Source organism: Pteronotus mesoamericanus, unplaced genomic scaffold (assembly GCF_021234165.1).
Source record: "Pteronotus mesoamericanus isolate MK-2021 breed Mesoamerican mustached bat unplaced genomic scaffold, CSHL_Meso_final scaffold_174, whole genome shotgun sequence".
Classification (NCBI taxonomy): Eukaryota; Metazoa; Chordata; class Mammalia; order Chiroptera; family Mormoopidae; genus Pteronotus; species Pteronotus mesoamericanus.
In genome coordinates this window covers 41114849-41386638 of record NW_026555309.1, presented here as the reverse complement: position 1 = coordinate 41386638, position 271790 = coordinate 41114849, and the positions used below count along the sequence as shown (strand labels likewise).

Below are 271790 nucleotides of genomic sequence, written 5' to 3'. Positions count from 1 at the left end.
GCAGAGCAGGAGAGAGGCCGGGCAGGTGGCTTGTTGTCTCCTCTCTGTTCTCAGTCTGGTGAGAGCACAGGCTGAGTGCAGGGAGGCTTTGGCCAGACTGCTGGGGGCAGAACGTGTGTTCTGCGTAAGTTCGCTGTGCAGTCAGGAGCCCACGCCGGAGGCGAGGCCTCCCCTCATTCTGAAAGTGAGCTGCTGACGACCTCCTTGCCCACGGCTCCTTCGCCTCCCCGGCCTTGCCTTCTATGCCCCCTAAGCGGTCGGTCTCAGTAGGGGATAGACGTTGTAGCAAACTCTTGACACAATAGATCCAGCCTTAGCTGAACTTTAAGAAGCAAGAATGTTGATATTTTTAAAAATTTTCTTTTTCTGTTCACAAGAAAGATCTCATTGATCCCGATCACGACCCCATAAGGGGGGACATGCTCATTTTAGAGGTGTAACAAAAATAAGGCTCTGAGAGGGGAAGAGGCGATGAGAAAAAATTATAAATGAGCAGATGCAACCAATTAAAATAATGTTAACGTTAAAGAGAACATCAGTTCCACCAGGGGAAAGGTACTTTGGGTTGAAGGGGGCGCAGAGGGAACGAGAAGTCACTGGAAAGGACTTTTTGTGTGTGGGATTCAGAGGCCTGTTTTGCTTATGCCTGATTTCTATCTTCTGTGCCGCTGCTGCCACGTGTCTTCTCTCCCTCGCGGCTTTGTACCTGCCACTTGAACGCTTTTCTAGCCCAGATGCACATCCTTAGCACCTGAGCTCACACACTGCTTCCCTGCCTATGGCTCCCCTCCTCCCTGCCACTGCGGCAGAGATTTCCACCGGGATGTCCTGTAAGCAAAGTGACACCCAACTCACCTTCCACCCCATCTCCTTGCTGCCCAAGCCCTCCCAGTCTCCCAGGCCATGAATGTGGGGCCGGCACGGGGCCGTGTGCACAGTCCACGTCCAGAAGCCTTTGCCAGCGCACCCACTTGTCCACTCGAGAGCTTCCTCTCATGGGCTGGCTTGTCTATGCCTTTTATTTTGCTTCTTAATATGCTTTTATGAAGTAGAACAATAAAGACCTTTTAGAGGAAAAACAAAGGATTATGAAGACAAGAATGATGATTCAAGTCTGAAATTGGAATTTAATTAAGTTGTTGTTCACCCAACATGACTTTACTGATGACATAGGGGTTTGGTAAAGTGTCAGTGGCTGGAGGAAGCAGGGGAGTTCAGGAGATTTTCACCCTTGCGGAGGGCACATTTCAATGGAATTAGCCTGTGGAGTTTTGCAAAAAAAAAAAAAAAAAAAAAAAAAAGGCTGAAAAAGGGGAGGAAGCCCAGGCAGGGGAAACCACAGATCTCTCCTTTCACAATTATTTTTACAGAAGGCTGAGACATTTTTCCTACTCTCTATATACGCAGAACCTTGTGTGATCCCTCTGTTAGGGCAAACTGACAGTTGTGACAATTTCTTGAGCTCCATTCTCTCACTTTCCCTAACGTGTTTGTTGAAATGAAGAGCTTCCTGACCTAGATGCTGAAATCACTGAGGAGGTGAGCAATGACTGACTCATTTTTGTATCCCTGGCATTTCGCTAGTGCCAGGTAAATAGAATTTCTGAGTCAATAAATGTCTGTTGAATGATTGAGTGAATGGATCCATAGACAATGACATCTATTATCCTCAAGAAAATTACAATATGTTGTACGGGGGAAGGGGCATCCTTGGCGTGAGGGTTAGAAGGGCCAGGAAATCCAGGGCACAGCTCTCAGAACTGCCAACTGTACTTTACATGGGAGCAATGCTGAGGTGGGTGAGTAGCTGGCTTGGGCTTCAAATACTACATGAAAAATTAAATCTTCACGTCAAATTTCTGCTACGGTGCATTTGGCCTTCTAGACAATGCTGCCAATATTCTGAAAACGATTGTTCACACTAAATTATAAGCCCAGCAGGTTTGCGGCGAAGGCACTGGATTTCTCGGTGACGTTGCAAGTCATGTCAGAACGCGTTCTCACAAGGTGAGGACCGTCAGGATGGAAGGGAGTGGAAAGCCCTTCCAGTCCATCTCCCAGAGGAGGGATGAATAAACTGAGGCCCAGGAAAAGGAGGCGGTGCGGTCAAGGGCCGTGTGACATGGCTTTATAAAAGCGTCTTGACCTAGTTTTGAGGTTAGTTCACTGCCCGAGCAGCTGGTTAAATCCACACCCTGACCACCTTCCTCACACTCTGGGCAGTCATACCCACCCTAATCCCCCCAGGGCCAGGGCCCGGACCACCAGGGACAGTCCTGCTGTGCCACAAGGCCCTGAAATTATTCCAGCTGGCCAACCCCGAGCCTGCTCACCCTGCCTTGCCGGCTGCTTCCCACGGAAGCCGCAGCGAAGGTGCCGGTGCTCAGCCCGCCTTTCTGCCTCGAGGCCCCAGTATGTCCCCTGAGGGGCCCCGCCTGGCACGCTGTGGCCTCCCCAGGGAGCCGTGAGGCTCATAGAACAGTAAAACTCCTTCCAGTTTGTCTTTCTCGATGCACACTTGGGCCTCATCCTACCTCACCCAAAGTGATGTGGTTAACACAGCCCCACAGTGAACTGAGCCCAGGGCGGACGTGCTGACAAAGAGGAATTGAAGCAGAAGACACCTTGCCTGGTTCAAACGCCTTCCGCCCCCTTAAGAGGCAGATGATGTAATTTCTCTCTTAACTATATGATTCAACAATTGTTGCATTCAGCTCACTCTTCTCTTCTCATATGCCCTTCGCTCTCCTGCGTGAGAAGCCAGCCAGCCATGTTCCCCAACGCAAGTTCCACAGCCCGGAGGATTCAGGCCTCCCCTTTAGGAAAGCCTTTTTAAAAAGCCCACGCAGCACGAGCTGTGGAATTTGGCTACACCTGCGCTCAGAAAGCCCTGCTTTGTGGTCAATTAAATAACTTCTGCGGCTGCCACTTTCTTTCAGCTCCTCGGGGGCTGAAACACACGCCTCTTTGCTGGCCTCCCTGAGGAGGTCTCTGCTCCCGCAGGCTGAGGCAGGGCGCATGCTTTCGCCTTGTAAATGCCCCGAGTTCAGGGCCGTGGAAGGAGCCTGCCCAAACAGGGCATTAAGGAGAAAAAAAAAAAGTCTCAATGTCAGTGACAAATATGTGGATAATTGAATTATTAAATACAATTTTGTCTTTTACATGGGCAAGCCCCTTACATAGTTTAATCATCCATTTCTTACCAATGAATTACACACACAGAAACCTCGTTGTTGCTAATAGCTTGTTTATCTCTCATCTTTTGTGGAATAAGGTTACCTGCAAGGTGAATGCTTGCTCAGGATCTGAGAACGGGCCTGGAAGGGAAGTGAATTAACCCGATCTGGTTTCTCCCATCGGATGTTTGAGTCTGCAGATGTGTCTCTGTATTCTCGGTTTCACTTTCCCCGGTGTCCATTACCTGTGATCAACCATGGCCTGAAAATATTAAGTGGAGAATTCCAGAAATAGACAATTCCTAAGTTTTACACTGTGTGCGGTTCTGAGTAGCATGATGAACTCTCGGGAGCCCCGCTCCATCCCACCCTGGCTGTGAATCTTCCCTTCGGCGTCTTCACGTGGTAGATGCGCCGCCCATCGGCCGCCATCTTTGTTATCAGGGGCAGTGTCTGGTTATCACGGTGTTTGTGCTCAAGCCACGTGCTTTTACTTCATGACGGCCCCCATGTGCAAGAGCAGTGCGGCCAGCAGTTTGGGAACGCCAGGGAGAAGCTGCAGAGGGAAGTGCTCCAAAGGGCTTCCTTCCAGTGAGAAGGCGAGTTCAGTGCAGTTAGGTATTGGGAGAGGGAGAGAGACTACATTCGCATAACTTTTATCACAGTATGTTGTTATAACAGTTTTATTTTATTATTAGTTATTGTGGTTAATATCTTACTTGCCTAATTTATAGATTAAACTCTATTATATGTATGTACAGGAAAAAACATAGTGTACATAGAGTTTGCTACCATCTGGGCTTTTGGGCATCCCGTGGGGGCCTTGAAATGTCTCCCCCCTCAGGTGAGGGGGTCTGCTGTACTAACACTCTGGTTCTTCACCCTTTCAAGAATAAGAAGCGATTTTGGGGGTCAGAAGTTTTCATAGGTGCCTCCCTAACAGGAGTTGTATTGTTAGTGTTCATTGATTAAAAAACTTTGCTATTACCATCAGTAACCATTTTTGTTAAAGGCTTTGTGTTATGAATCATGATAGCCTTTGGGTACATTTAACAGTATGTACTCGTGAAGGTATGGAAGGGGGTGAAGACCAGAGGTTCAAAGGCTCGGCAGTTGCTTTACCCACGGCTCCTTCCAGTTGCTACCACCTTCCCCCTAGGTGCGCACAGTCTGCACCGGTGCTGGAAGACATTTCAGCTACGTACAATCATTCTGGTGTCTGCTCGTACGTGCCCCGGGCTGCGCACCTCACTGCTTCATAGAGAAGTCCACCGGATCCCTACGGCGCTCTTCCTCAGAGTAGACGCTCCTTCCTAATGTTGATCTGAACTTGCCCTCCGTGGTTTTCACCCTATGAGCCTGCTGAAGGCGATTATAATTCTCTTCCACATGGCAGCCCCTCTTCAGGGGGCACGTGTGCTCGCAAACCCCAATAGGGTCAGGCTCAAGGGGGTTCAGAGGAGGCTGCTCTGAGGGAGATATGAGAGGATTCAAGCCCTGGGAGTTGAAAATAAGAGGTGTTTGCTGAGGATCCATCTTTGGAAATACCGGACTGTTGATATCAGGAGGATAGAAGTGTACAAGTCAGGAGCTTGAGGTGACCATTAAGGAACAGAGAAATGAAAACCCCAAATGGGTCCCAGCAATTCCAGGCTGTTAGGATCATGAAGAAGCATTTATTAACTCAGTGGCAAAAAGTGGCCAAGATTGAGGACAAATACATTCTTGAACTAATATCTCAGTGTAGCACAAAACTACCACAGCTAAAAGAAATGCTCACTGAGGACTTCCTCATGCAATCTCGAGGCGTTCTCATTCCTGTTCTCACCTATGGTTCCATATTCATAAAGTCACACACAGGGACGTGTGCACGCGCATACCCCCTACACACACCGTGTGGCCTATTTCCATTCTTGCTGTTTTCTTCAGCAATCAAACACCGTGGCTCTTTAGCTGGTACACGACTCCCTTAGTCATGAGCAGAGGGTCAAAGAGAATACAGTGCCCTAGACATTTCCATCTCCTTCCCTTCCCTTCTCCTTGACTCCCAAGACTTCCCCCATCTTTACATAAATGTATCCAGCTCTCTAAAAGTTTTCAAGACCTCTCATCTTCCCAGTATCTCTCTTCTACATATGTTCCCCATGGTCAAAGCACGACACTGAGAATTTAACCCATGACTCCATGTATGGACTTGACAATGCAGAAGAAAATGGAATCATCAGCTTTCTCCTTTTACCTCTAGCAGCCAATGTCTTGTACGCAGACCACATTCTGCACAAGGGGCTAACCACCCACCTTCCTCATGCCCAGCCAGGCAATAGAGCACAGGGGTTAAAAACAAGGGCATTGAACTCAGATATACCTGGCCTTGACACCTGGAGGACCTCTGTCTCTAACTGTGAGTCATTCTGTCTTTCTACACCCCAGTATCTGCCCCCCGCCCCCAAAATAGGCTATAGTTAAAGGCTGGATTTTGGTGAAGGTTCATGGAAAGACTTATGGTTTTCACTCATTTAAACACCTTGCATTTGTTCATTTGTTGCACAAATACTCTTTAGGCGCCTCATATGTGCCAGGCACTACTTGAGACGGTGATGATACAGTATGAACCAGAGAGACTTCACCCAGACTTAATGGAACTTACCTACTGGTGGTGGAAATGGACATGAAAGCCACAAATAATTAGGTGAGTGATACAACTTCACGTTGCGATGAGTATCACATAAGACTAAGGGGGTAGAGGTGACAGGCGGGTGCCATTTTATCTAGGATGGTCAAAGCCACAAGCCGCATGTATGAGAGAGGGCGTGAGTGTGGGAAGAATAAGTTACGTGCCAGAAACAGACACTCCCATGGAAACGGGCCGAGTCCATGAGGCAACAGGTCTCACATAAGAAGGGGTTGGTTCAGCGCGCTCCAGGCTGGCCTCCCCCAAGCTGAGCGCCCAAGTCAGCAACCGTGTTGGGAGCATCACACCCAAAGAGGCTGCCTGGAGCGAAGGAAGAAGACCAGATCTCTCGGGGGTCATTTTGATGGGTATGGAAGCCATTTCCCAGGAGCCCCGCCCAAGGCTTCCGTCTCCTGTCCCAGGTCCCTGGAATTAGGCTAATATTGCGTTTCTGAACCAGTCGTTGGCAGAGAGGAGGTACTCACACAATTTTCTTGGACTTTCCAATACAGGCATCACCGAGTTTTTTATACAGTACCTCCTCAGATAACTTTTCTGTGATAACTATGCTCAGCACCTTACATAGGTGCCTACGAGGATTTTAAAGCCTAAGTCTGAGTGAAATTTATCCGTCCTTTTTCACACACACACACACACACACACACACACACATACACGTGTGGTGTATTACAGTGGGTGGGACGCTGCCAGACTGGCACAGTCCCTTCTCTAGCCTGCAAGACCTTGGTGCCCCGGGGTGTAACATCTTCTGGTCTCTGTGTCCTGATGCAAAAATCGATGGAAGTAATAGCACCTGCCTCTCAGGGTTGCTGTGAGATGGAACTAGATGATCAGTATGTATGCAGCACAACACAAGGATGCAGCATGTCACCTACGCTCAGGACCAGGTGAGTCAAGGGAGAGGCCTCCAGGCTCAGGGCCCTGCCCTGGGGAGTGTCTGGGTCACCACAGTTCGGGCCCTGGATATTCATATTATTTGTCAAACAGGTAGCAACCCTTTATTTATATAGGGTTGTGTTGTCAACACCCTTCAGCCAAAGGCTACTAGGAGCACACCTGTAGCTGAACACTGCAGCAAGGGAGACCGCACACCATGGGGAACCATGGGGTGGGCGTGGGGTCTCAGTCAAAGGGTGCCGGAAGGGTCTACTCTAGGATTCAGGCTTTGTTTGGGAGATTAGGGCACATCTAGAGAAGCAGGGATCAGCTCAAGTTGGGTGACGTCAGAAAGCGGGGACAATTATGTGATTGGGTGTCTCAATAAATCTTACCCACACGGAGGGGCGCCCTGGAGGGCAGATCATACTATGACGGAAAGAGAAGTCGCAGTCATTCGTTTTAGCAAAGAGAGGAATGTTGGATATTTTGTGGGTAGATCTTTTGTTTTTGTCTGTGCTCGGGCAAAATTAGGAAGTGGCCTTGCTTTGTCTCACTTTCCCGTAGTCTGGGAGTAGCCTTGGCTGATGCTGGCCTTCTGTGAGTTTGCTTACATCTGAGAGGAGAGTGATGGCCCAGCCGTGAGTGGCCCCCGGCTCCTGTCAGCAGGGGCTGCTGGCTTTTCATCCTTAGTACTAGAGAGTAGAGATCCAACAGCCAGCCACTGCCCTTAGAAAGCTCTGGAAGGAAACAAACACGTACAGCACTGTAAGCGAATAATGCAACTGTCGTTACTGTTATTACTGCAGTAATGGGGGTATTTCTAGAGAGAGGAGGGTTCTTTGGGCTCAGAGGGGAGCATCAGGGAAAGACCCACAAAAAAGGATGTATTGGATTTGGGACAGACAGAGAGGGAGGGAATCGTTTATGTGCATAGTAGGCTGTGTGTTTCAAATTATAAATTCAGTTCAAGCCCCAGCAACTTTGCAACTGTAGACTTTTTTTTTTTCCTTCCTTTCTTTCCAGGAAGAAAAATAGCCTTTCTATTTTCATCATTGAAATCGCCATTTGTCATTCTCAAGGTGCCTCGGTGCCTTTGTCTCTTCCGTCAGCTGGCAGCCGCGTTGCTAAAAATAGCTGGCGGAGGGAACCGCTACACACTGAACATTAAAAATAGAAAGGGAAGCACTGGTGTGAATAATGCATAGGAGAGAATCCCGCTCACGCTGGCCTGGTGAGGCGGGGCTTGGCTCTGGGAGGAGCCCCGCAGGGCAAGAGGGGATTAAGGCCTTTGTTTTGCTGGTGCTTCAGCAAAAGGGCATCCCCACAAATTACAGCTTGCTTCTGAGCCTGCCGTGGGCAGGGAGGGATGGGAAGCAATGGAGGCTGGGACCAGCGTTCTGGAATGCAAATCAGGTGTCTGATGTGCAGGTGGAAACTCAAATTCCATCCAGGGCCAAGACAAAGGAGGACATGCCCTATCTGAAAGCGCGGAGTTTCTTTAAAAAATACACACTGCAAGGCAATCAGAACTGGTCTGTGGGGGCGGGCGGGGGGCAGGGCTCTGAAATTGTCAGGTTAAGATCTATGTAAAATCCAAGAGCTGCTGAAAGTTGAGACTCTTATTACATCAGCCAGAGTGGGGCTTTCTCTGCCTCCGTGAACATCGTAGGTTCCTTTATCAGTCTGGTGGAACAACCAAATCCTCTTAGAAGGACACACAAAAAATTTCCCTTTGTGCTGACTTGTGTCCCCATGCGCAGGCCCTACTTTCATCCCTCGTAGCCCCAGACTGTTGGAGCTGAGATGCCTGAGGCTGGCGGGGAAATGTGAGGGTGCTGAGGTCCAACGAGGGGCAGGGCGTTGTCTCAGGTCACACAGCTCCCCTGCCTCACCGGCCTTTTCACTGCTTGGGATGTCGCCGTCCCCCACGGTTCTTGCTGAGCTGCTGCTTCAAATCCTTGGAGAAATAGGAACCTCGGGCCCAAAGGTAGACTCCGTCTGTTCCTCCAAGCCTCGAGGCCGGTAGACTTGGTCCCATCTGAACGTGGGGGTACGTCAGGCATGGTATGTGGTCCCTTCCTGGTGCTGGGTTGTGGAACCGGAGTGGCCGTGGACCCGTGGCTTTGTCCCTGGAGTAAAGGGTCTCCATTGCATCCATCTGGGAAGCCAGGGATTGATTTGATCCAATCAAGGCTCCCAGCTCTCCTAAGAGAAAGGTAACCGCTAGGGAAGGATGCTCTTCCTTTCCCAGGGGCGGGGCCTCAGTCTCAGCCCCTGCCCAGCACCCTCGCCTAATGACTGGGAACCCCACTTTCGAATCAGCTTGGGTTCCAATCTGGTTGTACCCTTTCCCTTCTGCCCAACTTCCGGTGGTATATTTAAGGTCTCTTGGGCTCCTGAAAGGGAACCCATAAGGCTGACCCACCAGCGCTGATACAGGGCTAAGACCACCGTCCCCGGTGACCGCACACAACTGGCACCCAGCAGACAGGGGTCCTCCCACTTCCCAGAGCACCCTGCTTTCCCCCTGCATTGCAAGCCTCCCAGACTCTGGTCTGAGGGCTGGATTTGGATTCCAGGTCTGCCACACACTCCCTGGGTGGCCTTGGGTAGCTGGGACTTCTCAGAATTCATCCTCTTGCTGGTCAACACAGGCGATCAAACCTCCTTTGCAGGTCGCAGAGCAGGTTCCTGTAGAGCCTGCACGGAGGCAGTGCTCCCTAAGGGACAGCTGTGATGGCACTCATGTCCAGGCCTCCAGGGTGGGGACACAGGTTTCCTCGCCGGGGCCATAGAGCCAGCCTGCAATATGCTTCATATGGTGGCCAGTCACCTCTGTTCCCTGCTTTCCTCCCACAGTTCACTGACTCAGTCGTTCTTGTACTCATCTGTGTTTTCTTTAATTCACTGATTAATCCTTCTGTGAAGCCCCCGACATTCCTACCCCGGGCTGGGTCCTGCGGTACCGGTTTGCGGGGGCTGCCCCTGCTTCGGCATTGCAAGCTCGGCATCTGGAAGTCCCCAGGCGGTTGGTGACCCTCAGGTGAAAAGCCGCACACGTGTGCTGTGGACGAGCGGGCTGAGGGGAGACAGGGGCTCTTTTCAAGTATCTGAAGGCCTGTCAGGTGTGAGAGAAGAAGAGCCGGTTGGCCTGGCCCCAGCGCACAGAGGCCGAGTAACTCCTCGGTGCAGGCTGCACCTGGGACCCCGTTGTGGGGCAGGTTGTCTTCGTTTTAATGACTGTTTTTCTAACAGGCAGCTGTCCAGGGGCAGAACTGGCTTGCCATGGAAGGGGACCCCGCTAGGGGGTCACGTGGTCCGGCCCCGGGTGGGCAGAGCTGGCTGTGACCCCTGGCTCTGCCCCTCACTGGCGGTGGGCTCTGCCTGCGCCAGTGGGACTCCCTGATCCTGCTCCCTCACCTGCGAAACAGCGGTAACACTAGCGCCGACTTCACGGGTTGTGGCAGGGACGAAATGAAATGAAGCTCAGTCCTCGGCACGTTCCGGTTACAAATAGGAGAAGCGAGGAGCTCCCTTGTCCGTCGTGGAGGCGGGACAATCAACGCCTTGGCACTGATACTCTAGCTGCAAATGAGAAGTATTCTTAGGACTCCACTGGAATTTTCTTTCTAAGCAAGAATTCTGTTTTGATTTGATTTTGTATAAAAGATGTTGCTGATACAGCCATATCAAGATGGATGCTTGCGATAATTTTTGACAGATTTTCCTCGTGAAGCTCTTTGGGGCTCCCTTAAAATACATTTCACTGAGCTTTAAAATTAGTAGCTTCTCCCAGCTGTCTGAACCTGGGGTCATTCCTGCCCTCGGCCACTTTGATGAAGTTGTTAGAGCGACAAAATACGTTCCCGGCCACAGCTGCAGAGGGGGCTTGGGTCAGGGAAATGCTTTTCAGCAGTGGCCCCCAGATGAAGTGACCAACCAAAGGGATCTCTGTCACCCCCTTGTCCCACCAGACCAGCTCCTGGAGGAACCTGGGGCAGTTCAGTTATACCAGAGGATAAGATATCAACCTTTCATTTCTTTTAAGTGTTTGGTGCTTGTGGAAAAAAAAAAAATGAGGAATCCCTTCCATACAGAAAAGTCAACACATATTTAATGTACATCTTAATGATTTTTAAATAGATGTACAAGTATTCCCCCATGCAACCACTGCCAAGATCAAGGTGGAGAACATTGTCATCACCTCAAATATTCCTTGCGCTCGTCCCCAGTCATGGAATAGATGACCACCAGGCGACCCCTACTCTGACCTCTAAATCCATGCGTTGCTTTTGCCCATTCTTGTTCTTTGTATGGATAGAATTGTACAGCATGTGTTCTTTTGTGTCCAGCTTCTTTTAATCAACATAAGACCTATGAGATTTACCCCCGTTTTGGTGTATAGCAGTAGTTTGTTCTTTTATATTATTACTGTGTAGTCACCAATTATACATCTAAATTATAATTTTCCAAATAGAAAATTGTGACTCTTTTACAAATGTAAATTTACCATGTATCAAAGATTTTCTTCAACTCATTAATTAATGAGTGAATCAGTAGAACATTAAAAACAGGTTCCAATAAAAATATGACTTTCTGAGATTTATATTCTCTACCAGGGAAAATTTCTTGGCATTGCTGTGAACAGGAATCATTTTAATTGCTACAAACAGAAAACATCTTCGTTGCTGCCTGTTTTCCATAACCTAACTTCTCTCCATCCAGAGTTGTAAAGCCACACAGTCCACAAAAAGAAAGGCATGTCCCCCATATACTTGGAAAACCCTGGCGAGTCTTCTAGACAACACCCAGCAACTGCACTCGAAAGATCCCCTCTTTGGCTCTTTTCCAAATACTAGAAAATCTTTCCCAACAATATGAGCATGCCTCCATTTATTTCTCCATTTGCTTGTTGAAGAGCATTTGAGTTCTTCATAGTCTGGTGTTACGGTATTATGAATAAAGCTACTATGGAAATTTTTTGTACATGTCTATTTGTGGACATATGCACTCACTTCTCTTGATATATACCTAGGAATGGAGTCTCTGCTTTGTGGGAAAATTGCTTATTTAGCTGTAGTAGATACTGCGGAGCAGTTTTCCAAAGGCCCTGTACCATTTTTTAGCCCCCACCACAGATGTGTATGGAGTTGGCCTGCTTTCTTGTCAACACTTGGTGGTGTCACTCTTTTTAATTTGAGCCACCCATGGGTTGTGCAGGGATCATCCATTTTCATCTTCTAAGTCAGGAATTTTTCTACTTGCATGTGTGTAAGAACTACCTGGACTCATCCTTTAAAATGTGGATTCAGACCTCCTAGCCCATCTCCTGAAGGTCTGACTTAGTAATTCTGCATCAAGCTGAGAAATCTGCATTATTAACAAGCACTGTTTTACGAAGGAAGTGTTCTGTGAAATGCTGACTTAAATGAACATCTGCTGCATAATCTGTGGGTTTCTGCTGTGTTCCCTTTCTTCAGAGTGTGGAGAGAAGGTGAGAACTCAGGGCCCCTCGCAGATTTCTGAGTGCGGAATAATGATAACAACAACCTATTCTCTTGGTTTTCACAACAGTCCTCCAGACTGAGACTTGGTTTTTCCATTTTACAGATGGGGACATTGAGAAAAGCGAGGTAAGGAACAGAGGTAAGGAAATTTGCCTGAGAACGAACAATAGAAGATGAGGGGTAAGGACCAAGAATTGTCCTATTCCCTATCAGGAATTTTTCTAGTATACTAGTGGCTGTGACACTATTTTGTTTGTTATTTTTGCTAGCAGAGGCCTTTAGTCTCCAAGGCGAGATTTCAAGTAAAATCTCGATACATGAAACGTATCATAATTTACTACGCTGCTAGGGTGGAAGCGCGGCCCGGAGCACAGCGCCTTGCCTGTGTGACCCCTCTGAGCCCCGGCGTCCTCCTGACTCCACCCCCTGTGGCCCTGTGACCCTCCTCTGGGCCCTTGGACAAGGGCATGCAAACCACGGGCCCCCAGAGCTGTCCCACAGAGGCCCCAAAAAGAGAGATGCTATGTATACAACACTGCGTTGTTGTTGTTGTTTTATTATTTAAGAAACTATCCATTCCTAAAATCTGGATCCTCTTTTACTTTAAACCTAAATACAATCTGAGAGCGAAACAGAACCTGGAGAGCGGAAGAGTAGGTTGCTAAGAAAGGCGGCAGCTTTGGTGGGACGGCGATTGGATGACCCTGGCGGTACCGACCGGCAGCCCCAGCCACGCTCAGGCCTCTCGAGGCTCCGTTGCTCAAAGCAGGTGGCAGAGGGCAGGAATATTAGTCAGAAGGGACATACCCGCAAAGCCCAAAGGAATCCTTTTTGCACCCTGGTCCTCCAATGGCAATCTAGCCTGGGTAAGGCTAGAGCTCTCCCGCGGCATTCTTTGCAGGCCAACCGTGTCCAGCCGTGTGACCTCCGACCAATCATTTTCCATCTCTCGTCCTTGGTTTTAACATCTGTACAATCAAGCAGGCGAATGAAGATCATGTGAGACTCACAATGCCCATGAGAGTTCCAGGCCCCCAGGGATGCGCAGTAAAAATATGTTTTCTCCCCTGACTCCCTGCTGGTCCAGCAGCCGTGTCAGAACAGGGTTATGGGGACAGTGGTCTTGCTTTCCCCTCAGCTTTCCTGCTGGGATCGGAGGAGCCATTCCACACCCTGCACAAGGCAAAGGGAGGGAGGGCAAGGATGACGTCCGTGGGAGGGGGCGGAGAGAGACGTGGGTGTGCGGCCGATTCTGTCAGCACTGGAGGGGAGGTCACTGCTCTGTGGATTTTAGGAGGAGAGGCCGCATCCCAGAGAGAGGGAGCGGGAGGTCCCTGGAAAGCTGACTCGTGGTAACGATAATCACCGAAACTTCGTGAGCTCTTGGTGCGAGCCAACCATCGTGTGTGCAACTTGCATGACCTCGTTTATCTTTACAACGACCCTATATAGCATAGGCGCCGTCATCACCTCACCCGCAAGTGAAGGGAATTGTGGCACCGAGGGTTTAAGGACTTTCCCCGGAATCACTCCGCCCGCAAGCAGTGCGTATGTGCTCGCCCGGGCTCACAGGACAGTCCTGGTCAGGGTGCAGGTTGGGCGGCCGCAACAGGTTCACATACCATGGCCTGAGCAAGTCAGGAGCCAGTCTTCCTCATGTGTCAGTCTTCCTGTAAGCTGTCTGGGACTGGACCCCCCAGTCCTATCACACAGCCATGTCTAAGGTGTTGCCCCATCTGTACGGCCCCTGAGGACTGACCGTCAGTCACGTCCTTATCCCAGGAAGGGGGCAGGGCAACGCCTCACTCTGTTGGAGTTAAAGTTTATTGTTGTTACTAATGCAATAGGAACAAGGGAGTACCTGCTACTCTATCTCCTCTTGAGAGGCGTTGGGCAGCGTGTGACTAGGACTTTCACATCTAAGACAGACACAGAAGCCGCATCACAAATACACATTTTGCGGGCACCTGCCTTGTACAGAGTAACGTAGGGGAGGCTGTGAATAGGACTTACAAGCTATCGCCCTGCAGACAAGAGCATAGCAGGAGCTGAGGGCCCACTTAGCACCGGGGCGGCTCTGGCTACTTCCCAAACCGCATGTCACACCCTTGGCTCAACACGGCAGCTGAGAGATGAGGACACGCAGGCTCGAAGAGCTGAAACGACTGGTCTAAGTTCATGTGTGTAGTAGGTGGTCAGGCCAAGATTCAAAACCCCAGCAGTGTAACCCTGGGCTGGTTACTTGACTTCCTTAGCCTTTAAAGTAGAGAAGAGGTACCTAGCCCACAGGGTGCTGCCTGCAGGCTGTGGCTGTTTTCATGTAGCTGGTGCCCTTGGGATAGAGATGGCCTGGCCCATAGTAAACCCTCAGCAAATAGCTAGATGTTGTTATTGTTGTTATTGATATTGTTGCTGTGAATATTAGTACTAGTATTATCTTTACATGCTGCATCCAGTCCTCATCCAAGCGCGGTAAGTGCTACATCAGGACTGCAGAAGGCTGGGAATGTCCCGCAGAGGGTAGAATCCTTTCGATTCTAAGACAGAAAAAGCCTCATAGGGAAAAAGAATTTGCTGGGCTTGAACAGAAGGGTAGGGTTTTAATAGGCAGAGGTAGGAGTGAGGCTGGATGGAGGAGGCCTTCCAGGAGAGAAGGCACCGAGAAGGAAAATGGCAAGTGTGTCACGGGATCGTGACACGGTGGAGGTGAGGCAAATGAGTGGGAGACGTGGCAGGGAAGGTGGGGTGCGCCAAAGCATGGAGCTCATTGAAGGAGGTTGGCCTTTTACCTGGAGGCAATGGGGAGTCCTTGAAGGTTTTGATCAGCGCTGTGCCAGGAGAAGATTGCCATGGCAACAGCTCTGGGGAAGCATGCAGGCTGGAGAGGCCAGCTCAGTAACTAGTCCACGGTTCAGGGGCGCGGTAATGAGGGGCCGGATTGCAGCTATGGCTTTGGGAAAGGCTAGGAGGGACCTGAATAAGAGCGGCGTGTCGGGGAGAATTAAGGGATTGCAGTGGCTGCGCCAGTTGAGGGAAAGGCAGGTGGAACAGTGAAGCTGGAAGGCAGAGGCCCACCGTCTGAGGCACAGGCTCCAGATAGTTCAAGCCGCATAGCGCATGATGCTGCCTGCCTCATGCGACAAATTTCTAAATTACTTGTTTTTATTTTTTCTAATTGATTTTGGTTATACTTTGAACTATCACTCATTCACTCCCTTGCTCTGTGAAGCCATGTGCCCAGAGTCTATGTCAAGAACGTTCATTCAGTAAAGAGATCATGTCTGCTTTAGGGGATCCCTTTGTTTTAGTGAGGTATAGGATACATTGCTGTAACAAAGAGGCCCTGCTATAAACTGAGCGTGCATGTCCCCCACCCCTGCCAAATTCATATGTTGAAACCTAGTCCCCAGTGCGATGGGATTAGCAGGTGTGGCCTTGGGAGGCGGTTAGGTCATGAGGATGGAGCCCTTGGGAATGGGATCGGCGCCCTCATCAGAGAGACCCCAGGGAGCTCCCCCTGCCCTCCCACCCTGTGTGGACACAGCGAGAAAAGGACGGACGGTCTGTGAACCCGGAAGAGGGCTCCCACCAGACACTGTGTCTGCTGGAGAAATACACTTCTGCTGTTTAAAGTCACCCAGTCTGCACCATTCTGTTGTAGCAGGCCGAATGGACAGCCTCCCCGCCACTCCTCGCCCCCCAGGTGTAGCCTGTACATTGGTTTGAACAAGCCACACTCTGCTCTTTCTCATGTAAGTTTAGAGTCAGGTCAGGGGTGGTGCCAGGGCCCGATGGTGAGGGGAAGTCAGCTGACTTCTAACCTCTTCTGCCATCTCATGATCCAAAGTGGCTGCTCCAACTCCCGCTATCAGGTCAACATTCAAACAGACAGGAAAAGGGGGGAAGCAGGAAGGGCTCCCCTTCCTTTTAAGATTATGACCCGGAAGGTAAACACATGGCTGCCATTCATATCCCATTGGCTAGAACTCGTTCACATGACCACGTACCTGCAGGGGAGGCTGCAAATGTACTCTTTAGTGGGATGTCCATGCATCCAGATGAAAAAGGGGGATTTTACCCAACAATGACAGTCTCTGCTACTCTACTGTATTCCCAGGACCTAATAAAGTGCAGGGAATTTAGAAAGGACTTAACAGATTTGTATTGTGAATTAATGAAAACATCATGATAGGTACTGGGGGTTCCAAGGTGAAATGATATACATTCTTCTTTGAAGGACCTTCTGGTCTAGATTGGGGGTTGGACAAGTAAAGAAACAGGTGCGAAGAGCTGCTATGTTGGGGAGGATAGCAGCCCATGTCGGGCACAGTTTCAGCAATCATCAAGGAGAAAGGCAGCAAATCCAACGGGGACAAGAGAGGTCAGAAAAGACTTCACAGAGAAGGTGATGCTCAGCTGAGTCTGGAAAGATGAGTAGATGTTTGTCTGGTGAGCCAGGTGAGGAAAGCTACTCAAGGACGCAGGAAGAGCATCGGCAAAGACAGGAAGGCTTAGAAGCAACCTGGCATATTCAGGGTAGGGCAGGCGTGGGCACGTGAGACAAGACAGGAGGAGCAGGAAGGAGCAGGAAAGGGTGGTGCGGGCCGGGTCTGGGGAGCCTAGTCTTTCTCCCTCACAGGAAATGGTGGCCCATTGAACAGTTTCAAGCACAGGTGTTTCAGGTGGCAGGGATCTACATTTGCATTTTTTGGATGATCGCTTGGGCACACTTTGTGGAAGATGAGCTAGCAGTGGGGACGAGACAAGCAGGGGGAAGCAAAACTTGTGCAGAAGCCTAGTTTTCCTTAGTAAGCCCTCATGTTTGCTGCAAATATAACTTTCAACCGTCTAATATACCTCATAAATAAAGCTAGACATATTTTATTTGAAATCAATTAAAGTTGCAGTTGACTGTTGGGAAACCAAGGTTAATGGATTACTTTGTCATCAGTTTTTCCTCTAGTGGCCATATTTTTACTTCCTCTCTTTGAGTCTGCCTCTCCCACTGAAGTCTGTAAACGGATATTTAGAGAAGAAGGGAGCACCCTTGGGAAGGTCCCCTTAAGGTGCCCTCTGCACCTTGGCTGAATTGTAGGTGAGCCAGAAGGGACGGGCCCAGGGCTTCTCCCTTCCCTGCCCGAAGCGCCTGTGGCATCCAGACCATGGAAACTCTGAGAAGTAAGGAATCTAAGGGCTCAGCAGACTTCTCCTCTAACAGTGAAGAAACTGAGCCCAGGGAGGTTCAATGGTATGCCCAAGGTCACCCAGCTAAGCAGCAGGACGCGGGTCCTTCCCAGTTCAAGTCTCTTCCCACTAATAGGGTCTAGTTTCACAGCCCAGACGAGGACCGATGTAGCCCCTCTAGACTTCACTGACCATCCCTTTCTCAGCTAGAGTGGGCGTCCTGAAACGGTGCCCCCCTGAGGTTCTCCTGGTTTTAAATTTCCGCGAGTGACAGGGCTCCCTCTGAGGGCACTTTGTGGATGTTTCTCTGCTAATGATTTTCATACCACATTCTTTTACCCATTCATTCACTGGTTTATTGAATGAGACCTTTCCAGTCTCATTGTGATCTTCATTAGCAGCACTTTGGAGGATACCCGGTCTTCCAACCTCATAATGCCGGACATTGTGGTAGCTGATGGTTTTTGACTTACAAATAATGTAATGAAGAAACTCTTTGGATCTTGGTGGGCATTTCTGATCATTTCCTGAAGATAGATTCTCGATGGGGAACCCTCTACCAGGATGCCTGATATATACTTCACAACTAACCTGGCCAATGTATAATCTTGATTTGCCGATCCCCCAACACGCCCCCCCTACACACACACACAGCATCTGCTTTTTCTTCGTCTTACTCATCCGTGAATGACACCACATTGTACCCAATTACTTATGCTAAAAACCGGCTGGTCAGCCTCAATGGCCTTCTTCCAGCCACCCGCTCCCAGTCCCATGAGCGTGCCCTGCCAGCCTGCCTTCTGTACATATGCTGATTCTGTCTGTATCACATCCGCTCCGGTCTCACCTCCTGATCCAAGCCCCCTCCGTCTCTCCTGACACCTGAGAGAATCCCTGGCTCATCCCCTTCCATCCCGTCTTAACCTCATCTTCCTTTCTCTATACAGCAGTCAGGATCCTATAAAAATGTAAATCAGTTCATCTCATTCTTCTCATACGGCTCCGCAATATTTATCATAGAGGTTTAAGAGAAAAATCTCAACTCTTTAACATGGCTCGCAAAGACCCGCGCTTACTCCTTGAGCACATCTCCTTCTACCTCCTCTTAACACGTTTGTTTATTCTATTACATGAAAGGTATAGTGGGTAGCAATGTATCAGTGAGGGGGAAAGAAAAAAATCCTAAAAGATCTCTGTCTCATGGAATTTATCTTTTTACCAGGCAAGACAATAAATATGATAAATGTAAAACTTAAGGAGTCTGTTATGGGTGGTAAGTGCTTTGGGGAAAAGAAAGATAGAACAGAATAAGAGGCGGGGGAAGGCAGGGGAATTACAGGAATGGTTGGAGGATACAACCAGGACTTCCGCTCAGGTAACCTTTCAGCAATCCCTGGACACGGTGGAGGAGTGAGCCACATGGGTACACGAGGGAAAGAGCTTTCTAGAGGGAGAATAGCCATTTTTCTATATGGCAGCCATTATAATAGACTGTGTATCTGACATTCTAGTCTCTGAAGTTCAGGCAATAAGTAAGTAAACGAGCAAGAAAACTGGACAAAGGTCAGATAGCGATCAATGGTTTACAGAGACCTAAACTAGGATGCTGGGCGGAGACTGACCAGGGGCGACTTTGGCTTACTTACAGCGCCTCGCGCCTGTCCTCGCCTTGTAAGGTAGGTTTTAGTAGCCTCGTTGCACAAATAAAGAAACTAACAGCTGGAAGATTTTAGATAGTTCACGCAGGTTCACGGAGCAAACCCCCACTTCTGTGTGGTTCCACAGCACTGACCCGGCGCTCTCTTGGCCACAGGTTTTGTCTCTTGACTTTCCCGCTAGGCTGTGAGCTCCGTGGTGGGAGGCAGCAGCCTCTTGTCCAACACAGAGCCCCCAGCAACAGCACAGTGACCAGTCCATTGCGGCCCTAATCACACGTGCTATGTAAATGAATACACGCCTGCCCCAGAGGTCAAATCCTGGTCTGATGGACCCTAACTCCGAGGTCTTCCACCCAGATAATATAGTGGCCCTCAAGTGATGTGGTGGTTTGTGAAATGGTCACTAATCCTTTGATACTCTTTTCATTGAGTCAGTGTCCAAATCTGAGGGGCTGTTGACTCCTCCAACCGATGGAGTCCGTTGTAAGTGACCCTGTGTGGCTTCTCAGGCTAGGTCACAAAAGGCCATGTGGTCTCTGCCTTGTTCATTGGAACACCTGCCACCATGAAAGAAATCCAGCTGTCCTGAGGTGACCCTACTAGAAGGGTCATGTGGAGGCACTCTGGCCAAATGTCCCCTGGCTTCCAACCATCCCTAGGGAAGAAGCGATCTCGCAAGTAGACCCTCTCACCCAAGAGGGTCCGCCCCACTCATTTGCATCTTCCCAGCTGAGGCCCCAACATTATGGGGCAGAAATGGGCCATCCCCGCGGAGCCCTGTCGGAGTTCCCGACCCACAGAACCCACAAGAATAATAAAAGGACTCTTGCTCTGCCCCAGCAAATTTGGGGTGGTTTACTACATAGCAATAGACAATGGGGCATGGAGTAAAACCTTATTCTTATTTTTTACCTGTTTGTTGTGTTTACTGTTGATCTCCTTGGCTGAGTGTGGGCTTTCTGAGTGTAGGACTCTGTTTTGTTCATAGCTGTATGTCCGGTGCCTAGTAGAGAATGTGGTGTATAGTAATTGCTCAGTAAGAAATAAATGAATGAGTCTTTAGACATGTACACAGAAATAAGGAGCAGGAAAAGTCAGGTCTTAGACTTTTCCTGGCCAAAGCAAAGAAGGAAGCAAGAGTTTCACCAGATTCTCAATGACTACAAGATAAAAATCATACCAAATGCTTTGGAAAAGCCTAGATATTTCTGGAACAACTTCTTGCATTCATTTTTATTCTTGCCTTATCCTACTCCATCCTCTTCCTAGATAGTGAGAGCTTTTCCATGGTTTGGGTTCCATTTACCTCATTCCTTGCCAAGCCTGGAAGATCCTAGAAACTCTTAGGTGCTCCAAAAATACCTAGTGAATGAGATCTCCCTGCATCCAAAACCACGGAGCCAAGTTCTATATCCGTGCAAGTAATATAAAACTGAGCTCTTAATTTGGAAAGGAAAGGATCAGCTAATTAATATGCAACGTCAGCAGCCTTGTAGAGTTTACTGCTCCAAACAGAACTGCATGTCCCTTAGCCAGTCGATTTCCTGTTTGTTATCACATTAGACCTACTCTAAGGCGGATGGAAAATTTGAAGGACGTCTCCAGCAATTAAGGCTGACATCAATCTTTCAGAGCGGCCGAGAAATACACAATACTTCCCATTATGTGTCTCAAAATTAGGATTTATGCAACTTCTTGATTAAGGAAGAGCTCTTTTTATCATAATCCTCTTCTTCCCCGCGGATCGTTGGGCTCCCCAGATCTATAGCTTTTGGGCCCTGCTGATCTTAGTTCTGTCATGACGATTTGCCCCTTTTTTCCAGAAGTGGAAGAAAATACAGCTGGCCAGCCAAAGGTTAAGTTTAGAAATGAACTCATTCGGACACTGGGTTTGTGACATTATCGTCCAAAAGGAAGGGTACGGGAGGTACTTTACTCTCTCACCTGGAATGTCAAATGGATGCCGGCCACTGAAAGTCAGCTGAGGAATATGCTTCTTAAGCCGGGCACGTCTAGCCCTTCGGGGCGGCAGGGCCATGCTCGTGGGGGTGCACAGTAACCGAATACTCCTGGCACAGCATCCGGAGGGGCTGTTTGACTGGAAGACTTTTGAGACATATTTTACACTAAAAGAAGAGGGCTATGGTTTGGCACAGGCCAATGAGATATGGAATATGTTATTTAACGGATTGTTTTAATATGCTGTTTTATTGTTATTTTTCCACAAATAATGAATAGGAAAACACTTTATGGTAAATGACCAAAAAGAAAGAAGGAGGGTGACAACCACTTGGGGCATTTCCCACAGAGAGAGCTGAGACCAGGGTGGGAAGTACGACATCATGGAATAGGGAACCTCCCCATTGAATAGGGCTTAGTCCAAAGGTGGCCCTTTATTAGGTCCAGCAGATGGAGAACAAATTGAGGAAGCATTGCTTTCCCAGAACTGGGGGCCTAAGGGTCTCCCCCTCCTTCCCTTAATTCTTTTTGTTCTCTCTCTTGGTGCTTTATGTCACCATCATGACAATCATACTTGCCACTACTATTGACTAGTTAAGAATTGCTCCCTCTTGTGTTAGGTGCTGTGAACTACACTTTACATAAACTCCATGATTTTATGTCCCCTGTCTGGTCCTTATTAACACACAGATTTGTAGTCCTGGGCAGAACTTCCACTCATGAAGCCTGTTTGAGATGGTCTCAGAAAACTTAGAAACTAACATGCATTTAAAAGGGAGCCTTAACTCAAGATAAAAAATCTTGGCTGTTCTCCCTTTGAGGAAGACATAAGGTATTCCTTGCATTATTTTAGAAAGCAGTTTGTAACATCAAAAGAAAAGACAATTAAGTTAATTACCTCACCTTTTAAGAGGCCTCTGAGGAAGATATTATGTATCTAATATTTAATATATAAAATGGGAATAGTAATAATAGTGGAAAATGACGTTCATAAAGGTTAATAACGGGTCAGACAGTAATAACAATGTCACCCCCCAAAAGAAACAATAAGTCCTTGGTTCTTTCTCGTTAGCTTTGAACTTCACCAGAACCATATTACACAGGTGTGATTACTGTCTCCATTTTCCTGAGGAGGAAACCGAGAGTGAGAAACCTCACACAGCTTCCCCAAGGCCACCCGGCTTGAAAGTGTCAAAGTTGGGATCGAAGCCTAGGGCTTCAGACCCTAAAACCGATACCACCACTGCTCTCCTACAAAACACCTGAATCTCCGCAACTTGTGTTCCGTGCATGTGACCTGAGGAAGACGTATCTTTTCATGAAGAACTCTCCAGTTATGGGAGCGGCATCTTCTTGGGGTGGAGAAAAACCTGGGTTGGACTCTCTGCCCAGCAAGTGTTCCAGACTTCAGACCATCCACATCCATTCTTAAATATACATTTGTGAAATAATACCCCCTTCATTGGGCATTTGTGACAACTAACTGATGAGGCAAAGAAGGAGAGTTGCCTAGCCCAGGGCCTGGCCACAGTAAGTGGTGAGTGTCCTTGTTCTTCAACAATAGGATTCCTTGGGAGGCAACTTGTTGGACACATGCAAGTGGAAAACAAAGGACTTGCCTATGGATTGAACTGGGTCGACATTTCATAGGCCAGGCTGACGACCCCTGAGTGGAATGTGACATTACTGTAGCGGGTTCATGTTACTGGCTCAGTTAGTTGGGTCCTCCAGTAATTCACCTGCTGACAACCTAACCTCCAGTAGTGGAGGATGTGACTGTATTCGGAGATAAGGCCCTCAGATGGGTGATTAAGTTACAATGAGGCTGGAAGGATGGGCCCTAACTGCTCTGACAGGTGTGCCTATAAGAACAGGGCATTTGGGCACACAGACACCAGGCGGGGGCACTCGGAGACAGAAAGCGGGGTGAGGACCCAAGAGAAGGCAGTTCGCCCGCAAGCCAAGGAGAGAGGCCTCAGGAGAAGCCAGCCCTGCTGACAACTTGACCTTGAACTTTGGCTTCTGGGACAGGGAGAAAATAAATTTCTGTGGTTTGAGCCACCCAGTCTGCGGTGATGGTGGTGGGTTTGTTTGTTTGTTTGTTTTGGCAGCGCTAGTAAAGAAACAGGTTGCAATCAGCACTTTGCAATCAGCAGGTGTCATGGCAGCCACAAGGGCCCTGTCTCAGTCACGGGTACAGGGTACTACGAGGACTGCGCTGCGATTTAAGACGGCGCCGTCACTGAAGGTAGCACAACGCTGGGCCCGACACCCCAAAGCTCTCTTCTAATTTGGATATCATAGTAATAAAAAGTATCGTAATTAATATGTTAGTAGTCATGGCACATCCGTTTTATGTATTAAGTGTCTCTCAGTGCCCAAGGCCTACAGATGTTAACTCTCTGACTCCTGAAACTTCTCCTTAAGGCAATTAGTGTTCTTCCTGTTTCCCAGCTGAGGCTGGGACTGGCTCTTTGACCTATCCAGGACCAAGCACTGAGCACTTTTTCAGGGCTGGGACTCCTGCCCAGAGCAGGCTGTCTCAGAAACCTGAGTTCCCCTTCCCCAGCACCATTGTGCAGCTACCCATAACCCCCCTGTCCCGTTCCTTAGCACCCGGGCATCAGCTTGCCCTCCGCTAAGAACCAGGGATGGAAATTAGGGAGACCTTGGACATAACAGGCTCTGTGCGTGGTGATTCACGGGGTTTTTCGGGACCCCAGGCAGGGCGCTTCTCCGGTGGGCATAGAGCCTTCCTTCTCGTCCCCAGGGCAAATGGAGCCTGGGGATGTCTGCGGGGGTGGTAACGAGGCGCTCCGTGCCGAACACGCCCTGAATGGTGCAGCTCACGTTCAGCCCCCGGCCCGGGCAGGCTGTGGCCCGCCGCCCCTGAACGCAGGTGCAAAGGCTCGTTAGCGGGGACATGGTGGGTTAAGCAGAACACGTGAACGGCATGGACAAACAGGGTGTTTTAACAATCAGGCCCCGAAGAGAAGGAGCATAATTTGAGGGAAAGAAAAGGAACAGCCTTCCCAGGGAGCCAATCACTGTGGCCAGAGCAGGGCCGCTCAGCTTAGCAGGGACCCAGAGCAGGCTGGAGGGGGGCTGGGACATGGGGTGCGTTTGTCTGCGCCTCCAACGTGCCACGTGACCATGATCCAGCCCTTCTCTTTCCAGGTACCGATCCTTGGGGACACTCCTTCCTGAATACCTTTTGCAGCCATTCCACCCTTTTCCCCAGGACCTGCGGCCATTCTCCTTCTGGACCTCAGCAGCCCCCAGCTGGACTCCACCAACGGTCTTCTCACTGCTCCCGCCGAAGCAGTCCCTCCCACTCCCCACCGCCCACCTGTGGGAGGCAGCCGACAGCCTTTTTGAAAACCACCTGGAGCCGCGTCAGTCTACGCTTAGAGCGCCTTGTGGTCGGTCCCCAAGTGCGCATGCCTGGTGCGCAGGCAAGCCTGCCCCGCACCACCCGGCTCCAGGCACACGTGCCTCCTGCCTTCTGAGCCTCTTCCCCCGAAACTCCACCCTCGGCCCTGACTCTGAGCCGCCGCATAGGCGGAAACTTCCAACGGGGCACAGCATTCTCAGCCAGAAACATGACGTTAGCAATTAAAAAGACATGGACTACTGAGACAGATAACCTGAGTTTGACTCCTGAGACTGTCATTCTTAGCCACGAAACCTTGAACAGGGTACTTAACCTCTCTCAGGGTCAATTCATCGTGGTTCACAGAGAGAGCAATAACCATCGCGCCTATGTCATCATTCCGTTGCTGGGATTAAGTCTATAAATATAAGGCACTTAGCCCAGTGCCAGGCATACAGTAAGCACTCAATAAATATAAGTAATGATAATGATGAATGAGCATCTATTATTATGAGCCAGGTCACTGAAATGCTATGACAATAGAGATGAGTAAATAGTTTTGCATTATTTATCTCATCTTTTCAAGTAAATATGGAATTAATTACTCAATTTTATTTTTTCCCTTCTGTTTCCGAGAGACGGGGAGAGAGAGAGAGTGCGAGGGCACACACACAAATGCACCTAACGGGCAATCAGTAATGCTCCCTGAAAAGAAGAATGAATGAATTCATTACATGGGTGAATTGACTGTTTTACCTAATATAATCACTTAAAAGAAAATAACAAAAATGACATTAAGAAACACGCAAAATAAATTTAAAGGTTAATGTAAGAATTGCACATGCAAGGCAGGGGAGAGAAACACTCTTTCCAACTGAGAAGGGTCTACGCGCAGCCCTTTAATTATTGCCATCTGGAACGAAGGTGAGCGCCATTTGGCTCGGAGCTCCCGCGTGCCCCTTCACGCGCGGCCTGCATGGCCTTCCACGGTCACATGTGCAGAGGCCTCTGAGTGAGGCAGGCGATGTGCACGGCGTCTCCCAAGCCGCAGAGCTGTGCCTTGGCGCGGGTCTCTGAGCGGCGCTCCGACCGGGTCTGAGGCAGGGAGGGCGGGACACACGACCCCATTTCACGGATGAGGTAACTGAGGCTTGATATGGCTCTAGCAAATTGCCCGAGGTCACTATCCTAAACTCACAGAGCCAGGATGAGATCTGGGTGGGAATCTAACTTCCACGCTTGCAGGAGCCTTCATCCTCTGGTTGTCTTGTGCAAGCGCCTCCTCTGGCCTCCCTCCCCTTCTTTGCTCCCAGGAAGGCTGCCCCTGCCTAAGGTGGAGAGGGGGGGGTGGTTTGGGGGAGGGCAGCCAGCAAAGGCATGGAGGAGGGGAAGAGGGCAGCAGACTTGAGAATTTGCTGCAGCTGGGTTTTTAAGAATAAAAAAAATACATATAGGGGAAGCAGGGGGCCCTTCCTTCCCAAACATGTCCTTTTGGCCTAGATTGTTGCAAGACGCCAAACTGGAGCCTGCCCTGTCTCTTCCAGAAGAGCAAAGGGTGTCTCCTTAGCCGCCAAGACCTGTCTCTCTGCTGCCTCCCCGAGGTGGATGTCTAACCAGTGGCGCTGAGAGCATCTGGGGGACACGTTATTTGATCAAAAGTAGTTGCATTTGGCATTTTATGATGGCGAATGAGGTATTTTTAAGTCCAAGGGTGGTGATGTTGGCGGAAGCATCATGGACAGGGGAAGCAAACTGGTATCTACGTGATGTGTCTATTCCAGGGAGGACCGCCCCTCCCCTGCAACCAGGATTGGAAGACCCAATGTAATCAACCTGCCATCAGGTGCCCGGCTGGACCCCCTGGGCAGGGGCTGCACTGGGGGCTCACCTTTGGTCCCCGCTCTTTGCCGATCAGGAGTGCTACAGGGGCCGCACCATGCCCCCACCTGGCCCTTGTGAATTCCCTGTCACTGAACTGTCTTGGGACCATGCCCAGATGGTACCTGAGGCTCTCAGGGAGTTTGGACATCAAAGAAGTTTCCTTCCACTGGGATATAGGATGTTTGATTTCCTTTAGCGGGAATCTGTGCTGTCGAGTGTTGTGATTACATAGGCCTCCAAATGGCACTCAGAGTGTACCCTGTTTTTCATGGCATTTCCGAACCCGCTATCTGAATGATTCTCTCTATTGGATTATAAAACCATTGAGACAAATCAATTTCCAAACAACCCTCACAGCTTCCCTGTCATTGGATCTAATTGAATCAGGGCTATGAATTTGTTATTGACTTTACCTCACCCTTTATGGGACTCATGAAAATAGCCCCTGCACTTGATCTTAAAACACTAATATTTGACAGCCTGGAGCTCTCATCAAAATAAAAGCCTCTTCATGTGCCCGAGGGGCCAAACTGCCATTCTGGAAATCGGAGCTTTTGATAAATTGCACAGTAATGAATTCTCCTGTCTTCTTTCTATGTGGTCCTTGACTAGTCTTTCATGCTTACCTAGTGAGGCTTTTTAAGTTCTGTCAAAACGTTTTTGTCACCACATTACTTAAGTTGCAGCGAGAGCTAAAGCTTCCTAAGAATAAAGACTTTCACAATGACAAAAGACAAAAACAAAAATCTCGTCCACCAGCATAAAGCGAATGCTTCCTCACACGCCAGCCTTGGTCTGGGGGATTTACATCCTGCACTCAGTTCTTCATCACGCGTGCATGCGGCGAATGAGCGCTGCAAGCTACGGCGGAGCAGGCATTCCGCTCGGCTCCGGGATGGGCTGCTGAGTCCCAGCTCCTGCGTGGTGAGAAAATAGGAAACACGTAAACAAAATGCAAAGATAAATGATAAATATAGTGAATACATAAACGGGGAATGGATTGAGGGGGAAGGACAAAATTGGAAAAGGTGCTCCAACAGGAAGGGCGGAATTTGGGCTGGGCCAGTACATACATGTATGTGCTTGTGTGGCGGGGGGGAGGAGGGCTAACAGAAGTTCTGAGCATGCTTTGGGGTACCCAGGTTCCATTGGGAGAGTTTTTATTTTTATTTTTATTTTTTTAAGAGGGGATGGGAGGGAGAAAAATTTCAGTGTGAGAGAGCTGTACCAATCAGTATGCCCCAACCGGGGACCTGGCCCGCAGCCCAGGATGCGTCCTGACTGGGAACCGAACCCATGATCTTTTGGTTTACATACCAGCACTCATCCCACCGAGCCACACCAGCCAGGGCTGGCAGGAGCTGTTCAGACCCAAGTGATTCCCTTTCTCTGAGCTTGTGCTCCCCTCTGGAGTTTGCACTGACTTACTATGCTCCAACTCACTGCTGAGCCTTAATCTACTCAAAAACATGGACCCAGGCCGTTCATAAACATTTACGGGGTCTTACTGTGCATGGAGCACTGTGCTATTTATTACACGTAAACCTCACAAAACCCACCCAGCAGCCCACTGACCGATGAATAACCTTTCTCCATAGGGCTGTTAGGACTCCTCTTATTTTATCAAGTTCTAAGCAAGCTATTCTGTTGCATCAAACAATTTATTTTGGGGCCAGTATAAAACCGTTTTGATGCTTTCAGCCTTATGGTATAGGTTAACTCCCTTGTCGACACTCCCGGCCTCCTGGATCTGGACTTGCTGCGGTTCTCCCCTCCAGCAGTGCTTCACCAAAGTCCTGCTCTGACCCCCCTCCCCAACCCCCTACACTCACACTTCCTTCTCTCCTCCCCCATCATTTCTCCCTCCCCCTCCCTCTCCTCTCCTCCCCTCCTTTCTTCCACCCTCCTTGGCGCGCTCCTCCAGGAGAATTCGAGCTGGCATTCCAAGGCAGGCACTCTGATCTCTCTTTTCTTACAGGCTCGGGATAGATTCTTGGCGTGGCCTTGCTCACAGCCCCTCCCTCAAACAAGCCAGCAGACAGAAGGGGAGACTATGGGGAGTCAGGGAGGCACCTGCACTGCAGAAATGGAGGGTTGTTCTAACCCACCTCGGTGGTGATTGTGGGAGGGAGGGGGAAGTTAGGTTCCGCGTGCAGGACCCTCGCTGTGCCTGCCTGTGGTTTACACCCGCGCCCCCGCCCCCCCCCCCCCCCCCCGCCGTCCCCATCCCCCAGCCTGAGGCCCCACCTTCCTCCGCTCTGGGCTGTTCCAGAAGCTCAAGGCACACCTCATTCACCTATGCACCGGCCATCCTGCCACCAGGAAGGCTCTCCTGGACATTGACAGCCTTGATCCAGCTCGTCATTTAGGCCTTACCCCAAAATGTCACCTCCGCAAGGAGGCCTCTTAGGACAGGCCGACATAAAGAAGCTCCCCATGTGTGGCACAGCACCCTGTCTTGTCTCCTCACAGCATCACCGATGTTGGCAATGACACGGGCTGTGTCCGTTTTTCCGTTGCTGCCTTCCAGCCCTCACTAGGACGCAGGCTGTCTGGGCGCAGGGACCTCGGGTGGCCTGGCCTGGGAACACTGCCCCTCTCGGTAGAAGCTCGCTCGGCTGCGTGTAGGAACTGATTCTATGAATGAGCACAGAAGCTCAGGCCCGACAGGGAATGACTGGCCTAGAGCACAAGTGAGCAGCGAAGCAGGAAACTAGGATTCGGATTCCGTGCCCTTCCGATCCCTCCGGCCCTGTGTCCACCCAGGCTGGCGGAGGTGCTGCCGTCCACCAGAACCGTAACCCATGCACTAAAGGGCGCGGGGGCTTCGCGGTCCTCTCGGCCTTGGCCAAACCAGCAACTTGGATTTTACTTCCGAAGCCCAGAAGGCAGGCTGGGAGGTGACCAGAATCGTAAAGCTGCAGTGGCCAGGAGAAGGCAGAGAGGGAGACCACCCAGCCCCCCACCGCCCGAGCTGCCCTCCCCTTTGCCTCTTCCACCCCCGCCCCCCACGCCCCGCCCGGGGAAAGCCCAACGCCCACTGGGGCGCGGGGAATGCCGCGAAGGGGCGGGAGAAGCGGCCCAGGCTGTACCCGGCTCACGGGGCGCGCAGAGGTGGGCGCCGCGGGGAAGGCGGGGCGCCGGCGGGGCGGGACAATGCGGCCCCACCCCACGAGAGAGGGAGGGAGGGGGGCGGTGTGAGCTCGGCCCGCGGCGCTAGCTCGCTCGCTCGCTCGCTGGCTGGCGGCTGCTGGTGCGGGGCTGAGGCTAGAGCGGGCGGGAGGGGTGCGTTGGGAGCGCGGAGGAGGGAGGAGGAGGCGGCGGCAGCGCGTGTGGCAGGCGGGCGGGCGGGCGGGAGGGCGGCTGGCATCGGGCTTGTAAATAAACTGCGATGCTGTCTCGGGCTCGCCGGCCTGGGTGCCGCCGCCGCCGCCGCCCGGGAGCGCCGGGGCCAGGCTCTAGCCGCCGCGCGCCCTAGCGCCTCCGCGCCAGCCTCGCTCACCCTCGCTCGCTCCCCGCAGCCCCCCGCCCGCGCCCCTCGGGGTCCCGCAGCTGACCCGCGCGGGATGTGATCCCCTTTGCCCCCCTACCCGGCCTCCCCTGCCCCCCGGGGGCCCGCCTTTGCCTGCTTTTGGGGCGGTGGGTGGGGAGGGGCGCGCGGATCATGGCATTGGAGTTCCCGGGCTTGCAGCCGCCGCCGCCGCCTCGTCCACGCACCCCGAGCGCCCCTTCTTCCCGGAGCAGCAGCGGAGAAGGCGAAGCGGCCGGCGGGGGCGAGGCAGATGGGGCTCAAGGCGCGCAGGGCGGCGGGGGCGGCAGGCGGCGGCGGCGGCGGGGGCGACGGAGGCGGCGGGGCCGCTAACCCGGCCGGAGGGGACGCGGCGGCGGCCGGCGACGAGGAGCGGAAAGTGGGGCTGGCGCCCGGGGAGGTGGAGCAAGTCACCTTGGCGCTTGGGGCCGGAGCTGACAAAGACGGGACCCTGCTGCTGGAGGGCGGTGGCCGCGACGAGGGGCTGCGGAGGACCCCGCAGGGCATCGGGCTCCTGGCCAAGACCCCTCTGAGCCGCCCTGTGAAGAGGAACAACGCCAAGTACCGGCGCATCCAAACTTTGATCTACGATGCCCTGGAGAGACCGCGGGGCTGGGCGCTCCTCTACCACGCGCTTGTGTGAGTACCTGGCCTTCGGGGCGCCCCTTGGCGGCGGCGCAGGTTGGGGTTCGGGGTGGAGGCTGGAGCTGAGGAGGGCTCTGGGTCTTTAAATCGAATTGGAGCCCAGCCTGCCCTCGATACTTGTGTCAGGTCTGAATGCCTGACAACCACTCTCTGGTTGTTGGACCCCAAGGCTTAAAAGGTCCGTGCGTGGTTCCTCAGACAGTTTGGAGATAGGATTGGCGTGTCAATGTGCGTGCGGGTGCGCATGTATGGTACCTTCTCCGGATGCTGGTATCAACGCGGAAAAGAATTAGGTGGTTTTCCCAATTACCGTGGAGGTTTGACGGGATAAAGCGGATCCTCCCTCGCGCGCTGTGTTTCTGCTTTGGGGCGGGTCCCCTCTCTTGGGATCGCTAATGAGTTTGGATGATACATCCTGGAGTTGGGGTTGGGAGTTGCCCACTGTGTGTGTGTGTGTGTGTGTGTGTGTGTGTGAGAGAGAGAGAGAGAGAGAGAGAGAGAGAGAGAGAGGGAGGGAGGGAGGGACGGGGGGGTGGGTGGGAGAGAGAGAGAGAGACTCGCTTGCTTGGACTACCCTACTTAGGACTTCAGGCTGGTATAGAAAAGATCCCGGTGTTGCTCTAGCTGGGGGCTTGGACTGGTCACAATGCTTTGGGTCCTTTTTAGGGAAGTTAATAAGAGAAGGGAAAGTGTTTATGTCAGGCTCTTAAGCCTAGCCTGAGAGGCTGGGGCTGCACGGTGCCAGGAGGTGAGGGCCCTGGGGGGCTGATTTTGGCTAAAACATCCCTGTGACTCGGTCCTGAGATCCCCCAGCCCCAGCGGCTGCCTTTTCTCTTGACCTGGCTGGGTGAAGGCGGGGGATGTGAAGGGGCCTGGGCTGGAGCCTTGCCCTCAGGCATCCTTCCCTAGAAAAGCCTTCTTGCTTGTCAGGGTGGGGATGTGTGGCCAGAGGAAGATGGAACACCCCCCTGCACCTGACCCTCTGGGTCGAGAACCCACCTGTACTTGGGCAGAGGGATGGGATGGTAGTAGTGGCTTCTCAACCCGCAGCGGCAATCGGGGCTGTGGGCTCCCGGGTCTGGCAGGGCACTTCCGTTGCCCCTTGCCTCCTGTCTGTGGCTTAGTCATCCTGATGGCTGCGTCTTAAGAGGCTGTACCTTACCAGGGCTGGGGTGGAGAATTGGCCATGACCTTGACCCCTGTCGTGGGTTGAGCATTGGATATTCCTTTCTGCCCTCCTCTGTGGCTGGCCCCGCCGCAGGGAGTTGGGGAAGCCGCGGAGGTATACTACCTGCCAATCTTCCTCGGTTGGAAAGCTTTTCCAGATCTGGCCACCAGGTGGGGTAGTCTGCACAGAACGTCTGAGCCAGCAACAGGTTTCCTAAGGATGTTCCTGAAGCCCGGAGAGGGTGCCTCCCTGGAAGCTGAGAACCCAGCCGGAGGGAGGGGGCTTCCAGCCAGTAAGCGGGGTTTGGGCTGGTCCAGCCTTTGGCGTCCTCACGTGTTTGCAGGTGTTAGTGATGGGGAGAAGGGTTAGCAATCGTTCCTCTTCCATTTGTTATCTTCAGGTGGCAAAAAGGGATTAAGAGTGCATTCATTTCTCCAGCTCCAGCACTGCATTTTGTTAAATTGAACTGTACAGCACTGCATTTTGTTAAATTGAACTGAAATTAATACTGGAATATGTGATAGTAAAAAAGGCACAGAAGTTATTTGCGTGTACACAAACACACACAGACTCACATGTTCTTTTGCACATAAATGGGGTTCAGTACGTATTGGCTGGCTTTCGAACCTGGGGTCCCACTGGAGCTTGTGGGCTTAGTCTTTCTTCTCCCACCTTTTCCAGCCAGTCCCCACCCCTGCCCTGCCCAGTCTGGGGAAGGAACAGCTAAGACCTGTGACTTCCAGACCCTCGGCGATCCCTCCCTAGAATTATTCCACCCCTAGAGGCAGGTTTGAGGATGCCAACACCTGTACCTCAGTTTCCCAGAAGGATCCAGGGGAACTTGAGACTGTGGGAGTGGGAAGAATTGAATACCTAGCCGGATACTTTTAAATTGGACCTAGGACCATGGACCTAGGAGGTAGGAGTTATTATCTACATTTTGTAGGTGATGACATGAAAACATTCGGAGGTAAAACGAAGATCCCAACCCCGCACCACCGTCCCTAGAGCTCACGTCAGAATGCAGTGGGTCGACGCTGTTTCTGAGCCCGCATCCTGGCTCTGACCCTCTGTCAACAATGACAGGACTCTTGGAATTTCACTAGGTGTCAGTGGGTGCCCCTGACCCCACTGGTAATGCAGGGCTCTTAGTAAGGCCTCTGTCTCCACTTCCCAGCTCCCAGTTGGCAAATGGCTGGAGATGGAATTTGGAACCAAAACAGGGGCCAGTCCAAACGAGGGAAGCGTGGGCTGGGCTGGAGATGGGAGCGTGGGTTCCCGTTAGTGAGGAGTTGTGCAGGAGGGCCGCGCCAGGTTGGGCCTGAGCTCCTGAGTGTGCAGCACGCCTAGTTAGTGGATGCGTCGTGCGTCCTTCCTCCGGCTCAGGAGGAAGTCCAGTCAAGCGAATTCAACTGAACCTTTCATTGATGATTCGGGATGTTGCGAGGCACTGAACTGTGTGCTTCGGACCATCCATTATCCTATTCTGTGCTGTGGCTAATGGTGTAAGGGGGCCAGGAAACTGGGCTAACCATGGGTTCAAGGTCTAGTGCGTTCTTTTCTTTTCTTTTACATGAACCAGACTCAGGAGATGTGATTTTTCTCCCCTCTCTTTTAAAGGTAGAATGCAGCAAATGTGGACATCAAAGCCCCCCCACCCCCATCCTGCCACACACATACATTGACAATACTCCCTTTGCCTTAAATGCCCTTCCCTATTTTCTCCTGGCTACTCACTGGGCCCAGCTCTGGTGTTGCCTTCCCTGGTAGAAGCTTTTCCCTGACCCTCCAGATTGAGCTACAATTGTGCCCTCTCTGCAGCGTCCCCAGCCATAGGATTTGGCACATGGCATTAAATTGATCTGCCTGCTCATCTTCCCCATTGAACTTGAGCTGCTTGAGAGTAGGGACCGTGTTGTTCTTTAGCATTTGCCGTCCTCAGCAGGCTACATGGCCCGTGGTAGTTACTCGGTGAGCATTTGCTGAATGGATGAGCGAAAGACTACTCCGAGGTTAACTACGTTCTGTATGGCTTTCCTGTTATCACAACAACAATACTAAGCAGCCAAGGTCAGCATTGTAGGGCTATAATGAAGCCCAACACCAGGCATTCGGCATTAGGTGATTCATTAGGTGATTTTGCATAGGGATCTACTTAAGTTCTACACACTGGCCACTTTGCTGCCCCGGCATTGCCCCCCCAACTAGCCTGTTAGTGGTGACCTGCTGGCTTATGGCATTGTGGCTGGGTTGGCGTTGTACAAGCACCCTGCTGCCCTGACCACCTACCTCTCCATGGCTAGCTGGGCGCGACCTATTGCTCACCTCTGGCCAGACCGAGGAGGAACGATCACAAGAAATACCCATAGATTGCCTCTCCATTTTGTTACGACCATGTTTTTGACAAGGGATTACTATCCAAGATATTACAGGAACTCAACTCAATGGCAAGGAGACCAACAATTTGATTTAAACCAAGGGCAAAGGACTTGAATAGACATTTTTCTAAGAAGACGTACAAATGGTCAACAGGTATATCAAAAGGTGCTCAACATAACTGATCATCCGGGAAATGCAAATTAAAATCACAGAGAGCTACCACCTCACACCTGTTAGTCTGACTTTTCTCAAAAAGATGAGAGGTAAGTGCTGGCAAAGAGGTAGAGAAGAAGGAACGCTGTGTGGTGTTGGTGTGGTGGGAAATCAGTGCGCCGCTATGGAAAACAGCACGTGTTGAGCTGAGCACACTTTCTTTTTTTATAATTAAAAAATTTAATTACAGTTGATTTACAATATTATATTAGTTCAAGGTGTACAACAGAGTGATTAGACATTTATGTAACTTACACAGTGATTACCCCTGTTAGAATGGCTGTCACCGGTAAATCAACAAACAAGTGCTGGCGAGGATGTGGAGAAAAGGGGACCCTCGTGTACTGGTGGTGGGAATGTATGTTGGTGCAGCCACGGTGGAAAGCAGTATGGAGGGTCGTCAAAAAAGCAAAATAAGACTGCCTTCGGACCCAGCAATTCCACTTCTCGGTATTTATCTGAAGAAATCCAAAACACTAATTCAAAAAGATACATGCACCTCTGTGTTCATTGCAGCATTATTTACAATAGGCAAGATAGGGAAGCAACCTCGGTGCCTATTGAGAGATGACTGGATAAAGAAGAAGTGGTACATATGTACAATGAACATACTTTCCTAGATTCCTGGGTTCTAGAAAGACCATGTCTCAAGCTTCCTCTCTGCCTTGGGTTTTGTCTAGGTAATGACAAATATATAGTAGAAAGACGTGTTCATTTCAAGGCCACACATGCTGAGTCAAGTGGCAAGCCATGTGCCAGACTATTTTGAGGGACATATAAGCCATAATTCTTTGCCGATAGAGAGAGATTGGAAACAACTAAATTGAAATAGTTGAGCAAATGCAATAAAAGAATGCGAATGAGGAAGCAAGGTGTGCAGAAAGGGGAAGGCCCTGTTAAGCCTCCTGTGTTGCGTGAAGGTAAACAATCTGGAGATGACAAGACTAAAGCCAACATCGAGGGTCAGGCCCCCTCTAGTATTGCAGGTGCCCTGGGGCGCTAATGGATCCCATCCAAACTGTTAACATGGAAGAGATAAAGGAGTTTGCTTGAAACGTTTTCTTGAGAAAACAAATTGGGTTGTAACTCAGAAACAAGATGGCTTCTTGCACGTAGTTTACACATGAGTAAGAGTAACTACTTACACAGCTGGCCCGTGGAGCGTCCCATGCACAGGCTCTGCATGGCTCCCCGCTGTGGGCGTCTGTCAAGACCTCAGCACTGAGACCTCTGTGTCCTGCTCCCCTTTCCTTGCTGAGGAGACACAGAATCATCTGGGCCATGTAAGAGTGTGACAGTGGAGTTGAGGCATCATATAGCACCGACACACCCACAGTACCAAGGTTTTTACATCATTTCACAGTTTATTATATCCGCCCCCTCCCCCGCCCCCAGCTTAGGCCATGTCACCGGGGTACCTGCTCTATGTGTCTTAGTAACAGCAGCGGTCACAGAAGGTGCCTTCTTACACATCACCAAGTCTGGTTTTCCAAAGCCAATGTGGCGTCTGAGAACAGGCAGCCTGGACATAGAGCGTCTTTGGCACGGACCCCTTTGATTCTTTGTAAACTTGTCGTAGCAGCTTAAGCCCGTTTCTGCCGTGTGGCTGTCTTTGAAGGGGGCAGGGTGAAATATCCTCCGCCATCACTTGAGAATACTGGGCAGGGGAGTGCGTCTCGGCGTTAATGGAAAATCACTTAGCGCCGTCACGCAGTCTGTCTCCCTGTCCTGCCCTCTCCGAAAACCCCGGCTTTCGTGTTATCTCGCCCATGGATATTGGTTACGAATGCTTCTGCACGTAGTGATGTCAGTCGGAAGAATGAAACCAGCTTATTTCCTTTATTAAATGAAACCAGGCTTCGGCAAGTCGCATCCGACTTCTCATCAGCAGAGAGTTACTTGACAGCACTTCGTGGGATTCTGATGGACCCGGCACTGAGAGCCACTCGGCAGATCACAAAAACCAGAGGCTGCCGGGGCTGGAAGGGACTCTAGAGAAGGAGGAACCCAGGCCCGGGGCCCTTGGGCACAAAGGGAAAGTGCAAACTCGTGCCTTCTTCCAAGGCCGGTCCATTGGGCCACTCGGCTTCCCCCGGTGGCCGTCCGGCAGCCCTGCCCCAGCGGGGCGCTGCAACCACAGCCTGAGGCCTCTGAGCTGCACTGGCCTCGGGCCTGGGTCGGATGAACAGCAACAAGGGCAGAGCCAGGTGCAGCTGATCAGGCACGGGTACACGGGCCCCAGGTGGCCTTGCACGTGCTGCAGATCCCGTGCCCAGATCCCCTTTTCTCTGCCTCCTGCCCCCTGCCCACGCTTTACCAAGAGTCATAGAAAATAATCTCTGATCTCCATTGAAGGCGACACTGATCCAGGCTATTCCAAACCTTCCTAATAATGGTAACAAATGCTTGTATCCATTTGGGTTGTTTCTCATGGCACCTGTGGGGCAGCGCCACCATCTGTTCCGTTTATGGAAACCTGACTCATTTTCACGAACGACAGTAACTGACATGTACAGAGAGTCATTTCTCTGTGCCATGTTGGGCTGTGTCCTCTAGAAGGTTCCGCTCAGGTGTCGCTGAGAGGCCAGCCACCAGGAAACCAACCCCTGAGTGTCGTGCTGATTTGCTCTGCAGTCTCCAACAAGTCGTTTCATTTCTTTTTTAAAAAGATTTTTAAAATTTTTATTTATTTATTTTTAGAGAGGGGAAGGGAGGGAGAGAGGGAAACATCAATGTGTGGTTGCATTTCATACGCTCCCTGCTGGGGACCCGGCCTGCAACCCAGACATGTGCCTTGGCTGGGCATCAAACCGGCGACCCTTTGGTTCGCAGGCCAGCACTCAAGCCACTGAGCCACACCAGCCAAGGCTGATTTTACTTCTAACAGTCTCAGTTCCTCTTCTGATACGTGGACCTTACAGGTTGTTGAAAGGATTAAATGGGCTGAGTCATACAGGTGTGCAGAGTGCTAACACTGGGTATTAGTCTGCATCCGCCTAGAAGCTTCCTGAGGCAGGGAGCCCAGTGCACGTGGCTTCTTCAACACGAGCTTGCTCAATCTCGTGTTCATTATCTCCTCATCTGAGGAGTCTTTGTAGACAATTTTTCCCTTAATGGTCCCCACCCATGACAATGTAATACCACTGACACCTGGCGTTTCTCTTTACACACTGTAAACATCTCTGGAATTGATATATAAGAAGAGTAAGACTCTCCCCACCCCCCGATCCGACTTTGCTGCCACGGAGGCGATAGCATTCCCAACGATAATGCAAGATGGAGGAGGTGACACCAAGAAAAATAGGAGACATAAGTAAAACGGAATGAGACAGGACAGGGAATGTAGACCGGACGGCTGCTTTACGGGGCAGGTCGCCAAGATGGCCCGATGACGCTCTGTCCCCGTGAGGCACCTGGAGGCGCCGTGTAGAACTCCACACCTCACAGGGCAGGGCTGCTCCCTGGGCGTTGGCCGAAGGCATTGGTCCGTAAAAGGCCGCCGTGGCAGGTGCTGCAGTGGGGACTAAGGAGGTACCGGGAGACTCCATAGCACTGCTGCACATTGTCAAGTTCGGAAGTGAGGGAGCTGTTGGGACTTGGGGTTCCCAAATGTTTCTGCGTTTCCTCAGTGGTTCTTACGTGGAGGAAGCCTTGTGGTTTAAGGCTCCTGGTGATTCTGTGGTGTTTTTTCCCCTTATTAATTCATCATTTAGGATAACCATTCAGGAAAAAAAATTCTGAATTAAAAGTACTTGTAAATAGGTCGATTTGGCGCCTGGTAGCTAACGGTAGTGTACTGTTTTGAGCTATTGCATGTGCCAGGATTGGGGAGTTCTCAAAAGCACCCCGGAGCTTGGCCATCGCCGGCCTTATCCTGTGGGGCGAGGAGCAGGATCCTAACTGAAACTGTGGTGTGTTCACGTAGCAGCAGTTCTCACCGAATAAAACCAAGTTATTTCAGTTTAATTTTTTTGAGAGTTCTTTTACATAAGTGTGGAGAATTTCAGTCCTGCTGTGGCTTTTGTGATCCTTTCAAACAATGAAGACTCGTACTAATTTATAACGTGAGAAACATTAGCATTTGGAAAACAAGATGGGAACGGATATGGCAGTTGCTCCTGCAAACACATCGTTGGCTGAGAAAATGGCAGGATCTTGCTTGTGAAGGGTGGCGCCCGGGCTTCCGCCCTTGGCCTCACTTCTGGTTTCCTGGGAAGCCACTACCATTCACCTTCAGGATTCTGAACATCAAAAAGAATGTTGAGATGTCCTGAGTCAGGTGTGACCGTTCCCAGTGACTGAAGAGGGAGACGCTTTGGATGGGTGGGGGTTGAGAAGATAAAATAGGAGATGTAGTTGGAAAGGTCAGACCTTTTTAAATGATGGAATTGCATGCATCCTTGAACAAGACCTCCCACCCCCCCATCCTGTGTCCCCGCCCCATCTCTGTGCCTTTCCTTCTTCCCTCAGAAAATCAGGTGATTTCTCAGTGATGAAGCTTTTTGCATTAGGGGTGGGACCATTCCTCCTTGGGCAGGGAGGGCACACATTTTGTAGGATTTTCAGCATCCTGGGCCCTGCCTACACGAGGCCGTGAGAACCAATGAGCTGTGATAACCAGAGGACTCCCAGCCTTTTCCAAAGGTTCTGATGGGGGCGGGGTGGGCGTAGGCTCAGCTGAGAGCCACTGTCCTCTGAAGGCCATGACGCTGAGGCCGATGCCTCTGCTTTAGGTTCCCAGGCTCGGTGAGGAGTTAAAGTACAGACACAGATGCAGGGGCTGGAGGCTTCATGAAACTTGTGGGGTTGGCCTGCCTCGCTTTTTGAGCGCGAAGTTTGGCTCAGGTAAAATGCCCACATCCATCATTTCACAAATTGGGGAAAATGGAAGTTACCCAAACACAAATTGTATGCAGTGCACGCGCACACGCGCACGCGCACACACACACCTCAATCCCGAAGCCCCAGTGTTTGGAACATTAATTAGTGTCACTGCATGAAACAAATTAAGCTGGGGACTTTGTTGCTTCCATCTGGAAAAAAAAAAAATAGCGCTGGAAAATGCTGACGTTGGAAATGGCAGAGCAGGGCGCTCCTTGCTGGGATGTCACCAGCACACGGGTCCTCCCAGGCTGCGGAGCTCGCTGTGCGGGGCGCCTGGGCCCCGGGGCCGGATGGGGGCGTGGTTTGTGGATGAAACTGCGGCTTCTGTTTCCGACAGGAATGGCGTGCGGGAACAGCGACTCATTGCCAACCTGCAGGTGTCCGAATCCCGGCTGTGCGACCTCAAGCCGACCGCACTTCTCTCATCTCTGTTTCCTCATCTGTAAAATGGGGATATTCACGGCACCCACGCCGTGTGTGGACAGGAGGCAGTGGAGGCTCAGAGAGGTTAGGCGACTGGCCCCCGGGCACACAGCTGCATGGAAGCCCCCATGGGCCTGAGCACAAGCCACACTTCACCTCCCAGTGCTTTCCTGGGCCCTTCGCCCCGGTCTCCAGCTGGCCTGGCACCTCGACGCGTCCTTCAGTGAGCACAGCCTTGGCAGGGTTTGCCACCACTGACCAGATCGTGGTTGCGTTGCAGGCAAGAGCCTGATTGGTTTTCTTTTCATCGACAGCGCCAGGCATGATGCCGGGCACGGAGTCCGTGTTTAACAAACACTGTTGACTAATCCCTTGGCCTTGCAGCATCCAAGCCGCATTCCAAACAAAACCGCAGTCGGAACACAGGCATCGCAAGCTGCGGGGGGAACGCTGAGCACAGCTGACTTCTGCAGGGGCTTGGCGGCCAGTGGAGACGGTTCTTTGCTCCAGTTGGTCCAGGTCAGATCAACTGCCATTTTCTCATAACCATCTCGGCCAGTTAGCAGAATTTGGCCTGAGTCTGTTGTGTGTGGACTCTGGTCCAGGTTTTAAGTCGGTGATTGTCTGTGCTCAGAGATGGCAATAAACAGATCGATGGGAATTGACCTGTTGCGGTCCAGCTTTCTGGAAGGGATGGAGTTGCTGGGGTGGAGGGGGGCCAGGAAGGAGCTGGCTGGCCTCTGGGCCTCGGGGCGGGGGCCTCCGTCAACCTCGAAGGACGTTTCTGGCCAGTGCAGCCGCTGGTGTTGAGCCCCAGGCTCTGGTGTAAGAGGAGCTGAGGATGCAAAGATTGCTGTGTCCTGGCCTCTGGCCTCTGGCCTCAAGGCGCCCCATCTCACGGTTCTGGGTAGCCCGACATCTCTGGCCTTGTCTCCTGCATTGTCCTAACTTCCCTCTGGCGTCCCCACTTGCTCACCTCCATCTATCCCGCACCTGGAACGCAGCGCTGTCCTTTCCCGGTGTGAATTAGATCATGTACCCCCAGCCGGAAGCCCCTCAGTGGCTGGCCGTTGACCTTGACATGAAGCCCTCTCTCCTGGCGGAGACTCACAGGCCTGGAGGGATCCGCCCTGGCCCTACCCCCTGCGCCGGCTGCCCCGGTCCCAGCTCACGGCATCCCTGCTCAGAGTGCACTGGTCCTACCTGCCTTTGGGAAGGGCCTTGGCTTTTTCCATTTCCTCTGCTTGGAAGACTGTCCCTCAACTCATAAAAAATGGCTTTTTTAGTTTCCAGTAGGGCCTCTGTGATCCACCCCTTCCAAGTCCGTCTTCACCATTTTTATGTCCTTCCAGACACTCTGTCACGAGCTGTAATGATCACAGACTCTAAGATATACATGTGTTTGTCTCTCTCTTCACTAAATCATGAGCTCCGGGTGGTCAAGGACCATGTCAAGTTCACTGCGGGTCTGCCCACAGTGTGCGTGTGTTGACTGGCAGAATGGCCCCGGCAGACTGCCTAGAGGAGGGCAGCAGGACCACAGGGGACAACCTAGAACTGCTGTCTTGTTTGATGATAGATGGAGGTATATGCTGGTTGGAGGAGGGAGGCGAGGGTGGCTGTGAGCCTCACCTCTGGATAGCCCATGCCCTGCGCTGCGGGTGAGGACTCTCACGGGACAGTGCAAAGAGGGACGGGTAGAAGAACAGCAGGACCACCTGCCGATGAGCCCGAGAACTCGGTACCAGTCAGGCTTGACTGCAGGCTGTTGACTGTCTTGGAAGGAAAGGAGTTGACTCATCTTGGCCGGAAGGTCTCGGTTGCAGTCATAAAACAAACAGCCCCGGGATGGACTAGTACACAGCCCTAAAAAGGAAGGAACTTCTGACACATGCTCTGCGTGGATAAACATTGGATGCGTTACGCCAAGGGAAAGAAGCCGGGCACAGAAGGGCAAGTGTTGGGATTCGCTTCGGTGAGGTGCCTGGGATGGCCAAAGCCATAGAGACTGAAAGTAGAATGGTGGTTGCCAGGGGCTGGGGGTGCGGGGAAGAGAGAGTTCGTGTGTAATGGGGCCAGAGTTCCAGTCTGGGAAGACGAGGGAATTCTGGGGATGGGCGGTGGTGATGGCTGCGCAGCAGTGCGAGTGTACTTTATTGCCGCTGAACTGTACACTGAATAATTCTTAAAGTGGTAAATTTTGTTATGCACATTTTTCAACAATTAAAAAAAAAAAAACAGAGCTTGGCTGTGGTGTGAGAAACAAGGTTCAGCAGCGGGTGTCCAGGCCATGTGGTTTATGAGGCCCCCCTCCAGCTAGAGGATGTTTAGCTCTATGGACAGGGGACTTCGTGTGAAAGTGTTCCGTCATTCTGTGAGCCCGTTGACGTTCCCAGGCAGCCGGACTCCCTCGCTTGTCCTGGTCTCGCTGACCTCTTGCTCTACCTGGCTTAGTCGATGGCTTGTGGACATCTGATCTCATCTCATCCATTCGCTGGAGAAAATGCAGCAATGGCCGTCTTTAGATGTCTCTGCAGGGGCGCTCTGTGAGGTCTACTCCTCGCCGCTCTGGGGGTGCCATTTGTCCTGTGGTTGTGCTTGTTTCATGACTAAATAGGACCCCAGTAATGGCCACAGCCTATTACTTCATTAACTAAATCATTCCTCATTTATCGAACACCCATTGATGATCTACCCATGGATTCCAGTCATGTGGACGGTCACATAGATGGAACGCGGTGTGCCCCAGCCTGGTGGGCAAACAGGAGGGATGGGTACAGTCTGACCGGGGTAGGGGTCTGGATCAAAGGAGGTGATTCTTTAGCCCGATCTTGAGGAATGAGGAGTCCTCCTCCAGAAAGCCCCTAGACGTTGGGCATTACATGGATAGCTTCCAGAAGGTTTAATTCCTTCCTCTCTGGGCAGGACTTGCTAAATCATCCCTTTCTTCCATCCTTTATACCCCTTTGCAACTCTGCTTTTCCTCTCCCCCCTCGCCTTCCTGTTCCCCCCATGGAGGGGCAGGGGAACGAGGAAGGTGATGAGGGACCAGGGGAAAGTGGAGAGGCCGCCGTCAAACGAGGAAGATCACGCCAGCTCCTCTTCCTCTTCCGCTCGCAGCCTGCGCCCTGCTCTGTGCCCGACTCCGCGGGTCTTTGCTTGAGGGAGACGGTGCAAAGTCAGCCCCTGTGAGAACTCATGTCCATAAGCCCTCGCTCACATCTCTCATGAAGCCTGTGGTCGGACCTTCTGAGCACAAAATGGATTGAATCCTGAAGACGTTTTCCTGTGTTGTCATAATCCAGTGGGAAGAGCATCGGGGTTGGGGCCTGGACCCTTGGCAGCGGCCCTGGTGTGAACTTGAGTGAGTCCTCCACCCACGTCGGTGCTTAATTTTCCCACTTGTCAAACTTGAAGGCCTCCACGGGTCCTGACCTTCTCAGTGCCGGCCTTGCCTGCCCAGTGGGAACAGGTGTTGCCTATTGGTCATTTGCTTCCCACATCGAGCCCCCACTTCTCTCGCTGACCACCGTCCCTCATTCCTTTGGGAGCTTTATCCTTCCCTATTCCTCACCTCACTGTTTGGCTCCGGTTATAATCAGACGGTCAGCCTGCTTCCCTTGGCCAGTGGTGGGTGCAGGAAGGAACACGCCATCAGTCAGAGCCGGTGGGCAGAGAGGGGGAATCTAAGGATTTGGGAGGGAATACTGGAAGAGGTGTCTTCTCCCGAGGGTGGTGTGAGGGTGTGAAATCTTTGCTAGCATAGTGGGGGTCTGGAGAGGTGGGAGAGGGGATGGAAGCGACTGCTTTGCAGGACCTGAAATAAAGGCAAAACCACGTGAGGCCGCATGGGAATACCCCACTCGCAGACTGGAGGGCAGGCATCAGAGAGGCCAGCAGGAGGTGAGGAAGGGGACTTAGACGTGGCTGTGTAGACCACAGTGAACATTTTGGTCTGACCGTGAGGCTGCTGGGTTTCCCGGAAGGGAGCGGCATGATCACATTTGTGTTTTGTAAGGATGGCCTTGCCCTGGGTGGAGAAAAAGCAGGGGCGCAGGGGTGAGCGGTGGTTAGCTGCCCCAAGATGGCGCTGCAGTTCAGAGTGGGGCCATTTCTTCAGCTCCTGCTTTGGACTAGGAGGTGCGTGTGGTTCTCTAACCCATCAAACCTCTGCAGCGGCTCTGCTAAACTGCATTGCATGATTCCCACATTGTAGCTGAGGAAACGTGCTCAGAGAGGCCCAGTGTCTTGCTCGGGGTCACACAGCCAGACGCAGCCAGGAATGGCCAGCTCCAAAGCCTGAGGTGTCCCCGCTGTGCCAGTCACCACGTCCTTCACCCTCCAGCCCGTGGGGCCCTTATTTTCCTCCTGCACTCTCTCTGCAGCCTTTAGGAGCCTTCAGGGCCAGGGCTGACATTTGTGTTCAAGATGACTTCCTTTCTGCTCACAATAAATGTCAGGCCGAATGATGAAAGTGATTCAGCACAAAATAGAATTCGGGGGGGGAGGGGGCGGCGGGGAAGAGCTGCATAGAAACATTTGCAAATGGATTAAAAATTTGAGTCCACCAGCTTATGCCAACATACTTGGAAGTTTGGGAGATATTTTTAGACCATGAAATCCAAATGGCACAGATCGTGGGTTGGGAAGATGGAAATGCAAAGATTAGTGTGCTACCTGGGACCAGGGGCGGCTTTGCCGAGTTTCTCCTTAGCTATAAAATAGCCTCCCAAAGGCAGAGTCGCCGGGATGCACGCCCTTCCTTCTTAAAGAGAAAAACAAATTTTTTTTCTAAGTCTTTCTCCTTCCACATCAGGAGACTTAGGGCTCAGCAACCTGTGGTTGGAAGCTCTCAGAGAGTCTGACAAGCTGTTGGCTTTTGAACCCTCTTGACCCTTGGAGGCAAGTGGTGGCAGCCCCACAAGGCAGCCGCACGTGAGCCCGCCGCCGTGGCAGCCAGGGAGCTTGGTTCATGGGCCCCGAGGGAGATCAAGGGCCGGCCTGGTGGAGGGGAGGGGCCTTACCGCGGGCCAGGCACCCCTGGGGCCAGGGGCTGGAGGACACCCGGACACGAGCTGCCGGTCTGTGCTTCCCTCTGCAGACTGCCTCTGTGTGGCGGGAACCACGGTCCCTTGCCTCATCTGAGCTCTACCAATTCTCTCCATTCCCTGTGCACCTCCATTCCTTTTGGCTTCTGTCCTCGGTCCCTGGAGAGGGACGGAACTTGCTTCTTTGGTTCCTCAGGGACTCAGGTGCCCACTCCTGGATGCCCCTTCCCAAGCTGTGTCCTTAGGGGTAAGGACTGCGAGAGAGCATGACAGTTATGGCAAACAGGGAACTGTTTCCCACTCCCTCCCCCCCAAAAAGGGAGGCGTGCTCTTGAAAATCTTTGACCCTAGCAACTGACCTGTATTGAGCATTTACACGTCACGAGGCACTTTCTCACATGCTCACCTGTGTTTACTCTTTTAATCCTCACAGTAGCTGCAAGAGTGGGGCTGTTAAACCAGAGATAAAAAGAGGACTTGATTTCCCTGCGGGGTTTTGGGGATGGCAGAAGACATAGCATTTATTTGTAAGTCATTGAAAGCCACGTCCAGCCTGCCGCACTTCCTCAGTGTTATCTTTCATCCCTTCAAAGGGCTTTCAGTTATTTTTATTTTTATCAAAGGAGTATGCATGGCATTCAAGGCCCACATTGTACCTGCAGGTTTAAAGGGAAAAGGCGCAGCCCTGCCCCGTCTGTGCCGTCAGGAGCCCCCGCGCCTCCCCGCCCAGTCCCGGAAGCAACGCCTGCCATTCTGTCTGTTCCTCTTCCGCCTCCTGCTGGTTCGCTCCGTCTCTAAATCGCGTGCTTGGTGGCGGCTGTCTCCGGATGGGTCAACTTTAGGTCTTTTTATTAATTTCCTGCTCTGCCTCTGTTCCTTATTGTTTATGTCCTTCTACAGCGTCCCTCTCCGCCACTGCCCTGCTCCCTCTGCATCGTCAGCCTCAGCTGCTCCCCGCTCGTCCGTCCTCCTGCAGCCTCGCCTTTCTCTCCCCTCACAGGCGCCATCACCCTGTGGTCCTTCCTCCTCCTTCCAGAGGCACCTCCTCCCGATTCTCTCCACTCTCTCTTTTTTCTGTTTTCTTACAATGTCTTGTCCACCTCTCTTTCCTAGAAACTTTTAGCAACCCTCTTTTTGGGGGATATCTTTTTGAAAAATTGATGAGAGAGAGAAAGAGAAAATAAAAACATTGATTTGTCGTTTCACTTATTTGTGCACTCATTGGTTGGTTCTTGTAAGTGCTCTGACCAGAGAGCGAACCCACAACCTCGGTGTTGTGGGATAACGCTCTACTCAATTGATCTACCTGGCCAGGGCTTTGGGTATCTGTATTATGACCCTTTCCTGCTTATTCTGCCCCCTTTTAAAGTTATTTATGGCCACGTTATCACTAATTTTTAAAAATCTTTTTCTTGTATATGTTACCTTATGGAGCTTTGAGGACACCTCATGGCATAAATTTTTAGGGTTCTCATTTTGTCAGTGAGAGAACCGAGCCTCCAAAGGATTCTGTGGTGGGCTCAGTGTCACACAGGAGAGAGGGAGGGTCACATGCATGAGCTTCTTCAGGGCCAGGTCCCATGGGACTCACCCTCCTTGACCCCAGCAGGGTGCCCGATCCCGGCGGGGGGCGGGGGGGAGTCCGGAAATGTTGTTTGAATCGGATTGGACAGAAAGTCACATTCAACACAATTAGGTGGGTTGGACATGTTTATCCTAGTCTCAGTTCTTGAGGCCATGTGTACTCACACATCACTCACGTGACTCTGGCTTACCATTCCTCTTCTACGTTTTTTTAATAGCTTTCTATAAATCCTGATTTCTGTTTGGGGGGGAGCCCACTTGTAACAAGCCATTGGTGGCTTTTGTCCTCCTGACACCCTGGATAATTTATGGGCTTAGAGACAGAAAGCCCAGCTCCTGCACTGTCAATATTGAATACACATCGCTTCCCTTACAAAATGGCTTTCAGAGTTGCAGTAAATCCTCTGGAAATTACCTGGACTTAACTATAGGTTGGTTAAGTGCAAGTAATTACACGCTCCCTGGGAATTTCTGCTGACACGTGGACGCATGGCTTTCATGATGTCCCAGAGCTGTAGAATTTTGGAGCTGGAGGAGGGCTTTGGGAAGAAGAGCCTGAGCCCAGAGAGGGGAGGGGCTTGCCTAGGGACACACAGCGTGCTATTGGCAAAGGAGGCCTGGGTCTGCCGAGCGCCTTAGTGTTGTGCCCTTGGCTCTGTGCCATGCCAGCCATGGGCCCTGAGGTCAAGCTAACGTGTGGCCTGAGCGGTTCACACAGCATTTCCCAAATTAGGTGCTAATTGGGCACTGATCTCACTGGCCACCCTGAAAGGCTTGCCAGACGGGGCGAAGAGGGTACAGTGACTGATGCCCTGTTGTCAGCTGTATTGCACTGACGGAGATGCTGTCGATTGTGCATGTGCCTGGCCCCTCGTTGCTTGTAGCATTCTTCAGAGCCCTAGCGATTTTAACTCTCAACAGATAGGGCCCTATGGCGTAGGTTCTGTTATTTATTTATTTTTATTTTACACATAAGGGCATCAAGGCACAGAAAAGTGACTTGACTTGTTCCAGTTCAAACCCAGGAGTTCTTGCTATTAGCCAGTACATGGTGTTGTCTTTTCAGGATGTATTTCTTCCTAACTATGTGGGATAATATTATTTTCAGCGTAGATACTCTCCATCCAGGACAAGACACATGACCCTAATTATAGCATGACAACACATGGCATTGCCAGTGTGGGAACAGTTCTTCACGCTAGGAGTAGGTCGCGGCAGAGGGTGCTGGCACGGTGGAATGCATAGGAGCTGAAGAGAAAGTTCCAGAAGGGGCAGGGGCCAACCCAAGTGGAGAAACACTGGCCTAGTGCTCAGCTCTCACATCCCCCTGGAGGCTGGAGTTGACAGAGAGATAGTATTATCACCCCATTACACTCAGAGGGTGGGCTCTGGAGCCAGGCGGCAAATCCCAGCCCCAGAATTTACCAGCTTAGTCACTTTGGGCAGTTTACTTAACCTCTCGGTGCCCCTCAGCTTCCTGATCTGAAGAAAGGGGAGACAAATCAGGCATGGTATGAGGATTAAGTTACTTGGTGTTTATAAAGCACTGAGAATGTTGCCTGGCTACCTCAGCGACGCAAGTTGAGGTGTTCGGGGAAACAAAGAAAACAAGTAAGTGGGGAAAACAGTCCCAGGGTCTGGACGACTGCACTGGGGTCCTAATGACCCCGAAGCAGGACCTGAACCCAGCCCTCCTGGCCCCACCCCCTATAAACTCAGCCTGCTTCCCTCCGGGCCGCAAGCCTGGCTGCAAAATCAAGAAAACAAAATCAAAGGAAGCAAACCCTCTCTGCCCAGGGGCTGTCTGTGGGCTGAGATGAGAGCCTGTGGAGACCCCAGACTCCCACCCACCTCTGACCTGTGGGCATCTCTGGCCCAGCTCCTTTCAAATCCCTTTGATTCTCATTAATGCTGTTTTTCAGTGAAATCATCTTTAGCCCTAGCATCTACCCAATTAAAGAAGCAATTTTCTGTCCTTACCCTGGAAGTGATTGCTTACCTGCGGGATTTGGAGGGGCCTCTAGCAGAGAACAAAGCTGGGTGAACATTCCAGGGCCCTTGACTCTAATTGGTGGGCTTAGAAGCAGGGGGAGCAATTTCCCTGGTGGGGAGCATTTCTACAAAGGCTAAGGTGACAACAACAGAGACTAGTCAAACGCCATTCTGTTCCTGCCCCATCTCCACCTTTATTTCCAAAGGTTATGCTCAGGCAGGTCTCAGTGATGGTTCCCATTTGTAATTCTAATTTCCTTGGAAATAGGGCTAAATAGAGCATTTGTCATTCTTCTCCATGTGGATTAGCAGCCAAAGATGAGGATTTATGGTTTGAGCCCCAGAGGAGATTTATGGCTTGAGCCGCTCCTGCTCCAAGGCGGGGCTTGTCCCTGGGGCCCAGATGCCCTATCTCAGCGCAGATTCGGAAGAAGAGGGTGGGGGTGGGCTGGGGGCTGGGTGTTCTCAGTTTAAAAAAACCGCAAATAGATTTTTTTCTCTAAATTGAGAGGAAAGAAAACCATACCCTGTTTAAACTTCAGGTTGCCCAGTTTGAATCAAATAGGAAGCAGGACAATGATGTTTACAAGAGTGAACGCAGTTGGCACAGCGCAGTGGCCTTCCTGCCCTGGATGTTTATCTGGGGGTGGAGAGCGCTTTGGCTTTGTAGAGTCACTTGAAGACTCTCGGCCCTGTTGGGAGCACACGTGGCTCCCCTGGGCTGTGCGATGAAGCAGGCTTTCAGGTAGCTTGTTGCGGGAATGAATGGAAAGAAAATCTAGCCCACTGTAGTGGAAGCTGGCATTCAAGAAATTTGGTGTTGCAGATTAGAGAGCCTGCTCTTGCAGCCATGTGTTCATTCTACAAATATGTTTAGCACCTACTGTATGCCCGGCTCTGAGATGTGCACCGGCAGAGCCAACAGCGAATCCAAACCCAATGGTGCCCTGACTCCATGGCGCTTATGGTTACCGGGAAGACAGATACCATTCAAGGGAGCATGAAAATAAATGCAAAGTCACCGCCACGCAAGCTCCAGAGGAGAGATTCCTGGCGCACCACGCTCCGTGGGGAACTCAGTGGGCTTTGCAGACCCTGGAGCCACGATGGGGGGAAAAAAGTGCCTCCCTTTTTGAGGTGCTGGGAATGGGACGGAGCGTGTGCCAGGCGGAGGCCCTTGCTGTCAGCTCTGGCTGTCAGGACTTGGGGCAGGTCACTCCCCCTCGGACAGCAGCAATTGTCTCCCCTGGCCAGTGGGGCTGATCTGACCAGCCCCGGGGTGGCTCTGAGGGATGAGGAGGGAGGAGCTCTTGGGGGACTGGATGGGCAGAAAGAAGCCTTTCACAAGTGAGACACGCAGAGCTCCCATTTCTTTCAGCAGGGTGGTGTCACTCTGGCTAGGCTGTCATTCACGATCCCTGAGAAATACACAGTCACCCTTTTGGGGCTTGGTAGGGCTGGGTGCTATCACTCACAGGCTCCCACTCAGGTTACTGTCCCTTGAAGTCGCTGCCCTCTCTGGTGCAGAGGAGGGAGCTGAGGCAGGAGAGCTTGGATAACCACGCCCCCCACCCCGCCCCCGCCAGGGTCTTGTGCTTGGTAAGTGGCAGAGGTGAGTGTTGTGAGAGAAAGGTCATGTAACTTCGAGCCTCAGTTTCCAGTGAAGGAAGCAGAGAGCACACCTCAAACTTTTGAGCAGCAAATTCACGCATGCATTATCGTTGGATCGGTGTTCGGGGTGCCCTTGAATTGCTCCTTGAACTTCTCACATCCCTTCTTAATTATTACCTTACGGGCCTGTGCCCCTCCCGGCCCCACGCTGGTTTGTCCTTGCATACTCTCCAGTGTCCCCTGGAACTTGGTGGATGATGATTAAATATTTATGGAGCTAATGACTCCCACCCACGTGACGCTGTAGGTCCAGAGAGCAGAAACTTTTCAGACCTAGGAAAACTTAGAGAGATTCACGTCGGTTCCCTGGGATAGTGACTGGTACCCCGCCTCCGCGGGCCAGGGGCTCCCTGGATGACCCCCTTTCCGAAGCCTCTCTGGTTTCCCTGGCCCAGTCATTTGTGTTTCTCCCACCTCTTGGCTCTTGTCCATGCGCAGGTCTCCCGTCTCGGCGTCGCCCCGCGGGCATCCTCTTGGAAGGAATTCCATGCTGGACAAGGCTTCTCCAAAGGCTGAAGGAATGGATAGAGAACCTAGATAGCGAGGATCTGGTTCAGAGAAGGAGAAAGGATCTCAGAGAGGGGTGGAAGGGAAATGACACAAGGAGCGAGAGAGCGAGTGAGCGCGAGCAGATGGAGGAAAGGAGGAGCAATGCACGGAATGGGAGGCAGACGCTGAGAGGGCCCAGACGCAGAGCTGGGGACAGGCGTGGAGGGGCACTCAGAGGTGCGGACACGCACACTGCGGTCAGGGACCCAGGGGCCGACACGCCCCGGGAGAAGCTGAGGACGGAGAGCAGGGCCCGGGAGCACTCGCAAGCCGCGGCGCGAGAAGCCGTCGGCGCGACTGCGAGATAGATCGTGGCCAGGAAGCATTGATGGTAATTGGTCCACGGGGAATTTTTAATAAAATCTTTAAAGTGGTTAAAGGCCATTTTATGGAAAAGAGATCTGGGCCTCCTTGGTGAAGAGAGACCAGCCTGGGCCATTTTCTGCCCCCGAGCTCAGTTGCTGCCTCAGCTGACCGTGTGTGAGGCTGGGTGGGGGGACCTATGGATTTGCCCCCTCTCCCCCTCCTGCTGGTGGCCAGGCTGGGGCCACCCCACCCCAGGTACCTGGGGTGGGGGCTGTGCACAGGGCCCAGCAGTGGCTTTGGTGTTCAGATCCTGAGTCTTGCTGGAAGAGGACACCATTTTTTCATTGTAAACTGTTGTTGCAGAGAGCAAATACCGTTTTGCAGGAATTCCTTTGCTTCTGAAGAAGCTCCCTTGGAATCACACCTGGTAGGATCACAAGGGTTAATCAGGAAATAGTACAGTTGTCCAGAGGTACAGTCGGAACGGTTTCCTATGTCCCTTCCTGAGATCAGGGACCCCACTCTGGACCCTCACTGCGATGTGATTAATTTGATTGAAGGAGACGGAAAGAACAAAGAGAGACAAGACCTCGCAGATCATTAGGTCGGGTCTTTCTATTTCACAGAGAAGTGGAGGCCCTAAGCAGGGGACTGACTTAGAAGCCCAGGTTCTTTCTCCTGTCAAGGGATGGAGGCCACCCAAGCCAGCACCACCTACTGCCTGACCCATCCTTGCCCATGGCAGACATCACTGGTCAATCACAGCATCACTGATCAGTTGTGATCTCTGCTGCCAGAGCTTTGCAGGCAGGGCTTGGGGAGCACCAGCAATCACGTAGATGCTGCATGTGGGATGGTGGGTCCCCCTTGGCTTCCTCACTGCACCGTGCTGCCTGCTGGCGTAGTTATCTTTCTTGTGTAGAGAGCTTTCTAGTTTTAATCCCTGGCCCTCTCTCCACTGATTAATAATAGCACATATGATGTCAGAATTAGAAGCCGTCTAATCAGTCCCTTCTGGAGAATCCAAGTGTAGTGTGTGTGAAAGTGGGGGAGCAACGGGGGACATATAGCCCAGTCTCCACGGTTGCTCGTCTCCGTGCTTTGTTTGTTTTATTTGGGGGTGGGGCAAGGGAGCCCTACCGGTACACTGCAGGGCTTGGTGTTTTGGTCTTTTGCAAGGAAGGTTTTATTGTGTCCTGGGAGCTGAGAAAACCACAGGTCAGAGAGCTGGGCCAAGCTCACACAGCTGGGTTTTTCTTACCCCGTTGGTGAAGGAGGGAGCCTGGACCTAGGCCGTGAGGAAGGCTGAACACAGCACCCAGCACTGGACAGGTGGGGTGCAGGAGTCTGTTAGTCACACTTGCTCACAGCCGGGCAGGAGGACATCCCACACCGCGTAGGCCTCATCGGGGCTGTGTCCATGGACAAGCAGGGGCAGTGGGAGGCGGGCTCTGTAGTGACAAGAAGGCAGGGTTAAGCGAGGACTGTGCCTGGTCCTCCTGAGAAGCAGGGCTATTTGTCTGGGGGCCATGACGTGACCTCGCGTGCAGGAGCAGAGAGGGGAACTGGCGGTTAGGCCGATCAAAGCCCTTTGATTCCTCCAGGTGTCACGGCAGCACATAACATTGGGTGCCGATTTCAGGCCTCGCTCCACGGCAGGGACAGGCAGGGCAGGGAGGTGAGCCCCCGGCCGAAGGCCCCAGAGGTTGTGGCCGTGTCCGTCCGCCCCGCGGGACCCTGCGCCGCGGGGCCAGTGAGTGAATGGTCCTTGCTGTCCCCTGGGCCTGTCTGTCTTCCAAGCGCTGCTTCTGTGCTTGCATTTCATCACACCTGGGCGCTGGGTGATGATAGAAGGCGTTTCCTTCTCAGTTTCTCTCTGTGTTTGTCACCTTGTGGTGGCGGGGGATCGTGGTATCCTCACTGAGCTCAGGCATTGTTTAAGAATCGGAGAAGGAGGGAAGCAGGCATCGGGGCTGAGTGCAACTGCGGAGTGGGCGGGCTGTGGCCCACTTAAATCATTCAAACGTGACCACGCATACACAGGCTGGACCAGATAACCTTCCGATTAATATTCATACTGCCTGAGGTTGTTAAGCCTTTACAGACGGGGTCCCCCAAGGGTTCCTTTAAACAGCAAACTTCCTTGTGCATTTAAAGTAACACTGCAATTTTATAAGTACTGTGTGGAGGTTTTGGGGTCACAGCTCTTAGGAAATGAGACATAGCATGGGTTTGTAAAAAATAAGCGGGAGGCATGGAATAAAGAGGGAGAATGATGCTGCTGATGATGATGACAATGATGACAATGATGGTGGAAGCTTCCATCATGTGTCTGTCTAAATGCTTATTCCCCTATATATTCTCCTTTACCTTCCTAAGGACCCCTCAAAGCAGATGTTATTATTGTCACCAGTTTTCAGATGAGGAAATTGAAACCTGTAGAGTTTGTCTGAAGTCGCCCAGCCAGCAAGGGATGGCCTTTACGTACCGCTTCCCTTGTGGGTGGCTGCAGGACGGAGGGATGTGAGTAAGGACTTAGCCCCGTGCCTGGGATGCAGGTTGCCTTCTGTGCAGGAAGCCGGTCGCTTTGCCCTGACTCTGTGTGTTGCATGTCTTTCTGGTCACTGCATGGCCAGTGCGCTGCTGTCCCGAGGAGGCAGGTCCTCACTGCAGACTCACGTGCTGCTCTGCTTTGTGGGCAGATGTGACTCGGATCAGAGGGTCCTCACCCCACCGCTGTGCTTACAATCCCCGATTTCCAAAGAGCCCTGGGATCTCCAAGCAGAAGTTCATTGTAGTGGGTTGCATGGTGGTCCCAGAAAGATAGGTCCTCACCCCCGGAGCCTGTCGATGCGATGTTACTTGGGAAAAGGGTCTTTGCAGATGTAATTAAGGATCTTAAGATGAGGTCGTCCTGGATTACCTGGGCTCTACATTCATTGACGGGTGTTCTTTTATAAGACGCTCAGAGGAGAGCCACAAGGGTAGAAGAGGAAAAGGCCATGCGAGGACTGAGGCAGAGATTGGGGTGATGCAGGCACCAGCCAAGGAACACCGGAGTCACCAGAAGCTGGTAGAGTCAGGAAGGACTCTCCCCTAGAGCCTTCTCCAGGGGAATGAGGCCCGGCTCATGCCTTGACTTTGGGCTCCAGCCCCCAGCGCTGTGGGAGGGTACGTTGCTATTGCTTTAAGCCGCCATGTTTGTGGTAATTTGTTATGCATTTGTCTCTCAGTATTCGCAGTTTTGCTTCCCATGGTTTCAGATACTGTGAGCAACCTCCGTCCAAAAATATTAATTGGAAAGTTCCAGGTATTTTGGGGGAGAGAGACCACATTCACATAACGTTTATTACAATGTATTGTTATAATTGTTCCATTTTATTGTTAGTGTTATTATAATTGTTCCATTTTATTGTTGGCTACTGTTCATTTCTTCCTGTGCCTAATTTAGAAATTAAACTTTAGCGTAGGTATGTATGTATCAGAAAAAACGTAGCGTCTATAGAGTTCGGTGTTACTTGTGATTTTAGGCATCCACGGGGTGTCTTGGGGCATAAGCCCGCCGAGAAGGGGAGACTATGGTGCACCCCTGGTGCCTCAAGACCCCCTTCTCCTGGTGGGTGGAAAGATGACCAGCCAAGTGGCTTTGGGCTCTCACCCTGGTCTGCCAGCAGTGGGCTGTGGACCTTGGGCCAACCTGCACCTCACCTCACTTTCCTCACCTGTAAAGCGAGGGCTGGGGGAGGGGACTATGAAATAAGGAAGCAGGTCATGGTTAGGGCCCTTGGACGTATTGCAAGTGACTGAGTCTTCGAGTGGCTGCAGCATTCAGAAGGGGGGGCAGGCGGGAGCTCAGTGGACCCGGGAGGAAGGGTTCAGCCACGAGCAAGGCGGCCGCTTTTGAACGTGCCACCTGGGCAGAACCACTGAGCCCGCAGCCATCTGAGTCAGCAGCTCTCCCTGCCCCTTCCCACTTGGCGGTGCCAGGAGACAGCTGGTGGGGGGGAGCGGGGAGGGTGAGTTGCTAATTGGAACAGACTCATTCTAGTCAGGAGCAGTGATTTGACATGGTGGAAAAAGAAAATGGATAATAACAAACCTTCCATTTGACATCACTTGGCTGCAAATGATGAGACACATTTAGGATATTCCTGCAAGGTTTTTGAAATCCCAGAAATAATTCTTTTGACCTAGTTTTAGTTGTGCTCAGGATGTGGTTATAGTTATCCGAGCTGAAGTACAATACAGTTTTTCAGTGTCCCCAAGTCACCCTCGGAGCTGCTTGTCCTTCTGCTTGGGTCCCAGTAGTGGGTGGACAGGGTGGGTCAGGGTAGGTGGTGCCTGAAACCTGAGCAGGTCACGAGGCTCTGAGGTTGGGGACAAAGCCTCTGGGATGAGGCTGCCAGGCCCCTTGCTGCTGTGTGACTGCGGGGAAGCGACTCACCTCTCTGAGCCCCAGTTTACTCAGCTGCAAAATGGGTATACATTTGTCTTCCTCGAAGGCCTTCAGATTTAATCCCCACAACCCCTGGTGTGCGGTAGAGCTGTTGACCTCATGTTACAGAAGAAGACATGTCACCTGGGGGCGGTTAGGTAACTGTCTCGTGGCCATTCTCACGGCCGTGGAATGGCAAAGGCCCGCGTCTGGCCCGTGCCCATGCTCGCGGCATGGCACGACCATTGTCCCTCCTCCCTCCCCGGTGGGTGTGTGGCCATGAGGTGGCCGTTTGGTGGAAGAAGCGAAGCCTTGCACGCTCTGGAGGAGAGAGGTAAATGGGATGTAGTAGACCCATTCAGTGGAATTGGGCTAAAATCCTGGAACATCAGTCGTGCCGAGGAGGCAGCTTTGCCGTCCTTTCCCAGAAGTGGAAGTGGTGGCCCGTCCCGGCAGCTCAGTGTCCTGCCAGGCATACACACTGCATGTGACTCCCCACAGGGGGCAGCAAGATAGGGACGTGGGAGAACCCCCTGCCATCGGACCACATCCAGCAAAGAACTGTGGCTTCTCCCTGCCTGGAGGGGCGGCTGGCATCCTAACAACAGAGCAGCTAAAGTGTTCGTGTCCTGGGAAGGGGCTCCCAGTTTGACCACGGGAGGTCTCCTGAGCCCCCTCCCTGCATATCCAGCCCATCCCCCCGTCTCCAGGCCCGGCCACCCCCACTACGCCTCTTTGCTGACTGTGCGCTTGCCCATGCTGTTCCTTCTACCTGGAACTCCCTTCCCTGTCTTCCTCCTCCATCTCACCCAGGGGTTCCCTTGCTTCCTCACATCTTGGCTTCAAGCCTGTTACTTCTTATCCCAGGCAACTATGATTCTAATCACAGGGATGGACTGACAAGTAACTGGACAAATAATTGGGCGTTAGAATTTGAGACAAAGAGGAGAGTGGTCAGGGGGGCTGATGAGGGAGGAGCCCCTGAGATGGAGCTATGGGGTGAGGACCCTGTCGTGCCCCGGGCTGGAGGAGGACCGAGCGGCTGGGGGAAGAGAACCGGGAACTGTGTGCCGAGGTCCTGGGTGGGAGCGCTGGTCGACCCTGGGGGTGAAGGGGGCTGGAGCGTCCTGCCGGATGGCGCAGCCGCGGGAGGTGAGCTTGGCGGGAGACACCTGTAGCACAGGGAGTGGGGATGCAATGCAAAGGCACAGTGGGCGCTGTGGGGGTCCCCTCGGCTGCTGTGCTGGGAATAGACTTGGTGAGGGCCGGTGGGGGGCCAAGGCAGGGCTGTCAGCGGGCGGTGACGCTGGGTTGACCTGGGAGCTTTCTAGGTTTTTCTGGAAGCAGGCGTGGAGACAGAGGGCCAGGACCGCCTGGCATGCCTTTTGGGCCTCTGATGAGGGAGGGTACCTGGGCAGGTGGGGGGTGGAGCCGTTCCCTGAGAAGAGCTGTTTGGAGGTCAGGCCCAGGGTCCTGTCTGGATGGAGTAGGCGGTGGGTGTCCCTTGTCCGCAGCAGGTCAGCTGGTGGAGCCCTGAGGAGGCAGCTGGGTAGAGAGGGTGGCGGGTCTGCGTGGAGGGTAGTGATGTCCCCAGGGCTGCGGAGCTGGTGGTCCTGCCGGGAGAAGGGACAGACAGTGGAATGAATGTGGGCACTGGCACGGTGGCCTGAGCCCGGGCTCCTCCTGGCTCCCCTTGGGGAAGCAGGCGGGCACCTGCCCCTCATGAGTGCCAGGCTGCTCCAGCAGGCCCGGTTCTCAATACCACATTCCATCCGAGGTGCTGCCGTCCGGTCCAGGCGGAGGGCCTGCCGCGGCCGGCGTCTGTCCTCACGGTGCTCTCTCTCCCGGGTCCCAGCTCTCTCCTGTCTCCCTTCCAGCTTGGAACACGTTCTTTTGGCTGGAGACAGAGTCACCCATTGAGGTGAAGAGGACCGCGCTTCCCCTTTCCTGGGCGACGGCCCCCCAGCTGCCCCCACCTAACCCCGCTTTGGGCTCCCACCCCTGTGCACAAGCCGGTACCGCGTGACTTTAGTCATCCCTGCCGTCCTTCTGTGGCTCCTTCTGGGTTTGCAATTTCCTCCTCTTCTTCCTACCGATTTGAGACACCTTGAAATATGCCTCCTGCAGCTCATGTCTCTTGTGGCTCGTGGCTCCTGTTCTTTTTGACTCATTTGCCCTTTTATAATTGGTGGTTATTGGAGACTATGTCCCCAATAACCCAACCAGTTCCCAACACTGGTTTCTGGAAACTTCTTATTGCACGATCTGTGACTAAGTTGTTCGAATTTCATTTTCTTAGAGCTTTTTTGGGACCAGAGCAAAATTACCATTTTACTGAGCGTATCTTTTGTGCCAATCACAAGTATAAATATATTTAGTGATCAAATATCTTAAAATATAGTATTATTCATATCTACGGATACAAGGAGCACAGTGTATTATATCTATGCCTATGCATATATCTGATGAGAATATTTAGAAAATACGGTGAGATCCTCCTCAATATACACGTCACTGTATAAACCTTTGAAACATTCACTTTCTATCTTTGTCCTTTCAAACCTCCCATTAGAACGTACGAGCCCTGCCTTCCCGTTTACCTTTCAAACATCATATTTACCATTTGGATTAAAATGCACATTTATTCCATGCTAACCCAAGCAGCATTTTTTTTGAGCACCTACTGTGTGCTGGTTGGGGGGCTGGAGTTATGGAGGGAAATGAGGTATGATTCTTGCCCTGGAGAGACGCAGGGGTCTTCTGTGCCGGGCTCGCCCGAGTCTGAAGCCGCAGTCGGAGAAGCCGCATTCGGAGATGCAGGCGTTCTCCTTGCAGCCGGAGGAATGCAAAACACGCTGAGCCCAGAAACGGGATGCTTCTGCGGCATCATTTATCAATGCGTCTCAAGCACACTGTGGTTTCCTGCAAATTAGTTATTCACCAAGTGTAAAGCAGTTAAATAAACACTTGTGCTTGACCAGAGAGCCCGTGCATCGGGGAGTCTGTTCAGACCACAGTGACCTCCGCGTGTGTTGCCTAGGGCCTGGTTCACCTCTGTAGCCTTGAATAAAGAACACAGCCCACGGGCTTCCCAGTTTGTCAGCCCAGGGAGGTCAGCCCTGATCCTGGGTGCTTCCAAATCAAGGGAAAGGGACAAGCTGCAGATGCCCCCAGGTTGGTCTCCTGGCTGTGACAGCCCAGAGGGCCGCTGAGCCGCCCACCATCAGTGCCCGAGACGCTGTGGTGACAAGGCTGCTGCTTTCTTAGACACATCAACTTACTCAGCCAAACGCGCCTCTCTCTGGGTGGGTCCTCATGTGTTCCAACTTGGCTCCGTTGGCTCTTGTTTATTCTTGTCTGAGAATAGCTTGTTTGGAAGAACACAGGCTCCCCAGTCAGACATTACTGAGCTCACGTGAAGGCTCAGCAGTTGTTACGGGCGTTGTGTTATTGTGCTGCCTTGGACAAGCCACTGAAGGGGTGTTGAGGCTCCGTTTTCTCATCTATGAAACGAGCTCAGAACATTGACCACCACCACCTCTGATTTGTTCTGAGATTAGAAATAAAGCTGACGCAACACCGGGAGCTGGGGAGGGGAGGGCAGGAATTCCCTCCGTATTCCAAGAGCGCCGCATTGTCCTAGGCCTGACAGCATAGGAAGCGTCTTACAGACCCGCCTAGACGGATCCCTTCTCTGCTGTGCTCACTCCCCTCCTTTTGTTTCTGGCACATGATGGCCTTTGTTTATCTACTAACCCTCCCAGAGACGCTCTACTGTGGGTGCTCTCGCACCCATTTTACATGTGGGAAAACAGGCTTGAAGACTAACTAGCCTTATGTCATGTGGCTTTTAAAGGTTGAATTTGAACTTGAACTGAGGTCTGACTCCAAAGGCCCTTCCGCCATGGTGCTGCCATTTTCCCTACCTGCCCCCTTACAGCTATTTACTTTTTTAAATTTAGCAAACATGGAGGTGGAAACTCAGAGTGGAGAGTAAACAGCTCGTCCTAAACCCGTAGGCAGGTAGAAGCAGCCGCAGCGTAGGGCCCAGCACCCCTGCCTCCCGCGGCTGCTCTTTCCTGCCCGGCCCGGGTCTTGCCTGCCTTGGCCCACCCCTTTAGACCCCACAGAAGTGCCATCGGGGGGCCTTTCCTTCTGGCTGCCAGTTATGCCAGTCTCCTCCAGAAAATCTATGATCTGAGCTTTCTAAGATCTATTTATCTAGTCCTGGGGCCACAAAGTAATTGTTTTCCCCTCATTTGCCCTGGGACACTGAATGTGGGTAATAACGCTCGGACTCAGAGAAAACCCGCATCCGTGTTTTTTACTCCGCACACTAGCCGCCAGAGGTGCTCCGTGCTGCTGCCGGCGTGAGAGTCCTCAGGGATGAGAAGACCTGGCCTGGATCTAGGGCGCTTGCAGGTACGCCCCCAAAGGTGAGGCACGATGGCTCCGTGGAGAAATAGTCCCCTGGACCATGAACCAGGAGCGTTTTTACCTCACTGACCTGGGGGCTCTCAGCGCATCCCTGGGCCGCCGGTCCTCATGCTACTTCCCTCCTGGGCTGGCTCCCGGATCTCTAGACCCCATCCTCTCAAGGCCAAGGTGACCGACGGGGAGTGTCTCTTTCCCATTGTCACTCACAGGGTTCCAGGACTGAGTTTTGGAATGGTCTGGCCTGCCTGCATGCCAGGGGGCCTTGGTTCCCCTAGGAAGCACGTGGGTGTGGTTCCCAGGGGTGTCCTTACTCAGCGCAGCACCTGGAATGAATGAAGGAGAGAAGGAAGGAAGGAAGGGAGGGAGGGAGGGAGGGAGGGAGGGAGGAATACAAGGTGCCTGGTCTGAGTGGCATGACCTTTGCTAAGGGGCGAGCCCCCCCTCCCCCGCCACGGGGCGTGTGCATGTCACCGCAGCAGAGGTCATTGCAAACTGGTAAACGAGTGGGTGTCCGCTGAGGCTGGCGGTGTGTTGGGTGTTTTCTCTTTGTCTCTCCAATTCCATTCTTCTGCTCTGAACCCACAGGAGGCCGATGCTGTGGATTTCACCAGGGCTCCCTCGCCTCTGACTCCTTGCTGGGGGCAGACGATGGGGGGCCTCAGGAGGGGACTGCAGGGGGAGCTGGGGGAGGGGACTCGGTCCCCTTCGGCTGGGCTGGTGGGGTCACAGGTCCTGCCAGGAGCCCCTGTGCAGGCACAGCTCCCCCGCCTCTGTGGCCCAGGGCTGGTGCCTGCTCTCTGCCTGGCGAGTCCCCGAGGCCATTCCATCCCCTGCAGATTTCCCTCAAGCCCGCCCCACCTTCATCCCTCGTTCCATGATTAAATCTTCTCCGGTTTCCGCATTGGCGTGCGTGAGACCTGCATTCATGCAGCTGCCACGTCAAATGGGGATTTCTTCTCTGGTCACAGGAAGGGCCCAATAACCGAGGTGGCGACTTAGACATAGGTTTCCCCCCGGGAACTGGGAGCTTCTCTCCCCAACCCCAACACACTGCCTTGAACTTCACCTGCGCTTGTTAGCCCCTCTGCTAGGGTTTTCTTCTCTGCCTCATTCAACAGGGCACCCCTCTCCTTTCTTTAAGCTTCTGCTTGGAGAGGGCTCCCTTGGCAAAGCCTCGTGTGGTTCGCAGCCTTCCTGAGTGCACCTGCACTTTCCCGGGCGCGCCTCTTCTCAGAGCAGACCCAGCCAGGACACCACCGCCCCACTGGGCTCAGAGCTCCTCGAGCGCAAGTTCTCGGTCTTATTTTCCTCTACAGCCTCGGAACCTGAGGCTTAGTCGCGACTCCATGAACGTATCTCTCAAATGAACTTGCTGATGAGTTTGGGATTCCAAGGAAAAGGCCAATTTTAGAATTACACCGTGGAGGTCCAGTTTGGAATTTTAAAGAGAAGGCAAAATGTATTACAAGAAATACCATCTCAGCAATGAGTAGAGGTCTTGAGTTCTTTGTTTAAAAAAGGAGAATCTTTTCTTGCTTAGAAACGTCAAATTCAAAAACCAAAAGCAAACTTGATGGAAGGCGTCTCGACGTAGAACCAGCGTCCTCCGGGCCTGAGTTCCACTCTACCACGGTGACCTTGGGTGAGGCACTTGATCTGCTGGACCTCTGCTCCCTCTTCCGAGACACAAGAGGCGTGGCTGGGAGACCTCCAGCTGCGGGACCCTCATTTTCTAACTGCGGGCCCTGATTAAACTGGTTCTGTGCTGTTGAAAGAGTTGCTTTTCAGAGACAGTAGACGAAGAACCCACTAGTCACCCCGCTGTAGCATGAGCAGAGCAGAGACCTCGGGCCTCCAGCTACACCTGGAGCCAAAGTCGACCCCCTAGGCCCCGCCCATGGAACCAAAGGAGTAGAACATGGTTGGAACTTCGCCACCAGAACCCTTTCCGACACCATCGATCTGTTGTTCAGGAAGATGCAGTGTTGACGCAAGGGGCAAGTCCCGGGTCCTTCAGTTAAGACTCGTCCCACCAGCAGGTCTCCTTACCTGTCCCTCAGCCCCTTAAAATCCCTGAACCTAATTCAGTGAGCAAGATGCGTTTGAGGCACATTACGTCCCCCATCTTCTCTGTTGGCACCTTCTCAGTGAATAAACTTTTCCTGATGTCAAGCTCTGATGTTTTGACTTTTGGCCTTTTGAAGCGTCAGGCACAGGAACGTTCATTTGGTGACAATGTGTGAATAGCATGGATCAGTGTTTCTCAACCTTTTGTTCGTTATCACGCCCCTAAGGAGCCTTTTGGCCTTTTTTTCTCTAATCCTAGGGAATTCATTTTATTTTGTTTCTTTTAAAGATTTTATTTATTCATTTTTACAGAGGGAAGGGAGGGAGAAAGAAAGGGAGAGAAACAGCAATGTGTGGATGCCTCTCAACCGCCCCCTACTGGGGACCTGGCCTGCAACCTGGGCATGTGCCCTGAATGGGAATCAAACCGGCAACCCCTTGATTTGTAGGCTGGTGCTCAGTCTACTGAGCCACACCAGCCAGGACAAATGCCACGGAATTTTAATGTTACAGATATACTGCATTTGAAGGGTCACAGACCACTGCAATAGCTAAGATACTTTTCATTCCCAAGAACGAGATTTTGCCCCATGGAGAATGCATGGTTTCGGTGGGCCTTCCCTCGTCATGGCTGCCTGGAGGGCCGGGACCGTGGTAAGCACCCGAGCCCCGAGGTGCTGGGCCCGGCCGCTGCCTCCTGGAGGAGGGCAGGTATGAATAGCACCCTCTCTTCCTTTCCGAGCCTGCAGTGGTCAGTCTGCCGAGCGGCAGGGGGCCCCGTAACTGTCATTGCTGAGACAACATCTGCGGTTGAGGCCCCAGGAATCCAGAGGAGGGCGACACTCAGTCCCTGCAGTCAGGGGCTGTCAGACGCAGGGGGAAGACAGAGGGGCGAGCGGCAGGGGCCCACACCCCAGAGGCTTCAGCAGAGGACTGCCCTGGGCAGGGCTTGCCCTTTGGGGGTGTCAGTGATGCTCCTCTGAGGGGGAACCTCACGCTTACTGCCCTGGGCCAGTGCCCAGGGCTGGCGGGCAGGAGGCTGCGGAACCCCGCTGAACTCAGGCTGAGGAGCTGGGCTGCCGGGACACTCAGCTTGCAAGGGCCAGAAAGGGAGGACAAGGGGAAGCAGCCTGGAGTCAGTCTGAGTGCAGGCAGCTGGTGGCTCAGGGGGAGGCAGACAGTCTTCCCACGAGACCCCCACCCAGGGACTTCTGCACCTGCTCAGGCTTCGGGGACCTTTCCTCTCATTTGCCCTGCGGAGGTGGCGCAGTCTGGCCAGAGGACACCAGACTGGCCTGTGGCTCTGCCCAGTGTCTTTACCAGAAGGGATGCAGCCTCCCCCGAGCCATGGGTTGGGGCTTGGAAGCCTCACTGGGCCCACCCCCCATCCCGCTGTCCTCTGGACTCGCTGTGTATTGCTCATGAGTTAGCATTCCTCTCGTTTCTTTCTTTTTTTAAAAAAAAGATGTATGTATTTATTTATTTATTTTTAGAGAGGGGAAGGGAGGGAGAAAGAAGGAAACGTCAGTATGTGGTTGCATTTCGCGTACCCCCTGCTGGGGACCTGGCCCGTAACCCAGGCATGTGCCCTGACTGGGAATCGAATCGGAGACCCTTTGGTTTGCGGGCCCTTTGGTTCGCGGGCCCGCACTCTATCCCCTGAGCCACAGCAGCCAGGGCTCCTCCCACTTCTTATCTGTGTTTTTGTGTTTTGCCATGGTGCATGGAATCTTGTAAGTGACTACAAACCCTTTGTGAAACAAGGAGGGTCATAAATTCATCACAAGCAAAACGTCCGTTTGTTCCCTTGATGCGGCCTTTGGCTTCATGTCCCCTTTCATGTTTGTTCCTCTCCTAAAAGGACCACACCAGTTGTCCCTTCTCCTTTCCGCGAGCGGTCCCTGCGGTTGGGCATTCATAATGGTCTCAAGGGGTCGAACGCCTAAAGAGCCCCCTTCTGCCATCTTCCTCCCCAGCTCTGCAGTATCTAGCTGTCCGTCCTCCAAACTCATCGATTCGGCCATAGAGAATGCGGCAGGGCTTCTCTGGCAGAGAAGCTGCTGGAAATAGCAGCTGCAGTTGACCCAGCTGGGGCTGGGGAGGGCTCAGAGTCATCCGGCCTGCAGGTGCTGCTCTGAATGTTAAATCCAGAGGGGGCGGGGAGGCCAGGCCGTTCCCAGCTCTGCCTGTGGGGATCCTTCCCTGGGCTTTCCGGGGCTTTCCTGAGCCCTGCCCGAGGCTCCTCCCTCTTGCAGGGGAAAGCACACCTTCTAGAGACGGGGAAACCAGCAGGACCTGGGCAAGGGGGGTTACCTCACCCCCCTGCAGTGGCAATTCCTTATCTATACGTGGGGATGATGCTATTTCATACCCTGCAGGGCTGTTGGGAAAATGAAATAATACAGGCTAAGCTCCCAACAGGGCACGTTGTGGGAACTCAATACGAGGTAGATGCTACTGTTATTATTAATGATTATTAGTTGGTGTAATGGGACCTGAGCCCGGTTGTCGTCACAGGAGGCGCTTATCCTGGCTGCACGGTCCAGGAGGCTGAGGCCAGCATCCCTTCGAAATGAATAATTCATCGCCGGTCTCCTTTGCTCTGAAGCAGCAGCCTCTGGCAAGCACTGCAGACGAATTCACTTGTCATGGGTGGGCGTGCGAGAGAGCAGATGGGATTCCCCAGTCACGTGCTCCTGCAGACAGCGCGACACACACGCGGAGGAAGCCCTGCTTCTTGGAGGAGACAAGCAGGAACCTCAGCTTCTGAAAATGGATGCGGAGAATCTGCTGCCCGTGCCATATGGGGCAAAAGCTTTGTTCTGTTCTGGAAGAAAGGGGGTGTTTTCCATCTTGCTGCATCCTTGATGATGGCTGATGATGTTTGTTAACCATTGGGGCATACAGGTCTTCTGGGAATCATAGGATCAATTGATTTACCTCATTCCACAAACACACATTTCATTCCTCCAGCTTTTGGGCCCCGCGTTAGGCATGGGAGAACAGACAAATGGAGATCCTCAGAATGTCATGGAAACTTGAAGGAGGGGGTTGCTGACATGGCATAGGCGTTTGATCAACCTACTCTGAATTAATAAATAACTGCCAACTGGAAGCTACTTATTTTAGTCTATAGCAGTCAGGGAAGGCTTCCTGGAGGAGAGGGCAATTCAGTGGATGTTTGGAGGGTGACATGGAGTTTCTAGATGAAGGAGGAATTTGAGGATCACATGAGGAAGAATGGCGTTTTCAGGAAACTCTTAAGTAGAGGAATGTCTGAAGGACAGGCGCGCACTGGGCTGTAGGCTCATCTTGGTGGGTTTACGTACAGTCTGGTGGGAGCCGCCCATGGGCCTCGCATAGGAATGGCGCTTGGCATTGCTTGCATTATGGCAAAGGTACTCTGGCTGCCTTGGGCAGAATAGGCCGAGCAAAGGACACTTGGAGATCGGGAGGTTAGGTGTGTGCATTCACTCATCCACTCTCCCTTTTATTTGCACAGCAAATATTTCTCCAGTGTCTAGTGTGTGCCACACTTTGAGGCATTGGTGGACCGTGGCGGCCACCCAGCTGAAGTGCCGAGAGGTGAGGGCTAGGGAAGCCGCGGCTGCCCATTGGGTCAGATCAGTATCGTTTTGCTTTCAGTGAGTGAGGTCGACCAAGCTAAGCTCTTGGTGAGTAATTGGAACCTGCGTCAGGGTTCTGACGGATGTTGCATGCCACCCCAGCAGTGGCACTGGACAGCGACTGGTGGTCCTCTAAGTGCTACCCTGGGGCTGGGGAGGTGCCCCTGCTCTCCTTCTCTTGCTCCCAGAGTCCATGGGACTCTGTCCTGTGAGCTGCTGGATGTCTTTCCTGCGGTACTGCTGTTGGCTGAGGGCTGCAATGTGCAATGCCTATGTGTAAACACCTTTAGACAGTTCGGGTGGCCAGTGGCATTTGCAAAAGCATTTCTCTTCCATGCCTAAGACATTTCCAGAACCCTGAGGTCCTGGGTGGGCCCTGGTTGGAGATACTTTGGTCCTGCATTGAGGTAGACACGTCTAATCTGCTTTCCCCCCTTCTGATCTCTTTCCTGAGCATCTTTTGCTCAAAAGGGTGTACCTCGTGGATCACCTCAATCAGGGTCCCCAGGGATGAGGGTGAAACAGCAGGTACCTGACCCCCCCCACAGACTGCATTAGAATTTCCTGGAGGGGAGACAGGGAGTTTGCATTTTTAATCACCACCCTGGTGATACTGAAGCTCTTTCATGTCGGAGAAGCACCATCTTAAAGCACACAAGTTGTTTTTTTTTTCTGGAATCAGCAAGAGATTATTGGTGAGCGCCCGCCGCCAGCCTGGCACAGGCCTTCCTGCCATACAGCGGGCTGACCGAATTCTCACTGTAACCCGGGAGGAAGGTGGAGGGAGTCCTCTGTTTCCCACTGTTAGGAAGGGTGAAGCTGGGGCTCAAACCCCAGTCACCTAAGGCCTGTAAAGGCATGACAGTTACGCCGGCACTGCATCAGGGCTGGTGACAGGGCTCTGGGAGGGGGCGGAAGCCTGGGGCATGCACAGCAGCTATGCCATCTTCCCCCGGTGCCCATTTCATTCTGCCCCATCCTCGGCAGGCCCGTGCCTCCCTGTACACTTCGCGAATCAGAAGTCTTTCAGGCGTTGGGAGCCTTCCTCTCCTTTTAGGAAGCCATGGGCCTCGCCCAGGGGCTGCCTCTGGCTCCCGGCGCGGGATCGGGGAGAGGAAGGGAGGCGGTGAGCAGGGGGCCTCTTGGTGTGGCCCTGCCGCCTCTCTTTTTTTCCCTCTGGCCGTGGCAGATACTCAGAGAGGCCACCTCCTCCTGTGGGCCTTCTCTTGGGTTCCTGGGAGCTTCTGGCACCAACTCCTGTCCTTCCTCAGTCCCTTCTCCTCCCGTAGGGCCTCTCCAGCGCTGTCCCTTGGCTGCCACACCCCAGTGCCACCTCCAGCCTCCCTCTGCCGGGAGAGCCTTTCCAGCCCGCCCAGGCCCCGTCAGCATAGCTGGCAGGACATCCTGCCTCCCGGGTCCCACAGCGCCGCCCCGGGGGCCTGGCTCCCTGGACCATGCGCTGTTTGTCATGGGAGCGAGCACAGTTAGGCTGCAGATGCCCTCTCCCAGCCGGTCCCTCCCGGTGCCCTTTCTTCCTGTGTCCCCAAGGAGAGGGGACACCCCCCACCCCCACCCCGCTGGTCTCTTAAAGTCCTCACTAGGTAGGAGGTGAAATTAGGTGAAATTCTTTCTATCCTCCCAGGGGATATTGAATTTTCAAGATACCAAGACATTTCTTTAAAAAAAACCAAAAAAACAAAAATTTTCTCATTTTACCTTCTCAGGAGAAATTCTAATTTTTTTTATTGATTGATTTTAGAGAGAGAGAGAGAGAGAGAGAGAGAGAAGCACTGATTTGTTGTTCCACTTAGTTATGCATTCCTTGGTTGATTTCCCGACGTGCCCTGACCAGGGATCGATCGCACTCAGCCTTTGGTACATCAGGACGGCGCTCTAACCAGCTGGGCCACCCGGCCAGGGCTCAGGAGAAATTTTCATACACGGGCTCTCAGCAGCTCGTGTACGCAGCCCTGCGTGGCTGTCCAGCGCCCACCCTTGACAGTGGCCGCCCCTCCAACAGCAGCAGCACCTGCAGCTTCGTGGCCACAGGGCCCCGCGGGCCCTTCGGGCGCAGCCCCCCACAACGCGTCAGAAGCTGCTGGAATGAGATGCCAGAGCCTTTGTCTGCACAGCAGGGTCGGAGAAGCACGGGGCTGTGTGTCACTTTGAAAAGCAGGGCAGGTGGTAGTTGTGGGACGAGGGCCTGGCTGAAACCGCAGGAAACGAGTCCCACTTTGCCATCTGTCACACTCGCTTTAAATGGGCGGAGCGGTCTCCAAAAATATCTCTTCAGGCGACTGTGCGATGACCCTTGGTATCCGTGAGGCTCAAGAGTGTCCCAAACTCAGCCGGTTAGAAACATGCGACCCTGACTTGCTGCAGAGGTGCAGTGAAAGGTAACGTGTCATAGGCTGTCCCGTTTCCTTTCCAAGCACCCACGCGGACGGAGGGTTGCTGCCGCCGCCGACCGGCAGTGACCAGGTCCTTGCTCTGGGCCGGGCGCTGGGGCAGCACTCTGCCTGCAGTGCGTTGGCTCGTGGAATTTCCCGGGAACCTCTTGTAACTGAGCGCCAAGGACAGGTGTGCATCTTCAGGTGGGTGCATGTGCTTCTTCACATCGACGGCAACAGGTAGGGATTCCTGGTTGTCAGGAAGCTCAGGGATGAGCTGAATCCAGACCCCTGGCCTGTCTGGTTTTCTTCCTCATCATCTAAACTCTGCCCTTTGAAAATCTTCTGTTTCACAGCCAGGTTCTCTTTGCATTGTCACCTACCTTGTGTCCTTTGAAAATTAGTGGTGGGATCAAAAAAACGGGTGATCCCTCACTTTAAAATGAGACTTGTTATAGCGATTCCTTAAGGACACAGCGGCCCCAGTGCTTTTAAAGTGTGGTTTGACTTAAGAAAAATTCAGTGTATACATAACATTTCTGAAAGTGACCTTCCGCATAAGCAGAGGGTGCCTATAGTCACACCTGGGGAAAATTATGGCCAGGGGTCTGGCTGTTTGCGGTCATCAGGCGTGACCCGTCTTACAAGTGGCTGCGGATGCAACCGTTTTGGTCTTTCCTGAGCTATGTCCCCTCGCTTCAATATGCACCAGCGTCTAAAATAGGTAGGATTGAGGGCTAGGTGGCGGGGGATGCAAACGTGCATTGGATAGGCTGCTACTTTATTCAGCCTCTGCCGCACCTCAGGCATCAGTTTCTGGAGAGAGAAGAGGAAGCGTGGTCCCTGCCCCCAGGAGCAGAGAGATTTGTGCGCCTCATTCAGGCCAGATGCACAGTGGAGTCAGGCAGTGATGAGCAGGGATCCATGAACCTGGCTGCGGAAATGCTGAGGACGAAGCTGGTTTTGACGGGACATCTAGAAAGTCAGGTCCAGAAGGTGGCACGTAGGCTTGGGGTCTGGTGTCAGCAGATCATGCAACATTGAGGGAGGACATTTCGGGCCAGAAGCTAGAGGCCAGGGGATCAGGAACTGTCACTGAGGCGCCTTGGGTCCCGGGGCTCTAACGCAGTGTCAAGCACAGAGTGGGAGCCCCACACACGTGTGTAGCTTAAATGGACACACAGATGGGATTAGAGAAAATAGGGAACATTTTCTGCAGGGCTCAGCTTTTTGAAAAGTAATAAAGCTAAGAATTTCTCTAGCCTTGCAAATGATATAACGTAGTAATTACTTGTTCATGTTTGTCCTCCCTGGTGTCTGGGAGCACCCTGGACAAAAGGCTTGTGTTAAGATTTTTATTGCTTCATACATGTTACCAAAATTTAGCAGCTTTAAAGCTTCGTTTATTATGTTATGGATTCTGTAGGTCAGAAGTCCTGGCACGGTATCACCTTGTCCTCTGGGCAGGGTCTCAGGGCAGAAATCAAGGTGTCAGCCAGGGCCGTGCACTCATCTGAGACTCAGAGTTCTCCACGTTCACTGGTTTGGGGCAGAATTCAGCTCTTTGTGGTTTAGGACCGAGGCCTTGCTCTCCTGCTGGCTATCAACCAGGTTCATTCTCAGTTCCTAGACGCCAACCGCTCTCCCGACTGCTGGGCCCTCTCTGTTACATGCCAACCTGCCCCTCGTTTTCCATGGGCTCACCCAGTTAGGGCAAGCCTCCTCGGGTAATCTCTCCTTTGGTTAACTCACAGCCAGCAGGGACCTTAATTACATCTTCACACTGCCTTCTGCCACCTGAGGGGACAGAAGCGCAGGAGGGCCATGCCGTCGTAGTCAGTCCTGCGCCTGCGCAGAGGGCTGGGGGCGTGGCCATCTAGGAAGTCTGCCTACCGCAGAGCCTGTTTAATCCGTCCCTGTGTCCCCAGTGCCCGGAGCAGGGTGCAGGGCTGCCGTCTTCACTGAAGGTGAGGGCGGTGCGTTGGGGGCGAGAGCAGGGCTTGGGGAGATCCCAGCACACCCAGAGGCGCCCAGGCCGTGGAAGCAGAAGACTCGAACTACTGCACCAGTGTTTGGCAAACAGCCCTGAGATTTTGTGGGATTCTTGAGACCGTCTTCGTAGAGTATTATCCCAAAGCTTTGTGTGGGAGGACTTTGGGGGAACCATTCCACATTGAGCATTCAAGAGGCGGGCTGCTGAATTTAGTCCATGAGGTTTAAAAAAACCCCCAAAAAACAAAAAACAATGTTACCTGGCAGTTGTAATCTGCACATTTTTTAAAAATGTTTTATGTTTTTAAAAAAGATTTTATTTATTTATTTTTAAAGAGGAGAAGGGAGGGAGAGAAACATCAGTGTGTGGTTGCAGCTCGCACGCCCCCTGCTGGGGACCTGGCCTGCAACCCAGGCATGTGCCCTGACTGGGAATCGAACCAGTGACCCTTTGGTTTGTAGGCGCAATCCACTGAGCCACACCAGCTAGGGCTGCACAATACTTTTTATAGTCTTATAGTATGACGCTTTCTGTAATTAAGTGGATGGGTGGGTGACGGGAAAAGTTGGTTATTACTAAATTAATTTTTTTACTACTTATTTTTTCACCTATCCACCCAGCACCTTACTGCAGCCTAGGATCCACCATCTCGCCATTGAAAGCCCACTCCCCGTGCAGTGAGGGGCACTGGAAACCAGACAGGCCCAGGCTTTCCCTTCAGCTCGGAGTCTGTGCTCTGGGTACTGCTTGTGCTTCAGTTACGGGTGGGGGGTGGGGCGCGGGGGGCATCGGAAAAATGCAGGTTTCTGCACTCTGCCGCTGAGCCCCTGAATTACACAGTCCAGAGATGGCACCACGGACGTGTATTTTTTTTTTTTTTTACAAGATTTCTAGTAGTTGAGGCAGTGGGAGTTTGAGACCTGCTAGGCTGTTCACGGTGGATGGGGAACAGACCAGCAAGAAGGCCCTTTCCTAACTTGCATTCATTGCTGTGAGAGAGGAAGGCGGTGGGGACAGGATGTGGGACATTGTCCCAAGGAGAAGGAATGGTACCAGAGGAGGCCAGGAGCGAAAGAAGATGGAGACAGCCCGGAAGGTGGCCAGGAGCTGAAAGTGCAGTGCCGCCGTGATCCTGGGGCTGAGGTGAAGCCTTTCTGGATCAGCGCCGCTGGCTGCTTCTTGGGTGCAAGAACGCTTTGCGCATTAATCTGTCCTGAGTCCGTATTAACCTGGCTAACTCGCATCGACTCGGGCTCTCCGCCTCTCCTTTCCAGGGTGGAAAGAAAATCAATAACGATTTGTTTGGGGAGCACGCTCCCCCTCTACATCAGAGAAAGTCCCGGAGCCCGAGTGTTCAGGAAGGAGCCTCCAAGGCCACAGAGAGGCACGTGACTGAGGCCGCTGGTCCATTTCAGAGGGGCAGCCTGCGAGCCTGGCTCCCCTTCACTGGAGGCCTTGTCACTTGCTGGGGCGACCCTGGAAGGTCCCTGCTTCCTGTGGAAGTCACCGCTACCCTCACACATCCATCTCCTCCCTGCTTGGGGATCTGCACGGCTTGCTGACCCCTGGGTGTGGGAAGCGAGGTGCCTGCCTGGGAGAACAGCACGCCCGCTTCGTTTTTAAAACAGGGAGGAGACATTCGCCCTCTGCTTTCTTTTCTCCCCAGAGGTTATCTCATTCTATTATCTTCCCACACACGTTAGATTATCTTGTCCTCTCTCTCACCATGTACACACACGTTTAAAAAACAAACAAAAAAACCTGTAAGCCTACTAACTTTGGGAAGCATTGCCTAATTGTGAATCCAAACTGACTCCTGAAATCGATTTGTATATTTCATGTAGCGTCTACTTTTCCACTCCAAGCGCATGTGTTCTGACCCACTGTTAAATTGATGGTGTTTCTTATACTTGCTGGTGGGTGTCCTGAGCTGAGGCAGCTGGCTTAGTATTGCTGGTACGTGTCTGTTCCTGTGGGTATTTGTGTACAGGTCTGCATGTGTGTCTGCATGTGTGTCTGTGTGCGTGTGTGTTTGTGTGCGTGTGTGTTGGGTGAATGGAGCTCCGGAACAAGGCTGTGGAGGAGAGGATACCTGAAAAGTCAGCAGGGCCAGATCTTCATGGCCGTATAAGATTTACTAATGCTTTTTCCCTTTGTCCTTAGAGCCAGGGAAGCCTTTGGAACAGAACTGAGTGTCAGAGGATGGCCCCAGTTGTTAAAACATTGAGGTCCTTCTGTGCGCCTGTGTGGCTTTGGGGGTAGTTGCTGCCCCAGTTCGTGAGTCCCCAGCTCCTTCCCTCACCCCCAACCCTTCTGTGCCAAGCACCACCTGACCCAGCAAGGACAGTGTGGACAATTGGCACCCATGCACCCCCCACAGGCCGCCACCTATTCCGATTAATCAGTACCCGTACGGTACCTGGGGTTAAATATTTTGAAATTACATTCCTTCAATGAAAAGATTTAATCTTCCCCATAGCCTTGTGAAATGGGGAAATTTGGCATTATCTGTCCCAATCTGCGAATGATGAACTGTCGCCCAGGGAATTTAAGTCACCCACACGCGGCCGCCCCACTGGGATACTGCTGCTCTGGTTTTTGTTCCCTGCGGCTCAGTGTTCAGCTCCTTGTTGCCTCTCCTGACCTGGGGGCTGTTTGGGAGTCAGGTTTTTGGAAGCAGCAGTGACGTTTCAGGGAGGAGCTGTTCCCTCAAAGACCCCCGACGACAGCGCCTTTTCGGAGACCCTCCCCCACCCTTGCTGTGCCGTCCATCCTAACTCCGCCGCCTAGTACAGGCATCGCAATGCCAAGCCCATAGTGTTTGCTGTGTAAAGAACTGCTGGTGGAACCAGAAATGGCTGGGCCGTGCTGCAGCATTGATCTTGCCTGGAGCCAGCCTGGGTTATTTTTGAACTCATCAGTCTCCACTCACAGGAGTTACAAATCCCCGTCAGGACCAAAGAAGTCAGGACTGCTGTCTGCCTGTGCTTGTGCCCTGCCTGGTTGCCCCAGCGCAGCCCCTGGCACCAGGGCGTTGTGGGGGGGGTGCATTAGCAGAGTTCTTTGGTGGAGTGGCGTGATCATCAGTCAGCCACGCCCGGAAGTTCACCTTCCACATAGTGGGACAGTGAGCCTGAGCTCACTGAAGCCCAGTGCAGGAAGGGCTCACTTGGAGCAGCCTGCATTGCTCAGTGTCACGAGGAGGTGCGGGGAGGGGGAGAGGGGGCCTCAGAGCTGTCCTTTGTGTGCAGAGCAAGCTCATAGTTTGCAGTATGGTTCACTCTTGGTGTTACACAGTTTTAGGGGTTTTGCTAAATTCTTGAGGTCCTGTGTCCACCGTTATCATGCAGTGTCTATAGTATCATGCAGAAGAGTTTTGCTGCCCCATGTCCCCTGTGCTATACCTATTAGAAATCATTGTGTGGACACGCAACTGTTTGTCAGTGAATGAATGAATGAATGAATGAATGAATGAACAGATGAGTGATTGGTTGGTAGAAGCCAAACTGGGCTGAGCAACTCAATCTCTCGAAACTAGGGTAATGTTGTTCAGTGGACCTAAGACAGGTGGAAAACATGATTTTTCTGTAACTCCGCGATGGAGATTTACATCCTAAGGAGAAGAATTAGGAACCCTGTGAAACAAAATAGACTCAAAGCGCTAAAGGACACAATGAAGTCTCTCCCTTGACACTAGCTCTGAAATTGGAACCTTTATGTCTTTACTCTCTAGCAAATATTTATTGAGCCTCTATAGGGTGATGGGCTGGAAATTCACCACCAGACCAGATGGAGAATGTTCTGCCCCCGTGGGGCTGAAAGCTGGAGCGGGGAGGCCAGTGGGAGGCTCCGTAAGCCTGGACCTGCACACTGGGGAATGCGAGAGGCTCCTAGAGGGTTCTGAGGAGTGATGTGAACTGACTTGGGTTTAATAGCATCTCTCTGGTCCCTATGTTGAAAATAGACCATAGGTGAGAATGTTCCCATTTTACAGAAGAGAAAACTGAGGCTCGGAGAGAGTGTTCATCTGAAGTCAAATAACTGGTAAAGGAGCAACAGGGCTAGGCATTGGGGACCTAGAGGTGGGGCAGAAGTATCCTGTCCTCAGGTGTGTCACCTCCTATTGTGGACACTGTCACATATGCGATGGTGCATGGTACTGGTGACCCTAATGGAGGACCCCAAAGGGCCTTCCAACTTTATGGACACTTGGCATTTTGGACAATGTAAGGTGTTATTGAAATTGTAAGGGGAGGTTTTCCCCCTTTCTCTCCTTTCTCCTAGCTCTGCGAGCCGCAGATACAAAGTGGCTTCTGAAGGCCAGGACAGCCCAGGGGTGGGATGAGGAAGTAGGCACAGGGACTGGGGGCATCAGGAGAGATGCCTTCCCGAGGGCAGACAGCTTGTTGCTTTCTTGCTACTATAACAGCTTCTGTGAGATGCAAAGAGGTTCAAATGCAGTGGAAGGGAAGATGGCGAGGACAAGGAGAGGCCCAGGCTGCTAGGAGGGCACACAGAAGTGAGAGCTGTTTCTGTAAGTCGTTAAAAGGCGGTTTTATTGCCTCATTGTTCATAAAAACCTGTGACGCAGGTTGATTCTACTGCGTATACAGAGATGTAGCTTATGGATGAACATGTGCCATTGGTATGTGCTCCGGCATCTTGTGGACACCTTCCATGGTTTGGACAGGAGAAGCCATTCCATTTTGCTGGCGGATTTCTAAGATGGTCCGGCTTAAAGGGCACTCGACGCATCGGGTCACTGAATGTGACTTCAGGTGCTGAGGGCACGGTGGCTTCACTGTGGTCAGGTGGTGTGAGCTGGGCCTAGAGCTGCCTGGGGGATGCGACCTGGTGTTCTTCTCCCTTTGGGGGACAGCCAGTGTCACCTGGGGTTCTGAGACAGCCCATTGGATCCTTCGGACACTGGAGTCTATTTCCAGCGCCTCTTCCCACCTCCCTCCCCTTCCCCACTGCACCTCTGCTTTTTTTGCACCCACCATCCAGACTCTTCCTGTCTTTCTGTATCCAGCCATTTACTGTACTATTTACACTATTGATACATCTTTAGCAAAATTAAAATAGCATTTTAATAGGGGGAAAGGCTTATGCAAGTAACCTTTAATAAAATGCTGAGTTCTTGGGGCTTCCCAAATAAGATTCTGACATTTGGAACCCTTTTTTTTTTTTTTTTTTGGCAGAGCAAAGTACATAGAGAATTTAGAAAGTGTGAATAATGAGTAAATCATTTTAGAGAATGCTGCTTAAAAAGTCACTATATTTTGTTTCTTCCCATCCTATTCAATTCTGACACATTTTCAAAAAATGAGCAAAATGCAAAAGCAAAACCAAGAAGCTCCAAAATTTGGGGGGGACCGTGTTTGCACAAAAAATGAAAAGAGAAATGAATCAATGAGCCAAAGAGCCGACGAACGGCAGCGACCCGAGGCTCGCTGCTCCTGTGTTTCGGCGAAGCGCAACGGCACGCAGCGCGCAGGCTGGGCGCTGGGACTTGCGCCTGCCTCTGCCGACAAATGGTTTCTCTAGAAATTTGATGGTTTCTTTTTAACTGTTGGGGTATTTGGTGTAACTCGGGGGCTTGAGTCTCCGTGTTTGCCTTTGACACCATTTGTCTCTCCCTGCTCTCCCTGTGTGAACACCGAAATACCCGTGCATGCTCACCCCCCACACCCCAAGGACCTTGTGAGGCTCTTGCACGAGGAGTGAATGTTTTGTTTGATTTTTTTAATAGTAGATATACTTTTCCTGAAAAGACAATCCTAAGATGATAGGTGGATAGACAGATGGACAGATAGTTGGCATTTAGCTGAGTATAAGGAAAACAAATTCTTGAACTTGGAATTAGGGGATAATGATTTTGAGACCTGTCTCTTCCGTGTGCCCTTGAACACGTTACCTCCTTTGGGAATTATTTCTTTAAACTTTATAGTTCTTTAGCCTATTATAAATTTCTTTAACCTATTATAAATTTATATGATTTACATACTGTATTTTGCCATGTATAATGTGCACCCACATTTTTGGCCCAAACTTTCAGGAAAAAGAATCTTTCATTTTAATTTTTTAATTCAATTTTTAACTTACTTATATTTAGATATTTGTTTTTATATTATAAAGGAATTTTAGCATTTCTTTTTTAACATAATGTCGTACAAGAACTTTTACGTAACAAATAATTACAAAACACAAGAACAGATACAAGGTACAAGAAACTTTATGTACTGATAACAAATTAGTACTTTCCATGCATAATGTGCATCTTTATTTTTCCCTCAAAAATTTGAGCAAATAGTGCGCATTATACATAGTAACGTATGGTAATTATTATAAAATAATTAAACTTTTAATTATATTATTAATAAAATTATATACAAATTAAATGTAAAGTTATAATTATCGAGTAAAAAGAAAGGACCATTCAAGCTAAATACTCCATGAGCCACAGTGGCAGTTCGGTCTCACCCATAGGACCTCTTAACCCTTGGTTCCCAGACCCCGCGCGCCGCCCCCCCCCCCCCCCCCCCCCCGCCCCCGTCCCAGGTCACTGTGCTGCGGAGGCGCCGAAGTCAGGCAGCAGGGGATGCTGGTCAACCGCACACAGGCTGATCCCGTGCGAAACGGGAGCCCGGCTCAGCCTCCAGACTGAATAGTGCGGTTTCAAGTGGTGATTTGGTGAAATGAGATCGCAGCCCATTAAGCCACCATCAAACCAGACCCACTGAATCCGACGTGTCTTTGGCAGTGGCTTTTTTTTATGAAAAGTGCAGTGATAGCAAGAGACCGCTTGGGAAATGAACGGGCTCCACTGTGGGAAGGTGGTAGAACCAAGCTGTAGTCATCCCAGAAGAGAGACACTGCACAGTAAGAAATAGTAATGATAATAACCATATTTTTTCTCAGCATAAAATAAACTTCAGTAATAATAATTATCATGAAGGACCTGAACTCGTGTTAATGGAAGGGAGGCACTGTGTCAGATGCGGAGCCTCCCATGCATCACCTCCTCCACCTTCACACAACAGGTTCTGTAGGAATGTCCTACTGAGCTGCTACAGGTGCTCAGTAGAGGGCGCTGTTACCACCTAGTCTTTGTCTTCTTGGACCCTGATGCTTCGTTACTGCTCCTTTTCCCCTTTGCTTTGGTTATTAAAGAACTCAGAAATAAAGTTGAAAATCTAGCACCTAGAGAGAACTTCATTTCCATATCTAATCTTGTTTTATTTACTTTCTTACTCCCACTAACAACTACTCCTTTTATCTTTTCTTTCTACTTTTCCTTCCTACTGACCCGCTGCCTTAGTGGTCTAGGATCTTCTTCCCTTATAAGTAACAATGCACTTTGAATATTTATGCCAAGTGCTTGTTATGTGTTATCTAATTATTACACTGATCTATTTCACAAAGGAGAAACTGAGGAACTTTGCTGTCATCCTAGCACCTGGGCAGACGAGAGATCATGGTTTAGATGGCAGGACGGATGGAAGTCAGTGGCCACAAAGATGTGAGTGATGGTGCACAAGGACTCCGTGACAGAGTAATTGTGACCACAAATGGAGGGTCTGGTTTCACATAATGCAGCTTAAATCAAAGTAATCCCTTACTCCAATATCAACGAAACACCCCTTAGACCCCAAGAATTGAGATCGACTTCCTAGATTCCAGCTGTAGCGATGAGGAGGAAGCTGGCGGTCTTTCCTGAGCCGGAAGTCTGGGGAACAAAGGCTCTGGAAGGGAAATCGAGGGTTTCATTTCAAACTTGGCAAAGACACCATTGAAACGCCCACGTGGAGATGTCAGGTAGGCAGCTGCCTACCTGGTAGAGGAACGACTAGACTGCAGCTGGGGACTTGGTAGCCATCAGCAGCTAGGACCTGTAGGCACAGATGAGCTCACGGCGGTGAGACCACTGTGCCGAGGGCTTCTCGGGGACTCTCCTCTAATCCTCACAACAGCCTTGGGTCTAGACACTAGCTTTAGCTTCAGTAGCAGGGGAGGAGGCTGAAATTAGGTAACACCATAAAGCCCAGACAGACTGTAGTGGCAGAGCTGGGGCTGAACGTGGTCTGTGACCCAGCCTGGAACTAGCGTCTGTGGAGTGAGCACGCCAGCTTAGGTCCCTGCTGAATGCCAGTTCTTGTCCCGATGAGTATTCCTGGCATCTGGTGACATGTGTCTTCCCCTAGGAGTTGCTACTGATTCCTCTGTGTGGCTTGAGTAAGTCTCTTAAGCGCCCTGAGCTTCAGCACCTACAAGGAGAAGGCCAGTGCCTACGGGGAGGTTATTGAGAGGAATCAATAAGAGAGCATCTAGCAAAGCCCTGACACATAATGCTTGGTGAATCAGAAATTTCCTTAGGACAAGATGCTACATAAACCCAAGGTGCTATTACTATGCAATTGAAAGCCTCTCCCCTTTCTTGGGTTTGTTTCTATGTTTCCGAATTGCCTTGGGCAAGTTAATAATCGGTTGTAAAGATGTACTGAATGGGGTAGGGGACTGCTTGGATTTAAGCTGCATTACATGAGATCAGACTCTAAGCCATCTCTTGGCTATTGAGTTAGACTCTGAGGAGTCTCTTCGGGCAGGCTGTGGGTGGAGAGCTGCGGGAAGAATGGCAGGGGCTGGAAGGGAATATCAATGCAACACCCATCTGTGCGATTTGAAGCCATGGAGAACGTGTACACATGTCCCTTACTGATGAGGGCTTTAGGAAAAATCACAGGACCACCCTTAGCCTCTGTCCTTTGACCTCTAAATTGCGGCTAACCGTCCTCTGTTGAATAGGTGGCTCTGTGGCTAGACTGAAGTGTTTGAAAGAAAGCCCAAGCATGGGGCCAGACACAGAGGAGGCACTCGATGAAGTATTCCGTTCATCTACTCAGCAACGCTTATTGAACACCCACTGTGTGCCATGCGTTGTTCACGACCAGGGGCCCGCAAGCTGTGGCCTGCAGGCCAAATCCAGCCTGTGACCTGTTCCTGTCGAGAGAGTTTTGTTTTGGAACCCAGCCGTGCCCATTTGCTCATATACTGTCTGTGGCAGCTTCTGTGTTACAAGGCGGAGTTGAGACAAGGACAGTGTGGCTTGCAGAGCCTAAAATATTTCCTTTCCAGTTCTTTCCTGTAAGGAAAAAGTTTGCCGAGCTCATTTCTAAGTGATGGGGATAGAGACGTAAACAACAAGAGCGGTGAAACCCTGTGCTTCTGACATTGCATAGTGTCAACGGGTGATGCATTCTGGGAAGAGAATGAAGGGATGGTGGGCTGGGGAGGCAGGGAGGGGAGCCGTGTGCATAGGGTGGCCTCTCTCTCGATGTGACATTTGAAGAGGGAGATCCACCTCTGAAGCCATATGCTTCTTCACAGACACAAGACTCCAGTGGGGAAAAGGCAGGCTAGCAATAAAAATTCCAAAAATACATATTAAATACCTCCTGTGTGCTTCACGGTGGGGTCTAGAAGTGAACAAAACTGGGAAAATTCCTTGTGTCATGGAACGTACATCCTAGAACACATGGGGACTCAGAGACAATAAAGGACTGTGAAAAAGAATTTTTAAAAACCCACATCTTAACTTGTAACGTGAAAAGGGCTGTGGAGTGAAACAGAGCAGAGGTCAAGCGTGGTCAAAGCAGGGTGGGAGAGCATAGGCGTCACTGGAAAAGTGGCCTTTGAGTAAGGAGCTGGGGGAGTTGAAGGGACAGGCCCCGTGAAATGAGAAACTCTGGGCCAAGGAAACAGCTGGCGCAAAGGCCCTGGGGTGGAAATGCGCCTGGCGTAGCTGAGGAGCAGCGGTGTTAGCAAGACACTGAGTGGTAGTCGTTGAGATCAGATAGGTGGTGGCTTACAGACAGGGCTTGAGGGCCAGCAGAGAGCTTCTCTTTTGAAGGTCACAGGAAAAATGGGCAATTCTCCTCTGGAAAACTTCAACCCAGCTCAGGAAGAAAAGATGAGTGCCGAAAGTTTGCACTGGAGACAGGTCAATAAAATTGACCCAAGTGCTGAAGAGCCACTGTTCTCCGTGGAGAGAAGGGGGCTCGATTCAGGTCGGAGGAATCATGCAGGATCCAAATGCGTTTGTCCGGGGGCAATGCTGATGGCACTAAAAGGGTCTGGCTTGGAACAGCTGGGTAACTAAAGTCCGCAGTGGTCACGACAGCGTCCCATGCACACACAAAAGCATTCACACACACCTCCCCCCCACAGGTGTGGTAGGTGGACACACGCCTTGTTCATGTGCCTCTGTTGGAGTGTGCGTGCGGTGGGGGCTTTAGACTGGATTATTATTTTCCTTTTTCTGGCTCAAGAAAACACACCGTGTGCACACCCACCCTCTGTGAGCACAGGAGGCAGTTTCCAAGAAAGCGCTATGAGCATCCATGTAGGAAGTGGCTAAAATCACCTGGGAGACCAGGGCCTACAGAGTGCCGCTCCCCACACACAGCGCGGTCTGAGGCCCCAGCTGGCACTGGGGGGAGGCTAAGACTCAGTGGGTTGGGAAGCAGGGACGGGCAGCTGTTGTGAGTCCCTGCTGTGCGAGGGGAAGCTGTTTTCTGGCTTCCAACTGCTGTTGGCCAGTAGGGGAGGACGTTTCTAGCTGAGCGTTTCCTTGGCGAGCAGTTGGGTGGTGTTTGTTTCAGCTCCACAGGCTCCTAAAATTCAGATCAGCCTGCAGAACTTGTTTTATCCTTTCGTTCCCAAGCCACCTGTTGGCCACGGGGGGCATAAAACATTTTTTAGTTGAGCATATGTCCAGGGCTTTGTATCCTTGATCTCAGCACGGACTCACCAAAACTTCTCAACAACAGGTGACAGAGTGGCCAACCTTTGTCACCCTCTCCCTTTGACAGACTTGGACACCGAGGCTTGCAGAGGGTAGGTGCCTGGCCCCAAGTCACCCAGCTGGGGAAGGGAGGAGGGAACACCCAAGATCCGGCCTCCTGGTACCATGGGCTGCAGGGCTAGGCTCTGAGCAACAGAGGGAATGTGTCTCATTGCAGCCAGGCACTGGCACTTGTCACCGCTCCCAGGGGACACAGCAGCCACCAACAGCACATCAAGAAGGGGATCTAGGCTTTGTATCTGGGGAACCTACAAAACTCCCACAACCACTTCACATCTCTGGATTCTGAATGACATTTGGTATTTTCTGAAATTAAATTCCACCTCTCCCTGCTCCTCCGCCCCAAAGGATAAAGGTTTTCCACAACTCAGGATGATCTTAATGTGTCCTGAGATTGTGGAAACCAAATGTTTAACAGTAATAGTGTTTTTTAAAGAGGCTACTAAAGGTTTGGAATTATGTTGACCCCTTCATTCACATGATCTCATTAAAAATATGGATTGTTGTTTTGTCACTATAAAGATACCAGCCTAACATTTCCTGGGGACTTGAAATACACCGGGCAGCACTCTGAACTTTTCGTGGCATGGGCATTTGTAATCCTTAGAGCATACTTAGAAATAATGTTTTTGCACCCACTTTACAGAGGGAAAGAGGGGGCACAGAGAAGCACTTATAGTCACAGAGAGGAGGTGAAACGGAGGTGACATTAACGTTTCGGCACAGAGTAGAGAGCTTGTAGCATCAACGCCGCTTCCTCGCCCGCACGCTGCACCTGCCCAGCCCGCACACAGCCTCAGACACCCCCGGAGGGTTTGAAAAACCCAGGGGCCGCACCTTGCGCTCCGATGCTCTTTCATGGGCCTGCGGTGGGGTCCAGGCATCAATATTTTTGTCACTGCCGCTTTAACATCTTTGTAATTGTGGTTATGACACTTGCGAAGAAAAACGCGTAACACGAATGCACAGCTTAATGAATTCACGTAAAGGGGAGAGCCGTGTCACCTCCCCAAGGTAAGGCCACTGCCAGGACTCTGAGGCTCCCACCCTGTCCCTTCGCCTCCACAGCCCAAGCTCTCCCCAAAAAGTAACCGCCGTCCTGGCTTTGACAGTAATCATTTTCTTGTGTTTCCTGTCAGTATTTATTGCTAAACACTGGAGTTACCCTTTGCCTGCCTTTGGACGTTATGCAGTTGGAACCAGACAGAAGGTGTTCTTTTGTGTCTAGGGTCTTCCACGCAGGCCTGTGTTTGTGAGCTATAGCCGTGTTAGTGCTTGTCGCTGTAGCTCATTAGTTGTCAACACTGTATAGAGTTCCATTGTGTCGCCATTGATGGGCATTTGAGTTGGTCCCTGTGTTGGATTCTCACAGATAATGTTGTTAGGAGCTTTCTTGTATGTGCTTTTGGGGGCACATACATCCGTGTTTTTGCAAGGTCTATACCTAGGAGTACAATTGTTGTGTATAGAGAGTATGCTCACCTTCAAATTCAGGACATGCCTGCTTTCCCACGTGGTTGTCTCACTTCATAGTCCGAGCCATAGGGTAGGAGACGTGTCCCCTGACACCGTGTCTCAGCAACCCTTCACTTGGCCAACCATTTTAATTCTAGCCATTCGGATGGGCATGAGGATGTAGGTCACTGTGGCTTAAATTTGCATTTCCCTGATGGCTTAGGAGGTTGCTCACTTTTTATTTGGTGTAAAGCCATTTTGTAGAGTGGGCCCTCCAGCCTCTACATCGCTTTTAGGTTGCCTGGGTTTTCCTTATCTACTCTGGATAAAAGCCTTTTAGTAGTTGTGTGTGTAGTAAGTATCTTTTCTCACTCAGTGGCTTCATGTTTCTCTATCTTAATGGCTTTGTTGCTACTGTTTTGTTTCCTGAACAAAGGTTCTTAATTTTAATGCAGTGAAATTGATAAAGTATATCCCTTGTGAAAAAGACAAATGGATCAACTCCATTCTTTTCTTCTGGAAGTTTCGTGGCTTCATCTTTTATGTGGAGCTCTACCATCAACCTGGAATTGTTTTTTTGTATATAGTATGAGGTAGAAGTCAGTTTCATTTTTTTGGGGGGGGGGGGGGGAATGTGTGTATTTGTTTAAGCTTCCCAGCAAAACCCAAATTAGAGCCTAGACTGAGAACTGCACTGTGCTTAAAATCATGTAGGGCATTTGGGAAAAAGTATAACATCTCAAAGAAAAACATGAAAAGCGCCATAAATCCCAGCACACAGAAATAACCCATTTGTTTATTTCATGAAGACAGGAATCCTGTCTATTTTATTTGACAATGCCTGGAATCTAGCCTGGCACTTAGTAGATGCTTAATCTATGTTTTTGAGAGAAATAAAGAATAAATTATTGTATGATTATCAGATATATTTCAAATATCTCCCTCAAATGGCCACTTGTCTTGAAAGTTTTACTGTTTGTGTTTCTTTTTCTTCAAAAGAAAAGGTTGTGCGCAACATCTACCCTGTCGAGCCTTTTTCTTGTCAGTTTATCTTTGCATTTCTACTCTCTCGAGTCTTTCCTATATTGTCTTGGTGGGGCCGTCTCTGGGTTTTCAACAGTAAGTAAGATGGTTCCTGTTGGTTTTAAATGATTTTACTATATTAAGGATTTCTTTCGATGCTACTAATTTAAAAACATCAGGAGCAGACATCAAACTTCATCAGTTACTATTTGGCGTCTATCGAGGTCATGATATGGCACTTTCCCTTTGACTTGCTCATGTGATGACCCTCATGAATTACTTTTCCAATGGTAGACTGTCTTTCATGTTCTTGGCATAAGCGCCTTACTAATTTTGGCCTTACTGGACATAATGTCCTATTTGGAGATAACAAGTTTGTTCTTTTAATATTTTAATACGCTGCTAGATTCTCCTCCTAAGATGTTATTTTGGAATTTTGCTTCTGTAACTATTGGACAGAATGCTCTTTCTTTCTTTTTTTAATCTTGTTTTTTTGTTAGCTTTTCAACATGATGCTGTTCTCCCCAAAATGTATTGGGACTTCTTTTTCCTGAGAACCAGAGGAATGATTCATGATCCATTTCTGATGGTTTAAAATAACTTTTAGTTTTTTATTGTATTTCTCTGCTGTGTTGAGGTTTTTTTAAAAACTAATTTGGGTAATCTATATTTTCCTTTAAGTCGCCTATTTATCAACTTTTTAAAAGCCCTCTAAAGCATAAATTTGTGATTAAAAATGTATATCGCCCTGGCTGGTGTGGCTCAGTGGATTGAGCGCTGGCCTGCAAACCAAAAGGTCTCCAGTTTGACTCCCAGTGCAGGGCACCTGCCTGGGTTGTGGGCCAGGTCCCCATTTGGGGGCATGTGAGAGGCAACTGAATGATGTTTCTCTCACACATTGATGATTTTCTCCCTCTCTTTCTCCCTTCCTTCTCCTCTCTCTGAAAATAAATACATAAAATCTTTTTAAAAATTTAAAAATGTATCTGTCAGTGGTTACAAAAACTTCTTATGAAAATTTTATTTATTATTTAACCAGTTCTAGAATTTATTTTTTAAATGTACTCTTAATTTGTGCTTTTCTATTTTTAATTCCATTAAACTGTTTCTTATGTTTTTTTAAATCATATTCAACTGAAAGCTCACTCTATTGTAATTTAGCCTTCTTCAATATTGATGGCATTAAGGCTATACATTTTCCTCTGAGAACAGCTTTGGATGCCACCCCTAAATTTGGATGAGATGTGCTCAATATCATTTTCCTTTCAGTCAGGAGAGTATGCTCTCAAGGAAGAGATAGATCAAAGTCACCTAAAATATTTTTTCAAACAACATAGAAATCCCTGAAAGTCTGATGTCTCCCCTGCTCCACCTTTAAGCCCATCCCGGAGGCCTTTATTTTATTTATTTATTTTTGTTATTTTTGTTTTAGGTGTGTTTCTAATGGATAGTAAATTGTTACACTTGTGGGTTCTTTTAGCCCTTTCAGAGAGTTTTATGGAGATTTTAATCTCTTTGTATATGTTGCATATTTGCTCACCTGTCATCATCACTGTCTTGTTTTATCTTATGCTTCTGTACATTATATTTCCTTGTTGTTTTTTTTGTTTTGTTTTGTTTTTGTTTTTTTACCATGAGCCTACTTCTGCACCTCTTTTACTCTAAGGTGGAAATTCTTCATCTGCCACGAAGTTATGTGAAAACCTAATGCTGGTTACCCAAACACACTGCAAGTTCTTAAGTGGCGGGGATGGCTGACGTCCTGAAGGCAGGATAGGGGTCCCTGTCCTTGGAATGGGTGTCAAATGGAATGGCTGCTGATTCTGGGTGGACGGGTTACAATGCAGCCACGTTGCTTCCCAGTGGCTGGCTGCTCTTCTCAAGTGGTGGTTGCATATAAACTCTCTGTGTAGGTCTCTTTGCTGGGAGGTTGGATTCTGCAGAAAGCAAACTCTGAGAGGGACATTAGCCTGCAGGACGTTGGTTAGGGAGAGCTCTTGAATTTAGTACCTGTGCAAAGGGAGAGAGGGATGCAGAGCTGAGCAGAGCGGGAATGGAGCAGCTAAGCAGCCCCTACAAAGGCCCTAGCCAACATCACTAAGATCTTTCAAGCTGGAAGGAGCTTTCAGAATTGTCTCACCTTAGGGCCGGGGACTGAGCCTTTGTCCCCCTCTGGTGGTCAGTCGTTGGCTGTGAACCACCGCCTCTGGAAAGAAGTGTGATCTTGGGTGAGGAATTTTCTCCAGCCCCGGCAGCCCTCGAAGGGCTGCTGGCTGAGGTGTTCGGGTAGCATCCCAGAGCCTGCAGCGGGAGGAGGCATCCTTTGTTCCTGAAGGGGAACCCGCGTGCTGCAGCACCGTGTCCGCCACAGCCTACCTGGGCCAGACACCGGGCCAAACACTGTATGTGGCTTACCCTGTTTAACTCCCACAGATGCCCCACGAAGCAGGCACTGTGAGTGCTCCCATTGTAGGGACGGGTAAGTGGGGTGTCAAGAGGTTAAAGGTCTCGCCTTGCCCACTGAGCAGCAGTACTGGTTCTCACACCCAAACTAACTGAAATATTCTGCCTCTGTTGATGTACAGGGTACAAACCCTGCTCTGGATTTTCCTAGCAGTTACTTTGAAGTATTAGAAAAAATTCCTTGAACCTAGACATCGTCAGTGATTTCTGGTTATGCCTTCATGTTGCTCGTTACACATGAATGACCAGCTGACAGGTACAGAGTTTTGGGGTTGCAACCTTTTTCCATTAAGAGACAGGTGCTGGTGGAAAAAGAAGGAGATGTATTCAGTGCCGGTGACCCGAAAAGGTCGCAGACTCCTATTCCAAAGACCATCTTAACATTGCAGTGCAGGCAGAGGCTTTTACAGGGAGGGTGAGGGAAAATGCAACAAAGAGATCAGGGGGAGGGGCTGTGGACGTGCAGGCCCTGTTTTGCTGGTCCTGGTATTGATCTTTAATGTCTGCATACTGGAACCAGTCAGCATTAGCCAAATTCTTGCAGGTGGGAGACCTGTGTCACCCAAGTCCTGTGGTCAAGGCTGTTTCTTGTACCAACTGGAACTGCTGGTGCCTACAGCATGCTCACAAGGAAGCTGTTAGTATATGAGGTTTTTTAATAAGCTTGTTGGTACGTTTCATTCTATGTCATGGGTAGTCAGACTAATGAAAAGTATTCATTCCCTGTTAGTTTAGTGCGCTGTGCCAACTGGTCCTAAGGCCCCAGTCCTTTTATCTTCCATTGGACATGATCTTTTTGTTTCTGCTCTTATGCTGGCAAGGGTCTGTCTCAACCCTGGCATCTCAAAAATGCCATCACATTACTTCGAGGTGTTTACTTTCTTTGTATTTGCTTTCCACTTGGGGAGATCATTCACTTATTGTTTCATTTGTTCATTTTTCAAAATGTGCTGGTGTTCGGCCCCTGCCAGACACTGGCTGGGGGATGAGTATACAGAGATAAACCAGGCACAGCGGCCTGCAGAGGAGAGAAGATAGATGAGAAAATAAAACAGTGCCTTGGGGTAGACGTGTGCTGGTAGGCAGATCTTGCAAAGACTCCTGAGTCTGGGGAGGAGGCCTCAGGGACGGGAGGCCTTCTTGTAGGAGGTGAGTTCCGATTTGGGATTTGAAGTATGCACAGGAGTTTGTCAGGTGACAGACTGAAGCACTCAGTGACTCCCAGTCCCCCCAGATGGCTTTTTCTCTCAGTCTTGGAGGCTTGACAGAGTTTACCACGGCCAGTCGCAGCCAGGGCTTAACTCCAGAACTCTCTAGATGTTTTTCTTCTATTCGCTCATTCCATCCTTATTTTTGAGAGGAGAAACCGAGGCCCAGAGGGGTTATGTAACTTGCCCAACGTCACACAGCCAGGAAGTGGCAGAGGCACAGTTTGGGTCCCAGAGAGAAAAGCTGAGCCTTTGGCTCTGTGGTTGAACTGGCCCCTGGCCCGTGCTGGGAAATAGGGGTGAGCCGCTCTTCCTTCTCTACCCCACCCCGCCCCCACCCACCCTCTTTGTATCCTTTGCCTACGCTCTGTATTGGCAGCGCTTAGGGACTGTGGACTATGGAGATGTACAAAGTGTGAGCCCTCCCAGCACTTTTTAAAACAGTAGGGAAACTTTATTGAAGACTATTGCAACAGGGGAGAGAGATTGGGGCCAGCACCAGGTGAATACAAAGACAGGTGGGGACTGATGGCCGGAGTGGGTAGTCAGTGGATGGAAAACCACTAAAAGGAGAAATCGAGGGCAGGGGATTTTTGCTAAACTAACCCAACAGGATTCTTACTCAAGGTGGACCAAGGACTTAGACATCAAAGGTGGGGGATGTGGACCATAGTCGGATATCAAGGGCAGGGGACTCTTGCTACACAGAGTCAGTGGCACTGTTCGCTAAGACTGGGCTGGGCAGGCCGAAGACAGGACGGTGCCCCGGTCGAGGCCTGGTGGGAAAGAGGGCTCCGAGGAACCTGGTCAAGGAGAGAGTCTTTGTCACTAGTTGATGTCTAATGACACGGGGTTCCCCCAGGACTGTGAGAGAGCCAGGTCGCCGCCCGCGGCAGTGCTGAGCCAGTGGGCCTGCTGCCGGTTGTAATCGCAGCCCCCTTCCCTTGGGCTCACGGCCCCGCCCACAGCCCGAGGCTCTCTCCGACCTCTGCTCTGCACCCAGCACAGCCCCCTGCTTCCGGCAGGCTGGCAGCGCCCCCCCACCCGGCCCTGTCACCATGACGATCTGCACTCTGCCAATAAAACACACTGCACAAGCCGCTTTCTATTAGAAAGTGTGTGATTTCCCAGCCCCTGCATGCCGTGTTGCCTTGGCAGCAGCTGGAGGCGCTCCCCCGTCGCACCCCCCTCCCCCCCCAACCTGCCTTGCAGCCTCATGGACAGGGCAACACCTGGTCTGCAAGGGAAGTTACCGGATTTGTGGGGAAAGAAGACAAGAATGGTTTGGGCATGGGGCGTTTTCAGTTGTGGGTTCCTGGAAGACAAGGGGCTGGGGCGTTGTCTGCTTTGACTGAGCGGGTCTCAGGGAGAACGGTGATGCTCTGGGCCCAGGGCCAGGCTTGGCTCTGTAGAGACGGACCCTCCGTTCGTCCTCCCAACGGCCCTCCGAGGCGGGCGCTCGCCTTGGCTCCATTTTTCAGGTGGGCACACTGAGGTCCAGAGAGGGTCAGTGATCTCCCAGGTAGACAGAGCTGAGAAGTGGCAAAGCCAGGGCCTGGGTGCCGTCCCTCCGACTCCATGGCCCCCGCCTCCCAGAGCATCACCCTACCGAGGGTGGCAGGTCCCTCAGTCTCCTCCCACCCTGTCCCTGGGCCCTGAGCAGCCCAGGGCTTGAGTCTCCACTTGTTCTCTTGGTGCTAAAGGCGTGTCTTTCCCCCGGGGCCCGGCCTCCGGTCTCCTGCCTCACTTCCCAAAGCCTGACCTTCACAATGAGGCGAGTCACAGTGGTATGTGAATAACATCTCAACAAAGCTGTTGTTTTATAAAAACCTGCAGAGACCGACAACCGTGCATCACAGCCAGCGTGCCCCTGTACCGATCCCTTGAGGTGTGTCCCCTGCACTGGCTGTGAGCTAATGGGATTCCGACAAGCCTTTGCCTGGCCGATTCAGGGGAGGCCGTGACGGGGGGAAACTGGCCCAGCCTGGCCTCCCGGCCTGTGGTGAAGTCAGGTTTGGCCGCCCAGCCCAGCAGGCTCCACTCACGTGCCCAGAAGATTCTCACCGCGGTGCTGGCACTCGGCTCGGCCTGACCACGGACAGGGCCCCCAGGCCTCCCGGGTCCTCCACTGCAGACAGAAGGGCTGAGCTCAAGGAAAGGGACAGTGTCCACGCGAGGGTCAGACGGTCAGGGCCCCTGGGGTCAGTGCCACGAAGCCACCATTTGCTCTTCGGTTCACCGACAGATGCCAAGCACCCAGAATAACACCCAGCACACAGGGGCTCACTAGGTATGTGTTGAGTGGGAACTCAGTTACAGAGTCCCCGTGGGCTCTGTAATGAAGGGGAAATCAAAGTGACGGCCGCAGGCGCTAGCCCCACACGAGCTTCCGCCTGCGGGAAAGCCCTCTCGTCCTCCTGCGGCATCACAGGCCTGGCCCTCTCTCCACCTTCTGGGGTCCTAGTACCCCGAACGGGCCGTGACACCGATGCGATCTGCCCCTCTATGGGAAGGGCGGTCACCGCTCAGGGGAAAACTGTGTGACGCCTCTGTCCAGATGCCCGGCGCTCTTCCCCACTTCCAGGTCTGTCTGCTTCCATTTTTTCTTCATGGTAGGAGTGCAGTAGCCCCTGCCCATTTTTCCTCAGAGCTGTGGTTTGCCATACATGGTGACCCCTCATCCTGCCGCCCCCCACCCCCAGGGCTGGGAGGCCCGTGGGGGCAGGGCTCTGGCTGTGCTGTCTCTGTGCACAGGGCCCGCCCACCTCGACCACGCGTGTTCAGTGCAGACGAGGTAAAGGGACCAGTGGTCCCCCTCCAGGTGTTTTTTCTCACTCAGCTGTAGAACTGACTCCCCAGGAAAAAAGCTGGAGTCTGAAGTCTGGTGAATATGTCTCAGATTCCTTCAGCCATGCGTGTGAGTGTGTATGTGTGTGTGAATGTGTACGTATGTGTGTATTAGTGTGTATAGGCCAGATGCGTGTGTGCAGGGATATCCAGGGCGGGCCTGTGCAGAGGGCGGGCACAGCGTAAGACTGTCTGGCGTGGGCAGCATGGGAAGGGGCCAGACGGAGAGGCAGGTGGGCTTCTTCACCCCGGAGGCTGAGTTGGGGGAGTCCTGGCACGTTCGTCTGGCTTCTGACATGCAGCTTGATCCACCAGAGTCGGAAGGTCCCTTCCTGTCTGAGAAGGCGACCATATGAGAGGGGACCCCCCCCAAAACCTCCTGGAATCTATTTATAAAAAAGTGTGTATTTATTCTTACATGTTTAAACTTCTTTTACTTTAAAATATCTTCCATTTATGCAATACACCTATGGAGACTTTATTTTCACTGCTCAAAATAGTTTTATATGCATCCATTTTGATGCCTTTTAGTGCTTCTGCTGTTTTTCGTTTTACCTCTTCCACATCGGCAAGATGTTTTCCTTTGATGACTTTTTCCATCCGGGGAAACAAAAGTTGCTCAGGGTGAAATGGAGGGAACAGGGAGAATAGGGCATGGGGTGAACATGTAGCCCCGTTTTTGGTCAAAACCTGCTGAACACTCAGCATGGTGTGGGCAGGCTTGTTTGTAAATCACCCATCGTGACATGGGCAAACGCACGGAGTCTTCAAAAAAATGGACTGAAGCCAAACGCAGCCCCTCACAACAACGGCAGCCAGCGCACGGATCCAGCTGGGCTCCTAGAACACTCGCCTCGTGGGGGAAGCCTGCACTGCAAGGGGCCTGCCCTCCAGAAGATGATTCCGTTTTGCGGGGGTTCCTCCCTCGAATGGACAGAGTAGGACTTGAGATGCTTGTCTCATTCCCCTGGAATGAGTACGGCGGCTGGAAGAGGCCGCCAGGACAGAGCCCACGCTTTGGGCATCCACGCCCTCGGCTGCAGACTCCCCTCTGCTGATACGCAGCATGTGCCTGGTGCCCACAAGACCTTTTCCTTCTCTGACCTGCATTGCCCGTGGAGGTAAGGGATGGGGGGCCATCATCACCTCTTAAGTAGTTCTGGGATGCGACAGAGGAAACGGGTGGGTTTTTCCTGACGCCCAGCCCAGCGCTGGGCACGTGGTAGGTACTTAATATGTACTGTTTGTGTACTTTCTCTTCTTTTTATCAAGTAAAACATTTGGCTGTACATCCTTACAGTGTTTTAATGACTGTCATCATAGCCAGTAATAAAACGACTCCAGGATTTGTTGGCCTTTATATAATCATAGGTAGGCTAAGCCAAAAAATAATATAAAAAAAAAGCCAAGATTTCCTCAGGAGCTCCTATAAAGGAAATCAAGGGGGTGTAATGTAACCCCAGTAGTAACAGTGACTGGCAAATACTTAATTTGGAGCAATGTGTTCCTTGTCTTTGTCTCTTGAACAATTAGCTGGATGAAAAAATAGCTGTCTGCCCTCAGAAGGGGAACATAATATGCAATTAAAAGTAGGGGCTTGCTATTTGAGGGGACCTGTCACATGAAATTACAGGAGGAAGGAATCTGTGAGTGTTATTGTTTCCCATCCTGAGGAATCAAGGTAATTAGGAGACTGCAAACACCGAGGGCCAGCGGATGTGCGGAGGGGCGGGGCTGGGGGAGGCCCCACCTTGCTGGGCTGAGGCCTCTCTGGGGGTGGTTGTGTTACAGAGAGAAAACAGGGGGCCTATCGGCCAGGGAGATGACGGGGTGAATTATGGGGGCCGCAGCTGTACAGGAGGAACTCAGAGTGAGCTGGGTTCACCTTCTGGCCCCTCTGGGTCGTCGCTGCGTTCTTTTTCCCTTCTCAGCCTTGGTTGCCCTCTCATTCGTACAATGCGCTTGGTAACTCTCTGTCCCCAGACGGGCGCTATTGGAGGCGAGGGCGTTGGAAAGCTGTAAACCAGAGTCTAACAACAGCAATGATTACCGAGGTCCAGACACTTCTGAAAAGTGGTTTCATTTAATCCTCAATTCCATCCTCTATGAATCACCTTGTTATCCCCACTTTGTAGGTGACGAAACTGAGTCAGGAGGAGTTGAATAGTTGGTCCAGTACTCTGGCTAAGATCTCCTGGAACACCTAGGAAGATTATTCCATGAGTATTTATCGAGCGCCTGCTGTTTGCTTTTCACTGTGCTCTGCTCTGAGGATAGATTAAAATCATGAATGAAACAGACTAAATCTCCAGGCCTGCAGATTTGATCATCTCAGCCAGCGATAGAAACAAGCAAATGAGCAATTTCAGAGGAGGATGGGGTGCGAGGGAAGCTTGCAGACTTCCGGACCCAGCCTCGCCCTGCTGCCTTCCTACCTTCGCTGTCCCTGGTTTCTTCCACCCTCTGGCCTTCACTCCCCTTTCCTCTCCCTCCAGTTCAGTAGCACCGCCTCTTTCTCTTCCTCTCCTCTCACTGCTCCTCCCAAGCATGTGGTAGAGGAGATGAGCGCAGGACTGAGGTTCCGATATTGGGGGTTCCGTCCCTGTTCTAAGTCAGCTGTCCTTTACCTCTCTGGGCCTCAAATTCCTCTTTTGTGAAATGAAAGGATGAATGTGCTCTGATTTCCACACAGGATTGCTGGGACGATCAAATGCTCTAATGGATATAAAAGCAGGTGACCAAATGGCAAGAGATATGCAAATGTGAACAGAACTCCCATATGATCCAGTAATCCCGCTACTGGGTATTTATCCTAAAGAATCGAAATCAGGATCTTGAAGAGATATGTGTAATCCCCTGTGCCTCGCAGCAGGGTCCTTGATGGCCACGATGTGGAAACGACCCAAATGTCTGTCGACAGGCGCACGGATAGAGAAAATGTGATCCATCCTCACCCTGGAAGAGTATTCGGCCTTAAGAAAGAAGGCTGTTCTGCAGTACGTGGTAACACGGATGAACTGTTAGGACGTTATGCTAAATGACATGTGCTAGTCACAGAAGGACAAATACTGTACCCAACACACCTCATATGAAGTATCCAAAATGGTCCAATTCAGAGAAACAAAGAGCTGAATGGTGGTCGCCAGGGTCAGGGGAGCAGAAATGGAGAGTCACTAATTAGTGAGCAGGAAGTTCCAGTTAAACAAGATCACCTGTAGTCAACAGTACTGCACTTACTCTAAAGTACTGTACATTCTATTAAGAAGGTAGAACTTATTCCGACTGTTCTTACCACAACCAAAATGTAAAAACAAACGAAGGTTATCTAGTGGGCCAAAACCCAAAACCATAACAGCCCCTCCAAAAAACCCCTAAGGGGTTGGGACCAACTCCACTGGCTTCTATGCAATCACATCTACAAAAGCAATGATGTTTTTCTGGATCAAGTGGCTTGAGGCCAGATGGTACCCTCTCTCTTCCTCAGTACTCCGCATTTAGGCTTCATGGCCTGAAACCCTTCCATTCCTTTCTCCGCAACACAAGCTCCCAGGTAATGAGGCCACGCTCAGGGTGCCCAGGGCGTGGATTACCGGCAGGACAAGTGAGGACTGTGTGGATTACTTAGTTAAGTGCACAGTTGTGAATTGCCAGCATCCTATTTGGAATAGAGCAATTATATTCCTTAGAAAATAAAATGCTACTGATTGTAAGGTAGACCATCAATTGAGCTACAGTTTTTTGAGGCAAGAAATCAGACGTGTTGAATGGACACATAGATTGAACACATTCTGATTTTGGGAATATAATAATGTGAGGAGAAATAAGTGTCTCTCTTAGAATTGAATAATTAGGATTATGACTGTGGGAATGGGAATTCGAATGGGTGACGTTAAGTAGAGAGAAAATATATTTGGCATGCTAGGCAAGTTCAAGTCAGATTAAAACACACTGATTGACAGGTGGTCCGTGACGGTCAAACAGGAGAGAGGCCTGGGCTGTGTTCCGAGTCATACCCCTGCCCTCAAAGAGCTCACCGTCAGTACATGAGACCGATGCCTAGGATGAGGTGTGCAGAGAGCGCTAGGCGAGCACAGGTGAGCGCAGGTGAGCACTTACCCTGGCTGGGCGTGGGAGGGGTCAGAGGAGAATTCCTAAGGGAAGAGGTGGTGGTGTGTCTTAGTCTTTGAGGGTGGGGAGTGGGCCAGATGAGCTGAGCCAGAGTGCGGGGAGGGGGACTGAGCCAGGCAAAGGCACACAGGCGGCAGGGGTGGCTGTTGTTTCCAGGGAGGGCCCAGGAGAGGGCGGCAGTGCCTGGCCCATGAGAAGGCCTTCGCTGCCCAGCAGGGGCGCTGGGGCCTTATGTACCCAGGGAGCAGTCAACATGGCGGAGAAGAGGCCGGCAGGGCAGCTCATCGCCTTGGCAGCCAGTGTGCAAGCGATGGGTGTGCAGCAGCTCTTCCCAGAGCGTGGCCTGGGGCACCCAGGACACTTGGGTCCAGCCTGGTGGATAGAAAACACTCAACAAATGCCACTCTTAACATTTTATTATACAATTCTTTCTTTTTACATCCTCACTTGAGGATGTGATCATTGATTTTTAGTGGGAGGAGAGGAGAGGAGAGGAGAGAGAGGAGGGGAGAGGAGAGAGAGAAATGTCAATGTGAGAGAGGAACATTGATCTGTTGCCTCCATCATCTGCCCCCACTGGGGATTGAACCCACAACCCTGGTATGTGCTCTGACCCAGGATCAAACCCTCAGCCCTTTGGTGTACAGGATGATGCTCCAGCCAACTGAGCCACCTGGCCAGGGCTACAACTCTTAACATGCTAAGACTTGGATGTGCTATTAGCCTGTGTTAGCCACCTAAGATACATCTTGCCGTGTCCTTTGCACCACAGCCTGGCATGTGAGGTGTTTCTTTATTTCTCCGATGATTTTGATAAGTAAACAGAGGCTCAGAGAGGTTAAGTGACTCTCCCCCACTCTAGGTCTCCAAGGCTTCCTCCCAGTCCATTCACTGTGCAGGTAGCTGACATTCAGTGCCCGTGGCTGACGCTGGGGACCCTGTGTGTTGGCCCGACTTGGACCTCACGTTCTTGCACTCACACTAAGAGGAGCCTTTCTGGTGGCAGGGGACTGCACCAGGGTGGGGCTTCCCCTGGACAGTGGGCATTTGCTGTCCCAGAGGGTCCTTCACTTCAGAGAGAGATCCAGAACTCCAAACAACGGCAACTTGGTGAGGTCGACATGTTTGCTCACTTTTCTGTGCTTGCTTTTATCTCCTCTCTCCCGGCTCTGTAAAAACCATTTACAAACAGAGCGCCTCCTCCCAGGAGGAGGGCCCCCCCCTTTGTGTGCCTTTCTGCCCCTAACATCCACCAACAGCCATGAGGTCACACGGAGGGGAGAGGCCTGTGTCTCAGAGCCCACCTTGCCGGCTCTGTTCTGAATGCATTCCTGTTCTCACGCACTCCCGTCTGGAACGGCCTTGGGGAAAGAGGTACTAATGGGTATCCATCCTACAGATGAGGAGCTCGAGGCTTGGAGAGGTGGAGAAGAGCGCCCGAGGGCGTTGAGAGTTGGGGGGGGGGGTGTACAACGGCAGTCCGATTTCGGAGCCTGCTGTTCAACTATGGTCTTGGGCCTTCCTTGGTGGGGCAAGCAAAAAAAGGAATTCTACGTGTGGGATGGAACCCCAGACATGGATGCAGAGGGGGTGCTAGCAGCCCAGACCAGGCCACGCCGGTTGCTTGTTGTTGAAGCCGGGATGCAAGATGAGGGGAGGGGCTCAGCGCCGGGGCAGGTGGGGCTGGGCTGGGGCTGGCGGCAGCGGGCAGGCCTGGGACTACACGCCCCTGGAAGACCTGCTGCCCTTTCCTCCAGGGCTGGACTGCGGCTTTGTACCTACCGTGTGCAGGATGATCCCTTAAATGTCAGTCAGTCAGTCACCACCCTGCCCTATCCCCACCAGAGGAGCTCTCAAGCCCGGATTGCAGGCCAGTGTCACCAAAGGGCAGGGGCATAATGAGTTTGCCGCGTGCAGAGGGAGAGGGAAGAACCACCAGGCGCTTCCGCTGATATTTACTCTGGAATTACTGACTCTTCCCATCGGAGCCCCTCCTTGGGGCGGATCCAGCCTGTGCGTCTTCAGTCTTAAAGGGATAAGGTTTTACTTTCACTGGGGGGTGGTCTTGGTTTTTGCACAAAGACAAGTGCCACCCGCCATATCTCTGGAAATAGTTCTTCCTGTTTTAAGCAAGGCGAGCTCTCAGAGAGGACCTAGTCTGTGACAAATCCTGCTCTTTGTGGAGACCAGTGTGTTGAAGGTACCCACACATGCATTTATTTCCCACCAGCCATTTCCAGCTCATCTCTGAAGACTCCGTGCAGGCGCCTCCTGCTCCAGGAAGTCTTCTCTGATTGCCCCCGCTAGTTGGGTGCCTCCCTCCTGCCTATCTCATCGCATCTGCCTGCCTGAATTCTCGCCTTTGTGGTCCTTTATTGAAGTGTTTGGCTTGCACGTCTGCGCCCCGCACTGGGCTGCAGGCCTAAACCCTCCAACCCTAGGGGTAGGTGGGGGTGTTTGTCCCGTTTAGAGCGAGGACAAGGCCTCTGAGGGAATAAGTCACTGAGCCAGGTTAAGCGCTTGCCATGGGATTCAGTGTCATGTTGCCAGCAGATCGCATTGCAGTGCCATGCAGTGGCTAAAGATACCGGAGGCACCAGGGGGCCCCAAACACAACAAGAGCCCAGTGAAAAGACCCTTCGGCAGAGCTGCCCGAGGGGCCTCCAGAGCGTCCTGCTCGTGCCTGAGGGAGAAGGAAACCGCGGTGCCTGACCTCAAGGAGAGTCGGACTGAGCATGGGGAGCAGGGAGATGAGTGAGGCCTGGTTTTGAGATGACAGTCGGCACGAGTCTGTCTGTGGCTGGAAGTTAGTGACAGCAGCTGGGAGTGATGAGGACGGTGTTTGGGAAACATGGGACCAAGCTGAGAATTTGCAGAACAGGACGTGCACAGAGACCTGCAGGAGTAAAGCCTTGAACTTGGGAGCTTCTATCCCTGCTTAGCAAATTGCTGGCTCCATAATCTTGGAGGATTTACGTGGTCTCTTTGTGCCTCAGTTTCCTGATCTGTAAAATGGAGATGGTGACTCTGATCTTCTTGGGAAGCGGTGAGGAGTAGGTGGGACCAGCCGTGACAAGCACTCTGCACAACGCCCGGGATGTTGTCACGTGTTCCAGAAATGCTGTCTCTTGTTATTAGCACGGTCGTTATTGGCAGCTTTGCCAGGAAGAACGGCATTCCCGGCAGGGCTCTGCTCCTGTGTGTCTGGCCTGGTCTGGGGTGGGTGGTTCTCAGCCTTGCCAATTGTGTAACTGGATCCCCGACTGCTCTGCTTCTAATTCAGCCAAGCACCTTTGCTCTCCTCTGATTCATTGGGTTTGTCTGAGGCCAGAGAGAAAACACGAGGCCCTAATGGCTCAGAGAGCCTGCCAGAGAGGGCAGGCCCGTGGTTAGCAAAGAGATGCCCCTCCTAGCGATGGCCCATCGGGGCCCTGAGGGACTCACTGCTTCAGCCAGGCATCAGGGAGCTTTACAGGACACACTTTCGTATACCTGTTCCTTGTATCGATCAGGTTTCTTCAAGATACATCCATTCATTCATTCACACATCCCTCCATCCATCCGTCCGTCCGTCCATCCGTCCAACGTGTATTATGTGCCTGCTACCGCTTAAACATGGTACCGGGCAGCTGTGCATTCTGACTCTCCGCTATGTCTAGGAGGGGCAGAGCTCCTGGGTGCCGTGCTGTTCTGATGGAACATGATGGCATATCAGCATGTTTCTTTCTGACAACTGACCCGAGGAAAAGGTATTAGGCAAAGGTGTCAGCTGACCCCACAGCACGAGCTCTGCCAGAAGTAGTGGTGAAACTCAGAGGGTGCGCCTTCCTCCAGCTAATCTCGGCGATGCATCTTACTTGTTTGCTTTTTTCTTTGAGTTTTGGCTGATGGGCACTAGGAGTTTAAGAAAAATGTGTGGGGAAATTGTTTTTCAGTTGGAAAAAATCCATCCAGTAGCTTAATTTACCATGCAAACCAGGAGCAGATCACTCTTGTTCTTCTATGTTAGACTCTTGAGATCTCAAGCTCAGGAGCTTCCCAGGTCTTGCCACCAGGCTTAATAAAGGTTGAGCAAATGAACTACTGAATGAATATGTAAATGACTAAATAAGTGGCATACCTTCGTTCAGTTCTTTGCTCACCGGTATTCCCCGGTATGTTTCTGGAGTTTAAGAATTTCTTTTCTGGGGTAAACAAAGGATCTCATGATTTTGCCGATGAAGGGAAAAAATACTAATACAGGACATACTTGTGATCAATATATAGAAGTAACAATTGTATTCAGCTGCTTCTGAACAAGCATTAGCTGTTGAGTGGGAAAAGGTGGCAGGCTCTGTGCGAAGTGGCCTCAGGCTCAGAGTTCTCTGTACATACCTATCTTTGCTTCTTAAGTTTGTGCCTTTGGTGTGATCTCTTTCTTTCATCCCCACAAATATCCTCCCCTTGGCTAATTTCTACTTATCCTGTAAGATACGCAGCTCAGAAAGGCAAGGAAGAAACTCTTTTTACAATGCAATCATAACAATGATGCCAAAACTCAATGAAGGCTATACAGAAATAGAAAGCTACAGTCCAGTCTCACATATGAATATGAAAGCAGACATCTTTAGTAAAATATTAGCACAATTCAGCAGTACATTTAAAAACTATTCCACAATCAAATGGGATTTGTTTGGGGTGTAACATTTTTCACTTTAGTAAATTGATCTAAGGAGAACAAGCACATGATCAACTTGGTAGACACTTAATAGACATTTGGAAAATTCAACATTTATTATTTGAAAATTTTCTTAGTAAAATTAGAATTGGTGTATACTTTTTGCTTAGTAAAATAGACTTATTTTAATTCAAGAGCCAGCATTATGACTACTGAGAAAACACTGGAAGTATTCAGAGTAAAGAACTATCAGTGTTATCATTTAACATTGTACTAGAGATACCAGCCAAGGTGATTATACAAGAGAAGAGAATTGAAAGCATGAAAAATAGAAAAGAGGAGATAAAGTTATCACTATTTTCTGATAATATAGCTAAGGCCTGGAACACTTGAAAAAAAATCAAATCAAATATACCAAGAGATTCAGTGAAGTGGCAAGGCAAAAAAAACAACAACAACAAAAAAAAACACAGAAATGGATATACACATTAAAATGAAACCATATACATATTTACCACAATAACAAAAAAGATAAAATACCTAAGGAGAGCTTTAACAAAAAATGTGCAAGAGTTGTATGAAAAGAACTTTAAACTACTCCAAAGGTAATTAACGAAAACCCAAAAACAAATGGGAGGCTTTGGTGTGCTCTTGAATTAAAAAGGCTTTACATAAAGATATTGATTCTGTCTATAGTTATCTATAAAATTAATCCCAAGGTAAACAGGCTGGTACTTGTTTAACTAGACAAATGGATTCAGACAGTGAATGCTTAATTTGTTCCAAATTCTCTTTATATTCTTTACCAGCATTTACTTATTTAACCCATTAACTAACCATGAGTCATGCGCTATTATTATCATCATGTCTATTTTACAGCTGAGGAAACTGAGGCACACAGAGGTTGAGTAACTTGCTCAAGGTCACACACAGCTGGGAAATGGTCACCTCTAGCACCTTCCCCCGTGCAACCCTGGTGCTGCGTTGTGAAGTAATAGGAAACAGATACTGTGATAGGAAAGACATGAATAGACACCCAACTCATTGTCTTTTTTATGGGTAAATGTAGGGAAAAAATGACTGCCTTGTGGAATTATTGTAAGAATTAAATGATTTCACACAAGGAATGCATCTGGTTTAGTGCAGAGTGGCTGCCCAGTAAACATTAGGCCCTTTGCACCAAGGATGGGGCCCAACAGAGAGTAGGTTTGACACTCACCCATTAATGTGCTGAGTATGATTTATTATGCTCTTATTCTGTGCAGTCTTTATGTTTGGCTGTGAATATAAAAAGGAATAAATATTAAATGAATGAGTACAGGAAAAAAAAAAGCAATAAGACAATTCAGTAGCAAGGCCACTAGAATAGCCTTTATCACCTTTCTGTTGACATTCTGTGTTGATATTGACATTTTCATCAATTGATATTCTTTATCACCAGATAAAGGTGGAGAAAGAAGATAATCACTTCCTAGCTCTGTGATCTTTACCAAGTTACCAGTCCAAGCCTTAGTTTCTTTGTCTGTAAAGTAAGGAGGATAATAATAATACCTACAACCCAATGGGATAATCTGTAGCCCCAAAAAGTGACTAAGCTATTTATCAGTGTTCACTATTATATGGTTATTATTTGTTGTTATTTTTGTAGCACTGTAATGAGCTCATGTTGACCATGTAGGCTATCCACCCACCCGTCTACCCACCCACGTACCCATCCATTTACTGGATCCATTAATAAAATATGTATTAAGTACCTTCTTTGCACCAGGCCTGTACTAGGTCTTGGACACACAGTGATAAGTCACGCCCACCCGTATCTTCCCTCTGGAATCTATGGTTGAGTAGACTGACAGTTTCTCCAGCCTGGGTTCTCACCACTTTACTTCCAGAGCCCTCCCAGGACGATAAACACAGTTGGCTTCCCACTGGGATGAGAGAACTTTTTCATAGTGAAAAGGCAGATTCAATGGAGAGGCCCTGGGGAATCCATTGTAGCTCCCTAACGTGAAATGCTCAGCCCAGAAAGAGAAGTTATCTGTTACTTAAACGTGTTGCCAACACTTAGAGGCCTACACTGGGGTGTTTTGGTTTTTCCTTCTTTTCCTCCTAAAGTAATTTCCTCCTTAAATGTTTTCCAATTACATCTACCTGGTAGTGCCTTTCACAATGTTAACTGCATCCTTTGTTACAATCTGTATTCTACCTGCCTTGGAATGTTTTAATTCAATTTTTGCATTATGTCCAATATGATGAATTAGAGCCAGGGAATCATTGACTAAGTGTCAGGAAAGATGGATTGAGGAGTTGAAACTCATGGCATTTGGGGACAATATTTTTCCGCAAGTATCAGAGTCACAAATGAAGAGGTAAGTTACGTTGCAGCCAAGTGCAGTACACAAACTTCAATGACACATGCAGACTTTTGAAAGAAGAGAGTGACTCGCATCTACGTTTGGATTCTTTGAGAGATTCCAGTTTTAAATAGAAGACCAACGAGGGACAAAGAAGAACAGCACTGGCCTGGGACTGATCCACCGGTCCCTGGCACTCACGTCGTGTGGAAGGCTGGAAGGAAGGAAGATGGGCAGAGGCAGTGGGGGTCAGTGGGAGTCGGTGGGACTTGGAGATTGAAATGGGTCAGACCTGGGACTGGGTTTGGACAGAGCAAGAGTGAATGATGCGGTCCTGCTGGAGCCCGGCGCTGGGGGCCTGCTGTGGCCCTGGGCTAAGTCTGCCGGCTGCAATAAGCCACCTGGGGTAAATGGTGGCTTACCATTTATGGTGACAGAGTACAGTGGAGTCGGAAGGTCACTCTGGGTCAGTACCTTTTGAGATGTGGATTTTTAGAAACACAGGGGGCTGCTTGCATTGATGCACCCTCCTTGATAGGTTGTATTACGAGGGCTCTGGGGTCTCTCGCTCTCTTTTTTATTGTGAATACATATAGCTATCAGAACCGCATTCCTATACATACACACGCACACACACTACATGGCCTGGTAACGTCTTCCAAAGGACACTAATCAATTATGCAAATAAGGGTTTAATAGCAAAATATTTTGGGCAACCCTTGTGCATCATTTGGAGAGCCATACTACACGGTGGCTGATTCAAGGCTCTGAGAAATCCAGCAACTTTTAACCTTTCATCGAGCCTTTCCCAAACTCATTTACCATGTAGAACCTTTTTGTGCTTTGGGGTTTTGTCTACTAATACCCTTTAAAATTAGCGTTCCACTTGGTACTGCTCAAGAGGTTGGAATTAGATGCCCACCACACCCTCTGAGCCCTCCCGCAGGTGGCCAGGCTCTGCTGGGTCCGCTTCAGAATCCTCTTTGGAATCCGCTTCTCGTCCTCTGCGCTGCTTTGCTTGACTTAGTCACAGTACTTACTGAGTCTACTAGCTGCCAGGCGTTTCTCTGGCGTTGCCTTGGTTCGGGTGTTTGCAGCCTCCCCTTCGCTATTCAGATGTTTGCCTGGAGGGTTCCCTACCTCTTGCCTCCCCGTTACTTTAGCCTCTAAACCCCACGTCGACCCCGCGTCCCCACCTCGTTTACACACTCCTCATTGCAAGTCTCATTACCACGGTCGTAAGCCCCCAGATCCTCTGGCCATTTCTCATCCCAGTCCCTCTGCTCTCCTGCAGCCGTGAGCCTGAAGACCACGTGCCCTTTAAGCCTGCTCGCCATGGCACTTGCCTAGGGTCTTCTTTGCCATGCGGTCCCTTCTTTGCCTGGCTCATTCCACGTCCCCTTCATAACCTACCTCACATGTCCTGCCTCTGGCATCAGGGTACTTAGGTGATTGTTCCATCCAGCAGTACTTTCCGAGCCTTGCTCGGAAGTAAGCCCTGCGGTGCAGACGCCTGGTAGACCATTGTCCCTGGCGTGCCAGCATTTCTTGTTTAGGTACCCACTTCCCCCAACTGACAGGAACTTCTTAGGGGCACAGTTTTTGCTTATTCCTTTCTGTTCCCACAAAGAGTTAAAGGTGCTCAGTAGATGTCGGCAAATGATTTGGCCATGTGGGATTTTGGCAGGTCCTTCCAGCGTGATCTGCATTTGGATAAATGGTAAGAACTAAAGATTTTTCACAGGTAAAAAAATGCAACATTGTTAGAAAATAGCAGATCCTGTATTTAGAATCTCTGGCAGACTTGAACTAAGACATTGAAGGATCTTGTTGTGGGCTTGCAAGTACCTTTTGAGGGTTTATTAAATTATGCTTATTTTTCCAGTGTGAAATTCATACTGGTCTCTTTTGAAGTATTAGCAATTATATCATTAAAAAATTGATGAAGAAAATCACCCAAGACACACCCAAAAGAGAAAACATTAGTAACATTTTAGAAGGTTTTTCTCTTTGCTCACAGTTTTCATCACATAATTTAAAATTTTGCTCATTTCATTTACGTAAAACATCAATATTTTACAATGCTATTATTTAATATTTGCTAACCTAATTTTATTAATAAAATTTTAAGGCTTGAATGACATTCCTTCTCATTTAGTGTAAGAGGCAGTGCTTTCCACAATTACATGATTATAAATAACACTAAAGGACTTCCCTGGGCCTGTAATCCTGTCTTAGTTTTAGACACATCAATCGACAGTTTAAAAATCTAAATATACTTTGCCTGAATTAACTTACAAAATATAATGACCAGCGTATACTTCCTTAATCAGTAATTGAGAATCCATTCTGCGCTCTTCTGTTTTACTGCTCTCTTGTCTCATTTTCTGGGAGAAAAAGGAAGTTTTAAAATTTTTCTTTGATGACTGTTCACGTTGACTATTTTAGATATTTTGTTTTCTGTTCAGGTCCCTTTACTAACTTATGCATCAGAGATTTCCCACCAACAGAAATCTTAGTCTGATGAACAGAGTTGCTGTTCTAAGACACAATTCAAACAACAACCGTCAGGAAGTCAACCCCCTCCTGCGCCCTCCCCCCACCCAAGAACTCCAGAGGACGGTTGATGTTCTGTTGATTTTAAAAAGATACATACATTAAAAAAAAAAAAAAACCCAACAAAATACTAGACCTAAAAGACCTCTGCTTTGGAGCTGCCATCTGTGCACCTTGGGGGAGTCTTGCTAAGGGAACCCGGGAGGGAGAGGCTGTGGAGGTTTATCCAGAGAAATAGCAAGTGAGACCAAGAGCTCAGCTTTGAAGGGGGTTGTTCTCTGAGCAGTTCCATTTATAACCAAACCACTCGGCTTGAGAGAGACGCCTGGAGAGTGGTCGGGGCCTGGACTTCAGAGTTCAGCCTCCCAGCTTAGTAGCTATGTGTCAGGGAGCAGGGACTATGTCACTCTGTCCCTCAGCTTCCCTACCCGTGAAATGGGCTGGCGGTCACGATTGAAGCAGTTACGGTGGATGTGCCCAGAAGGCAGTAGGCAATCTCTAAACATGAACTTGGACTAGTTGTTTCCTGGCTTGGTTTCAGAGCTGACTGCTCGACTTCTGGAGCAATCCTTCGGTTAAGGGTCCCTCACAGAGGACCCCAAATGCCTTTGAAGGCCCAGGAGTCATCCCTGACATTTTAGGAGGGCCGTGCTTTCATATCTGTCGTGTTGTTCGGTCTTCACGCTAACTGTAAGGCGGGTGCCACCGTTTTCACCTTTAATTTTACTCTTGCATTTTCTAGACAGGTGATTTTGAGAATGGCAGGGTCTCTCTGGAGCCTCGGTTCCTGTTTTCTGATCCCATCTTATGCCCTCAGGACACAGATCCAACACCCCTGTCCTGTGGCGCCTTCTCAAATCCCCCAAATAGGTTAGGTCCCTTTCTCTGTGGCCTTTATCATCCTTTTGACATCGGTGCCACATTTTTCTTGCATTTTTCTTCTAGCACAGTGGTCAATGTGCATTTGATCAAAGAATTGATACTAAACAAAGACACCTGTCTGAAGATCGAACGGGCTAGTCCGTGTAAAAGGCCACCAGAAGGGTTCAGGAATTATCTGTGGGTTGGATGGGTGTGAATGCCTTTGCTCCTGGGGTGGCAGGACTGGGAAAGACTTGGCCGTCCTACCATCAAATTTCACATCCAGGTCCTTGGCCCTTTCAGAGCCAACGCGTGACGGGCAGGCCTTCCCCTGCCGTGGCGGCTGTGGCGAGGCGGGCCTCGCAGGTGCAGGGTGTGCAGTGCTCCACCTGGAGAAGCAGGGGCATCGCACAGACATGAAAGGACCGGGGCAAATCAGACCTCGTTCCCCTGCCAGCGGGTGCCTTGCCCGGAGTTTGCCAAGGAGAACCAAAAAAGAAAAAAGAAATAACTATAAAAGTGCTTTGTATACTCCCATTGAGTAATTTGCTATGTCACATCATTGTCACTAGGAAGCACTAACGAACTCTCCCACCTTGTCACACAGGGGTAGCTGGGTTCGTCCCAAGGCTTCTTTACAGAGGGCAAGATCACATTCAGTGGATAACCCCCTCTTCCCAAAGGGGAAATTGAGCGTTCTGCTGCTCACAGGCCTCTAACCCTCTATCTTGTCCAAAGACCCCAGTGTCCAAGGGTCATTGTAAAGCTACGTGGTAACGGTGTTGCTGATGGCTTGACCCGAGCAGAGGAGGCCAAGAGGAGAGCAGACCCCTTTCCCCAGAGCCCTGAGCAGGATAGTCGCTGGCAGAGCTCCAACAATGATAAGTCCATCCACGATAAAGGACAACGAGCAATGCACTGAACTGGAAGCAATTCCTAAAATTGGCAAGGGTCTAGTTATACAATATTAGCTACGGGTGGCCTAGCAGGATATCCCTGATCTGAATCACAGATGATACACTTCTCCCTCTTAGACTGAGGATTTTCTAATTTATAAATGATGGGTAATCTCATTGATGCTCCACTACTGTTAAACTGGTATGTTCCTTGACCTGCACAGTTATATCGTACTGTTCCCAATGGACAGATAAGGACATAGGAGCATGGAGAGGTCACATACAAGGCCAAGGTCAAAGAGATAACAAGCACAAGGAGAGTAGCGCAGAGAGTTCTTTAATGAGTGCACTGGAGGCAGAATTCCAGCCGTGGACAGGGACAGCCCAGCCGCCGCCATTCTCCATCCACTGCGGTGGGCCCGATGGTGTCTGTCTGCGGGTTTTGTAGGGAAGTGACAACTGCCAGTCTGGACCATCTTGAGCATCTCACGGACCCCTTGAGAATAGGTTGAAAGCACTGGGTTCTTATCCAGGAAAAGTGTGCATTCCCACATGTTCGTCTTTACCTCAGGGCCTTGTACCCGTGCATAGGCCCTCGGTGGGTCCCAAACGAAGACCCTCTGGCCTCCTCCAGGAGTCCACGTCCATGCTGCCAGCACTTGGAGAGTTGTATCCGTTCTTTTGAACAGCTCCAGTCATGGCTGCCAGCTCATCCCCTCCTCAGCCTTAGAGAGCTCTGGGAAAACATTTTCCCCTGAAACAAATAAATCTGGAATGTTCAATTTAGTCACAAGTTGATGGTGATTATAGAATTCTTGAGCCGGAAGGAACCAAAGGCAGCTCTGGGCTAAGTTGACCCCATGGGCCTTCTTGGAGAGTCCACTTCCTTCAGGTGTGACGGGGTTTTAGAGTAAACGCTTGCTGTGGCTCAGGAAGGTGGGACCTTGTGGGCCCAAACAGAGCTGACCGGGATTCTTGGTAGAGCCACAGTGTCTCCCAAAGCGGGTAGCCGAGGATGGAGCCTCTCTACACCCATTAGACCTCAGAATAAGTTCTTTAGAAGCACCTCGCCCGTCTAATGCTTCTCAGGAAACTCAGATTCATCTTAGTCCCCTTCCTCATTCTGAAGGGCAAGGAACTGAGTCCTAGAGGCACTGACAATTGCAGTTCATTGGTCACCCTTTCACCACGCAGTAGTCACTCTCTCCTTCACACCAGGCCCTGCGCATGGAGCAAGATCTTGTCCCTGACCCCAAGAGGCTCCTTTTCGGGAGGGGATATTGACACTTACGCAAATGACAATGCAACTCAGTAAGTGTGCAGTGCTTTGAGTTTGGAGCACTGGAGACTAGTTAGAAGCTCGACATAGGGCCGTGAGTTCGAGGCCGTGGCTGTCTGTGGTGCTATGTCCCTTCCCCTCATCCCACATCTCAGAAGTCAGTGCAGGTGTGGCTTCCAGCAGCCCGATGCCAGCTCGCACCTGCGGCTGGACCCCGTGTGGCCTGCAGCCCGCTTAGTCCACAGCACAGGGTGGCGAATGACCCTGGGCTCACTGGAGGAGCTGGGGAGAGAAGACGTGGATGGCTGCTTTCGCCTTCTGTCTCATGCAGCGTTCTAGCAGATCCCATGAGTCTCTGCGGTGGTCTTAGCTGAACACTCACACGGGCCGTCCCCCCTGCTTGCCCCCCTCTGCCCGCTCCCTCCCTCAATCCGGCTTCCTGGAGTTGCTGCTCAGACGAACCACCCACCCAGGCCCTTTCCTCAGGCCCTCCTGTCGGGGAAGCCCACACTAAGACAGGGACTTTTTAAAAAGTAGGTGTTGTTTTTGTTGGAAGTCAAGTGAAGCCAATGCCAGCTGGTCTGACTGGGTGAGTAACACAGTATTCTCTGCTGGTTTAAAAAGGGATGCTTTTCAAGATGTTCTTGGTGTTCCCTGGGCCAGTGACTCAACTCCCAGAATCCCAGGGCCTTTTATTACTGTTATTATTAACAACAGTGTTTTGGATTTACCTCATTTTCTCCCAAGCCACAAGATCATAGAACCTTAAACCCAAACCATACTCTGAAAGACATCCAGTCCAATCTAAAACTCATATTTACATTGCTTCTCTGTATCATTTCTGTTATGTGGCCAGTGTCCTTTTTTGTGTTTCCTCTTGTGATGGGGAACTCACTCTCTCACAAATAGACCACTTGGTTCCTTAGCTGTCACTCAACAAACACATCAACTCAACAAGTATCTACGTAGCATCTGCTCAGTGCTGGGTGCTGGGGTGTTTGAGAGGAACATTCATCACCATCTTCTCTCCTTTAAGTTGTAAGGCATTTGAGAAATAGCAGAGAAGTCAAAGAGGGATATGTCTCTGTTTTGTTTCTGATGATATTCATTAGGAAATGGAGCTCTATCCTGAGCCAGAAGAGCTTCCTAATATTTCTCTTTTCAAATACAGACCATGAGTCAGGCCTAAGGGGAGAGAGTGCCCTGCAGAACGGACCTGTATCTGGCCAAGTCTGTGGAGGATTAGGGTTCGCCTGGCTGCTCTCAGAGGACTAGACCCTGAAAGTAGGAAGATATGTGTGTGTGGTCTGCAAAACATCATTCTTGTAGAGAAGTGGCTCTGTGAGGTCCCATTTTACAGGTTAGGATGCTGAGGTTCAGAGAGGAAGCGCTGAGTTATCACCTTCATAAGGGGATCCAGTGCCCTTCAAAGGCAGCCAGCCCTCAAAACCCTGTTCTCCCGACTTCCTGGGATCCGGGCGATGTCTGTCTTTTGCTGTTCCCTTTCCCCTGAACCAAAAGGACCACCTGAATCCGTGAAGTCTTCAGTTGCTGAATGCAAATTCAGGACCAGGGTAGTTAGAGGACCCTGACTCTAACACGTCCAGGGATGTTCCTTGGAAGTCCCATGAGCCTAGACCATGGTTGCAAGTGACAGAAACTTCACTTGCATCTGCTTACGTACAAAAGGGACCATGTTAGCTCATGTCAACAGACTGCGTGATGGGCAGGCTCAGTCGAAACCTGAGACACACTCAGAACCCATTGGCATTCCCTCCCTCACGCTCACTCCCTGCTGCACGCCCGCTTCATTCTTTTGGAACAGCTTTCCCACAAATGTGGAAACACTGTTGCCACCGGTTCCAGCTCAAAACTCACCTCCTAATTGCTTTGGGCACTTCCTTTTCAACTCTCATTTGAAAATTCCCAGGGAAGGGTTCCATTGGGCAGGCTTGTGGTCACATGGCAATCCCTGGCCCAATCACTATGGTGGCGAGGCGGGGAATTAGGATGGGCCCAGCCTGTTCAGGGGCCTGTTCCTGGACAGATGACTCTAGAGAGGCCTGGCAGTTCCACCAGGGCAGCAGCCGCCCTCCAAATAGCCGGTGAGGGGGCGGGGTGGTGGGGGCACTGAGGTGGCTGACACCCCAGGCCCCGCTAGAGATGCGAGCGAGCTCTTACTAGATGTGTGATCCTTGCACCATGGGTAACAAAGAGCCTTGAGGGTTTTTATAGCATAATTTACTCTCACCAAGCCCACAGCTCTGCACTAAGGGAAAGGGAAGCATTCTAAATCACCCTGACCTCAATCTGGTTTCCAGAGGTGCTTTGTGTCATTTCCACAAATAGATTGGTTCTTAATTAAGTAACATAAAGAAAAAGTCCATCCCATTTGCCCCTCGAGCTTTTCACTACTCCAGGACCATTTCGGGACAGCCGCCGTTGCCACTTGCCCTTTGGCGCTGCCCCCTGAGACAGCAGCAGTGACAGCGTCAGGGTGGCCCCCCCGGCACGCTGCAGGAGTGCTGAGCCCCGTCCCCCGGACACATCCCCGCTCAGAAGGCTGCCGGCTGAGAAACGTCAGGTCGCAGGTTGCCAGGGAGTAATGGGGGTGCCCCGCCCCCTCTGCAGGCCCAGAAGAGTGGGAGAGATGGAAATGCCAGGCTGGCTAGAAGCCTAGTGCCAGGAAACACATTAAATAATGTAACGAATGCCTCTTGTTTTGACTCCTGTCTCACCTAGCCAACTTCCAGGTTATAGCTAGTCCACAGGGATAGACTGTCCTGACCTAAAGAACTATTGTCTGGTATCCTTGGCAGTTGTTGTTACTCTATACTCATCATTTGGCATGCTGGTTTATACATCAGTCTCTTTGAGTTTGGTTAATGTGAGTCTACCTATGGGAGGAGAGGCCCTGAAAATGGCAAATACCCAAATGCTGAATTCCATCCTGTGAGGGCACACGGCGGCCAGCCGCCTCTCCTGTACAGTGCCTTTGTAACTTTCCTTCAGACTTGCGGAGTGGGAGTTCAGTGAGTGCTCGGCAAAGTCAAGGCATTAGCAGGAAAATCAAACAAGCCCCTGCATCTCCTAGAGCTTGAAGCCCTCTCTTGTTTGAAGCCCAGAGACAGGTGCTGTCGGGAATGCAGAGACAAGGAGAACGTGGTCACAGTCCCCAGGGCACTAGTAGACGGACAGGGAACACGCACTCATGACCACAAGACAGTGCTAACTTCCACCTGTAAACATTTAATTTTTTTCTTTTTTATTGAATTCATTGGATGACAGTGGTTAATAAAATTATGTAAGTTTTAGGTATACAATTCTAAAGGGCACCATCTGTATGTTGTGTGTTCACGGTGTTCTCTCTTGCCGATGATCTCATTGTATTACTATAAAAATCCAAAGTTTCTTATGGCAGGTATTGTTCAATCGAATCGTATGAGGAAGTGAGGCTGAAAGATGTGGCCAGCTCTGCCCAAGGTCCCTTGTCATTGGAAAAGACAAAATTTGAACACCTGTTTGTCCACTTCGCCAGTTTTGACCTCTTCCATGTGCCAGTAGCTGCCTCTAGCTGTCCAGCAAAAAAAAAAAAAAAAAAAAAAAAAAAATTGCTGGTAGGCCTTCTGCCTGAAAATGTCCTCCCTCCACACCCCTCTCCTTCCTTCTTCTTCCGTACTTCCTTCCTGCCCTCTGCACCCTCCAGGCCTGCCGGCCAGAATCCTGCTTCTTGTACTCAGCCCTCCTGCCATACCTTCCATGAACCCAGGCCAGCATTTTTCAGGCATCCTGCCAAGTGTGTAACTGGGGTCAGGGCTGTGGGGGGCAGAAACAGAGCCCCAAACTCCCCAAAGAGAGAAAACAATCCGAACTGTAGAGCTGTTGAAAACTCGTAAACTCAACTATGCAAATCATGACGCATGAGTCACTGAGTATTTCTGCCCTGACAGGTTAAAATAGCATCATCTCCATCAAAAGGAAAAATAAAATCAAGGAGAGAAGATGAGCACATGGGTGTGATGTAACTGGCGTTGGTACTTACTAGCGCCATCATGTGGTTAGAGCCATCACTTGCAGAGCTAAGGAACACCTCAGCCCTTTGCATCCCCCTAAACCCAGCGGTGCCCAAGGGCAGCATTGCGTAGTCATCACAGCGGCCCTGGACACCTTGTTGAGTCTTGCTCTGTGTTCCTTAACTCGCCAGGGTTTTCCAACTCCAGCACTATCTGCGGTTGGAGCTTGGTCATTCTTTGTCGAATGGCGGTCCTGTGCGTTGCAGACTTGTTGGTAGCACACCTGGCCCCTTCCCACTAGTTGCCAGTAGTACCCTCCCCTCAACTGTGTCACCTAAAAATATTTCCAGACTTGGTTAAATGGCCCTTGGGAGGACATAATTGTCTCTTCACCCATGTCCCCACGCCCGTCCTCCCGTGCCCCGTCCCTGGTGAGAACCACTGTGTTGAAGCGCTGCTTGGGAGAGAATCCCAGACTAGTTGCTTCCTTGCTGTGTGACTTTGGACAAGTTACTTAACCTCTCTGAGCCTCCCCATCTAAAACTGGGCGAAGAGAGTGCCACCCTCATAGTGCATGGGAGTTTGGTTAGGGTTAAAATGACTTAACTCAGAAAACAGCGCTAAATCATTGCCTGGCAAATAATGACTTCTGAGTAATTATTGGCCATTGTGGTGACTCAAACTACGGACCTTCCTCTGTTGAGAGGGTGGAGTTTGGGTTATTTGGGGTCCCCGTAGGGAGAAGCGAAGGACTGGAGCTGCGGAGAGTGGAAGCCATGTGCCCACTGCCGTCACATCCACATCTGGCACAGTCAGAATCATTGCATTGCAGTGAGCGCTCCGTGTCCCCCTTCCCTGTCCAATGAGGATCTACTCAGAGGATTAGTGGTGCGGTCACCCTGTCTGTGACATATGGTCTCATTTCAGGCAGGTTAGAATTCCAGCTGCCCATTGGCCAGCGGTGTGGCCCGGGCAAGCCCCGGCACCTCTGAGTACCCCAGTCAGCTGCTGCCTTGCCAAAGCTGCATGACAAGCTGACTCCAGCCTTCACGGGCTCAGGACAACCTTTTCTCCTCATGACCTCAGCCGCGCAGCTCACTGCCTGCACGTGCAGTAGGGTTGGCTGATCACGACTGGGCTCTGCTGGGGAATCCACTGCCGCTGGGTCCTTCCTTCTCCTCTGACCAGTGGACTTGCCAGGGTATGCTCTTTTCAGGGTGTTGCAGAGACATAAGAGGATGTCCCCAAATGTGTGTGCATATATCCCAAGCCTCTGTGTGTACCACGTATCATGTGACCAAACAAGCAAGTGCTGTGACAACCCAGACGGAAGGGATGGGACCGCCCAGTTGGTCCACAGCGGGGCCTCAGGCATGGCTGACTTCTCTCCCTCTGCCTTTTCTGTTCCGCCACCTGCCATCTATGAGACAAGGAGAAGCGTGCCCCACCTCATTAGATACTCATTTGACGTAAAGTTTGTCTTCACCTCCCCATGAAAGTGAAATGGGAACTAGTCAACTTGGCTTCACAGGCCACCGGAGCCCCATCTTTCTGACCCTGGGGAGGCCACTTCCCCTCTCTGGGCATCAGCTTATCATAAAATAAGGGGGCTCCTTGAGTCTCTTCCAGCCCTGTCAGTCTGCGTTTCTGGGGTGAGCTGCCAGGGTAGGAGAGCGGAAGGGCTCTCAGGGACCGTCTAGTTCCCCCTGCTGGTTGTACAGGTGAGGAAACCGAGGCTGTGGCAAACAGACCCAGTCCAGCCTGGCTCCTCTGCAAGTGTCAGACTTCTTTGGTGAATATTAATAGCCTCTTGTGGTTACCAATAGGGGAACCTGGGGGGTAGGGCTCTGTGTTCCCTCCCTGCAACCTCGTTAGCACACGATAGGTCACCGTGAAAACAACCCAAGGAATAAATTCTGCCCATGTGGGAAAATTACCTATCACACATGTACAAAGCAAAGGAAACAATTGAACGGCTGGCAAGCTGTCTGGTAGCTTGGAAAGTCAAGAAAAGGTTACGTTGAGATGGACACAATGATATTTTGAAGCAGAACCTGCCAGCCTTGTGGTCCAGTCCGATGCCGGGGCCTTCTACGAGGGGGCGGGAAGATGGGCTGGCCAGCTCTAGACCTACGCTGTCCGCTGTCCGGTAGGGTAGCCGCTAGCCCCGGCTGGCTATTTACATTTAAATGAATGAAGGTTGAATACAATTAAAAATGGGGTTTCTGCGTTGTGCTAGCCGCATCCCTCGGGCTCTCAAGTCCAGCGTAGCTGGTGCCACTGCCCTGACAGCAAGAGCATGTTCCTGCGGCCCAGACTCCGTTGGACAGCGCGGCCCTGGGCTTCCCTGCAGCACAGAGACCCGCGGCTGCGGGGCTCGCCAGGCTCTGGTGTAAATACCACCCGTGAAAAATGGTTTCTCTCAGCCCTTATGCAAACCAGCAAATCTGCTGGTGCAAATTTACACAGAGATATTTTAAGTACTCAGTAACCACCTCTCCAGGTGTTGATTTCAAATTAGAGCGGTTCACACCCTGGCTTAGCATCCCCAAAGCCTTGCTTCCTGAGGCGAAGCTGCAAATAGTAATTCACTTCTCCTGGGGGGCGAGTGAGAGCTAACTTGTAGGAACAGATCACAGTGTTTATGACGTAGTAACTTAAGGTAAATGATAATGAAGGAAATAGAGTAGAGGCTCAGAGAAGCCCCAAGGTCTTCCCTGCCTCTGAGCATCCTCATGTGCTATTCCCCTAGGCTGGAATACTTTCCCTCTGTTTTCTCTTGGATCACTCTTACCCAGTCCTTCCAGTCTCAGTTTACACATCATTTCTTTAAAAAAGAGCTTCCTTGATGTGGCCATCTTTGACATCAATGACAATGACAACGGGGATGATGATGTGGTGATAATAATCATGGTGGTGACAATGGTGATGGTTATAATGATGGGGACTCTGATGGTGATGGTGACAGTGACAATGGGGATGACGGTAGTGGGGATAATGATTATGGTGACAATGATGGGGACATTGATTGTGGTGGCAATACTGATGATGTGATGATGATGACGTGGATCATGAAGATGGGGCTGAGGTCCCTGTCCTTTTGCCTCGCAACACTTGTCACCTTTGGCCAATATGTTGGGTCCTGGCTCCGGTGTTTGTTTCTGCCTTTTTCTGTTCCCCTCCCCCACTGGCAGATAATTCCACGGGATGAGAGAACACAACCATGTTGTTCACTGTGGCACTTCCAGCCTGAGAACACCAACAGTCACAGGGACAAAAGCAGAGCAGGCAGATATGCCGTTGCAGGATGGCGGTACTACAGGGCAGCCTGGAACGTCAACGAATGGGACTTACCAGGCTCTTGAAATATTTTATGAACATGCGGAAGGTCGGGGACTTGGTGGGATCACACACTTCGTTGGGGGCCGCGTCCGGATTAGAATCCACGCCTCTTGATTTGCAGGTGCTCTTTCTACCACACCTTGTTTCTGACAACCATGGACTCTAGGGACAGAAGGGATCCCTAAAATCAGCCACCCTTAGAGGCTACAAAGTCAGGTGTCTACAAGGGCCAGGCAGACACCATCCACAGGTGGACCAGCCATAACGGGGCAGTAGAGGATGAGGGCAAAACTGCCAGCATCGCCACCTAGAGGGGTTCCATTGAACTGTGTAAAAGCAAGACTCGCCAGTTGATCCGACTGCTGACCTCTCCAGTAGTCCCGCCTGTTCTGGGCTAGATCTTCCCTCTCAGCATCTCTGTAAGTGTAACCAGACTCCCTTCTCAAGATGAAGCTGCTCTGTGCTGAGGGCAGCTTTGCACTCAGCCACCTCCCTGGAGAACTGGCGGGAGCAGCTTCCTGATTTCGTCTTGCAGGCTCTGGTCTGCATGTTGATTAAGGCTGGTGGGAGACTGCAGCTTCTCAGGTACTCGTTTGCTTTCCCGCCTGGGCCTCCCAGGAGCCCTGTGTATAAAATTTTTAATCCTTAAGGCATATCTACGGCAGGAAGGCAGGATGGGTACGACTGACTCTTGTGAACTCTTGAGAGAAGCCGAGTGAGTGCTGCTACGCTGTGGCTTAGCTAGAACCCCGGTCTCCGTTTCTGGCCTCTGATTTAGCGCTGGCCTCCATCTCCTCAGGGCCATAAATGTCAGTGTCCTGCGCTCCAGAGAGGAGCAGGAATCCACCCAGAGCCCCTGGGCAAGGTAGAGTCACCATGCCGCGCCCCTTGCTCAGCCCACCCGTGGGAACAGTGGCTGAGGGAACCTGCGCCATGGACCCCGTGGAGCTGTATGTTGCCAGCTAGGCTGATCTTGAGAAATGGATCACTTTATAGCACACTTTGCCCCTTACTTTGGGTTGCCTCATATCCTTTGTCTCTTGACATTCTCTCTTCCTCTTCTCCTAAGCCTCCAGGAACCCACTGCCATCAAGTCTATCCCCAAGTGCCCAGCACCCTGCTCACCACCGACTCCACCAACTTGTTCTTCCCTGCCCTCCTCTGCTCCTGCTCCACTGAACTTGACTTCGTCACTCCATGCAAGGGACCCCATCAGTTGTCTACTCCCTGCACTATAGCCTATGCTGTGGTCTTATAACAAAGTCACTTGCCATGTGTTGGTTAGCCGGGCTCTAGAGATTCAAATTCCAGCCTCGCCTCTGCTGAGCGCTGTGATGCTGAGCACATTTCCTGACCCCCGTGGGCCTCAGCTTCTTCATCTGCTGTGGATCCCAACCACAGGGCTTCGGAGGCTTTCCTGAGAAGTCGTAAGTTGCTATGCAAGTGTCCAGGGCAGTGCTTGGCACCTACAACAAATTCAGTAAATGGATGCTTGTTTCAGCTCTAAAAATATGATTAGTGCTCTGCGCACCGTCTCATTTAGTCCACATGACAGCTACATGAGAGAGACATAATTATCTGTATTCAAATCCGGATCCATCTCCTTCCAGTACCATGCCTTTTTCTTCATATTCAATAATGAATTCATTAATTCATTTAGGATGCCTGTTTTTTTTCCCTCCGTATAATGTCACGAGCTTGTAAAAAATGGACACATCAGTTTCTCTTTTTGGGAAGGGCTTTCAAAAGAGAACCTCTGGATGAAGGTTCTAGGCACTGGAACCTGATGATGGAGCAGACAGATGCTTGTGGTGTTCGGAAACGGGGAGGGAGGCCCCGACTTCTCTAACGACACCTGGCAGACAGCTTCCGGTGCATGGACCTCGCTCTGGCAGTGCATTTGAACACGATGCACTCGTGACCCTCCATTTGCTAAACACTTAACAGTTACCAGGAAGCCTGGTTGTTGTGTGTTTCCCAAATGTGAGGGTCAATTCTAAATTTATATTATTAGAGAATAAGACACTGATCCTACAATATCCTAATAGTGGAGATTTCCTCACTGTCTGGACATCATCGGATGGGCTCTGTATTATGAGAGAATCCTCTTTTCCCCCCTGGGTATCTCCCATAATATGCTTGCCCACTTACTCAGATTATGCCCCCTAAGAGGCCTCGGTAACCCACCAAAAGCATCGTATGCACAGGCCAGTTATTGGCCAGCAGCGAGCTTGATTGAAGCACAGAGAACATGTACAGCGTCTCAGAATATCTTTCCTCTGTTCAGCAAAAATGAGGGCTAAGATCTTGGCTTCAGATCTCATTTCATTTCCTGTCTCTGCACTGAGCTGAGCAGATTTGCACCGATGGCCTTTCATTCTGGGGAGGGAGGAAAACGTGGAACTGAGAGCTGCACATGGTGAGACCGGGAGAAGCACAAGCAAAGTCATCCAGGTTGCCGCGTGGCGGTCCCCCAGGAAGGTCAGCTCTGGCTTCAGAAATCATGGAGGAAGCCTCTCGTGTGTGATAGGAATAGCTAGGATGCCAGCCTTTCAGTAGGAAGTCCTGAGAAAGCCACAAGCAGCACCCTGGTGGTTTCCTTCTCTGGATGATAGGACTGGCAGTGACGAGGGAAGAAAAGCCATCTCCCAGGACCATGAACGACAGAGAATCCATGGTCAGTTTGTTCAGCGATGTTTAGATTTTTATGACTATGTCTTCAAAACTATTGAACCACTTTTATTGTAAAATGACCACAAGGGAAAAAAAGTTGTTATTCTAAGTTTGGAATTTTGTATTCCAGCAGTTACAAGTCCAGATGTCTGCAGGGCCCTGGCAAATGGTGCAAATGAGTGACATGGCTAATGTGAGACAATAGGGAGTAGTGGAGATTGTGGGGAACTGACAAGCTCTAGTTTCTCTCATGGAGAAGTCACTGCTTCTGCTAATCACTGCCAGGTGGGAATGAAAGCCTAGTATTACCAGACCTTTTTTTTTGTCATAAGAGGAGGCAAATCTGGATCTTTATGCTAATTTCCTTCATTCTGAAATACCTTATCAACCAAACAAAACATATTCATTCGCAGGCCAAATTTTGCCTGCAGGATGCTTGTGGCCACCTTTAGTTCTCTTTGTCTTCCCCACCCCCAAGTCTGAAACAACACTTGAGAAGGAGAAAATTTAAGAAATTTGACAGGGAGTTAGGTAATGAGAATGGGAAGAATGGTTTCTTTTGAATCTATGGTACCAAGATCCGAACTACAGTTCTGTGCATCACAGGGTGGCAGATAGAGTCAGATTTCAGGGTGAGAGGGCGGTGAAGGCAGGGCGCCTCTTTTAAAGATTTAATGGCCCAAAGAAAGAGAGAAAGTGTCACAGTTTGGGTCTGAGCTCGGGCAGTCAGATGAGTGTAGGGCATGTTAGAAAGATGCCCAAGGATCAGCATCTTCCATTTGAACTTAAGGCAAAACCAACCACAGACAAGAGAGGATGAGAGATCAGGCAGGGAGCTGGGGAGGGGGCGACAGCGAAAGAGGGAGGCTATTGATTGGGTCAAGGACACATGGAGAGTTTTGCTTCAACAGCCAGAAGGACACTTCTCCTTTAAGTCTGGAAGGAACCAGGAGAGGAAGAGGGGCTGGGTGGAAGCGTCAGGATGTTTCTGTGCATGCAAAAGCGTGCCATTTATAGAAGGAAGAAATGTGACTCATGGTGTTATTTTTGTTTAGTAAAAACTGCATGGTTTATGTGAGAGTTCTGTACGGGCATTTCTCAGAATCATTAGAGGTGGATAAACCCTGCATATCTCTTTGTACACAGATTTCTCAGATCGTAGAGATGGCGGCCAGACAGCTGATGCAGAACCTTAGACTCTCCAAGTTCAACAGAGAATGGAAAGGTTTACAACAGAGAAACCAGGTCTGGGTTCGGCCCATGGTCGAATCAGCTGGCATGTGTGCTTTCATTCACTTCTTCATTCATTCACTTATTCACTCATTTTTCACTGACTCATTCATTCATTCAGTTATCAAACTTCCATAGAAGGAACTGAGAACAGAGAAGGAGCTCATAGCTGGAAGGGACCAGAAGACATACACATGTCTGATTGTAACCCAAGGTTGAATGTCTGTGGGTGTGGCTGGAACCAAAAGATGAACAGCTCAGGTGTTCCGGGAAGAAGCTTCTGGAAAGAGGAGGAATTTGGGTTGAACCATTTGAGATGGAGACAGTTTGCCTTCAGCTGCAGAGATGATACTCCGCTCTTACTTGGCTGAAAAAGACTGAAGAAGACTGACCGTGCCAACCCCCAACAGATACGTCTTCTGTTAAGATCTATCAGTGGCTTCTGCCTGGGGCAGTTAGGAATTCACGCTGAGCTCAGACATATCTGTGCTACCCGATATTGTAGCCACTAGCTGCATGGGACTGTTGGCCACTTGCAGTGGGGCTAGTGTGACAGAGGAAGTGGATTTTAAGTTTGATTTAATGGTAATGAATTTGAACTTACGTAACCACAGGTGGCTGGTGGCTGCTGGGCTGGACAGAAGAGCTCTAGAGTAAGAACTCCTTTGTCCCTGGCGCTCGGTAGGCGCTCAGTGTAGGTGCTATAAAGCAGACACTTTTCTGTTGCTTAAAATCTCAGCTGCTCCTCTGGAGGAGTGAATGTCTTTACAGAGAAGACTTTTTCTGCTGAGCACCCCTTCCTGTGCATTTGTGTTTCCAAGTTTTGCTTGTGGAGGGGCTCCTGTTTGTATTCCCAAAGTCTGGGTGCAGCCAGAGGCCCAGGCTCCGGGGAAAGGGGGCGCTACTCTGCTGAAATGGCAGAAAAAGGTGGGCTTTACGGTGATGGGAAAGCACCAGAATGGTGAGAGGGCAGCCAGGAGACGGGGCTCATTTGCTTGTCACGTAACCTTCCTCATAATGCCTCCTTCCCCGCCGTGTTAAATATCCACACTGACCAAGAGTTTGATGTGAGCGAGGTTTTTGAAGAAGCCAGTGAAGGGATGACCATGGTACCCGGGGTGCAGAAGACCCCGCCCAGCAGGAAGGGGAGCAGCGGACGTCTCCAGCCTTTCAGGCTGCTGTACAAAGTCCCAGACTGAGCAGGGGATGAACAACAGAAATGCATTCCTCACAATATGGAGGCTGGAAGTCTGTGGTCGGAGGGCTGTCAAGGCTGGGTGAGCCCTCTTCCAGGTTGCAGACTTCTCCTTGTGACCATGGACGAATGGGCGAGGGAGCTCCCTGGGGCCTCTCTGATAAGGGCGCTCATCCCGTCCCTGAGGGCTCCACCCTTGTGACTGAACCACCTGCCAACGGTCTCCCTTCAGGTACCATCACATGGTGCATTAGGGTTCCCACAGGGGAAGGTGGTGGCACACGTTCAGAGCATGGCGGCAGGTCTCTGAGGGAGCTTGTGGAATTCCCACGCGCCTGTGATTCCTGGGGACAAGCTGGTTAAATTGGGACTTGTAAGGGGTGAGGGGTCCTCCAGGTTGCCCTACTCGAATTGGTGGAATGAATTGGATAACTGAGCAAATGGGCGAATGGAGGGGAAGAGTTAAAGGATAATATAAAACCTAGATTTTTGTTCTCTTGAAAAATTTATCATTTCCTATCTGGAAGGGCCCTGGTCCGGGCTCTGGTCCAGCCCATACACTGTCTGGAGGAGGCTCCTGAAGCCCAGAGATTGGCCCGAGGCCACACAGCTGTCTGATTAACGATGGGAGGAGAGCTGGAGTCTAGAACCTTCCACTCTGATTCTGATGCCTTTCCATCACAGGCCAGACACTCTTGTAATGTAGGAAATACGGGTTTTCATTATGCATCTCCTTTAATAGTGGGCGCTGGGGGCCCTTCCCCTGCCCTTCACTGGCCTCTGCTGAGGTTTGCTAAGCTAGACCCACCCCCCCAACATCCTACAAGCCCTGTTAGGAGCCCCAAGAAGAGGGAAAGAAGGCCTTGGAGCCCACACCCCCCATGTGGTCTCAACAGCCAGCCACCCCCCTTGGGCCACCCCGCGCCTCCTCTCCCCGGAGCTGGTTCCTGTCCTGCCAGAAGCTGCTGATTTTCTCTGTGTCAGTGTCCCCTCCACAGGAGAGGGCATTGGCTGACAAACAGCCGGCATGTTCCTGGGTGCACAGATGGGAGTTCCAGATGGGCGGGCGCCCTCCGGGCCGATGTTTGCTCCTGTTCCCCCACCCCCGGGCTTCACACCACACACCACTGGCTCTCAAAGGGCCGTGATACAAATGACAGCGATACTAGCGGAGCAAACAGGGCCTATGCATCAGGTGCTCCTCTAAGTGCTGTCAGAGGTAAAATCATCACCCAGCAACCTCCGAGGCAGGGACCACGATGGCCTCCATTGTACTGTCAACAGAGAGGGCACCGGACTGGTCCAGACTCACATGTTTCAGAAGTGGCAGAGCTGGGGGTTCAACATAGATGGTCTGACTCCAGGATCTGTGCTCCCCATGGGGCAGTGGCAGTGGGGAGCCAGGGGTCTGGGTGTCAGCCTCAGTTCTACCTTACACATTAGCATGGGACCTTGGGGTCATGCCTCGCCCACCCTTTCAGGGTGTCCTAAGCATGGTCATCCCTAGCCTCGCAGGGTGCTGGGAGAAGGTACAATGTGCTTCTCCTGCGTTCTGCCAGCACCCTGAAAGTTCTCAAGAGATTTGAAAAGAAAGTTTACAGAAGCCCTTTGTTTCTCCACCCTTTGACTCCTGCGGTTTGCCACTACTTGTATCCCTGCGCCCAGCTCCTCCCTCCCTACAAGCCATGAGATACTTCCCATCTTCCTATGTTAGGGTGGCTTAGGAACATGTTTGGATGCTAAGAACATGACATGCACTTTATGAGCTTTCTTTCCCAGTGAGTGTTTTTGCAAAGCTCATTTCTACACCGTCATATTTCTGAGTTCAGCTTTATTGCACAGAATCTACCTCCAAACAGGCTGGGGGGATTGTGGGTTGTGTATTCATTATATGCCAAGCATGGGCCTGGGCACATTGGGTTTAATCCTCATGCTGTGTCCGAATGCATTTGTGTGTAGCCATGACGTCTGCTTTGTGACTCCTAAGCTGCAGAGTCAGCAGCTTCCAGGACTGCTGAGCTCCAGACCCACTGAGAACTGTGCGTCTCAGAAGTGTGTTCTGAGTTCCAGACAACTGACTGATACAGGCCCTGTTGCTACCAGCCTCTCGCTCACAAGGCGGGAGCTGGCTGTAGTCCTTGACCCAAGGAACCGTTCTGCTCCTGGTCATCCCATGGGTGGCTTCATTCCAGTTGGTTGAGCGTCATCTTGCAAAACAAAAGGTCGTAGGTTGGATTCCCAGTCCAGGCACGTGCCTGTGTTGCAGGCTGGTCCCAGTTGGGGCATGTGAGAGGCAACTGATTTGTTTCTCTCTCACATTGATGTTTCTCTCCCTCTCTTCCCCTCTCTATAAAAATAAATACATGAAATCTTTAAAAACAACAACAACAAATATTTATTGTCTTAATAGTCTTTCCGTGCCTCTCATAATCCTCTTCTCCTCCGTTGGGGCCACATTATTTGATGTGGCCACCCCAGGGTCACAGCTGGAGCAGAAACTGGGTGTTGGCTGTGTCCTGCCGTGTCAGTCAGCTCAGCTGCCTGATCACAAACCAGGGGGCTGAAACATCGGAAATGGGTTTTCTCACAATTCTGGAGGCTAGAAATTTGAGGCCAAGGCGATGGCAGGGGCGGTTCCTTCGGAGGCCCCTCTGCTTGGCTTCTAGGTAGATGGTCATCTCCTGTGTCCTCCCAGGGTCGTCCCTCTTCATGGGCCTGTGTCCTGGTCTCTGCTTCTTATAAGGACCCCAGCCAGACTGGATTAGAACCCGCCCTAGTGGTTTCATTTTTAATTTAATGACCTCTGTCAAGATCCTGTCTCCAAATATGGTCACATTCCAAGGTCCTGGGGGTAGGACTTCAACATATGAATTGGGGCAGGGACAGAGTTCAGCCCATAAAACCAGCCAACCATCTCCTTTCTCAGATGGGGAAACTGAGGCCGCGAGTAGAGAAGAGTCTTGATCAATGTTGCAAGTCTGTGTTGGAGCCTAAAAGACACCTATTTCTCTCACCCTCAACACTTATCCCCTCTCCATCCATGTGGCAGGTGTTTCTTGAAACCTACGTGCCACCCTCTCATTTATTGGGTGTCTCCTCTCTTTGCTGCCGGAGTACCCCTCTTCCCGCATCCGTCCGCCCAGGGCCTCGGGAAAGGCTGGAGAAAGCCAGCCTGTCACGGTGTGGGCGTCAGCTATGCCGCCTCCGGAGCTGTGGCGCATGGTGATCCTAGAAGCAGTGGGATCCCGGCCAGGGAACACGCCGGCCTGATTTATTTAAAAAAAAATTTATCTAGGGCAGAGAACACCACTTTCATCTGGGTTTGTTCAGGCAGGGAAGCCTCTAACTTTGCTTCTCAAAACAATGACATGACAGTGGACTTCAATCACAGGGAAGCGCGGAGGGTGACGCTTGGTCGTGACAGCAGCTGGACTCTGGGGCTAGGAGAGCTGGGCCGCTCCTTCTGTGCTGTCACTTGCCAGCTGGGACACCCTGGGGAGGTCACCGTCTTGCCTCGGTTTTCTCATCCTATGAAAATGAAGCTGATGCCCCGTGATCCTTATCCTGCGGATGTGATGATTGGAGATAACATAACGAACTTGACACAAGTTGGCAGCTAGTAGGTGCTCAGTAAGTAGTTCCTTAATAAAAAGGGAAATCAGTCCACACATTAAACTCTGTGCCTCCCCTTTCCTCAAGGGTGGTCCTTCTATAGACACATGGTAACGGGCTAAGGAAAGGGTAAGAGAAGACAGAATTCTCTTAGATGGGAAAGTGAGGGCTAAAGACATGTCCACATCTGTTCATTTGTTCATGCATTTTGCTCATTTAATGCAATTAACAACCGTCTACTGATTTTGAGATACTGTGTTTAGAGATTAGGGATAGAGGAATAAGTAAATCCAGTTCTTGCTCTCAAGGATTGTATAGTTTTTCTGAGAAGAGAGGATGCAATGAAAGACATTATACTGAAGCCCAAGTACAAAGACTGAAGCACATGCAAGCTGCAGAGATGGAGGGTAAGTTAATTGGTCATGCGGATGGGGACATACAAGCCATCAGGGAAGGCTTCCCAGGGTCGGGCTGATATATAAACATAGCATTGAAAGGTGTGTAGGATACTTCAGGTGGAAAATATCCACACGCGTATTGTAGAATGGAGGAGAAACTGAAGAGCCAGGCTGTGGAGGCTGAAGTGCTACAGCTCTTCAGAGAAACCACAGCAGAGTGTGGTTGCCAGAGACTAAATGGTGATGCAGAAGTCGCCATGGGAGAGGAGGCTGGAGAGATGGTCAGGGATGAGATCGTGGGAGTCCCGGGGGCTGAGACCCTGAGCGTGTGCTTCCTTGTGTAAGGGATATGAGCATAGTAAGGGGCAGGGAGGAAATGACACAATCAGGTGTGTTTCCAAGAAGGTTCTTCTGCCGCAGAGTGGTAGTGAGGTTGGAGCTGGGCGAGGCGGCGACAGAGGTGGTCTCTATGGTCCGGCTGAGCTTGACTATAGAATTCAACTCAGCTGGTGCAGGGACATGACAAAGGGAAAATACTAGCAATATGGAGATGGAATCAGTAGACATAGTGACTTTGTAGAAGTAAGAAGTGAGGGAGAGAGGGGAGTTAGGGAATTAGGGAACCAGCTCAGATTTTGACTCAGATGACAAGGCCAATGATGTCACCACTTCCTAAAATAGACTAGGAATAGGGTTGTGGGGGGAAACAATACAGTTTGGGACGTGTCGGTGTTGTTCGGTCTATGAGAGTTCTAAGGTGGAGAGAACCTGTGAGTACACCATTCCACAGGATAGAGAACCCAGAAAGAAGAGAGTATGGATCTGATTTAGTGAATGAAGGCCTGCACATACGGAGCTTTGGTGCCAGTGCAAAGTGGGTAAGTCCTGTAGCCAGTTGAATTTATGAGTCTGGAGCTCAGCGGTGATCAAGGCTAAGGAGAGAGATTGGAAGTCACCCATGTGTGCACTGTAACTGACAGCATGATGGAGAGAAAGAAGTTGTTCAGGATTATGGTGACCAAGAAGAGGATTCCAGGAACCTCAGCTACTTAGAGAGTGTTGAACGTAGGAGATTCCTGGTTTGGGGGCAGTGTTGATGTTTCAGAGAGTCCATTCTGGGGGTGAGAGACGCTACGGGGCCTTGGTTGGGTGGACCATACTGGACACCACGGTTGCGGGTGGCCAGTTCCTCAAGTGCCAGGATCCTGGTAGCAACTGCAACCTAGAAAGACGTCTGGCCTGCAGGGGAGAGCCTGGCTCCAGCCAGGACATCAGAGCCTACCAGGCTGGAGTCGGAGCAGAGGCCGAGACTATGAGGTTGAGTAAATCCTTGAGCGAGGAGCCCCGCAGCAGGGTAAGAGGCCTGCAGCTGATGAGGTAGTCCACGGCTCATCTGAGAGCCCAGGTAATGGGTGACTGCCATACCTTACTCTAGACCCTTCTCTGCTGGGCCTGGGGCTCTGGGCTGCTCAGGGCCCTGGTTGGGATTGGCTCAGGAGTTGGGACGGACTAAGACTGCAGCAGAAGCCAAGCTCAGCTCCAGCCTTGTTGTCCTTGTCATAAAGTGTGGGATTTGCCCAGGGTGATCCTAAAGGCCTCTTGTAGCTTCAAGCCTTGGAGAGACTTGGCCTAGGGCCTGGCTGGTCCAGGGTGGGGAGGGAGGGAGGCGGGCCGTGTTGGGGACTACCCGCCCAGGACACTTTTTGTGATGCTGGGTTCTTTCTCCATATGTAACAGATCCTAAGGAACAAGTAGGGTCTCACCTGGTTCTCAGGTGTGGAGGACATTCTTGGTGAAAAGAAGAGCCTCGGCCGAAGCACAGAGGTGCGGTGATGCATATGTTCCAGAAAGGTGGTGTAGATGAGTTTGGCTCAGGTGTCAGCAATGTGAAGAAGACACACACACACACACACACACACACACAATGTGATGAGGAAATGGGGGCCGGGAGGGATTGTGAAGGCCCATGGAGATTGGGGGTCATGCAGAGAAGTGAGCATTTTGTCCCCTAGGAATCAGAGTCCAGCCAGAAAGTGACACAGTCAGGCCTTCTGTATCCTTGTGTCTGGGTGGACAGAGAGCTGGTGGGGGCTGGGAGACCCTCCGTGGCACGGAGAGGGGTGGTGAGGCCTCAAGGAGGCAGTAGTAGAGGGAGGAGGGAATATCAATGGCAAACTGGGGACTTCTACAGGACGGTGGTACCATGGCCGAGGTTTAATAGGCGAGACAGTGGTGCTAAAGCTCGGTTTTTGCAGGACATGAAGGTGGTCCGTGTTCAGGGTTTTAGCTAAGTGAGGTGGTGGTACCCAAGTGAGAGTTTAGCAGGGCAAAATGGAGGGCTCTACCAGGTTTCAGTAGGACGATAAGACCCTGACCAGACCTAGGAGCGGGTAAGGGGCCAGTGTGGGAGATGACATAGGACATGTCAGGCATCCCGAGCCTCTGTGACTGTCCCTGAGTACCTCTGCTCTATGAAATGGGAGGACGGGTGTATGTCTCACGTCAACCAACCGCTTCAAAGCTACGATCTACACCAGGGCTTCTCAGCCTGGGCTGCATGTGTACAGCACCTGGGAGCTTTCAGAACTCTAAGACCAGATCCCAACGTGGAGCACTTGAATGTGACCTCTTTGTAGGGCTCATGCACATCTGCTTATTTATTTTTAAACACTACCCAGGTTAGGGTTAGGGTTAGGGTTGAACCACTTACAAGAGGGAACGTGGGTGAAGAGGTCGTTCTTGCAGTTACGAGTAGATGGAGGGGCTTCGGCGGGTGCAGGGGGAGGTGCCAGTGAGCTGCGAAGGTTTGGAGGCTTCACCGCACGTCAGCTAATCTGTTTCCTCATCTGCTGTAAGTAGCACCAGCGCATGGCTTCGCCGAGACCTACCGTCCTTCGTGGTGCCAAACACAACTTCAGGGGTACTGGCTCTGAGCCCCTGGGTCTGTCAGGATATGTCAGACTCCCTTCTGAAAGATCAAGTGCCAGCTATTCCTCCCCTTGGAATTTGCCCTCAGAATTTGGGGGGCAAGAGGGTCAGAGAGAATGACCTGGATCACCAAGAATGTGGGTGAATTTCAGACTGGAGAGCGGCTCTGGCTGGTGGACCATGAGGAGCTGGGTGGCCTGGGTTTGGGTGGCACGGTGACCTTGAGCAAATAGTTTGATCTCCTGGAACCTCGGCTGCTTCACCTGTGATGCCGGCGGGCAGGCAATGCCCTTCCCGCAGACAAGGCCGGCCTCCAGGGAAGACGCGAGGATGGCACTCGGACCTCTGCGCATCTCGGGGTCCCTCACAATCAGCTCTGTGCACGGAGGCGCTGTCCTCCCCTACTTTAACAGACAGATAAACCGAGGTCTGAGAATTCAGCAACTTGTCCAAGGTCACGTATAGTCACAGCACCAGGAATAACATTAGCATCTGGACTCAGGAGCCCGCAGTCTTAATGATTGCACATGAGAACCAACCATACAAATCCAGCAGCCATAGAGGGTGGGGAGATCGGAGGTTTACGGGTGTTCATCTGGAAAATAATACAATAATAAATAATAATACAAGAATAAAGTCTGTGTTTTGCATACTCACAACTATAAACCTCCTTTTGCCCCACCAAGTATATTAATTTTTTTAAGGATTGTCCTTTCCAAATGGACAGCTTTCCTATTTGTTGGAAGTAAATAAAGTCTTGTGGGTCCATTAGAAATCACAGTAGCTTTTATTCATTTTTTTCTTTTGTTCATTTATTCATCATATAGTTCAAGATGGTGTCCAAGTCTGACCGTCGTCGGTACCGTGGGGGTCCGGGGGTGGTCCTTCCTGGGAGCTGAGAAGGTAAGACTGAGATTGGCCTAAGTGAGCTCTTCGTTGGCTGCAGGTCTTCCATCGCAGAGACCCGAGCAGGCCCCTGTGTCCCTGTACCTGCTGTGATAAATCCACTCTGACAAGCCAGACCATTAGAGCGATGGAAAGCCCATTACATCATGCTGCGTCAGTGATCCAAGGATTATAGATGAGCATGAGAGGACGCAGGAGTCCAGAGGGACTTGGAGCTGTCATCCGTCACCTCCGGGCAGGGCAGCTGCTTCGTGGCGGGCGCTCAGCGGGCCGTCAGACCAGGGTCAGACCAACCACAGGGGCTTGCAGTCCTGAGCAGCCTGTCTCAGATCAGCGAGAAATCTGCCTGTTCTCTGTTCGGATGGTGGGCATGTTTTTCAGGCGCCTGTGTTGATTTATTCTTTCAACTCACTGGACAGATAAATACTGGGCCTGCTGGGTGCGGGGGGACGGGAGGAATGAGAACAGGGTCCCAGTCCTCAGGGAGTCCGCGATGCAGGATAAAAACTAGCCCACTAATAGACAGGCATCACCGTGTGGCCATGGCTTCATGATAAGGTTATGAGAAGGAAGACCCCCCCCCCAATTCGATGAGATGTTCAAAATTCTTCCCCCATGAGGAAGCCCCACTCTGTGATTTCATATATTTTTAGTTCACTAGGATCTGGGAGAAGAATGTCAAATAGAAAAAGTTAGAACTAGGGTCACATTTCTATCATGTCAGCTGTGTGATCTTGAGCTTGAACCAGTGACCCATCTCTCTGAGCCTCAGTTTACCCAACAGCCTGTACGCCGTGCAGCCTGAGGTGCAGAAGTGACTCGGGCTGCTAGCGTATTTCCTAATACTGGCTTCAAAGGAGAAGCCATGTCATCCTTTAACGTGCCCTTTCTCATATATTCCCCGGTTCTGGGTGACCTTGGACGACCCCAGGCCTTGACTTCCCAGGGGCACTTGAGGCCTCCTAGTTCTATCTCATTATAATTGCGTTTTCCCTCATGAGACCTTCCTCCGTAGTCGTTAGCGTCCATCTCTGTTTGCACCTCCAACCCGTGGCAGCCTCCTGCACTCACACCCTAATGTGTCTCCTGCCAATCCAACGCCCTTCTCCAAGGTCATGGGGTCTAGATGTCCTTAAAGTCAAGGGCCCAGGATTCCTGGGGGCCATCAACTCAGGGTCAGTGGATGCTTCCATAGCACCCAGCAGAGTGTCCCACAAACCATATGCACTCAACAAATTTGTTCAGTGACTGAATGCATCACATTCATTCTCCTTATTTTGCCACTTTGATATGGTGGTAGCTGGGATTCAGAGAGGGTGGGTGTGTTACCCGAGGTCACACAGCTAGTCTGCAGCAGTACGTGAGCCCAGGCTGCACGATGCCACGTGTCCATGGACGATACTGAACGTTGCCTCCGAGATGGACGCTGTTCTAGTCTCCCTCCAAGATCATGCACCAAACCTCACAGGGGCCTCTGTCGAGGGCACCTTTGATTTCCCCACTTTGCAAATGAGGAATCAGAGTCTGGAGGGCATCGGGGACTGACCCCCCCAGTCACAGAGCTCAGGAAAGGGCAGAGCCAGGGTTCCAATCTGTCCTGACTGTAGAATTTCTTTCTTCACCCCGATTTCCCAAATTCTTCCTAACAACCAACTCTTTGAGGTGGTGAGTGATTTAATAGTGAGAGGGATCCAGGAGAAAAGTTAGAAACTTCCAAGGCAGGCAGAGGGAGCTGAGCTTTTAAATATAATCCTTCAGGACCAGATGAGTCTGAGAGAGTTTATTTTCAGAATGAACTGCTGAAATCATGAAGTTTGGATAAAAAGGCCCTCTTAATCACTGTGCCTCATCTGGGGATAAATGCGGCCTTTTAAAATGCCACTAACATTCAGGAAAAGAAAATAAGCAAAGGAACACACGGTAACTCACATGTTCAAAGCCTGGAGCAGATTCTCTGTGCCAGGGTCGCTGTTAGTAAGAATGTTTCTATAATAGTTTCCAAAATTATGGACTTTTCAAAAATATCCATGGAGCTGCAGTCAGGCTATTTTAAGGCCATTCCCCCTACTGCCTCCAAAAGATGGACGACCATTCAGAAGCATGAATCATAGACCAATAACCTGTGATACGTGAGAGGAACTTCTGTGAGTTTTAATTCAATTTCAGCCTGAAATGAAGTTTGATAATACATAGAGCAGCCTCATTTTCCTCTTATTAAAGTGAAGGATATGACTTCAGGGAGAAATTAGCTAATTGAATAGGAACAGTTTGCATATAAGAAAAATGAAGGACGTATGCCCTTGTACAAGGGAAAACAAACAGGAACTGAGATGTCGTGAGTAATAAGTTATCCTCCAACCTGAAGAAACTTGAAGACACTACTTACAGCGGAGAGCTTGGATGACAACCCTGAAGACCCCAACGGAAAATGAGCCAGAAAACAAAGCCAAAAGCTTTCCTTTTAAGATACACATTGGATCGGTCAAACCGTGGGAGTATACGAGCTTTTACTCCTACCGCAGGAGCTTTTACTCCCACAGCTTTTACTCAGCTCCTTCAGCCATGGGTCACGTAGACATTTCCTAACCACGACACCTGCTTCCCTCATCCCTCATCCCAGCAGTGGCCCTCTACTGCCACCAGCCAGAAACCAAGACCCCATCCAACCTTCTTTCTCACGCCCTACCTCCTCCCGTGTGACCAGGGGTCTAGCTGGCCCGCCACCTCGGCCGCTCTGCAGCGTGGTACCGCCTGCTACCCCACGCGCTCATTGCCCTATCCATTCTTTCATTGTATCCAACCAATGATGCACTTTGCATCATTGCAATGATATACTTTTCCATTTCTCCACTTTCCCCTCGACGTTGTCAACTAAAGGAGCTTCTTAAATGGCTCATCTGACCACATCTCTTATCTGCTTAAAATCATTCCACCGTTGGTTCTCCATCACTCATAGGATAGCGTCGAAAATCCCTAACTAACTCCAATTTACCTTCATGGGCTTCTTCCCTTCTGCCCCCTCTCCTGGATTCCTGTCCTCAGCCCCTGTCATTTTTTGCAAATGTCTGAACATGTGAGAGAACATTTCTCTCTCACGCCCCTTATCTCCTTTGCCTGTCATGCGTTTGTTGTTACCTGACTTGTTCATCTGACATAATCCTGCTCATACTTTGAGACCTCTTACACCATATCCTCTGTTAGGACTGCCAGTATTATGTTGGTGTTGGGATTAGAGGAACTATCTAATGTTACTAATTGCTTTGGAAAATATGTATTGGGTTATTCTTTCTCTCACTCGTTTCTGATGCTCCCTTCCCATAAAGCAAATTTTCATGTAACTGGGGCCTCTTTCCGTGTATTTTCTTTCTGTTGCTTTTCCCCAACAGTTTCCATTGTACTGGTCACACTTCTTGTACTGTTCTGTTTTGATTATTAAAGATACCCAAGAGCTATCTTTGTTTTAGGGCAAGGCGCCTTTTAGTATTCTGTTTTTCCAAACATTCTGGGTCTTTCCTTTAGGCAGGCTTTGTGGATGCCCCTGCCCAGCTCCCTTGCCTGAGACACCCCAAGTCCGCAATGCAGAAATCAGGAAGCGTCCTCACTGCCTAATCCGGACGTTCAGCTGTGGGGCCTCACCTCGGAGAGCCCCGTGCAGCCTGACCCCTCGCCTTGGGGGTGGGCTAGAGGGACGTGCACAGCCTCAGTCAGTCAGTTCAGGAACACACGTGCAGGCCAGGTAGTGGGGTCACCTCCCCGCACCCCAGCACCCCGGCTCCTCATGCAGATGCCTCTTTCCCAGCCCCGACCATGGTGACTCGTGCGGCCGTTTGCCCCTCAACCCGGAACTCCCCGTGGAGGCCAGAGAAAGAAGGGCCGTGAGAGGCCCCAGGCGGCAGACTCATGCTCCGACAGGGAGAGGCCCACAGTGAGTGGGCACTGGGGGATAGTTAGGGTAAATCGAGGCGAGCCTGAGGGTGCTCAGCTCAATGGAGACAGAGAGCAGCGGGTCAATGAGACGGATCAGCCTCTGAGCAGCAGGTTGGCAGGACAAGCAATCCTCAGTGAGGACACAAGGTCTCGTGGCCAGTCCCGGCCACTCGCTGTCCTCCCGCCAAATAGGGGGGACATGCAGATTTATTACCTTAGTTTTCAAATTGCTTTGAACCTAATAACACTCTGGGGCCAGCACATATTTTTTTTTTATAGTAACTCGTTTATGTGAGGGGATCTGGCTTCCCTAATAAAGGTCGTGATACTGAGTTTCCTTTTCTTAAGCTGTAATGAGATTTAGGTGGAAAAGAAATTTGCTTTAAAAAATTTAAAGGCATTATTAGTAGGGGTCATACCTGGTAAGGCAAAGATGGTGATAGGGTATCTGACCAGCTGGCATTTGGTAGGTCTGGAAAGTTCCTGGGGCCCTTCCAAGTTCAGTATTTCACCACTCGGAGGGCTCTGGGCGATGGAAGGACCTGTTTCAAGACTTGGTGGTCAAAAAGCATGTGGATCTGTGCTGCCATCTTAAGTTCCTCCACTTCTCTGTTTGCAAAAATCCTTGTTATGCAGTTACCAATTCATTCCTTTAGCTGGAACATGGTGAGAGTTGGATTTCTTGTGTGTGGTTCTTGCTATCTGGTGTTGCAGTTTGCTTGGCAGTGATGCTGGAATCTGGCTTTTCTTTCTGGGGGCACAGGTGTACCCCCCAGAGAAAGGCAGGTTTGGGGTGCCAGTCCTGAGGGGAAGTGGATCGCTCATTATAGATCACACAACTCTGCCCGTGTGCACGTGGCCTCATACAGGGGCCCTGCCTCTGAATCAAACATCAGGAATCCATGTAAGAAAATAACAGTGCCTCACATAGAGCAATGAAGATTTGTGGAATGAGTGAAAGAGCAGCAGGAGACAATATAGCTAATGAGGCAGATCGACCTGGTCTTGAATCCTGGCTCTGCCACTTACTGGCTGTGGGCCTCCGTCTCCCTGTCTGTAAAGTGGGGATGATGACGTTCTTATGTCATGGGCTTATTGTGAGACTTGGCGACTCCTGTGAGCAAGGACACCACGCCCCTCGCCGTGCCCGCCCCACTGCGCGCACTCCGTAATGTTACCTCCTGTGGTTATTAGGCACGATCATGACCATGCACATGGACAGCCCCTGAAATGCAGGGCCTGGTTTGCTGCGTGCCTCAGGGGTACCCCCCCCCCCCAGGGAATCCTCAGTGAATAGCTTTGAGAACTCTGCTTTTCCCTGTTACTGCCTTCTCCCTGGAAATGCCCCCTCACCCATCCATGGTTCCGGAGCCTCCAGAGCCAGGTTGCTTGTCCAGTCCTTCCCCAGGCTGAGTCCATCGTTCCTTCTCTGTGCTCCCGCAGCCCGCGCGCACCCTCTCTCCCTCCCATGGTGCTTGTCCCTGTGGATGCTGAGTCACCTCTTGTCTGCTCTCTTCCTCACGGGAGTGGCTTGTCCACGGCCGGATTGCAGTAGGAGCTACTGATAAAACAGAAAGCCCAGAGGCCCAGGAGACCAGAGAGGAAGGCAAGGACTCGGCTCAAAGCCAAGTGCAGCCACAGAGCCCCGCCATATTTTTACTCAACCAGGATCCTGGACTGGCTTCTGTGGAGTCCCCCCTAGAGATGTCTTGCCCCTCCTCATTCTTTCTGCCTCCTGTCTAGGGGTCCCGGGGCACCTGAAACCTCTCAGGAAACCCCAGGAAGCCTTAGCGCTTGTTTCTGGGACAGGCGGCAAATGTTGCCATCCTCACGGGGGACAGAGGAGGACCCAGGCTCTCGTGGGAAGAACCAGCTGGCCTAGAAAGAAAAGGAGCTGGCTGATGCTTTCCTGTCATCAGGGAGCATTAAAAGGACCCTGAGGGAGCTTTGTGACTCCCCAAGAGTCACATAATCTCTCTGATCTTCTGTTTCCTCAGCTTTAAGACTTAAGGCTTGCTTTAGAAGAACGGTGTTCTGACTGTGTTCAGCAGAGTCCAAAGCATTCTCCAGGCTGATTCAGCTCCCAGCCTGGGAAGAAGGATGAGGCCCCGCCCTTCTTATCCTGCCAATCACAGAGGCCCCTCCCCTTTTACCCCTGCCAATCACAGAGACCCCTCTGTTCACAGTGTCAACCAGAGGCCCTTCTCATGCCCCTGATCACAGAGGCTTCTCCCTTCTTACACTGCCAATCAGAATAGCTTTGACTAAAAGTGTTTTTACATATTGAGATTTTCTCTGTAGTTTTAGATGATAAAATTATTTGGCTTTTAAATAGTTTAGAATGCTTCTGAATGAGATTATGCATTTGTCTCTTTCCATGCTCAAGACACTACAATTCCCCTAAAGCTTACTCAGTTGGGAAGGAGGAGGAGATGAAGGATGGACGTGGACCAGCCCTCTTCCCTGCATTCAGCGCTATTACGATTCCTTCAGTGCCCAGTGTCCTGGCTCCGAGCTGGTTTTCCTTTTCTCGCATTTACCTCAAGGCTAAACTTATTGAGAATTAGATCATGCTGGAGATCATTAATTCAATTCAATTAAACTAGTATTTATAAGTGAGTGCTTTATGCTTTCCACTGGACTCTGGGGATTCGGCGAAACATTGGCCTTCCTGTTATGGAGCGTGCAGTCCTCTGACGCGTGTTGGACCAGGAAAGGATGTTTTAAAGATGAGACGCGCAAACCCGGAGAAGTAAAGTGGTTTAGTCCAAGTCACACACAGTGAGTGATATGCCGAGAACTAAGCCCTAGGTTTCTCCCAGTGATTTCCATAACCTCCTTCCTGCTGACCCCCCCAGTTTATTACTCTTAGCAGGAAGACCAAAAGCTCCTTCTTGAATTTGCCACTATCTCAAGTGGCTTATGTGGTTGAAAAAGGAATCAGTCAGCTCTGAATGCTCCCTGTGGGGCCTGGGGTGGGGCGATGGAGCCTACTCAGTCCACTCGTGCTGTAACTCCCCATTGCCATGCGGCGTCCCTGTGGAACACAGGTCCTGCACAGTCCGGAGTCCAGTGGCCGCTTGCTTACCCTGCTTAGGAGCTGTCACTGGCCCAAATCTTGCTTTTGCTTCCAAGGTGCCGCACGCTTGGGTTCCAACATTTTGCCTCTTTAATTCCCTGCTTGCATGCTCAGACATGGATTGGTAAAGAATAATTCGTGGCACGGTGTCTGATCAGCTTTGGCTACATATATGACAGGATCCAACCTTCCTCCGCACAGTCTTATTACATCATGAATTAAACCAGTGTCACTGACCAAGATTTACACAATCTCTAAGCCACTTTGTGCCCTGTCTTGGTTTATTTCTGTCTAGCATTACGCCGACTCTTTGCAGATTCTTCTCCCACCTCCCAGTTAAAAATGTAAAGGGCTGGTGTCCAGGGCCTGCCTTCGTTAAGCCAGCTAATATTCCATTGCATGTGTACATAACTAAGGGCTGTCACTCATGAGACCCCCCACCACCACGTTTCTAAGGTTACCTGTTCCATCTAGCGAGGACGATTTTGTTACCTTTAATGCTAACTTCTAACTCACCCCATTTCTCGCTTGTCTGATTCCTATAGTAATTTCTCTTTGGCATAAATTCCAGTGTGCTTGTTTAGTTGTTATTTAGCTGTGCCAGACCTGTGTGCACTCAGCTGGAAGCAGATTTGTGTATTGGATAGACAGACCCATTTGAGGCTCCCAGGTGGCGCCCCACCCTCCTTGAAGCCATCATGCGGCCTCTGCGGCTCCGGGTCTCAGGGCACTAGCATCTGCCAAGGCCTGGCCGATGTTGAGATGGATGGTCAGGGATCTGCAAGGAGAATAAATGATTCCTTTGCCTGGCTGCTGCTCGGAGGCAGCAAGAGAAATATGTCAGGTCCTGAGGGGAAGCTGTGGAAGCTTAATGGAAAGTATTACCAGGATGGAGAGAGAGAGAAAGGAAACCCAAAACAAAAACCAGCATGCTGAGAACAACTCCAGCAGCCAACAAAACATTCATCTGAGGGAAAGAAAGAGCCATTTTTCGATCGCCCCCGCTTGGGTTCCATGCGGAGTAGTGGAAGGAACACAGACACTGGGATTTGAAAGGTGTGTGTTTCTGCACTGTACTTTGATCAGCGTGGCCGTGGGTGCGCCACTCAACTTTGAGTCAGTTTCCTCATCTGTAAAGTGGGGTTGGGTGCCTGTTGGGCACGTTTAAGGAAACAACCCAAGGAAGGGAGCTTAGCACACTGTTTGACAATAAATAGCACCTTGCAATATCTGTCATCAGGCAACTCAGCCTGAATATAAAGACTGTTTCATGAAAGGATATTGTGTAGATCACAGGCAGGGTTCAGGCGACAAATCGGGAATAATGAGTCACCCAGAGGCTACTACTTCAAAAGCCATTAGCACCCCAGGCTGAAGGGACAAAAGGAGGAAGGTGTGTTCTTGGAGATCAGGAAGCAGGTGCACCAAGCAGGAGCTATAGTTGGGCTGGGGGTACAGCTACTGTCCTAGTCGGTGTTGAAACTGGGCAGAGGATGGGGAAGTCATGACCCCCGCCCCCATCGGCCCTCCTAGCTCCTGGCATTGCCCCCAGTTGAAGCCCCCACCAGCAGGGAAAACTGGCGTAGTAAACCAAGCTGGGGTTACTAAATGTGGTAAGGAATAGAAGACCTGAATCAGAATTTCAAACTTATCTCAAAGGAGATAAGGTGCTTGTAAGGTTTCGGGCTGAGGCCAGTCAGAGGAGGGTTTTAGGGCAGAAGTTAGTAAGCATGGTCTGGACAGAGATTGGCCAGAATTTGTGAATGAGGCCGGCGACCTTAGCTCAGGAATGTATGAGTTCATAGAGGTTATTGTGAATCAGTCTGTGGTCTTATCTAGGAATATAGGGGACTGAATGAGCTGGTGCCTTTTTAGAATTTAATCTTTGCTGCATGTCACAGCTGGTTCAGCTTATCCCTGCTTCTGGTCATCGTTCCTTGTGCAAATTGGTTTCTGTTTTATGTTTCACTCCCATTAGCCAAACCTGACCGGAGGCAGCCGGCAAGGGAGCCTGGAGGAGGATGTCTGGTCTGCAGAGATCAGCCTCCCAGGCACTGAGCAGGACAGGGAGAGGAGAAATGGTTCTGGGGAACAAAGGCAGAAACCCAGCACCCTCACCTGCCTGCCAGTCCCCTTGTCCCTCTTCTCTCTCTCCCCTGTTGCTTTATTTCCTGACTGATGTTAATTCTTCCTGATCCATATCACTACACTCTATCACTCTTTTCTCCATTTCACACTTTTGGAAATACTGCTCTTAGCCTGGGCAAATTATAATTATATATGTATTGTAATGATATAATAGCATTATTATGTATTATCAAACACTTTTGTGAGCCTTCTCTATTGCAAGGTGTCTTTTATACCCAGAAGTCTTATCCTTTAGATCAGCAGCATCCACCATAGCTTTCTGGCAAAGTTTTATAATCTGTATCATCTCATATAGTAGCCATTTGCCACAGGTGGCTCTTGAGCATTTGTACTGTGGCTATACTGAATAACAAGCTGGATTTTGAATTGTTTTCAATTTTAGTTCATTAACATTTAAATAGACACAAGAGGTCAGGGCGACTGCAGCGGCCAGTGCCATTCTCAGTAGCCCATTAAGGGCTACTCATAGTATCTCCATTTTAGGCATCAGAAACTGAGTCCTGGAGAGTTTAAGTAACGTACGCATGACCACCTCACTGGTAAAGGATGGATCCAGGACAGGAACCTGATTCTCAGTGGCCCCAATGACACTGTGCTTTATGACACAACTGCTTTGTCTTCCTGAATGCTCTTCCTCTCAGCCTCTTGGCTAATTCCCATTCATCCTTCAAGATTCAGCTCAGCTGTGTCTTCCTCCAGGAAGTCTCCATAATCATCAAGCCAAGTTGTGAATGCCTGTCACCATGATACTCAGTAAATATCTCAATCAACATACTTTGACATTGCATTGCACTTACTTTTTTGAGTGTCTTACTAATAGAGTGTGAGGTCTTTGAGGACAGGGATGGAGACACTTATGGAGACACAGAGTAGGTACAAAGAAACAGTGGAGTCAGTGAGTGCTTGTTGTCATCGTTGGCTCCACGGAGGCCATAAGTGTGAAGGTGCTGTGCTGTCACAGGAGCCTGCAGGTGCTCGTCTCATCTATTTCCTTCCTAGGTTTGAAATCTATGGATCAACCAGATCTCTGCTGAGAGAACATTCAGGCCTGCCTACCGCCCTCTTGGGCTCTCCCCACGCTGCTGTTTTTGGGTGATGGATAGCTCAGGCACAGAGTATTTTGAACCTGAGGCTTTTTCTTCTTCCAGCCGCCATACATTTCCCAGCATGGCTTCCCAGCAGGGTGCCTGGAGATTGTGATGTATAATTCAATAGGTCTTTCGGAGCCGCATGGCCCGCTGACTTCTGGACAGACACATACATGTCTGGATGTCTAGGCAGCCATAGCCCAAAGGACCACTATGTTGAGGGGTCCTGGGCAGTTGAATTCCCTAGTGCAATTAAATAGAGACCTTCTGACTCCATTCCAGGGACAGAGCATTGTTACAAATGGATTGGAGGAGCAGGAGAGAGAGGGAAGCTGTGCCCTGGGAAACTGACTCTAAAGACCAGAGGATGTTCTGATGGTGTCTATTCAGGACTAGTTTGTGGTCAACCCTTTGAGGAGACGGGACTCAGAGGAGATGACCTTGTCTCTGTGTCTTCATTATTTTGTGTTCTGTGACCATTCTTGCCTTTAGCAGCTTTGCATTGCTCTCAGAAATAGGTCCAAATTCCTTGGCATTGTTTTCCAGCCATAGCAATAGGTCAAATCTCAAATGCCAACATAGGCCAGGTGGATGATATCAAGAGTAGCAGTTTGGGGAATTTGGTAAACCACAAAGCCCTTGGCTGTTTAAAGAGAGCCCCTATCCCACCGACCATGGGCACATGTGTGAATGAGAGTTAGGCCCTCTGTTCTTTTTCAATAGAAGAGGGAAATCTGGATTTTGGTATACTATATCTAGCTTCTTACTTTGGAGACTAAATCAAGCATATCTCTGGGCCGGATTTGGTCCATGGGCTATTTTGCAGCCTTTTCACCTGCCTTGGCTCCATTGCCCTGGACTCTTTCGCACACTCCTCTCCCACCATTTTGTCCAGCTCGCTACTTCTGGAATACCCTGTTCTCATATTTGCTCATGCTGCTCCTTCATCCCAGAGTCTCTTGCCCCTTCTATTCCTGTGTCAAGCCTCTACTAGTCCTTCAAGGACCAGCTCAAGTGTCTCGTCCTCTACAAGTCTCCTGACACCCCCAGGCCTTTGCTCTTCCTCTGGGCTCTCTGTTTCCACCTTGTTTTTGGCATTCACTGCTTTTTGTTCTAATGTGTAAGCTCATTTGTAGGTTTCCTCAATGAGAGCACGTGAGCTCTGGGATGCAGCCAACTTTCTGCTGGCCACCGAGTGTTTCACAGCAGCCTCAGACTCAAAGTGTCCCCGTTGGAACTGATTTGCATGCCCATTTATGTCACCATCTCAGCGAATGGCACCTTCACCCAGTTATCAGGCCAGAAATTGGGGAGTGCTCTTAGATTCCTTCATTTTCCTCACTTTCCTAAGTCCTATCAGCCACCAAGCGAGACCTCCTTTCAATATTCCCTTTTAATCACCATCTCTCTCATCTGGTCCTTTTATCATTTGGTACTAGGTGGCTAGTGAATGCTTCTTTAGTGAATTTCTTAATTATGGGCCTGTTATCGTGTAAGAATTTGGAGTAAATTGCACAGTGAGGGCTGTGGCAAGCAGGGAAGACTCCCCAACGAAAATGGAAATTGAACTGGACCATACTGGCTGAGCAGCCAGGGGCCAGGCCAAGGGCAAAAGGAGGTGTGACAGGTAGGGAGGGCAAGATGGTGGCTGGAATGAGCAGGGACCATTTTATAGCAAGTGGGGGTGCTGGACAAACTGGAGTGGAGCATTGCAGGGTAAGTAGACAGAGGGGAATGAGTGGGTAGACTCATTCAGTGGGTCGGTCTTGGAGGCTTGGAAGCCTTGAGAGGAAAATCAGAGTTTCTGCATCAGGAAATAGGGGGCCTTCTCAGGTTCTTATGCCAGAGAGCTGTGTTTACATGCCCCGGATAGGAAGCAGCAGGGCGTATGACAAGCACAGGATGATGGATGGGAAGGCAGAAAGCCTGGGCAGTGGGCTTGGGGTTGACCAGAAACTGGGGCAGCCACCGGGTACCTGGACACCGGGGCATGTCTGGGTGGGGGCGGTGTTTGGAGGGGGAGTTTGTATATCAGAGGGGCACAAAGTGTGTGGAAACAAGGAGAGACTAACGAAACCTATCACTTTTTTGTGTCACTTGCTGAGCCCTGGGTTGACCGTGAGGCTTCTCTCGCGCTTCTGGCGAAGTTGGAAGACAAGATGGCTAAGCCGGCAATGGCTGTCCCTCTTCTTCGGCTGCTCAATCCCTCATTGTAGCAGCAAGTTAGTGTGAATCCTTAGCACCTCCCTGAGGCTACTGAGACCTTGTTCACGCTTTCCAGGTGACGAAGTGCTTGTTCATCGTCTTCTCTGATCCCCACACTAGGTCAAAGGTGCTGCCAGTCCCAAGCCCCCATCAACGAGGTCACTAAAGTCCTGGTGGAGGGTGCCCATGTGAGGTCTGGCATGTGTGGATTCCCTGTCCATGACTGTTTTACCCGAGCTTCAGTTTAAAACACAGTGCCTGGGGTGGAGCCCCCAGGAGATCTGTTTGTGCGTAGTGGGTGGGACTGATAACCGCCAGTAGTTTCAGAAACCACAGCGATCCCCTGCCTGCCTGGACATAAGACCGGCTATGTCACAGTCATGGGGTCATGATGTGTGCCAAGCGTCGATGTGCCCCGAGTTCCGGACTCCCCGCTGCCACCTGAAGCCCCCGAAAGGCTTTTTGGGACACCTCTCAGCAAGTGCCCATTTTCAAAACCTGTCGCTCTCTGACAGACTGAGAGTCTACAGTGCGCCTGCCTTCTGCAACCCCACAAAGTTGAGCCCGAAATAGCCCTTCCTCCTGGGAACGAAAATAGAAATGGTGGCACAGATCCATGCATCCTTATCTCTCAGCAGGGCGCCCCTGCCCTGTGGGCAGCCATTGCTTCCAACATTGCACCACGTGCACCGGCACCAAAGGGCTTCCCCTGTTGGGAAGGAAAAATGCAGAAAACTGTGTCGCTTTCCATGGCGGAAGAAACCATAGGCTATTCTCGTCTTTTTAAAAAAAATTAATTTATTTTTTATTGTTGTTCAAGTAGAGTTGTCTCCATTTTCCCGCCAGCACTTTCCCCTATATCCTTGTCTCTTCTTTTCCTTCCCTTCCCTTCATAGACACGTGCTTTCAGTTCACCCTCATTAGAGCAGGACTCGGTGGTCCCGTGTGTTAATACGTCACAGGCGTGCATAGAGGACGGATGAGATGCGGTCCCTGCCTTGCCTGCAGAGGGCTCCCCACTCCTGGGGGAAACAGACACGGCAACAGACAATGCGGGGCGTGCAGGTGCTGGAGCGGAAGGTGTTCTGAGAAGGCAGAGGGAAAGGGTGCCCGGCCTCTTTCTAAGCCAGCGTCTGCTCTGCCAACAGAGAAAGCGTTGCCACCAAGGCCTGGCCTTGGGCTTGATTCCATGACCTTGTAAACAGAAGTTAAATGGCTTCATTTCTCAGCGAGGCAGGAAAGTATTGTTGGGCTGACATTGTTAAAAGCTTGTGTGCCCAATTCTAGAGGAGGCCAAGGGACCTTCAGGCTAAAGCCGCGGGCCCCTCCCTAATTATATTCCATTTTCCCAGAAGAGGATGTGCCCTTTCTCAGATCTTGGAGCAAGGCGCTTCCCGGGGTAAATAGTAATGGGCTCCTTCCTTCCTCTTTTTATCCTCATCACGTTTTAAAATGCATTTTTTTTCTTCTCTTGCCTCATTTATTTATTCATTCATTCTCTTGGTCCATCCAAGCAGAATTTACCAGGAACGCCGCTGGCCCAGCGGACAGATAAAATAACCAGCTTTCCCCAAGGGGCCTTCACCCTGGACATCCATCAGCATCTCTCAGGATCTGGCTGCTGTGGGAATATGAACACTCTGGAACCACCTCCAGGCTAGCCTTCTAAGTGGTGAGAGTGAACCGTAGGAAAGTGTGTAGTCCAGTAACATTTATGTGGGAAAAAATTTGGGGTGGAAAAAGACACATGTATATTTTTCTTGTGTCTGCACAGAACATGACTGGAAGGAGATACAAGAACTAGAAACCCTAGTTGCCTGCAGCGATGGGAACAGTTGTCGAAATAGCAGAATAGGAGAGAGATTTTATTTTATACCCAACTCGACTCTAAGCCACATGCAGGTATTTTTCATTTGAAAATAATTTCAATGAAAAAAAAAGTAAATAAAATGTTAAACACCTGCAGACCTCCCTTCCAGATATTCTAAATCTGTGTTTAATGCTCCCTCACCTCAAGTTTGATACATTAACCATCCTTAACTCTTTGGAGTTCTCCAGATGAGCCAACGTTCCTTCTGGCCTCTGTGCATTCACACATGCTGTTCCTTCTGCCTGGTACACACTTTCCCTCCAGATGCCCACACCCTGATCTTTACCCCCACGTCCACCACTGCCTTCTGCCATTAGATAGCCCGTCTCTTTGTTTCCAAAACATCCATGCTCCCTTCTTCGTAATTCTCTCATGCAGGTCTGTACTGGCCTGACTGCTTGTATAGGGTGCCCATCAAACCTCTTACCCCAGAGGGAGGAGATCGCTCCTACTGTCCAAGGGATGAGGCAGCCTCTGGGCACTGGCAGAGAGCCGTCTGCACGGGAAGGCCAAGATGGAGTCACAAGATGTCCCTATAGGCCGGCTGTGCACCGAGGCCGCTGCTCTAACCTGAGCCATTAAGGGGGCCATCTCGTCCCCAGCACCGAATTAAAGGGAGACCCAGGCCCTGCTCCCTGCAAAATTCCTAGGACCACCTTCCTCCTTCCTGCTGTCACTGCCCTCTCTGTTTTTGGCCTCTGCAGTCACTTGTCTTTTTTGGTTTCATCAACAAGATTTTCTTTTCAATCTAACGGTGGATTTAACATTTACGGTCTACGTCCGTGGATGTCCGGCTCCACCTGCCTCTGGCCATTTAGGGTAATTGGCTGGCTCGACCCGCCTCTGCCCTGGGAGGCATCGTTAGCAGCAACTCCTGGGTCAGTGCCCTTGGGCAGCCCCTCCTCGGGCCATATCATGAGGACACAGGGCCCATCAGTCAGTGTCAGGTCAGCTCTCCTGTGGGAACCAGCCCTGGGCCCGGAGGTAGAATTCCAGCCCCCGAAAGCCAGCTTTTGGGAGAGCCCCGCGAGAGCACCCTGAGGTCCGAGGCCACTGCCTACAAGTAGATGGTTCCCGGGCAGATGTCAGCCCCAGAAACGAGTGGTGAGAGCTGGAGCAGCCAAGCCAAGTGGTCCCGGTCACCATCTAAATTAGCACGAGGGTCAACACCAGACCGGGAGGATGAGGGCGTGAAGCCAGCTCAGTTCCAACTCAGCGGGCGACAGGAGAGTGAGGGAGCACCAGCTTTGGGGTCACAGAGAAGATTCATGCCAGATGTTCCCCCTGGTAGTTGCGGAGTGTGGGCACATTACTCAGACCTCAGCACTTCAGTTCCCTTGACTAAAATGGGGGCAATGATTATACCCACTCACAGGGTCATGACTGAATTAAGTGAGTCAGTTTATGCAAAGGACTTAACCAGTCTTCCGTAGTAAGAACTCAATAAACACTGAGCGTTGGTGTTTCAGTTAGGGTTCAGTTCTGCTGTATGAAACAGAAAGCCCAGGTAACAAGACAGATGCGTGTCTCTACCCCATGGACAGGAAATGTGGACGTAGCCTCTCCAAGGCTGGTGTGGCAGCTCCACGGGGTCAGAGGGACCACAGTGCCTTCCGCTTTTTGCCGCCACCCTCCTCAATGCCTGTCTCTGTCCTCAAGAGCAGATCACGGTATAAGATGGCGGCAAGGTGTCCTGTCGCTGGATGCAGCTTGCTGGTCCCTGCCTTTGTACCTTCAGTGCGCCCACTACCTGGAGGCCCTTCCCCCACCTGGTCATGCTGATCCCTGGCTTCAGAGGTTACTTCCCAACAGGAGCCTTTGTGGACACCCCCATTGAGAACTCAGACCTGTCACCCCACAAACCACCCTGTATTGACCTGTCTCCCTGTGTCTGCTGTCTCACATGCCAGGGGTGAGAGTGAGTAGGATCCTCGAATGGTGGTGCTTTGCCACCTCCTCCATGAATCCTGTCCTTCACGCAGGGTGTGGCATGGAGAAGCCGTCTAGTCCCAGCCTTGTTACTACATGTGAGGAGTTTGATTCTGTCGCCAAAATGCAACCAAGGAGAGCAGCCTCATTCCCGAAGCAGAGGTTTGATGTTGATCTTCAGAGGCTGTGCAGGTGAAGGCTGGAAACAGGACGCGGCACAGGGGGTGGTGAGGTCAGCTTCGGCCCCCACGCACCCTGAGCCCACCACCACTGTACTATTCCCTGTTCGCTCAGTCACATCAGCTCCTGCCAGCTGGGTCCCCGCTGTGCTGGCCACCCACGCATCCTGCCACTCGCCTCTCCTCTGCAGAAAGCAGAGGGATCAGCATATTGCCTTTCTCTCCAAGCTTCAGAACATCCGCCACCATCTGGGAAGCCTGCTGCAGAGCTCAGGGTGCGGATGTGGGTTGGCCGGGGAACAAGAGAACGGCCGCGGGGCCACGGGCCTGATCGGATCGCACAGTGAGAAGGAGGCAGCTGGGTCTGACGGGACCATGCAGGTCCAGTTAGCAAAGCGGAGCCCTGCTGGGCGAGGCACGGCAGCCTTGGCTGGGGCAGAGAGGCAGCCATGTGTGAAGGTGGCTGCTCTAGGGAGCATGGCAATAAAATGAAGAGGGTGACTCAGTCTTCAGGGAGAAAACCAATAAATACATCAGCAGGGATCAGTGGTTTCAGGACGCCCCACCTAACTGCCTGGTTATCTCAGCCCAGATACAGAGCTGGGTTGCCGGCTTACTCCTAGGCCCAGGCCCTTTTCTGCCTCTGATCCCCTGAGGAGAGAGAGAAATTTTAGGGCTGTTGGGCATGATGAGTTCATATGGGTTTTCCTTTGGGGGTGATGGAATGTTCTGGAAATAGTGGCGATGGTTGCCCAACACTGAGAATATATTAAAAACCAATGAAAATGACTTTTATGGTACATGAATGATGTCTTCATAATAAAAGAATGAAATAATGAATGAGAGGATGAATATAAAATTAGATGGGTGGATAGAGGGTTGGATAGATGGGTGAATGGATAATGGATGGATGGATAGATGGATGGAGGGTTGGATGGACCAAGGCAGAAATGGACACATGAAGAGCTGTGAAGGCTCGAAGGAAATAACATTTCAGTTTAGCTGCTGTTTTACCAAGGATAGGAGTAGGTTGGGGAGCATTCTGTGGTGAGAAGCAAGAAAAAATCATGGATTAAAAGTCTTCCTCATTATTAGAAACGATTTTCCAGATAGGGCTTACCCCAGCCAGTGACTGACTCTCAAGCGTTCTTCATGCCCGCACCACCAGATGTTTGCACCCTTTCCCTTTGATCTAGCCTAATAATTCTCTATAGCACGTCTCACAATCTGACACACTGTACATTGATTGCTCCTTTTCTAATTGCTAGTATTCCCACTGGAATGAAAGCTCCTTAAGACGAGGGAAATTTTTCCTGCTCTGCTCATGGCTGTATAACTCCAAGAGCAATGCTTGACACATAGGACGTGTTCAGTAAATAACGGTTGTTAAGTGAATGAATATTCTTTTTCCTGTGGGAAAGGATGACACAGCTCTTCTATCCCCAGAGTTCAGACAGGAGAAAATCTACAGAACATATTAGCATGCACTCAATGCAACCTCCTCATTATATTTGGAGCCCACCTGAGAAACTGGGGAATAAAATGGGATGTAGGTCAGCTTGGAGCCAGATGGTCTCAACCTGTCAACTTGTCAATTTCTGCAAAAAAAAAGGCAGCTAGAAATTTGATAGGGATTGTACTGCATCTGTATATTAGTTTGGGGAGTGTTTTTAATCTTAATAATGTTGTCTCCTAGTCCATGGGCACAGACTTCTTAACATTTATTTAAATTTTTAAAAAATAACTTCAATGATGTACAGTAGTTTTCAGTGCACAAGTATTGAACTTACTCTATTGAACTTATTTCCAAGTGTTTTATTCTTTCTGATGCCACTCTAAATGGAATTCTGTTCTTAATTTAATTTTCAGATTGTCAGTTGATTTTGCACAAAGAAATATAATTGATTTTTGGATATTGAGCTTGTATTCTCTAACTTTGCTGAACTCATTTATTAGTTCTGATTGGTTTTTTAGTGGATTCTTTGGGATTTTCTATATATAAGGTCATGTCATTTGCAAGTAGTTTAATTTTTCCTTTCAATCCCAATGTTTTTTATTTCTTTTTCTTGCCTAACAGTCCTAAATAAAATGTTCAGTACCGTTGGTAGAAGTGGTGAGAGATGACATCCTTGTCTTGTTCCTTATTTTGGGTGGGGAGGAATTAATTTTTTTACTGTGCATTAAGTGTGGTGTTAGCTGGGGTTTTTTGTTGTGTTTTTTTTTGGTAGATACCTTTTATGAGATTAAGGAAGTTCCCTTCTATTTCTAGTTTGTTGAATTTTTTTTTTCTGAGAGGTGTTGGATTTTGTCAAAAGTTTTTTCTGAATCTATTGAGATGACCACATAGTTTTTTTTTGTCCTTTATTTTGTCAATATTGTGTATTTCATTGACTGATTACTTCTGTTAAACCAACTTTGTTACTGAGATAAATCCCACTAGGTCATAGTGTATAATCTTTTTCATTTGTTACTGGGTTCAGTCTGCTAGTATTTTGTTGACGTATTTTGCATTTCTATTTATAATGGATATTGATCTGTAGTTTTCTTTTGATGTTTTTACCTGGTTTGGGTATATATATTCTCTTGATATTTTCTATGTAGTGAGACATTGTTTTCATATTTCTTTTACATATGACTTCTGTTAGTTCTTAGGACATATTTAAAATAGCAGACTTAATATCTTGGTCTAGTAAGTCTTACATCTAGGCTTCCTCAGTAGAGGTACATACTGTGAAGATGTAGCCAAAAGTTCTGTGATCGTCGAAGTATCCTTCCTCAGGGACACTTTCTGTTGACTGTTTTTATTTGTTTGTTTGTTTCTGTATGTGAGCCATGCTTTGTTTCTTTGCATGGTTCATATTTTTTATTGGACACTAGACACTTTAAATCATAGAATGTGGCAACTCTAGATATCCAATACCACCAGAGTTCATTGTTTTGCTGTTTATTGTTGTGGCTGGTGTTTGTGTTTGTTTGTTTTTTTTTAGTGAGTCTTCTGAATTAATTTTGTGAAATCTGTATTGTTAGGAACGACTACTTAAGTCTTCAGGTAGCTCAGTAGTCAATTAATGATCGGGCAGGGATTTCCTCCAATGCTTGGGGCCGTAAGTCTCCCTGTCTTTGCTGAGGGACTCTCTGTGTGGGTTAGGGGGTACGCCTTTGTGCTCAGGCAGGCGCGGCACCCCTCTGCCTTAGTCTTCACTTCCTGCTTCTTCAGAGCAGCAAAACGAGCCCGAAGTGACAGCTTAGGTCTTCCCAGGTCTCTCCCAGGCATGTCCACATCCATGTATGTACATGCTCGGTTCTAGATTCCCAGGAGCCCCTGTGGCCCAGATTTTTCTTTAGGGTTTTTTTTTATTAGCGTATTGTTTTCCCCAACTTTTATTGCCACCTAAATGTCATCTGCAACATTTAACAATGTCCACTGAGTGTTGTCAACAAAATCCTCTCCGAAAAAAAGCTGCTCCCCCTGGCCAGGCTTTGAGTTAGGTCAAACAAAGACAGGCCCTGAAAATGGGATTTGCTGGGGAGCTGCTGAGCAGATAAGTAACGACAGCTATCTGGGAATTGGGCTTTGACGCACTGTGACCCCATTCTGTCCCCTCCAGAGGCTACTACACAGCTGGTTCTCACTCGGATTTGCAGGACCATTAGTTTTTAAGACTATCATGGGGCTGGGGAAGGAGAAATGGGCCTATGGCAAGTTAAAACGCAACGATTTCTATTGCTACTGAGATTCCGCTGTTTTCCTTGACTAAATACTCCTGGATTATTCCAAGACTTTGGTTAATTTCCAGGGCTCTGAAAAAGTTAACTTTAGTTTCTACTGCCTTTATTGAAGAGAGGCGTTTAGAGGGTCCTTATTTTGTCATTCCTGAACAGTCTTTTCTGTTTATTTCTTTAGACCCTCCTCTAGCAGCCTTTGGGAATGCATTTGGGAGGACCCAACTATAACCGGAATTTATTGATAAGAAATCGTGTATTTATTTTTACATGTTTAAACTTCTGTCACCTTCAAAGTACTCTCCATTTAATGCAGTACACGCATCAAGACATTTTTTTCACTTCTCAACACAGTTTTTGAACTCATCGATTTTGATGCCCTTCAACTCAATGATTTTCTGCTGTTTTTTGTTTCACCTCTTCCACATCAACAAAAGTTTTCTCTTTGAGGACTTTTATCACCCAGGGAAACAAAAATAAGTCTCTCCGAGAGAGACTGGCTGAATGGGGAGGGTGAGACATGGGGGCCATGCCATTTTTGGTCAAAACCTGCTGAGCACTCAGTGTGGTGTGGGCGGGTGTGCCCGCAAATCACCCATCATGAAATGGGCAAAGGCATTGACAGAATCTTCAAAAAAAATCCACTGAAGCTGAAGACAGTCTTTTATAACAACACCAGCTGGCCCACTGATCCAGATGTGTTTCTAGAACACTCACCTAGTGGGGAAAGCCTGTACTCCAAGGGGCCCACCCTCCAGAAGATAATTCGTATGCACTCCTTATCCTCAGGAAGCTCACAGTCCACAGGGGACAGACACATGTATTGTTAATATGATGTGACAAAGCCATCAACAGAGGTATATACTGGGGAGATACAGCCAGTAGTTCTGTGGTCATGCTAGGATCCTCAGGAGATAGGCCAATATATCTCACTTTTTGCATTGTCTACAAATCTAATTTGTCTGTGCACATTTTTCTTAAGTGTTCATTTTTGCTGGAAGACCCTTGCTGTACTCCTTGCTTACCAGCCACTCATTTGCTTAGACCAGAATGCATCTATTCCCATCACCGGGCAGCAGAGAGGCATCCATTCTGCTGCGCCTTCTGTGCGCCCCTCTCCGCTCTCCCTAACCCTGCACTCCTTGCGCGGCAGCAGGACCGTGCGTCTGATCAAAATGCAGATTCTGATTGGGCAGGTCTGGAATGAGTGTTAAGACTTTTCATTTTAACAAATGCTCAGGTCGTGTGGTCCGCGGACCACACTTGGAGTAGCACGGTCCTAAAGAATGAGCAGCCGTGGCCTTCCAGAACCTGCCCCCTGCATCTCCTTGATGGAAAACAGCTCCCATGGGCTTTCTCCACCTGGACTGTGTATGAACTTGAACTTAGAATGTGGGTCCTAGAGGGCGCCTGCAGGATGCTGCTCATGGCCTTTAGAGTGAAGAAGTTCATGTTCTGCAAATATTTGTGAGGTTCTGCTCAAAGGCCAGGAATCGACGGGATTTGCAGGTCACTGTGCAGTCAGTCACGGTTGGACTCTTCTGGGTGCTGCGCATGGTGAGTCTTGGTGTAGGTGAAGCCAGGAGAAGCTGAGTTTACAGGCCGAACCAGGTGTCTCTTCCATACCTTTTCTCTAAGCCAGTGTAGGAGAGAAGAGAAAAAAGTGTGCAAAGCGGAGGAAAAGGAGGGAGGAGAAGGCAAACGCTTGAGGGTCCCCGCGGTCAGGAGCTGCAGGAGAGCCTCCGGAGTTTGGAGTCGCGCTGCCTAAGCTCAAACCCCAGGGCTCCCTTTAATGGTGGCATGACTGCAGGCCTGTGTCCTCTGTGCCTCAGTTTCTTCTTTTATAAGACGGGGATAGCATCAGTCCTACAACACATGCAACTCCCTGCCACACAGCAGGTGCTTAGTCATGTCAGTTCTTTTTGTCACTGGGCACTTTGCTAGGCCCCTGCCACCCATTACATCATTTAATTCTCCTAACTCTGCGAGGGAGGCATTGTGACCCCCGGTTACAGACTAGGTCTCTAAAGCCTAGAGAGGGTGACCTGCCCCAGGTCGGCAGCTGGGATCAGAGCCAGGAGTGGCGCCCATGGCTCGCTGCCAGATCTTGCTTTCATGCTTCTTGGGAGTGAATGCCCACAGTTTGCGGGAATGCAAACTTCTTGGGCGGCAGGGGGTTACCCCTAAGCACAGTGTCTGGTACACAGAACGCTCTTCACACATACGTGCTCCTGCTTGCCCAGATGAGTGGGTGAATTCTGGAAAGAGAAGGGGAGGAGCCTTTGTAAATCCGTCTCTGAAGAAGTGGAAAGGAGCTTTTCCAGAGATGGTTTAAATGTCCCCCAGCTGAGGATGTCCGAATGGCTTGACAGCTTCTCTAAAACCAGAGACAAAGCGGACAGGGAAAGGACAGGGTCTCCACAGGAAGAGTGTCACGCTGTCCTGCCCACAGCTCCCGTGAGCTGTGACCGAAAGTGGCCCATCAGGATCCATCAGGTCAGGCACGCTCAAGAGCCTCCCCAGGGCTTGAGGCAGAGGGCCTCTGGGACCCCGCACAGCAGCTGGGGGGCTCCCCAGCAGGAGAAAGCCGCGTGCGCAGCTCGCCCCCACACCCGTCAGGGGAATCAGATTTTTGGGGGGCAGCACAGCTGCACATCTTACTGATCTTCTCTGGTCCAGGGGTTGATTGTAGAATGCCTGGGGCAATCGATGACCTTCACAAAGTCCACCCTCAGTGACGTTTCCCTCTGCCAGGATTTTGGTAGGCAGTGGGCAAGGGTGAGTTTGAGGTCACCTCCCTGGGTGCCTGGGGGCAGCTATGGCATTTTGCTGGCAGGAGTGGCCAGGAGACAGGATGCGCTGATCTCGGGGAGGAGCTGGTGCCTTCTGTGAGGCAGCAAGTGTCTAAAAGGGACTGGGCCCAACTCAAAGTCCACTCCCCCCTTGGAGGTGGCAAAATGGCCTATGGATGGGGCTGAAAGTCTCCTCAGAGATTGCTCTTATAATCTCATCACGGTCATATATGACTGGGCTGTTAAAGCCCTCAGATGCCTTACTTTGTATTTTAACAGCCCACCCCCGAAATTCAGGACTTTATGAAACGTTTAACAGTATATGCCCCATAAATGAGAACCACAGACTGTTCGCTATGTAGTTAACCTCGGCCCAAGCACAGGTCACGTTCATGGAGGGCATTCCATGGTCCAGCCTCCCTGTCTCTCCTCCTTAACCACTGAGGACGAGCCAGCCAGGCGGGGCCCAGGGTCTCAAACGGCTGGCGGGAATCGCTCTGTTTCTCTGCCTCTTGGCTCTGCTTTGCTCTGTGCCGGCTCTGGTCTCTCTTATATGCTCTCCTCCTGGAAGCAAGACCGCCGCCCGCTGCCCGCCGCCTAGGATGCGGTCCTAGCAATGAGCCACCCCGGCGAGGAGTGAGGTGTCTTTCCCAGCAGTTCCAGCGAACATCCATCCCTGCGTGACGCTCGTTGAACTCACTTGCAGTCACTCTGATGATTGCCAGGGTTTGGGGCCTGAACCCACGCCTGCTAGGGGAGGGGCAGCTCCACGTGACTTACACGGGAGTGGAAGATCAAGCAAAGACTATTGGGGTGCCACTGTTAGAAGAAATGGACCAACAAATCTTGTTGGAATCCTGGCAGTCTTCCTATTGCCCACGATGTTAGATAGGTGAGCGCTGAACGGGGCAGAGCTCCCCCTAGAGGCCAGTGTGAGCGGATCAGTGCTTTAACCACTTTTCTGTTTTTAACGGGGGAAGTGATGCTGGTGAACGCAGTCAGTCCTGTGTTACGGGCTGTCTCTGTATGTGGAAATTTATAGACTGGAAAAGGTTTGTAGATCAGCTTTTAGGAGCCACTAAGGTGGGAGTCTGGTATGGGAAGAGTAGGAAATGCTGACATTTACTAACTGTGTAGCCTTTGGTAAATTGTATCTCAGCTTCCACTTCTGTCCCGTAGGGATAATAGTACCTGCTCCAGGGTTTGGGTTAGGATGAAATAAGTCAATGTTTTCACAGTGCTTGGGCCAGTGTCTGGCACGTGGTAAGTGGTAGGTGAGTGTTACTACTCTTTTCATTTTCCCCTCCTTGTTCAAACAATAATGTTGATGGAACATTCTTAGCTGCTGGTGGGCATTTCCCTTGCCCGTTAGCAACCAGGGAGTTAGGATGGCTCATGCGGTGACCTGATAATGACACTGCTGTCCTGTGCGCTTGGAGGTTTCCTGCTTGGGGAACCCCAAGCAAGACACGCAGCCTCTTGGAAACTCATTTTCTCTTCTGTCGCAAGAAAACATCAAACTTACCCAGTTTCATCTGTAGCTATATGGTGCAGATAAAATAAGACAGAAGAGAGAAAATGCATACTCAGTGGTGAAGCCTAGAATTTGTTGGAGTTCACGGAGAACCTGAACTCCCCAGGAGACCGCCCCTGGGGGAAAAGGCAAGTGAACAGACGACCCCAGGACAGTGCAGTAGGACCCAGCACGGGGGGATCGCAGGGTGCCGCGGGAATCGGGAGGGGGCCCCAGTTCAGCCTTGAAAGACGGAACACCAAAAGGCTAATAACAGCTATTATTACAGAGACTATGATTTCTTAGTGGCTATGGGCAACTAATTCGTAGAAATCTCACTGCCTGCGAGAACTTTGTGAGGTAGGTACCAATGCCCTACATCTTTTATAAAATGCGAAAGTGGGTGGGTCTCCGAGGGTTGAAGGCACATGCAGAGCCGCACATGTACGGAGCCTCTTGCTTCTCCTGCCTGCAATATACTTCTCCGAGGTGCTGAGGCCTTTCTGGAGGAGGCTGTGCTCGGGCTGCGGGCTGCAGGTGGTCAGGGAAGACGGAGGTGAGGGAAGGCATCCCAGGATGGAAGGGGCGGCCTGAGTAAAGGCAGGGAAGGGAGAGAGGACGTGCTGTCTCAACTCGGAAATGGAACAGTCCATTAAATAATCTGATGTAATGGGAAATGCACAGACTGTAACAATCTATCAAATACTCCCAGCTTCTGGGACAGAGAGAGCAAATGAGCAACTGGGCATTATCCAGGCAGCGAGCAGGATTGCCTAAGCAAAGAATTGCTCTGCCCTTGCTAAATGACTTGGCGTAGTGAACACCCAAAACAATACACAGACGGTGTAGGATAGAATCATACACCAGAGACCTATATAATCTTATAAACCAGTGTCACCCCAATACGTTTAACAAAAGTGAAAAAAACCTTCAAAAATAAAGTGTTGTTTATATTTCCAACTCCATGACTGCCTCATAAAAGAAACCAGCACCCCAACAGTACCCTGAAGATGGGGTGCTAAGGAAGCTCATTTCTCGCAAACCTCCAATTGCTGTTAACTTTATAGATTCTTCACAAATTTGCTGCTTTGGGCATTTTTTTTCTACCTATGTTTCTTCTCTCCTGTAGAGAAATGGTTAATCGGAAAGATCCCATTTGGCTGTTTTGAAGCAATGGCTTATTTATTTCCTAGGTTTAGTTAAATCCCCCTTGCCTCTGCCCAAAGGCTGTGGGCATTTGCAAAATTATCAAAAGTTGGGACAGTTTGTTTACTGAAAGCATTGACCTCTGCTAACGTAACCGGGGGCCGAGTGGAAAACTGCCAGGGCTCTGAATTCTCAGATTGGGTTCCAGAGGGATCCTTAGATTTTCTCTTCATCCACGTGTTCGTTCCTTCATTCATTCACCCATGACTCACAGAACATTTTGTAACAGACTCTGCTCAGGTTGAAGGACCACTGAGATTAGTCAAATGTAGACCCTATGCCCGAGAAACTCACAGGCTAGCAGAGTAGACAAGCAAATAAATAGTACGTGCCTAGGAAAATGTGTGCAAGGATGTAGCAGCAGGCATGCTGGGGAGGAGTAAAATACATCGTGACAAGTCTGTGCCATGACAGACTGCGCTGGAGTTAGAAAGGGGTCGGCTGTATGTTCCAATATGCTTAAGTGCTGAGACAGGCTGTGTAGGAAAACCATGCATCAAGTATGATCCAATTATGTAGGAGACAATTGGAACCTCTGCACTTTGATGACTGACTGAGAAGACAAGTGGTGGAAGAAGCAACTGAGTTACTTTCTTGGTGGGCGTGGAGAGACAGGGTTGGGTAAAATTTTAACCTTACCCATAATTTTTTAAACCAATAAATTGTTTTCATATAATGCTTGTGTATTTAGAGTTCAGTAGCTAAATGCAACATTATTAGATACATGTATCAGCTGCAGACATAATACAAAAGGAGAAAGTTTCAGGGAGGAGGGACATTGCTCCCGGTAGGAGAGCACCTCTGAATAGGGCTTTGACGCATGAGTAGGAGTTTTCTAGAATGTTGGCACTAAAAGGCATGCTTACAAATAGCAACAAACTGCAGGAGGTGGCAGGAGAACGGTATGCACAAATTAGATCCCGGAGGACCAGGGACGCCCCCATGAGGCGCCCAGCAGAGGGAAGTGCTAAAGGACTTGGAGCGGAGCTGAATCCACCTAAACTTTCGAGGCCAACCCTAGGTCCCTGCGGAGGCTTGCCTAGCTCCAGCCTTTGCCTGGAACAAGTGCCCCAAGTAAGGATAACACAGGAGAAACGCACAGCTCATCCTGCACACAGGCCGCAGCTGTGTTTTACATACATCATCTCTTTGAACACTTCGCCCTGCCCCTGAGTAAGCATGCTCGCGTTCCACACCCATTTTGCAAACGAGGACACTGAGGGACAGATGACACTTGAAAATAATCAGAGGAAACAGTTTTTCCCTAAGGCTTGGGATACGGACAGGCCCATGTTGTATAGCTCGAGGCGACACCTTTACATCCCTCAGGAGATATGACAGGACCATTCAAGATGCTAGAAAATAAATGTATGCATATTGTGATTGCAATTATGTAAATAAATGCAAAAATGAAATGCTGATCAGAAAGGCAGCCAAGTGATAGGGTAGTAGGATTGTGGGTAGTGTTTTTTATCTGTTTTCATTGGCTGGGCTCGGAGCTGTGGTTATGGTACTTTTATCATAAAATCCATGCTTCTAGAAATAATGGCAAGACTTTTAGCTCAAGGCTCCTGAGTTTCCAATTAATGATGACAGGCTGACACAGGCAGAAACGACAGCAGCACCGTGTCCCGGGCTTCTGTGCAGACTGGAGAAGGAGCAGAGGACCCCGGGCTCCCTTCCCGGCAGGGGGATGGGAGTCGCGGGTCCTCGGACCAGAACCCAGTTTCCCACAGCACATCGAGGGCCTGGCTCTGCGTTTTCCCAGACACAGGTTTTGTCCATGAGATGGTTTCAGAAAGTAAATGGAGAAGCAGGACACTAGATACCATTGAATCCCATAGTATAAGGGGTTTTACCTTTTTGTTCCTTCAGCCTTTCAGGTTCAAAGGAGAAAGTCTCTTTGAAATGAGTCAGCAGTCTCTCCTCATCCACTGGGGATACGTTCTAAGACCCCCAGTGGGTGCCTTACACCGCAGATCCTGCCGAACTCTGTGTATACCTGCCTTTTTCACTTAAAGGAAGCACTGTGTGCCTCTCTGTGGCATGTTCAAATTGCCAGCATCACCCTTCTGGCGCTTTGGGGCCATCGTTATGTGAAATAAGAGTGGCTTGAACGCACAAGCACTGTGATGCCGCAGCAGCGTGTGAATCTGATCGCCGGGGTGGCTAGTAGGTGGCCAACGAGCGGGAGCGTGGATTCGCCGGGCAGAGGGCTTAGTGATACGCTGGGCAGGATGGATTGCGATGCTGTGGGACTTCATCGTGCTACTTAGCACAGCCGCAGTTTGACACTTACTGTTTCTTTCTGGAATATTCCGTTTCATATTTTTGGACCGTGGTCGTCCACACATAACTGAAATCATGGAAAGCAGAACCGCAGATAAAGAAGGGGTCTACTATAGTCTATTTTTAACACTCCTTTATCACTATCTACCTTTTGTCCTTCTTTTCTTTCTTCCTCCTTCCCTCCCTTTCTCCCTCTCTTTTTTGCTTTTCTTAAACCAAAAAAGGAGCAAGCCCCACGCTCAGAACTTTAGCCAGGCAACAGTAGCTGGCTGTAATTTAGTCACTGTTTTTTTAAAAATTGTACTTATTTTTACAATTTCCTTCTACTTATGGCAGGTGATAATATAAAATGTCCTTTTTAAAAATAAACATGAAAACATCTTTTATGTTAAAAATTCAAGCTCAGGAAAAAGAAATAGTTGACGGTCCAGGTGGTGAATAAATTTAGAGAAACCACCCCTAACGTGTGGGAACTCTGCACTATCTGATGTCTCTGGTCCAGTCCTGAGATTCTAGGGTGAGTGGGAAGATCAGGAACCTCGGCCCCACATCAGTGCTTGAATGTGCTCAGTGACAACCAGGACACCCGCCTCCTACACAAGGCTGTGGCTTTTCTCTCAGCAGGAAGGTGGAGCAGAACAGAGGCCATACTTGCAGCTCTGGGATCAGAGAAGTTTAGGTTCGAAACCCAACTCTTCCACTTACCTACTTGCTGCATGGCCTTGGGTAGATCCCTTGATATCTCTGAGCATAAACAGGGCCAGTCCCATGAGATTGTTTTTGGTGGTCAGATGAGACAAGGTATGCAAGCTGCCAGCGCAGTGGGGGGTTCATGGATGTCAGAGCCCCTCCCGATTCCTACACAGGGTGGGAGTGACTTCCACCACCCACCCCATAATTCCTTACACAGCATCCTACACACAGTAGGTGTTCAACAAGTGCCTCTTGATTACTAGTAAAAAGTTGCTGGGCAGCAGCAAGTAAATGCATTGTCCACCTCTCAGTTCAGCAGCTCTGCCTCACCTACATACAAGGTATTTCCTATTCTACATGGCTTGTGTAGATATTTCTTTCCCACGAATGCATCGGAAAGAAATGAGCTAAGTTCACCTCTTGCATCAGAAGAAACTTGGTGTTGTTGATGAGTGGTTGTGCAGAGAAGACTAAGTTCTTAAGCATATTAAAGCATACCCTTGATCTGTCCAGATGCCCTTGACTGTATAATGCTTGACATGATCTTGAGTAATTTATTTCAGTTCCCTTCACTTCTGTAAAATATGGGAATAACCCTTCTTCCTTCAACTGCTCAGTGTTTATCTAAAGACAAAGGGAGGTGATGGGTAATGACTATAATAAAACGATTATTTAAAATAATATCATTTCATACTGTCTTTCTAAAGTAAAAAATTTTGCATAGTACTTAGAAGCAGGTAAGATATGAGCTGTGGCAGTTTTCCAGCTCTATGACCTTGGTAAACTTATTTAACCACTAAGTCTGTATCCTCATTTGTTAAATATTTATAATAATTATAGCTGTGTCATAGGGTTGTTATGGGAGCTAAAGAAATTAACACATGTGAAATCCCTAATACAGCATCTGGCACATAGTAGACTTTCATCAACTAATTCATTTGTTCATCAAATATTTATTGAAAACCTACTATGTGCCAGGCACAAGGCTAAGTAGGTGCTCAGGATACATCAGTGAAGAAAACCCACAGAAGTCTCTGCCCTCATGGGGAGGCGAGGCCAGAACACTATTCCTAGTCAAGGGTCTGTGGGCTTCTGGCGAAGGCCTTGGCATCAAGCGGGTATTGGTTGCCTGTTTGAAAAAAGTTGGCTTTGTTTTCTGGGATCAGTACACAGCGGAGGTGAGCGTGGTAGGGATGGAGGTGAGTGGGCTTAGAACGTGTGGGGCGTGGCTGCTGGTTTCCTGCTGTCAGTCCGTGTCAGCATTTGGTAGCACGAGGAGCTGCTGGTGAAGACAGTGTCCCTGCGGTGCGCCCACAGGCCCCCCGGAAGTGGTGCCTTAGGCTCAAGCTGCAGACGTTCCTTGCAGGGGTGTTCCACCCATGGCTGTGAATGTGGCCCAACACAAAATCGTAAACTTAAAACCTTTTTTCCACTCATTAGTTTTCATTAATATTTGTGTATTTAAGATAACTCTTCCAATGTGGCCCAGAGACACCAAAAGGTTGGACACCCCTGTTTAGTCCTAGGTCACTCCCAGGGCAATAACATTAGTGACAGCCAGGATTTAAATACCAGTCCACGGGCCATGATGGGAGATGGGAAAGCTGGCATGTGTTTGTTACCTCTTTGTCTCAAAGACTGTTCTTTGTGTTATGACATCAGGGCTTTAAATATTCACAATGCAGGCATCATTTTCTCTGTAGAAACAGGCTCAGCATGTTTAAATTCAAGTTCAGGAGTTGCTGTACTATCTTTAACTGAGAGTTTGGTCTATAATTGGCCTTCTGTAGGATCTAGTTCAATCATTTGAGCCTGTCTTAAATGTCACATGTCACTGGAAGTCATTGCTTGAGTCACACAAGTCACGGGCACAGTGCAGCACTGGGCGTGGTCTTTGGTCCTTGCAATCTGTCTGTTTCCGGGGTAATATCCACAGCTTCCTGGAGGACTAGTGATCTCCCTCCTGCCCCCTCCTGTCTTGAATTACTCTGAGTCTTAGTTTTTCAGCCTCTACATCACTGGCTTTCTAATCAGTGGCTTTCATGAAATGGGCTTTAATTCTCCAAATAGTAACCTTAGAGGTACTTAACAGACGTATTAAATTCCCGCGGTGCCTCACATGGCCTTTATTTATTCATGTGTAACAACGGGGCTGATTATATCTTCTGGGATTTAGTAATTTGCCAAGAGCAACGTGTGTTTGCAGGAGAAATCAGTCCATGGAATCAAATTAAGTAGGAGGGTGGACTGGGGTAGTGCCTGCGGCAGTCTTAGTTTTTCTAGCATTTTCAAAGCCTTGTAAAATTCGGTGTGAGGATCAACTGAGACCATGTGCGCCGAGCGCTGAGCACATAGCAAAGTACTCAGCAGGTGTTCGCTATACCATCATCATCCTCATCGTCATCGTCATCATTACTGTTTGCCACTCCCTACTGTAGTCCAACTGAGTGCTCTCTGGAAGGTTATTGTGAGTGAATTAGTTTCCCATCACTGTGTAACTAATGACCACAGACTCAGTGGGTTAAATGAGACCGACCCATGTATTAGCTCACGGGGCTGACATCAAGGTTTTCCCCAGCTGCTTTCTCACCTGGGTCTCAGGGTCTTCTTTGAAGTCCTTTCCTATTGTTGGCAGAATTCTGCGGTTGTAGGACAGAGGTGTCTGTCTCCTTTGCTGGCTGTCAGCCAGGGGCCACCCTCAGCTTTCAGGGCCACCCGCGTTCCTTGCCACACAGCTCCTTCGTCTTCAAAGTCAGCAGTAGAGTGTCTCACTGGTGCTGAATCCCTCTCCTGTGTCAAATTTCTCACTTCCTCTGACTTCATAGGATTAGGTCAGGCCCAGGTAATCCCCTATTCTCAAAGTCACCTCTGCCATAGGAGATATCGCAGTCAGGGGGTGAAAGCCTTCCTATTCACATTTCTGGAATGACACAGGGGCTGGGGGCTCTTATGGCCACCTTGGAACCCCACCTGCCTTCCTGGCCTGTAAGACGATGTGAGCAAACCTGTTAGCATGCTGCCTAGTGCGTGGTGCCTGCTCACTGAAGACCAGCCATTGTTGTTCATCTGTCTTGTTCACAATCAGGCTTGTGCTTTCTCAGGGTCAACGTTGCCTTTTATTTTTTTTAATTTATGAGAAGACATTTGTATCTCAGCAAGCGTCAAAGCTTTGTTGGTTTTTTCCTCTGTTTGGATTGAATAGCTTGATGTAGGTCATGGTTAAGCTGGAACTATTTGGGAAACAGTCGTCCCTTAGGAGAGAATTTTCAAAATGTTTCAGGCAGAATCAAATATTTTCTAAAAGAAAATGGCTTTCCCTCTGCCATTGTGATCCTGCAACTGGGCTCAGAAAACTTCCCAGTAGTAGTGGCGTTAGGAAGAGCCAAGGAGATAACTGCACTCTCTCTAATTTTGCCCAGTCCCATTGACACGGAGTGGCCGCGTGGAGGGGAACCGGGCTTTTGTATGGATGAATCCATTCTCCCGCTGTTTCCCACCAGGCCTTGTGCTGGGCCACAGAGACGCTGCTCTGAAGAAGTTCATGGTGGACCCCGTGCGCATGGAGCCCTCGCCAAGTGGGGTCAGGCCGACCGTGACACGCAGACCCGCACGTCGGATGATTTCACACAGGGGTCCGTGCCATCTAGAGGTGAACAAGGAGATGCCATTGAAAGTGGCTTAGGGAGGTGTTAGCTTATTATAGATGGAGCAGGCCAGTCCAAGGAATGACGTCTTGGCTGAAAGCCGAAGGATGCAAAGGAGCCAGCCCCTCTGAGCCCAGCAGAGCATTTCAGGCACCACGTGGAAGAAATGCAGGCGTCCTGACCCTGGAGTTTGTAGGATGCATTCTAGGAACGACGGGCACAGTGAGTGAAGCGGAGCAGGCTGCTCAAGGAGGACGTGACTAGGAGGGGCCGATCACTTAGGGCTCCATAGGACGCCCAGCGCTGTGCGCTCCTCCAAATGCAGTGGGTGGGGAGGCACAGGAGAGAGGCAGGATCTGCCTATTATATATATAATATATGTGTTCGTTGTTTTGTTGATTGCTTAGCATCTATTTTTTTAGATATAGTTCACATACCACAAAATTTACCAGTTTAAGTATGCAAGTCAGTGATTTATAGTATATTCACAGGATTGTGCAACCATCACCATTAGATATGATTTACTTTTTAAAATGATGGTTCTGGTCACTGTGTGGAGAACAGATTGCGCGGGGCGAGGCCAGGGTGCTCCGGCAGTGGTCGGGGTCAGTGGCTGGATGGCGGCTGGGCCGGGGTGAGACGCAGGTGGTCCCGAGGCCTCTGGTTTTCCAAATCGGACAGTCTGATATGGTGACAGGAGCACAAGGGTGGGGCTGAACTGTCTAGTGTGGACCTGCCACTTGCTACCTGCCTCGCCATGGGCAGGTCACTCCCCTGAGCTGAGCCTCGGTTTCCCAGTCTCAAGACCGGAACATGAATAACTACATCCCATGTTTGTTGGAAAACCAAACGAGGTAAAACACACAAATGCCCTCTCACAGTGCCCGGGATGTAGCGTGTGTTCCTCCGTTTGCAGATCTGCCAGGCTGAATCTTCCTGTCTCCCTGTGCCCTGCCCCCGCCCGCCATCAGGAGGAAGCGCCACCTTGACGCTGGCTCTCGAGAACTCCGTTCACACTCTCCCCTGTCATTGCACAGAGTTAGTTTCCCAGACCTGGAGGGGAAAACTGCTTGGCCTTCTACCCACCAAGGGAAAGCCACTGCGCATGGAGATGAGAGGACTGTGCAGAGCTCTGACTCGCTCGCACCAAGCAGATAAGCGCAAACCTCCCCAGACTCAGTTTCCCCACCTTAGGAAGTGAAGGCCAAGTGAGACCTGGATGTGAGATGCTATGGGAATCGCAAGGGGCTGTGAAAAGGCAATGGCTCATTTGTATTTTTTCCTTTCTGCAAGCATAGGGTGGGTTTATCTCCTCTGAGCATTTCCATGATCAGCACCTAGCAGCATATGCTCAGGGGAAAACTGAAGACAACAGTCTGCATTCATTTGTGGCCACAGGTCCTGGTTTGTCCAGGTCTGTTCTGATCTGCACCTGCTGCCCCAGCGTAATTATTATAGCTCCACCTTTGAGTGTCAAAAATGGTTTGCTTTGGACAGGAAATTACTCAGTCCCTCAATTTATTCACTCCCTCACTTTTCCCACAAGTCCAATTATACCTTTTCCTTTATTGCTTCTGCTGAGAAACTAAAAGTGCCATGTCCTGAAAATTTAAGAGCAATTTTGGAGATCTTCAAGTGTGGACGATTATCATCACCATCGTCATCACCATCATCAAGGGAATTTTTCCTGCTTCTGTCATTAGACCCTAATCACCATGAGATGTGATCCATTGTATATACCTAAGTACCTAATTTACCTTACAGATCCATATTTGGATTCTATGATAAAGGCAACACTTTTTCTGTGCCCGCAGGCTGAGACAGAGGGAGATGGGGGGACTCTGTGCATTGGGGTCTCTCTGAAGCAGGGAAGAAGAGCGATGATGTGTTTGTGTGTGAATGAATGGAAGACAACAGGATGGCCGTCTCTGCTCTGTCCTCCCATCAGAGTCAAAAGTCCAAGGGGGAGACCAGACTCCCATCGATGCTTTCGGAGTCGGCTGTCCAGGTGATTTATGAGCTCTGAGCCGATGCTCATGTTGAGCCTGCGGCTCAAAGATAACCCGGAATACATCCTAAATGTGCAGAGCCTCCCACAGGCCCTGGCAGAACATCCAGGTGGAGCGAGCAACTCTCAGTAGACCCAGAATTTCACATTTTTCATTCCAGCATTTAAGTCGAAATCATTTTTATGAAATGGATGGATAGATGCTGGATGGGAAAGCAAGGGGAAAGGACAGAAGATGGGTTTCTGAGGGAGCCCAAATCAGATCATGGACTTGTTGATGTTTGGCTAGAACTGATTTGGAGAACATGAGTTTTTAATATTTGACAGTTTTGCTTCTGGCTTTTAAACAGACTTGTCTTACCTCAGCTGGCGTCGTGCCTGACCTGTCCCCTGTTGGGTAAGGGAGTTTTAGTTAGGAACACTTTGGGTGGTAGTACAGGTCACCAAAAAGATTGGCTTAAAGGAGTGGATTCTGTTTATCTCACATAACAAGGTACATGGGGCAGGCAGCTGCTAAATTTGTTCAGCAACTCACCAACGCAAGAGCCAATGTCTAAATGATTGTGTTGGCTTCTCCCTCGTGTTTGTTGCCTCATTGTGATAAAACGCTGTGTCTACATTCATTAAACCTGTGTATAACACAGGAGAAGGAAGACACAGGGAAGCTTGTATAATGAAAAAATAAAAGCCTTCCTGACACGTCTCGCTGAACAGACACACATTGCACAACCACCCAATCTACAAGGGAGGGTGTGGGAGTCAGAGTTTGGGGCTGTTCTTAATGAAATTAGGTGGCCGTCAGTAGTGAGGGGAAGGTAGAATGAATGCTAGTTGTTGACAAAGAACATCTGCCACAGGGGTAAATTTCAGTAATGCTGCAGTTTAGAAGGTGGGCATGTGCCCATGTGCTGATCGAGGGCTTACTATGTGCCCACTGTGTCAGTTATTCAAAGGAAAATAAGTCAACTTAATGGGGTTGGCCAAAAAGTTCGTTTAGTTTTTTTCTATATAATGGGTACTAGTAGTGCTTAGTTGTCTTTAACTTCATTTGAAACAATTTTGTTTTTTTGTATTATGCCACCTGTCAGATCAGCATGCATTTAAAAAAAACTTATCAAAATTGCTGAATTTTTTTGTAGCCTTTTAAATATTGATGATGGAAGAAAATGCACAGTATTTTTGGCATTTTATGCTTTATTATTTCAGGAAAGGAAATAATGCAACTGAAATACAAAGTGACTTGTGTAGTGTATGGAGAAGTTGCTGTGACTAACCCGAACATGTCAAAAGTGATTTGTGAAGTTTTGTACTGGAGATTTCTTGCTGGATGATGCTCCATGGTGGGGTAGACCAGTTGAAGTTGATAGCAATCAAATGGAGACATTAATTGAAGACAATCAACATTCAATCACACGGAAGATAGCTAGCATACTCAAAACATCCAAATCAATCAAGTTATTGATGAAAATGAAAAATGTACCTTTTATTTTATGGAAAAAACCATACAGACTTGTTGGCCAATCCAGTAGTAGCCAATGCCCTCAGGGCATTTAAAAGTAAGTTCTTAGAGAGAAAGCATGGAGCCATTGGCTCTTGAGTCCTGTGGTGTAGCTAGACCCCCGTCCAAGTGTGGTCCATGGACCAGCATCACATGGAAGCTTGTCAGACAGTCAGTCCCTTACGCCCACCCCAGACCTATTGAATCAGTGGTCTGTGTGCACAGTGTATGTTGGGAAGCTTTGGTGTTATAGAGATGCTTGATGGGGCTTGACCACATTTGCAGAAACTGGAAAAAAGACTCGGACCGGGAAAACATAGATGTTCCCGTGCAACAGGGGAATGAGCATATGCTCAGAAGTCCTTTGTCTACGATTTAAATGCAGCTCTCTCCATTTCCTGGCTGGGTGACCTGGTGGTCTCAGATGCTCAGTCACCTCCTCTGGAAATGATTGAGACAGTGTGGCTGTGACCCATAGGGAGGCGGTGAGGACATGCAAAATGCTGAGCACAGTCACTGCAAATTTCCTTCCTAAGAATATTCACAATTAGAACAATTGTGCAGCCATCAGGTTCACTCTTGCTAAGGACTAGGGGACAGAGCTAGAGAACGTACGACCTGGCGCCATTATGCAACGCATGGTCGTGGCCTGGAACATGGCAGAGAATGAGCCTAAACATCACAAGTCCAAGGAAAGGCTGAAAGGCATCTTCAAGGGGCCCCCTTATCTAAGTGCGTTAGTTTCCTAGGGTTTCCATAACAACGCACCATAAACTGGGTGTAAAACAGCAGCAGCTCCGTCTCTCCCAGTCCCGGGGGCCAGAAGTCCCACATCAAGGTGGGGGCAGGGCTCCGGGAACAAATCTTCTGCACCTCTTCCAGCTCCTGGTGTTTATGGCGATCCTCAGTTCTCCTTGGCTTGTAGATGCAGCCTTTCAATCACATGGCTGTCTGCTTCCTGTGCCGCCTCACACCATCTTCCTTCTATGCACACTTTTCATAAGGACCTCAGTCGGATTAAACTAATGACCTTGCTTTAACTTGGTTAACTCTATGAAGACCCTATTTCCAAAAGGGCCACGTGTGTTTAGGACTTCAACATATCTTGGAGAGAAGGGGGACAAAATTATACCCATAATACTAAAACAGTGTTCTTGGTGAAAAAATGAATGTAATTCTTGAAGGAATGAGGTGGCTGAAGCTATGGGGGACCCTACTGTGACATATGTGGCCACAGCAAAATGTTGAGCGAGCGAGCGAGCGAGCGAGAAAGAGAGAAACAACCAGTGAAATCTAGTGCTTTCTTTCCAAAAACCAACACAGGCATGGCTTTTAAGGATTATGTTTTTCCATTGCTTGGTTGCCTGTGGATTGGGATGAATTCTCATCTCCCTGCTCTCTGTAGAAACTTTCAAAACAATGTCTCAGGGACCTTCCTGAGTGAGTGGCAGAAAGACACCCTGTAAGAGAGTTCGCAGGGCTTAAAATGGTGAGAGGTTGGAGGGTTTTCTCCCTTCCCTTTCTGCCTGCAGTGGCATCAGCATCTGTCTCTTTCTCAGCAGTGACAGGCTGAGGAAACGGGAGATGAGTTTCAGCTGGGCGTGGGCGTGATTTCTCTGTGCACTGGCGGAGGTTGCATCTGGGAAGGTAGGGAAAGCTGTTTTCATCCTGGCCTGGGAAACCGCCGGTGTGCAAATGAGGACTTTGAGCCCCGGAAGGGGACTGGTTGGAAGGTGGATCGGATCTCCCCCTGGGGAGGCAGCTTGAGGGGGAAGCCGGGAGGCCTGTTGGGTCCTATCACCTGTAAACAGGTGAGCTAGTTCCAACATGACCCTGAGGCAGAGAAACAAACCTGTTAGTGACAGAGTTGGCCTCCCAGGTGGAAGTGAGGGATCAGACTGCACTCTGCCCTCCCCAAGCCTGCAGCATTTCCGCACTAGAGTCTTCTGTGAAAGGTGCCAATTATGCGAGTTGATACAGTTACCAGTCCCCTCCCCCCAGTCCCCTTGTAGGAGAATGTGGCATATTCTCAGTCTTAATGCATTTTGCCTGGGGTTCCTCTCTACGCAGGCATGTTTTGCCTGGAGGCTATAGTGTATTTGCTCAACTTCTCAGCATATTTAATGACAAGAACGTGCCTCTTGGAAGATTTAGAAGTGTTGCCCCGTCACCCTCTGCTCTTCTGGAATGCCCTGCGTGGTCCTATCCATTCCCATGGTTTACTGACCCCGCTGTGAGCTTAGGACTCCCAAATTTCTAGCTCTGGGTCAGACTCTCTTAGGAGTTCCAGCCCATGCTTGCTGACTAGCCACCACCACCTGGAAACCACCCCATGGGCACTGTGAACACAACCTTCAAAATTAAACTCACCAGCTTTTTTCCAACCCTGCTTCTGTACCAACACTCAGCCACGGGGCCACTGCTGGCCACGCCATCGTCCATCCGCCCGCCTGAGGTCGTGAAGCCACGTAAATGTCAAGTTCGCATTGTGTTCTGACAGCCTCCTGCTGCTGCTCTCTGGTGCCTCTGGTTGGCTGAGTCCCTCAGCAAAGGTCACCTGGGAAAGGCTGCCACTAGCAGCAACCTCTGTGCCGTGCGTAATCCCACGTCCAGAAAGGTGGTTAGAAAACAAACAGCATCCCAAGGGCACTCCCGCTCCCTGTTTCCAATCCATTGTCAGGGAGGAAGTGCTTTCCCCGGACCCTCTTAGGTTCCGTAACTGGGATCTGCAAATTAAACTGACAGGAGACAGATTAATAGGAGAAAAGCTTTATCCGTGTGTTCTGCAGAAGCTTGCAGAAAAAGTAGCTGAAGAAAATGGGGCTTATCTACCATCTTGATAGGAGAAAGGGAGACAGGGGAAGGGCCCGTATGGGAAAAGGAAGGACTTTTGGGAGAGATAAATGGGCCCTTTGGAGACTAGACAGGAGTTACGATAGTTGTGAGATACTGTTTGTTTCTGCGATTTCTCCTCTCAGTGCTGCCTTCTAGTCTCTGGTGATGGGAGTTCATCTTTTTCCCACTACGGGAAGCTTTTCTTCAAGGCGGATTTATGGCCGTTGAATTCCTCTAGAAGGCCCCGCTCACAGGCAGATGGGGCTGGGGGGGTGGAGAGTGTTCAGAGAAAGCCCTCTTCTGCATCTTGCGCTTCTCAAATGTCCAGCTCAAAGTGATTTCTGATGCCACAGTGACGCATCCTGGGTCCCTTTGCCTTCCACAGCTTCCTGTTATCTGCAAGATGAAGGCTCAGCACCTCGCAGGACGCGCCAGCCTCCTTAGGACTCGGCCTCCATCTCTTTGGCTTCATTTCACAGAACTCCTTTTCTTTCCTCTTGGTCTGCTTCTGCTTCTCCTCTTCCAAGGTCTGCTGAGGAGATACCCCTGGACTTCCAGACACACCCAGGCGGGGACAGGCCCTCTCCCAGCTCCGCCCAGCCCAAGATTACCCTCACCCTGACCTTGACCACGGTGAACTGGAAGTGTTTCCTTGTCTCACTTTTGGTCAGAACACAATAAAAGTAAGAGCTACATTTTTTTAAGTGTTCACTGTGTTTTACAGTTTTCTAAGGGTTTCCATGAAGGAATCCACTTTAAACCCCCAACAACTCTCTGAGACAGGTGCGCAATTGTAAGCTCCCTGAAAGAAAGGACTATTCCTCTTGCAATCGTCTCTCTTCTGTGGCTAATTCTATACCAGACACATAGTAGGCACCCAATAAGTATTTTGCCTTAATAAGTGAATGGCCAGATGGATGGATAAGTGAATTATTCAGTGTGGTATGGTCCCCCTATGTCCACATTCCTCAATGAAATTATTCATCTGTCACTTTAAGACCTGAACATTTTGGACTCTTGAAAAGAAAAAGGCCACTAGTTGAGAAGTCATATGAATTGAATTTGTGTGAATCAGAAAAGTTTACCCAGAGGCAAAGTTGCCTGGGTCTCAGCTAAAGGTAAGACAAGTTAATAGGCGCTCCCTCTGGCTAATTGCAACAGCTTTGATGTTGTCACCGTGACTTTGCACAGCGGAGGAGTGTTCATCAAATGCAGCTTATTCACTGTTGACGGAACTGAACACAATCCTGTTGGGGTTTTGTCTTGTTTTTAACTTCTATGTGAACTTGGTCATGCCCCTTCTGAGCGTCTCTAAATCTATGCAATATCTGAAGTTCATGGGGCGAGGACAACCCAGGGCACTGGGAGGTCAGCACGGAGCCTTCTGATGGGCCCACAAATAAACAGCAATGGGAGGATGACCTTCTGCACGTAATACTGAAGTCTCCCCACAAACCACTGATGGTGGTGTTCCCGATCATTCTTCCCATGCCAGCAAGCGATAGCCGTGTCTCCCTGCACAGGTCAGGTGAGGGGAAGTGCACGACTTCCCGAGTACAGCTCGGGTTCGGGATTCTGGATCCAAGCAGGTCCTTCAGGCCGTGAGCCTGGACTCTGTAACCAGCGGTGTGCGGGTAAATATTTAATAACCTCTCTCCAAGAAAGGCCCTGATTTATATCAGCTGCCACTTTCTGTGGTATAAATACTCCTGCCGTGGCACTCCGCACTTGCCCTTTTTGTATTTGACTCATCCCATCCCCATTAGAAGTGTAGAGATGTTTTTAAGGTTCTTTTCATTTAGGCACAATATTCCTCACCATTGCGTCTACCTACAGAGTGTAGTTTTTCCTCTTGGGGCTCACACAGAGCAAGTGCTGCTGGAAATCACATCCAATCATCTCCTGATTGGCAAACAGGGGACAAACTGGTGGGTCCACCCTGTTTCCTCCTTTGCTGTAAATACTTGACTAATGCAGCCTTGTCCTGTAAGTTGTAAGCCCAGACAGGGCCGGGACCGCGTCTCCTCTGTCCATCAGCCTATTAGTGCCTAGCATAATGCCTGGAACAGCAGACACTCTATAATGGGACCTAACACCTCCTTCCCTCCCTCCCTCCCTCCCTCCCTTCGTTTCTCATCCCACTTAATTGAATCCCGGTTATGTAGCTGATGCTAGGCAAAGCAGATTCTACTGGAGAGAATGGAAAGTTAGGACAGAGTGTTGCTGAAAGCTCAGAAAGCACCTGGATCCAGGTGTTTGAGTTGAGCACAGACTGGAGATCAGTTCATTTTCCAGCCACTTACAAAAAGGATTATCCTGTTCCCTTTGGCACAAGTAGCCACAATAATTCTAATTTTAACCCTTTTCAGAGATGGAATGGCACAATGAGAAAGCATGCCTGGGTTAGGTTCTTGAGGGTACACTGTGTTCCTACTGACTGGCAAGTTGGTGTGTCAGACTCCGCTTACCGGAGACCGGTATGTAGGGAGCCAGGGCGGAATCCGGGAGGAGCAAGGCGGAGTGTCGTTCAGAAGAACGTTTGCTCACTTGCGAGGCCCCATAGACGCTTAGAGCCTCCACAGCCAGAAGGCAGGCTCGCCAGCCATCAGCCTGAGCCCAAGCTACTCAATCTATAAAACTGAAGTGTAACCAACAGTTCATTCTGTTTGTACCTGTGTGTGTTTGGATTTTAATTATGGGCTGTCTCCATTAGTCTCTGGGAGAGTGCTAGTGTAAATTTTAAATCAATAAATTAAATCCATTTGGAAACACAATATTATTTTGGAACTGAGATTTGTTATTGGATTTTAATAATTTTTTTTATGTTTAGCAACATTCATGCAACACCTGCTATGTATGCCAGGCATTGTGCTCCACACTGAGGCTTCAGAATGAGATCCCTGCCCTCTGTGGTTTGTCTCTCAAAGTGCGTAAGTACTGCGTCAGAATCCTTCAGGGCTTATTAAAATTCCAGATTAACTCGGCCACCTTCCTAGGTGTCAGGGTCTGCAGGGGAGAGTCCCAGAATGTGCCGTTTTAAAAGAATTTCTGCGGGGCATTGTCCAGTGCACTGAAGGCTGATGTCACTCACTGCAGGAAACGTAATTGTACTCGTGGCCTTCAGGCTCTCTCGGTGATCTCAGCATCTTGGGAGTCATGCACCAGAATTCCTTAAACACCTTTGCTGCAGTTAACACAAGTGATAGTCCCATCCGGCAAAAGGTGCTAAACTCAAAAATCTCTATCTCTGCAAGCTGTCCTCACTCTTCAGGGCTCCTACGTGTTCTGTGCTTTGGATACATTTCCATAAAAATGCTTCTGACAAGGGGTCACAGCTGTGAGCAGAGCGGCCTGACCCCCCTGGGTGGCAAGCTCCGTGGGAAGGAAAACTGTGCCACTCATTGCTCTCCGAATCCTCAGCTGCCACACTTGGTGCGTAGTAGGTCCTTGGTAACCCTTCCTTCCTTCCTCCTTCTCTCTCTCCCATGAGAAGTCAGTCAGTCATTATTGTCTATAGTATCTCCTTCATCTGTGTTGTTGACTGTATGATTCCCCCCATTGTGAATGGATGGGCAGAATTAGCAGAGCTCTTGCACACACAGTATGCCCTTTGACAAGCCTGTCAGTTACCGATGGCTCCTGTTCATCTTCATGACCTTTGTCACCTCCTTGTCACCTCCAAGCTGGTATCGATTTAATATTTTTCTCTTTGGGAAGCTCACTGGTTCTTATTTCTATAACTTTAGCCTGACCCTAAGCAGTCCTGTCTTTGAAGTCATGTATCTGAGGTGCTCCATGATGTTTTTTCAAACCCACATTGACGACATAACGATATTAACATTACCCCAGTCCCCTTGTATACCACCTATGTGGACGTCCCACACCGTAAGAAAGCCACTGTCCTCAGCCTTCCCCTGGCTGAGTGCACGAGCGTTGGACATCTTGGTTCAGATTTGAAGCTGCCTTCACATGGCTCTTGGCTTTCTCTTCCAGCCAGATGCTTCTTTACTGTTTCTGTCAAAGGAGACTCATCTCCCTGCCCCCAAACCTTGCTCCTCTTGGGGTCCCCCCAATGTCCTCTTCTCCATCCACCAAAAGTCCAGGCAGAGCGCCTTCCGTCATCTAAGGACACCCCGAGTCTCCCTTCTCTGGATCTGAGTAGATCATTCAACTTAGCCAGCAATTATATGCCGAGTAGCTCTTGTTTGCCTGGCAAACAGCAGGCTTCACTACATACGTGTTCGCCCCAACAGGATTTACTGAGCCACTGTCAAAATGCGTATCCTGGATGGTTTTGAGATCAGTGGGCCGGCGTGGGAATTGACCAGTGTCAGGGATTCTTGTATACCTACATGGTTTGGGTAAATTGAAGCTTTCTTTGGTAGACTTTGTGATTAAAGGAGGGATTTCCCTTATCATAAAATGTTCTTGATATTTTTGGAAAGGAATAATACTTTGGGGGAGGAAGAAGTCCATCGGCTCCGGGCCGAGTACTAATTCCTCCCAGCTTCTGCACTCACTTTATCCTGAGAATCAGCTTACCTTCACCATGGTGCATCTAAAAAGCCTTCAACATTCTGCCTCCAATTCGAGGCAGGAAGTGGTGGCTGTGGTCACCGGTGCTTATTTATGCCTAACCATCCCCCAAGCTTAGGGTCTCATGGCCAAGCCACGAGTCTAGTCTGCAACGGGCTGCTTATGAAAACCAGCCCAGCGTCTGCACGTCTCTCTGCTGTTCTTCGTGCCTGGAATTGCAGGGACCGGATTTGGAGAAACACGCAGACCTCAGTGTTTTGCTCTCGGTCAGCAAAGGGACTCATTTTGCTGGTCTCAGGGAAGCAACACCAGGGGGGAAATGGAAAGAGCGCGTTTGTGCGGAGGAGCGTGGTGCTGGGGAGAGAGAACCAGAGACCCCAGGGAAATACATGCAGGGGCTTGGGATGCATGCTGCTCCAGCCTGGTCAGAGGTATTCTTACCTCTTTTTAGCAATAAAATCTTTTATTTTCTTTTATATTAAATCAATCTCGGGTGGAGCCACCATACTCACAGCAGATAAAAGCTCTCTGGTTAAAGAGGATTCGGCTGCCTTCCCTTTTGTTGAACTAGGGTGACATCACCAGATTTACATTTTAACAGCTCACAGTGACTATTTATGGCAACTGGATTTGGGGGGCCACGACTGCAAGCTCGAGTACCATTTATTCACAGAGGTAGTTGCTGTGTGTGGGCTGAGGGGAGAGCAGGGAAGTTGTGGGGCGCCACAGACGGAGAGGAGGCCGGCGGCGGGGAGTGGGCAGCTAGCCAGACCCCAGAGGGGACAGACAGATGCCCACCTGGCCTAGTTCGGTCCCCAGTGTGGTTGCTGAGCTGGAGATTTCACCAAGGTGAGAGCATGAACTGAGAACTGACCCCTCCCAGTGGGGTGAGCACTGGGAGACCGACTCACCAGCCGCCCTGGGCATGACTAAGGCAAGATATGCAGGGACCCGCTCATCCTTCGCCACCTGAGACCTCGACATTGCCTGGCAGCTCGTCAGGCCCCGCCCCAGAGCTGCTGAATCACATCTGCGCTTTTGTGAGGCCCCGTGTAATCCCTGGGCCCATTGGAACTCCAGAAAACTGTTAGAGGAAAGGCTTGGAGACAGAAGAGTCTGCGCTCGGTCCCCTATTGTTCCTTTTGCTGGCGTGGACCTTCGCCAGATCACTTTCCTCTTTGGAATTTTCTCATCTGCATGTGGAGGCCGTGTGACTCACCTTTCAGAGAGTTTTATGGGATGGAGATGCTTTGAATAGAGTGTAGCACCAAGATTACTTCTGAAGCAAAAGTCAGTGTTTAAGAAAATAAAGGTGAGCAATAACACGCACATAGACACACTCCCCATTTCTCTGTGGTCAAGGAAAGAGGAAGGACATGAGGAGGTGTTGCTGAGCCACTGTTGTGTTTCTGGTGTGAGTTTTTAATATTCTGTCTTCTCCAGTAAGGGAAATTCATGTTTTCTGGAGAACAAGGAAACATTTTCTGTTTAAATTGAACATTTCCAGAAAGAATTTGCTCTTTCGTAGTGCGTGGAAAGAATATGGATTTTGAAGTGAAACAGACCAGATTTTGGCCACCTTCTGCCTTTCTTGCCTGTCAGGCACTGGGAAGGCTGCTTCACCTTAGTTGTCCTCATCTGTAAAATGGGGATAATAAAATATTCCTGATGTTTGTGAGGATTAAATGAGACACGATACGAAACAAGTCTCTTTTTACAAATCCCCCTTCTTCCCTCCTTTCCTTTTATGATTGTTTCCTGTCTACTATTATGAAAAGACCCTTTTTCATCAAAACTGTGGCCAGAATTTAGGCATCAGAGCACCCATTCATTCAACAACAGTGCCGGGCACCCAGCGTGTGCAGGCGCTGTTCCGGGTGCCAGGGACGCACTGTGACCGGGCTTGTTCGTTTTTGATTGAATGCCCCTTCCTGTGGGTTACACCTGCACAAGGTACCTCCCAGGTGCACAGCATGCCTGGCTTTTATTTGTTTTTCCATATCATTCCCCCTCATGCAGGTTATACCAGGGCTACCTGACCTGAATGGGGCAGAGATGGACTCTCCTTGAGATATGCCAGCAAAACCTGTGGTCATTTTGATGGGATTCATGAAACCTCCCTCATGTAGGTTTCAAGGAAAAGGCCCATTTTGCAAAGTCTTTGCACCCACAACTACACACTTGGCTAAGCAGCTTAATAACACAAATGGGACTGAAAAATGTAACCTCCTTAGAGGAACAAACTATTTCTCAAAGAGCCTGGTAAGGCCATTTGCATACAAACACTCAATGGGCTGCTTTTACATGGTCCTTCCCTATTTATTGACATGGGCATGGCCAGACCCCTCTGTGGCTGCTCCTTGTTAGCTATTAGTTGGAGCCAGAGTTGCATATGAGCTGGGAAATCATGACAATGTATTACTGAAGATGCTCAGTCGTTGGAACATCCAGTGTTTTATGTGGGCTTCCGCACCAATGAGCCCAATCAGGACGCTTTGGCTGAGCTACACCCAGCTTCAAAAAATCGTGACTCTACGTACTAGAACACTGCACATAGTAGGTTGTCGGTAAGCGGTGTTGGATGACTGAATGACATCATTTTATTTCTTTCCTCTGCACACTGTCTGGATACCCCTTTATGTCTCTTGTCCAGTGGTAGCTAAATGGCTAACCACTGTCTCTGAGCTGGGTCAGGGCAGAGCCCCAATGTGCAGCGTTTGCTGATTTGTGGCATAAATAATCCCACCATGGTCAATTTCAAACTACCAGCATGACATCGCTGGACACAGGGAAGAAATATGCACCATTATATTTCTACCATGCTGATAACCAGGGACATAAATAACCCCAATGGCACAGAGCACAGTGAAATGTAAAATAATTAAGTAGTGATGAGTTTTGTACCTTTATCACCTTTGTTTTAATACAATTTATTTTATTGTAAGTTTATATAATTTAGTTTTTAATACCAGCTGTGTTTAACTACAGCCTGAAAAATGCCTGAGGGTTTAGCAGTCAGCTCTCAGGAGTCCTATGAGCAGGCTCCTGCTCACCACCGCTTCTTACCCAATTAACACGTGCGCATGGGGAGTCACACCGCCTGGGAGGATTGGGAGCTACTAAGGGCTTCCTGAGATGCTAACACCCAACCGAAGGGCTGCGCTCTCTCCCTCCAAGAAGCTCCATGATCACTCTGTTTGTACCCCATGAAGAGCTATCTGTGTACTTGTCCCTTCCACTGGGGTCTTTGTAATCAAAATGGTGCGACTCAGATGTTATCTGAAGTTCCCTATCCTTTGAGATCCAAGTGGAATTTGTTCCAACCCTGTGGCCCCTCTGGTGGGAGGCTGCTTTCCTTCACCCAAGCTCCTCAAGGACAGGGCTGGAGCCTGGCCATGTTGGCCTGGTGTCCCCTGGCTGAGAAGTCCTTCACAGGCACCATCCTGTGATAAGATCAGTGCTTCCCCATAGACATGGGTGGCATCCCAGACCTGGAACACAGCTCCTTTCTCCATGACTTTCTTCAAAATGTCATGCACATAAGGCAGTTGGGCATGGAGCAAACTTTCCTGAGCTTTGGGGCTATTGAAGTATAGTGTTATTGCTATTTTTGTTGTTGTCCTCGTTTTATATTCCCATGTGGTTCAGCCCTCTTTTTGGTTTCAAGTTTCTCATCTTCCCTTTCTCAGGCCTCCTAGCCTACAACTCTTTCATGGAATTCAATTCCTTGCACAAGCAAATGTGGCTATTTATGCTTTTTTGCACATTTTCAGAATCATTCTGTTTACGGATAATTATAGACTCTCAGTTTCAAGTCTCCCTTTTGTCTTACATCAGAGTCCCCAAAATCCAACTCTAAGGTACAGAATATAAACCAGGGGACAATTTCAGTCAAGTCCCACAGAGAGTAGCTTCAACCTGATCCCACAGGGAGCTCCGGAATGTGAGTTACAGCTCAGAGCTGTTCTGACCCCAGAGAGGAAGTGGGTCTTCACCCACCTCATGCCACCCATCAGTCATTGGCTGGCCCCACCCCTATCTGGCGGGCACTTCCTGCCCTCTGCTCCATCACAGATAAAGCAGTTCCCATGGGCTACTTCCCAGGTCTCCTCACCTGTGGCATGGGGCAATCCCCCAGCCTGTCAGGCCCTTAGAGAAGAGGAAATGAGGTAATGGCATGGAAATTCCTTGTTAGCCCACATAGGATCAAGCCATTTTTGCTTTCCCAGACAGAACATTCATCAAAACAATGACTCTTTCAATTAAGGAAACAGCCTAATCCAGTGTTTTACAAATGGCGCCAATTGCATGTGTGGAGGGTTGGGGGAAAGGGTGGTGAGGGATGTCAGAGATTGACAAACAGGTATCATTCCCCCCATAAAGCCACCTTCTTTTCTTCTGTTATATTTATTGGCCTTCTGCATAAGGTTGTTCTTGAAGAAAGGATTTTGCTCCTAAAAGAAGTAAAGAGAAGGAAGGAGGGAAGGAAATGGGGTGGGGAAAGAAAAAGAGAAAGAAGCATTAGCCCAGTTTACTTAAACACAACTTCAGATGGGGAAAAAGTTTACCCACGTTTTTGAGAGCACAACTTTCGCTTAACTTGTGATCCATGTATTGGGACTGGAAAGGATCTACAGAACTTGGCTCGTTGCTAGGAGGAAATTGTATCTCACAGGTAAAGCGACTTGCCCTGGTCGCCCAGGTCGTCGGGGGCAGAGCCAGGACTAGGACGCAGGTCCTGGCCTCCTCTCCAGGGTCTTTTCACTGCTCCCCTCCACACCTCACTTCGTCTTTACAGTGAAGACGAGTGGACCTATGCTCAGTGCGTTAGGTAGGCACCTTAGTTCTGAGTCATTCTGCATATTTTCCTTCTCTCTGTGTGTTTTTTTCTTGTCCTCATTTCAAGGAGAAAACTTAGCATCCTCATCTCTAAAGAGAGAGAGAGGGAAACGATTCTATTTGAAATGCTGGACTCATGACACATTTCCCATGCAGCCCTATCACGCAGCCTCCAGAATCACTGATTACTCGGGTCCCATCAGAACCCTGTGAAGTCACGGGGACCTTGACAAGTGGATCGGGGTCTTCGTTACTGCTGTTGGAGGATGGTTTCAAACCAGAGCTTGTGTCAGCCTGCGAGGTGGGTGGCTGGCCTTCAGATGGGCCCCCTCGGGAAGCTCTCTGTCCACATCCCCTGAGCCTGTGACCTGGGAGTGAGGGAGAGACAGACCAAGGGCCAGCGTTACCACCATCCCGGGTCCAGAGGGTGACGTGCACCTTGCAGGAGCTGAGTGAGTGTGACCGGCATTGGTTTGGGTCTTTGAGCCCTGGTCCTGGTGTGTTTCCAGCAGCCACTCTCAGACACGGAAAGATGGAAAGGCTGGTTCTGCCAAGCTGGCAAGCCTTCTCCAGGAGACAGGCTCTGGGGGACCAAGGGGAAGGAGAAACCTCAGCCAGGATCCTCCTTCCGCTGGGGAGGGCTTGGATAGGCAAGAGGGCGCGTCGTGGAAGGAGAGCAGCTCCTTCTTCAGCGGAGTCCACGGTCCACTGGGAAGACCATCCAGGGTTCAGACGGCCACATGGGGAGGAACGGTTCATGCTCCCACCGCAGAACTGAGTTTCCAACATGGAGGCAGCAGCTAAGATAGGGGCCAGGTCTAAGCAGGTGAAACTGAGCTACAAGAAATGGGAAGGGCTGTGCGTAGGTCCAGGGAGAAGGCACTTATGCAAGCTCTGGTAGGTGACTCACGCTTTCATAACAAATGTGAAAAAAATCTGCGTCAGTGTTCCATGGGTTCACTCTGAAAAGTCATCAGTGTCATACACGGGCGCCAGGCCCCAAGGCATTCAGAGGCTGTAGGAATAGGCTGTGTATGACCAGGAGGAGCACGTGTCCTCTGTCCCCAGCCCCAGGCAGTCCCGCGGTGGCTGCCTGCAGGGTGGTGTGTGGAGAAGGAGATCCCAGGCGTGGCTCAGGCCCAGAGGGAGGTACAAACAAGTAGTTTGTTCCTACGTGGGAAAAGCCAGTGTCATAGCCCAGGGGGATGGATGGTGACACCCGTGGAGACAAAGCAGAGGGAGGAGAGGAGGACCTGCCTGCGGCCCGAGGCCCGAGGCCCGCAGCCTGAGAAGGTCTCCGGGCAAGTCTTCACCCAAGAAGAGTCTTCTTCTAAAAGGGACTGTTGTGCCTGGACAGGCAGAAGTGGGCGCTTAGCCTTCACTTTACATAGTCAGACCACCCTCGTGCGTGTGAGTGGACCTAAGGGTCCCTGAGTAAGTGTATGCAGAGGGTGGAATGCAGCCCACAGGGAAGGACCAGGGTGGCAAAGACGCCCGGCGGTCTGTCCTAGGAGGCTGGGTTTAAAGAACGTGATTGTGAGAGAGGGATTTAGGGGGCCTGGTGGGAGAGCCAAGGAGAGCACGCGTGCACAGCTCTAGCACATTGTCTGGCACGCAGTAGGCCTCCAGCTCAGGTTCATCTAACCTCTCTCTGCCTTCTGGATCTAGAGCAGGTTGCTGACTTAGATGAGCAGCAGGGGCCGTGGGGGGCTTCGAGCACTTGGAGAGGAGGCAGACAGGACAGCGCACAGCTCAGCACAGGCCCTCGGGGTGCAGGGGCGGGGGGATGGGGATGGCGGTGAGCAGGGGCAGGCAGGCCAGCCAGTTATTGTGCGGGCAGACGGATGGGCCACGTGCGGGAGTAATTCCATCAGACCCAGCTGCTTCGAGGATGACAGGCCATGGGGTTTCACGCTCGTTGCCCTTGTGTGTCTCGCTCATCAGTGACCCCCTGACCTCTCTGAGAGGTGTCCTCCTCATTCTTTGACCTCACAGCACCTTCTCTGCCTTGTCTTTTTCTTGGCCAGCAGCATTTGCCAGAGCACCTGGGGAAGGTGGCCGGGGCCATCTTCCAAACTGGTTAGACCCGTCTTGCAGAGGAGGAAACTGAGGCTGAGTCCACTTGCCTGAGCTCGCCCAGGTGGCTGGTGGCAAAGATTTGGAACCAAATTTCCTGACCCTACTATTCCTCCCCCCGCCCCCAATCCCTTGTTTCCTGCACATCAACTGTGTCTTGGTGTCTCAGCACCCCGACCCAGGGTAAATATTGTACCTCAGTTTACAAAGTCAGACCCTGGTCCTAAGAGTTGGGAAGAGTACAACCAGGTGCACCCAAGCTTGAGGTAACTCCTAACACCCCTGCCTGGTGGATGATCTTACATTTTCTCCCCTATGTGACTGACTTAGAAATAGGTGCCAGGGAGGGCATCTCAAAGGCCCAGGGAACTGTGTGCTTGTGAAATTGTAGGGGAGAGCTGGTACTTCTGAGATCTCATTACGGAAGGTGCTCGTGACCATCCTCGGCCATGTCCACTTGAGTGCTGGCTCGCTCCACTGGAATAATTGGTGCCCCTATATGCCGGAAATATCTCATAGGCAGGACCGAATCTTGGGTCCACTCTGTACCTTGACTCAGGGATGGGTACAGAGTAATCGCCCAGGAACCATGTACTGAGGGAAGGACGCAGTGAGTGCATAGACAGTCCAGGAGCATTTAAATAGGAACGTGGGGCCCCAGGAGACAGGGAAATTGCTGAGAACAATCATCCCTGATGGCTATTGTTGCATCCCGCAGCTGGGCAAACAGATGTGTGTCTGCTGTGCAGTTACTAGCGTGGGATACACTGTTTTTTTGTGTGTTTTTTTTTAAATCACTCTCATTTTGGAAACTTGAAGCCACTAAATGTTTCCATTCTAATGAGATTTCCAAAAGGAGAGAGAGAAAAAAATCTGAGGGGGGAGAAACGGCAGGGGACCCAGACATTATTTTGCATCTGTGTTCAGCTCTCCAAAGAAACAGTGGGCAGGTGCTAATGGGATCAGAAAATACGAGATGTTTACACCTTTTGCTTTCGTTCTGTCTGAGAGGACCGATTTTTATATCTGAATGTGAAAAGTCTCCAGGGCATGGTAAGAAAAGTAATCCACCAGTTACACACTGACATTTTTCCCACAGTCTGCAGCCTGAAGGTGGCTGAGAAGACTGGCCGCTATGTGGGTGATGAAGATCATGCCTATCTGCAATGATTTCAGAGCTGCTGGGAAGACATGCTCCCTGTTCACCCAGAACCTCTGCCCCTCGGCTCGAGGTCCCAGAAGAGGTGCCTTAGGCCTTTGGTGTAAGGCTTCGTTCTCTTTTAAAGGATGGAGTGTCTTGTTGGAAGTCAGCGCACGAGAAAGAGAGTCTGGATTGAAAGCCAGGCCATTCTAGATAGGGGTGCCATTGGGGTTAGACCAGGAACGAAGGGATGCGTGCAGCGCTGAGGAACACTTGGAGGGGTCCCGAATCCCAGCGCCTGACCCTCTCTTTCTGCGCGCCCAGGCGAGCTGCTGAAATTCAGTTCCATGAAAACATGGGGCTTTTCGTTCCTGTGAAATGGAAGATGTGCAATGCGTGGAGATGCAAACAAACGTGGAGCTGTAGCAGCTTCAATAAGAATAGAAGGGCGTGGGCCAAATAAACATGGGCCCCCACTTGAATGTGGGTGCCTCGCTGGTGCTGGGGACGCAGGAGCCGCCTCCAGCCCCGCCCACACACCTGCAGTCCTCCTAACACCTTGTCCTGTTAAAGGCTTTGTCCTCAAGGACTTGGTTCTAAGGCGGTTTTATCTGCCTCTGTTCCATCAATGCTAAATGCATATTTCTGCTCATTTCACCATCTCTGAAGTGAGGATGATGAAATACAATCAATGACTGTAATGATTTAATTGGCAGTTTCACTTTCTTAGTAATCTATACAGTTATGAGCCTTACAATTAATTGCGTCTGAGAGATGATGAAATGGTATAGTATTTCTTAGTAGAGTTACCCAAAGATGGTATGCTTGTTGAATTTCAAATGTATTGTAATAATGACAGTGTTTCCAGTTATTAAGAAATTACAGATTTCCCAGGCACTGTGTTTTATGGAATAATAAAAAATAACAGTCACTAATAATAATAATGATTGCTAATATTTGTCAAGCACTAGCCTTAGGATCTTATTATTCCCATTTTACAGGAGGAAATGAGGCATATGTAAACTTCACAACAACTCTGTGAGGCTGAGTACTTTTCCCCTATAATGAACACAGGGGATTGGAGAATCAGAGAGGTTAAGTAACTGACCCGAAGTCACACAGCATTAAAAATTGTTGTCAAAATTTAAACTCATTTCTAAATTTATGCTCCCAATTCAAAATATTTTATAAATGGACCTGCTTATCAACAAACGAGATGGAAAGGACTGACGGCCAAGTGCCCGCTGCCTGCCTGTAGCATTTTCTATCTCTCGTCTTCCTGAATCCTCTCAGGAATTAGGCGCTTTCTTCCCACTCTACGGATGAGGAAGCAGAAACCCCATGGTGAGGCTGGACCAGAGACCCTGCCGTGTCCGGCCCCAGGGCCCTGGCTGTTCCCTGACAGGTGGTCCCCATGGCACTTGGTCAAGGCATGAAGTGTGCCTGGCAGCCTACAGTAACACAGTGTCAGTCACAAATAGGCTCCCGAGACCGCACGGTGCGCACAAAGAGAGCGGTTGGCTTGTTTAGAAACCATTAGTGAGAAGACAGGACACTCAGGAAGAACTGCAGGGGCGCGTCAAACCGTGAAACGTAAGCCAGTGTTTCCAGAGGTCGATTCACTGTGAAACGAACGAGGCTTAACTGCAGGTCCTATACTAACTTTTAGTCATAATTTGTGTTCTTTTCCCTGAGTTTGTGTTTCTTTTCCTCCACGAACATCAGTATGCCCCTTTTTGTTCCTCTCATTGTGTTAAATATTTCAGGTATCCAATCAACAGGGGTGTTGCTAAGAGGGAGTCTGGGTCGTCACGCCTGCTTCTCTGTCCCATGCCTGTGGATCTGCAGGGCCATGTGGATGGGCTAGAGATAGACAGAGACAAAGATCCACATAGAGGTTTGTGCGTGCTTATTTATGAGTTCTGTTGACATTTTCTTACCTCATTTCAAGAACATGGAGGTTTTTAAAGATCACTGATTTTTGTTATATACAGTTGTCCCTCGGTATCCGTGGGAGACTGGTGTCAGGACCCCTGTGGACACCAACACCCAAGCGATACTTATGTCCCTTATATATGACATGTTGTACTGCTTGCATGTAACATAGCACATCCTCCCGTATACTTTAAATCACTTCTAGATTATTTACTATACCTAACATAATGTAAATACTGTGTAAATAGTTGTGATACCGTATTGTTTAAGGAATGATGAGAAGAAAAAAGTCAGTACACGTTTAGTACAGACACTACGATTGGAGGCCTAACTACATAGTGCATGTCAGCAACAACCTAACATTTTCTTTCAAATACTTTTGATGCACAGTTGGTTGAATTTGTGGATGGGGAACCCGTGGATACAGAGGGTGACTATAAGGCAGTGTTTTTACTCTCCTCTCTAAGCGTAAGGTGATAAGAGGTAAGAAACTAGCGTCTAATGAATGCCTCCTCTTTGCCAAAATTCTAGGTAGTTTACATACTTGGTTTTCTTTTGATCCACATGATTAATGGGAACCAGTGACTATCTACTTAAAGAGAATCTGCCGAAAATGGGAACCAAACTTCATACCAAACAGTGAAGAAAAATATCATATTTGTGCTTTATCACAAAAATGTAGTGAAAAATGTTTATTGTATCTCATAGTCAACAGAGTTGAGGTTATAATTGCAACAACGCTCTAATTGTGAGCATGAACAAAGACTGAATCAAGTGTTAATTTGGGGATATATTTTTATGCCAAAATTACATGATAATACAGTATGACTTCACATTTTATTTTCTCAACGTTTGGGAGGAAGGAATGCATGAGATCTTTCATCCTTTGAAGTCATAATTGATTTGTCTTCAGTTGTTCCAGTAAGACTGCCACTTGTTAATGGTTTTTCTTATTTAGAACAACGCTCCACCTTCATATCCGTCAACTTCATGAAATCCTGAATCTATTGTTAAGTTCTGCCTTTTGACTTTGCAAATGGTTCACACACCGTACTGTTGGACGCCGTACCCAACGGGGAGGCAGAGGCTGACCTGCAGAGCTGTGCACACTGAAGATACAGGCTGCTGTGACGCCGTCAAGGCTGTTGGCAAGGAAACCTCTTCAGAGAAGTGGTTTTTGGTTATAAGGATTCTTGCTGTGCTGTGCCATCTCTTAGCTACAAGGACTGGGCTGAAGACTAAGATAACGAAGATCCTTTGAATTGTCCCTTCTGTGTTATAGAGGAAAAACTGAGGTTCAGAAAAGTAAACCTGCCCAAGGTCATCTGGTTTCTAGGTGGTAAGTCTTCTGTTACGGCATACAGACTACTGCAAAACTTAGCAGTTTAACACAGCACACATTCCTGACCTCAGGTTATGCGCATCAGGAATCCAGGCACGGCTTACCTGGGTGCCAGCCCTGGGTGGCTTACCTGGGCTCAGGGTGTCTCCCAGAGGCTGCAGCGAAGGTGTCAGCCAGGGCTGGGGGCTCATCTGAAGGTGCGGCTGGGGAAGGATTCTCTCCCAATCTCCCTCTTCTGGTTGTTGGAAGGAGTTGGTTCCTTGCTGGCCATTGGCTGAAGGCCACATTTAGTCCCATACCACGTGGGCCTCTCCAACACAGCAGCTAGCTTCACCAAAGCTGGCAAGGGACTGCCCCCCCAGCAAGATGGCCGTCCTAACTTTTGTAATTAATCACAGAAGTGACATCCCACTATATTCTGCTGGTGAGTAACGCATCCCAGGTCCCAGCCGCCTTTCAGCAGCGGGAATTAGCCACGTGTGTGACTAGCAGGAGGCACAGGTTCCTGGACACCATCGTAAAGTCTGCTTGGTACCATTAGATCCCGAAACCTTTACTTTTTTCCTTTTCGGTACTGGTTACAAGAAGAACACGGCAGGTGCCTGCAAGATGAGAATGCTCAAAGTACAGCCTCGCATCACTTCATAGCACCTACTATCTTAGAATACAGCTTTTCCATGTTGAATAAAAATGCTCTGTGGGTAAGCCAGCTTTGCAGATACAGCAGTCCTTAGCAAGCCCTGATACGTGGGAAGCCCACTGCCCAGGAAGAGCTGAATGCCATTCACGGGGGAGAGGGGGTTGGGGACCAGGCTGACCTTAACATCTCAGGATGTATCAGAGACGGCTTGTTCTGGAGGGAAAAAAGGAAACATCCAGAGATGGCCTGTGACTCTCCGTTCGCTTGGCTCAAATTCCCTGCTGTCTGCCACCCAGCCTGGTCCTCGGGCCCTGCTGGACAAGGCAGTATGGACCTAGAGACTCATGTCTCCAGCCCTTAGGGAGAAAAGAATGTGACCTGACAGAGCTTGGATAGCATCGCCTTTATCTGGAAGTGTCACATGAACATGGGTGCTGGAGGGGGGTGTATTGGCAACAGTGTTAATGGAACTGTTGAATATTTCAACTCATGATATCGCAAGTGAGGAGGACGTCACAGCATGGGACAGAGCTGCTCGTTCCAGAGAAGGCTGGTAACCCTGTCCTCAGGCAGAAGCCTACCCCCACCTCTCCCCCCAACCAAACGACCATGGTCTTCTTTTGGAGGCTGGATGGATCCAAGAATAGTGACAAGGGGCCCTGCAGAAGGAGCCGAATGGTGACTCAGACTGGTATAGATGGTGCAATGCATCATGGGACTCAAATAGCATCCAGCTATGGCTTCTTCCAAGTTTTAGTTGATTTACCCATTCTTAATATGGAACCCCAGGTCTGGGGAAATGGCAGAACGTTCCATCGGTCATGTGGGACTCAGCCATCAGCCCAACCCATCTGAGCTAAAGCTCTCTCCTGCCGTCGCTAGCAGGTATTGGCCCGGTGCTGTGCCAAACGCGGTGTTACAGTCTATGAGCATTGTCTACTTTATTTCTCACAACAGCCCTGTGTTAGGAGCCATTGTCATTCCCATTCCCAGATGAGGACAGTCCCCAGGGTGGTGAGTGACAGCGTGACAGCAGAGATGGGACCTCAAGCCTGTATATCTTGAAGGCTCCTCCAGGCCTCCCCGCCTGGACCCCTAGCAACGGCCCTGGGGGCCTTTCGGGTCATCTTTCTCAATCCCCTTCTGTCACAGATGCGGACGCAGAGGCCTGGGAAGAAGGGACCTCTCTAGGCTCCTGCCCGAGCAAACAGCAGAGCTGGAGGCAGATCTGGGCTTGGAGCTTCTGCAGCCCCTACCTGGGGCTGGGCACTGGGATTCCCAGAAGCCCTCAGGCTGACTTGAGGAATAAGGAAATGCCTGGTGCACAGTGGGTGCTTTACCTCGAGGGCATTTCGGAGGCGGAGCTGAAGGTTTCGTCTCTGCTCAAGAGCAGGGACCCGTGGTGGTGGCTGAGGATCCCGACAGGTGAGCTATGATGTCAGCAACACCTGGGCCGTCAGAGGGCTCAGCTCTGCCTTCGCTGGCTCTGCAGTGTCTGCACATCCCGGTTCACACAGGGGTTTGGGAGCACTGGCTCTCCTCCTGGCCCCCGGGCCTCGCTCTGGAGACTCCAAGTGCAGCTACAAAGCAGCTTCTTTCGTGTCTGTTTCCTCCTGCCCTCTGTCCCTAGCCCCCGCCCCCTCCCTGCCTACAGGTAGGAGAGGGTGTCTGGTGTCTGGTTTATGGACTTGTCTGAGCCCCTTAACCCTGACTGGCTGGCTCATTTACAAAGACAGCCCGGACCCTGCAGACAGAAGGGCCGCTGTTGGCTCTGCCCAAGACTCAGCCAGAAACCCTGGCTCAGTCCCTGGTGGGGGTGGGGGAGGGGAGGGAGATGCTGAGCCAGGAGCCCAGGAAGGAGGAGGAAGAGGGGGAGGAGGAGAGAGGAAGGGGGTGAGAGGGCCAGAAAAGAAGTTAGGGAAAGGGGGCAGTGACAGAAAAGGGGGGCGAAGGAAGCAGGCAAGGCACGGAGAGGGAAAGCGCATGCCGGAGAAGGGAAGGAGTAATTAGGGGGCGCGAGGAGCCAGAGCAGCGGGGGAGTGACCACGGCAAGCCACACATCTCACTTCCACCCCCGAATCCAGTTCATATTTTAAAAGTAAATTGCAATATGCCAGAGGCCAAAAGCGTGTCCTCTTCTCAGGTGAAGGAGCTTTCCTGGTGTTTTTGGCTTTATAAATGAATGGTTGTTGTCACATCTCAGAAAGTGAAGCCCCGGGGGTTGCTGGTGCTTCTCCTTCCTCGGGGACGAGGAGATGCGAAGCTCGCCCGGCCTTTGCTGCCTCCCGCTGGCGGAAGTCTGGTTCTGCACCCTGCCTGCCCAGGGGAACCAGGCTGAAACTGTGTTTTGGTCCCAGACTGTAACCATTGAAAGGTATGGAGGACCCCAATGCCGACCTTTGCCCTAGGCCTGAGACTTGAATTCTGATCAGCCGGCTGGCTCTTGCCATGTGAGCCTCAAACTCAGCAGGTCCCCAGCCTCCTTTATCAGTCCTGATGTCTGTGACCAGCCCTTGTCCACCCTGTCCCCCACCCCCAAGACCCTGCAGAGGCTCCACGTCCCATGAGTCACAAGTCCTGCTGAGACCACCGGGGCCCTTGCTCACTCTCATGGGACCCTTGTCATCTCGCCAGTGCAGCCCTCCTCCTCTCTCAGCAGCTATGACGGTGGCCTCCTGACTGCTGGCCTGTCACGGGCTAGTCTTTGTCAATCACGACGGAGGTAATAAAGATACTGATGGAGGTATAACATGCAGAACTAGACGATATAGGTGTGGAGATGGATGTAGATATCAATGATGTAGCTATGGAGAAGTAGGGATACAGATGCACATGATATAGCTGTGGATTTGGATATTGATATGGATGTAAATACAGATACAGATGATGTGGGTGTGGGGAGATATATATATAAATAAATATATATATATATTTTTAAAGATCGTCTGCAGAATAAAGTCCAAACTCTTTGTTTGGCCCACAAAGTGCTTCATATCCCCTCTGCCTGGTCTCTCCAAAACCACCTTATATCCTTTGCATTTTATTCCAACAAAAAGGCAATTGCTCCTCTCCGAAATTGTTCTTATCCATTCTCTAAACACTTAGGGGTTCTTCATAAGTGCCAGACTTTGAGATTGTCACTGGGGTACAGAGAAAAGCAAGACAGTCTCCGCACTCAAGAAGCAGAGTCTCACAGACCATACACACAAGTGCAGCCCAGACGGGGTCTGATGGATGAGGTTGGGCGGGGGGCGGGGGCTACCCTGCTCTACAAAACTGAACGCATCAGTGGCTTATACCAAAACATGTTCATTGTCTCCCAGTGTCCATGGGTTGGGCCGCTGGGCACAGCTTCACTGAATCCTCAACTTGGGGTGTCACAAAGCAGTTTGAGGTTGGGCAGTATTCTCTTCTGGAGCTTGGGAGTTCTCCTCCAAGCTCACCTGATTGTCGGTCCTTGTGGTTGTAGGACTGAGGTCCCACTTACACACTGGCCTAGAAGCCACCATGGTTTCTTGCATTGTAGCCCCTTGAAAACATAGCAGGTCACTCCAAGGCCAGCAGGAGACCCTCTCACTCCATTCTGCTAAGATTGAGTCTTATATGAAGGAACGCAATCACATGCATGTCTGTCTCTTTGCCTTCGCTGCATCACAGAACCTAATTGCGGAGTGACAGCCCATCATCTTTGCCCTCTTCTGTTGCTGGAAGCAAGTCAAAAGTGCCATCTGCACTGAAGGATGGGGATTACGTTGATACAGGGGCGTGACTCATTGGGAGCAACCTTAGGGTATGCCCACCGTACACACTCCTCGTAGAGTCTCCCCAAGGTTTACATACATTCCAGAGAGGGAGTGTAGTGAGAGTCTCAGAGTCTGGCTCCAGTTCTCTCTGAATTAGTCAGCTGTGGAACACCGAGCTATTCCTTCTCCCCCGCCACGGGCTTCAGCTCCACGTTCGATGCCAACTCAAGACAGAGCCACTCCCGCAAGGCTGTGGTTGATGGTGTGCATTGCAGGACCATAAACTTAAAATTTTAGACAATCTCATCCTTAAAACTCCTTCTGCATGTGACCAGGCCATATCCTCTTCTTTATCATTCCCAGCTCTCAAGACCAACTCCCTGCTCTGATTTCTTAATCATTATTGGTGAGAAGTTTATCAGTCCCATGTGTTTAGGGTGACAACATGCACCACACTTGGAGCCATAAGCTATTTCACTAGACAAAGGCTGTCTCACCCTGATGGGGATTGTGGTGTCAGGTGTTAGGACAGTAGTTTTGTTACTACACAGTGTGAGCAAATGATGATAAAATATTATAAAATGATCGAGGGTCATCGTCGGGACGGGGATGGAAATGCATTAGGGCTTCTCTGATTTCAAGGGAGGGACCCCCCAGGGGAGTGTGCATTGAGCAGCTGGGTCAGGAAAAGATCTAGGAGCAAACATGACTGGCACTGCCAGTGCATTCGCGAGCAGAGAAAGGGGATTGTGGGGATGGTGGGCAGGGAAGGGGAGCATCAGAACAGCCCACGGACTCAAAGGGTTTGAGGAAATGCTTTTGTTCAGTACAGCCAGCCTGGGATAGGGAGGCAGTGGGTGAAGCTGTGAGGAGGGAAAGGCCAGGTCATAAAAGGCCTACACCCCTGGCTAAAGGAAGAGATCAAACCAGGTTGTGTGCCCATGAACTTTTGCACCATCCATGTGCACGATGCCTTGGGAGCCATGGGCCAGATCAACATGCATAGCGTTAGGAATACCCTGGGTAAACTGGGACAATCAGTCAACCCTAACTAAGCCTCAGATATCCTTCCAACCCCTTGGCCGCAGCCTCTTCAATGCCTCCCATCCTGTGCTCCCAAAGCATGTGGTGGACACTCTGACTATAACTTCAACTAAACTCTCCTGTGACTGTCCTCTGTTTCCTCCACTGGACTAAGAGGTCCTTGAAAATGAGGCTAGGTTTTATTCATGTTCGCATCCTTAAAGCCAGAACAATGCCCAGGACAAAGGAGCACTAGATATATAGATATTAAATCACAACAGAATGACAGCTAACAATTACTATAAGGCTAACTATCTACCAGGCATACTTCTAAGCACCTGGCCTGGATTTCATTATTGAATGGTTGAGGGGATGGGTATTTTTTTTGGATTCATTTTACAGATGAGGAATCAAGAGGTGGAGAAGTTGTATAGCATACTTTGGCTAAGGTGACACAGTGTGATAGGAAGAAGAGGATTCTAATCTAGGTCTTATCTCCAGCTCCTGTGAATGAAGTGAATGAAACCTTGAGGGACCTAGAGTTTGGACCTGCAGAGTTTTGTGAGATGGACTCAGTTCCCTGATTGTTCCCCAGGGCCTGGCAGATCAGTGGTGGGCCTGTGACTGGGAGAAGCCAACAATTCCCCACCCACTGTAGCCTGTGGTTCTTACAACAGCCGTGACCTCTAGGAAGACTTGTTTTTCCTGTAGGCTTAATGGGGTTCCCAAAGTCACTGAGCTACTGGAGATCGTCACAGGGAGTACCAGAGCCTCCCGTGAGCCCATGACTTTGGACTCCAAACTCTGTGCTGTTTTTACTGACAACACAATTATCTTGATGTTAATAATTCCTTCTGATGAGTTTCTTTGTCTCTGAAATGGGTGTGGTCATCTCTACGGTGATATAATGAGATGACAGCTGTAAAGCGGTGGGTGGTCAGTGCTCAATAAAGGGTGGGCTTTGCTACCTCATAACCTTCGTCGTCATCATCCTCCTTCTTATCATCATCACTGGCAAAAATGATCTAGGGATTCAGGGTAAGCAGATTCCAGGCAGGGGTCAGAGTCATGAATTTAAAGTAAAACAGCCAAACGTGGGAAGGAGTTGAAACTCTTGCATAGGTTCCGAGTCAGGGTTGGAAACACAGAGCTTCCGGTCTGCAGATCAGCAGGTTTGTTGATCAGAAAATGTGATCAGGATCACCAAAGCTTAGAGCCAGTGACTAAGGTCCCCAGCCAAGGCCGGGAGCAGACATTTCCAAACCTTACACCATGAAATAGCTGTCCGTTTGTCAGGACTGTGAGTTCATGAGGACAGGTCCAGCTCATTCATTGCCCAAATCCAGCTCTGTGTCCCCACTGGGTGCCATATATGTATTGAATGAATGAATGAATGAAAGAATGAATGAACGAACAAACAAGTGGGTACCCACATACACAAGCAAGCCAAACAAGCATGGATTGGAACCTAGAAGGGTGAAGAGCCAGATTCCGTAGAGAAGATAGCTTGAGTGTATGGTACCAAGCCTCACTCATGGACCCTAACTTGTAAATTCCATCTTCAACACTCAGGGAACCTGAGGCTGACCATTGAACCAAAGATTCTACCAAGAGGGAAGGAAAGCCCTTTTTCTTTGTTTTGGGAAGGAGAGCCCTTTTCCTTTGTCAAAACAATGAGTCACTCACACATGTGCGACCCCCACCCCCACACACAGAGCTTACAAAGATAAGCCTCAAAGGATTGTTTGCGGTTTGCTCTTGCCTGGGGCAGGCGGGTCCCCTCTGCAGCCTTTCCAAGGGCCAGCGCTCTACATCGTTCAGTGTGGTGGCTGCTATTCCTTCGAGCAGGAAGAATGCTTTGTAATTTTACAAACAATTCTGAAGATTCCCCAATAGAAAAAGGTTATTTCCTTGAGTACCTATTGACTGTAAAACAAAACAAAAACCATACTAAGACGGGTGATAGAGGCCTTCACTGAACTGATCAAGTTTTGTAATGAGTTTGTGTTTCCTTTACCCAAAGAACTTTTTTTATATACTTGAAGATCATAGTCCTATATGCAGGATATATTATGAATTAATTCAAATTCCTGATGATTTATTAAAGTGTGATAACTTTTGGTCTTCGGGGGTCTCTGCAGCCTCTGAGGTTGGGACCAGGTGATCTAGCTCGAATTTCAACTAATCGATTCCACTTACGGATAAAGTAGAAGTACGCATAGCGTCTTACTCCTCCCAGACTTGCTTCTCTAACTGGACTATTAACCCCACCCGCCTTACAGTGTGTTAGGAAGTGTCGGATGCAGGTTCTAGCTTCATCCGCCGTCTGTCACCTTCCCCTGTCCAGCCGGGACTCGACGTTCCTTAGTCTCCTTCTTCTCTCCCTTGCAGGTTCCTGATCGTCCTGGGGTGCCTGATCCTGGCTGTCCTGACCACATTCAAGGAGTACGAGACTGTTTCGGGAGACTGGCTTCTGCTACTGGTGAGATCAAGGACCCTCCATGGTGCTGTGTTTCTGGGGTAGATGCTTCTGTTTGGGCCTCCATGGCAAAGGCAAGGCAGCTGCCCTTGGGTGCGGTTCTGCCCAGTTGGTTTTGGCTCCCTGGACTCTCTGACCAAGTCCAGGCCGGAGAGAAAGCGATGCCGGGGTCAAACGGTCAGGTCTGCTGGGAGCACAGGTGGAGTGAGGAGCGCCATTTCTTATTCCAGACCAGAGAGAAGGTCAGAGCAAAAACCAATACACCTTCATTAAATTCTAAAGCATGACTTCCCAATCTTCTGAAAGTTAGCACAAAGGCATGTTCCATTTGAAGCCCTGCCTTTGCTTTTTCTTCATAAACCCTGAGGGTCTCTTATTCCATTCAAGGCCAAGGGAAAATCCCATTTTGACATAAAGCTTTCAGTCCTCCCATCAGGGCCCCTGAGAGAGGAGGGAGGCAAAGGTTTGGACTTTATGTTCTCCCCTGGGTCGGGGGGAGGGGATGGAGACAGTGTGGCCAGCATTCTCAGCCAGTTACCTGGTGCCCCAGCCCTCGGTTTCCTCACATCCTCCCCTGAAATGCGTGAATGTACCAGGTGAGCAGCGAATGCCGATGGGCTGGCTGCAGCCTCCTGGGCAGCCGGCAGAGAGGCCCCATGAAGGACTGGTTCCTCCTGTGGCCCTGGACAGCACTGGCCCCGGCCCTTTGAAGGACCGCGCTCTTGCTGAAAGGGGAGTCGGCCCACCTCTTCAGGGAAAAGGTGCCAGACCCCTCCCCCTGTTAGGGTTCACAAAACAGCAGGACCTTCGCCTCACACGGATATGCCATCCTTGGCTCCAAAATCAGCAAGTTCCTTCTGAGGGCAGGTGTTTACGACCTGATCCACATGACCTGAGCTGAGACCTGAGCGGGCGAATCCCGTTCCCAGGAACTAGGCTTCTGGGATCGTTGTGGAGCAGCAACTCCCCAGGGTCCCAGGGAGACCACCAAGACAGAGAGGGGCAAAGGTGTCCTGCCTGACCAACAGAGGAGGTGCGGGGGTCGGGGGGCGGCGCCGACCCAGTGTCCCAGGAGGCAGCCTGGTGCTTATGCGTTGGACTCTGTACTGCGGTCCCAGCCTGGGGTTCTTTCTTTGCCACTTGGTAGCCTCGAGAAATTTGTTGAACCATTCCTTGCCTTGGTTCCTCAAAACATAAAATGAAGGTAATATTATAAAACACTCTGTCCGGGTGCGGCCTGGCCCAGGAACTGTGCTCAGTCACATTGGCCACCATTAGCAATACTGGGGGCCAGGCACTGGGCGGGATTAGTAGGTGGTTTCATTGAAACCTCTTTTCAACCCAAGCACTTCTTAGGGTCATTTAATACATTGGAGGGATTTTTTTTAAATGGTCCATTGGAACAGGAATAGAGGTGAAAGAACAAGCAATCACTTTGCAAGCCTGAGTGTCACGAGCTTGGCACGAGGACGGGAGCTGACCCCACTGGGTGGAGGGCACTGCTCTCTCCCTTCCCCCAGCAGAGCAGGGACCCCAGCAGAAGCCACTGGGTCCCGGCGCCTGGGGCCCAGTTAATCTGCGTCTCTTCCTGTGCCTTCAACACAGGAAACATTCGCGATTTTCATCTTCGGAGCCGAGTTTGCTTTGAGGATCTGGGCTGCAGGATGCTGCTGCCGATACAAAGGCTGGCGGGGGCGGCTGAAGTTTGCCAGGAAGCCCCTGTGCATGTTGGGTAAGCCCCACACCCGAGTCCGGGGCCCGAGTCCCTCTCTGATGGTGCCTTTTTTCTCGGGGGACATTTTCAGCAGACTCTCTGCTTCTGGGAACTCATGGGGCTCTGCGGGGCCAGGCCAGCCCGTCCCCACACTGCCGCGAGCTCCCCTCTTCCGGTGGCTGAAGCCCCCTTCTCTGCCTGCTCCTTACAATGACTGCACTGAGCAGTGATTCTTCATGGGGCAGGGGTGCCCTTGGCATCTGGCTGTGGAAAAGCCAGCCTGTTGCAGTATGTTGAGCATCGTGGTCCCTACTAGACAAGCAGCACGCCGGTCTTTGTGGCAGCCCCATTGCCCATGCATGTCCAGACCGGCTGCAGTGGGCGCGACAGGCGCGACACCATAGTGGGTTGAGAATTGTCTCTATAGGACTGCGTTATGCCCATTTTCCAGAGGTGGAAACTGAGGCTCACAGAGCTGAGTCAGGTAGCAGGCACACAGGTAGGAAGTAGCATATTCCATCCTAACACCCAGGTCTGGGTGAACCTGGCCCCCTGCCCTCCCCTGCCACCATGCTGCTGTGTCCGGACTCAAAAGTTGCTTTGAGAAGGTGTCGCTGAGCCCCTTCATTCGGGTGCAGGCATTCTGCTGGCAGGGAAGGGGGAAACGCTCACTCACGCCTATTGGTATCACATGGACCCATATGTTCCCAGCTGAAGACCTTACTAAAATCATAGAGTGACTTGGCAGAATCTGCTGCAGAGATGGTTAGGGGACTTAGAGCATTAAATCCCAGGGATCGCTAACAATGCAGGGCAATAGAACGTCAGGGCTGGAAGGACCCTGCAAAGGCTTTTAGTCCAACAAGCCTTCCTGACTGATACTCCAGTCCCCTTTGCCACAGCCTGTAGCTGGTCACGCAGACTGCTTGCATACCTCTAACGATGGGGTGCTCACTATCTCTCAAGGTATTTACTTCATCTAACTCCTCAAGTATTTGAGTTCAGCCATTCTGGCCTCCTCTCCATTCCAGCAGATCCTCTTTTTATCGGGAAAACGTGCTGAATGGCTCCAACTACACCTTATATCCCCCATTCCCACCTCTGTCACAGCAGAATCATCCTGTTTACCCCATGTGGTTGATGTCACGATTTAACACGACAGTGCTTGCCATCCTCTCGTGTGCTGGCAGACAGGGCCTGTGATGGCTCCACCGTAGCCCCGCACAGCTCTGGTCACTGGCCCTTTGTCCTCTTTCCCAGACATCTTCGTGCTGATTGCCTCTGTGCCCGTGGTCGCCGTGGGCAACCAGGGCAATGTCCTGGCCACGTCCCTGCGGAGCCTGCGCTTCCTGCAGATCCTGCGCATGCTGCGGATGGACCGGAGGGGCGGCACCTGGAAGCTCCTGGGCTCGGCCATCTGTGCCCACAGCAAAGTAGGTGCCACAGAGAGGCCACAAGCCCACGTGGGCTTCTCACCTCCTGTGCCTTTTCCACGGCGTCTCCTCCAGCACAGTGTCCCCAGAGCGGGGTCATTCGGCCACACTGACAGTGGCGACAAGGAGGAGCAGGGAAGGGGGAGGGGCATAAGCGGCGTGCTGCGGCGGGCGGAAGCAGGTAGGCCTGGACTCCTGTGTCAGCTCCACCAGACACAGACGACCTGCCACGTGACCCCGTTTGACCTGCAGTGTCCTCCTTTCTAAAATAGGGAGCATAATGCCTCTCCCTCTGAGATGCTGAGAGGATAAAATGAGCTAACGCAAGGTACCGTGGGATGGGAGGAGAAAATTCCAGAATTATGCAGGCTGGTGTGAATCCAAACCCCGCTGGTGTGACCTTGGAGATTTTCTGTAACCTCTCCGGGACTTGGTTCCTACATTTGTGAAGTGAGAATAATAGCGCACTCGCCTCTGGTGAAAAGCACTCAGCCCATGCCCAGGTCGTGGAGATGGTGCCCTTGCTGTGGGTCAGTGCCTAGAACGCAGGTTAGCTCACCCCAGGAGCCATGCATGATTGTTTCCTCATTACGCTGATAAGAAAGCAGGGGCAGAAGGAGGAAGACACCTGCCCAAGGTCAGGCACTCCAGGCCGTCCTGCTCCAGAGCTCACGTTCAATGGTTTGCTGCTGGTCACTGTGGCGCTCACCTCTCCAAGGAACCTCAGGAGCTAGGATGGTGGGACTCAGTCTGATCCCCTCCCTGCATCCCATGTACTTGAGCAGGTGTGGAAACTGAGGCAGGCAGAGTCCTGTACCTGGAGCTGTGGCACTCCCTGATAGCCCAAACCTTAGGTACCACTTGGATTTAATGCCCCTGCCTCAGCTGGGCCCTGGAAGGTGACGGGGAACCCCGTGCCCCAGCTCGGGCGGGAAAACCCTTCTGAGGCCAGTGTGGAGAAATCAGAGCAAAGGACCTTGGGGTGGGAGGGTGGTGTGGTTCGGGGAAACTCAGAGCTGATAAGTGGTCACTGCCCATGTGACACAGAATGAGAGTTGTAAGGACAGGAGAGACCAGGCTCTGCTCCCAGAACGAAGAAGCCCTGGTGTCTCCACAACTGAGCACAACAGTGTTGACATCTTCTTGCACACGCAGTGTCTGATGCGGGCTGGGCGGCCCCTGTCAGTCTTGAACATGAGCCTGGAGTCACTGAGCCCAGGGAAGAGGGGCCTAGAGCATCCTGCAGGATGGACTTTGTGCCCATCACTCCCCACAGTGGCTAGACCCCAGTCCCTAGCCGCGACCTGACTGTAGGGGGCTCGGGCACGTGCCGGACACCAGGCACCAGCCACAGACTCGGCCACAGAGCTGCTGGTGAAAATCATGTAAAGGCAGAATTACCCCGAATAGCCTTTTAAAGACTGCAAAGCACAGAATTGAGACCCATTTTCCCTCCCCATCAATGACCATTAAACCACCTCTTAATAACTCAACGCAGCCAGTTTTCCTGCCCTTATCATGTTTCTTTGTAAGTTAAGCACGAGATGAAACTTCTGACTCACATGTGGGGTCAGGAGGTATGAAAACACAGAAACGTTAGAACCACGTGCAACGAGGCTGGCGGCTCCTGCTCGGACATGAGCATGGGGAGGGATGATCCAATCCATGCCTTCCTTCTCGAACCCTCTGCAGGGCAGACACTGGACGAGGAGAATGGCTGGCTGGATTGCACGCGCCATCTACACCAACTTGTCTCTGCTGTGGAGTGAGCTCACACGCATGCACTGTGCATGGGAGGCCCGGGGGAAGCGAGACCTGACAGCACCCAAGTGCAATGAAGTGTTAGACATTTAGAGAAGCCTGCTTGGAAAATAGCAAAGGCATGAAGGAGCTGGGGATAAACCCTACCTCTAGCTGGGGGAGCAAACATCCGAGGAAATTTCATGATGGAGGTGCCATGAGTCTGAAGATGGCACGATGATGCCCTGATTGGTCCCTTGGGGAAGGGTAGTTCAGGCAGCGAGACCAATAGCAGCAAAGGCACCAAGGGAGGCAACCTGTCAGCGAGATCCCAGTGACCCAGAAGGCCAGCTGACGGGCCGCCGACGGTCAGACAGATGATGTATATTGGTATGAACAACTTTGTTCTCTGGCGACTCAACAGGACTGACAGGCTTAACCTCCACATCATGTGTGCCAATAATGTTGACTTGCTGGCCACCCAAGCCACCGTGCTAAGCCTTGACCTTGAGACAGAATGAGAGAAATGGCCTTCGAGATTGTCATGGTCAGGTGTCTGAAACCCCAGTGATGCCATCTTTGCCATACCTTTGCGCCACCCTTATTGTGCCTGAATGTTTGTTTGTTTTTTGTTTGTTTGTTTTTTGCAGCCAGCTTTCTCTTGTTTACTTACTCCTATGTCCTGGTCTATCATGTGATAATACACATGGCATAATAGGTTTTATATGTTTTTATGCTCATTTTTAATATGGTTTCCGAGCAATAGGTGACTAACAAAAAAAACTCGGCATTCCATCAGCAATACACGTGTCACTTTCTGGAACTCTGTGGTCCAGTCTTTTGTTTTAATAATGAGGAAACTTCTCTGGCTGATAGCTCAGTGGATTGAGCGCCAGCCTGAGAACCGAAGGGTCACTGGTTCAATTCCCAGTCAGGGCACATGACTGGGTTGCGGGCCAGATTCCCAGTGCGGGGCGTGCGAGAGGCAATCACATATTAATGTTTCTCTCCCTCTCTTTCTCTTTCCCTTCCCCTCTCTCTAAAAATAAATAAATAAAATCTTTTTAAAAAATTAAAAAATAAAAATGAGGAAACTGAGGCTGGGGAAGAGGGGTCCTTTGCCCAGGGTCATGCAGTCACTTGGTGGCCGGCTGGGGCCCTGCCCACAGCTCTGTCCTGTCCACTGGACCACGGTTGCTCCCACGCTAGCTCCCCCTTATGGTTGGTTTCCCAGTAGAACCAAGCTTGATTCTGGCCGGCCCTGCACAGACACGAGTCTCCCGGCTTGTGAGCCTTGTCTCCGAGGCAGCAGCCAGGCCCTCGCGCCCCCCACTAAAGCCTCTTGAGCTGTGGTAGCAGGCTCCCCGCAGGAGGAAATTTCCTCTCCTCCTGCAGCCCTGCATCCATTGTGTGGATGGTGCAAAGAGTGGCCATGTGACTGACCCCATTTTACAGTGATGGCCGGTGAGGGCCGGAGAAGGCGAGTCACTTGCCCACGGTCACAGAGCTGGTAAAGCTGGGTTGGGTAGACAACCAACCCCAGCGTGTCTGCCTCCCGCGTCCACCCCACGGCCCCCCGTGAGCCCTCCTCTTGTCCTCTGCTTGCTCCCCCAGGAGCTCATCACCGCCTGGTACATCGGCTTCCTGACACTCATCCTTTCTTCATTTCTTGTCTACCTGGTCGAGAAAGATGTGCCGGAGGTGGATGCACAAGGAGGAGAGATGAAGGAGGAGTTTGAGACCTATGCAGATGCCCTTTGGTGGGGCCTGGTGAGTAAAAGTCCCTTCCACGTCCACCCCCCCACCCCCACCAAGTGGTTGACTGTTACAACAGAGAGAGGTGGGGGTGGGCCTGGGCGGCTGCATTCTGCAGTCATGGGGAGAGTGGACCTCCTCCATGGCCCACCCTGCCTGTGGGAGACGTCGCCCACCGTCTGTGCACGTTGAGTAAACAGGCTTTCCATAGTGTTTATGAGGAGTCAGAGCTCAGAATATCTGGTCCTATGGACAATTGGGACCTCTCCTCATTAGCTGTAGGCTGTGAGCAGCCATGCATGTACAGACACAATGACACACACACACACACACACACACACACACACACACACACGACCCCAACCTTCAAACACACCTAGAGACGCACAGCCCCACAGCCGCAGGGACATGGGGTACCAAGCGTAGCACCCACTGAAGGCTTTCTCAGCTCCAGAGCCTGGCTCTGAGCACTTTACCTTTTTTAACATATTTAAACTCAAACAACTATTATTAGATCTTTTTTAAAAATGGGGAAACCAAGGCGTGAAGCAATTAAGTAATTCATCCAAGGAAGACCACTGAGCCAGTTAGCTGCCCCGGGATTGGAACTGAAGCAGTTGCGCTACACACTCCTGTCTGAGAGCCTGCCTTCTGTGTTCCGAAGTGCGTGCACATGGATAACCCACACATGTAAACACACACAAGAATACACAGCAGATATTAGACATGCCCACACATGCACACAATATACGTAAATGCACTCACAAGCACACATGGCCACACAGATCATGCACACAAATATGTGTATACGTGCACAAACACGTCTGCAGTTGCTAAAATGTGTGCAGAGTGACTGACTATAGGTAGGAAACCCTAACTCAGACACAGACCTCAGGGCCCGCACGGAAGTTCCTCGATCCTTCGCAGCTTTTCTCCTGCAGGGATCTAGTTCTCAGCGGTCACAGCGCCCGCCCTCCCGGCTCAGTACAGAGCCAATGGCTGGACCTAGTGGGCGCGTCCCTGGTTTCCCTCTGCCTGGGGAGCCCCCGCCTGAGCCGTTGTCTCTTCAGATCACACTGGCCACCATTGGCTACGGAGACAAGACACCCAAGACCTGGGAAGGCCGCCTGATTGCAGCCACCTTCTCCTTAATTGGCGTCTCCTTTTTTGCCCTTCCAGCGGTGAGTATCTTCAATGTTGACCCTAGTGTGACACACAGGACCCCTCCTCTCCTGGGCCCAGCTCCGCCTTCCAGCCTCATCTTCCACCCTGTCATGCCCTGAGTTCCAGCTCTGTCCACGCGCTGGCCATCCACTAGCTCAGTGTCCCGCCTGTCTGCCATGGGCTGTGCCAGTCCCTTTGCCGGGACTGATTCTTCCAAACATCTCCTCCAAGACCCAGTTTCAACGCTGCCTTCTTCTGTAGACCGGTTACTCGTTCCCTCCTCTGGGCAGGACCCTGGAAAGGCGTCTCGACCCTGTGCTGGGACTGCTGCGTTCCATGCCTGCCTCCCCGGGAGGCCCAGCAGCTTGGGGGCTGGAATGATGCCTTTCACCCACCTATGTCGTTTTTTTTAATTAAAAAAAAGTTTTCAGTTATAGTCAACCTACATCATTGCATTAGTTTCAGGTGGACAACATGATGATTAGACATTCAAGGAATCACCCCGCTAAGCCTCGTACCCCTGTGACAGCATGCATAGCTATTACAGCTTGTGTCTGTTGCACATTGTAGATCCTTTGTATACAGGAGCTCCCTTCCCCTGCCTGGTCCTCTGCTTGTTTATGTTAAAAAATGCATTTCCTTCAAATGCGAGCCTTGACTCCTGATAGGATAATTTCCCCAAGCCCAGGGCCTATAAGTGTGATATTAACATAATAATAGATGGCACAGCTGAACTTACTGTGTGCTGGAATCATGCCAAATACTTTCCCTTATACCATCTCATTTAATCTCCCTGACAATGTTAGGAGGTTGGCGCGGTACTTACCTCCATTTCCCAGGGGAGAAACCCGAGGTTTCGCTGGTCAGTAGGGTTTCCGCAGGTGCGAGGCTACCGGGTCGTGGACCAGGCCTCCCAGGTCTGGCCGTTCCGTAGCCTGGCTCTTCATCTCGAAGGGTTAGAAGAGCCTTCTGACCTAACAGTTTCTTCTACCCCCTTCACCTCCCATGCTGAGGTTGGGGGCGCTCCTTCTCCATTGCAGCCCTCCCTTGGGCTGCTCGACCTTGGGCTTGTGACCTTTCTGAACCTGATTCCTCTTCCGTCCCGGCGACAGGCTGTGGGAGTGAGACTCAGTTCTCTCTCAGGTTGAAAAGGATGCGCTCTCAGCCATGTGATCCCCCTGTGGGTCTGACCTGGAAATCAAAACCTCACACTTCTGGGGAAGTCCAGCTCTAGCAAAAGCCTCGGGTGATGATTCCAGTGGTTAAAGTGTTTTTAAACTCCACTTGCGTTTACTGGACATGGATTCTGCATCAGGCCCCTCCCTGGGCAGCTCCTGAACACCATCTCCCTTGCCCCTCAGCACGGTTGTGAGGGAGGTACTGCCCTGCACTCCCCTGCGCCAGAAACGGAGCTGCGGCACAGAGGAGGCTTGGTCCGGGTCTCACGTGGCAGATGGTGGCCAGAGCAAAGGGCCACTGGAGTGTCCGAGTCAGGCCTTCCTGACGTCAAGGCTCCACTTCACCCAGCAGCCCAGTCCCTGCAAGGGAAGGAGGAGTCCTTCCCTCCTCCCCATCACTCAGCGTTGTCACCATGGGCCTGGGTGTGGGTATGGGGCCCTGGCCCGGAGGGTCTGCTGGGGCTGACTGGGAGCTGACTTCTCCATCCAGGGCATCCTGGGCTCTGGGCTGGCCCTCAAGGTGCAGGAGCAGCACCGGCAGAAGCACTTTGAGAAAAGGAGGAAGCCAGCGGCTGAGCTCATTCAGGTCTGTGTCCGTCGGCCTGGGGGGTGAACTGGATGGAGTTAGATCTGTGGTGTGTATGTGTGTGGTGCATGCATGCCTGTAGGCATGTGCATGTCTACATGTGGGACTGACCTGTGTGTGTATGTGCCTATGCATGTGTATCTGTGTATGCAGGAGAGGGCATGCCCATGAACTGGGACAGGTCACAGAACCACATGTGCTTGAGGGTGATTGTGGGTGTTTCTGTAGTTCTCTTTGTGGCCTGTCTCTGGCGGATGCTTCATGACAATCCTATCCCTCTTCCATTCAGAGTCTAAGCCAGTCAGGAAATAGACTCAACTCAGATAGACATCAACCCATCTGTTATGTTACATTTTAGGGTGCAATGAAGAATTTGAGTTTTCTGTTCCCCACCTCGGTCTTGACCTGGGGACCCGCAAGGAAGAGTCAGCCTAGTAGAGTCCGGGAGCCTAGCCAGTCACTGCTGAGGAGCTGGGGCCCCACCCATCTGCCAAGGCTAGCGAGCTCATAAGCAAGACGGGCAGAGGTGCCTTACACGTGCACGATACTGAATAATTCACCCATGAGCCCTGCTGCGTGCCAGCCAGCTCTCCGTCTCCATCACCCCCCGCCCCGCCATGGGCTGGGGGTTGGGGACAGCAGTGAGAGGTGGTGACCAAGGCAGAGGTGGTCCCTCATTCATGTCTGCATGAGTACCCCCTCGCGAACCTGTGCCCAGTTGTAGCAAGTGTCTCTGTGGGTCTGATCCTAGGGGGTGCATGTTGTAACCCTACACACTGCCATTTCCAGGCCAGCTCCAGTCACCAAGAGTCTGTCCCCGTATCGCCCAAACCCCAAACCATCCCAGTGTCCCGGTGATGCCGATATGCTAGAATCAAAACCCCATCTCTGTCTGTCCCTCGCACCCAGAAGCGGCACAACAGACAATATTTGTCTTCCTACCCGTCTGAGTGGCTCGAGGAACCTGCACAAGAGTAGTCCCTGCCCCCTCAGGGATTGTGTACCCAGCACCCCTCTCTCCCTCCACTGCCAACTCACCCCTGCAGCCCCCGTGGCAGCTTCAAGAGGAGGGGGCCAAGGGAGCGTGTCTCCCCGGAGGAGCTGCAGAAAGCCAGGCCCCAGCCTCTCTGGGGGTGGCCAGGTCCTGCTTCTCCCCGGCATCTAAACCCTTAGGAGTCAAGGGCCCACCCAGTGTCCTACAGTAGTGGGACTCTGTGGGGAAGTTTTGGGTGACACCGGGTCCCTCCTTTCTCCCCTCCACCAGGCTGCCTGGAGGTACTATGCTACCAACCCCAACAGGATTGACCTCGTGGCAACGTGGAGGTTCTACGAGTCTGTCGTCTCTTTTCCATTCTTCAGGCAAGTGGAGACCCCCCTGGACACTCGGGGCGTGACCGACCACCCCCCTGTGGGTCTGCGTTGGTATCTCTGGCTGCACAGCAGAATCCCCGGGGAGCTTAACCACAGAATCCCCGTGCCCAGACCACACTCCAGGGCGACTAATCAGAACGCCAGGCGAGGGACTCTGCAGCAATATATTTTTTTTAAAAACCAGATGGCACCGGGTGTTACCCTGGGTTACCAGATGGTTGATGTGGACTGACAGATAAGGGGAGGTCCAATCAATGTTTGAGAGGAAGAGTGGCTGAGGAAGGGGGGAGCTGGTGTGAGGGGCCACCCTAGCGATTCTGAGCTCCCCTCCTCCCTATACAACCTGCGCCTGCTGCCGCACGGCACACTGGGAACGGCCGGGTGGGACAAGGCGCATGAGGAGCCCTCTGGTGACCCAGAAATGCCCTTTTGTGTTCTCAGAAGGGGGAGGTGAGAGAGGAAGGGGAAAAATAAAGGCCTCTTTGCATGACCAAGCACCTATAAAAGCGCGAGAGAAACGGACATTATTAGGTGTCCAGGATGTTCCAGGCCTCCGAGTTCCCATGTCATTTAATCCTCACAGGCACCTGTGAAGTAAGTCAGAGGTTCTCAGATGTGAGGTGTGCTAGCTTGTAAGTGAGAGGCTGTGCGAATGCAGGTGCTATCGGCATGAGTCCAACATGGTGGCCCAGGGTGCGCGCTTGGAGACAGGCCGCATGGGAGGTGCCACCTGACGCTTGTGACAGATGAGGGAGCTGGGGCTCAGAAGCTTTGGACATCCCGGACAATGTCAGGCACGCCCAGAGGCCCCCAAGCCCACGGTTTCTCACTACTTAGGCCACTAAGCAGACAGACCATTCCTTCCCAGGTCTTAGATAACTGCAGTCCTGAGCTCAGGTGTGCACCGTGTGGACAGTGTGCAGGGCGGCTTAGATTCTTGAGTTTGGAGGAAAAGTAGAGGCACTGTCAGCTTCATAGCTGGAGCTGGGACCTGCTCTGCAGTGCGTTTCTGCCGTGCGTCTTTGGTGTCTTGGACCATCGCGTGAACTAGTACTAGGCAGGTGGCTCCCTCCATTCTCATCCCGCCCTCCCACATACTCATTACAGAACCTGAGAACAGTGGCTGGACTTGACCTCAGTCACCCCGATACCCCCATCACACGGCTGTGGTCAACATTTAAGGAAACCCAAGAGATCTGGATTCTGTTGACTCATTTCCCTGCATATCCTTCCGGTGGATGACCATGACAAAGAGGAAGAGATTCCAATCCTGACCAAGACCTACCTGGCCTGAAAGGTCAAGCCCCAGCGTACACCCCCCACCTCCCCGTCCATCACTCTGTCACCCCCCAGAAGTTCCAGTGACATGGACTCTTTGTATTTGAGCATCCAGCCAACCAATATACTTGAGCCCCTTGTATATGCTAAGCACTGGGCCAGACCATGGAAGGTCCCAGGTGACTTGTGAAAGAGTCTAACCTTGATGCTGAAGCCATGAGACCACAGAATGACATGATCCGATCTGTGGTTCAGGAAGGTGACGGGGAGGAGTGTGGGGATGGATTGGACAGGCTGGAGACCCTAGGCAAGGAGGCAGCTAGCAAGTGATCGCAGGATTCAGGGTAAGAGGAAAGAAGGACTTAAACCAAAGGAAAAGCAGTAGGAAGGGGGTAGAGAGAGGACCTGAAAAGGAATAAGCAAAGGGGGAACATAACTCAGGGAGCAATGACATGTAAGAGTTAAGAAGATGGGGAGAAACAAGGTTTCAGTAAATGAGTAATAAAGTCTGGATTGACTGGCTGTGCCTTCTTACTTGTAATTAGACTTACTTGTTCAGAAAAATAATCTCTGCGGTTCCTTTTGATTCTAAAATTCTGTCATTGCTATAATTGTTTCAGGTTTGGCATAGAATCAGTTTTCTTTTGGACAGCAAGAGTCTTCTTAGGATGGCAGGTGGCTTCCCCTTAAGAGAACAGAGTGACCTTGAACTCCAAAACAACATGTGCAACCCCATTGAACACAGAACCAAGACGATTTCCATTTGCTGTGCATCCCAAGGTCTTGGCAATAGGCCCGTTCTTTGGGGTTGACTTATTATAAACAAGGCATTGTCCTGGCTGTCAGATTTGGAGGGATGCAGTGCGCTGCAGACAGCTGCTGTGATGCGGGGACGTCTGGGAAGCTAAGAGAGAACACTTCTTTCTTTCTTTCTTTTTCAAGGACAAAAGGATGAAGTCACTAGAGAAATTCACTTAGCAACCGTTCTCAAACAAGGCAGGCCCTTCGAAAAGAGGGCCCCTAGATTCCAGCTCACTCCACATGTGCAGTGGCACAGAAATTGTTGATAATACACGGCTGCGTCCTGCTTCCCACAGTTTTTTGTTTTTATTTTTTTAAATAACAACTTTTTTGAGATATATTTCACATACCACAAGAGTCACTTTATAAAGTGGACAATTCGGTGGCTTATAGTGTATTCACATATCCATACAGCAGTTACTCCTGGATCCCCTTCCCCCAGCCCCTGCAACCACTAATCAATTTTCTGTCTCTTCTGCCTGTCCTGAATATTTCATACACAAATGAAACCACACTATATGTGTCCTTTTATGTATGGTATATTTCACTTAGTGTGATGTTTTCAAGTCTTACTCATGTTGTCATGTGTATCAGACCTTTGTTCCTTTTTATGGCCGAATAATATTCCATTTTATATGCTCCATTTGTTTATCCATGTATGAGTTGATGGACATTCGGGTTGGATACACCTCTGGCTATGATGCTGCCTTGAGCAGTTGGGTGCATGTTGTGTTGACATATGTTTGCAGTGCTCTTGGGTATACCTGAGAGTGAACTTGGTTACTCTATGTTTAACTGTGAGAAACGTCCAGACTCTCTTCCCCGGTGGCCGCACCATTTTGCATTCCTCCCCAAGATTTCGAGTATTGGAGTTGTATTGCCCATATCTAGGAGTGGTGCCATATCAAAGTTTTGGGGCTGGAGGTGATGGGCGATGTTGACCCCCTTTTATTTTTCTTTTCTTACAATTTAAAAGTACAAACTCATTGTTTTTGAGTTGCAGACAAGCTCAGAAAGTTTCAAGTCCAAATCCAATTTTATATGAGAAGAAACTGAGGTCCCCTGAAGTTCAAGGACTTGTTCAAGGCCACGCATTCTGTTGGGCATAGCTGAGACCAAACCCAAGTCTTCTGATCTGCTGACCCGTGGAGACTGGGTGGACTCGGTGCAGTTAGGTGGTAGAAGTCTGAGAAGGTACAGGAAGACACTGGTGGATGAGAGATGGACCCTAACCCTTTATGCAAGCAGAGATGAGTGCAGATGTTAAAAACCAGATGTTGCTTTCCATCAGCAGAAGGTCGGTTCTCTAAAAATGGTGGTAGAACTACCTACAGCTGGCTGTTCAGTGTGGTAACCCCTTAGCCACATGGGGCTGTTGAGCATCTGACTTACTGGTGCAACTGAGGAGCTGAATTTTTAATTTTACTTCATTTTGATCCTAGCATCCATTTGTGACTCGCGGCTACCAGATTGGAAAGCATTAGCTCTGGAATCATTCAGTATTGGAACTAAACTGGAGGAGGCATGGGAAGTGGTGCCCCTAATTCTTTAAAACTGCTCCTCAGCCCTTCCACCCCTATCTTCCCCCAGCCTGCCACCTCACCCTTTCCTTCTCTACTTCTCCTGGAGTCAGAGACCCAGAGAATTCTAGAACATCAGAGTGTTTTCTGACCACATGCTTCAGGAGAGGAAACGGGCCAGAGGCTGTGCGACCAGCCCAAGGCCACAGTAGAACTGGGTGTTGAGCTGACCCTTGAGCTAGAAATTCCTAACTCTCCATCTGGTCCCTTTACTCCACTACCATGATGACTCTCTTCTCCCCACGCACACCCCCTCACCCCCTTCCACCACCCCGCCACCTAGATCCCAGTGATAGGCCGATTATTCATTCAGTTTTTATTGTGCCTTTACCCCGTGTCAGGTATGGGATGCTTAGATTTTAGGGCTAAATAGCAGAGGCTCTGTCCACAAAGTAGTTCATGGACTACCACATAATTATAACACCATGTGACTAGAGTACAGTCTCCCATGGGAAGATATTAGCTCTGTGTAGACCCTGGGGAGTTAAATAAGAAATGCAAAAAAGGGACCCTTTCAGCTGGAACTCGATGGATAAGCACAGCGACCCCAGGCAGGGAAAAACGGCAGGGAATTTTGGGATTAGCACATGCAGCCTCGTGGTTAGCAGCAAAGGCTCAGGAGCCAGGTTGCTTGGGTTTGAGCCCTGATTCCGCTGCTTCTTAACTGGGAGACCTCGAGCAATTCCCTTAACCTCTCTGTGCCTCGGTTTTCTCATCAGGAAAATGGGGATGTTAATAATACTTGATAGTGTTGTTATGAGGATTAAATGAGTTGATCCATAAAAAGCACTTAAAATAGCACCTGCCTGTTAGTGATTGCTCAGTAATATTTGCGAGGATGATGTCAACTGATGTCCATGGTGGTGACAGCGTAATGGGTGTGTAGCTGCTAAATGATGAAGTTCCTGGTTTCCTGCCCTGTCCCCATTGCTAAACAAATCCCTGGAGCCCAGCACAAGGCCCGGGGCAGAGAAGGTGCTCGGCAACTGTTTTCTGGATGAATGAGTGAGTGAAGGTCTGGGAACCTCGGAGCGCAGAGCAGCGGGGACCTGGGGTCCAGCAGGGGAAGCCCCTGTCATTCATTGGTCCCCTCCAGGCCTCCATCTTGTCCTTGAGTTCCACTCTCTTTCTCTATCTTCATCAAAGGGAAGCTTCAGGGCAACATTGGGGGAGAGGGTTCCACGTTATCGATGCTTTATTTTCTCTCTCCTCCTCTCCTTGTAGGAAAGAACATATGGAGTCCGCAGCCAGGTATGTTTCTGATTATGAATTTCTTTTTCCCACCACTGTGTCGGGAGCGAGGGTCCAGTTCCATATGGTGGAGGGCCCTGGGCGGCCATGCTGGTCACATGCAGGGTTTTGGGACCACTCTTCCCTGTGCCCACCTCATATTAATTCACTCAAAGACACCTTAGTAGTGATCACAGCAACAGGCACCCCCTGAGTTTCCCTTTGGGTCTGGGTTCTGTGCCTGGAGTCCTGCACATGTTATCTCATTGGGTCCTCCCAACCACAATGTATCCTCCTCTCCACATTGTTGGATTGAAGAGAGCAGGGCTCAGAGAGGTTGAGTTCTCCCTCTGGGTCACCCAGCTCACTGGGTGGCAAAACCAACATTCAAATTAAGACCATGCTATTTCATTGTATATTACTCCATTTGCTTCTTGGGCTTACAGATTGTTTTTTAAAACGTGAGTCAGGACTATATGATCCTCACCACTGCAGAAGTTTCCCCAGTCAAGCACACTCGCTATTAGGCAGAGCTTCTGGGTTCTGAGCGTTTCTCTGTCCCTCCCTCTCTGTCCTTCTCAAGAAGATGCCCCAGTATGAGGGAGACTGGACCCTGCTTCAGATTATATAAAGAAAGGCCATCTCTAGCAAACATCCATTTAATCTATGTATTTGTAACCTATTATTGGGGATAAACTGCTCAGGGACCTTGCAAAGAGTCTCCTAGACATTAAGCTTAACTGCTGTCCTTCTAGATCTGATGGGATTTGGACAGAGGAGGTAGCAGGGCCCTGGACCAACCTGTAGGGGAGCCGCTTGAGGACAGCGGTCTTTGGGAAACTGGGTCAGGCCCTTTCGAATGGGCCCGTGGTGCCGCACCCTCTCCGTAATCCCACCTTGAAGAAAGTTACAGGCCGCGCTGGCTAACTTCCAACGCAGAACCACAGTTCAGCCTTCTGCCTTCTTTGCTCCTGTTTCAAACAGATGAGCGTGTCTTTCCTGGATGCTGTTTGGATGTGGGGGCCTCAGTGGGGACTGTAGAGGGCACTGGAGGAGTGACCACGGCTCTATCATGGGACATCTGCTAGCAGCGGTGCCAGCCTTTTGGTGTCCCTGGGACACACTGGAAGAAAAAGAGTTGTCTTGGACCACACATTAAATACATTATGACATGTAATCACACACAAAAAAATCTCGTAATATTTTAAGTCAATTTATGATTGTGTGTTGGGTCACATTCATAGCCATCCTGGGCCACAGGCGGCCCATGGGTCACAGGCTGGACACCCCCGCCGGTGCCTGCAGCGGCTCATGGCTCGCTGAGGCAGAGCGGGAGGATGCCTCAGAGACCCTCTTCCGGGTGCTTTTACAGAAAGCGAGGCACCCCCCACCCCAGGAGGGCAGGCTCACCCCAAGTTACAGAGCCCATCAGCCCCAGGAGCCACACAGCCCAGGTCTCAGGCCCCCAGCGGGTGCTCTTCCACGTCCTTCTCTCGTGACCAGCAGGGTTTTAAACCACACAGGTGTGGATACTGCCAAGTACTAAATCTACCTTTAGAGCCTTTTCTATACAGACAGGGATAAAAGTCAGTCAACCTGGACCATGCACGCAGAGCATCAGCGTGCACGGGGTTAATGAAGCCCCAGATGGAGGCACTGTGAGGCTTGCTGAAAACATGCGCATGTGGGTGGATGGAGGCATGCGTGCACGGACAAACTTCATTCCCCTGGTGTCATACACCCAGCTGAACCTGGCTTAGACCAGGAGGAATGCGTAATGGCTCGAGGGCCACCTGTCAGACACAATGGGAGCCCCTGGGAAGTCAGGAATTGGACCTTCTGGGATTTCTCTCTTCTCTTGTCTCTCCTTCTCTTTTTGGCCTCACTCTTTCAGCTGACTTTCACCGTCCTGATGAAGTCTGGATGCAGGCAGCCCCAGGATGCAGGCAGGGTACATTTTCCCCTTTGACTCCACCCAGCTCCGATTTGAAAATTCCCAGGGAAGCACTTAGATTGGCCCGGTGTGTGTCACATGTGCACACGTTGAACAGTCTTTACGGCTCAGAGAGTAAGAGGCTATGACCAGCCCGGCTCTGGGTCATGTGCTTGCCTGTGAGAGAGAATGGGCGTGAGTTCACAATGCTATGATTGGCAGCCCGCATTAGAGTCACTGGGCTGAAGTTAGAGGAATCGGCTCCTGAGTAGAATATGGCCCCTTTTTCTTGAAGAATAGGGATGAAACACGGAGTGGACAAAAATTATAGTTGCCCGTGACAGGCATCAGCTCTACCCATGAATTCTCAAATCCCTCAAAGTAGTGTTGCATTACAGAACATCAACAACAAACCACACCAAGCCTCATTTATTCTATAGATTATGCCAGAAGAGACTGATATTTTGTGTTAAGGACATCATTTTCAACATCCGTCATGACTATTCATTGCATGTGCAGCCCTGCTGATGAATAAAGGCTTTTGTCTGAGAGGAACTAGCATTTTATTTTGAATTTTTGAAACAGGTAGCTGTAGACAATAACTGTTTGCTTGAGCCCAGCTGCTCACTTTGCATTCTCAAATAAGTCAGCCTGCACAGCAGGCTCCAAGACTCTTCTCTTTGTCTGCCTTTGGAAAGGGAGGAAGTGTGTTCAGGCAGCTCTTTATCCCTGTCTTGTATTATGTCCTTCCCAATGCAAAGCTGTCAATTTTAGTGGACGATCATTCTTTGGCTCAGAGAATTCAGGTATAATAACAATCACTTATAAAGAATTTATCGTTCTAAGATCATCTAGCCCTCATAGCGAGCCCATAAGTAGACCCTATGTTTAATTCTCATTTTATAGGAGGAAACTGAGGTTCAAAGAGGCAAGTGACTTACACAAAGTCACATAGCTAAGAACGTAGCAAGGGTAGGACTCGATCAAGTTGATCTATCTTTGTAGTCCATGGTCCCAGCCACTAAGCTGATCCTCACAGTTGTTGGGAACAGTTAGCCTAATCCATTATGTTTTCTCCTGCCTTTTCTTGGCTCACGTAGCTGGAGTGCCTACCGTGAGAGAGGGCTGTGCAGGCAGGGCGAGGCTCAGAGCCAGGGTATACTACGGAGTGAGGGAGCATTTGATCAGACGCTGTAATTCACATTTTGCCTTCTCCCTGTGACATCAGCCCCATGCAGTTCATCTCACAGGATGATGGATGAGGCTGGCAATAAATCTCTTCCGTGCCCTAGAATCAATGACTGTTAAAGGTGTGCAGGAATGGAAAGTTCAATTAAGCCAAGCCCCTCATTTTACCAATAAGAAAATTGTTACGCAGAGCAAAATAACACCCTTGGACCCAATCCATTGCTCTTAGTATTTTCTGCCATCCAGACCCTGTAACACTGGTACCAGGCTCTGAGTAACTGACATGCAGAGATGGGACTTGGGCCAGTTTTGTTTAGCCTCAGACCGATTTCCGACATGTCCCAGGGCTTAGTCTCAGTGTTTCCCTTTGGGACATGGGGGAGTGCCGATTTGTAGCACCCCATTCCCTCTGAATTATGAACCAATTGAAAAATAGACACAGGAGTTTCAAGAAGGATCAAAATACAGGCTGCGTGTGCTGGGTAAAGCAGGCTCCCTCTGGGGAGACAGTGAGCTTCGCAACGCTTTCCACTAACTCTGGCCAACTTTCAGATAAAAACTTCAGAGTCTTTTATGGACGAAGGTTTTCCTAGGTACAGGTCACAACACAGGCAAAGGCCGGGAAGGGTGACGTCAGGGACCTGCCCGAAGCTGTGGCTGGACTTCCCTGGGGCTGAGATCTGAGCCCAGGGCCCAGGACATGAACCTCTGCCAGGACAGAACACCCTTGGTTTTACTTTCCCGTCCCCAGTCCATTTAGTTCCAGGTTTTCCAATTCATGTTTCAAGGTAGCCTATCTGTGCTGAACCAATCAGGGACCCCAGCTTTCCAAGGGGACCTGGTGTCAGCCCCAGGGAGGGCTTTCCTTGCCCGGCCCGCAGCACCTCCAAGCCTGAGACCTGCATTGGGCCCTGCAAATCCATACAGAGGAAGGCGGAGATTGGTTTTGAATTTCAGGGGTGCGCTGTGCCCTGTCCTTGGTTACCCTGTGAGGTCTGAGAGTTCAGGCAACACAATGCAGCAGTAAGCTGGTGACCCACTTTGCTGGAGGGAGGGTTCCACAAGCCTCTCCCATGCAATGGCTGCGAGTGATTCAGAGCTGAGGTTCTGATCGGCGCCCAGCGCCCCTGGATTCCTGGTGCTGACGGAACCCATCTCTTATAAACCACCCTCTGTGACCAGCGGGGTATTCAGTGAGCACAGCCACAGCCCTTCCGACTCTTAGCGGCTGCAATGAGCCATTGAAATGCCGAACAAGCGAAACCTAAATTCAGCCCAGATAGAACCCAGAGAGTCCGCTCAGCACTTACGCTGAGATTTCATGCCAGGGGGAGTGGCTGCCGTTACGTTCATCCTGCTGAGTTTATCTGGAATTAAGTCTTCATATACTTCTCTCCTGCCAAGGTCAAGTTCAGTGACAGTGGGGCGTGTTGGAGACTAGCGGTGAAGAAGTGCTGTAAAATAATATGATATAGAATGTCAACCCTAATAGAAAAATAAAAAGAAATTAAAAGGAATACTGTAAAATAGTACATAAATCCCAAGAACTCGTTTCAGTTTATTAAACAAAGATGACATTTTATTGTGGCACGGGAAATTTCATCCTCCCTTTTCACACATCATTAGCCTCCTCCTGCCGATGTGGGGAGAGGATTCTTTCCCGAGATAATGACAGCCAGCGTTTCTGGAAGGCTTCTCCCATCCTAGACAGTGGCTCAGCACTCTCCACGCACTCCCGGCTTAACCCTTGATCAGCCGTGAGCAGCGAGGGCTGATTATCACTGTCGTGCAGGAGAGGAAGTGGGGGACCAGAGAGGATGGGTCCGCTGTCCTGGGGCACATCCTCCCCAGGACTTTTCCACCCAGGCTACTATTGGCCTAAAGCCCATGGTTTTCCCTGCAACCTGCACATCAGGATGTGCCGAGCAGGGGCGTGCGTGTGCTGGGTTCAGAGAGAACCAGGCAGAGTCTGCGCTCGGACTGCACAGTCTAGCGGGGTGGGCAGACGTGGGAATGCACCGTCTCCCCACAGTGTGTTGCACTCTGTGACAGGGAAAAGCACAGCGTGTCAAGCGGGGTGCTCAGGCAGTTTGAAAGGGCAGATGGGAAGGAGGTTGCTGAAGAGGCAAGAATGGGCATGACGAGCTAAGGCACCTGCGTACCCAGCCGTGCAGGAGGAGGCTTGGGGACCAGCAAGGGCTCGGTGAGCAGGGAGTGACGGACCCTCAAGACATGTAGGCAGGGGCAGGAAGAAGGGGGCCTGGGAAGTGACCGGCCTACAGTCCCCTTTACTTACTCGTAGGTAGGAAAGTCTTCCATGTCTGTTCAGTCGATTTCCTGCCTGGTCCAGTCTATTTAGCCGCCGACCCTGATATGTCATTCTTTGTCCTATGAGTCATTCATCTAGTTCCAGTGGGGAAAGCAGGTTAGAAAACTGTGACTTCAGGTCAGGGACAGTGGGCTCTCTGGGTGTTGGAATTTCTCCGAATTGACCCTGAGCAGGTTATTCCTGTAGTGGTGCAGGGTGAGAGAGAACCATCCAGAGGGAGTTAGGAACAACAGAGGTTCAGGCATATGTTCACTCATTTATTTGTGTGATCTCAGGGCCAGGCTGAAGGCAAGAAACGTGACAGATGTTATTATGTGCAATGCTCCCCAGGCCTCCGGGAAGCCAGTGTCGTTAGACTCACTTAACCCACGGGGACCTGGTACTCAGGGAGCATCGGGCACCTGCTTTCTTGGGGGGAGTCCCAGCCTCCTCTGCATCTCTGACACCCGTGGCCTCCTCACCACACCAGAGCACAAAGACATCAGCAGTTTCTGGCACCAAGCACATAGCTGTAATAATCAGACACCCTCTTTAGAAACACTAAATTATCTTGGTCCAGTGCAGAGCTGATTCGACAACCCACATTCATTCACTCGTGCGATTATTCCACAAGTGCATGGTGCGCCTACTGTGTGACAAGCCCTGTGAGGGTGATAGAGAGGAAGCCACTGAGCCAAGTATGTTGATGTGTGAAAACACACAGTTTGGCTTCTCTCTGGTGTGCGCTGCACCGGAAGGACTTCATCCCTCATGCCTGCAGGGCTGAGAAATAGAAGGAAGAAATTCACATTTATAGAGCACCTACTATGTGCCAGGCTCTATGCCAGATCCTGACCAGTATCATCTCACAGCGATCAGGTGAAGCAGGAATGCTTCTCCCTATTTTCAGGATGAGGTAACTGAGGCTCACAGATGTGCCCAGGCTCACTGATGTGCCCGGGGTCATCCAGATGCTAGAGGGTAGAGCTGGACATCAAGTCAAGGTGCAGCTGGGTTTGTACCAGGACAACTTTATGTTGGACTTATTAACTGGTTTTTTTTTTCTGTGCCAAGAACACTTTGGGCAGTAGGATGGCATCCAGGGACCCTTTCTCCGAGTCCCAATTTTGAATCCATAAATAAAGTGCATGCAGTTACAAAAAAAACAAACTGGCTGCAGTGGACCCTTGAATAACACAGGGGTTGGAGGACTGACCCTCACGGTCAAAAATCCATGACCATGAATTTGGACTCCCCAAAAATGTAACTACAGTCATCCCTGGTATTGGTTCCAGGACCCCCACGGACACCCAAATCCACAGAGTCAAGTTTCTTACGAAATGGCAAAGATGAACGCCTACGGTTAGCCCACTGTATCTGTGGATTCTGAAGTGCAGATCAACAATACTGTTTTGATCCTCAGTGTGTTGAATCTGTAGATGTGAAACCAGGGGAATACAGAGGGCCAGCTCTATGTTTATTCTTAAAAATCCACTCTAAGTGAATCTGCACGGCTAAACCCAAGTCGTTCAAGGGTCAACACTATATGGAAACATAGCCATCAAAATATTTAAACATTTGAGATGAGGTCATGTACATGCTTCTCTGTCACAAATCGGGTGATAAGACCTGGTGGCATGCTACCGTAACTTTGGAGCTGCGACAAGCACGGCCAGGCCTGGAGATAACAGGATATAAAATGACCTGTGACATTTCTGTTGCGGAAAGTCACAGCATATGACAGGGGCATTCAGGATATGACTGGGGCTTATGACCTACAATCGCAACATAGAAAGATGTGCTCAATTTCAGTTAGATGTTAGCGAATTAAAGGAACTGTGCTTTCCCCATCCAAGCTCATGGACACCCCCTAAATTCTATATATGGAAGAGTGTCTGCAACTTAGGGTATCAGCTTCATGCAATTTATGTTACTTAACTCTGCTCAAGGGACATTCGATCAGGCTTTTCCTGTGCAAGCCGCTGTCTGGGCACGCGGAGTGGTCCAAAGGAAGTTACTGAGGCTGAGGAGATGGGAATGGAGAAGGGATGAGGCTTTGCTGCGTGTGATGACGAGCGGCATTTTTCGTCGAAGCTCCACGTACGCAGAAGGGGAACGGGAGTGCAGAGGAGTTAAGAAATGTGCCCCAGGTGTCATAGCTAGTACATTGCCGAGCTCGGTCCGAACCCAGCCCCGCCCAAGCCTCTCCACCAGGCGTGGCGTGGAGGGCGCCCGCCCCACTCGTGCGTGGAGGAGCGTGTGTGAGTCTTTATGGAGAGGGACGGGGAGTTCCGAAAGCCTGCACTCAAGGAGGAAAATTGTTCACTTTTGCTTATTTTGTAGCCAAAAGCTGGGTCTCTTGGATCGGGTTCGCCTTTCTAATCCTCGTGGTAGCAATACTAAAGGAAAGCTATTTACCCCTCTGAATGTAGATGCCATAGAAGAAAGTCCTTCTAAAGAACCAAAGCCTGTTGGCTTAAACAATAAAGAGCGTTTCCGCACCGCCTTCCGCATGAAAGCCTACGCTTTCTGGCAGAGTTCCGAAGGTAAGGCCTTCCTCCTCGCTGCCCGAGACCTCCCCCTGCCTCTCCCTGGCCCCCTCCCTTGCTCCTTCCCTCCCCCATCAAAGGACCCTCCAGTCTGCAAAGTAGCCCATTCCCTACCCTCCCTGAACCAACTTCTCATCCCATTTATGTCCCTGGGCTAGAGGCATCTGCAACCTGTGCCCCCAGCCCCCAGGGCAGGGGACTCCCAGGTAGCTGTTCTCCTGGCTGTAATCACCCCATGCGTCTGTGTAGACCAGCAGGGAGTTTAGGGGCCTCTCACCCAGGTCCCTAGGGTAGCAGTGATGGGTGTGTTGGCATGGAGGGCCCCCTGAAGGAGGGGGAGGGCCGGGTGCAGAGTGATCTAGAGACCAGGCAGCCTTGGCACTCCTCGGGGGGGGGGGGGCAGGTGGATCAGAAGAGCACCTTCGAGGGCTGTAGGAGCCACGCAGGGCTCAGAAAGTGGCCTCCCCAAGGTCACAGGACTAATGACTGAAAGAGCAAGAATCTGAACTAGTGCCACATGTGTGCCCTTGCCACCTCCAAGTCCTGTGGAACCCCGGGACTCACGTCGCCTCTCTCCAAGTCCTCTCCCCCAACCAGCAGTCCTGAACTGCAGGCCCCTCGGACTGGGACTTCTGGGTCCTAGAAGGTGGGATGCTGAGAGAGACTGAGTGATGTCACCACTGGAGAATCTGCAGGGTCCCTGGAGGTGGGAGCGAGGGCCCTGGAGGCTAAGCGTGGAAGGCTGTGACTGAACCAGGCCCCTGTGCCTTTCCAAGCGCTGTGGCCTGCCATTTGATACGTGTGTCTCCCTCCCAGATGCCGGGACGGGCGATCCCGCGGCAGAAGACAGGGACTACGGGAGTGACTTCCTTGTCGAAGACATGATCCCCACCCTGAAGGTTGTCATCCGAGCTGTGAGGTAAGGCCACTCCACTTCCTCCCTGCTGTTGGGCTACCCAGCCAGGCCCCAGCTCAGCGCCACAGGACACGGCTTTGTGACATGCTCTTGGCTTTGGGAAAGTGGTCAGGGAGCCTCTGCGGCAGATGTAAGAGTATGTCAGTACCCCACGGGGGCCACTGCCTAGAGAGAAGTGATTTGCACATCCCCGAGTCATCTTGGGTGACTCATTGCTCGCCTGTTGACAAAGTGCCCCCATGGGCTCCTGACACTATTCCCAGCTGTCATGCTCCTGTCTGGCTTTGGCCACTGTTTATTGTAAAGGATGTTGGGGGGTTGGCTATCATGACGTGGAGGTTTCTTCCTGGATAGGCCTCTTACTCAAAATAGCTTTTCTTCTGTTTTCACCCACCTAGTTCTTTTTAATTAGAATTTTTGACAAGGTAACCAATAATAGGATTTTTTTTTATCTGTGTCAGACGAGACAATAATCCGCTCTGCCTATATCTGTTTTGCTTTAGAATTCTATAAGAAAATAAAAACATGCTGTTTCTGAAAGAAAACTTTGATCAGAATATGGGCTTGTAAAACCACACAATGGTGGCAGTGAACTTAGAAACTGCATTGTTTTTCCAAGAACTAGCTGTGATATTTTCAGCAAGGTTCCCAGTCCAGTCGGTCAGGGAAACACAGGAGCGTTATAATCTGTGGGCCTCGACAAAGCCATTGACTTGCTTCCTCATGACACTATCATGCACAATGTGACAGAGATAATGGCTGGATGAAACAGGACTGCCAGGCTTGGTCTCCGGTTGAATGACCTCGTTCAGCAAGACCCGTGGGTGAACGTGTGTCACCCTGGAGGGGGTCTGTCCCTCTGCTGGGGTGCTCCGTGGTCTGGCTTCTGCTCTACCCTTTTTAACATTTCCAGTGATGTCTTAGTTTGGGACAGGCAAACTTTTTCCGTAAAGAATCGGGTAATAAATATTTTCGGCTTTGTGGTATGTATTCAACCCTGACTTTGCAGCACCGTAGACAGTACAGAAGTGATTGGCTGTGGCTGTGTTTCAACGTTACTTTACTCTCAGACTCAGGCAGGGGGCCAGGCCCGGCCTTTGAGGCGTGGTTCTGACACCTGCCTTAGATGGAGTTATGCAAAAGGCAGGCTCATAAAATGGCACAAGGTTAGGAAGGAGGGCAAGTTAATTGGATTGTTTAATCAATATGTCAAAGAGGTTTTACAGGCTATGACAGACAAAATGCACTTTGAATGCCCCATCAATAAAGGCCCATGCAAGCACTAGATGGAGGGGGGTGGGGGATTGGGGTCGGTGGTGGTTCCTAGCGCCGACCTGGGGTTAGGGGTTTAGTTGACACCGTCTCAGTGGGAGTCGAGCTCAGGATGGGGTTGTCAAGGAGCAGTAGCCACCTGGCGTGACGTTATTGGTTCCCGGGAAGGTGGAGGTGAGGGTTTGCCCTCTATGAGTTCTGAGTGTCCCCTGAGAAAACTTGGGGAACAGAAGCTAGTTTCTCTTTTTTATGAAGAGCCTACAAGCCAAAGCATCAAGGAGGCCATTCAGGAAGAGAGATGTCACCTCTCCTCACATGGTCAGCAGGCAGCGTGGCACCGTGATTCCACGCTCGGCCTTGTCAGCATGCAGCCCAGGGTATGAGGACAGCTCTGACGTGATGAGCAAATGGCCCCGAGCAGATGCTGAAGCTCTCGGGGTGATGGTTTCATGGTCCACAAATCGATCTATTAGCAGATTTTTCATTAAATACTTAGCTCAGTGTCGGTAATGAATCCTCAGTAAATGTTAACCTTTAGGGTTGCTGTGATTTTGTTCTTATGCAAATGATTGAAGGGAGGCGGTCGCGGAGGCGTGGTTCTAACCAGCCTGTTCTGTGTGGTTTGAAAGGCTGGAGCAGGACCAGGAATTGGAATTTCAGGTCCTTTTCTCTTTGATTCTTTTCTCCCCCACCGCCCCCGAGTTGGCTAGTCCTTGCTTATCGTTTCCTTCAGTCTCTACGCATGCCACACAACTGTCTCTATTTCACCTTACAGAATTTTACAATTCCGTCTCTATAAAAAAAAATTCAAGGAGACCTTGAGGCCTTACGACGTGAAGGATGTGATTGAGCAGTATTCCGCAGGGCACCTCGACATGCTTTCCAGAATAAAGTACCTTCAAACGAGGTAAGGCAGTCGCATCCAGAAGGGCTGTGCTTTCCCGACTGCTAAGGAATCAATCGCTGACCTTGAGAATGGAGGGTGAAAGACATATCGGAAGAATCCAAAGTGCAGGGGAGAAATTTTAAGAAAAGATATGTCCATCAAACATTGTGGATGTCAGAGCCAATCAGCTCCAGATCAAACAGGCTGGAAGAAAGCTCTGTGACATTGTCAGGCCAAGGTCGACACCCTGATGAGGCCTCATGGCAAGAAAGCATATGTCCAACTGGCCCCTGACTAGGATGCTTTGAATGTTGCCAGCAAAATAGGAATCATCTAAATGGAGTCCAGCTGGCTCATTCTAAATATAAATTTTTCAACGTATTGAAAAAATGAGCATCAGGTGTTATTTCTAATAGCAAAAATACGAAAACAGAATAAATACCCAACCAATTGCCACCATTTTTCTTGACCACCCGGGGCCTCTACCTTCGTGTGTCTAATCCCTTATAATTCCATAAGGTAGTGTGTTACAGCTGCCATTTTACCAATGATGAAACCAAAGCTCAAAGGGCAAAGGACTTACCCAAAATTACCCAGGTAGTAGGTGGCAGAAATGGAATGTTCGAACCAGGTTTGACTGGTTGCAAAGCTTCTATCCTCTCTAACAGCGTACCTCCTCAGTTATACAGTAATGGTCAAGGAAAGAACAGCATCTGCTCTCATTTAAATTAGGTAGCCATTAAATGACGTTAACAAAATATAGAGAGAGGTGAAAAAATTTTATGATCTGTGAATATGTCCACAATATAATTACTGACAATACACTGACATAGATATAAATACTTGTACATATGTACATGTAGGATTATATTTATATAAAGTATATATAAATTATATATTTATATATCATTATACACACACACACACACACACACTCTGCCTTGATCTTGTGAGGATATTAAGTCATATATATGTACAATATGATCACAAGTACATACACACATGCATTTACTCAGAAATGCACACAACATGTACACTCTTCCATCAGGGGCCTAGAGGAAGGAGTAGGATGGCCCCCAAAGGATTCCCGTGGCTATACAGGAGCTGATGGGTCCATTTGTGATTTTTTTCCTACTTCTTAGATTTATTGACTCTTTAATGAATTGTGACATCTTTTTTAAAAAGGAAAATCATTTAAAAAATATAGGAAAATATGCTGCCAGGAGTCATAGAACCGATGTTAAGAAAACAAAGGCCTCCTTGAAGCTCATGCTCTGAAATTTCCAGTGAAGACGAGTCAGGTCCTCTCTGGACCTCAGTCTCTTCATCTGAATAATATTTCCTCACTGGGGTGTCCCGCAGAGTTACCAGGACCTTCACATTTGACGAGTTGGAAGTTAGCGATGCTGTCGGGTTGGAGGGAAGCTTATTTGTGACCTTGCTTTATCTCTAACTGGAAGATCAGCTGTGACCGCCTAGCATAGAGGGGGGCACACAGTTGACACTTAGTGTCTACTTAACCAATGGGCATGTGGACAAGCTCTGAGCCTAACATGCTGTTACTTCTGCAAATATGGCTCTCTGAGAGACCAGAGGAACCTGACGTCTGGGACATGCCTACTCCAAGATACAGGCTCACCTGAATGTCAAGTGGACCTTTAAGATTTTTGATCTTTATCTCGCCAATGTGTCCCCATGCGTCATGGCAGAAGGCTGACTGCCTGGCGGATGATTGCATGGCCCCAGCGACCCTGGTAGTGGAGGAGGCCAGGGAGAGAGGGAGGGTGACCCAGTCCCCGGTGCTGTCAGGAGAGAACAGCTGGGCTTGCGGACACCGAGTGGCCGTGGCTACCTCTGGGTGCGCGTCTTCGTGGTCCTGGGCCTGTGACGAGCCTGCAGGGCTGCTCCCATATCCCGGCCCTGCTCAGCAATGCAGTGCGTGGGGGCATTTGTCTCTTGTTGCGTTGGGAGCTGCGTGGGTGGGGAGCTGGGGCCCCAGCAGCAGAGGAGCAGGGTGTGGCGCCAGGGTCTGAGCTTCGCCCCCGGGGCCAGGGCAGCCTGCGGGCAGCAGAGACCTGCCGGGCTGAGACCCAGGAGCAGGGTTTAGCGGGAAGCACTGCCTGGCTGGGTGTTTGGGGAGACATAAAGGAACTGGAGGACCAGATGGGCTCGCCACACACATGACGTTTCCTATAAATAATAGGGAGGCGCACCCTCTCCCTGTCTCAGTGGCTTGGCTGTCTCCCTCTCCCCTCAGCACCACCAGGCCAAAAATAAGGAAAATGTGTTTTTCCTTTCTCTCTTTGTTTTTCTCTCTGTCCCCTCCCCCTGTTGTCTCTTTAATTCTATATTCCAACTCCGTCCCTGACTGAAGAGGCATCCGAATGAATTGCTTTCCTCTCCGTGCGTGTGAACCTCTTTGTCATTTAATCCCCCTCACTGTGTGCTCTCTTCCAGAATAGATATGATTTTCACCCCTGGACCGCCATCCACTCCAAAACATAAGAAGTCTCAGAAAGGGACAGCGTTCACCTACCCGTCCCAGCAGTCTCCCAGGTGGGGTCTGTGGACATTGACGAGCAGGCCGTGCGGGGCCACAGCCCGTGGGGCGTCCCCGCCCCCAAGGCTCCATGGTTCCTCTATGGCGGGGTGAGGGTGCCAGTCTCCCACATAAAATGGAGAGAAAGAGTTGGAAGGTTCTTCTGATTTGTGGCTGTTTGAAAGGTTTCTGTGCAAGCGGCTTCCTGCTCCTCTACCCAGACCATGTGGGAGACACATTTTTTGTGGTTATTGAAAATGAAAATAATGGTTTCTCTTTCCTAAAATGAGAGGGTATTTATGGGTTTTATTGGAGCCAAAAGAATACTTCCTGTTAGCAGAGCCCCAGGCATTCCTGGTCAGCTGTTTTGGCTTTTCCTGCATCATCACCCTGGGGGGCGGGCTGCCATCCCTGAACAAAGCTGCAGAAGGGAGCCAGCTCTCAGGGCCCCCACACCGTTGTGCCGGGCAGAGCTCCGAGCTCAGTCCCTCCGCAGAGCAGCTCTGCTCTACCCAGTTTGAAGGGTTTCCTTTTATAGGCCCTGAGGAACAAGGAGCATCTTTCAGAAAGCCCACCGCCTGAATTTACGCTTCTTGTTTGTTAAATGTATTGGGGTGACATTGGTTAATAACATTATATGTTCCAAGTGGACAAGTGCCTGGGATACATTATCTGCATATTGCATTGTGTGCTCGCCACCCAAAGTCTGGTCTCCCTCCATCACCAGAAGTTTGACCCCCTTCACCTTCTTCATCCTCCCTACCCCCTTCCCTTCTGGGAACCGCCATACTGTCATTTGTATCTATGAGTTCATTTATTTGTTGCTTTCTATTTTATATCCAACATATGAGTGAAATCATATAGTTCTTGTCCTTTTCCATTTGATTTATTTCACGTAAGACCCACATTGTCACAAATGGTAGCGTTTCATCCTTTCTTGTGGCTGAGTAGTATTCCATCATATACACGTGCCAATCTTTATCTAATCACCTATCAAAGGACACTTAGGTTGTTTCCGTGCTTTGGCGACCATGTTCAGTTGAACATGCACATCTTTATTCCCAGATGTCATCAAAGCAGATAACATAAATGAACAAAGCGAGTAAGGCATAAGAAATATGAGGCACCCTGTAATAATAAGGCTCCTTAGTATAAAGAAACCAAGAGTGTATCCATGACGATAAAGTCGCCTGACCTTCAGCATCAGTCTTGGGGATGGGATTGGAAGGGGTGGACTGTGGGGACCTAGGGGACCCGTCCCCCATCCAAAGGAGGTAACTGTCACTCTGTTCTGTTGCTAATTTTAGGAAGGGAGATCCTGTTTCCAGATAGTCTGTTTTTAGAGAAAAAACTGATTATCCAAATATTAAGTTAAATACCCTTTTTTGAGATGGCTTAAGTGTTCTAGAACCCTGTGTGGGATACAAAAAACACTGGTGGGCTGATATAGCACAATTCAAGGTTGCCCACCCAAAGAGAGACGGGGGACTGAGCAGGTGCCGGTAGCCTGGGAGAGAAAATCAGCTTCCTAGACAGTGGTTCATGTGAGCGGCTTTGACTCCCCCGAAAGCGTTCTTCTACACAGAGCCTAACAACACTGAATCCAACTGGCATGCAGACAGAGTGCACTTGAGCATCTCCGAAGAGCAAACGCAGCGTACGTTCTAGCCCCATTCCTTCCAACACCATCTTTCCCATCATTTTCTAGATTCAGCCTCTGATTTCCACTCTTAACAAAATGGAACCAATGAAATATTGATCCCCCCGCACTGTATAGTATTTCAGAGATCAGACCACCCCTTCCCCACGGCCCCGCACACTCTCGAGCAGCAGTCTGAGACCGAAGGCAAAAGAAAGTCGCTTCAAGGAATCAGACCCTCTCAGCACAGTTAGGGGCTCCATTCACTTTCCTGACTCACGTGTGCCTCCAGAATGGGGCGGGGCATAAGGGTGGGCGTGGGAATACTCTCTCCAGGGACCATGGCCTGCCAAGCTGAAATGGCCTTATGAAGCAAAAGGAGGTGTAACAATCTTACAGGGCTGTTGGCTCTTTCCTAGGAACGAACCGTATGTGGCCAGAGCGTCCACGTCAGAAACTGAAGACCAAAGCATGATGGGAAAGTTTGTGAGAGTCGAGAGACAGGTAAGGCTTTCCTTTCCCTCACTAAGGAACCAGTATACAAGATTGTTGTCCATTTGTCATTTCCCCCCGTAAGTCAGTAACATACATGAGTACCTGCCATTTCCAAAAAGGATGTGGAAACTCAGTCCCTGGTTTCATATTTACTGGCTGGGTGATCACATGCACATGAATGAATGGTCCTGAGCCTCCGTGTCCTCATCTGTAAAATGGGGACTTTAATACCTCATAAGGCTGCTGTGAAAATTAAATGAGTTGGCGTACGTGAATTACCTAGAGTGGTAGCTGGCATACGGTCAGCACTCAACCGGTGGCCGCTGCTATTCTCATGTGCTTCACAGTGTCACCCTAAGAAAAGGCTCATTCCCTTCCCCCGCTCATTCCCTGGCTCCTTTAGCCCAGGGTGCCAGGTTTTACACTGGGTAAGTGGGACCGTCGATTTCCATTAGGATGCCTTTCTTCTATTCATAACCCCAAACTGGGTCTGTGCAGGCAAGGTCAGAGAAAAATTCTATGCTTATTCTTTTGGGGCCTATCAAGAATATCAGTTTTCATTTTAAAATTTTAATTTATGTCTAAAAACAATCTCAGCTCTTCCATTTACTCGCTCTGTGACTTTTGAGAAGTTAGTTCCTCTGTTAGTGCCTCTGTTTCCTCACCTGCAAAATAGAGATCATAACAGTATTCACTTCATGGGGGTGTAAAAATATTAAATGAGGTAATGCCTTTAACGTGCATAGAGAAGAGTTGCAGTCTTGCCAGCTGCTGTGACAGCATCGGTTACTCTTAGGCTTGGGTACCACTCAGCCATTACCTAATTCTGTTAGAGGGGATGCAGCCCCTGCCCGCGGTGCTTGCAGGTGAGCATGACTTGCTGGGGAGAGAACGTTTCTCTCTCACACACGCACGAACTCACAGAGATTAAATACATTCTCAAATTGGTAGGGGAGGAGCAGACGGAGCTTACCTCCCCGTGGGTTCCACCAGCCCCCAAGGCCCTAGGCGAGGCCCCTAGTTCTGAGAGCTTAGTGCTTGCTCACCACCGCCCCGCACCTTTGGGGCTTCCGTCACCACATAGGAGCGACAGACAACAACAATCCCCATGCTTCTGCCTAAGGGAACGTTTGCAGATCAAGGACTCCCGCTCCGTAACCCACACAGCCAGCTGCAAGGCCACGTCCTCCTCTTCAGGGACAGAGAAGCCCTGTAACGCTTGTCCTCGAATTCTCTCCCTGCATCCAGCCTTTGCTCAGGTGGCCTAGGTTGTTTCTAGATTTGCACTAAGACATGCTCAGGCCTTGAAATGAGGAGTCACAGAATAATTAGCTGTTGTTAGTATGAGGACTGGCAAGGACACTTCTCCTTTCTGAAAATTGAGTGCTGTTGTATTTTCTCCTAGCCAATGACAAGCTCCCGCCCCCAGAGAAAGCAGTGATTCCTGTTTCCTTATATTTTCCAGGTTCATGACATGGGGAAGAAACTGGATTTCCTTGTGGACATGCACATGCAACACATGGAGCGGTTGCAGGTGCATGCCACGGACTACGACCCAACCAAGGGAACCCCCTCACCAGCCGAGGTGGAGAAGAAAGGGGACCACAGGGATTCTGACTTGAAAACCATCATTTGCAACTATTCCGAGACAGGCACTCCCGATCCCCCCTACAGCTTCCACCAGGTGCCCATCGACAGAGTCAGCCCCTATGGGTTCCTCGCCCACGACCCCGCGAACCTGCCCCGAGGGGGGCCCAGTTCTGGGAAGGTTCAAGCAACCCTCTGCTCCTCGACAACACCGTCTATGGAAAGGCCCACCGTCCTGCCCATCTTGACTCTTCTCGACTCCCGGGGGAGCCGCCCGTCTCCAGCTGACCCCTGCTCGGACCGGGTCTCCCCGCGGCAGAGACGCAGCATCACACGGGACAGTGACACACCCCTGTCCCTGATGTCGGTCAACCACGAGGAGCTGGAACGGTCTCCAAGTGGCTTCAGCATCTCCCAAGACAGAGATGACGTGTTCGGCCCCAGCGGGGGCTCGAGCTGGATGAGGGAGAAGCGGTACCTCGCTGAGGGTGAGACAGACACCGACACAGACCCCTTCACTCCCAGCGGCTCCATGCCGCTGTCGTCCACGGGGGACGGGATTTCTGATTCCATATGGACCCCTTCCAACAAGCCCATGTAAAGGGGGTCATGGGCTGACTCCTCCTTGTAATGTAGACAGACTTTGTATAGCTCACTTGCTCTCACACCCGACACCTACCAGTGAGGTCACCGGTGGCTGCATCAAACACATGCATGTGCGTGATGCCCCCTCCCAGGCAGGGGCTTGTCATGGCCTGTCCCCCATGTCACCACAGTGAAGCCGCTTCCTTTGACGCATGGTTTGCATGACTTTACACTATATAAATGGTACTGCTAACCTCTTCTAGGATACACACTTATCTGCCGTTCTTACTCTTACTCCTGATTGGACCAGTACAGGGAGAAATTAGTGATGAGCTGTTCTGTTTGTCTGTTTGGTTGGCGGGTTTGGGTTTTGGTTAGGTAAGCAAGGAAGTAATTTAAGTTATTTCTCCGATCACCCCATCTTTCTGTAACACGTGCCGATGATTGATTAACTGTTTTACAAAGTAGGCAGATAATGTTCTCAACAGAAACACATTGCGTACCAATGAGGTTGCATCCTGAGCTCAATTTTCAGGAAAGGAGTGAGATGTTCTCACACCTCCAAAACCAACAATCTTAAAAATTATTTTATTAAGGCAAAAACTGGCAAAAACCTTCCTCCAAAACCAACAATCTTAAAAATTATTTTATTACGGCAAAAACTGGCAAAAACTTTCTAAAAGCCCTCAAAAGGACCTCAGTTGGTCTCCCATTGTCTAGTGTCATGCCTCAGTTTCCCCATCTGTAAAAAAAAAGTGGTGGTATTCCCCGTGTAGCATTTCGGATGAGTTATGAATTGGCAGGGAGAAAACACACACACAGAGATTTTACAAGGTCCCAATCCATGTAGCCAAAGATGGTGAAATTTATCAGAAGTGGGGCGCCCCTCTGGGCAGCAGCCGAGTTCAGTGCCTTCAAAAGGAGGTTCCAACTCACATCCTTCCCCATGATATGTAGACAAAAGAGCCATCCAACTAGAAACTGGTGTCAAAGGGCACAGGACTTATTCGGCCCACATCCCTCTTTGTAAAGCTGAGAAACCTTTGGCTCAGGTAAAGTGACATGACCAGGGTCTCTCCATTGTCCCCTGGAGAGCTGGGACTCAAAGCCCAGCCATTTTTCTCACGCCATTACCTCGTCTTCTCTGACCAGACCACTCTGCCCTTTATGCAGCAGGACCCAAAAATTGTGCCAAGACACCTGCACTCTACATCATACAGAAAGCACTTACCATACAACTTATCCAGGAGGAGGGGGTTGTCAGCTTTTATTTGCAAAACGTGCTTCCTGATACGTTGTAATTTGAATCCAGAAGAAAAATAATAATACAAGCAAGCTACAACATTTGTTGATATGCACCTAGGCAAAATTCCCAGAACCATCCATTTTTACTCCTCCAGATCTTTAAACTACACATAACTGTAAGACTAGCTAAAGTGTAAGCACACAGCCTGGAAGACATTGCTCGACGGGGCAAGTTTTGCTACTAAGCACAAGCTTAATTAAGCATAACAAGCTGTGGCCCCTTAGGAGGTGCCGCTACTCTCTGAAACACTTTGATGGAAAATGTTCCTATTAGGTTTGGGCTGAATTAGCTAAATGACTCTTCTGCAGTATGATTGTCACGCCCTTTCCACACATCTGAGCACTGGTTATGGATGGTGACCGTGGTAATCATCAAGATGATTGAAATGGCCTGAAAATAATCTCCATATAAGTGCACCGATGTGCATCCTTAGCCTTGCCGTCCTAGCTGTGGCAGGCACCTGGTTGATGGTTTCATCATTACCGAATGCGGTGGTCTTATATTCTGAGGGAGAGAGGGACCACTTCCTATAAATCAGCAGGGACCGTACAAAAGGCTTAGAACACAGCGATAATAAGGGTTAGTCCCTGACCTTTGGAATTTGCAACCAAAGCCTTGAGTCCCTGGCCAAGGGCAGGCATTATGAGAGGTAAAAAGGGCATTTTACACAGAGTCCCGTGAAGGGATGGGCGTGGACCTTGAAGTCTGAGGTGGGAAATACACAGGAATGATCACACACTTCAGACATGAAATGCCCTCCTGTGGTTTGCCAGTAACTTCCAGCCATCTGAAGGGCAAAGGCCGTGGATCACATGGCCCTCCTCTCAGCTCCCTTCAATATGCCCGAAAGTGCCATCTGGGTTGCAAACCAAAGAAATCCCATGTCCCTTCCCTAGGGCGTGGTTCTTGATTCTGACCTTCCTCAAATCTTTCATCAGAAATGATTGAGCCACCTACCATCCAACATGTTACTATGTTCTTTCTATATAAACAACGATGACAAATGGAGAATGAATCAAACACTCCGCATAGCCACCCGTTATTTTTCCTAACTTACTCATATTCTTGCAGACCCTCCTGGCCTTAGTATCTCACAAACAGATGAGTTCTCTGGGAACTCAGCGGAGTTCTCAGCTGGAAGAGTGAGACATCCCCATCCTCAAGCTAGCAACCGTTACCATGGCCCCCGAGGTCCAGGACTGCCTTAGGTTCTTCTAACAACCTAACAGGATCGGAGCTGGAATTCTTTCCCAAACCACAAGTGGCAGGCTAGCTTCCCTGCTGGGTCCTAAAGCCAGGATGGTAGGGATTGGATCTGCGTTTCTCACCACTATGTCTCTGACATGTAGTATGTCGTCATTATCAGTGCAGACAAAGGCCAAATACATTTTTCATAAATAAGCGATAAGACCCTTAAGAGCCATGTTTTTCCCATCTAAAAATGAAAAAGAAAAAAAAAGATCTCTGGCATATTTTGCTTTGATATCCCCTTTAAAACTATATATATTTTCTTTTCCTGATATTATGATGATAATATTTCATATTAATGCAGTAAATATATATATATGTATATATGTATTCCAGAAAAGCAAACCAAGCCTGTTCCATGTGCCTGCCCCTAGACAACACCACCAACATGGCTGGCATTGATGAAGAAGTTCAAGGTCTAGAATGGAACATAGGTTATGCAGAGAGAAAGTGTGTGCTTCTACAAAGATCTTTTTGTCATACAAAAGAACAGCATGATCTGCTGCAACAATCCAACAGAAGTGGTTAATAACGTGAACGTTATACTACTTCAGATACACCAGTATTTCTGAAGTGTGCCCAGGAAATTGCAGTTTGGGCAGAATACCATGAAATGGTGACAAATTAATTCCAACGTAAAAACTAGAAATTATTTTCTCCAGTGAAACTATGATCTCATTATATGTATTCAGTCTCTGTGTGTCACAATCTGATATAAAGTTTTTAAGAGGTCATATTTTAGGAGGATCAAAGTGAATGAGCTCAGTCTACTTTCTAAGTGGTAGGTGAAAGGGGGTTTTGTTGGACTGAGAAGAAAGTACTTGAGATCAAGTGTGAGTTGTGGCTATCAAAGACCAGCACACAAGGAAACACAAAAAAGGTTTTAAAAAATTGTGAGAGAAAAAGAAAAAAACCCCTACTAAATTGAAAAAGTCCTATTCACTAACTAATGTTTCCGGGAACTGAGAGTTTAGACTTATTAGACATAACACTGATATTATGAAGCTCTGGTTTTCATAAAAACATATCTAGAAAGCCCCAAGGTATCCTATAGTTCAAAATGAGCTACTTGATCGACAGCTATGCATTGTGCCTTGCCTATTTTGGTCAAGGCAGTTCTTGGACACTGTAAATTGAAAGAATAATTAGTTGTAGAAAATCCTAATATAACAGGATCTACTCATAATTTGCCAAGACCATTTTCATAATTCGATGCCACTGCAATGACAATGTAATGAAAACATTTACTTATTCATTTACAAGATTTATTAAGCTGTCTGCAAGGCACTAGGCAATGCACTTGAAGTTCAGACCTAAGAAAACCACAGTTCCTGCCATCAAAAAGCTAGGAATTTGCTGGCTGCAGATATCAGAGGTTCCTTCAAATTATGTCTGCCAAGAATGGCAAGAATCTGATTTCATCACTGAAGACAACTCTATACAGACAGGAATGCTTCCTAGCTTGGAATCATTGGGAGACTGAGCATGGAAGAAACTGAGAGCAAAAATTCTGCATCAAAACAGTAATGACCCCATCAACCCAGGGAAGGTTGAGGGGATTGAATGGGGACTTTGAGTTTGGGTTCAATGCTTTGGACTTGATAGCTCCAGATAAGATGTACAAGAAGAAGATTCTAGAGACCTGGGAAAGTTCCTGGGGGGAAATAATACCGCAGCTCCCTCCCCTTCTCATTCCCTACTGGGACTGAGTTCAGGCAAACAGCTGAGCTTCTTTTCATCTCATCGTGTTGACCAAGAGCAACTTATGGTGTGAGACAAGATACAGTCTCTGTCTCCAGAGAAAGTTGTCACTCTGCCCATGGGGATGTGCTGATCTGATTCCTCTGGGGCAGAGAAGAAATTTATCCATTGCTCCAAAAAGTTGACTGCACTTTGGAAAGTGACACGCCAGGCTTCCCCTAGAAGATGCCATGTAGCTGGTCTTTCTTTTCCATGAATATGCTTCCAAGGCATCTAGAACCACAAGGACTGTCTTTGCTTTCTGAGCCCCAGATATTCTTGGGAATTTCCGCATATCCTTACTAGTCCTTGAATGCTTAGTTATTTTAAGATGAACTTTTTAAAAGACTATAAGTCCTTTCTTTGTATCCAAATCAATCCAATTTTCTTTTGTCTTATGATATTACACTTTTCAAAACTGAGCCAATGGTCCCCTAAACAAGGCAGCAGGTAACAACTCACTGATGCCCAAGGTTAGGACACATCAGGAACTGGGCTATCTTCATGGCTTTAGTGGTTTTGGAAACCAGTCATGGAAGTGACACAGATGTAGGAAGGATATAGAAATGACCTGGATGGAACTTGAGTTTCAGGACATCCAAAAGTGTTGAAATTTTCTGAGCTTTTTTGATTTTTCAATGAGACAATCAAAACACATAAAGCCCCTAGTACAATGACCGCCATATACTGGGGACTGTTAAACATGTTCCTTTTTTTTTTTTTTTAAATAATGTGAACTCCACTGCCTCAGTCTTTGGTATTAATTATGAACTCTAAATTTATACCGCTTTGTTTCTTTTTTCTTTTTCATAAAAAGTGGTGGAGATACAATCCCAATTTACATAATAAAATCAGGTACTTTTACAATTGCTTTTCAAGTAAGTACATCTTTACAAATAAAAAATGTTTACTTTTCCATCCAAATGAGAGCAGGAATGCTGGAATGAAGGGAAGGCCTGCTGGATCCCAGAGGCTGGGTTGTAGCTGCCCCACTGGACATCAAATATTGCACCATTCTGTCAAAGGAGGATTTGTAGGAGGGAAAGACAAATAACAGAAATCATTAAATATAAAGGAACTAGTGTTTTCAAGGAGGGAAATCAACTGGGCCATGGAGTCTGTCAGACAACATCCTACCGGTGGAGGGAGGACTTCCAGAAGAAGCATGCGAGCTTGCTCCGACTGTCCCCAGAAGTTATCAGCCTCCACTTCAGCGTCCCTGCAGGAAAACTGAGACTAGTAGCACGTGTTATTAGCATAGAAACAGGGAGATATAAATTCATAGATTCTTGGATGTTCGGAGCAAGAGGAGACCTTGATCACATGGAAGCAGGGGCTCGAGCACAGAGAACCACACTCAATGATGAATGTGTGATTGGGGCAGCAGAGAGAACCCACATCTCCCAAAGTCTGGTCCAGATGTTGGAGATCAAAAGCTAAAAACAGAGTAACAGTGAGAGCCAAGAATTGCTGCTGGGCCCAGGAGATGAAGGCAATGTTCCTGGCCACTCTGGAAACTGCTAACTCGAACACATTTGTTGGGACTTCTTCTTCTGGACTTCTCTGGAATATAATTGATAATCCTGTGCTTGAAAGATGACAACGTTCCTTCTCCCCCTTCCCTCCACTCCTCTGACCTCTTCCACTTTGTTCCCTCCTTGCCCTGCCAAGCTGGGACTGGTTCAACTCTTTGTCCCATTACTTGGACTCATCTAGCTTCAGAATCATGCCTCAGCACACAACATAGCACTGTTATAGGGTTAAAATAACTTCCAGGGGAAAATAAGTCAAAATGAGCTCTATATACGAGTAACCTGAGTACAACTTATAATCAAGCAGTCAAAAGCTTAGCCCAGCGCTTAGGAATGTATTTGTGATTCCTTTTAGATTTGTCAAATGAACAAAAATCTGATGCCTAGAGTCACGAAAACTGAGCCTGTTTTCTTTCAATGCTCCATTCTCCTCCTCTGCCCACAAGATGGAGGCCAGGGAAGGGGAGAGAGACTGACCCCAAGCTCTCTGTATGAGTCGCCTGCAATGTAATAGTTCTCTCTCTTGACTTCATGCAATCTTCATGGCAACCCCCTGGAGGAGGGGCATTGACCTCATCTTATAGGTAAAGAAAGTGAAGCCGAGAGGGAAAATACCTTGCCAGAGGTCACTCATTATGAGGAGATCTGGAATCATAACCAAAGCCCATGTACCTCCAAAGTTCATTCTCCCCTCACCCGAGTCTCCCAGGTCCATGGAAATGCTCCCAAATCGTGCCCTGTGGTCCTTCACCTTGCTTTGCCCTCCTCTGCCCAGTCAGCTTTAGAGTAAAATGATCACAGACCCCTTGCTTCCCTGGAGACAAGAGTGGTTCTAGCGGTGGCTGCTCCACTTGGCTGTTCAGCAAGTCCTACCTGTCCCTCTGAGTGGTTCCAGCTGTCTATGGCAGAAAAGAACACCACGTAAGTTGTTTATCTCGTTTATGTTGGAATCAATGAGCTCTTGGAGTTCTGTGTAGCTGCAGATATCCCATAAGCACTGTTTGTTCTCGGCCCTCACAGATCTCTTGTCACGGCTTTAACCAAACAAGTTCAAATGTCCCTCCTGTTTCTGGTCTTCTGTCTCTAGACTGCACCTTTATTTTAGGCCTCTGAAAAACTGTGGAAACAGGTGAGTCTTCAGAACACGCTCTGTAAGGCCAGACTCTTAGCAGAGTTGTGTTTCTCTTTCTTGATGGTAAAAGAAGGAGGTTCCCAGGGGAGCCAACCTGATCTGGTAATGGGGCGCTTCTTTCCCCTCTGAATCCTTTTTCAAGGGAGGGGAGAGCAGCTCCACGCTCCACCTGTGAGGGTTACAAGCCCAAGTGGGAGGCCAGGTCCCACAACTGGTGGACCCATTTTGTCAAGCGTCAGAGATTTTGCTGCTGGATACATGAGGCAGGCCCCGCGCCATTTTGAAAATTCTCCTAGGAAGCTGGGCCAGTTTCCTCGGGATTGTCGATCATTCCCTGGTTTAATGAGAAAAGTGCTCTCTTCATTGCTTTCGATGGGATATGGCTTTCTTTTTTTCTCTTTCTAACACAGCCGCGATGGAAAACAAACCCATTGTATTTGATTCTGGATTGTAATTTGTTTAACCCCCTTTGACGGCATAGGATTCTGGTGCCTTGGTCCCTGAATTTGTCTCCATGCTCCAAGCAGGCTTTCTTCACATTCCGGCTTACATGGGAACATTCCACAAGTGGCCTTTAGTGCTCTTTATAATATCATTTCCTGTAATTTTTAAATGTATGTGTCCTTTATATTCTGGCTCTGTCCAATATTTGAACAACTTTAACAGGTTGATTTCCATATATATTATGCAAATAATTCTTACTTGATTTTTTATGTTCTCTCTTAAAACAAGTAAATACTGCACCACTTATTAATAAACAGACATTTCAATGATTATGCGGCAGAGTGTTATTTGCTTGAATGGTGACCCAGAGTGACAAGAAAAGACAGTTTGTTATTGGTAGCAGGAGGGCAATAAGGGAGACTTGAGTATGTCTGTAAAATGTGAGAAAAGCAACAGTTGAGAGGGCGAGAATAAACAAGAAAGAAAACATCGCTGGAGTAAAGACCAGAGGAAGAAAAGAATTTAATGCAAAAGATTGCACATTTCCTTGGAAACAGCCACAGTTACGGAGTTATTAAAACTGTTTTTGCAGTTATTACAGTTTTCTTAATTCTTTTTTTAAAATCATGTTTATTCTATTACAGTTGTCTCAGTTTTCCCCTTTGCCCTCCTCCACCCATCCCACCCCCACGCCCTCCTCTCCCACAGTCAATTCCCACTTTGTTGTCCATGTCCATGGGTCATACATACATGTTCTTTGTCTAGTACCTTCCTCTTCTTTCCATCATTGTCCTCTTTCTCCATCCCCTCTGGTCACTTTCAGTCTGTTCCATGATTCCGTGCCTGTGGTTTATTTTGTTCGTTAGTTTATTTTGTTGAATAGATTCCACTTATAGGTGAGATCATATGGTATTGTCTTTCACCGACTGGCTTATTTCACTTAGCATAATATTCTTCAGTTCCATACATGTTGTAGCAAAAGGCAGGAGTTCCTTCTTTCTTTTTTCTTTTTTTAAATGCAGATTGATTTTATTTATTTTTTAAATGTCAAAATCCATTATAAAATATTAAAAAATGTAAATCCATTATAATGTCTCAGCAATTAAAACATGATACCAGCACAGAAATAATTTAGTAGATCAATGAAATAAAATGAGCATTCTAGAAACAAACCTATATATCTGTCTAAAAACATAACATATGATTAAATTGATATTTCAAAGCAATGGGGAAAATAAGGCTTATTCAACAAATAAGGTGCATGGACAACTATTACTTGAAATAAAGCAAATACAGAGCCCTGTTTCACACATTATACAAAAATATTCAGGTGAGTTAAAAATCAGTCTGTTAAATCTAAGGAGTTTTAGGAGAAAATACAAACTAATATTTTTCTTACCCTGAAGTAAAATATTCAAACCCAGAAGCTATAAAGTAAAATGTGGACAATATGACTATATTAAACATTTAAGGCTATACAGTAATAAACATAGAAATTTAAAGGACAAGTGATAGAATAAGAAAGTATTTGCAACATATCTAAAAAAGGTTAATAGTTGTTTTTATTTTAGGGAAAAATTTCTACAAACATTTAGTTGAGCAATGGACAAAGAATACCAAAAAGTCATTTAAAGCTTTTTTAAAATAATAGAAATAAGCAAGAAATATACACAAACAGGTTTAGTTTCAACAAATTACAAAGTAACAATTAAAATAACACATCACTGTCACAATCAGATTAATAAGTATTAAAAGTATTGGTAATATCAAATATTGGTGACTGAAAGGAACTGGGTATTCATAGACTGTTTTTCTTCATCTTCTTAAAGCAGTCCCTTTAGCATATCTTGCAATGCCGGTTTGGTGGAGGTGTATTCTTTTAGCCTTCTTTGTCTGGGAAATTCCTTATTTCACCTTCCATTTGAATTGAGAGCCTTGTTGGGTAGAGCAGTCTTGGTTGCAGGCCTTTGCTTTTCATGACTTGGAATATTTCTTGCCATTCCCTTCTGGGTAGCAGTGTTTCTGCTGAGAAGTCAGCTGCTAGCTGTATTGGGACTCCCTTTCATGTTACCACCTCTTTCTCCCTTGCTGGCTTTAGGATTCTCTGTCTTTGATATTTGCCATATTAATTTTGATGTGTCTTGGAGTGGGCCTCATTGGGTTCCTCTTGAATGGGACCCTCTGTGCTTCCTGGACTTGTGTAACTTTTTTCTCTCCTCAAATTAGGGAAGTTTTCCATCATTACTTTTTCAAACATGTTCTCTATCCCTTGCTCCTCTTTTTCTCCTTCTGATATCCCCATTTTACAGATATTATTATGTTTCAGGTTGTCTTGCATTTCCCTCAATGCCTCTTCATTTGTTTGGAGTCTTTTTTCATTTTCTTGCTCTCTCTGGGAGCTTTTTTCTACCTCATCCTCCAGCTTGCTGATTCGATCCTCAGCTTCATCTAGCCTGCTTTTGATTCTTTCTAGTGTGTTCTTCAATTCAGAAATTGTATTCTTCATTTCCTCATGTCTCTTAGTGATAGTTCCTATGTCTTTTTTCATGCTGATATAGTTTGCAGAAAGTTCCTCGTCGTTTCCCTGTAGTTTTCTGTAATTCCCTCTGAGCTCACTGAGCTCATTGAGCTTCCTTAGAACCGTTGTTTGGAACTCAGTATCTGATAGTTTACTTGCCCCTATTTCATTTAGTTCTCTTTCTGGGGATTCCTCCTCTCCCTTTTACTGGGGGGTGTTTCATTGTCTTCCCATTATTCGTGAGACTCATCTTTTTCGCTTCTGCTTCTTAAATTGATCTGTCTTGATTTCCTGACTTTGTGGTGTGAACTTCTATGGTAGGAGACCGCTGTTTTTTCTTTCTGGATCTGCCTCTGATGATGTCAGATGTTGACCCTGTCTGACCTTAGGCATTCTGTTTGAGACTTCCAGGAATCTACTGTCTGTGGCTGTCTCCTTCAGCTGTTAATCTAGTCACTCTGCACTCAGCAGGCTGGCTGAAAGACACCACAGGGCAGGGGAGAATCCCTCATAGGGTCAGGGTTACTGTGTCCTCTCGCATGGCTGCCCCTCAGGAGAATGGTCTGCCTGAGCAAGATCGCTGCTGTCACATGGAGGATGAGTCAGCACCGGGATCCTGCCAGTTACTCTCTCAGTTCTCTCCCCAAAACCTCCTTCCCCTCTCTCCTCCAGTGTCTCTAGCCCACTCTGCCCCTGCCTTTGCCAGAGACCAGGATAAGTGGCTGCCAATAAAAATTTATGCATTGGCCCTTTACACAGCTCTTCATGTCTCCAGCTGCCCGTCTCTGGGAGAGAGCAACCCTGCTGCTTTTCACAGCTAGTTATTATCTGTGTACTTTGTGGGCTCTGGTGCTGCAGGCTGGATGTCCCTGCTTATGGTTTAGACCCTGCTCTTCTCAGGGGCATCTAACTGGCCGTCTCAATATCCTTCTGGTGCTGCCACCTGTGGGTGCCCTGTCCACCTTCTTGAGTCTCTACTGCATTCCTTATCAGTTAGTTTGTGCTTAAGCAGATTATTCTGTTTGTCCAAGGTCATTAGGCTCCTCTCTCACTATTATTCAGTTGTTTGTTCCAGGTGATTTCTCCACCTTTAGTTGTAATTCCATATTGGTCCAGGGAGGAGGTCGGTGTGACTTCCACTCACTCCTCTGTCATCTTGATTCTAATGCTACAGTTTTAAGATATTACTACTCCCAATTTATATATGATGAAATCGAGGTCCAGAAATGTAAAGAGACCTGCCCAACATCAGACACTAATGAGTGGAAGAGCCACAAAAAGATCGCAGGCCCTCCTGTCCCTGAGCCTCATGTGACTTCCTATGGAGACACTGCGTCTTCTAAGCCAACTCAGAGGAAGAAAGAAAGGGTGACTCAGTGAGGCTGTGAGTCAATGGGGAGGAAATTAGTAAAGCTCCCATCAGATCGCCTCTCCATTGTAACTTCAGCAAGAAGGGATGTTTTCTCATGAGAAGAGGTAGTCAGGGGTGGGGAACCTTGGAGAGGCCCTTACGATTTTTGTGCCTAAAGTGGGGAGAATACTATCTACTCTGAAAGATTGTTATCTGGATTGCTGTGAGAAACGCACTTAGGATCCAGCACACAGCAAAGGTTCAGTGGGTGACAGCTTTGAACTCTATCCTGTGCCCACAGGCCAGGCTGCCTTAACTGCATTGCCACAAGAATAGAGACAAGATATTGGGTACAGATAGTTTACTTGGAAAACGATCTCAGGAAACACAACTGAGAGAGCAAGGCGAGTGGGTCAGGGGAGCTCTAGTGCAACTGCAACTGCAACTGCACGTGGGCAGAGGGCATTTCGGGGTGGGTATCATCATCCCCTGGCACCTGAGCCCACCTGAAATCCCTACATACACAAAGGTAAACAAAAACCCGGCCAGGTTGCTCCAATGCATGCTCTAGGTCACAGGACAAAGTTGACCAGCACTGAGCAGACTACTCATAATGCAAGTGGGCAGGATTCATTGTTCAAACAGAGCCTGTAGCCCCTATGAACCAGAATAGGTGCTGCTCTTCTGAATTGAGATCATGATCCAGCTCCAAGGTCCTGGTTTGTCATCACAAAGGCCTGTGGCTGACTTTGCGGTGATGAGAATAGCATCTACTCTGCAACCACTTATTCCTCCCGCAGCAGAGCTTCCCCACCCCAAGTCTCAGTATAACTGACTGAGAAAGAGCCTAAAAGTTATATCCCTGAGAAAATCCCTTTTTATCTGCAAAAATGGGGCAAGTCCATTCACAACCTTGCTTCCTAGATACCCCTGGGAGCAGCTATTGTTCCTAATAATGTCACTTTCCAACAATGAGCCTGAGCATCCAGTTGACCTGGGACCCAGTGGCTTCCCCACACTGAAGACATGTAAGGTGAGGTCCCCCCTGAGAACAGCCCAATTGTCCTTGTACCTGCCTCCACATCAAATATGAAAACATGCCCAGCAGTTTATCTTCTGGTCCTGGGCAGGTCAGCCCTGGGCTAGTGGAGCTGGCAGAGAGGAGTGAGAGATAAAATTAGGGAAGAAACAGGGTGCAGGTCATGAAGGGTCTTCTGGGCCATGATAGGGACACTTGCTTTTACTCTGAGTCAGGCAGGAAGCCCCTACAAGTCTTTGAAGAGAGGGGTGACAAGATCTGATTTGTGACAAAAAGGGGTTCTCTGGCTTCTGCATGAAGCATGCTGAAGGAGGCACGGGCAGAAGCAGGGAGACTAATCAGGAGGGATGTTGTCACGGACAAATCTATAGAGATGGAAAGCAGATGGGTGTCTGGGGCCAGGGGGTTGGGGGTGGGCCATCTACTATGAATGGGCACAAAGAATGTTACTGGGTGGTAAAAATATTCCAAAAGAGTGTGATGATGGGTATGCAACTGGTCAAATTGTAAAAGCCATTGAATTGTGCCCTTAAAATGGGTGAATTAAACAGAGTATAAATGATACTTCAACAAAGTTGTTTAAAAAAAAATCTCTGTGGCTGATATAAGGGACATTCATTCAGGGAACCAAGAGGGGTCGCAGGTGACAAGTTAGCAAGAATTCCAGAAGCCCCTGCAAGAAAGACCAACCTCGAACTTGGGTGGTACAGGCAGAAGGAGTCTGACTGTGCAGGTTCTTCTGGGCCAGGGTTGGCAAACTTTTTCTGTGAAGGACGAGAGTCAGTATCTCAGGCTTTGCGGGCCTCAGGGGCTGTAGCACAGCTACCCCAAGGCCGCCACAGTGGCACAAGCAGCCTTGGAAAGAATGCAAACAAATGAGCGGGCATTGTTCCAATAAAACTTTACCTGTAGACACCCAAATTTGAATTTCATATAATTTCTACGTGTCATTAAATACTGTCCTTTTGATTTTTTTTTTTTTTTTTTTTTTTGCCTGTTTAACGAGGTAAACCCATTGGAGTCCTTATGAAAATAAGAGGTGAGGGCCAGGCTCGCCTTGTCCGCTCTGGGCACCCGCTAAAAGGCGCAAGCAGGGTCTCCGCTGGCCCGCACCCCGGGGGACGCTCGGCTCCCAGACCGTCACAACGGGAAGGGGAAATCAGCACTTCATGACCCTGCTCTGCTCCTTCAACGCCCATAATTACTGTCAGGAGAGAAGCTCCCATCCCGCCCTGAATCGCTGCTTTGTCGTTCTGCCCATGATTCCATTCAGCACACAGCACAGCTGTTCTTCTCCAATGGACTTGATCCTGTTTCACTGCCCTGAGTTCTTGGTAGGATTATTATTCCATTTTCCCCCTCTGGAGGATTTAAAGCAAAGTTATCAAGCCTTTCCCACCCCCACCCTCTGGATCTGTCACTAAGAACTCATATAAACCCCCACAACTCGGACTTAGCTGTTAATCCTTCTGGCTGCTTAAACTCTTTGAAGTCATTAACCTGCTCAGGGGACAGGTAAGTCAAATGCTGTCAATATTTTAAAACCCTCCGGGCTTCCTCTCCTCCCCAAAGCGTGGAGCCAACTAAGAGTGTAACTGGGGTCATTCCCAAGCTTTGGGTCCCTGGACATGGAAAGAGATGAGGAATCTGGGCGTTTCTGTCACCTTCTATCTACATGGACTTAGGCTAAGACTTCACTTGTCTGAACCTTAATTTCCTCAAATTATAAAATAAGGATAATCGCAACTAAGTAGGGTTGCTTCAAGGACCGCAGGGAAAATTCCCGGTGCATCAGATGGTCGGTAAATAGTAGATTTGTCACCTCTTTTTGTGCATTAACTATTTTTGAAAAGGCAGGAGCTCCCCCTTCAGTGTTGTCTCTCAGGCCTGGGAGCCGGTTGCCTGGGGGTGAGGTCTGGGCGGCCACTCACCTGTCTGAGGACCTTGGGCAAGGGGTCGGGCATCCCCGAGCCCCTGGGTCTTCCTCAGGAAGAGGGAGCCGATACTGACGCTGAAGGCTGCTGAATGAATGGGCAGCCGTAATGTCCTGAGCACGCGTCGCTCTCCCTGTGGCTGGCCCCCATGAGATGGGACGTCGGGGTGAGTGCTCACCTCTCCGCTGAGCACTGTAATTATTCTGTGTCTGATCAGGCACCTGTCCTTTGGCTCCGAAGCACAGTGAGAAAGGCAGGTTTACTCGTCTGGCTAAACTAACCATGGATGGTTGGTAATCCCTGTTCATTGGAAATAACACGATGTTTGGTGAAGGCTCCAGAGGCTTTGTTCTTACCATTCATGTTCCCAGCCCCAGGGCTGCTGCCCACGGAACACAGACACACTGTAAATTCATTTCACAAGACTCCTGGGTGGCTTCTTGGGCCATTGGGCACAGTTGCCCTTCACAGCCCTTCTTTTGGGAATGTGACTAGATTTCGAGCTCCTTCCATCGCTGAAGTGCTTTGCAATAATCGATTCTGTTTGTTTTCAACCTCAGGCCCATTTGTGGCAGTCCAGGATGGTATTTCAATGCTCAGGGGAATAGAATGATATGTGGTAAAAAAGGACACAGACTTTAATGTCTGAGGGACCACAGATCAAATCCCAGTTGTCCCACTTAGGAGCCACATGACCATAAGCAGGGACACTCCACCTCCAGTCCCGGGTCCTTCTCTTATGTAATTGGAATATCAGTGTCTCTCTCACGTGATTGAGAATGGAAAATAACAGAGACAAATTTTTAAATTTTTTCTACAATTGTTTTAAATATTTATTTTAATAAAAGCAAATTAAAAGTTCTGAGCATTCTGTGAGGCATAGGTTCAACACAATTCTGTTAAATGCTCATGGAAGAGAAATATCCATAACTTACCAAATTTATAAAATGCCAGTACCGTGCATGAACATGAGATGAATTTTTTTTTTTTAAAGAGAAGAAAATAAGTGATGAGGCCTAAAAATGAAGGCCATACATTCCGCCGTTGGAGAGTCTCCTCTGCACTCTTAGGTTCAGGAACCAAGGCCCTGCAAATTCAACTGACATAAGACAGGTTTACAGAACAAAAATGTTTACAACGCTTGCGCCCTTGTAAGGTCCACCTCTGGCCAGCGTGGCATCTGGAAGAGATACCACTTACTCTGTACCAATAATTAAACAGCAACTTAAATGTTCACCAGAGCCTCTCAATAAAGTTCCAAAGGTGGGCCCATCTCAAATGGACAGCAAGAACATCTTAAAATGTAATTTGCTATGACATTTTTCTCAACTCCATTTTCTCTTGGCTTTTCTCCCCTCCCCCATTCACCTTTCAGCTCTATTTCATTCTCTACCAATGGCAAATTCCTGCTCTTTTTAAATCAAATCTGTGCAGCCTGTATGTTAAACAAGAATCACATTAATACTGACACAGAGAGAGCTTGCGGTTCTTAAGTGATAATATGCGTCAGACAGCATTCTGTGTGGTGTCTGGCACTCAGAAATCACTCAGTAAATTGTCACCATTATTCTCATTAGTCTCCGCTTTGCTGTTCTGACTGCCATGCTGACTCTGCACGGCACATTCCCAGGAGGTTTGCTGGGGCACAGTGTGGCTGAGAAGACAGTGCAAACACTCACACTCATGTATTAAATTTTTTCTTACTTATAAGCAGCCATGATGTGGTGTTTGGAGGCTATTTCCCATCTAAGCAGCCAGAAAAACCATGGAAAGGACAGCGATTCTCCCTGAAGAGGCATGCACGTGTTCCTCCTGCCCCCAGATCTCCTGCCATCATGCGGGGCCACCTCAGAAATTCTGGCGTGGTCCGTAAACAAAAATGAGTGTGTCTCTTCCTGCCAGAGCGTTTAAGAGTTGGTGCATGGTCCTCCAGCTCTCTCCCTTCTGCTGCACTATAAATCAGTGACTAAGGAGATGACAAGGACCAGGTGGAGAACTACAAACAAGGCAGGGGAGGCTCCTTTAGCCAGGGTAACCCTGGGTGACCACGTGGAGCAGAGCTTCCCACCAGTATGCAGTGACTGAGGACTACAAACAAGAAAGGAACTTTTGTTGTTGAATTAAGCCAATGAGATTGTGGGGTTACTTTGTTACCTTAGCATAAACCTAACCTATCCTAATTATACAGAGCCTTTTCAGAACAGATTGCTAATGACTCCCCAGGCAGTGTTCTCAAGAACAAATATCCTGAATCACGGTGAAGAATAATCCACCCTGTTTCTTCCGGCTGCCTGCTTCCTTGTTTCCAGGTGGTCTAGACTATCACAAACATGCTGGGCTTCCTGGCACATGGTGCTCCGGGGAGGCTGTGCGTGGGCCTTGCATGTGTCCTGTCCCTTTGGAACACAGGTGGGTCTGGTCTGAGTTCAAGAAGTGTCTGCTCTATGTACTGAGTCTGGGTATTCATTGTGATTGGAAGACTGGCAGCAACCACATTTCAAGCCAGAGTCCTAAATGAGCTTGATCAAAATGTCAATAAAGTCCCCATTTCTGGTTTTGTCCCTTAACTTTTTGAGATGGAGTCATTTATGCCACAGAGTTATCTTCACCTCCCTTGTGACCATTCTTGTCCAAACCATCGTCTTCTCTTTCTTGCTTCTCCCCTTGTCGTTCCCTGATCCATTCTCCACTCACCAGCCTGCCCGATCTTTTCATAAATCTCAGTATGTCACCGCCCACACTTCTCCCTCATTTCTGCCCTCTCCCCAGATTCTCCAATGGCTTCCCACTTCTTTTTTGGACAGTATCCCAAGTCCTTTACATGGCCAACGTGACCCAGCCCCTCACCATGGCCACTTCCTACAGTCCCCACCTCCTCACCCTCTGTGTTCCACTGCTGTTGGCCTCTCACACGTGTTCCAACTCAGACTCATGCCCATCTCAGGCCCTAGGCACACGCTGGTTGTCCACGGAATAACCCCTCAGCCGTTAACCTACACAAATGCTATGCAGCCTTCAGATCTCAGCTGAACCTCCCAGGGAGAGCCTTCAGATCACCGAGGTTAGATCAGGCTCCCTGTTACACACCCTCAAAGTGCCCTTGGTATCTAACACACACAATGCCTATTCAAGTCCAGGCGCTGAATAACATGATCAGTCATTAGTATTATTATAGTTGGCCAATAAATATTTGATGACTGAATGATTGGATGAATGAACAAACTATGTGTGGGATTTTCAGCACGTTGTTTCACCATTCCATGATTTTCTCATCTTTAACATGAATATTTTGGATTAGTTCTCTCTGAGGTCATGTCTGGGTTACAATTTTTCTGATGAAACTTTCTTTATTTTAGTGTCTGCTATTAAAGGAGAAGCCAAGAAGGAAAATGGGATGAGCTTCCTACCTTCAACAGGTAAGTGGGCAGGTGCTCCTCCCTCACTCACTCTGTCCTCGGCAAACTCCTTGGCTTCTCCGAGGTTCACGTTCTCTACCTGTAGAAGGGGGATTGTATCTATATTTCAAGTTCTTGCAGTCATAGTTCCTGTTTTTATGAGTTGTTCATTGCATTAGGGTTCATGGAACTCCTGGATTCTCATGATCTTATTAAATCCACAAAGACCATGACATTCAATTAGCAATGGAAGAGTTCATAATGGGAGGTATTGTTATATGCCATCATCACCTTTGTAACAATTTCATCTTTCTTTGCCTTTGACCCCCCTAGTTTGAGGGTCTGGAATGGGCTGGGCAGCAAGGCGATGAATGCATTCCAACGTAAAGAACACAGAGGAGTCGGGAGTGGGGCTGCTGCTCCTAACTTTTTGCTAAACAAGCAGGACAAATTTTTTTGCATGCTTTTGCTTTTGGGACATGAGATGGGAATTTCTCTTTACTTTAAAAATTTCATTTATTTTTAATGAGTACATTGTATGTCGTTCAAAATGCTAATAGTACAAAGTGTATAAAGTTAAAATGCCTCCCCAGCCCACCACTTCCCCGCCCCATAGGATACCAGTTATACAGATTCCTTGTGCCTAAGGAGAGTATGTTCAATAAATATTTTCTTTGTTTGAGCCTCCAATTTTCTCCTCTGTAAGTGCTAAAAGCAAGTCTGCTCTACAGGCAAGCAAAGGAATAAAAGGCAAGACGAACACTAAACACGAATAAGTAGGAGAAAAGCCAATATCTTCTATTTTAAAGTTACTAGAATGGTGTTCTTTTTTTCCAAAAAGAGAATAGTTTTAGATGATCTGTCTGAAAATTTATTTGAAAAATGCTTCTGTGTAGCATCCTTGTCCAGAAATCTCTGTCTCAGGAGTGTTTAATTCACGCTTCAAATATTATTATGGAAATCTCCCCAGGGGTTTGTAATTATGAAAAGGGAGTGGTAGATATAATTGTTGTCAAGAAAGCAGTGGTGTTTAAGAAAAGCTCTCGGTGAGGAAGGTGGGACAGGGACTGTCCTCCAGCTTGACAGGCATAGGGACCTTGTAGGCCCAGCAGACTCAGCATCCTCGTAGCCTGGGGATCCTGAACCTAGACGACCCTTGTCCCTCACCTGCATAGAGGACTCTGCTTCCTGGCCACATGACAAACAAGGGTGCCCAGTGTCCCGCAGGGCACTCACTGTGGCTGCTTTAGCTTGGCCTGCTCAGGTGGAGTGCCGCTCAGAGCCCCCGAGAGGGGAGAGCGAGCTCTCGCATGCGGAGCCCAGGTTGTGTGCAGACTTCAGCCCGGCCTGCTTGATCATAAATGCATGTCTCAGACTCCCTTCTGTTGTAACACAGCCAGCCTCCCTCATAGCCATATTGTAGAGAAGGGGCACAGCCCCGCCTACCTCTAACCCCAAAGCTCCAATATTTAACCCATAAGCCTGGAAATCGGGGAAAGGCCAAATTGACTGGACCTGATTTTCAACATGGTGCTTGGAAAGCAGAAAACAACCTAAGCATTCACTCACAGATGAACTGATAAAGGAAGCGTTGTATTTACTCACCATGGAATATTATTCAGCCCTAAAAAAGATGATCTTGCCATGTACAACAGTGGGGCTGGATCCGGAGGATATTACGCTAGGTGAAATAAGCCAGACACAGAAGGACAAGTGCTGCGTGATATCACTTATATGTGGAATCTAACACAGACTCACAGAAGCAGAAAGAAGAAAGGGGGTTGCCAGGGGCCAGGGGACAGGAAACAGGGCCACTGGCCACGTGCGGGAATTAGGAACACCCCTTCCCTTTCCTGGGCCTCACTTTCCTCACTCTTCAAAGGGACTAATGGAGGAGAGGACTTATCAGGATGTTATACATTGTGTGAGGCTGTGCTTCCACGATACAGTTTTGTTCACGAGAACCTGTATTTCAGTGTCTGGAAATGAAGTTAAGAAGGAAAAAGCTGGAGCTGTCCTCGGTGCAACAGGTAACAGCCAGCCTGAAACCCTGATGGTGATGCCATAACTCAGGAAGACATTTTACAGCCTCTCAGGGCCTTGGTTTTTCCATCTGTAGAATGGGCATAAGGTACTTTCCCCATGGGAATGCAACATGAAAAACAATCATTGCAACTATAATAGTAACAAATGCCATGTGATTAAATGGCATCTCATGCCGAGTCTTTCAGGCCTCGGCATTCCTTCCCATCCCCAGGGGTCTTCTCCATCCCCCCAACCAGGCGGGGTGCCCAGAGAGAGGTGCTCACAGCCTCCCATGCTTCCCTGTTTGACGCTGCTCACATGCAGTTCCTCGGGACTCTCCCACCTCCCTCCCGAGCCATGGACAGGAAGCACCCCGAGGAGAAGACCTGGTCTTTTTTCTTTTTCCTTGACCTCTGTACACCCAACACCTAGCATTCTACTTGGCTCTCAGGGGGCGTTTGTTGATGAATAAAGAATGACCGAATGCCTTTGGCATTTCAAAATTACCTTTTACATTTTATTCTTTGATGCTATAAACTTTGCTGAGCAGGCAAGTGGCCTGATATTTTGGAAGGGCTAGTGCTCTGCAGCTCTAGGAAGGGGGTCCTGATCCTTCTGTTACCCCTCAGTTACCCTTCAGTTGTGCAAATTTAGGCAAGTTTTCTTTTCCTCTCTGAGCTTTGGTTTCCTAAGTTAGTAAAGGGGTGGGGTGGACTAGCCCCCCTGCATTGGCATCACCTTGTCTATTTATGAAGATGTGCATTTCAAGGCTACACACAGCCCAGGGAGACTGGAATCTCAAGCAGGGACTTAGAATCTGCTTTTTCACATGGTTCCCCATAATTCTCACGGTCACTGGCCTGAGGACCATGCAGTAGAGGACTCCGAGGCTCCTCCAGAAACATGGGGCTCCCGGGAGAGGCTCCTATTTCTCCCCTGAAGCCTTTTCTTTTCCCAGTGTCTGGACTTAGGAGAGGCAAGAAAAGGTAGTAGGAAGCGGGGGCTTTCTGGATACCATAGGTGAGTTCCTCCTCCCTCCCCCAGGGCTTCATGGAAACTCCCCCACTTCTCAGGACCCCACTCCACCCCCCACAGCAAGCCAACAGCATCTCTCCAATCTTCACGATGCCTTAGCCACCTGGTTATCTGAACATTAAGTAAAAGCTGTTGTTGCCAAAGCTTGAGGGAAGAGCTGGGAGAAGGCAGATTTTGACCCAGCAGCCTCTCTCCACCTCGCTGCACACTACCAATATCTGGGTGAAGAATGATTGATCTATCGATTGATTTTGGTCCTGATATCTGGGCCACATCCCAGGCCTATTAAATCTGAATCTCTGAGGATGGAACCCAAGCATCAGAATTGTGGTAGGACAAAAAAGTATCTTTCCGGGGAAGCCAGTGCCCAGCAAGTTCTGAGCTCCTCCGTCAAACAAGGTGGTTACTTCCAAATCCGATGTGTTGAGGACGCAGGCCATTTCCTTGAGCTTCTCATTATACACACATCCCACCAGTCTCTATTCTCTCCAGCGCAGGGATAAAGTGTTCCCTCAAATAAGTGTTCCTGTGCTGCGCCCAGACGCCCCCTCTCTACTGTAACTTGTCACAGTGTACGCTGCTGGCTGTCCCCTGCTGAGGACAGGAGCTGCTTTTCATCTTCCCGCTCCTGGTGCCCAACAGGAGGGGCAACGTGGGGGAGTTCAGAAAATGTCCAAAGAGGAGCACATGCGCCTGGACGTTGGGAATGAGGCACCATTTCTCTTCCAGAGCTGCCTGCGTGGTCGGTCGATCTGTCAGCACTTAACCTGACACAGGTGGTGAACGGGATGCTGAGCAGAGTTTTAAAAGGTGAGCTTTCTTCAAAGTGCAGTCCAGGCTCGTTTGGGTCTCGGGCCAGCTTCGCTTGCAGACTCCCTGGGACCTGGGCCGGACACAGCGCCCCTCCGCGTCCTGGCGTCTCTGTGTTCAGAGTGGAGACTGTGCTGTCTGCCTGACTCATGACCAGGGTGATAGCACCCTGATGAAGTAGGTTCGCCAGCATGTTGGGAGGAAGCTGCGTTCCAGTCCACAGGCGCCAGCGCCTCTGATTGTAACTATCTTGAGCGAGAACAGCCGGAGCCTCTGGACAGGTCAGGATATCTAGACACAGGATATCTAGACACAGGACATGTGTTCCTGCATTTTTTAATTTGATTTTATTTGATTTTATTATTTTCAGGTTTTACCTTTGTTATTTTATTATGTTTATTGTACTATTCATTTCGATTATCTGTTTACAAGTTTCTTATTTATTTGTTATTGTGAGCAGTCATGTGTCTGTTTCTTTATTTCGATGTCATTGGCAGATAGCAAGAAATTCTTCTCCCTGCTGAGCATCACTTCCTATAGCTCCTTCGCCTTCCACAAGTTTTCTGTGGCCATTTACAACAGTAAGCACGTCTGGGTGGCAACAACGGTGAGCGGTGGGTTGGCGGGGACGGGCTCTGTGTCAGGACTGCTGTGTGGGCTCTGTCTCTTCCCAGTTTCCCACCTGAAGGCGGTGGACCCGGCCATGTTCCCCACACGGCACTGCTACTGTGTGAACAATCGGACCAATGACCTGTCAGGTGGGAGGGGCGACCGCGAGGCTTGCGGCTTTCCTGATTTCGCTTGTGCTCTTTTAGAGAAGTTTGACTTGCTTTTTTTTCTTCTTAGAGTAAGATAGAAAAATGAAGAGGTACCTATTATGCTTAAATAATTTGTCCCAGGGAGTTCTTTTCTTGGTTTTCCCCCTAGAGAAGTAGTCACGTCTGCACAGAGCAGCAAGAACATGATGTTCATGCAGCATTATTTTAATGGCAAAGGCTGAGAACAAGATAAATATCTGTCCCTAGGAAAATGGTTAAAGAGTTTACAGTATAAACCTCTGAAAACAATCGGAGACAATACGAGTGAATGGGGGTGGCCAGGCTGGGCCTACAAACGGAAAAATTTCCATGCCATTTTTAATTAGAAAAAGAAAGTTACAAAATACAATGCAGAATACAATGGCATCGATGAAAACATACATACATAGGCGGACCTGGATGGGCGATTACCTCTGAGAAGAAGATGGGAGTGTGTGTTTGGAACAGAAAAGTATAGAGTAAGGGGGCCCTGTATTGTCCAATTTTCTTTAATGAACTTTATTCATGTATTACTTTTCTAATTAAAAGTATTACATATTCCTTATATTTAGACAACACTGAAAAATAAAGAGGAAAACTACTCTCTCACCATTAATTCACTCATTCAACAATTCTTTATTGAGCGCATGCTTCTGGGTGTGGGGGTGCCGCACCCCGGCTCTCACAGGTGTACAGAACTTAGGTTCTGTTGGAAGGACAGAAAAAAGTGAATAAAGCGCAAACACAGAGTATGTTGCTAATAGTGTGAGCACGAGAACAGTGAAGCAGGGGACATGGTGAGCAGGGAGGCGGTGGTGGGGAGGGCTGCTGTGGTCAGGGAAGCCTTCCCTCATTAGGGGACAATTCACGGGTGACCTGCAGGAAGTGGGGAGACGGCTCTGTGAAACCTGGGGATGGAATGTTCCAGGCAAAAGCCCAGGTGGCAGAGTGAGAACTGGGGAGGCCAGTGTGCTGCAGCAGGCCCGCCAGGGCAGGGCATCATGGGAAATGAGCGCAGAATTTTGGGGTGGGGCAGGAAGGGGGTTGCAGGTCCCATAGAAGTTTATAGGATAACAGGGTGGGGACACAAATCAGAAAAGCCATTGTTCAACAATAGGGCCCTACACAGCTCTTTGGGGTTGGCAGAGAAGGATTTGGGGAAAGGGGGCAACGGAGGAGCGAGGGGATTTAAAGAGTGGGTCCTAAAGTTTTCTGCCTGCCTGAAGTGAGGACTTTAAAAGTAAATAATTAGTGGTATTTCTCTCTATGATTGTTAATATTCCTCAAATCACTGACCTGAATCAAACTTGTAAAACTACTCTGAGATATCCACACACAATCACCTTTCCCCCTCAAGTCTCTGAAATTGAAACCAAGTCTCAGAAGCTTCAACCTCCTCCACCTGTCTTGCAGATTTCACAGCCCTGCTGGTGGACTTCACTGGAAACTCTACCAGCTACCTCACAGAGATTTTTAAGTCCACCTCCATCCTCTCAGGTGTGTCTATCTTGAAAACACTGGGCAAATATGAGATTTGGCATCTGTCACGGAGCATGATCAGACCCAGTGGACTACCCCGTAGGCCAGGCTGCCAGGAACATTAGTGTAAGTTCTGTTTAGACGGTCAGCGTGCCCAGTTTTAACCACCAGTATCTGAAGTTCCATCTTCCCATCAGAGCTGTTCCTGGCGTTCAAGCCATTGGAGGAAGAACCCAGGGTTCAAAGCTGGGGGAACTGTAGTCAGACTCAAGAAGGCAGCTTCTGTGAGACAGCCACGGTCCCATTTTAAAGATGAGAAGACTGAGGTTCAGAGAGGTTGACGGTTTTGATCAAGGTTGTTCGGAATTCAGATTTAGGCCTATATGGAGCCTAAACCCATGTCTGATGTACAATTGAGAAAGACATTCCTCATTTATGAGGTGCAAGCAATTCTTCATATAACCTGCAGGCAACTCACATTCCCCTGGGGAACCACTTTGCAAAGCACAGCTCTATCCAGTAGCCCAATGCTTGGTCTCGCCAGAAAGATAGTTTGCCAGGCCATCGAGAAACTCCTGTTTTAGAAGAGGAGAGATAGAGAGAAAGAGAAATAATAATAATAATAATAAATATCACTTGGTACCAGAGAGTTTTCTAAGGGCTTACCTACTGTGTGTTCCCTCATTGGACCCTCACTACATACTTGCTGGGTAGCTACTGTATTTATCTCCAATTTATCCCCAATTTACAAGGGAGGAAACTGTGGCACAGAGGCATTAGGTAGCCTGTGCAAGGTCATTCTGAAGAGATAGAACTCTAACCCAGGAGGTCTGGGTCTGAAGTTCGTGCTCTTGGTTGCTATGCTAATTCATATAATAATAGTAGCACCTTAGCAACAACAATAATTATTATGACTCTTCACTGAGCTTTTCTATCTGCCACATATCAAATGTAGTGCTTTACCCACATCTCTTTGGATCATCACAGCCATCCTATAAGGGGCACGTGACCACATGTCCATAGTCCCAAAGGGACAGATATACTTATGGATTCAGAAGTCTTCAGACTCTTGGAGGTCTAGTAGGGTGTCTGCACCATCCGTGACCCCTGGCAGCATCCAGGACAGCAGACTGTCATCAAAGACACCCGAGGTCATTTAGCAGAAGGGCTGACCCCTTGCATTGCGTGGGGTAAATACTACAAATCGCCTCACATCTGTCAGGTCAGCTTTGGCCATCAAATGAGTTTTGGTACCAAAATGACACAAAACCTTCCATCTTACAAGGATTTGGGAATTTGGAAATGGCAAATAAGGGACTGTGGGATTAGCATGTTCACCATTTCAAAGATGGGTAAACTGAGTCCTAGAGAGGTCAAGCAGTTTGCTCTTGTTCATGGAACTAGGAGGTTGCGGAGCGATGCTATAATCAAGGAGGCTGACCCCAAAGTCTGTGTCCTCAGCCATTACTTTATACTGCATCCCCCACCCCCCACAAGCCCCCAGACGGTCAAGGCTGCCTTCCGAGAAAAGAGTGAGCTTCGTTTTCCTACAGCATCCTGAGCTAGGGATTTCTAGCTTAATTTTCTTTCTGACCAAAGACCTCACGGCTCCAGACCCATCGCTAAGTCTTGCTGCGTGCTCTTGTCTTGCAGTGAGCCAGACGGATGAATCCGACTGTATCTTCATCTGTGTGATGACAGGAAAGTCGGGTGAGCCCCCAGCCAGGATTTGACAGGCTCTCTGGGCTGCAAGTTCAACACAGCCACCATCAACCAACCCCGAATTGAGCCTGCGGGTGGGGTTTTTGCAGGAAGGAACCTTTCTGACTTCTGGGAGGTGGTGGAGGAGTCTCCGGTTATCAATTACACATTCACCAGCAGCCTGTCTGGCGTCCTGGGTGAGTCTGAACCTCCCTAACTCCTGCTCTAGAGCCTCCAGACCAGGGTCCCTCCGAGCAAACGGAAGGCTGGATGCTGCTCACAAGTATTTTATTTAGCTATACTATATTAAAATAGGAGGATTCTGCCATTTTAAAAAGTTTGAATATATATATAAATTTAGTTTTTGCAAAGAATCTGGCAACCCTGGGTCCTCCCCCAACCCACGGCAAAAAGCAACTGGTGTTGAGCAGCTGCTGCCCTCCTCCCATTAGGAGGGAAACTTTCTCCTGTTTTCCCATAGTCCTCTCTGCTCCCCATTGTCTTGCACTCTTTTCCTGACAACTCAGCATTCTGTTCACTGTGCTTCTTTACATGGCTTTTTCAGAGGCTGATATTTTGGATTGATTTGTCATTCAAGGAGAAACTCTCTTTTTGGTGACAAATGGTGCTGGTCCGAGTAAGGCTTGAATCTCTGCATTCTAAATATTGGATGTGCGATGGATGAGCTTTCAATGATGCAAATGTTCTTTATGTGTAAAGTGACAAACATTTTAAAGCTGTCATCGCCTGTCTCCTTGAATGTGCAGCTACCAGGGAGACAGCTGTGGCTTCCAAGCTCACGCCCACAAGCCAGCAAACAGTGCCAATGACAAGTCCTCTACACACAGCCCGGAGCACCAGCAGGTCTGCTCTGGGAACCTCTCCCAGCACAGAGACCACGCATCCTTCCGAGGGGGAGCGCACCGTGAACACAGACAGGCTGCCTGAGCTTCTCGCCAAGGCCAAGGCCACGGTCACACTGGGGAGTGTCTCTCCCACCCTCCCAGGTTTGGGTAAGAAGCTTTCTTACCCTTTCCTCTCCTGCCCTGTTTCACCTTTCTGTTCCCTCTCGGCTCATCTAAATAAGTGAAATCCTTCCCTTTTTCCTCTCTTTACTAACCCTTCTTCTTCAGCCTCCCTTAAATAAGACATCAACGTGAACCAGTATGGGTGCCATAGGACAAGCCAAGCCAAATGTCATTGACACATGTTCTTCTACCATGCGTTTTGTATCATTTTTTAAACTTGGAAATAGTTTAAATTTTGAAATAGTTTTACACTTATAAAAAGTTGAAAATATGGTAAACAGAGTTCCCTAGGACCCTTCAGCCAGCATCCCCCAATGAAACTATCTTACACACTTGAAATAGATTGTAATAGGAAAAAGGTATTTTTATTTCCGCAAAGCACTTAGTCACGTCTCTCCTAACGTTCACATGAAATGGTGAAATGCGCTCATCAGTCCATGGCAGGGGAAGGTTAATTTGTAGCTGGCTGGGTAATGACACAAAGAATATGTGCGGGACGGTGCCAGCGTGAAAAGCAGCCACTGACGCTGGGCCAGGAGGTGCTTCCTTCCCCCCCATCTCTGAGGGCACGGTTGGTGGCATTGTCACAAAAGGCATGTTTATCCTATTTGGGAATAAGATACAAATGAGCTAACTCTTTCAGTGGGAGTCAGGACTGTCTCAGTGAGTCCCAGCTATGGACCAGAGTCGTCAGAACTGGTTCATCCATTCATTCACTTATCAGGACATATTTAATACCAGGCTAGCTGTTCACAACACAGCTCTGTCAATGTCGCCTTTCCTTCCTGAGCTCAGAGACCAGGGAAAGAGATGCGGGCAAGTAAATAGACAGGTATGATCCAGCCTGCAAAGAGTTATTGTCCTGGAGAGCCCCAAGTGGGGCTTCCCCATGGAGGTAAGAATTGATAAGCGTGAGGTGGCAGGCCTAGACGAAAACAGAACAGTAACATCTTGGACTTTTCTCGTAGCAATATTTTCTCTGACATATCTCCTTGGGCAAGAGAAACAAAAGGAGAAAATAACCAAATGGGACTACAACAAAATATAGAGTTTTTGCACAGCAAAGGAAACCATCAAAAAATGGAAAGACAACCTGCTGAATGGGAGAACATATTTGTCAATATATCTGATAAGAGGTTAATATTAAAATTTATAAAGGGCTTATAAAACACAACACCAAAAAGGAAAAAAAACCAGACAATCCAATTAAAAAATGGGCAAAGGATCTGAACAGACACTTCTCCAAAGAGGACATACAAATGGCCAATAGATGTATGAAAAGGTGCTCAACATTACTAATCATCAGAGAAATGCAAATTAAAACCACAATGAGATATCACCTCACACCTGTCAGAATGGCTGTCATCAATAAATCAACAAACAACAAGTGCTGGTGAGGATGTACCCAGTGCACTGTTGGTGGGAAGGCAGACTGGTGCAGCCACTGTGAAAAACAGTGTGAATACACCTCAAAAAATTAAAAATGGAACTGCATTATGACCCAGCTATTCCACTTCTGGGAATTTATTGGAAGAAACCTGAAACACTAATTTGAAAGAACATAGCACCTCTATGTTCATAGCAGCGTTATTTACAATTGCCAAGATCTGGAAGCAGCCCATGTGCCCATCAGTAGATGAGTGGATAAAAAGCTGCGGTGCATTTACACAATAGAATTCTACCTACATGGCTATAAAAAAGATATTTTGCGAAGGCATGGATGAACCTGGAGAGTGTTGTGCTGGGTGGGGTGGGCCAGGCAGAGGCAGGCAGGCAGGCGCCACGTGGTTTTGCTTGTATGTGGAACCTCATGAACAGAATAAACTAACAAACAAAATAGAGACAGATTCATAGATACAGAAAACAGACGGACAGCTGCCAGAGTGGGGGAGGAGTGGGGCTGGGTGAAAAGGGTGAAGGGGTTAAGCAAAAAAAGACAAAACAAAACCCCAAACCAACAGAAAAAACCTCCTAGACACAGGCTAGTATGGTGATTCCCGGAGGGAAGCGGGGTGAGGGGAGGCAGGAGAGAGGAAATGGGGGATAAACGGTGATGGAAAGAGACTTGATTTGGGGTGGTGAACACACAGTACAATATATAGATGATGTATGATAGAATTGTACCCCTGAAACCTATATAATCTTATTAACCAATGTAGCCCAAATAAATTCGGTAACAAATTCACACACACACACACACACACACACACACACACACACCCTACTACCTTAGAATCCCCTAAATCTCATGACATGCAGCTACGCAGCCAGACAATAACATGACAGGCAACTACTGGGCCAGACAACTTCACAACAGGCAGCTGCTATAGCCAGGGGCTGCTTCTGAGCTCTGTACTATGGTGAGAAGCAGCTACTGTCGAGAGAGGCAGCTTGCTGGCCAGGTGCTACTGCAAGAGGTAACTGCTTTCAAGAGAGGCAGCTACAGGGGCTGGACTAATTAATAAAGGGGAAAATGCCACATGGTTGTGCATGAAAAAGAAAGAGGCAGCAGGGAAACCAGAATGAGGAAAAATATTCAACTTCATTAACTGAAATATTTCTTAGTACAATAGCTAGCGTCAGGACCACACAAAATTAGGAAGTTTTATAGTGTAACAAAGGTGTGATTGCTAATGGCAAGAGAAGTGATAAAATACCTACCTAGATTCCTAACAGAAGTGCTGTTTTTATGTAAGAGAAACTACAAGACTTTAATGAAAGTATAAAAGCATATTTAAATAAATGAAGGAATGTTCCGTGTTCTGGGAAAGACAGCTGAATATTTTGAAGAGGGCAACTGTTCTCAACTTTTTAGAGGTTTAAAGTCCTCCAAGGGGATTTGTTTTGCAAAACTTGAAAAAATGAATTTTAATTCCTACCATGGGAATGAACAAGGGAGACTCTTGCAGTCCCTTAAAAGACCCATGAAGGAAGGCGGTCTTAGCAACAGCCCCACGATGCTGTGGGGCGGTATTATCACCTCAATTTCAATGAAAAAACCAGCAAGAGTTCAGTCACTTGCCCCCAAGTTTACAGCATGGAGGAAGCAGGAGCAGAATGCACCCCTCCAGGCACCCACCTCAAACCCCATAACCTTTCCCCTGCGCCACATGGTCAGAAATCATGTTGCAAGAGCCCACTGTCCCAAAAACTCACACCCCAGCTGATTGCTTGGGTGCCCCAGGGATTGGGGGATTTTTTAAAAATTGGTAGTTAGGAAAATAATATTTAGTTCGGTTTATTTATTCCAGTTCTTGTTGGCATTTAAGTCCCTAGATTATTGATATTATGCTTGCACTTTGCATTTACCCTGTGATTACATTTCTGTGTTTTATTAATTTTATATCCGAATCAATGTGGTCAAGCATATGAATGCCCTGCTACTGTCACTTGTGCAGCTACCAGGAGGGTGACAGCCAACAGGCAGGCCTGGGCTTCCAGCGCACCTGTGCCCCAGGCTCGGACCACCAAGGAGGAGACACCTGGAGGGCCTCCCTGGGGACTGCTTCCCTCCACAGTGACCTCACCTGCAGAGGCCCAGGGGACCGAGTGGACCAAGCAGACTGGGGCCTCAGGGGGCCTTCCAGAGCCTCCTGCTAGGACGCAGGGCAGCCCGCCCCGGAGCAGCCCAGCCTCAGGTAAGAGAGGAAGTTCTCTCCCGAGTCCCCCACTTCTAAACTAAATTTAGCATCTGTTTTTAAAGCCATTTCTAAATTTTTGAAATATAATACACATGCAGAAAAGTAATAAAGTGTAAGTTAGCAACACAATGAAAAATCACAGCGCAAACGCTCTCTTCTCCTTTCCTTTAAGCCATCCCTTCCTTCCCACCTTCGAATAGAGGGGGGAATGAAAACTCCCTCCTCGCAGGAATCTCTCGCTCCCTCCCTCTTTTATGTGACCTCCTGCCAGTTTTTCTTCCCTTTCCCCTTTTCACAGTCCATTAAACAGGTGACCACAAGAAGCTGACATTGTTCATCCCAGACAATTCAACTGCTTTTTTGGCATAGTATTACTATATATTAATATTATTATATTATTAGATATATATCACATATATGCAGTATAATACAGCATATACATAAAGTACATACGTAAATATACTTAGAGTATTAATATGTAATCATGTAATACAGGAAAGGGTGGGCCTCTTAAAGGTACTTGAAAAATTAGCAAGTGTGATTCCAGCTTGACTTTGTGTATGTATTTACGTGTGTACGCATGCGTGCGTGTGATAAAAATACAGAGCAAATAGGACACAAAACAAAGTAAGACTGAAAAGAAATTCACAGTACATTACCCTTGACTATATCTGGGGAGTAGATAAGATTTTTATTTCTTTTCACTCCAAAGCTGGGAATTTTCCATATTTTCTATCCTATAATTATATTTTTAAAGTTTACCTATTGTAAATACCATTCCCTCTGATGCCTGCAGCCGGAGGCCCCCTGCCACGCTGCTCCCAGCCAATGGGCCGCCACAGTCACCGTTCCCGGGCCCTCAGTGTCCGTGAGCCTGGCCTTCCGCCCCGTGGCCATGCTCTCCTCAGGGGCCTGTGTCCTTCTCCTCCCCTGCCCCTGAACACAAAAGGCTTTCCTTAAGAGTTTGTGGAATTACCTGAATTTCTTAAGAAAAGGAGGGGAAGGAGTGGGTGAATTTTTTTAAAATCATGTTTATTCTATTACAGCTGTCTCCATTTTTCCCCCTGGGCCCTACCCCACCCATCCCACCCCACCCCCCTCTCCCACCGTCAATTCCCACTCTGTGGTCCATGTCCGTGGGTCATTCATACAGGTTCTTGCTTAGTCCCTCCCCCTTCTTTCCACCATTGTCCTCCTTCCTCATCCTCTCTGGCCGCTTTCATTCCGCTCCATGTTTCCATGCCTGTGATTTATTTTGTTCGTTAGTTTATTTTGTTGAATAGATTCCACTTACAGGTGAGATCATATGGTATTGTCTTTCACTGACTGGCTTATTTCACTTAGCATAATATTCTCCAGTTCCATCTATGTTATAGCAAAAAGTAGGAGTTCCTTTCTTCTTCTTCTTTTTTAAATGCAGATTGATTTTATTTATTTATTTTTTAATGTCAAAATCCACTATAAAATATTTAAAAATTTAAATCCATTATAAAGTCTCAGCAATTAAAACAACATGAGACCAGCACAGAAGTAATCAAGTAGATCAATGAAATAAAATGAGCAGTCCAGAAACAAACCTATATATCTGTCTAAAAACATAATATATGATTAAATTGATACTTTGAAGCAATGGGGAAAATAAGGCTTATTCAACAAATAAGGTGCATGGACAACTATTACTTGAAATAAAGCAAATACAGAGCCCTGTTTCACACATTATACAAAAATATTCAGGCGAGTTAAAAATCAGTCTGTAAAATCTAAGGAGTTTTAGGAGAAAATACAAACTAATATTTTTCTTACCCTGAAGTAAAATATTCAAACCCAGAAGCTATAAAGTAAAATGTGGACAATATGACTATATTGAACATTTAAGGCTATACAGTAATAAACATATAAGAAATTTAAAGGACAAGTGATAGAATAGGAAAGTATTTGGAACATATCTAAAAAAGGGTTAATAATTTTTTTTAGGGAAAAAAATTCTACAAATATATAGTTGAGCAATGGATAAAGCATACCAAAAAGTCATTTAAAGCTTTTTAAAAATAATAGAAATAGGCAAGAAATATATACAAACAGGTTTAGTTTCAACAAATTACAAAGTAACAATTAAAATAACATCACTGTCACAATCAGATTAATAAGTATTAAAAGTATTGGTAATATCAAATATTGGTGACTGAAAGGAACTGGATATTCATAGACTCTTTTTCTTCATCTTCTTAAAGCAGTCCCTTTAGCATATCTTGCAATGCCGGTTTGGTGGAGGTGTATTCTTTTAGCCTTCTTTGTCTGGGAAATTCCTTATTTTGCTTTCCATTTGAATTGAGAGCCTTGTTGGGTAGAGCAGTCTTGGTTGCAGGCCTTTGCTTTTCATGACTTGGAATATTTCTTGCCATTCCCTTCTGGGTAGTAGTGTTTCTGCTGAGAAGTCAGCTGCTAGCTGTATCGGGACTCCCTTTCATGTTACCACCTCTTTCTCCCTTGCTGGCTTTAGGATTCTCTGTCTTTGATATTTACCATATTAATTTTGATGTGTCTTGGAGTGGGCCTCATTGGGTTCCTCTTGAATGGGACCCTCTGTGCTTCCTGGACTTGTGCGACTTTTTCTCTCCTCAAATTAGGGAAGTTTTCCATCATTACTTTTTCAAACATGTTCTCTATCCCTTGCTCCTCTTTTTCTCCTTCTGATATCCCCATTTTACAGATATTATTATGTTTCAGGTTGTCTTGCATTTCCCTCAATGCCTCTTCATTCGTTTGGAGTCTTTTTTCATTTTCTTGCTCTCTCTGGGAGCTTTTTTCTACCTCATCCTCCAGCTTGCTGATTCGATCCTCAGCTTCATCTAGCCTGCTTTTGATTCTTTCTAGTGTGTTCTTCAATTCAGAAATTGTATTCTTCATTTCCTCATGTCTCTTAGTGATAGTTCCTATGTCTTTTTTCATGCTGATATAGTTTGCAGAAAGTTCCTCGTCGTTTCCCTGTAGTTTTCTGTAATTCCCTCTGAGCTCACTGAGCTCATTGAGCTTCCTTAGAACCGTTGTTTGGAACTCAGTATCTGATAGTTTACTTGCCTCTATTTCATTTAGTTCTCTTTCTGGGGATTCCTCCTCTCCCTTTTACTGGGGGGTGTTTCATTGTCTTCCCATTATTCGTGAGACTCATCTTTTTCGCTTCTGCTTCTTAAATTGATCTGTCTTGATTTCCTGACTTTGTGGTGTGAACTTCTATGGTAGGAGACTGCTGTTTTTTCTTTCTGGATCTGCCTCTGATGATGTCAGATGTTGACCCTGTCTGACCTTAGGCATTCTGTTTGAGATTTCCAGGAATCTACTGTCTGTGGCTGTCTCCTTCAGCTGTTAATCTAGTCACTCTGCACTCAGCAGTCAGGCTTAGGCACTGCAGGGTGGGGCTGAGTGCCACCTGAGGGTGTGGTTATTGTGTCATCTCACACTGTTGCCACTTGGAGGCATCGTCTGCCTGAACAAGATGCCTGCTGCCTCATTGGGGATGAGTCAGCACCGGGATCCCATCAGCTACTCTCTCCATTCTCTCCCCAAAGCCTCCATCTCCAGTCTCTTCTCAGGTGTCTCCAGACCACTCTGTGCTACTTTTAGCCAGGGATCTACTATCTGCGTCTGCCACCCTGTACTCAGCTGTCAGGCTTTAGCACCACAGGGAGGGGCAGAGTCCCTCCTGGGGTGGAGTTATTACGTCATCTCACACTGTTGCCACTCAGAGGCGTGGTCTGCCTGAGCAAGATGGCTGCTGCCGTATGGGGGATGAATCAGCACTGGGGTCCCACTGGCTACTCTCTCTGTTCTCTCCCCAGAGCCTCCTTCCCCAGTCTCTCCTCAGGCATCTCTAGCCCACTCTGTCCCCGCCTTTGCTGGAGACCAGGGTAAGTGGCTGCAAATAAAAATTATGTGCTGGTTCTTTACACAGCTCTTTGCGTCACCAGCTGCCTGTCTCTGGTAGAGAGAAATCCTGTCGCTTTTTGCAGCTCGCTGTTATCTCTGTACTTTTTGGACTCTGGTGCTGCAGGTTGGAGATCTCTCTTTATGGTTTATACCCCGCTCTTCTCAGGGGGATCCAATTGGCCGTTTCAATATCCTTCTGGTGCTGCTGCCTGTGGGTGCCCCACCCGCCTTCTCGAGTCTCTACCACATTCCTTACCAGTTAGGTTATGGTAAAGCTGATTTTTCTGTCTGTCCAAGGTTATAAGGCTCCTCTCTCACTATTGTTCAGTGGTTTGTTCCAGGTGATTTCTCCACAATTTAGCTGTAATTCCAGATTGGTTCTGGGAGGAGGTCAGTGTGACTTCCATTCCTTCCTCCTCCATCTTGATTTTGTGGATGAATATTAATGGCCATAAAAATAAGCCTTGAATTTTCTCTCATAATGTGGATTACAAAAACAGACCTGGAAAAACAACTTTGATAGCCTTCATTGGTGAATTATGTAACTGCACAGGGAAAAAGAAAGGCTGACACACTTGGGCCTGTCCTGGACAACAGCAGCCAGCATGGCCCTGAGCCCTGACCTTTATTTCCGATGCAGCCGCACTGAGAGCCTCACTTGGCCGGGGCTCTGTGCCCTGATGAAGTGTCCTTAATCTTTCTGAGTCCTGGTTTTGTCACCTTTGAACCAAAGGAGAGGACACCCACTTTCGAGGGTGACTGTGAAGACTAAATTAGGTGATGTCTGTGAGGTGTTCATCTTAGCACACAGCATTGTGGCACCTCTCAGTCAAGGGCAACTACCGCCTGTCCTTCTACACCCACAGTAGCGGCGTGGTGGTCGGCCTCGGGAGACACACTTCAGCGAGAGTAGGGACAAACAGGACACCTGCCAGAAGAGAGCATGAGACTGTTTCTGCTGTAGGTCCCTTTTAGCTCAAATGCTCTGCAATTCTATAGTCACTTTGCCAAACTGTAAATAACAATCACAGACAGGTAAACTCGGTGTTCAGGGCACTGTTAAGGCTGCTCAGTTTCTAGAAACACACCCAGGCACCAAGCACCTTCTGTGTTCAGTGGCGTACAGTCCAGCACCTGAAAAGGAATCACAGGAAGACGCTGACCCAGAGGAGGCCCATAGTCGTCTGTCAGTAGACGTTTTCTGCTGCCCATCATTACATCGCATTATTAAATCTCAGTTCCAACCCAAGGTCCACGGAGAGCAGAGGCTATTTAAAGTTAACTCTGCCTCACCCTCAGTCCCAGCAGAGTAGCATAAGTAATAAACAGTGTCACTTAACCCCCCTCTGGGAGACTCCACCTCACCCCTCCATGTCACCCTTTAGATTCCATCCACGGCAAGCCACGCCCCACTCATTTCTCTGGGCCTTTGCCCATGCTCCCCGTCTTCTGCCTAGAAGGCCTGTGTTCCTCACTAATCCACGTGTCTCTTCTGTCTCAGAGATGACGTCACCTGCCGACAGGCCCCGCCCCAGCCCCAGCTGAACTGGGTGCCCACCATCCTGGCTCACATTGTATGCCAGCCTCACCCCTTTCCTACCACGTAGCCCACTCGTGAAATTGCCTATTTTGGCTTCCTCTCCCTTATTCCCTATAAGGAGGCTGCTTTGCTGGTTTTGCCAAAGGCCAGAATCTTGACAGCAAGGGTCATGCCCTGTGGCTCTTAAACCAGGACTTTGTGATCAAGAGGATTGAGATGAGCCCTTGCTCTGCCATGAAGAGGACAGGCCTCCTATAGGATGGGGATGGAGTGTGTGTGTCCACAAGACTCAGGTGAATGAAAAGCGTGCTGCCTTCTCTTTGCCCAGGAGCCCCCGCACGTGGCCCTGCCTGTGTAGCACTGAGACACCCCCCTGCAGTGTGTGGTATTAGTGGGTTTCCTGAGGCGCCGGCACGCTGTACCGCAGTTACTGCTGGGACTTGCCTCTGCTGTGGGTCCTATTTCTTTCCCATTTCTGCATCCTCAGTGTCCTGCCTGGTCCTGGCTTGATAACCGACCTGGGATGCACAGGGCAGGACTGGTGGCCCAGGGCCTCTGCTCCCAGTCGGGCATCCTGAGAAGTGCGGGCTCAGCTTTCTCTCCTCTCCTCCCAGGGACATTCACCCCTGGCACACAGACGTCAAGTCCGACCAAGGCCCCAGCCCCCAGGTACCCACAGACAGGTAAGAACATGTGCTGGAAAGAGCAACCCAACGCCACAGGCAGGAAACACAGCCCAGGGGCGGGGGTGCAGTGGGACAGGGTGCCAGTAGGCGACCAAGCTGGTGACTGTGCTTCATTGGTTCTAGCAGAAGATCAGGCAGGAGAACTAAGCCTTGCTGTGCTGTTATGTTGCTCTCTGGTCTTGGGAAAATCCCTTCCTCTTTCTTGGCCTCAATTTTTCTGTAGGTTTCAAGAACTCTTTACCTTTAAAGTGCTTTGATTCTCTGCTTTTGTGTATAACCTAAGGCCATTTCATTTGGATTTTTTGAGGCCGTTTTTGCTCATTGCAGGTGATCTCTCTTGGCCATTTATCCCTGGAGAAGAGCCAGCCCTGCTCCCTGGACCCCACCAAGTTCAAGTTTCAAGTACGTACTAGCGCCCTGTCACTCCTGTTGCTTTTGTTCACTTTGGATGAGGGTGCACAGTATAATAAAAGGTTTGTTTGATCATTCCAGAGTCAGACTGCTGGGTCAAATCCCAGGCCTATTGTTTACTGGGGAGGAGGCCCCCAGCACTCAGCTTCCAGAATTCAGAGCCCTTGGCTGTAGAGCGAGAACACCAATCATATGGGCACTGGAAGTGTCCTCTTTTCCCAAAGGGTTTTGTCTGAGGCAAGATAATGTGAGTGGAAGTGATTTGGAACCATAGAGCTCCATGTAATTTAATTCAGTCAACTTGTATTGAGTGAACACCTATTGAGAACGTGCTGTGCGCTTCACAGATAGAAGCTGTTTTTCTCCTGAGCATGGTGTTAGCAGAAGGAGAAGGAGGAGCACTGAATGACTCTGAAACCCAACGCCCATTTCCTGGGTGCAGTTTATTTTTTTTCTTTTTTCTTTTCTGTTTTAAGGACACCCTGCCTTCCCCACCCGTGCACACTTAATTCTTCTGAAATTCTAGGGGAAACCCTTTCCTGGGCTTGGATCCGGGTCATCAGAGGCTCAGGGGGTCCCATTTCTGTGGTTTGTGTATGGCATTTTCCCAGCTTTCGGACGGCTCACTCTCCTCCTTTGTCTCCAAAAGGCAGAAACGGATACGTAGTGAGGCCTTCACAGCTGGTTGGACCCTCAGGCCCCTCCCAGCCCTGGATGCCTTTCTATCCCGGTTTCCCTGAATGTCCCCAGACCATGCAGTTGTGTGTCAGCAGGGCATTATTAAATCGCTGGAGCCTGCACACAGCCTCCGTTCTCTTATCACCCCAGATCCGCTTCAGCCTGCTTTCAGCTGTGGCGAGAGGCTTTGCAGGCACAAAGACATGATTATGCTACCGCAGGAAATTGTAGCCCTTTCTTCCCCTAGGGATTCGAAAGAGACCCACTCACGGTGCAGATGGTGGCGGCTGTCAGGCTGACTTTGAGAAAACAAGTTTTCTGTTTCTGTATCTTTGTTGTTATGTGTTACTGAGTTGGCTCGGACTCCTGGCGACCCTGTGAATGAGTGACATCCACTTTCCTGCCCTCACAGCCTGCTCTGCCCCTGCAGACGCCCGCCAGTGGCTTCTGTCATGGAGTCAGGCCGGCTCCTATTTGGTCCTCTTCCTGCTGCCTTTGATTTTTCCCAGCATCCTTGTCTTTTCCAAAGAACCCTGCCTTCTATATCTACCTGTATCTATACAAGTATATCTTTATTTGAATCTGTATCTATATATCTATATTTACTTACATAGCTCCATCCATCCATCCACCCATCCATCTCATGGGAAATATAAGTATAAAATAATGGGGTTCTGGCATCTTCCAGTAAATGGTTCTTCCCATTTACAAACACAGTATGCCACAAAAGTTTTGACATTCATTTATTCTCCCACTCCACAAATATTTACTGAGTTCCTACTATGTGCCAGGCACTGGGTTATTCCTATTTTTACTTTTTCTGTGCAGTGACTCTGCCGGAAAGATAATGTTACCTTCATCAAGCTATTTCAGTGAGTCCTGCATATTAAAGAGTGACCCCGTGTGGAGCCCACATCTCTCTAATTCCAAAGCCTGTCCAATGTTTGAGGTCTGTGTTTAATATTTACTTTTCAGGGAAGCCTTCTCTGATTCCTTCCAGGAACCAGATCCCCACTTTGCCTCTCGCCTGTCTCTCAGACCTGACACAGCAGCTTTACTGGGCAACGGTGAAGCAACGCCACGTTCACCTGTCTGTCTCAGAGCCCCCTTAATCAGGGGCAGGACTCTACTCACCTACCACAGTATCAATCAAGGGGAAGATGGCTGTTAAATTTTTGTTGGTTTGAATGGTCTAGGATTGTGTCTTGTAGGGTGTCCTCGGCAGCTCCTCAGAGAGGGGGCCATCACAGCTGCCCCTGTCAACCCGGCCATCCAGAAGCTCCACCCGTGCCTGATGGAGCTGTGTCGATTTTTCCAGCAGTGCCTCTGCGTGAGCCAGAGGAGGGACCCCAGGGTGCAGGCCGTGAGGTAAGCTGGGCCCCATGTTGCTCTCCCAGTATTTACATGCATCCTGTTCCACACGGCTTCTCTGCAGGCCACAGGAGGCCAGGCCTTAACTAATCCACAGGCAGGTGGCAGGGGTACCTCAGGGAATGGACTCTCCGCTGAGTTCTTCACTAAACCATCACCTTCTGGAGAGCCAAGATGGAACTTCATTCACTTTGGGGTCCCCAGAACCAAGTGCAGAGCCTGACACAGTAAGTGTAGTAGAGTCAAGTGGAGTTACTGTGTCCTATCTGGTGGAACGGTAACCGAGGACTTCCCTTCAACCCAAATTCCCTGAGACTGGTGAAATTGGCTAGAAGATAATAATCAGAGGACGTGGCCGTCTAAATGACAGTTCTTTCATAAGCCTGTAGCAGTCATTTGCAGGCCAAATGAGAAGGCTGGTAAGAAGAAAATTAGAAGGCAGACCTCATGTTCTATTAAGAAGGTCTGGGCATGGACACTTGCCTGCCCTGGAATGCTGATATGCACTTCTGTCTTCTGGAATTATTCTTGGCTGTAAACCCAGAAGCAAACAACATGGATAAGAGTTCCGCCCCATGGTGGGAGGCCAGCCTCTCAGATCTTCAATGTTATTTTCAAAGTCTACTTGTTCTACCCTTCAGCTTTTCCTGTCTCCGTTCTCCACTGGCTCTGAGCCTCAAGTTCAGGTTTGCAGCCTTTTTCCATCACCCCTTTCTGGCCCTGGTCTTGGATCCCTAAATGACTGTGGCTGTTTCCTGTAAGCAAAGAGGGAAATAAACAAGATCCATAGAACCTAGGCTGTTAGCAAGCATGGTGGACGCATTCTGTTTATGTAGAAGGGTAGCAGCATTCTTGCCTACATTGCCAGGTTATTGTGAGTTGACATGAAATGACACAGTGCCTGGGAGGCTGTACTCAGTGGTTGCTGACTGATGAAGATACACTTGTGGTTGTCAGTGTCTTGCTCCCTTATCCACTCTCATGGCCAAGTTTGAACCCTGCCTCTAGCATCTTTGACGTGTTGCGGTCAAATCCCCAGGGGCCATGCCAGCTGTTGACCAAGAAGATATGTCAAGGTTTTGAGATGTCTCCTTGAGAGTATGAGGTCACACACTTACCACAAAAATAGCCCCAGGCCTGGTTATCATTCCACTCGACTCTCGGATCCACTCTGCATTTTTGCTAGTCTGCTCCGCAAGGTGGCAGAGGGATGGGGATGCTGACCGGTACATTTCACATTTCCCAGGATGCCTTGGCAGCCCACCTCCTGTACGTTCATTCAGTTGGAAGATGCTGGCAGGAGATAGGAGGACAGCAGAAGGGAGAAGCCAAGGTTTTTCTCCCCCTTTACTTTTACTTTAAACAATATTTCCCTTTTGGTTTTTTTGTAACCTCCTTAGAGTTCTTCTAACCCCGGTATAATTCCCAGTATTAAATTCCCTCCCCAGAACCACGTGGGTTCTGTATTTCTCAGCTGGGTCCTGACTCACATCACTCTTATCGTCTAGTTACAGAGCAGGAGTGCCCTCCGGCGTGGAGTGGCTCCCCTCGGTCAAAGTCCAGCTCTCCTCCTCGAAAACCGCGTGTCCTTGGGCAAATCCACTCATCTCTGGGCCTCAGTTTCCTCAGTTCTAAACTGATAGGGCTGGGAAATTGTGACAGCTAACTTCCTCGAGTAGCTAGCTGCTCCCCAGAGTATGCTAGCATCACAGAGTAACGCAGGTGAAAGGACAATTAGAGAACGTTGGGCCCACCCTCCTCATATATCAGGTGAAGGATTGAAAGGGAAGTGGATTCCAAGTCCACAGTGAGCGAGCTACATGGTCTACCCTGCAAACCCTTCCTCCTGATTACGTGATTGGTGCTGTCTTGCCTGCAGCCCTTTGAAGCAGTCGTGCAGGCACCAGCCAAAAGCAGGATATTATTTTGCAGAGTATTTTGCTGCATTTTTAACTGTAATGTCCTGTATTTTCACTTCATCTCCTACATGCAAAAATAAATGGACATCATCACTTACTGAGCACCTATCACAAGCCTGGCGCTATTCAGGAACTTTGCAAATGTGACCTTGTTTAATCCTCCCAAGCGTATGTTCTATCAATTGCCTTTCATTTATAGATGAGAAAGCTAAGGCCTAGAGAATTAAGTAATCAGCCTAAAGTCACACATCCTAGTAAGTAGTGATACTAGGACTAAAAACAAGCATTTCTGTCTCCAAAGCGTACGCTTCCTCCTACTCATTCTGTGCCTCTTCTCTCACCCTCCATAAAGGTGGAGAAAGGGGATTCCTTGCTGTGGAGAATTGTTCATTATGACTTTTTAAAATTCTGCTTGTCTCCCAACAGCCACAGAAGATAGTGGTGGCTCTCAACTCTGATTTAACTTTTTAGGTACTGTCTTGAATACTATTCCTGGTTTCTGAGGAATGCAACATACATCTGTCGGAAGGCGAAAAGGGTGTCCCACTCACACAGTGAGTATACAGCTTGGCTATGTTGTAACTTGGCAATAAATGCATCAGTGACGAGGTTCTAGAACTCTGAGTCATTTTCCTGCCTGAGCGGGGGCCCAGTAACTCACCGAGTTGTCACTAATCTAGACAAAAAGAGTCTAGGGTATTACTGATTCCTCTTTACCTAACAGTTTGATGTTTACCGTAAGGTATTTAAAAAAAAAGAAAAAAAAAGCAGGAGTCAGCCAGAACAAACGCTGTTTTTTCCCGTGTGTGACTTTATTCTTCCTGAGTCCCATGTAAGCTAAAAATACAAACAAACAACGAGGAATCAAGCGGAAGAGAACCCCCACGGAGACATTCAAATTCCTGACCAAACCTAGTGTGTACAAATAATTCAAGCAACAGAGGCTGCGTGAGTTGCGGGAAGGGGGTGTGTGGTCCCTCTCCACTTGTCCTCATGGCATCAAAGCCCACGTGCTCTCAGAGATGCGTAGCATCAGCTTGTTTTTCTCCCACTCCTGCAGACAAAGTGGTCGATTTGGCCCTAAAACCAATGTATGGCCACTTCATTGTGCCATTTACCCAGACTCTCTGGTCAAGGGACTCTGCTTTTCTAAAAATCATGAAACTGTATTCAGCTCTGAAAAATGCCTCCTCAATGTAACTCACATATAAGCCAGGTGCTCACATGGCCCAGTCTTGGCAATGTTTTACATAAACAGAAATTCAGCAACCCATTTTTTCCTTGGGGCTTTTAAGGAACAATAAATGAATACCATGACAGCACTTCTTAGAAACTCTTCTTATTCTTTTGTCCCCATGATTTCTTATTTCCTCCAGCTACCACCTCAAAGCCTTTATCTAAGCTTTGTTTCCCAGCTTACCACTCAATAACTCTCCAAAACCAAGCTTCCTGGCCCTTCTCTCGGTTTCCAGATGCATCTGCTGTTCATTTTCATTTCCTTTTGCCTCATACTTTCTTCCCTCTCAAACACATTCCCTTATTTCATTTAAAATATTTTTTAATTTATTGATTTGAGAGAGGGAGAGAGACATTGACTTGTTCTAATAGTTTATGCATTCGTTGGTTGATTCTTGCATGTGCCCTGACCAGGGATTGAACCCACAACCTTGGCATATGGGGACGACACCCTAACCAACTGAATCTCTCCTCTTACTTCTCCTGCCTTCTCTACCTATCATCGCCTTTTTTATTTTTATTTTTTGCAGCACAAAAGCCAAAAGTGGGGAGTGGGGCATAGGGGGTTCAGTAGTCAAACAGAGAAATCCTTTTACTTGGTGTAGGTAGAATCAAGAAATCTTGCCGATTATTTATAATTCAGTAGCTCTTCTTTTGTTCTTGTCACAGTAAAATCACCACAGAAACAACATATCACATTTATAGTGACACAGCAATGAGTTTAGTTCTATGCAACCTGGGGAGATGAGGTAGGTACACCTGGGTATTAGAAAATATCACGGAGCAGAGATTGGAAAAATGAAGGCTGCTTTTGACTCGACTCTGCTGCTACCCAGCAAGGGGATCCTGCGCCAGCTCTTTCTAACCGTGCAAGTGGAAGGAACAGAGTCTGGGTGGCTCCCTGTCCAGACCACTGCACACACGTGCGCTCTGGAATTGCCTGGTGCTGTCAGAATTTATGTCTTTGTGGCATTTCCTCCTCAGTATTTGAGTTTCCTCTTCCTGTTTTTTTCAGCCTTAAAACAAAAATGCCTGGAGAATATCTGCAAGTCTGTGTGAGTTCTGGAAAAAACAATGGGACCTAACAATAAGTTGGACAACATCTCTTCACCCTGGCCGCCGCCCTAGGTGGCTGCATTTGCAGAATCCAGCAGGCTTCAGCTAGATATCAGTTAATTGAAAGCAGTCATTTTGGAAGTAGCATCTCTTTCTCTCCTGTGAACCTGCGGAGGATAGTGAAGGCAGAAAGCTGCATGTTAGAAGGCTCACAGGAAGGAGTCGTGCCAACTCTCCTGCCTGCCCAAGGTCATAGAAACATAACATCTGTACTCAAGAAACTCCCATGATGCTTGCAGCAATTCTGAGACAGGAGACACGGCAGAAGGGGACACACTGGCATGAACAAACCAGTCTGGGCACTGAACTGACACAGTAACTGAAGTAAGTTCAACCTGGGACCTGAAAAATAACAATAGGCTAAATGAGGAAAACCAAACCTGTGATCTGGAGAGATTCACATGGGATTTCTCTACTCAGCTCATTCACACTTGGTTATGTACAACACTTGTAGTACCATAGCACCCAGATGATCTTCCAAGCCCCTAGAGTTGGCAGTGGTGGAAACCTCCCATCAGGAGGAGGTAGAGAGAGCCATTTTTGTTGGTGTCTCACCCTGATTCCTCATCTTTGTTTGGGGGTCCCCATAAGCACCCTCAGCTTCCATGATGGACTAACAGGGCTCACAGACCTCAGAACAGTTGCTGTATTCACATTTACCATTTATGGCAGCAAAAGGACACAAGTTAAGATCGACAAAGGTAACAGGTGCAGAGGACAGGTTCTCCTGGAGCCCGGGCATCAGCTTCCAGGTGTCCTATCCAAGCAGCGTTTCACTCATAGGACATATTCTCCCTGCAGTGATGTGTGACCATGTGTATGGAGTAGCCTCAACCAGAAAACTCCTCTGAACCACAGTATCCTGGGCTTTTACAGGGGGTCAGCCATCTAGGCCAGAAGGGCCCACGGGGCTGACCTGGTTACTCAACCTTCAGCTGCTCCGGAGGCCAGGCTGACACTGTGTGGCCCAAGGTCCCCACTACAAATAGCATTGTCAGCTTAGCTTATGTGACACGGCCCAAAGGTCCTGTGTGTCTGTATGCGCACGTGGCAACATCCCCCTATTTCTGAACAGGGGCACTTGTGTTGCGCGCTTGTGGAAGTGAGAACTCAGGGGCTATCGGGACACCATGTAGAGGTTTAAGCTCCCAAGCAGCCACCTCTTTTCTTTTATGTCTGAGTTCTTGTAAAACCCTCACTCTCACCCTTTCCACCAACAGAGGAGAGAAAGGCCAAAGCTCCAGGGATGGTTTAGGCCAGTGGTTCTCAGTCGGGGGCTATTTGAACTCCAAATGACAGTTGGAAATTTCAAGAGACATTTTTGTTTGTCACCACCTGGGGAGGGAGACTGCTGCCAGTATCCGCCACTAAACGTCCAACAATGCACAGGGCGCCCCCACAACAAATGATCAATTGGCCCAAACTGTCCACAGTGGGAAGGTCATAGACTAGGGGGAGAAAATGAACCTCCACAAATGCCGTGAAACGTCCGGAACAACATAACTATGCAGGGTGTTATTATGCCTCAGCATTGAGCAGGAGCCATGCTCTGAAGATGCTGCACGGATGAATTTTGCTCATGGGGCTGTATATCCCCACTGGAGATGGTCTGTGCTAGTGAGGAAGAGCTAGAGCAGCGCAGCTTTGTTTCTCCGTGCACCGAAAATGCTGGACAACAATTTACGATCTATAAACAAAAGCTTCCATGCACAAGAACAAGTAATTATTCAAAGAAACACTTCAATAGACTCTGTAAAGGCTCAACTCTCCCCAGATTTCATCGTTGGATGAGCCCTGGTTGTCCAGGACTGAACAATGTACAGGGTTCGCAGCCAGGCTAAGCTCTAAGCCAAGAATGATCCCATCGCATGTGCACTGGGACAGACACCTCAACCTCGATGACACCGTTTGTCCTCTCTGCAAAATGGAGCTGATGTTCCATCCTACTGCTGTAGGGATGGTAAAGACAAAATCCTGTGAAAATATTCATGGTATGTGATAGGTACTCAGTATGTGTTCGTTCTCCTTGTGAACATCTGGAAAGGACACAATTCTCACGGGGTCATGAAGGCGGACACTCACTATCCCACAGGTAATGAGCAACCAGACCTGGCACCAGAACCAAGACTCATTATAAAGCCCCATCTCGCCCCGCCCTCTCCTGCCAGCGCTGGGGCAGAAAATCCCTGAAGGAGCAAGGCCTCAAATTCCCAGGCTTGAGGCCAGGAGCAGGGAAGAGTCATCCCAGAGATCCCGCTGAAGAATTAACTAGGCCAGACAAAGCCAGCACTCTTTCCCCGCGGGAGGGCCTGTGTGGCTTTCATCTGTCTTTCATCCCCCAGTGAGCCCCTGATGACCCTGAGACATAATCCCTGGGCCTCCAAGCCTTTGAGGTGCAGTGGGGGTGCAGAACAGGGGAGCCCTTGTTCTCTAATTAGAGCCTGGGTCTCCCTGAGGCTCAAAATGGGGCCCGGTGCAATGGGCCGGCACCTGCTCAGAGCCACAGCTTCATGAAGCCTCCTCCCCCGCAGAGGCAGCCCACCTGCTGGTGTTCATGAAAGGCTGTCCTGTCCATGAGAGAGGGGGTGGGGCCACATGACCAAGGGTCTTTCCTCGGGGTATAAAGGACTCGGCATCCATCTTGTTTAAAGCCGAGGATCATACATCCAGCTGCTTTCCAGCAGGACCTGCACGGTAGGCACCCCCTTCTCCTGACGGGGTGGGGAGCGAAATAGCGTGGGAGGGATGGAGGGAGGGGGCAAGGATTGAGGAATGAAGGGAAGGACAGGGAGGGAGAATAAGGGTAGAAATGGGTGAAAGGAGAGACGGAGTCAGGAGAGAGGGAAGGACAGGGAGAGGAAGGGAAGGATGGAGGAATGGATGGAGAAAGGAGAGAGGGGTGCTCTCAAGGGGTGTCTGAGACCTGGCTGCTACTCTAGGACGTAGCTAGAAACCCAAAGCAGTCTGCGCCCTTGTGCGAGGAGAGGCCATGCTGGAGAAACAACGCCTGGTTCATTTATCTGGGGAAATCGCCACCAGTGAGGGTCCTACAGACCTGCAGGGGCCAGTGGCTCTCCCCAGGGCACATGTGAGGAAACAGAATGACCACTAGTAATGGTCGGCCTTACTGAGCATGGCGCCCCGCCATGTACAAGGATTACCCATTTGACCCTCGTGATGCCCTGATGGAGGACCACCACATGGGCATTTTACTACCCATAAAGCAAGTTCCGGGCAGCCTCAGTGCCTGGCTCTGGGCCTCGAGGGTAAGGCAGAGCCTGACCACCCCCCAACCCTGGGTCTGCCCAGCTAGAAAGGCCTTGCTTTCAGACGATGACTGCGCTGCATGGAACTGGTTATCAGGCAGACCTTGGTGAACCAGGACTCAAGTGTATGCAGACCACTGTGAGGCCTGAGGACCCCTCAGGCCCACAAACAGCATGCCCCATTCCCCGCCCACCCCCCGCCGCCAGGGTCACTGAGCCCAGCAGGTTCCTTGGGCAAATGAGGAAAAGGGGGTCCTTCCTCCAGGTGGACACAGCTCTGCACCCAAGGGCCCTGACCTGGCCACCAGAAGGTGCTGGATTTCACAGCTGCCCTGGCCGTCTCTCCCCTGGACCCTGACTTGCATGTCCCCGATCCAGGTCTCCCTCACCACTGCTCAGGGCTGCACCCGCATTTCCCTTCTCTTAGCTCTTAGCTGGGGATTGTCAACGCAGGGTCACAGTATGTCCCAGCAAGTGGCCGGCCACTCTGAGGGGCCTCCCAAGCAGGTAGCACCCAACATGGTGCTAGTTCTTCAGCCAATGTTATTAGGCTGCTGATTCTGGATTTGCTGGACAGGATGGCCGTGCAGGGTGACACCCACGGACCGGTGACCTCAGTTCACATCCTGCGTCTGGGGCACCGCGGTGCCCCTGCTGCGGTGCCTCGTGGCCAGTTACCGCTCCTCTCTGAGTCTCCCTTCCCCACAGACAGCGAGGCGTGTGATAGTGGAAGTTCTAGAGCTTCTTTACAAGCTGGCGCATGGAGAAAGCTGGGTACAGCACCCGACACAAAGAATAGCCCGATAAGTGGAAGGGGGTGTTTAAAGAAACAAGGTCTGAACTTACTTCGTTTCTAATTGTGGGAGAATATACATCACATACGATTGCCCGCTTTAGCCACTTTTAAGTGTACAGCTCAGCGGCGTCGCGCCCATTCACAATGTTGTGCAACTGGCACGACCATCCGTCTCCGGAACTTCTACATCTCCTGAAACTGACCCTTCGTCACCATGAAATGCAAATTCCCCACTCTTCTTTCTGAGACTCCGGCCTTTTTTTTATATAAAAACATAATAGAGCCGAGTCAAGGTTATGTCTGTAATAAGGTCACTTTTCCTCATTTGCATTCCAAATAATATATACCTGAAAATCCAATAAACAAATTTGCAATTCCAATAAACACCACCCCCAAGCCTGTCTTCGTTGAGCATCAGGACAAACCAGGGGATGTCCCCTGAAATGAGTGTCACATGAATAAGAAAAAAAAACATGCGCAGCGCTGAACTGACCACTCTCCTATGTCACCAAAAAGGGGCTTCAGCTCGAACAGGGAACTGGGGCTTTTCTTGCAGTAGGTACTATTTCCTGTGCCTTTACTGAGTGCCAGACACAGCAGTTGTAATGACTATGTTTTTTGAGCCATTTCTGTTCATCATGCTCTGCGGTAAATGTCCGGCTTGGATTAACCCCTTCCATTCTCACAATGACCTAATAGGCAGGTACCGTTGTTATAATGAGCCCTGGATCTGAGAAGGGGGACATTTACACCCTAAATCGCCAGTCTCTCAGACCCACGATCTCATCCGTGAGATGAGACTTTGGGATCAATGATTCCAATGCTTCTTCTGAGCTCAGACAGGCTGGTTGCTCTCATTGTGTGGTGGTGACAGTAAAAACCCTGTCTCAGTAAGGGCCGGGTAGGGACATCGGCCCAGGCAGGTGGGTGTGACTTTGGTGGGGTCCTCTGAAATGCCACCAGCCCTCACCCACGCACGGGCTCTCCAGCGCATGTCACTTTCCACCTGGAGACACCCCAGTCCTCGTCCTTCATTTTCAGTTGGGGTTCACGGCCGTGACACGGACTCTTTCGGACCTATACCCCCGCAGAACAAAGAGCCTGTCTGACCTCCAAAGTGACCCTGCTCTAAGGCTTTGTGTGGCCCAAAAAGGTTGTAGGCAGAGCACGAAGCCTGAGAAAAATCAGATCATAACCAGAATATTAGAGGATGCCCGGGCCGAGGGGGACTCCTGAGGAACTCCCACCCCACCCTTTCGCATCCACTCAACAAACATTTATTTCACAGCCGCCCGAGGCTGTGCTAGGTCCTGGGGGAGGTTCGTAGAGTAGCGACCCACAGCCTGCAAATGTCTTCTCCTCTGAAACGCCTTCCTCAGAGCCAAGCCCCGCCTACAGGTGGCATGCTCACTGCAACGCCGGGTACCCGTGCATGACCGCCAGGGCATGGGCGGCCCTTGCCACAGGGAGGGCAAATTGCAGGCTGCTGCAGCCCCGCAAAGGGCAGGCTTGCGAGTGGAGCGCTGGCTGCGTTTCAGCCGCCGCTCCCTCACTCAGTGCAACATTTCTCTCGTTGTACAACACGTACAACCTCGCACCACGCCCCGGAGCGGGCCGCTGGGGCAACGTGGCCCCCCACAGCGTTATCACACACACTGTGTCCTAAAATCACGCTCGAAAGCAGAATAGTCACCGTCAACCATCCATCTAACATTTTTTAAGGAGTGACATTCCCAGGAAGCTAACATCGTTCCAAAATCCCTCTGGCCCTGAAGTTGCCTCCTTCCCTGTGGAACACGCACTGAGCGCAGGAAGTGCCACTGCAGTTAACGCTGCTGATCTGAGCACACGGCAGCTGCGATGGAAATGGGGTGGGTTCCTGGGCCCGCCCACCCTGTCCCTCCCCCTCCACCACCGCCTCTGAGACACATCTCTCTAACCCCTGGGAGAGCAACAAAGTGCTCCAATTGCTGGAAAGCCAAGGAAAGGAGGCAAAATGGAGCATCATTTGCTAGCAGGCAGCGTCGCCACGCCTTGGCCAAATTTACTCCC

At 49.5% G+C, this 271790-nt stretch overlaps 2 protein-coding genes across 2 annotated transcripts; both read left to right on the top strand.

Moving 5' to 3' along the window:
* Positions 1-30076: 30076 nt before the first annotated feature.
* KCNQ3 (potassium voltage-gated channel subfamily Q member 3) lies at positions 30077-222656 on the top strand. Its single transcript, XM_054590500.1, has 15 exons — positions 30077-30477; positions 188826-188916; positions 190519-190645; positions 191888-192060; positions 195415-195570; positions 196626-196736; positions 198388-198483; positions 199748-199842; positions 204738-204764; positions 212516-212718; positions 213538-213640; positions 215685-215816; positions 218253-218351; positions 220393-220477; positions 221934-222656. Exons 1-15 carry the CDS (start codon positions 30092-30094, stop codon positions 222654-222656), a joined length of 2607 nt encoding a protein of 868 aa, XP_054446475.1. The 5' UTR covers positions 30077-30091.
* Positions 222657-239214: 16558 nt separating this feature from the next.
* On the top strand, positions 239215-265619 carry HHLA1 (HHLA1 neighbor of OC90). Its single transcript, XM_054590686.1, has 16 exons — positions 239215-239293; positions 240241-240300; positions 242256-242309; positions 244069-244149; positions 244647-244730; positions 244824-244907; positions 246360-246443; positions 248079-248135; positions 248237-248323; positions 248888-249133; positions 252673-252792; positions 258874-258942; positions 259273-259347; positions 261246-261402; positions 263796-263878; positions 265576-265619. Exons 1-16 carry the CDS (start codon positions 239215-239217, stop codon positions 265617-265619), a joined length of 1464 nt encoding a protein of 487 aa, XP_054446661.1.
* The last annotated feature ends 6171 nt before the right edge of the window (positions 265620-271790 follow it).

Bases quoted from the DNA above. Each gene is read 5' to 3' on its own strand.
- KCNQ3 (XM_054590500.1), top strand. From the start codon at position 30,092: ATGGGGCTCAAGGCGCGCAGGGCGGCGGGGGCGGCAGGCGGCGGCGGC. The intron at 199,843-204,737 runs GCAAGTGGAGAC...CTCTCCTTGTAG, and splicing joins GTCTCTTTTCCATTCTTCAG to GAAAGAACATATGGAGTCCG. The intron at 220,478-221,933 runs GTAAGGCTTTCC...TATATTTTCCAG, and splicing joins TTGTGAGAGTCGAGAGACAG to GTTCATGACATGGGGAAGAA.
- HHLA1 (XM_054590686.1), top strand. From the start codon at position 239,215: ATGCTGGGCTTCCTGGCACATGGTGCTCCGGGGAGGCTGTGCGTGGGC. The intron at 244,731-244,823 runs GTAAGCACGTCT...GTCTCTTCCCAG, and splicing joins TTCTGTGGCCATTTACAACA to TTTCCCACCTGAAGGCGGTG. The intron at 259,348-261,245 runs GTACGTACTAGC...TGTGTCTTGTAG, and splicing joins CCACCAAGTTCAAGTTTCAA to GGTGTCCTCGGCAGCTCCTC.